Raw genomic sequence first — 288,358 nt, 5'->3', positions numbered from 1 at the left:
CAAGGGAAAGGACACATCTCATGCCTCATATTTCCACCCATATTTGAAAGAGAGGAATAGTGGGATATGTCCTACTGAATCTCTGAGGTAGAAGGGAAACGTGGAGGGGAATGGATCTGTGAAAATGATTATGAGACAGAGAATCAAGGTATGTTCTCCTTCCTTGGACCTCTGGAGTCACTGTTTCTTATATGGCATGCAGAGAGAAGTCTGGATTGACACAGAATGACCCAGCCAAAAGTCCTCTGAGCTGAGTCATAAAAATCCATGCTGGGTTTCCTCTAACAACATAAAATATCTTAGATTGCAGCTTCTTTTTTTTTTTTTAATTTTTTTTTCAGCTAACAGTATTCATTGTTTTTGCACCACACCCAGTGCTCCATGCAATCCTTGCCCTTTTCAATACCCACCACCTGGTTCCCCCAACCTCCCAACCCCCCGCCCCTCCAAAACCCTCAGATTGTTTTTCAGAGTCCATAGTCTCTCATGGTTCACCTCCCCTTCCAATTTCCCTCAACTCCCTTCTCCTTTTCAAAAGGTACTTTTGACCCAAAAGAAGCCTCTTCCAATGGTACATATAAAACAGGCTAATAATTTAGATTCAAGCACAAGGAAGAGGTGCCCACTCCTAAGTCTACTCTGTTTGTTATAAATTTTAACTAAGTCAGACTGTAGCCATCCCCTGCTTTTTGGCTCCAGCAGGAGCAACTGCAGAGCCTCTCACAGGTAACTCCCCTGAGAATGTCCCATTCACCAGTGTACTGGTTCTCCCTTTACAACTGAACCAAATATATGTATTTTTAACTCAGTGTTCATTACTGAGCACTTGGTATGGCTAAACACTGCACTTTGTACTGAGATTGATTATAAATTTGGACATGACATAGCAGCTGGCTTCTAAGGTTTGTTGCAAAATGAATAATCCAGAACAATGAACAATAGTTTTGAGCTGATGCCAGGAAAGAAAAAGCTGTACTGGGCATCAGGAGGACTCGTGAAAATCCTCAGTGTTGGGTTTAGGAAAGGAGGCAATAGTTCATAATGCCTTACAAGGGGACAGGCAATCTGAGCTGACTTAAGAGGGATGATAAGAAGTTCACCATGGGGGCTCCTGGGTGGCTCAGTGGGTTGAACACCTGCCTTCGGCTCAGGTCATGATATCAGGGTCCTGGTATGAAGCCCCGCATCAGGCTCTCTGCTCAGCCAGGAGCCGGCTTCCCACTTCCCCCTCTCTCTCTGCCTGCCTCTCTGCCTCCTTGCGGTCTCTGTCAAATAAATTAATAAAATTTTTTTAAAAAAGAAGAAGAAGAAGTTTGCCATGTTGATGAAAAGGATAGGACATTGCATTTGAGAATGGTGGAGCATTTCAGTGAGAGGGAACTAAATGGGTATAGAATAGAGACAGGAGCCAACTAGGCATGCCATGGAATTCAAAGGAAGCTAAAGCAAAAACCAAAGGAGTGAAGGAGTAGTTGGTGATGAAGCTATGTCCCTATCACTGCCAGCTGTGCATCCTATTATCTTATCTCAAAACTGACAAGCTGAGGGGCGCCTGGGTGGCTCAGTGGGTTAAGCCGCTGCCTTCGGCTCAGGTCATGATCTCAGGGTCCTGGGATCGAGTCCCGCATCGGGCTCTCTGCTCAGCAGGGAGCCTGCTTCCCCCTCTCTCTCTCTCTGCCTGCCTCTCCGACTACTTGTGATTTCTCTCTGTCAAATAAATAAATAAATAAATAAATCTTTAAAAAAAAAAAACTGACAAGCTGATGCCTATTTGCACCTATGTTCTAAGTATTCACTGTGTCCAGTTTTACTAAGTCATCACCTGGTTCCCCCAATTTTTCCAATTTCATTTTCCAATACTCCCTGTTACCTGCAGGATAAAGTATAAAACAACTTGTTAAAATGGCCAAGGGAGCCATTCATGACTTAGTGTCTGAACTTTCCTGGCTACATCTCCTACCACTTCACCATTCATTCAATCATCCATTCAAAAAGGATCAATCGCATCCATATTCAAGGCATAGTATAAAGGGCTATGCAACAAAGAGAGGCATGGTTCCTACTCTCACTACAATTACTTGCACACACACACACACACACACACACACACACATTTTATGTCATAAACCCAGAATAGACTCCATTCAGTTCACCAATGGTGCCATGAGACCCTACACACAGCATTTGTACATCCTCTGGTCATTTCTCAGAATGTTTCCCCTCCCTGCAGGCTGATGAATCCCTTTCCATCCTCCATAATCCCACTCTGCTTCATTTCCTCTGGAAACCTTCCCAGAATTGAGCACCCTGCTTTCAGAACACACTGTCCTTCCCTATTCGGTAGTTCTTGCTATTTGGCTTGCTTATCTGCAGGAGAAATATTGAAAAGATGTAACAGCTGGTGTGGTAGGAATTCTATCTAGTCATAACTGAGGTTGGCTGTAAGCAACCAGTAGTCACACCAGTGTTCCAAATGAATTTCAACTCTTCTCTCCATCAGACTATAGCCACTGGACTTCTGTCTGGTTCATCTGTGTGTCCCCAGGGTCTAGCACACACCAAGCCCTGGACAACTTTCCTGAAAAACTGGAGAACTGTTTTCTCTGAACACAAACTGTTCACTCTGCCTTCTTCACCAGGCTATCATTGGGGTCAATTATCTGTGAAAGTGATAGAAAAATATCTAGTGTGGCTGTTGAGGTAACTTCTGAATTAGCCATCAGTGCTAAATGTCAATGGAAACCAGATCAGGCATCTTGGCTGACGGTAAGGACATCCACAAGTAGTACTGCTGTGGGCTGCCTCTCCCCATCACTCCAGCCTGGGACTTGAGCAACATTTCATGGAATGATCGCCATCCTAGCAAAGCACAGGTAAAGAGAATCAGAGCCATTTCCCCATCATAAGCTCCCTCCTTATATTTCTTGAAATTCCCAGGGGATGAGAACTATAAGAAGTCTTGGATAGGATCATCCCAGGAGCCATCTCTGATCAGTTGGTAGTGGCTTCCTGGAAGGATTCCCAGTGAAACAGGATTGACATCAATTAATGATGTCTGCCACGGATAATGGAGAGGAGTGTGAAGACATGTGTGCTATGGACTTGTCCATCCTTATCTAGTCCTGCTCCTTAAACTAATGTTTGACCGAACTGATGTCCTGAGAGAGGTGATCAAGATCATGTCTCACTAGCATTCACATCTCTTGATTTCTGGGCCATGTTTCTTCCCATAACACTGTCTTTCAGCATGTGAAGTGGAGAAGCTCTTATGAAGAATCATATGAAGATTCCAGTGTGGAATCTCTGATCATATTTCCATTCTTCTTAATTTTTGGCGGAGGTTTGAAATAATATCCAGTGTCCTCTTTTTGTTTTTCCTCCTGCCTGTCTCTGAAAACAGAGCCTCATGGTGAAAACTGTTGCTGGTACCCACTCATGGGTACACATCTTGAACCTATAGTCCCCACTGAAACTCTTCATCTGCATAGCTGACCCCTCATCTCCTTGTCCCACTAACTCCATTCATAGCTCTGCCTCTCCTTCAGATATCTCCTAATTAAAGGTTTCTCTCACCCAAATGCTGTCATATGAATAGTAGCTTCAGTTAGCAAGTAAGCGTTTGGTCCTGAGAAAAGAGTAATGAGTGAGATTACCTTTCCTGGACTCTAACACCTACCAGTATACTGGGGAAGACTCGACAATGAACAGATTATGACAATATGATGCTATTCATGCTAATGAGGAACACATGCACAAGAACCTATAGAAACAGGGGGAAGAGGTACCTAATCCAGCCTGAGCATGGGGTATCAGTATATACTGGGTTGGGGAATAGGGACGGGGTGTGAGGGAAGGTTTCTCCAAGGAGTCACGGAAGGCAGAAAGAAGGAAGGAACGAATGAATGAACAAAGGAAGGAACAAAGGAAGAAGAAAAGGAAAAGAAAATGTAGGAAGACAGGAAAAGATCCCACAGAAGCAAATAACAACATGCCATATTTGGAAAACTAAAGCATTTAAGCAGGATGCATGTCAATGTGGATGTGACCCCACCACACAAAAGCATACATGCTGGGAGGAAACAAGGTTTGATAAAGAAGAGGGAAGCCTGGGAACATGAGCAGAACCTAACACCCTAACCTTACAGAGAAGATTTTACCCCAAACAGGACCTCAGCAGTCTCAGACACTGCTTAAGAGCCTATTATCAGCCACCCATGTACCAAATGTCTCCTGTGCATCAGATCAATTAATCTTCTGAATAAACTTGTAAAGCAAGTAGCTTTTAACTCCATTTTACAAAGGGAAGAATGAATGTCAAAAGGAATAAATGATTTGCTCCAAGTCACACAGCTGGTAAATAACAGTCAAAACTAGAAATTGAGCCCTTAATCTTGCCACTCTTTTTCTCTGCACTCCCACATGCCCTTGTAGAAATCATGCCCCTGGTTTAAGCCCTCATAGATACCACGCAAAATGAATCTTTTGACTCTTTAATAGACAAAATGGGAAAAGAATAAGCCTGGCACATTTCCTCCATGAAGAACTAATGGTCCAGGAAGATGAGCAGTTGTTTACAGTCCTTCCTCCATTCATTAATTTAAAGAACATGCTTTGTGCATCCACTGGGTGCCCACCATTCTCCTAGGTACTAGGGTTACAAGCAAGCATGCATGTGAGATAGCCCATGATCTGATCCCAAGTTGCTTAGAGTGGAAGTGTGGAAGGTGCAGAAAAGTATAAGACAGCATGCTCCCTTTCAGGAACCCCAAACTTCCCAGGAGTTTGAGAAGTGTTGAAGTTGAGTCTACAGAACCAAAAAGGAGATGATCAAAGCCATATTCCCCCTGTCTTACATGGTCAGGCTTTGGGGAAGACAGTGGGCTTCGTAAAGTGTCAGCTCTATGTGTAAGAAACAGTCTTCTGGCAGCAGTGTGGACCAGGGAGAGACTGGAGCCAGACAGATAGCTGCTTATTGCACTAGCCCAGGTGAGGGGGACCAGCCCTCATCTGAGGCAGGGGCAGAGGTGACAGGCAGGTAAAAAATGAAGGATATATTTATTTTTTTAACTTAAATTCAATTAGCCAAGGTATAGTACCCCATTGGTTTTTGATACAATGTTCAATGATTCATCAGTTCAGTATAACACCCAGTGCTGGTACATTTATTTAGTAGGGAAAATTGTTTTATCCAATCCTTTCATTCTGTGGGTGAGAAATAATGGCCACAGTACTCAATACTCCTACACCCACTCCATGTTTACATCATCCATAATCATATCTTATACCACATGGAGATCCCAACAGAACTAAGTGCCTACTGGGTCTGGAGCCAGGGTGTAAGAAACTTCAAAGATCCTCTATCATTTGTTTATCCTCCTTGCATGCTCCTTTTCCCTGCCTTGATCTCAGCCTATGGCTCAGAGTGAGACCCACAGCAAGTGCTCGATTCACATCAGTACAATCCCAGCTGGCCTGCTTGGGGAGAGGGAGAGGGGTGAACTGTTGGTCTTTGTTCCTAGAGTTGAGGACCTAGAAGGAAATGGCCCCCAACCACAGAGTTCACTTATAACACCTGAGAAAATTGTGCAGGGGACCAAGTTTCCATAGAGCAAACATCTGTCACTAGATGTCATTTGAAGTAGAATGCCATTCAGCATTCTCTTGACAAAGTCCCTTGAAAAGAGCCTTCTGCCTGTATCATTTCAATTCAGGCTGCCAAGAGTCTTTCTTGATGTTCTTGCAAGTAACCCCTTTAAAGCTGAAGTCCTGTCATTTTACTGGCAACTTTACACCTTCAAAATGGTTTTTTCTTCCAATGTCTTATCTGTTACATGGAGGCAACAGAACACAGATAGCCACTAGAACAGGGATAGTCTTTTCCATTTTCTGGCACAACAGGAGAGCTGAAGATTTCAAGGATTAAGAATTTATCACAAAATAAGGCTAAGTGTTGAAATATCTACAACTACTCCCAAGGATAGTTTGGTTCTGTCCAACTCTTAAAAATGTACTCCCTGGCATGCCTGTGTGGCTCAATAGGTTAAAGCCTCTGCCTTCAGCTCGGGTCATGATCCCAGGGTCCTGGGATCAAGCCCTGCATCGGGCTCTCTGCTCGGCAGGGAGCCTGATTCCCTTCCTCTCTCTCTGCCTGCCTCTCTGCCTACTTGTGATCTCTGTCCTTCAAATAAATAAATAAAATCTTTTTTTTAAAAATGCACTCCCTATAAGCCAAGGGATGTATCCCTTGGAAAACTCTCATGTATGTAAAATACAAGAATGTTTCTTGCATGTTCTGATAGTAAAAAAAAAAAAAAAGGTGGAAAAATTTCAACTGCCCATCCAGCAGGAGAATAAATTAGAAAGTATGCTATATTAATATAATGGAATACTTTGCAGCCATTAAAAAGGTCTAAAGCAGATATATATGTCAACTAGCACAGAATTCAAGAAATATAGGGCTGAAACATAAAGCAAGGTGCAAAATGATTGTAGGGTATGATACTCTTTCACAGCTTAAAACAAACCTAATATAATGTATCCGAGGTTTGCAACCTTTTTCTGTCAAAGACATATGGTAAATATTTTAGGCTTTATGAGTCATATATGCTAGCTATAGCCTGTTGTGCATTCTTGTTTTTATTTTTTATAACTCTTTAAAATGTAAAAACTATAGAAACTGGCTATGGGATGAATATATCCCATGGGCTCTAATTTGCTAAAATATCAGTTGATACTTATATTTGTATGGGAAAGTATAAGATAAAATGCATTCACAGAAGATTTATGATAGTACTTACTTCAGGGAGAGATGAAACAAACAGGTATGTAATGTTAAACCAAGAGTCAGATTTATCTAGAAAGTTTTATTTCTTTCATTAAAAATGTGAACCAAGTATGAAAAAATATCACCAATGGTTCAGTTATGGATAATGGGTGCATTATACTTTGTTTCCTTATTCTTTATACTTTTCTACACTTAAAATATATTCTCCAAGTAAAAGAAAATTCAAGAAAAAGGCATTCATTCAAAAGCCATTCATTCAATGCCAGATCTGCTTCTTTGCTCAGACTGAAAATGTTACTCATGAAACTCATTCATTCTTTATTGCATGACGCACATATTTGCTGAGCAGCTGCTCTGAGTCTAGTGTTCTGACTGAAGCTGTAAGAAGTACCAGATTCTGTCAAACATGCAGATGTGGACCTAATCCCCAAGAGGCTTAAAATTGGGCAAGAGAGAAGCTCACACAAAAGCAGCACCACACATAACAAGGAATATTTGCCAAAAGCGATACTCAGGCCATGTGCTATGGGAGCTCTCTACTAGTTCATGAGAAGCCTGGACTGCCATACCTATGACATTCATCCTGGCACTCACAGACAATGGAAAGTCACTAAAGATTTTTGAGCAGGGACATGGTAGGACTAAGGAGATTGTTTATAAAACAATAGTAGTTTTTTAGATGGGGGAGGGGCAGAGGTATATGGAGAGACAGAGAGTCTTAAGCAGACTCCATACCCAATGCAGAACGCAACATAGGGCTCCGTCTCACGACCCTGAGATTATGACCTGAGCCAAAAGTCGAGAGTCAGATGCTTAACCTGCAGAGCCACCAAGGTGCCCCACAGAACTGTTTTTAAGCAGGATATGTGTGAATTAGAGAAAAGAGAAAGGAGAAGCAAAGAAAGAAGCCAGCCATGCAGGGTTTTAGAGCATTAGCTCTAAAGTAAAGTAAATTACTAAAGTAAATTAGTAAAGCATTAGCTCCCTTTTGGGAGGCCACAAGATTCTCTGAACTCCCATCCCTCAAAGTCAATGTCAATTGCTACAGTTGAGTTAGAGACCCAAAGAGGGGTCACTGCCACGTGGAAAGGAAGAAATGGTGAAAAGAGGATAGTAGTTGCCTAGTGAGGGCCCAGGTGCAGTGCATGAGAGGTATGGACAGCGGTGGGCGTGGAGTATCCATGCACAGTCTGGGCCCAAGGCCTACGTCACTGCACTCACCATCAAAGCCAGTCTTTAGCTACTGAATAACAATTTGTTTTTCCTTACAGGAACAGGTCCAAGAGAGCATTTCTGGGGACCCAGAAAACACTATAACATGACAGCGGCTCATCGGGGAATGCTGTTTGTGTATCCAAAGCTACACCTGAGTGACCCCTTGGAAAAGGTTCTAACTCCACATGCTTTGGCCAAGACCCCTGCTCCCTGAGGCTGATGTAGTGTGTGCAGAGTCCTGTGACATGCTCAGGGTTCACCCTTCTGTAAATTAGGCTTTTATTGTTGTTAATAATTTTGTTTCTATGTTTATTTTTGTCTAGAGACACTAAGTGGTCTCAGTCAGCTGCTCTGATTTTTCCAGCCAAGTCATGACAAGTGCAAGAGGGAATCCAGAGAATTGCCAAAATGAGGTATTGCCTCCACCATAAGCCCTACCTCATGGATCTATCAGGAGGATATGAGAAAACAAGCATGATAACACTTTATTAACAGTAAAGGAATATCCTCAAATGTACTGTTCTAAATACTAAATGGCACAGAGGAAAAAAATAAGCCACCCCTTGACTCTGACAAATAGCTAAATTAAATCAACAAGTCACAGGGGTGGGGGGTGGGAGGTTGGGGGAACCAGGTGGTGGGTATTGGGGAGGGCACGTATTGCATGGAGCACTGGGTGTGGTGCAAAAACAATAAATACTGTTACGCTGAAAAGAAATCTTTAAAAAAATAATAAAAATACATAAAATAAATAAATAAAAACCTTAAAAAAAAAAAAAAAACAAGTCACGGGGCTGCCTGGATGGCTTAGTCTGAAAAACCAACAAGTCACCAATAGATAGACAGAAAGATAGATAGATAAACAAGTCACAAATGAGATCAGGTATCTTTAGAAGCCTCCATTCAACTGATTCATCTCTCAGGGCAAAGACAAAAGGTAGATGATCCTGGTAATCTAATCAAATGATCTTTTCAGTGTAAGAAAATCTAGTGACAGTCAAAAGTCTAAATGTATATAAGACTAAATTGCTTAAATAATATAGGTCTGGTGTGAAAGGAAGTTTGGGAGAGGAAAAGCAATGAATATCTACCTCCTCTGTGCACACCTAACTAACTAGCAGAATCAAGGGGGGGACACCACTTATTTCGGCCATTTAGGGGCTGTTGGGTTGTCTGAGCTACAGTCAAGGCCAAAAAGATTGACTGAAATTGTAGATCAGAGACATAGTCGTAGAGAGAACCAAGGGAAGAGCTGAGAAATTCAAGCAGAGACCAAAACCAAGTACAGTATTAATGAACTAAATTAGAAATGCAAAGGCCAGGATCCAAAGACACGTGGACATGATAAATAATTAGAAGCCAGCAGTAATTCAAGTAATTCAGGATTGGCCTCACTTGACTTTGCTTGCCTCCACCCACACAGGGTAAATACCAAGTCATAAAGGACCAACAGCAAAAACTGAGAGTTTCCAATACTGTCCAAAGGAAGGGCCTTTTCATCGAAATGTTAAACATACACCCCCTTTAATAGGTATCTTTCTGTTTTAAGGAGGGTTATATCCATGAATATCCAGAACCATTAATACCCTAACTGCAGTAAGGAAACTCCAAATTTATTTGTCTTGCTGTTTCAGCAAGAAACAACTTCACCAGGAGACTCAAAGATCATATGCCGTGAGTACCCAGTGTTTGCATTTGTGTCTTCTAATTTATTCAGCCTGGATGCATGTCATGAATAAGCCAAATTTCCAGATGTGGAAACTCAAGGATGAGATCCCAGAGCCAGGAAACAAACCACACATCCATGTGGCCACCTCGGAAGCCAGGGTCCTCAGACAACAACTCTATCAACATTTCACAATACATCTACAAGAACAAGACTTGCCTTTGGGGGAGTTATGTTGAACCAGTGGTTTATTGAAGCTTCATGGAACAATACCAGCTAAAAACAAAATATCACTGGGCTTTAACCTACTCAAGATACCAATGTTTCATTCAGTATCATAAGTTACAGCCAAAGAGGAACCAATCAAGACATTTGCAAGTTCAAGTGGAAGAATAATTAAGTCCTTCTCAAGAAGTTGAAGAACTAATGTGGAAACCACTAATGTCTGTTTAAACTTCCTCTGATATTGTTTGGGAAATCACAAAAACTTTGGATTAAAAACAAGCAAATGCACGAACACCCAAATCTGTCATAACACAGTGAGAGTGAAAATGAATGCAGAACTACTATCTAATTCTTGGGACTTTTCAAGAGTTGAGAAGAAGGGGAGGTTTATAAATGAAGGATTTTAAAGCCAAGCATAACTCCAGTCAACCAATAGTCCATCTGAATGATCATGGGCTACGTTCTTGGCCTCTCTGTGCTTTAGTCTCTTCAAATGCAAGACAAATTAATACTGCTTACATTTCTTCATTGAGTGGTCAGTAAAAATCTTGAAATTATAGGTGTTAAAAATGCTCTAATATTCTTTGACTAAATTAAAAGATCACTTGCTAACTTGATGTCCAGTATGTTAAAGACTGGTAAGATCTCATAAATTCCATGGACTGGCCGGCTGGCATGGCTCAGAATTGGCATGTTCCATTAAACAATTTAATGAAATCTTTATGCAAATTTTGACATAATATAATATAGCAAAACTCTTCTTTCCATTCCATGACATTAGCCAATATATCTTAAGGTGATTACAATGCCCAATCTGCTAACTAATTAGGGACTAATTAGTCAACTTGTATATTTATGAATGTTTCCAGTTTCTTAATTGCAGACTTGTAGAGTCCGGGGAAATACCTGTGCCCATCAACAGGCTGAAAAATACCAGAACATTGGATTACAAAGCAGTAATATTCAAGATTGGATAATAATAATCCTTCATGTCTTAATAGCATGTCAAAATATACATATAGCCTTTCTATCTATATTAGCTTATTTGATTTTCACATCTCCTGGGATAAGCATATTGGGACTTTTTTTAAACCTGGCATTAGTACCTGGCATGTGGTATGCCTTCAAAAAGAGTTGACTGAATGAATCTAATGAATGAATATTAAGTGTTTGATAAATGTTGGGAAGATGCATGGATAGATGGATAGATGGATGAATATAATTTACTCAAGAGAAAAAGCTGTTTAGCTTGGTCTACTAGGACCATCTTCACTACCCAACTTGATGACTACCCTCTTTGCAAAGAAATACTGAATTGTATAGCCACTACATATACCACAATGCTTTGGTCTCAATAAACTGATGGGATAATGTGAATGCATTTCTATACCCATCTCCCCAAGTAATAATATTCACAGAAATTTTTAAGTTGGAATACTTTGTTCATCTCTTCCCCAATATTTCTGGAAATATGAGAAATGCACAGCATGCACTTTTATCCAAAAATCACATAACTAATTTTTAACACAAAACTATACTAACATGGTGGCTGATATGTGAAAGCAAAACACTTACTTTTCTCCTTGATTCTACCAATTTCCTGTGAGGATATCGTGGTTGTACTACAATGATTGAACACATATAAAATCTCTTCTTTTGGTCTTTCTTGATGTCACAGGTCTCCTTGCTGCTCAGATTAGGATGGATTTCTGAGGGACCTACTTCCCACTCACCTGAAATGCATCATCTTCTTTTTTTTTTTATTAAATTGGCCAACATATAGTACATCACACACTTCATACACTACATACATCATACACTACATAGTATAGTGTTCAACAATCAACAATCTATCAGTGGTGTATAACACCCAGTGCTCATCACATCATGTATACACCAGCTGCCTCTACTGAATTCAAGCTGTCTCTTTATGGTGAAACTGACTTGGGAACAGGGACTTCCTTTGCCTTTCTTCAGTGGTGGTGGCAGTTTTTTTTTTCTTTTTAGTGTTCCAGAATTCATTGTTTATGCACCATACCCAGTGCTCCATGCAATGCATGCCCTCCTTAATACCCACCACCAGGCTCACCCAACATTCCATCCCCCTCTCCTCCAAAACCCTCAGTTTGTTTCTCAGAGTCAACAGTCCCTCATGATTTGTCTTCCCCTCCAATTTCCCCCAATTCACTTCTCCTCTCCATCTCCCATGTCCTCTGTGTTATTCCTTATGCTCCACAAATAAGCGATAACTGAAACTCTCTGCTTGACTTATTTCACTCAGCATAATCTCTTCCAGTCCAGTCCATGTTGATACAAAAGCTGGGTATTCATCCTTTCTGATGGAGGCATAATACTCCATAGTATATATGGACCATATCTTCTTTACCCATTTGTCCATTGAAGAGTATCTTGGCTCTTTCCACATTTTGGTGACTGTGGCCATTGCTGCTATGAACATTGGGGTACAGAAGGCCCTTCTTTTCAGCACATCTGTATCTTTGGGGTAAATACCCAATAGTCCAATTGCAGGGTCATAGGGAAGCTCTATTTTTAATTTCTTAAGTAATCTCCACACTGTTTTCCAAAGTGGCTGCACCAACTTGCATTTCCACCAACAGTGTAAGAGGGTTCTGCTTTCTCCACATCCTCTCCAACACATGTTGTTTACTGTCTTGTTAATTTTGGCCATTCTAACAGATGTAAGGTGGTATCCCAATGTGGTTTTGATTTGAATCTTGCTGATGGCTAGTGATGATGAACATTTTTTCATGTGTCTGTTAGTCATTTGTATGTCTTCTTTGGGAGAAGTGTCTGTTCATGTCTTCTGCCAATTTTTTGATGTGATTATCTGTTTTGTGTGTGTTGAGTTTGAGGAGTTCTTCATAGATCTTGGATATCAGCCCTTTGTCTATAGTGTCATTTGCAAATATTTTCTCCCCTTTCGTGGGTTGCCTCTGTTCTGTTGACTGTTTCTTTTGCTATGCAGAAGCTTTTGATCTTGATGAAGTCCCAAAAGTTCATTTTTACTTTTGTTTCCTTTGCCTTGGAGACATATCTTATTTTTTAAGATTTTACTTATTTATTTGAATGACAGAGATCACAAGTAGGCAGAGAGGCAGGCAGAGAGAGAGAAGGAAGCAGGCTCCCTGCTGAGCAGAGAGCCTGATGTGGGGCTCGATCCCAGGACCCTGGGATCATGACCTGAGCCGAAGGCAGAGGCTTTAACCCACTGAGCCACCCAGGCACCCTGCCTTGGAGACATATCTTGAAAGAAGTTGCTGTGGCCAATGTCAAAGAGGTTACTGCCTATGATCTCTTCTAGGATTCTTTTTTTTTTTTTTTTTGTATTAAAGATTTTATTTATTTATTTACAGATATCACAAATAGGCAGAGAGGCAGGCAGGGAGAGAGGGGTGGGAACAGGCTCTCCGTTGAGCAGAAAGCCCAATGCGGGGCTCGATCCCAGAACCCTGAGATCATGACCCAAGCCAAAGGCAGAGGCTTGAACCCACTGAGCCACCCAGGCACCCCTCATTCAAAATTTTCTAACTGTTTCCCATATCCATATCTCTTGTTTCACTTCTATTTTCTTACTTTTAAAATATTTATGAAACTAAAAAATGAATAAACACATTCAAAAGCTTTCAGACAGTTCTGTAATATTAACTTACTATTCCAAGTGTTCATGTTGATTATTGTCTTTCTTTCTTTTTTTTTTTTTTTTTTTAACTCTTCTAGGATTCTGATGGATTCCTGCCTCACGTTGAGGTCTTTTACGAGTTTATCTTTGTGTATGGTGTAGGAGAATGATCGAGTTTCATTCTTCTACACATAGCTGTCCAATTTTTCCAGCACCATTTATTGAAGAGACTGTCTTTTTTCCACTGTATATTTTTTCCTGCTTTCTGAAAGATTAATTGGCCATAAAGTGGAGGGTCCATATCTGGGTTCTCTATTCTGTTCCACTGGCCTATGCGTCTGTTTTTGTGCCAGTACCATGCTGTCTTGGTGATCACAGCTTTGTAGTGAAGCTTGAAATCAGGCAATGTGATACCACCTGTTTTGTTTTTCTTTTTCAACATTTCCTTAGCAATTCGGGTTCTCTTCTGGTTCCATACAAATTTTAGGATTGTTTGCTCCAGCTCTTTGAGAAATACCAGTGGAATTTTGATCAGAACGGAATTGAAAGTATAGATTGCTTTAGGCAGTATAGACATTTTAACAATGTTTATTCTTCTGATCCATGAGCATGGAATGGTCTTTCATCTTTTTGTGTCTTCTTCAATTTCTTTCATGAGTGTTCTATGGTTCCTTGAGTACAGTTCCTTTACCTCTTTGGTTAGGTTTATTCCCAGTATTTTATGGTTCTTGGCGCTATAGTAAATGGAATCAATTCTCTAATTTCCCTCTCTGTATTTTCATTGTTAGTTTATAAGAAAGCAACTGATTTTGTATGCTGCCACATTACTGAATTGATATATGACTCCACCACCAAACTACTAGAACTCATAGAGCAATTCAGTAAGGTGGTGGCAGGCTTTTATTTTTCCTTTTCCCTGGAAGTTTGCTGCTCTACCTCTTTTCTGTCAAGTAGATGATTTATCTCAGTGACTACCTTTATTCCTGGAGAATCCAGACTTCTCTCCCACTAAAGCAATGGTCCTCACTCACTCCTGGCTGCATTTGACAAGCCTTGAAGAGCTCCTTAAAATGCCAGGGCATAGAACCTACACCCAAGGACTCTAATTAAATTGATCCAGAATGGAGCCTGGGGACCCATGCTAAACCAAACACACTCAGATGATTCTAATGGGTGGCCAAGGTTAAGCACCACTACTATAATGGAGAGCAGCCCACAGTGCACAGGCCCAAATATTCTAAGAACTGTAGTAATAACAAATAGTTGTCCTTGCTTAACTGAGCAAAATAAAAGCCATACATTTAAACTACAGCATCAGTCAGCAATTTATAAGCCATGCAACAAGAACAAATAAGCCCCCAAATATCCCAGTGGCTTACAACAATAAAGGTTTATTTCTCACCCAAATTGTATGCCCTTCACAGGTGAACTATGGCTCTGATGTGGGCCTTCTTCATTCTAGGACAAACCTTGAAGATGCATCCTCTACCTAGGACTTGATGGTCTAGGGGCTAGAGAATAGGATATAGCAGAACCTCACCCAGGGCTGGTCTGTGTGCCCTATCATGTTTCAGTGGCCAAAATAAAGCTAGATCCAGCCTAGGGAATAAGGAGAGGCAGTACTCTCACAAGAAAACTTTAGACACTGAAGCTATAATAACAACTTGACAAAGTACAAGGACTGAATGAACATTAGGTTATTCAAGAGAAAATGGATCTCTGCACTTCAGATGGCCAAAGCAAAGAGGGAAGGTTGAGGAGTAAACTTCTCTGCATCCATCATAGCTTCACAAAGATTAGTCACTCAAGTCCTATTTCATGACGAATTTTGAAATAAATGTCAATCAGCTGAGGTTGTGCCAAGAGCTAAGTAAGTGAAGCCCTGGCAAAGCAGAAATTTGTTCTCTCCCTTCCTCAGGCTTTTAGAAGGTGGAAGCTCTGCAGGGTTACAGGCAGATTTCAATGTGTCCATTTCTTCATGTATGCTGCTTAAATGGAGCACTACCATTCTTGCAGCAAGTGACATGTATGACAGAACAAAGAACATGAACAAGATAAAAACTTTGGAAAGTTGACCCTACAAAATGAGAAAAGCACATGTTTGTTGCTCCATTATCCCTCTGAAGGGAGAATCCCATAGGGTTCGCACAACACAGGGCTGTGAACAGGGCATGACACCCAGCTGACCATCTGCTCCTGTGCAGCCTCAGGAAAGCCATGGAACCTCTTTAAGCCTCAGTTACCCCATCTGGGAAAGTCATCCACTTTACTGGATTAATAAAAATTCTCACAAGAAGTGCAAAATATGTTTGAGTCTTCTCAATGGCAGCAATTCATTATTGCTGTTTTTGTTGACCCTCCCAATCCTGTAAGGTAGGAAGGGTAGATATTATGTTATGTGCAGTTTACAAAAGAAGGCACTAAAGCTTTAAGAGGAAAAGCAATGCACCCAAGATCACATCTCTGCATTCTTTGCAAAAGGAATAAAATGACCCCTCTCCATCATCTGTTGATGAAGTAACTATGTTTGTTTTAAATTTTCTTTCTTTTGCAAGGGTAAGTGCTCATGATAAAATATTAAGTGGAACAAAGCAAAAAAAAAATGGGATATACATTATAATTTTAACATTTATGCATGTAATATACACCCATATCTTTAATTACTTCTATCTACTGAGTACAATAATTCATTTAAAACACTTCATAGAGTTCCCAGCGCATTACAAGCACTAAATAAACCAGCCAGTATCCTTATCACTGTTATTGTAACTATAAATGCATAGAAAAAAGTGAAAGGAAATATCATGGTAACAAGTTCATACTGATTATTTCTCGATAGAGATTAGTGGTAATTATTTTTTATGCTTTTCCAATATTTTAATAATGTGTATTTCTTTTATAATAAAAAAGGCATATATTTTATATAACATATAGAAATTACCAAATTATTCCTATAAAACATGGAATGAGCACAGGTAAGATGAAGGATATATATTTCATATACACACTACATTTCATTTCAGGGTAAGAAATGTAAATGTAAGGGACTGCTGAGAAGGCAGGAGTACCCAGCTTCAGTAAGGAGCCAACAGCAGCTGCATGGCTACTGGCAGGGAATTTATAAAAGGAAAGTGTGAGCTGATAACCCTGAGACTGTATGATCTTATGAATTATATTTAGACATCAGGGTATTTACACTTCAGAGAAAGGTCAGATTCATAATTTGCAGGGCCCAGCATAAAATAAAAATGTGGGTCCCTTGTCCAAAAAATAATAGGAATTTCAAGAGAGGGAGAGCAGAGTGTTAAACCAAGTGCAGGACCCTTCTGAGAGCAGGACAGTGAATGACCATATAGGTCGTGTGCCCAGGAAGCTAAACTTGATGCAGAGTCCACAGAGTGCAAGGCTTGTTTACTCAAGATAATTTGACAGGCCAGTTGTCTTCTGAATGTGGAGTAAGAGGGAAAATTCAGCATTTCAGGAAGACTTAAAGAATCTAAAGTGTATCCTAACCATCAAAAATTCTTTTTTATAATCTCCTTTACACTACAAAGTAAATCAAAGAAGTTACCTTCTGAGGGAGGCTTCAGGTAAAAAATGGTGAATAGACTGTAGACATTTATCACTTATATTCCACATAAAATTCAGCCAGAATGAAAGCAAAGGAATGACAAGAATACAGGACAAATCGATCAAGAGAGGAAACAACAGCGTATCAGCAATTTCGGCTATAGTCTGGAAAAGTGAAAGTAGGTAGAGAGCTAGTATCTGACTCAGCAAGTTAGAGCAAGTTACAACCTAAAGGTCTATAGATGAAAATACCACCAAATGACCCAGTTTGACCCACAGAATTTCTGAGCCTCAGCACTTAGAGGCACCCGAAATGATGGAAGGCCAGAGCAGCTGGGTGCCGGTCTAAAGACAGTAATACCGGTGGGAAGACAGGAAAGAGTGGATAAAACCTACACACCCCCTTTTTCTTGCCCAGGAAGACCACAGATTTATAACTGAACCAAAGAGGATCACCCTGGATTCAGGACCATCAGGTACAGCCCAGGCTGGTTAAGCTTATTTCAAGTTAAAGTCTAAATACTGACCTGTGAGACTTTTACAGAATATCTGGAAAGAAAGCATAGAATATATACTGGCTCCTTGAGAGAAGAACTACCTGCCACTGAAAATGGACACTCAGAAAATGATGAAGGGTTCTTAGGAATTAATAACATCATAGTCAAAATAAATAATTCAGTAGGAGACCATAAAATAAAACCAAATGAATGTACAGGATAAAAGGACAAAGAATAAGAAATGGGAGAATATTTTTTTAAAAATAGAGGCTCTGTGAGAAAGTTCAGCACTTCATGAAAATGAGTTACAGAAAGAAAAAAAAGAAAATTGTGCAGAGGGAATGCTTTGAAACACAAGAAAATTCCCTGAAACTGAAGAACATGAGAATCTATAGAAAAAAAGGCAAATCACATAATGAAGAGCGGGAATTAGAAAGCACTGAGTTTCTCTATAATTATACTATAAAATAGAAGATAGTGGAGAAATTATCAAAATTCTCTTTTTAACAGATCTGTACTGCAGACATTTAAGCTCTCAGTCAAGTATGAGGGAAAAGATATTTTCACATATTCAAGGCCTTAAAAATTTGACTCTACAAACATCTATTTCTAGAAAGTTATTTGAGGATGCACTTCAGCTAAACTTTACAAGACTGAAAAAAAAAGAAAGATGTGGGATCCACAAACAGGAGACCTCACCAGGGAGAAGAATAAAAAGAAACCTAAGGAAGGTGGACTGCAGCCTAAAAAGATACCATCCAAATTCCACTGCAAAGGCAGAAGTCTTTGGGGGAAAGATCTTGAGAAAATCTTTCAAAAATTGATTGTTTGAGCTTAATAGTAGACCTAGAGAAGAGATGTTCTAGCCTTCAGGAAAAAAATAAACACATGTCAAGATGTGTATGTCTTAGTAAGACCATTGGAAAACCAAGGCAACATGGGGAAATACCACAAAACCAGAGAGTTACTGACTAGGGAAACGGGAAAAGTCATATAAAGGAGTAGACAAGATTATTCTGTGCTACCTGGTTTAGCAGTGAACACTATTTGCAGAGTGATCAGTGGCGGAAACATATATTACCTAGGAAAAGGGAGATGGTAGGAAGGAGTAGAAGTGGTCAGTCCTCAGAAAACATTTGAGAAGTAGAAGGTTATTGTTAAAAATTTTTATTTAACCTCTATTACATACATGCTTTACTATGAGAAAAATCAAAATGGAGACATTAAAATATAAATAATTAAAAACAAATGTCATTCTAATACTCAGGGTATGCTAATTTCCATAACAAACAACCCCCAAATTTTGGTGATTTTAACACAAATGAGGGTTTCTTTCTCATTCAAGTCACAGCTCCTGGAGTTTGACCAGTGCTCTGCAACCTCCAATGCTCTAGGAAACCAAGATTCTCCCTCCTCTTGGTGACTCAATCTTTAACTTTAAAATATGCACCCCCAAGCCTGCTGTTGAATGGAAAGAGAACGAAATAGAATCATTCAGGGCGTTAGTGACCAGGCTGGAAGCAGTGGGCATCACCTCTACTCTGAATCTGCCCCATGATCCTAATCCACCTCGACAAGGCTAGGATGTGCAACCTTTCTCCATGCTCAAGGCTTGATGAGCACTCCATGCTTTGCTTGGGCATTTCAAAAAAAGTAAACTAAAATGCTGTTTAGGAATGCATTAAGGCAGTGGATCTCAGTCAAGAGGTGATCTTTCCCTCCAGGCACAACAGACATAGTTGGCTGTGTCTGGAGACATTTTGGACGTCACAACACAGGGGCTAGACCAGCATTTACTGGGTAAAGGCCAGGGCTGCTGCTAAACCTGCCAAATGTGCAAAATAGTCCCTCCCCTGCAACAAAGAACTATTTGGGCCAAAATATCAAAAGTCCTGAGATTGAGAATTTCTGTTCTAGACCCCCTGTTCTCTGGGATTTCTGATAAATGGAGATTAAGACCACCAGGAGCCAAGAGTTAAATAAGAGTCAGAAGCTTCTCCTCTTGGCTCCTCTGTGTGACCTTGTCTCATTCATCAACACTCTTGACACTCACTTTCCTCCTTGTCCAGTCGCCCTCATGCTTCTTTGAAGGCTCTCTTATAGATGTCTGGAGGCTATAAAAAAAAAAAAAAAGGGCAAGAATTCATTAATGCTGTAGCTTCAGGAGTCATAACTAAAAAAAAGTCTTTAATGGAAAATTCATCAACAATGATTATTCAGTGATGATACTAAATAACAGAGGCACTGAAAACAAATGCTCAACAGTAAGCAAACAGGAGAGGAAATCATATCCAGCTAATATATGATTACCACAACCACATTTCTCAGATTTTCGGGGGCTGTCTCATAACACATGGCAATCCTTTATGTCATTCACATGTCCCAAAAATTACATTAATTCAGTTTACAAGCTAACATCCCAAATGGCCTTTTGTACCAGACATACCCTAGAAGTCTTTTATCAAACCTGGGTCTGTATTTTTAGTTCAAGGTAGGATCAATCGTAGATAGGGAAGATATATGCTTCCCTTGTTTTTTATTTTACTCCTGATTTCAAACAGAGTTATTGGTTTGGAGTTGGTGTTTAATAATTATTTGTTGGTTGCATAGCTGAATGAATATAAAAAGAAACACACAAATATGCTAAAATTTAACTCAGCCAGACTGTGAGATCTGAAAAGAACCCTACATCTTTTTCTTTGTATATTTGCGATGACTAGCATATAAATGACACTCAAAAATGCTGAATTAACTAAGATAATTACTAAAATTAATTTCTTGAGCAAAATTTATGCTAGACGTAATTTGTGATAAATATAGGGAGGTATTTATGAGATCATTTAATGAGAAGCACAGGAGAAAGTGTAGATTTCTCCAGGCTAGAAAACGCATCAAACAATATTTAAGCACTTGAAGCACTTAAGAGGACAATGCACAAGCAAACATACAATTTAACATAGTCCCATCACTGGTCAAGCGGGGGTGCTGTGGTTTTCATAAAGGAATGTGATTCAAGCTGTCTATGGTCATCCAGAAAGTTGCGTGGAAGAGGCAGTCCCTGGGCAAGGGCTCATAAGATTTGGAGAGACTGTGGAGAGGTGCAGGGATTTAAGGGAGCCAAGCCCAAAGTTAGGGGTATGATGGGAGCAAACACACTGAAGTACCAATGCATTATTAGAAGTCTATAACGATAATTCTCAGACAGACCGAAGAAACCGTATTCTGTTTTTTAATAAAACATTTCAAATAGAGAGAAAAAGCACACATAAAACACTCAGGAACCTTATGTCCCAGACATAATATATATTTGAACATTTTCTATATTTCCTTCAGAATCTTTTATGAAGAACCAAAACAGAACACACACAGTTGAAACCTGTCTCTCTCCCAACTCCAAGTTGATGAGCCTTCCACTTTCCAGGTAAGTACCTTATAAGGTTAGTGTCTACCTTCAAGTCTGTGTTTGTATACTTTCACAACAGTTGTACATATTCAGAAGTAAGATGTGTAGAACTTTTTCCAGTTAAAAAAAATAATTAATGGTGTCATACTGATCATATCCTTCTGCAACTTGTGTTCTCTGATCAACGTCATATTCCCAGGTTTTCTGTATTGATAAATGTCATTCTAGTTCATCCATTTTTGGAGCTCCCTGGTCTTCATTCCACAAGTATGCTACCAATGCTTTATTCATTCTCTTGATAATGAATATGAAGGTTGTTTCCAAGTTTTTTTAGTTTGTTGTCTTCTGCTTTAACAAATAATGTTGCCAGGAACATTCTTGTATATGTGTGACAGTTATGGGTGGTAAATTCTTAAAAGTATAATTGATGATTTAGAAAATATGCATATCCTCAAAGCTATTAGATACTAAGAAATTATAATTCAAAATGGCAATGTTAATGAATATTCTCACCAGCAAGTCTGAGTTTATGTTTGCTTCACATGTTTGTCAATACTATCAGACATTGTAATTTTGCCTATGGAATGGGTTCCAAATCTCATTTTTCCCTACTGGGATTAATTTTTTCATGTCTGTATTGGCTAGTCCAGTTTCCTCTTCTGCAAATCAATGGACCACATTCTCCAGTGCTCTTTTATTGATCTTCCTTTTTCTTGTAGTTCTTTATATTAGACACCAAGCTTTTCTTATTTGTAAGGTAGATAACTTGACAGAATTTGTTGCCTTTTTATGTTTTTAAAGTACTTTCTTAAATATTTCATCTATTTATTTGAGAGAGAAAGAGCATGAGCAGAGGTGAGGGGCCAGAGAGAGGGAGAAGCAGATTCCCCACTGAGTATGGACCCTGCCTGACGTGGGGCCCCCAAATGCAGGACCCTAAGATCCATGACCTAAGTGAAAGTCAGACATTTAACAGACTAAGACACCCAGTTTTATTTAAAGTAAGTTTAATTACTTAGGATATTTTTTAACTTTCTATTATTTAATCATAATTTTCCCAGTCAAAACAAATCTAGTTATCAGAAATGTTGTTGGGAGAAAGGCATAGAACAAAAGAGGAAGTAATGACCTTTGCTGCAGATACCTGACAAGCTATCTCAGTCAGTTTCCCTAGGAGAGAGCCAGAGATGAATATTTTTGAAGAAATAATTGATTGGGGGAGTTCTCCCAGGATATACAGAGGGAAAAGTCAGGCAAAGATGTGATTTTGGTGGAGATATAGCCTCTGCCTGATCCCATGGAGCAGTCTGAAGTACGAATGACATAGCAGAGTTCTCCCACCTTAGAGCAAGAAGTGTTCTGAGCACCCAGTTAGTCATTAGCTGCAGGGGACTGCTCACCTTCTCCAAACCCAGGAAGAGCAAATAGCATCCTAGAAATTTCCAGAGCACAGAGGATGCAGTTACAAAGCATTAGCAGCCAAAAGTCACAAGAGCTGAAGGGTGGGAACCCGCCCACCCCATAAAGTGGAGCCCTGCAGGACACCAAATAGGACCTACTACACATGAGCTAAATCGCTTAATGTCACTCTAACCAAGCAGCACAGGAAATGTCATCTGCAATTTAGGTCAATGTGAACGGAGGCTAAGATGTGCTGACACATTTACTCCAGGACCACACTAATAATCAAAGAATCCCAAAATTCAGACCTACTTGTTTCTGACTCCAGAGTTTGGACCCTATATAATTTGCCATGGCAGCTTCTCTATGGAAGTTTCCATTCAGGACCTTCATCAGTTAATAACAGACTAAGTCAGGGAAGCTTTCTTTCTGCCTAATGGTGGTTGCAGTGGCCTTCAATTGTCACCAGGGAAGGAAATGCAGCGTGAACAGATTGCCTGAGTTGGGTGGGGCGGGAGAGGGGTGGCGCGGAATGTACCACCAGGCTCACTTTCTTTGTGCACCCTATTTGCACCCCACTGCAGTGTCTTTCCCTTGAAAATGGCAAAGGATCTCATCTCCCTGCAAACAGGTTAGGTACCTGAAGGCATCTAGCTAGGCTTGCTTTAGGAAAATAAGTTGTGAAGAAACAGAGTTTCACTATTTGGTGTTTGGGAAATCCTCTGCGTTCTTATGTGACTTTTTTTTTTCTAGTGTCATAAAGACATGGCTAGGGGAAAATAGCACCTGTACTCCTTATAAATTAAAGGTCAGCGGAGCTGAGGGTTTAGCCCTGTCACCTTGCTACAAATCGCAACTGTCACAGAACTTTGAACACGTATTGTTACAGGGGAAGGTCTGCATGGTTCAGCGAGAAACTGTTCACCTTTGTGCTTAATAGGATGAAGATTCAAAGGGGCCTCACCACGCATGCCACCACGAATGCCACTCCCTGCTCTCCGCCAGGCTCACACGTGTTCTCTCGCTTACCAGAGCAAATGATCCAGGAGCATTCGGTGTTTGCTGTCAGCTGCTTTCTCCCATGACAATTTACTCCTGAGCCAGCCTGCCATTTGTAAAAGCGAGAGACAAAAGACCTGCCAGATGGTCTGGGGATCGGAGAGTAGGAAATGTTTCTACACAATATGTTCTGTTGGGTTACTGATGACACAGGGCACCAAAGCAAGGGAACTGAGATGTGAGGACTTGCAAGGCTGCAAAGAATTCCATTTGTTCACTACAAACAATGTCCCCCAACCACCAATGAGGACCACAAGAGTCTGAACTACCCTTCCTTCTCTAAACTACACTTTGGCCCCTGTCTACCAAAAGAGAGGCCATGGAAGCTATGTGGTATTTGGGGGGGGGGGGGGGTTCCCACATGCTGCAGCAATCAGTCTTCAGCACTCCAATTAAATACTGTAAAGTTAAGTGGTAATAAAATTAAAATGGAGTCACAGAATGGAAAGGAATCTCAAACCAGGTGCAATTACACTCATTTTTATATCAGTCTCTTAAATTTTAATGCTTTTTATGGGCCCCTGAATAAATGAGTTATACAAGATTCATAACTTTTGAAATGAATTTCAGCTTTCTCCAAAATTCCCTAGTTTCACAGAGATGGTACAGTGGACAATATAATTAAAGAATGGAGTTGAAAAGCCTATTTGTAGCTATAACACTGAAGAAACCTCTATGTAAAAAGTGTTGCACGTAGAGCAGACCCATAAAAATCCAGGCTGAGGAAGATGTTGGATGAAATCTGACACATCAGTTTTCTGACACCCTCAGGAACACCTCTGCCTACAGGAATTCCCATCACTGGGTCCCCGTGCTCTCCACTGAGGACCACATATGTTAAGTAATTCTTTATAATGCATATGGTTCCCACTGATCAAGATTCCTTCATATTTTCAACCAACTTACACCTGCTGTCATAGGGGAAATAAATTCTTTACATTTTCATTCACTTATTCTTTTGTTCCTTCATTCTGCCCTGGACTGAGAGTGTGGGCTCTGCATACTAGCATCAAGTTACTTAGCCTCTCTGTGCTTTAGTTTCTTCATCTATAAAAGATAGTCATGAATACACTAATTAATATGAATTCTGTACTCATAAGATTATTGTGAAGGTTAAATACATAAATCAACATCAATCTATACAGACAAGGTCTGCTACAAAATGATCACACAAGGTAAGCCATCATTATTATTCATTCATTGAACAAATATTTTTTGAGCCTCCACCACGTGTCAGGCATGGCCCCAGGTGTAGAGTCCTAAGAACGACCCAAGGAAGCCCTGTCTCTGACCTCAGAGGGCTCACTGGGGTCCCAGTCCTCTTTCCTGTTCCCATCCCTCAGAGATGCTAGAGAACAGAAAAGGAAGGGGCTAATACTTTATGGACAAGTGCTGTATCAAGTAAACTGGCAGGGCAGAGTATATGCGTGTGTTACTCTTAGTAATAGTAGACCTAATGATTATACTACTTTCCCCTTAATAAGCACTTACAGAAGAGTATGTGACAATATTTACTTTTTATTTTAATTAGATCAGTGCTACTTTCATGAGAGTTATTTTTTTGTCTTTATATTTTTATCCTTTCCCTCCTCAAATTTGGTATCCCAGTCTGTCTATCTATCTAATCCATACTGATTTCTATACATCTGGCAAAAAGTTATCTGAGGCACCTTACAAAAAAGGCAGTCAGGCCAAAAACTTTCAAATAAGGCCAGCCCCCCACACACGCACACATACACATACACACACACGCGCGCACACAAAGTAGACGTAAAGAGGAAAAACTGTATCCAGAGAGTCAATTAAGAAATATACAATGCCTACATTTAATACTTAGGTCTGATAGCTCTACAAGCTAGGGGGAAAGAAAAAAATGATGAGTCAGATGACTCATTATCCAGATGAATACCTGTACTGTCATTGAGGGAAGCAATCTCTCCTCTGTTGTTATTTTATAGCCCTCAACTCAGATTAACTTACTAGGTGGTACTCATAGAAGAGGTTTGGTATAGCAAAGCCAATGAAGTCCTCTACCCTACTCCATTAAGGGGTACTCCCCAAATATCCACATCGTTATCTCCCCTATTGCTCCATCAAATCAATCCACCAGGGTTCTGATGGACATGAAGCAGGTAACCTGGGTTTTGTGGGTTTTTAAATTTATTTAGTTAATTTGGGGGGGGGGGACCTGGATTTTTAAAAAGATTTTTTTGTCTAGAAAATTTTGAGAAAAGAAGTGTGAATCAATCACTTAAATTTACCTTCCCCAATGTCAGCATCTTAGCAATATTTATAACAGGAGCAGGCTGTGGTCAAAGCAAGATTGATAATGCACGGGAAAAATTAAAGTGCTTCTTTTCATTGTGTTATGTTAGTCACCATACAGTGTAAAAAAAAAAAAAAACCAGCAGGTAAACATGTGTCAAATAATAAAAAATAAATAAATAAATAAATAAATAAAGTGTTTCTCTTCAGTATGATCCTTTTTTACTTTTTCTAATTTTTATTTTTTTAAATTTTTATTTACTTTTTAAAATTTCTTTTCAGTGTTCCAGAATTCATTGTTTATGCACCAGACCCAGTGCTCCATGCAATATTTGCCCTCCATAATACCCAGTGCAATCCTTTTAAGAACAATGATCTAATCTCCATAGGCCAAGTGCACAGAGGGCAAAATGAAGGTGTAAATGAGTAACATTTACATCCAACCCTGGGCTAAGAAAGCTGCTCATATCATCTTTCATTCAATCATCCCTATGCATTTTTTTCCATATTTTCTGTTGATATAATTATTATCAGTCCACTGCAAGTGAGGAATACAGAGCAGAAGGAATTTAAGGAACATGCCCAGCGCCATACAGCTCATATATGGCAGAGCTAGGGTTTGAATCTTTCACTCAGATTCTAAAACTGATATTTTTTTCTTACTCTCAAATGTTTCCCAGGATTTTATGGTGAACATTAAAAAAATACACAAGTTTACAACCACAGCCTTAGTGTGACTGCCTCAGTACAGAGATGAGCATGGGCTTGGAGGACCTGACTTCAAGTTACAAGATCTTGAATTTAGTAATTATTCTCTCTGAACATCATGTTATTTATCAAGAAGGTGGAAAAAATAATGTCTTCAATGATGTCTTGAAGGCCAGATATCATGCAGAAAACGCCTGGAATATAGGAGATACCCAACCAATGGGAGCAAGTAGGGTTATGACTTAAGATCACTCATGATCCACACTGTAGAAGAGACATTACTGTTCTCAGAGAGTAGCAATGGATCTACTTTATGATGCAAAGACACGTGAAAAGGTGTGTAAAACATCCTGGATGAAGAGAAAGGAAGGAGTGGGAATGGAAGCAAGCAGACATTTGCTGAACCTCAAAAATGATGCTAAAAGATTTACTGATACATCCCAGTTAGCCATCCCAGCAACTTGATACTCAAAATAGTATGCTTCGGGAGTGGGGAGGCAGAAAAGTACATTAAAGCTTAAAGAAATTAATCAGTTTGTTCAAATTCACCATATGGTGATTGGCAGACCTGAGATTTGAGTTCAGGTCCCTCGATCCCACACCCATTGCCCCGAACCACCCTATGTGGCATCTCAATTAATCAGGAAATAAGCTCCCCGGCGTGTCAGTGTATTTTTCCATCTCCCGCTAGTATCACCAGCGATCCTGGAGAACTAGATTTCCCCCCCATCTCTGTCACTAACTAGAGATGCGGCCACAGACTCCTCCCTTTCTCAGTTCCCCCATTTCTGAAATGAAGCAGTGAGACTACAGGATTGCTAAGGCCCTTTCAGCTTTCACATTTTATGATGATTCTTTCCCCCCAAAGAACTCTGCTGGCAATGCAGAGTGAAGACACAGCACATATGTATGAAAGTTGCTCCGTTTATATTAAATTCCACATTCCTGCAGGGATATGTAATGTCTGTTGCCCTTCGGTCGACTCTATACTCCAGTGTTTGTTTACAATCATTGGAGCATGAACAGCTATTTTTAAACCTGGCTTTTCATGTAAGAAGGTTAAAACTCAAACTGAATTTGATTTGTTGGAGAATTCAAATCCTCAGGATTATGGCAGGAAAAAAGAGAAATGTAAGTCACTTTAATTACCCTTTGACTGTCCTCCCTGCACATGCACCCCCCATAATTCCACTAACAAAGACGCTATTGGTTGAGTTGACTGTATCCAGGGCAGAAAAGCCTTTACATTGGCAACTGATGACCAAAGGTCTTGGGGGACTGTTTACTTAATATTTTTGTTCAAAACAACAGGAAGTAATGTTAAGAAGCAGCTGGCTTGGGAGTCAGCAAATCTAGGGATTTGCCCAGCTGGGTAAAGCGAAACATATAGTATTCTTCTTCAACTGAGTATTTTCTCTTCACTCTCTCCTTACAAGAATACAGGTTTTGAAGTCGGACAAATGCCTGTTCACCATGTCCTAGGAGAATGACCCAGTAGAGAGTACGGCACATAGTAGGAATAGAACACATATGCCTTCATTCTCTCTTCTTTTACTACCATGGGTTTTGTCCTGCTTTGTTTTTAATTTCGGCCCATCTGCAGGCTTCAGCAGAGAACATAAGGTCCCTGAAAGCTGAGTCTTCTTGCCTGTCTCTCTTGGTTGTCTCCCTATCACTACAGCCTGAAAGAGTATCTCACTTATAGTGGCTTCAATAAATATTGGATAACTTACTGATGGTTTACATTCCTGGAGCACTTTATAGAAAAATTAGAGAAGTATGTTACCAAGCTGTTGCACAAGATGAAGAGTGACTGCTAATGAGCATGGAGTTTCTTTTGGAGGTTGAAAATGTCCTAAAATTGTGCTGATGGCTACACAACTCCATGAATATACTAAAATTCAATGAGTTATACACTTTAAATATGTGAACTATATGGTGTGTGAATTATTTATCTCTATAAAGCTATTTTTTAAAGATTTTATTTATTTATTTGACAGAAAAAGAGAGATCACAAGTAAGCAAAGGCAGGCGGGGATGGGAGGCAAGAGCAGAGAGCCCGATGCAGAGGCTTGATCCCAGGACCCTGAGATCATGACCTGAGCTAAAAGCAGAAGCTTAACCCACTGAGCCACCCAGGCATCCCTAAGAGACTTTTTAACCCCCCCCCCAAAACTGTACACATTCATGACCACCCATATTTAGATGAGAAGTTGACACCAATAATCTGAATAAACTGTGGGGCAGCTGGTAGCCAAACAAACTGGGAAAAATGGGTCAGTCAAGAAGGAGAAGAAATACAGCAACCCATTCAAGAAAGAGATACCCCTACAGTTCTGTCCTAATGAAGACATGTTCTTTCCCTCGCTGCACTTAAGACTCTTCTCAAGATGAGCCTTATAAAGATAACGAACACAGGTGGAACAGCCAGGAGTCAGAATTTCAAGCCTATTCATTATATACTAACTCATTCCAAACAGTAACATGACAAGCTGTCAGATGAAAATCTCTTGGCTCCCAACATGGCTCCCGAACTCATGAGATTTCAGGATTGCCAGGAATTCTTGAGTCCTGATTATCTGATCAACTCTTTCATATCAGAAATCACATACTTTGCATAAGGCACACACTCTCCAGGCATATTTTTAAATGATTCATTCATATTCATTTACTGTTTAGTATTCACCAGACATCAGGCTAAGTGCTGGAAATTGAAAGATAAAACTTAGGACTGAGAATTAACACTCACTGAGCATGCCCCATGCTTCATAGGATTGACCTAGTCCATGACTCTAAAACCTGTTTAAGGCAAAGACCAGTATCATCAGGAACCCTGTTAAACAGATAAGAAAACTGACACCCAGGAAAGTTGAGTAACTTGCTTAAGGTCACACCACGAAGAAGTGAAGGGTCTGACTGTGTGTCGAGGCAAGTGGTTTCCAAAGCCTGGGCTGCAAACCTCTATTCCTGCTGCCTGCCACACTGAAGCTGGGACATGCTCAAGCAGGGAGCAAACACCTACATACAATACAACATGCTGAGTGCCCTGTGGTAGGGAGGAACAGGTATATAGACAGGGGGAACATAGGGCTCTCATACTTAGTAAATCTCAGAATTTTAGAGATGAATGCAACACGAGATCATTTTCTCCAGCTCTTCTGTCTTTCAGATGAGGAAAATGAGGTCTGGAGAGAAGCAAGGACTTGCTCAGTGTCTCCCAGCTTGTATTAGTCATTGAACTTGATCTCCCACCTCTTAAGTTCCAAGACAATACTCATTCATTCATTTATTCAAAAGCATTTGTGCCCAGGCACTGTGCTATTTTCACTACATCCTATTGCATGTACCTATTATAAAGCTGAGAAATTATTTTAAGCAACATTAAAAAGCAGATATAATTTCATATTTAATCATGCAAAGATCCTATTGTCTGATGACAATTTTGCAAATTCATCAAATCACTCTTATGACGCATTGGAGTGGGGAAAAGAGTAACAAAAAGAGAGATGGGGTGGATTACTACATGTTGGGCTGATTTAGCCCCACTATTTCAAGTAGTTTTCCAGGTAATCCTACTGGATGTCTGGATTTTTCCATTTTTTAAAATGATGAAACAGGCTCTAAAAAAAAAAAAATCTAAATAGTTTTCCACAAAGTTACAAGTCAACTAAGCTGGGGGGGAAAAAAATCTCAGTCTGAGCCCTGCTTTTACTAACTGCAAAGCCCAAATTCTTTTCTCCCCCATTCTGACTTCTAAGCTCAATAACTAGGTTAGTCAAGTCTCTCAATAGTATGGATTCTTTACATTAATCATTAGATAAATTATAGTTAGCTTTAGAGTTCCATAAAGACAAGTAAGGTGGATGAAATGACCTTTCTTCCTTCCAGTCCTACTTGTCCATGAATATAAAATGTCATCTTCAAATTCTCTATTTCACTTCCCTCTCTCTCTCATTTTTTCTTAAACACACAACTTGAAAATGTCTTCTTTAGCACAGTCAGCTGCCATGCAGACTTGAAAGCAGATGACCTGGCCAAGAGATCTTATCAACTGATTTTTAATGAAGGTTTCTTTCCTGAATGCCAAGTATAGGAGGTGAGTCGAAAATGGGCATTTCCAAATGTTAAAGAAAGCCACAGACATCCTAAGGCACTTAGATTTCTCAATCAGCCCTTTCTTTGTCCGTGCCAAAGGTCACCCTGAGAAGGTGCCTGATGACAGACATTATTTTGCAGTGGCTGAAGGCTTTCTGTGGTCGCATATTTTCTTTTTCTCTCTTCCAAAGAGTTTTCTTAAGTCATGCTCAATAGTTCTGCTTGTATCATATACAAAGGTGGTGAACTTATATTCTGTTCATAATTTTTTGAACAATAATGTTTCTATTAAAAGTGGAAGTTTATTTTTTATTTTTTGGTTTACTTCTGTTGTCATTTAGCTCTGTGGTACTCTAGCTTGTCTGCACATTGGAATCACTGGAGAGCTTCAGAGAGTATCACTACCTGGATCTCACCCCCACAGATTGGGACTGAAGTAGACTGAGGATGGCCTGGGCTTTAGAATTTTTTGAAGATACCCAGGTGATTCTAATGCGCAGACAAGTCTGGGAACACTGGACTTATTATTAATTATGTAACCAAGTCCAGGGGTGGGATGATCTAACCTTCTCTGCCCAAACCAAACTTGCTCCTTTCATAGCACCCTACAGCTTAAGACAGGAAAGGACGGCGAGTCAATAAGCCTTTAACTGAGCTGACCACCCCTGGGTATCTAGCATAACTGATGGATCTTTTGGGGCTATGTTGAGAGGCTATATGAACAACTATATCCCAGCACAGCGAATGGTTGGGAAAAGAATCTGTCCCCCAGTCTTCCATTCCATAGAACCTCAGGTTCAAATAAGAACTGAGAGGCAGGAAGCTAGAGGGATTCAGGTGGGACACAAGATGAGGTGCTGTTGGGTTGTGCCCTATGATGCTGGTAGGAACCACAGAGAACTGGTGGTTACCACAAGTGGGGCTTGCTTACATTCATGATCAAAATGAAACACGCAGAGCTGAGAGAATCTCAAGTGGTGCTTTTAGAAAGACCCAGCGCTGGCAAGAAAGTCTGGCTAACCAAAGCAGTGAATATCGAAGCCACTGATTGGTGAGCAATTGCAGTTATGTGGGATAACTGTTAACATTACAGTAGTGACGGCCACTTTTCTTTCAGGCTCCTATTTCAGACCTAAGACACAGGGGCCACTATCGGGTGGTTAATTTTTCTTTTCTCTCTCTGCCATTCATTGCATCTATCCAGGGGGGTATTTGAACTCAGGGATCTTCTTGGGACCTGGACTCAGCCCTTTGGACATAAATGAACACTCCTGTCTCCATATTTGAACTTAGCGTGTGACAGAGGGATATAGGTAAGAGCAAGAGGTGCCAGACTGGCCTCGATTCTAGATCACCTACTTCATTCCAGCTTTGGCCAGAGGACTTCTACTGAGGACAATCAAGTCCTTATCCCACTGTACACAGTAAGATTTCAATTTATGTTTGTTCCTTAGGGAGAATCCTGTGGGCGAAATGGTGATTGGTTGGCATGATTTGGAAACAATTAGGTCACTGACCATAATAGGACTGGAATCTCACCCTTAAATTGTACTGCAAACATGTGATAGCATCTACTATGTTTCCAGGGACTGTGCTGGTTGCCAGTGACTTAATAAGAACCAGGCCAAGTTCTTGCCTTTAATGAAATTAGTTGGAGAAGACAGACATGTAAATAGATAATCAAAATATGAAGCTGCCTTGTTCTGGCTGAAGAGAGCATGAGGTTTTGTGAAAGCACAGACAGCGTTTTTCATTTTCCTGGGAGAGTCACAGATAGTATCAGAGATCCAACATTTGAAGTGAATTGTGAGAGATATGTTGAAATAACAGCTATTATTTGTAGGACATTCTAGAAAATATAAAGTACTCTTATATCTATCCTTTTAGAATATAAAAGCAAGGATTTGTTTATCTTATTCACCACTGCACTCCCCAAATATCCTGGAAACACTGAATCCATTATCAATTTTGATCCCCATAACCTCCCATGCTTGGGAGAAGGTAGAAGGAACATATTCCAGAGAGAGAAAATAAATGCCCAGAGACAGCAAATTCATAGTCCACTACGTCATGGAATTCTGACCTGTAGACATTACAAGAAAAGAATCTCAGTAAGCTTCGCCAATGGCTATGTCGGACACACCAAGGGAAAAGGCAGGAGTCGGCCCTACATAATACCTTGCAGTGTTGCACTTAGTACCTTAGCAAATTCACCACAGCTCAAAGTCTGGTCTACATCTTTGTAGGTTTATTTTTTTTAAAAGCCTCCATCACTCAAGGCTGTGCATTAACCTTGCTTATGAGACTCCTAGAATGACAACTGATTAATTCAGAATGAGAAACTGCCATCCCAGAAATCATAATATTCACCTTTTCATGACAGCCTGTCCTACCTTTGCCAATTTAGTAAATTACGGTTACAAATAATTGTCATGGTGACCAGAACACTCATGTCATAAGACTATCTTCTCCCTGCAGATAGCAGATAGATATCTGCAGATAGCTTACCACAGAATCACATGTAAAAGAGTTAGGGTCCTGATGCTTAACAGAACTCAATTATAATAGCCTAATACATCCCCCTCTCTGTTGGGACAGTTGTATCTGTAGAATCAGACTACACAACATTATGTGCCACTTTACCAATGGCTCCACAGAAGAAACCAGAATAATCAGAGACCATTAGCCAAACTGGACAGTGTTTCCTCTTTGTTTCCACCTGTCATTCAAATATGTTGCAATCAACTCCTGCAAGGCTGGTGATCATGATGTTTTTTGTTTTTTGTTTTTAAAGGTAACAGTAACAACATTCTTTGAGAGCCTAATATGGGCTAAACATGTACGTCTTCTCATGTAATCTTCACAATTAAGTGAGATAGTTTTTACAGACACAAACTCAGATTAAGTTTGTGTCTCCAGTGAATATGGCATTAGATGGCAAGGTGAAGATATATATTGAGATTTCCATTGGAAGTCCACTTCCAACATCCATTTGGGGAAAGAAAACATGCATGCCTGACCAGATCACTAAAAAAAACCTTTGAAAGCTGGATTGAATGGGTCAAACAGTACATGCTGCAGGAATTCTGAGAAGAATGGCATCACTGTGGGCCAAGGGAGGAAAAAGATTGGGAGGGGGGTAATTTTGAGTTGGGAAACATTTCCGGTCCTCAAGTGTTAGAACATAAAAGGCAAATACACAGGGTATATAAGCCACACTTTCCTCTTCCCACAACCACAGCAGAACTGCTTCGCACTGATCCCAGATCTTTCAAAACATCAGTCCACACACAGCAGAACATAGCCATTAGCCTTCAGTCGCATTTGGCATACAAAACAGAAGGTGTGTTAGCCATCTCTGGGTTGAAGGCTGAATCTAAAAGACACTAACAGGGTTCAATGATTTGGTCTCGTGGAAAAATAAATGGCAAATTATAAGTGTGTGTGTGAGTAAGCTATCCAGAGATAGTCAAATAACCACAAAATCAATATGTGATAATCTTTGAACAAAAGAAGGAATCTTTTCAGACTCACCACTTTATGGTAGGTGGTCCACCCTTAATTAAAGTTGACATTAGAGTATCAAATAGTTTTAGACAGTATTGTTAGTGAATGAGATCATTCACTAACAATGCAAAAACTCATTTACAGTTCTTAAAAAAAAAAAAAAAATTCAGTGCTTGATTCAGCCTCCAGAAAAACAAGCAGACCCTAAGCAAAATATAAAGGAAACATTCTTGCTAAATCATGTCTCTAACATACCATCAATCCCGAAAGAAGAAAGGAAGTCCAACAGAGGAACTAAGCCAGCTCATTTGACCCACTGGATGCCTCAACTCTGAACCCCAGGAAGGAGAAGTAAGAGCGTAGCCTCATTTAGCCCTTCCGTTCTGGGGTTTGAGAAACCCAATGGAGTCATGACTCTTATTTGTTCATTCATTCAATATCCAACAAAAACACATGACTTTATCTTGTGACTACATTCATTCACACATTTAGCAATTTAGTAATTCATTAGCAAGCATTTGCCAAGAGCCTACATTCTGCTGGCAACTAGGGATTTCAAGAGAAAGAAAACATAATTTCCACCCTTAGGGAGCTCACTGTACTGCTGAGCAGATGATGACTAAACAAATTATTTCAATATAGTGTCAAACAAAAGTATGCAAGGGCGCCTGGGTGGCTCAGTGGGTTAAGCCGCTGCCTTCAGCTCAGATCATGATCTCGGGGTCCTGGGATCGAGTCCCACATCGGGCTCTCTGCTCAGCAGGGAGCCTGCTTCCCTCTCTCTCTCTCTCTGCCTGCCTCTCTGCCTACTTGTGATCTCTCTCTGTCAAATAAATAAATAAAAATCTTTAAAAATAAAAAAAATTAAAAATAAAAATAAAAAACACAAAAGTATGCAAAATGCGCAGCAGGGGGCACAATAGAAGAGCCCTTAGCTCTACGCTTGGCCAAGGTGCTTTCTGTATGCAGGACACTTTTCAAGGTATCCAAGCTTCTCCAAACCATGGAAAATTGTATTACCATGTTCCTGGCAGAAATCCCATGTCTTCCAGTTTTATAAGGATTCTCAAGTCTACATCACATCTCTACCCCCAGTTAAGTCAACTTGATGCTACTTCACCCCACTGTGGCTAGCTCTGCTCTGCCTCAAGATCACTGAACAGGACTGACTTAGGAAAGGAGGAAACTAAAAACTCAGATTAAAAGAAGAGGCAAGATAGCATTATTTATATGCATTATTACTATGTACCTGGAAGACCTTAAAGAATCAACTGAATAGGTCTTAGAGTCAGCAGGAAAATACACTAAGATCGCTGAAGAGCTTTCTACTGTACAAACAACCGCCAGATAGAAAATATATTGTAAGAGAGTCTCCTTTAAAATATAGGAATATTAAAATATAATAAAATAAATTAACAAAATGTCAAGATTTATATGACAAAACTTTTGATGGGCCAAAGTTTAAAGTGGTGCCTCATGGACACTCTCATTGAGAGGAAGGGACTTCTAAAAATCTTAACAGCATTGATCCACAAAACCCCAGGTAAGAAGGGCCTGGCTCAAACACATATGGGTATGATCTTTGTCAAAATAATTAAATAAATAAAATAAAATATATAAAAGAGTTACCCCTCCTGGGACTGAATGGGACAGGGATCATTTAAGAAGAAAACAGAAAATTTTATGGGAACAAACCCAATTGAGGAAACTAGTCCAGCAGCAAACACAGGATTGTTCTTATGGAAAGGAGGCATTATTGTTGTGCAACAATAAATACCCAAAACAGAGTGCAAAGAAATATTATTAAAGGATGCTGACTTCATTACTGTTTGTGGTAACAAAAGACTGAAACAACTCTTTTTTTCACTAGTGAAGGGCATTCATTAAATAAACTGTAATACACAGGGTACAGTGGAATCCTATGGGGCTTTATACAACACATTTTTTATCCACATACCCCAATATGGAAAGATCTCTGTGATCATATAAGTATTATTTTTTTAATTAAATTAATTTATTTATTTTCAGAAAAACAGTATTCATTATTTTTTCACCACACCCAGTGCTCCATGCAATCCGTGCCCTCTATAATACCCACCACCTGGTACCCCAACCTCCCACCCCCCGCCCCTTCAAAACCCTCAGGTTGTTTTTCAGAGTCCATCGTCTCTCATGATTCACCTCCCCTTCCAATTTACCCCAACTCCCTTCTCCTCTCTAACACCCCTTTATTTTTAAATTTTATTTTCAACTTTATACATGGTCAGGTGGCACGCCCTCGGACGTAGGCTCTATGATGACAGGGGTACTGTCTCTTTTTCTTCCCTGTTCTTTTCTGTCTGGAACTCAGCACCATGCCTTGGACGTAGTGGATGGACGTAGTAGACGGCATTTACGTATAGTAAGTATATCTGCAGTGAATGAATTGAAATGAATTGAAGCTTTCAAATGCTTCATAACCATCTGGCGTCTAGTAAGTTTTTAATAAATATTAGCCAGGGCTGTTGTTCCTCAGAGAAACTCAGCCTTATAAAACTGACAAAGGAGATACTACTACCCCATGAACTGTCACACAAGCCCGAGAAAGTTTTTTTCAAAACCTGTGCTGCAATGTTGCCCGGCATAGGTTCAGTGAACTTCCTCACTCGGGAAGCTCTTTCCTGGAATATAGCTCTATTAAAAGATTACCCAGTCAGCATTACTGCTAACACCCCATTTCCTCTCTCTGTCCATTCTTGATGCCTTTTTTAGTTGTCAGGCCTCGCTGACTTCTTGTTTCCCATCCATTTGTCACCATTCAGATGTTCCTCCTCCATTATAAAGAGTGACCAGAACAGTTACACCACTGGCCTCCTGCCCTTCCTGCCAGCCCTACAGCAGAGAAATATTACAGTGTCTTCCCCTCTAAGACACTATCAGAGAATGGGCTGGGCCCAAAGAAATTGCCTGGGCACTACTCTAGGACGGATGGAGAGGGTGGTTCCTTATTAAGTTGGAGGCATGAATCTGACATTGTACTGTGAATGCTACACATTACGGAATTTACACCTCACAATGATCTGTAAAGCAGACACTGGGTAACTATCCTCTCTTTCCAGATGCAGAACTGGAGGCCCAGAAAGTTCCAAGTCAGGGCAGGACTTGAATCCCAGGCCCCACCACTCCAAAGTTCATGCTTTAAACCTGCACAGAATTTCTTCAATGATCTCAACTTCACTCCAAACGCTTCCCCCAAGGCTGATTATAATACCTAGCATCATACCAGGACCCAGGACGGGTCCTGGACAGGGCTGGAAGGGAGAAGAGACATATTATAAATAAGAAGGAGTGGGTATAACCTGTAATTCTGTAATAGAGAAAAAACAGTAGACTCCTTAGGACAGTTTCCTGGGGTATATGGGTTGCGAGTCTGATTCTGCTCATCTGAGATCTGCGAATTTTGACTATCACTCTTGGGTTGGATCTCATCAGTTCTATGGTAGCAAAAGAGGCAGTTTCTTACATCTCTGGTGGAAATTTGAACCAGTACAAACTCTTTGGGAATGCAATAATGTGGACTATGTTAAGAATCATATATTATGCATACCTATCAACATAATTATTCTAATCACCATAGAAAACACTTCAAAATATGCAAAAAGCTTCCATTATCCATTCATTCAACAAATATCAGTTAAACATCTTTTGAGACAGATGTATTCTAGAGCGCCAGGGAAGCGAAGTTAGCAAGAGACCAGAACCCTGTGCTTATGGAAATTATATATTATATATAATAATACTAACTACTGATAAGTGTTAAAAAGGAAATGAGTCAGAGAAAAATGATAATGAATGGAGTGCCCAGGGCAGGCTTATCAAAGCGGGTGATAATCTAACAAAGACATGAATGGAATGAGGGAACAGAGAGCTCCCATAAAATGGAGCAGACAGTTCCAGCCTAAGGAACATTAAGTGGAAAGCCCCTGAGGCAGAAGCCAAGCTAGCTGTGTTTGAGAAACTAGAAGACAGGGTGGAACCCAAGGGGAAATCAAGGCAGAGGTGAGCTCACTTCCCAAAAATAGTTAATCATTTGTCACAGGGTATAATTGTAAACTAAATAAATACTTAATAATCCAGACCTGGGTAAGTAAATTGCTATATATCTACTTTATAGACAGACAAAGGTGCCCCTAGAGTTAGCCCAATGAAGGTCTGAATCCTGATTCTGCCACTTTTACCTGTGTGACCCTGGAAATAAACATAGTATATGAATTCCTGTTGATAAGGACAATGGGCCCTCATAATACAGGCAAAAATAAATGAGACAATGCAAGAAAAGTATTCTTCACTGTTCCTGGCAAACTTTGATGTGATTAAAAATGGTGGCAGTGTTGATGATGATCAACACTTATTTTATTTTATTTTTTTTATCAAGACTATTTTAATAGCTGGAGGATATTTTTAAGTTGTGACTCTATGAAGCCAGCAAAAGGTTGTATTATGCATGAATAAATTCTCACTCTGAAATGGGAAATATATGCCATTTATTATCTTTTAATCTAAACATACCTGTAAATGACATACCACAGCCATATATGAGACATACTAGTATTATTTCACTAATAGAAGACTGATATGAAATCAATTAGGTAAAAATAGAAGATCTACCTTCATCCAAAGTTGGATCAAATTTTTCTTCACATGTTTTCTGCAGATCAATCTCTGGGTATCAGACTTGACTTATCTCAAAGAAGTTCAGGGTAGATTGTCAGTTTTGCATCAAGATCTTATGTTCAGTTTCTACCATATACCACCTAATTTAAGTCCTCACCAACTGATTCTTACAGAAGTTTTATTTCTCCAATGTGCTCAGGAAATTTTACAAATAAATTACCTTTCAATTAGCACCATTTTTGGCTGCAGAAAAGGTGATGTCTCTTCTTTAACTCCTCAGCGCTCATGATAAAGTAGATTATACAAGTTAAATCACACCCTGGGACACAGATTATTTCCATGTAATATAGTAAAAACAATGTCAGATTTTATCATCCAAAGACTTTAGCTCTAATTTTGATCATGCCCTTTACTAAAATCCTCCTTAAACTGGACCATGGGTATCTTAGACAGGAAAGCTGCCTAATCTATGCTGAGCACAGAAATGTGCTCTACTGGAAAGAGCACAAACCTGAGAATCCAGAATGATCTCTACCCTAACCTGGTCCCTTACATGAAGATCTTGGGCAATTCCCTCTGAGCCTCAATCAAGGAATGGTATCTAGCACAGTGTTACTGGAAGGGTTAAAGATAGGGTATGAAAACAGTCTAGAACAGAGTAAGTACTGTTAGAAGGTGTAATTTTCTTAGCAGAGAATTAAATCTTCTCAGTATTCCTTTCAATGAGTTAATCCTACTTTAGCATATTTACATAAACTGAAACCAAAGACGAAAAACTATGGTGCCAGGGGGCATTAAGATACATCATACATATTCAAAATTTATTAATTAATTTCTTACTGTGTAACAGCACTGCATCTGAGTGAGAACTCTTTAATTTTGTTCAAGGCACACATCATGCCCTTTGATGTGGATCTGTCCCACCTTAGATTCAGGGCTTCAGATGAAAACCCACAATGTCATGGTGGGTATATTTGTCAGCTACTCATACAATAATGCTAACCAACAAACAGCTCCAAAACAGAGAAGTGCAATATCCAGGCTTGTTGAGAGACAATTCCCCGATGGGCTTTTGTGTCTCTGCTTATCTGGCAAGCAAAGGTACTGACAGCCTTTTTTCCAGACTTTCTTCTCAAAGATGTTTGCAGAATGAACAGACTTGGATATAGAGACAGTATCTCCCTCAGGAGTAAAGGGTGGCCATGCTCACACTATAGCATGACATCAATAATAACTGCCTTCAGAACAAATGGGAAGACACGGTCACTGCCTAATATAAAAAATATGAGTTCCTTAAGCTCAGGGATCCTCTCCTGTAGCAAAACCCACTATAAATGTAGGCATCACCCAACCCTCTGTGTATCACCCTGTCAAAAATGAGGTATATGGAGCCGACACAGAAAAATGCTCATTCTCTGATTATTGCTATCACTCTGAGAAATTAAGTCTTCTGTCTCCGACCTCGGAGCCTCATGTCTTCTGTCAGCATCTCTGAAATTGCAACAGGTTAACTTGTTAGCTTGCAATCATGTTAAAGTCTCAGTTTTCACACATTTTTTTGAGAGACTTTATTTCCCACTCATGGATCTGTAGGCAGATTTATTTAGATTCAGATGAGATTGGTTGAGCTGATCTACGCTCTGAGTTTGGTCCATGTGAGTTTTCTATGTGTCTCCTCATTGCCCTTGAACTGAAAGCTCAAGGAATGTGCTCCTCTCATAGTAGGCAGGAGCTGTAAAGGCAGATATATCTAAGACCCTCACTACTTCATGTTCATCTGTATTCCACTGACCAAAGCAAGCTACGTGGCTGAGACCAGTGGACAGGATGGGAATGCATATTCCACCTGCTCCACTAGGAAGCCCTTTAAGCACATGTGGCAGAAAGGTGTGGACCACTGGAAAATGGAAGGCTATCAGACACCCAAAATTCTACAAGAAGAAAACAGGCTTAAGGGACTACTGAGCAGCAACACATGCCACTCTCACAGAAGAGGAAAGATGGCACCAAAGGGGCAGTGGTGTGCCCAGAGGGCAGAGCCACAAGCCCCAGAGGATTATTCCTAGGCCTTGACACCATGGAATTTGCCAGGCTGAATTCTGCAATTGCCTGGGCATGATGCTTTCTTTTTTCCTCCCTTTTAGGATAGGAATGTCTATAACCATTATCCTACCCTGTCCCGTCATTGTCTTTACCAATAACTTGGTTTCCGGTTTTGTATAAACGCAAAGAAGAATTCTGCCCCAGAATGAAGCAAAAGACACATTGCAGATATGACTCAGTTAAGGAACTTGAGATGGGGAGAATATCCTGAATGACCCAGGTGAACCTTAAAAGGGTGATCACATTATAAGAGTCCTTAAAAGGTAGAAGAGGGAGTCAGAGAAAAGGTGGTCGCTGTCAGAGAAAGGACGAGATGCAGTGGAAGCAGAGATCACGTGAAGATGTTCTGCTGCACCTTAGACCATACATCAAAGTACCACAAACCAAAGCATGTAGGCAGCCTCTGGAAGCTGGAAAAGGCAAGGAAACAGATTCTCCCCCAGGTTCTCCAGAAGAATGCAATCTTGTCAACACTTCACTTTTTGCCCAGACTTCTGATCTCCAGAACTATAATAAATGTGAGTTGTTTGAAGCTACTAATTGTGCGAACTTGTCACAGCAGCAATAGTATTTTAATGGAGTCCCAGAGCCCCAGTTCTATAACCCCCACTTCCATCTCTAGGCACATTTGTCCTAGCATCTCAATCCTGATCTCCTCTCACACCGAGCCTCACGAATCACATCAAAGGTGTGTGCATTGATCCTCAGATACTCACCCCAAAAAGCCCTCAGAGCAAACAAACTGACTCCAGAACAAGTGTCCTGGTATCAGTCATGTTTGTAGAATGAGACATATCCTTCTGGGATAAGGGGAGGGAGTGAAACCATAACTGAGAAGGAACCTAGAGGCATCTCTTAGGTTCAAACTGCAATGTCTCAGAAAGAAAGGGTCCTCCGTTCTTCTCAGAGATATGACAACATGGTCCATCAGTGAAGTACCAGTTTGAGACAAGATCACAGAATGGAGAAACTGAGAAACAAGCAGATGGGAAGAAAGGAGTCCATCAAGGACCTAAAAGCACTGGCCCAGTTTTTGGAAATTAGAATGTAATTGCACTTGAAAAATAAAATTTGTTTCCATGTAACTTTATTTTGTGTATGTATTTTTAAAGTTATTTCAGAGAAAAAAATTCTACACTATATGCTGGGGTAAAGTATAATAATATGACTAACAAAGAATTCAGAGTTTCCCTACATAAAAAGCAGGTTGGAATCAATAAGAAAACACCAAAGCCTCAATGGTAAAATAGACATAAATAAAAAGTTCACAAAATTTCATATAAAATAATGGCTGCTGGTCAATATAATAATTTTTTTTTAAGTTTTGTTTTCTGGGGAACCTGAGTGACTCAGTTGATTAAATGTCTGCCTTCAGCTCAAGTCATGATGAAAAGATCAAGCCCCACATCAGATTCCCTGATGGGTGGAGAGCTTGCTTCTCTCCTCCCAGCTCATGCTGTCTTTCTCTATCTATAAATAAATAAAATCTTTTTTTTTAAAGATTTTTATTTATTTGACAGAGAGAGATCACAAATAGGCAGAGAGGCAGGCTGGGGGGTGGGGGAAGCAGGATCCCAGCTGAGCAGAGAGGTTAATGCAGGCTCAATTCCAGGACCCTGAGACCATGACCTAAGCTGAAGGCAGAGGGTTAACCCACTGAGCCACCCAGCACCCCTATAAATAAAATCTTTAAAAAAAATTTTTTTGTTGTTATCAGGGAAATACTAGTTAAAATAGGAAAAATACTTTTTTGCCTATTAGCTAAGAAGGAGGTACAATAGACATACACTGCTATTCAGAGTAAAGTTTTAATAAAATAGCTAATATTTATTGAGTACTAACTAAATCTTAGGAGCTGCCTAAGTGCTTTGCATATACTATCTCACTTTCATCTCATATCAACCCTATGATATAGCTATTATTTTTTTGAAGATTTTATTTATTTATTTAACAGACACAGATCACAAGTAGGCAGAGAGGGAGGCCGAGAGAGAGGAAGGGAAGCAGGTTCCCTGTGAGCAGAGAGCCCAATGCGGGGCTCGATCCCAGGACCCTGAGATCATGACCTGATCTCACTGAGTCACCCAGGCACCCCATAGCTACTATTTTAAACATCACTTTAAGATGAAGGGAAAAAAAACCCCAAGGGCTAAAAATATTCAATAATTTACTTAGGGTGACACAGATGTAAGATGTCCAACACTATTTTGGGGCAATCTGAAAATATGTATCAGAAGCTTGAAAATTTAAATGCCATTTGATCAATTAATCCTAATTTTAATAATTATTCTGTACAGACATAAACTGTAGGAAACACTACTTGCACAGAAATGCTTACTAAGGAGTAATTTACAAAGGTAAATGTTTGGAAATAAAGTATTTAAAATAGTTAAGTAAATTGTATAATATTCAACAAAATTTTATTCCATCTTTAAAAATGTGACTAATGAAGAGTTTTTAATAAAATGAGAAAATACTTGTACTATAAATGGGGAATAAAAAATTAATATAAATTATATCTACATTATATTGAATATGTATACCAGCCACTGTGCAATTTCTTTAATTTATTGTTTATTTTCAGCATAACAGTATTCATTATTTTTGTACCACACCCAGTGCTCCATGCAATCCATGCCCTCTCTAATACCTACCACCTGGTACCCCAACCTCCCACCCCCGCCCCTTCAAAACCCTCAGATTGTTTTTCAGAGTCCATAGTCTCTCACGGTTCACCTCCCCTTCCAATTTCCCCCAACTCCCTTCTCCTCTCTATCTCCCCATGTCCTCCATGCTATTTGTTATGCTCCACAAATAAGTGAAACCATATGATAACTGACTCTCTCTGCTTGACTTATTTCACTCTGCATAATCTCTTCTAGTCCCATCCATGTTGCTACAAAAGTTGGATATTTGTCCTTTCTGATGGAGGCATAATACTCCATAGTGTATATGGACCACATCTTCCTTAGCCATTCGTCCGTTAAAGGGCATCTTATTTCTTTCCATAGTTTGGCGACCGTGGCCATTGCTGCTATAAACACTGGGGTACAGATGGCCCTTTTTTTCACAACATCTGTATTTTGGGGGTAAATACCCAGCAGTGCAATGGCAGGGTCATAGGGAAGTTCTATTTTTAATTTCTTGAGGAATCTCCACACTGTTCTCCAAAGAGGCTGCACCAGCTTGCGTTCCCACCAACAGTGGAAGAGGGTTCACCTTTCTCCACATCCCCTCCAACACATGTTGTTTCCTGTCTTGCTAATTTTGGCTATTCTAACTGATGTAAGGTGATATCTCAATGTGGTTTTAATTTGAATCTCCCTGATGGCTAGTGATGATGAACATTTTTTCATGTGTCTGATAGCCATTTGTATGTCTTCATTGGAGAAGTGTCTGTCCATATCTTCTGCCCATTTTTTTATATGATTGTCTGTTTTGTGTGTGTTGAGTTTGAGGAGTTCTTTATAGATCCTGGATATCAACCTTTTGTCTGTACTGTTATTTGCAAATATCTTCTCCCATTCCGTGGGTTGCCTCTTTGTTTTCTTGACTGTTTCCTTTGCTATGCAAAAGCTTTTGATTTTCATGAAGTCGCAAAAATTCATTTTCGCTTTTGTTTCCTTTGCCAAGGGAAATTAGAGAATCGATTCCATTTACTATAGCACCAAGAACCATAAAATACCTGGGAATAAACCTTACCAAAGAGGTAAAGGATCTGTACTCGAGGAACTACAGAACACTCATGAAAGAAATTGAAGAAGACACAAAAAGATGGAAGACCATTCCATGCTCTTGGATCGGAAGAATAAACATTGTTAAAATGTCTATACTGCCTAGAGCAATCTATACTTTTAATGCCATTCCGATCAAAATTCCACCGGTATTTTTCAAAGAGCTGGAGCAAATAATCCTAAAATTTGTATGGAATCAGAAGAGACCCCGAATCACTAAGGAAATGTTGAAAAACAAAAATAAAACGGGGGGCATTACGTTACCTGATTTCAAGCTTCACTACAAAGCTGTGATCACCAAGACAGCATGGTACTGGCATAAAAACAGACACATAGACCGGTGGAACAGAGTAGAGAGCCCAGATCTGGACCCTCAACTCTATGGTCAAATAATCTTCAACAAAACAGGAAAAAATATACAGTGGAAAAAAGACAGTCTCTTCAATAAATGGTGCTGGGAAAACTGGACAGCTATATGTAGAAGAATGAAACTCGACCATTCTCTACACCATACACAAAGATCAACTCAAAATGGATAAAAGGCCACTGTGCAATTTTATATGAAATGTGTAAGATTTAATTATATGTTTATGTCTATAGACCCATAATTCTCAATTCACTCCATGAGAAAGAGATAAAGGAATTAAAACTCTGAGAAAGTAAAGAAGTTATCAATGCAAAACTATTAGTATGAGCCTAAACCTAAGTCTGTCTAACTCTAGGGCCAAACTTTCTCCACTACTGGAAATTTTTTAAATCTATGACTAAAAAATGGAGTGGATAAGCACTGACCCAAACTTAACAATGGGGTCCATAAATACTGAAATTATGGGCAGGATGGCTTTAGCTTGTTTACTTATTAAGGTGTGAAATAAGAGAAGAGAGAAAAACCACATGGTCCTCTCAATTGATACAGAAAAAACATTTGACAAGATACAACGTCCATTCCTGATTAAATCCATTCCTTATAATCAGGAATGGATTTAGGTGGAAGAATGAAACTTGACCATTCTCTTACACCGTACAGAAAGATGAACTCAAATGGATAAAAGATTTCAACATAAGGCAGGAATCCATCAGAATCCTAAAGGAGAACATAGGCAGTAACCTCTTTGACATAGGCCAAGTGTGAAATATTCCAAATGGCGCCGTGGACATACCACTTGATTTTTATCATATAATCTTGTGCTATATTTGCTACGTGCATTTTAAAATAAATTTAAATTTTAGCTGTACCTTTCATTTTTCCCACTCAGTATTGCATTTCTGAAACTTACCCATGTTGATGGATATACCTCTATTTTATTTAACTGTTGCATAGTGATCTGTTTGTATCGCAATTTATATTCATTCCTCCATTCATGCACATTAAGTTTTCTTTTCTTTTATCTCATTCATATTCCTTTCACAAATATATAAGGTTTTCCCTTGGGTGTATATATAGAAATGGAATTGTTGGGTTATAAAGTATAAACACCCTCAACTTACTCAACAGCATATTTTTCTTCTATCTGTACTAGTGAGAAAACACTAACTGCAAAAATGAGCCACCTCAGAATTACAGTGACTTAACACATAATACGTTCTCCTTCTCCTGCTTATTGTCTTTTTCTCAAAAAAGAATATAACTACCCCCCAGCATCTGTTTTTGAAAGACTTTATTTATTTATTTGACAGAATGCAAGAGAGCACAAGCAGCAGAGGGAGAGGGAGAAGCAGGCTCCCTGCTGAGCAGGAAGCCCGAAGCTCAGTGCTCCATCCCAGGATCCTGGGATCACACCCTGAGACCGGCCGGTGCCCCTGCTCTTCAGCATCTTATGTCAAGTGGCCAGCAGGACTGACACGACAGCCCATCCCAAGTCAAACACCCAGCATTGATCCAGTCAGCTCCCGCAGCAAGAGTGCATTTGCAGTTCACCATGGACTACTATGGACCCCCTCTTTTACGGGGAGCTGGGAACAGGCAGTTCTCAGAGCATGGAAGCTGCAGCTACAAAGGAAGTCAACCCTCACAGAGCATATAGAGCATCTGTCCCCATCACTGCCGAATGTTACCAGCTTTCTCTTGTGTGTGTTTTCCAGAGCTACAAATATAGAAATCCTTCACTTAGAGATTCTGCTTCTTGTTTATTATTTCATAAGTACTTTGTTGGGATCATGAATTGTGACAAAGATCATTGAGTTTCAGATCTTGAGAAGAGAGAAAAAAAAAAAAAAGTTCAAGTGGAATAAGAGTAATACATCTGACCTAAAAACCTCTTTCCCAAGCCTAAGCAATTTTAGACAGATGGCCTTTCCAGGTGATATATAACTTGAAAGACTTTATCCTGGAATGGAGAAAAATAGGAAGTTGTTGACATGTGGCCTTTTCTAAGCCTGGTGCCCTATGCTCTGGTTTCAACAGGCCATGTAACCATTACAGTACCTGTCATTTGCACTGCCAACCAGTCATGAACAGAAACCTCATTTGCTGAGTATATTTCAAATCAAACATTCCCACTGAATCTTCATATGAATGTAGAGTTTTAGATAAATATCATAATTCACAATTTCAGTGTCTCGCCATTTACCAGGTGTGTGACCTTGGGCAAGTTAATGTTTAGTGCCTTTCTCTGTAAAATGAGATAAATTATTTCAGTATTTTTAAAGTCCCACGAAGCTTACACATAATATGAACACATAAGCACGAGTCACCTTCAATCCAGTAATGACCATGATCATAACTAATGAGACAGAGGAGGAGGGAGAGGCAGAGGAGGAGAAAGAGTCAAAACACACGCTGAGTACTCATTTCGTGTCAGATGTAACTATAATCTCTTCATGCCAATTGTTTCATTGGCTCAACCAACCACCACACAAGGGAAGTGCAGTATTGCCTTCATTTAGCAAATCAAGAAATTGAGGCACAGATAGTTGATAGCGGTGCTTGAAAGACCCAAGCCTGTGCTAAGCCAGTTCCTTTCCCAGCTGTAGGACACAGCATACAAGGCATTCGTCATACATGTTACCCTCTCACGTGAGCCAGGAAAGACTTCTGATACAGATGCTACCAACCTCCCTTTCAAAACTGAGTAAAAGGAGGTTTTTGGTGGTTTAAGAACCTTCCCACAGGAGTAGTGCAATTGACTCAGAATCAGGTAGATGTCTATCTATCTTTCCATCTACTTATCTTTCTACCTACCTATAGGATGGGGGTTAGAGTGGAGCAAAGAGAAAGAACGTCTTCCTCATTATCATATTGTGTATAGCAGGTAGCATGGAGAGGGAAAACAGCCCAGACTGCCCAGATGGAAGAATTCTGGGAATAAAATCCTGTTCCATTGCTTTAAAAAATAATAATAAAAATAATAAAAACTTAAAAAATAAAGAGCTGTTTATACATGGCAAGTTATCTAATTTTGCTGAGTGGACTCAGAAAGGTGCTCAGTAAGTGATAATTATGTTCCCCTTTACAAATAATCCCACAGTTCACTTTATTATAACATTTTGCTTTTAATAATCAATAATAATATGGACTCTGTCAAAGAAACAAAGCAGAGACAGATCCATAAATACTGACCACAAACTGGTGGTTGCACAAGAGGAGGGGAGGTAGGGTGGGTAAACTGGGTAATGGGGAGAAGGAGGCACAGGATCCCAGTTATGGAATGAAAAGTACAGAGAAGACAATGTTGTCAATGGTGCTGTAACAGTGTTGCGTGGGGACACGCGGTGGCTACGCTTGCAGCAAGCACAGCATAACACACAGAGCTGTGGAACCCCTAGGTTGTACACCCGAAACTAACAGAACACTGTATGTCAACTATACTTCAATTAAAAAAAATAATTAAGATGGACTCTGTAATTTTTACATTCTAAGCCAGCCAGGGTCTTATCTTCCTTTTAAAGTGTCTTCATTCATTCTATCCAGTAGCTTAATTTTTTTCTACCAAAACAAACAAGTAGAAAAAACATGTTTCCAGATTGGCAGATCTGTATTTTTTGGGGGGTTTATTTGCTTCTTTGTTTGTTTCTTTTTGAGGCTAACAGCCTCACTCACATATCTAGCAGGTAGGCTGACTCCTCCCAGAGGCTGTAGTCACAATGTTCCCAACAGCAGCAGCATAGGGAAGACTCTGGCACAAGCCCTTTGCAAGGCTCTTCATACCTCACATTTGATGGCACCACTGACCAAAGCAAATCATGGCTTTGATGTTGGATGAGAGGTTTGATGAGATCTCTGTTTCCTTTCTTGGCTCATTCTTTAAAATAAAAAAATTACCAATTTTCCAGGCATCCTTTTCAATTCATACAATTATTTCCAGTTGCCCGAGAAATGGCCTTAATATATGGACAGAAGAGTAATCAGTGGACACTGGAGTGGAAAGGAAACTAAGAGATGTTCTCATTAAACCTTTCACCCAAAGCAAAAGTCATCTGGACAGATCCCTTGAGTAATCAAGCAAAGGCTTGAATACCAAGAGAAGATAACTCAGTACCTCATAAAAGAGCTCCAAATTGTCCATTCACACAGCAATCAAAACACAAACATTTATAGGATACTTACTGCATGCACATCAGGACTATCAAAAGCATTATGGATAAGACAGTAAGTAAGACAAAGGTCCTATCCTTACAGAGATTATATTCCTGGGTGAGAGAAAAAATTTAAAAAAAAAAAGCCCATACACATATAATAAAAACAAAGCATGATAAGAGAAGAGAGTAGAGTAAGGGAGCTTTAATAAGGAGTCAAGGAAAGTCTCCTGGAGGAAGTAATATTGAGCAAAAATATCGCCTAAAGTGAAGCAGTGAGTCATGTGCAAATCTGAAGGGAAAAACATACTCACAGATCAGAAGGAAAACAGAGAGAACATAAATTGTGAAGAAACCAAAAAGTGAACAAACCTGCATTGCTCTAGCAACAGAAAGAAAACCAATATGTCTAGAACAGAATGGGAGAAATTTCTTATGTAATATTAGTTGAATCCTTCCCATAGCTTCTACCTAATGAATTTATTACCTATTGATTCTCACTTAGTTCAGTAAGTAATTGAGCAAAAAACCAGATACAAGGATACATTATCTCACGGCAGGTAAATGGAAGGATTTTCACTCCAGAAGATGAAATCCCATAGACCAGAAGAGACGCCTGAGCCCCACATTCACACAATCTCTAGATATTGAGACCAAGGAAACCTTCTCAAGCCTCCACCCACTATGCCTAATGCCCACCCTCCACAAGTAAGCCACCAAGAATAACTCCATCTTGCCTCTCACATCAGTTTTCATATGTAAAAGTCCAAGTCAAAGCAACGCCTTTGACTTCCAACCCTGGCCACTGCCCCCAGGCCCAGCTCTCAGTTTCTTGCTCTGCCCCATATATTTCTGTTCTGCCCTCTAGAAATGCTGGTCCGTAATCAGCAAACTCCTCTATAATGTGCACTCCTTCTCGGATTACTCACTCCAACTTCTTTCCTGAACAGAAACCTGGCTCTTCTCTAAGGACATTTCTTTTTATAGTTCTTAGTACAGCCACTGATTTTTTTTTCCCTTCTTTTTTTTTTTCATTTATTTATTTTCAGCATAACAGTATCATTATTTTTTTCACCACACCCAGTGCTCCATGCAATCCGTGCCCTCTATAATACCCACCACCTGGTACCCCGACCTCCCACCCCCCCGCCACTTCAAACCCCTCAGATTGTTTTTCAGAGTCCACAGTCTCTCATGATTCACCTCCCCTTCCAATTTACCCCAACCCCCTTCTCTCTAACTCCCCATGTCCTCCATGCTATTTGTTATGCTCCACAAATAAGTGAAGCCACTGATTTTAACATAGTCATGAAGCAGGACACCACCCACTATCCCCCTTGGGGTTTCCTGTCACTTTTCTGAAAATCCTGTTCTTTTAAGGCTCAGGATATCTAGTTGAGAACTATTCTCTACCAGCTGCAGCCTTCTGTTGTACCCCAAGTCATTCCATTTTATTCACTAAATAACTTGGCATCTGACTCAGAGTGTTCCCCTAAAACTCAATTCCTACCTTGTCATTTCTGACATCAGTGAGAATACGGATGAGTTATCCAGTAGGCTGTCTTCTCAACAACTTGAACTACACCTCAAGGTACCTTCTGCATTCCCAACCTCTGCTACTACTCCCAGGTTCTCCCCACCTGACACTGTTCTGCCTGAAATTACTGACTCAACTACTCAGATCTCAACTTCTCCTCCAGCTTCCTCATCTCCTGTTCAAATTACTCTTAGTTTCCAACATTGAAGCTCACTGAAATTGACCTCACCACTCTAAACCAGGAGCAGGGCAATTCCTGCCCTAAGCAATTCATATGACCTATCAAATTTCAGTAACTTTTGCATACAAATATTCCAAACTGTTTTCTCCCTCTCTCTTCATCTGTCCCTTTTTCATATTTAACTACAAAAACTCTATTCTTGAACTTTTCTCTGTCTATATGCAAGCAGCCAAGCACTGCTTGAGAGAAAGATATAACAGAATATTTCATTCAAGGTCCCAGAAAGAAATGTAGAGCAAGCTCAAATTGAGGAATTCAGGAAAATTTTGACAAGGGTACTATTTACATAGCAGCAAGCAATGTACTGAGAAACTTGCATACAGGGCTAGCAATGGTCAAGGTGAATTGATCTCTCCAAGACCTAAAGGAGGAGCAGCTGACCAAACACAGAGACAAGGCTATCTGACAATATCTATGACTCTTGGTTGCAAGACACATCTAAACTCTAGCAGCTCCTACAAAAAAAAGAGTCAATGGGGGAAAAAATCACAACCTTCTTCTCCTTTCCTCTAATCTGCTACTGCTTTCCACTGACAAAATTTACTGACGGACCAAAGAGGTGGTGGATGTAGCCATATAGGTCATCCTCTGGAGGGTTATGGGTGCATTCTGAGGGGCAAGTGGAAATTGTCAAGCACAGTGAATATACTGGAATAATCCACAACTATAAATTCATGATCATCGCCCCAACTGGACTTTGAAGATATTTACACGTTTCTCTTGCTAACACTTTCCCCAACTTTTCACAATTATTACAAAACTTCCATTCTCTTTAGAACTCCACACTCCACCCTTGTCCCATTTCACTATTAGCAGGTGACCCAGTGTCTAGTTTCTCAAAGAAAACAAAACCACCAGAACAGTCTCAACTTCCCTGCTACAAATCTACAGAACCCATCCTCTCCATCTCTCATCCTGCTATCACAGATGACCAGTTTCTCTTACACAAGTCTACTCCCTCCTCATACTGTGGATCCTACCCTCTCCCTCCTTCTCAGAAGACCTTATGTTATCCACATTTGTTTTCTCCCTACATAAAATCTCATTCTGCCAGAGACTTTCACATCACCATTTGAATATACCTGATACAGCCCATATTTAAGAAACTTATTCTAGCCCCACAAGCCCTTCTAGTAAGGACGCATTATCACTCTTCCCTTTCGCAGCCAAAAAACTATGTATATTTTGTATGTATACCAATAATAGTTACCAAGCCATGCCCTTAAAATGGACTCTTAATCTCACAAAACAAACTGAGGGTTGCTGGGGGGAGGGGGTTTGGGAGAAGGGGGTGGGATTATGGACATTGGGGAGGGTATGTGCTTTGGTGAGTGCTGTGAAGTGTGTAAACCTGGTGATTCACAGACCTGTACCCCTGGGGATAAAAAATATATGTTTATAAAAAATAAAAAATTAATAAAAAAAAATGGACTAGTCTAGACAGGAGCAGAGGGTGAACTAGATTACCCATTCTCTTCTTTATGGATGAAGACCAGAGATGAGCAGTGACTTGCTCAAGGTCATACAGCAAGTTTTAGGACTGAAATTAAACCTGATGATCTAGGCTCACTGGCCAGTGCCTTCCCTGCAACAATCAGCCTCCTTTATTTGACTCACCCCAATAGCTGTAAAAGTGTTCATACTTACAATGTATTCCTCACTCTCATAAATTACATTTAATAGCTTGTATAAAATGGAGAAAGTAGTCAGGAAAATGACCCACATACCATAAATCTGGCCACATCGCAACTGTTGAGGGCAGAGGAGACAGGAGAGACCAGGAGGTACCAGAGAGCATAGACATCATTAAACTTCAATGTATAAAGGGCAGTGCTTGACTTCAAAAATCTTTAGGTTCCTCTCTTAATGCCTTGAGATCTGCCATCATTTAAAACATTTGTGTCTAAGAATCTTCAATCTTATTAAAATATTTGGCTATATTAAAGTCACATGACATGAGCTCATGATAAATATTTCTACTCCCCAACCCTGATTTATGAGAACCAGCTAGTAAATAGTCTCTGATTCAAAGAGTGATTAACCATTATTCACAAAGCAAAATGAGCCTGCCCTGGCACATCATAAATTTAATGTAATCTCATCTTGCTTCACATGTTATCCATAGTTTTTTTTCTATTTTCCATCTTCTCCCATCTTGCCAGACTCCAAGAGATGTACACAAAGGAACATCAGAAGAGACATCTTCTGCCAAACCATATCCTGGGGAGACAGCAAGGAGGACTCAGGGAAACATAGTAACTGATAGTTAATATCAGAACCCGATTGGAAGGGGTCTTCAGGGGAAGGCGTGAGATTTACCATGAGTTCCTTGTCCTGAATCAATTCAAGACTAGCTATTAAGAGGAAAATCCCAGCCATCCTGGAAAAGAAGGAATCTGACTGTTGAGGAAGTAATAAAGGCAGTATGTGTTTGATAGATCAATGGTAATTTGTCAAGCTTTCCTACTATAATGATGGTTAATCCAGGAAGTGAATCATTCCTCAGGGTGATTGTTCTTAATAGAGCCATAGAGTAAATTCCTCCCTCCACCATGGATTTCCAGTCACTGAAGTCATCAAGTTGCCCTTAAGATCTCTCAAAATAATGTGCTGCTATTGTAAAGGGCCTCCTGTAGCTCACAATACACCACATCTGGTCCATGCCTTCAGACTCCCTTCTCCACCATGTCCTGCGCACCTTACATTCAAAGTTGCTGCCACACCAGTTTGTCTCAGCACTGCTCTGTCTGCCTGGGTCCTAATCTTCCCATCTGTCACTTTTATGGGAAAATGCCCCTAAGTATATCCCTCCCCATATCCTTTATAGAACTCTTCTCAAACTTGAATATGCAAGTAAATTACCTGGGGATCTTGTTAATATGCACATTCTCATCCAGTGGAACTGTGTTACAGGGTCTGCATTTCTATCAAAGTCCTAGATGATGTGGATGCTGCTTTATGGACATCTTGGGCACTAAGACTCCATCACATAAGGGCATCTCTCCTGAGCTCTGGCAATGCACTGTGCACTGAACTCTTTCCTATACCTCTTTTGCAATAGTTCAATCACAGTTTTATCTCTACCAGTCAACAGAGGCTCCTGAGGTCAGAAACTATGAATCTTTCAGGTGCAAGTGGCAAGAATCCAACTAAATGGAGAATGAGGGAAAAGGAAGGGATGTTTTGGCTCAATCATCTGAAACAAAAAGTCTAGAAACATCCAGGTTCAGACACAGCTGGATCCACATGTTTAAATGATATTGTCAGTATGCAGTTCTCTCCCTCTCTTGACTCTGCTTTAGTTTGTTTGACTTCTTTATTAAGAAGTGAAAGTGGTAAGCTTAGCAACCTCAAGAGGAAGAAATATACTCCTTTCCAAGTTATCAGAGACCAATGAAACTGAGCTTAGATAAGCAATAGCTAATCAAACATATGAAGTCCTGAGGTGATAAGGGACCTACTCAACCTAGAGAATCCAAGGAGGGTAGATGGTAGAACATTGGGAGAGGTCTTCCAGAAGAGTGGATGTCAAATCTAGGTCTTGTAGGTCCACTATTAATTTCCAAGGGAGGAGGATCCACGAAGAAGTCACTCTAAATGTTCCCCTTAGCTTCAAGTAATAATGTACATCAAAATCAGGAAAGTCAATCTGATATCCAGATAGCTGAGATTGGCAATGCCACGTATCAGGTTGTTTAGTAAAATCTAAATGGTCTGATCAAGATCATGAAATCAAAATGCTGGTGAGATAAAGGCTGTGTAATTTTTCTTATTTTACAGTAGAGAAAATAATTTGAGACTCAGAAATTTGAAATGACCAACATTTACTCTTTTGAAGATGTTAATAATTCCACTGCTATATTCCCAAATACCCAGGTGCATAAGGTAATATTAATATAACCATAATTTCAGAGATCAATAAAATAAGTATTCCAAGGGAGACAAATTTCCTTGTAATCAAGCTTTTTATAAGCAAAGATTTCTAAGAAATATATTGATGAACATGCTGAAAAGACTGCAAATATGATAGTAGAAAAAGGATCATAAATTCATCTAGCAAATATTTCATGCATGCAGAGTATGAGACAAGAACAGAGGCAGGAAACCTGAAAGGTTACAAAAACAAGCGGTCACCTCTGTCCTATGATAGAAACAATTACTGAGAAATTACCTTCAGGGACATTAAAAATTCCCAATACTAGAGGGGCACCGGGGTGGCTCAGCTGGTTAACTGTCTGACTCTTGATTTTGGCTCAGGTCATGATCTCAGGGTCATGAGATGAAGCCCTGTTTTGGGCTCCATGCTGAGTGTAGAACCTGCTTGAGATTCTCTCCCCCTCCCTCTCTCCTTCCCCCACTCACACACTCTCTCTCTAAATAAATTTTAAAAATGTAAATCTTAAAAAAAATCCTAATGCTAGGGCTTCAAGACAAATAATAGGACTGAGATAAGGGCCCATTTATCAGTACATTAAATCTGTTTAATTCAAACATACCAGAGAACTTTCAAACACATATGCATACATGTGTAGGGACATCATATGAAGCCACCAGGCTCATTGGTTATGCTTATTAACCCTGAATCCATATTTTCTGGATGCAAATCCCAGTTCCATTGAGTGTTAACTGTATGCCATGCATCAAATCATTTAACCTCTTTTGCCTTAATTCTCACATCTAAAAAATGGAACCAGTTAAGTACATGCGTTTGATAATTGTCGTTAAGATTAAAAGAGAGGTGCAATGTGTTTGGAGCAGGGCCTAGAATGCAGTGTTTCTTCTTCTTTTTTTTTTTTTTTTTTAACATATAATGTATTATTTGCCCCTGGGGTACAGGTCTGTGAATCATCAGGCTTATACATTTCACAGCACTCACCAAGCACATACCCTCCCCAATGTCCATAACCCAGCCACACTATCCCCCCGCACAACTCCTACACCAAACAAAACCACAGTTTGTTTCATGAGATTAAGAGTCTCTTATGGTTATTCTCCCTTCTGATCCCATCTTGTTTCATTTTTTCCCTTCCCTACTCCCACACCCCCCCATGCTGCCTCTCAAATTCCTCGTATCAGAGAGAGTAAATGATAATTGCCCTTCTCCGAGTGACTTATTTCACTCAGCATAATACCCTCTAGTTCCAACCACATCATTGCAAAAGGCAAGATTTTGTTCTTTTGATAGCTGCATAGTATTCCGTTGTGTGTGTGTGAGTGTGTGTCTATCACATCACATCTGTGAGATAGATATATAGATAGATCTCACATCTTGTTTATCCATTCATCTGTTGATGGACATCTAGGTTCTTTCCATAACTTGGCTATTATGAAAATTCTGAATGCAGTGTTTCTAAGAGTTTGCTTTCATAATGGTAGATGGCTCTTCCTTTCATTCCACCCTATGAATATATTCCCTTGAGTAAGGATGAGATGGGCTCTGGGAATCTGTATATATAAGCCTTTCTCAGCTCCAGCTCATCTCTTGTGTGAGGATATTAAACCTCTCAGAGTATGATCCTACAGGGTCCAGGAATACATCATGTCCTTAAATATAAACCACAGGGACCCAAGTCTTTTTGAGTATACATAATTTCCCTAATGAGGGCTCACTTTAGAACCTTACTACCAACAAGGTGTTAATGCTAATGTCTAGAGTTACACGACAAGACAGAGTGAGATTACTGAAAGGGTCACAGACCAGGAGTCAGAGAGTTCTATTCTTGTTCCAACTCAGTCGTGGCCATTTTCTGTGATCTGGATACATCACTCAACTCAGTCTCATTTTCTTATCCAATAAAATGAGGATATTCTCAACCACTATTCTTTCTCTCCTGAGGCTGCTGCCAAGATCAAATTAATGTAAATGTGCTTTGAAAACAAAAGAAGGAAATTAGAGAAGAAAAAAGGAAAGAAAGAAGACAAGACAAAGGTAAGAAGGGAATGAAAGCAAGTGTGGTCCAGGGCAGGGTTATAAATGCTGATGGGTTGATGGTGACCTGAATTTTCACTGCCTGTGAATAAACTCCAAGCATGACTATTGTTATATAAAGAAAAGAGCAATGATGTGAGGAACAGTAAAAGAACACTGGGAACACTGGTAGCAGAAATTACAAATCCTCTTCTCTGGGATTTCCTGCATTTAGAAGGGACATCCATTGTGGAATACTCCTGGCCTCTCTCTACTCTCATTCACTCTGCCCTCTTCTCACCATCTCCCACCCCAGAAAAATGGCAAGTTTGGAAGTAGAAATAGGGCCTACATAGCTGCCCCTCCTCCATTCTTCCTCATGGAAGGCTTGCTTTTCTCTGCTTTGAAAGCCTGTAAGAGGAGACACCTCTCTCCTGGTCCACAGTTCAAAGACTAGGTGAGTAAGTAGGCCTTGGTGTAAGGAAGCCCAATGGGTCTCACAGAAAGGCCACAATCCCAGCCATTTCATGTTTCTCTGTGCATTTTGCTGTGTTCCCCCTTTTGCCAGAAACACCAGCCTGTAGAGGCTGCTCGCTTGGGAATGGGCAAACCAATCTTTACTTCCTCTCTGGCCTGTTCAATAATTAATGATTCATATTAGTCAACACTAATGATTCTATTATTATTCCTTGTCTTTGACATCAATAAGAATTGGCCTTATATATCTTCTATAACATTAGTAAGAGCAAAAACAAAACTTCATTTTAAGCTATCACTTTACAGTTATAAAATGTTTCCCATTTATTAACTTATTCAGATCACCAGTAGCCCTATTACATGGTCAGGGAAGTTATTATGATCCACATTTGAAATGAGAAAATTGAAGTACAGAGAGATGATCTTTGAGAACTACTCAGCTGAAAAATATCTAAAGCAAGGCTAGAAGCCAAACCTTCAGACTCTTTTTTAATGTTCTTTCTCAAATGACAAATCATTCCATTATCCTTCCTGGACTGAACAGACCTCACCTCACTGTATGGAGTATAGGAATACCCACTAAAACACTCTTAGACTATACAGTCCTAATTCACTGGACTTTTATAAGGATCACAGGACATTTTCACATATATAAATATACAGGGTATGTATAAACTGAAAAGTGCTGGACAAATGCAAGACATTTTTGTCCCATTGTTCTTACATCAGATGTCCCACATTCCTAAGTCACATCACAAGTCTTTACAATGCTGGTGGGGTTTGGGTTAACTGATTCATTGTTTGTCTGTGGATTTCACATTTGTCAAGTATGAGAGAAACCAGACTTCATGAAGCAATTAAGCAGTCATAAGCCAGGTCAGAGAAGATGTTTTGCTAGAAGGGGTGGGAGCCAGACAAAACTAGCTCTGTGTAAATTATACATGTATCTGCTTCAGAGATTGTATCACCGCTCTTTGTCTGCTCTGCTTGTCCCTAAACCTGAGGATTCAATTCAGCCTTGGGCCAATAGTCCTCAGTTGTATATTCCACAGTTTTGGCCAATATGGCAATTCCTCCTGCCTGTTAAGGAGTCTGGTCAACTTGACCTGGGCCAAGCAATTTATTGAATTTTATTTAAAGGTAGATCATTTGTTTTCCTCAATATGCAAGTCTAATTCATGGAAAATCTTCAAAAAGAAGAGGATGATACTCTACTCATTTTGGAAAACTAAGACAACAGGCATTGACTTTTAAGTTAGACCAAAAATAAGGTGATACGGCAGAAGGGGCATGGTCTTTTGAATCAGGGAAACCAAGGTTCCATTCTCTGTTCTGCATTATAAACTTTGAGTTCAAAGTATGCTGTACATGAATTACTTTTTAAATTTTTTTTTTAATTTCTTTTCACTGTTTCAGAATTTGTTTATTTTTCATTGTTTATGCACCACACCCAGTGCTCCATGCAATACATGCCCTCCATAATACCCACCACCAGGCTTACCCAATCTTCCATCCCTCACCCCTCCAAAACCCTCAGTTTGTTTCTCAAAGTCCACAGTCTCTCATGCTTCATCCCCCCTCCAATTTCCCCCAACTCCCTTCTCCTCTCCATCTCCCATGTCCTCCCTATTATTCCTTATGCTCCACAAATAAGTGAAACCATATGATAATTGACTTTCTCTGCTTGACTTATTTCACTCAGCATAATCTCTTCCAGTCCTGTCCATGTTGATACAAAAGTTGGGTATTCATCCTTTCTGATGGAGGCAAAATACTCCATAGTTTATATGGACCATATCTTCCTTATCCATTCATCTGTTGAAGGGCATCTTGGTTCTTTCCGCAGTTTGGCAACTGTGGCCATTGCTGCTATGAACACTGGTGCACATATGGCCCTTCTTTTCAATGCATCTGTATCTTTGGGAAAAACACCCAGTAGTGTAATTGCAGGGTCATAGGGATGCTCTATTTTTAATTTCTTAAGGAATCTTCACACTGTTTTCCAAAGTAGCTATACCAACTTGCATTCCTACCAACAGTATAAGAGGGTTCCCCTTTCTCCACATCCTCTCCAACACAAACAAAAGTGAAAATAAACTTTTGGGACTTCATCAAGATCAAAAGCTTCTGCACAGCAAAGGAAACAGTCAACAAAACAAAGAGGCAACCCACTGAATGGGAGAAGATATTCGCAAGTGACAGTACAAAGGGCTGATATCCAAGATCCATAAAGAACTCCTCAAACTCAACACACACAAAACAGATAATCATGTCAAAAAATGGGCAGAAGACATGAACAGACACTTCTCCAGTGAAGACATGAACAAACACTTCTCCAATGAAGACATACAAATGGCTAACAGACATATGAACTACTTCTTATGGAAAAAAGCACTGGGCCAATAGCACTGAGCCTGAAATTTACATTCTATTTGGGAAGACACACACTGAACAAGATATTTTAAGTGTGATGACTATCAGGTGGGAGAAGTTCAGAGTTCTGTGTGACCATATAAAAGAGGTACCCAAGCCATCTCCACAGTCAGGAAAGACTCAGGGATGAGAAGAAAGTCAGCCAGGCAAAAGAAAAAATGAGTGAGAGAGGGACGGAGCATTCCAGGTGAAGAGAAAAGAAAGTGTAAAGGTTACATGATAGGAAAGAGTATGTGACCCGCTTGAGGTACTGAAACAAAGCCCAACATGGCCGAAGCATAGAAAAGAGAAAACATGGCAGGAGATGGGACAGGAGAGGAAGATACAAAGCTTTGTTGAGCATTTAAAAATTTACTCCATCTTTAGAGCCACAGAAGTCACAAAAAGATCAATGGGGAATTATAGGATTAGATTTGGGGTTGAAAAACTCCTTCTGGCTGCAAACAGAGAATGGTTGTAAAGTAGAGTAGGCAGAAGATCAGGGAGACCAGAAATGAGAAGATGGGCCATGGACTAAAATGATAGAGATAGTGGATAGATTTGAAAAGAATTCAGTACATAAGGAACAGAACTTAGTTGATGGCACAAAGAATGAGGAGGCTCTGGAAAAGAGACAAAATAATACCCAAGGATTGGACTTGATCAGTTCGATGCCTGCTGATTCCATTTACTGATGTAATATATGCTGGACAAGCAAAGGGTGTTTATGGAGGAAGCAGGGCAGACTATAGACATTGATTTCACCAACTGAGATCATTTGAAATGACACAGCCTAGTTACTCATCAAAATGTTAAATAATTTGTCCGTAGGAAGTTTCCTCTATTTCCTGCCCACTCCTGGCCTACGTTAGCCAAATATTCCCACCAGGTTCCTATGATCTTAGCCAGGGGATTTGCTCCTGTCTCATCCTCCTAGGAAGGGCACAAGAAGGGACCACTTCCTCAAAATCACATCCTAGAGATGCTGACACTACAGTCGGCTAATTTTTAGATGACTGCTTGGAGTTCTGTTCTCAGCACAAGTTCTGTCTTTGTGGTCTCTAGTCCCTGACATGGTGGCCCTCTACCTTGCCCTCATCTCCTTCTCTTCTGTTCCTCAGCTGCAGTGCCTGAGTGCACCTGCCTCTACACTCCTATCAGCTCCCAGTGCATCCAGGTGTCTGTTCCCTTCCTCTGCCTGTGTCTACTTCTTATTTGCTTCTGCAGCCTTGCCCCAGCCTTCAGGTGCTCCCATGAGCCCTCAGGTGCTCCCCTTGACATTTACTCTATGATGCTGAAAAGTCCCCTTTATGGGTCTGTCATCCCTACTGGGCTTCTCAAGAAGAGTCCTGCTCCCTTCTGTATCTCCAAGACCTCCTACAGAAGTTGGCAAGTAGGAGATACATAATATGACTTTATAAACTAAACCCCTCACTTCTATAGAGATCCAGAATCTCTTCAAACAGAACTGGTCTTGTGTCATATCATAATGCACCATATAGTATCATATCATACTATATTTTACAGATGGCAGAGAAGTGAGAGTAAGTCAACTAACACTAGGAATGGAGTTACTTGTCCTTCACATATTATTCAGATTTTTAGATTCTTATCTATCCAATTTTGGTATAAAGTAATCAGTAAAAAGGTACTGAAGGTAGCAAAATCTCTTAAAGCAAGAGAGTAGACGGTGTACAGAGCCCAATTCCTAGCTCCTAAATCCCACCCATGGGCAACCACTTCCAGGATCAGAGCAAATAGATCAAAAAGTGATTCTGCTTTCAAATACATCAATCATTCTTGAATTTATCCAGTTCCAGAGCCAGAGCTTATAGATCTCACTTGAGGGTGAGAGGGGAGGAGTCACATGGCACTTGGAATATGGGAGGTTCTTACTAATTGTGTATTCATAGGATGAATCATTACATAATCCTCAAGTTTTTCTCAAAATTAATGTCACTAGAAGCAGGAAAAGTCCATCAGACCTGGACTGATGCCCACTTTGGACAAGCTCTGGGTTAGTGTATGGGTGTTCCAAACCTACACCTTTCTAGGCAATCTGACAGTAGTTAAGACTTGACTTCCCAGCTTAGCTCTGATTCTTGACCATTTCTCTCTGTATTTTATCCAACTTCCTCAAACATTAGCCTATGAAAAGCCATTGACTTTTCCCCCTTTCACTCTAGACACCTGGTTAGTTTAATGGTTTTTTTAAACATTTTTTAAAGACTTTATTTATTTGACAGAGATCACAAGTAGGCAGACAGGCAGGCAGAGAGAGAGAGAGGAAGGGAAGTAGGCTCCCTGCTGAGCGGAGAGCCTGATGCGGGGCTAGATCGCAGGACCCTAAGATCATGACCCGAGCCGAAGGCAGAGGCCCCAATCCACTGAGCCACCCAGGCACCCCTTTTTAACATTTTTTAATCATTGTTAAGAACCTTAACATAAGATCTACCCACTTCACAAGTGTACAATGCAGTATTCCTAACTCTGGATATGATGTAGGTCTCTAGAACATGGTCTTACAGAACTTAAAGTTTATACCTACTGAACAATGTGGAAGAAAGTTATGTAATATAATGGGGACTTCTGGGCTGGAGGATATGAGTCCCTTTTCCATCATGTGTGTCCTAGGACAGGTTTGCTAATTCCCTTGACCCTGGTTTCTTCAAGGATAATAGGAGTGGAAAGATCATTTTCCTGTCTGCCTCACTTGGTAATGAGGAAAGTCATATGAGACCACATTTGGCTCCACAAATATTATTGCTACATATTAAACACTCTGAGGTGTCCCAATGGTAATGTGTTAGAAATATTTACATATTGGGAGGAATAATACGATAGATCAAAAATCAAAAACTGGTGGACTCCTGGGAACCACCCAGCCATTAGAGGTGTTTTATTTGGCCTGCATGGTGTTTTTAGGTATTGGGGCCAGCACCAAAAAATAACATTTGATATTAAAAAAAATAATCTTAATTTCTCATTAAAACTGGAATTCTAGCAGCATTGGACCTGTTTCCCAGGGGGTGACATCTGGCTGGAGTTGAGTAACACCTGCCCTCTTGGATAAATCATGATCTCTACAATTCACTGCAGTCCCCACCTGCCACACAGGTGTATATACACACCTGTTTCACTCATTTCAGTTAATGGTCTGGATCCAGTAGTCATTTTTCTTGTGGCCCACTGGTGTAGCTGAAATAGTTAGAGCCAGAAAATCTTGGATTCAAATTCAACGTTTCCATTTAGTACCCTTGTAACTATAGACAAGTTATTAACCCATCTGAAACTCTCCATCCTCTCCCTTTTCACATGGACATAAAACTATCTAATATGTAAGGTTTGATGAGATGTAGATATGGTTTTTATACAGTGGCAAGCACATATTCATTAAAAGGCATCATATTATTTGAAATGAAAGTCATACTGGAAGAAAACCATAGCAAAAGGAAGATATCTCTAATGGTAGAAATTTAGGCATTGGAAAAAAGACATTTTCAGATAGAGCAATTTCTACACATAAGACTTGAACTTTATGAGAGCCCACATAGCTGCTCCTAGAACTTCAATTATTAATATAAATAAATAATGGTCTGTCAGAATAGCCAGGCTGTCTGACAGCCCTCAATTTTCAAACTGGGAAAACAGTGGCCTTTGTGTGTGTATGTTTCTCTCCCTTCCAGCTCTTGCATTTTCTCATATGCTATACTCTTCTCAATCTTGCCAAGCCTTTATGCATCCCAATCTTCAAGATCCAGTTCACATGTCCACTCTCTGAGAAGTCTGTCCCTGCCACCTTCAGGTTAGATTAGCTGCCCCCCCATACCTCCACAGCATCTGGAATTTTTTTCTATCATTAACAATAATTATACAGAGGAGTAAATTTTCTTACTTGTATACCTCACTCGATGTTGTAAGGCCCTCAGGGGCAAGAATGAGGTCTATGATGATTAATTTTATGTGTCAATTAGCTGGGCGACAGTACCCATACATGATCAAACATTATTTTAGATGTTTCTGTGAAGGTATGTTTTTGAAGACATAATAATGTTTAAATTAGTATATTTTGAGGAAAGTAGATTACCCTCCATAGGGTTGGTGGGCTTTGTGCGATCACAGTTGGAGGCCTTAAGAGAAAGAGACTGACCCCCTAAGGAAGAAGAAATTCTACCTTGGACTTGCACTACAAACCCCTCCCTGGGTCTCTGGCCTGCCAGCCCACTCTGTTGAGTTGGGACTTGCCAGCTGCCACAATCTCAAGAGCCACTGCTTAAAAATAAACCTCTCGAAAAAACAAATAAATAAATAAAAATAAAAATAAAAATAAATCTCTCTACATGTATACTGATGTGCCCTGTTGGTTCTGTTTCTCTGGAGAACCCTAACTAACACATGATTATGAACCTTCGTCTCTCCTCCATCTGTGGCAAACAGCAGGCACTCAGGAATTGTGGAAGGAATAAGAACACACACTGATATATGAACAAATGATATAGGAACAGATTTTTCACTGCATGAAAGGTTAGGTGAATTCACCTCTAAGTTCTCTTCCAACTTTAAAAGACAATGATTCAAAAAAAAAACTACAAAAAGCTCTTACAAAATGTTTTAGATGTGTTGAAACTGTCACTCAGATCCTCCTATATATTTTTAATGAGTATAAAATTTGATACAATTAACTTGGATAGTTTCATCAAGAATGTTAAAATTTAGGGACCCCCTAGCTGGCTCAGCGGGAAGATCATGCAACTCTTGATCTTGAAGTCATGAGTTTGAGCCCCACAGTGGGTATAGAGATTACTTAAATAAATATTTTTAATAATGTTAAAATTTTTAACATTTATAAGGGAAGATACATATTATATCACTTAATGTTAAAAATTAAAAAACAAATTTTTAAGAATTAGAAAAAATTATAATGACATTATAGTTAAATGTGCTATACTTAAACCTGTTACCAGCCAAACTTAAATGGGCTTCCTAGAATGGCAGTCAACATCATTAGCCATTAGAGAAATAAAAACTTAAAATCACAGTGAGATACTATTATATACCTATTAGAATGATTAAAATGAAAAAAAAGCTTGACAATAGCAAGTGCTGGTGAAGAAATAGAGAGACTAGAACTCCACAGATTCCAGGTGGGAATACAAAATGTACAACCACTTTAGAAAACCAATTTGCAATTGCTGGGTCATAGGGCAGTTCTATTTTCAACATTTTGAGGAACCTCCATGCTGTTTTCCAGAGTGGCTGCACCAGCTTACATTCCCACCAACAGTGTAGGAGGGTTCTCCTTTCTCCGCATCCTCGCCAGCATCTGTCATTTCCTGACTTGTTGATTTTAGCCATTCTGACTGGTGTGAGGTGATATCTCATTGTGGTTTTGATTTGTATTTCCCTGATGCCGAGTGATATGGAGCACTTTTTCATGTGTCTGTTGGCCATCTGGATGTCTTCTTTGCAGAAATGTCTGTTCATGTCCTCTGCCCATTTCTTGATTGGATTATTTGTTCTTTGGGTGTTGAGTTTGCTAAGTTCTTTATAGATTTTGGACACTAGTCCTTTATCTGATATGTCCTTTGCAAATATCTTCTCGTGGGGGCTTAAGTGGGTAGAAGAAGAATCAATGAAACAAGATGGAATTGGGAGGGAGACAAACCATAAGTGACTCTTAATCTCACAAAACAAACTGAGGGTTGCTGGGAGGAGGGGGGTTGGGAGAAGGGGGGGTGGGATTATGGACATTGGGGAGGGTATGTGCTTTGGTGAGTGCTGTGAAGTGTGTAAACCCTGTGATTCACAGACCTGTACCCCTGGGGATAAAAATATATGTTTATAAAAAATAAAAAATTAAAAAAAAAGAAAACCAATTTGCAGTTTCTTAAAACATTCCTCATATGACCCAAGAGTCATGAACACTTAAGTTCACACAACAACCTGAACACATATATTCACAGCAGCTTTATTCATCATCTCCCAGACTGCAAACCACTCAAATTTCCTTCCGCTGAGGAATACATAAGCAAACTGTGGCACAGCCATGCACTGGAGTACTATCTTCCAATAAAAAGAGAAGAAAATTATAAGCAACGATGAGGATGACTCTGAAATTCATCAGTAGGTTAAGTGGAAGCTAGACTCAAAGGCTATATGCTGTATATTTCCATTTCCATGACATTCTGGAACACTCAGGGACAACATGCAGATCAGTGGTTTCCAGGATCTGGGAGTACAGGAACTGTTGACTACAAAATGACACAAAGGAAGAATCTGGTAATGGAACTGTTCTATATATGGACTGCAGTGATGGTCAGATATATTTGTCATTACTTGTCACATGTGAATTTGTTAAAACTCACAGAATTATATACTACATAGGATGGCTTCACAAACTATACATAAACTGTATCTTAATAAAAAGTTTAAAAAATACTATGATTCCATTCCCCTTTACTTCATGGAAGATCTTTTCTTTGAAATCACAGAGAATGTAGACCACCTCTTATTCTGTCTTGTATGATAGTGACACAACTCCCCCCAAGACGGAGCATTCCTTGAGTAAAGAAAACTTAAATGTGAATGCCTCCTGTTCTGGTACAGTGCCTGATCCTTGGTAGACACTCTGTGAGTAATTCAAATGAATTAGATTGGATTGCACTGAATTGTTCCTGAACTCTATCTCTAAGTGTTTCTAACAGGCCTTTCATACCCCTCAGGTCTATAATAAATAACGAGATGTTTTGCTTATTTGTCATATTTTCCTAATTGTTTTAATGCATTGTATTGATTTTTGCACAATATCTTTAATAAAAATCCTTCTGAAGTCTCTCAATGCCAAACACTAGTAATAAATTTTAAAAGAGATCAGGGCCTATTTGGAGGTTACTTTTCTTTTAATTAATTCTATAGTGATTAAGTTAGTGGGAAAAATCAGTCTAAATAGAAAAGTTTAAACTTTAAAAAATTATGTGGGCTAAATTAGTTTCCATTTGCATAGGACATTACTATTCACAAAACACTGCTCTATTTCAGGACATTAAATCAACCTGAGCAACATAAGGTAAACTGAGATCCAGAGTTAACAATTTCTATCCCTAACAGTCATGCTTACTCTGCACTAGACACTGTTACATGTTTTAAATATGTGCATTCAGGGGCGCCTGGGTGGCTCAGTGGGTTAAAGCCTCTGCCTTCGGCTCAGGTCATGATCCCAGGGTCCTGGGATCGAGCCCCGCGTCGGGCTCTCTGCTCGGCAGGGAGCCTGCTTCCTCCTCTCTCTCTCTGCCTGCCTCTCTGCCTACTTGTGATCTCTGTCTGTCAAATAAATAAATAAAATCTTTAAATATGTGCATTCATTTTCTTAACAATCAGAAGAGGTAGGTGAAGCCAAAGAAAGTAAGGCAATCTATAATAGTTAATTTTATATATCAACCTGACTGGGTCCCAGTATTACCCAGGTGTCTCTTAAGTATTATGATCCAGTGTGTCTGCAAAGGTGTTTCTGGGTGAGATAAGCATTTGAACCCAGAAAGTAAAGCAGACTGCCCTTCACACTGTGGGTAGGCATCTCTGAATCCTCTGAAGGCCTGAACAGAACAAAAAGGCAGAAGAAAGGAGAATTCGACCTTTTCTGCCTCACTATTTCAATTGGGACACCGGTCTTCTCTTACACTTCTCTTAAGACTTACACCATCAGCTCCCATGATTCTCAGGCCTCCAGACTTGGGCTGAATGACATCAGCAGATTTCCTGGACCTCCAGCTTGCAGACTGCAGGCTGCAAGACTTCCTTAATAGGGTCTAGATCTTAATGGTTCAGTTCCTCTCAAGAAGCCTAACACACTATCCAAGGTCACACACTCGTTTGAGGCCAGAACTCAAACCAGATTTGTTGAGTCCAAAATCTGTGTTTCACCTGCACCAAGCTATCCCTAGGTCACTCCATCAAATACAAAACGATTACACAAAGGTCTGTGGCTGTCAGCGGGCTTGATTCTCATTTCCATCAGACTAAATAGCTTGGAAGCATCAGCTCAGAGACCCCCTGCACAACTAAGTCATATTAGAAATACAAAATACATAGAGTATACAGAAATATAGAAGATTATATTATTATAATATATACATTTTGTGTTATATAAAAGATTATATATATATATGTATATACAAAGAAGACTATCTTCTTTCTTTTACTCTCCATGTTTGTGTAAAGATGATTGTTTTTACAAGCACAGATTAAGCATCCTGAGCCCCAACGAGCACAGGAATGATGAAAAGGTGAGAAGCAGAGGAAATCAGCCCAGGGTTTGGAACAAGAGGACACCAATGTGCGGGCTTCAGTGTTCTGTGCCTTCAGGGCCTCGGTTACACTGGGGTCCAAGCAAGCATAACTTCAAATGATTCGGCAATTTTAATTGAAAGGCATGTTGGTCTTTTTGTTAAAAAATCCAAAAGGAAAAAAAAAGGTTTTAGGTTCAAGGAATATTCCATCTCTGTGAGACCATTGAAAGTCCAAAATATTTCCCAGCAAGATGCATTCGTTCAGCTATTAATAACTTTATTATTTTTCCACTATGGCAAGAACCTAGCTGCTCCTCTAGTTGATATCCTCTTAGATGGAAAAAAGGAATCATTATCATTTCAGGCATCAAAAGTCCTATTTTCCCTCAAATGAAGAGGAAATGGAAGCAAGAAAGCAGGCTTTGCTATGTGAAAAATCCAAACTGACTATGTCGGCTTAGTCATGTCTCTGTTTTCCTATAAAGTTGAATAAAAAATTAGAAAAGACAAATTTATAAAACTGCCCATTAACTAACCCTGCCCATTAACTAACTCTAACTACTTAGAGTAGGTGACCTTTGCTTAATCTTCAAATTTCATTTTGGCACTCCAATGAAGATTAAAAATTTTACATGACTAGGATTTTAAAAAATGAAAACCTCCCTAGCACTCAACGCCTGAGATGTGTTTTTTATTGCCTTTCTTTCCCTGCTAGGATGCAAGTTGCATGAGCCTGGTGAGGTCACTGCTAGTTCCACAGCACCTAGAAGTTTGATGGAAGACCACTCAGAATTGAGCATAGCTCTCCATAGCCTGCTCTCATCCCCACCCCTGTAAAGAGGCCCTTGGAGTGAGGGAACACAGGATCTTACCAGTCAGGCACAGGGAGCCTGCAAAATTCTACTCCAAGTGTCACTTTCTGAATCATCTGCCCTTTCTCTGAACCTCTATGCTTCATCTGCCCTTTGGTCATCAGGCCCTTGGCTGGGACTTCAACTGGCTCACGTGTCAGGGCGTCCTGACATCGAGGCACAGCAGGATGTTCGCCTGACCTATCTGGAAGCTTCGGGAAGCAGCAGGCTCCTAACTCTCTGTGGGCCGAAGGAGAAATCTCACCCACAAAGTTTCAGGACAAGGGACAGTGTGATCCCGCTTTATGGGGGGCCCTGACCCAGCTAAAGCCACTCAGCCTCAGCACACACCTCTGGCCTGGCTCCTTGGGAAAACACAGCCTCTAAAGGCCAATCACACGGTTCCTGTCCTTGCAAGTATGGAAGGGCCTGAACCTAAAGACCAGACAGAAATGAAGCAGACTGCGGGAAGAGGCAAAGAGACATCTTTAAAAGAAAAAGAAGACAGGGGCACCCGAGTGGCTCAGTCAGTTAGGCAACCATCTCTTGGTTTTGGGCTCAGGTCATGATCTCAGGGTCATGAGATGGAGCCCTGAGTCTGGTTGAGATTCTCTCTTTTCCCCTGCTCGCACGCAAGCTCACTTGCTTTCTCTCTCTCCCTCTCAAAATAAATACGAGCCAATAGGATTCAACAGTATAATAAATAAACCTTTAAAAGAAAAGGAAAACAGAAAGAGACCCCACCCTGTGAGTTCCACCAGCTGATTCTATTTCCAGCTCTCCTCTCTCTAGATCGTCTTTCTGCAGTGTGTGCCCAGAGCACAGTAACAGCCCACACATGCCCTCCCCCACAGTCTCTCCCCTTTCCACTGCCAAGCTGCCTTTCTCTGCCAGCAAACCTGGCATAAGACATGGCCTCTTTAAAGGGCAGCTCCATACAGATGCCAGGTCCATGCCTCGGGAGCACTTGCCCTAATAAGACCTGTTAACAGGCAAAGGCGCTTGCTCAATTAAGGGATAACTTTTTTTCAAGAAGGCTGCCCTGGCAAAGCCCCAACTGCTCCAAATCTCTCCCCGCCCCCAGCTCTGATGCTCTGATTATCCTATTGTCAGATCAATAGCCCATCTGCTCCTTAGAGTAGTCTAAGCCATCCTGCGCTAAATTAAAACAGATAGGATCAATCCGCGGTTAATTTCTCCCAACCAAACAATTTATCTCTCTTTTGGATTCTCTTGGAGGGTGAATTATATAATCCTGACACACTATTAGGGCTCTCTGACCAAAGAAAGCCCTGCTACAATGCCTGCCTGCTCTCTTTATTAGCAGCCCCATAGTGAGACAAAGCCAGAGATTTATCAGAGAGCATTATGCAGACCTGGCTTGAACCCTGCAAAGTCTCTGCCAGGGCACGCTGGAAGGAAGAAAGGATCTGAATACCAGTGCATGGTAATAATCTTGGGGGCAAACTGAACCCAAATTTGATAAGCTGAGCATAAGTTTCTATTTCTGAACAATCAACTGCCATCATTGGTGAGTAGTATTTTCTACGCTTAACATAAAAATCAGAATACCTTGAACCAAAATGTCAGTGGAAACAAGGGATTTACACCCAAGCTGAAACAAACTGGAGGTAAGGGATAGAAAAATACACATTAATTGTAACAGGTATTTTTAGTCTAACATAGTCAATGGGCACTTAACATACGTTAGCCCACGTAATGCTAGATACTGTGTAAACTGAGGCCTGGAAAGGGTTAAATGACCTCCAAGATGAAAGAACGATCCGGTGGCACAGTCAGGGCTTATTATTAGGAGGCATAAACAGAGAAAGCCTCACTGGTTGTTAGAATACTAGGGTACTTCAGGGGTGCCTGGGTGGCTCAGTCAGTTAAGCGGCTGCCTTCAGCTCAGGTCATGATCCCAGGGTCCTGGGATCAAGCCCCGCATCAGGCTCCCTGCTTGGCAGAAAACCTGCTTCTCCATCTCCCTCTCCCCCTTCTTGTGTTCCCTCTCTCACTGTCTCTCTCTCTCTCTCTCTCTCTGTCAAATAAATAAATAAATAAATAAGTCTTAAAAAATAAAAAAACGAATATTGGGGTACTTCATACTAGTTGAAAAAGTCCCGAGTGCTTTCCCCATGCAAGCCCAGGACCCTACCAGATCTTATCTGTGCATGTAGCTCCCTGTATCAGGATATCTGGCCTTCCCTATGCCATGGTAACTCAAAGGTTAACCGGGTACATCAGGGTGGGGGGAGGGAGCCCCAGGATGTGCATCTCCAGGATACAGCCACATGGTTAAGGCCAACACCCATAGCAGTTGTTAATATTTTGATTATTTCTGGGATTCTGGCTTAGTCAGTTAAGTGTCTGACTCTTGATTTCAGCTCAGGTCATGATCTAGGGTCCTGAGATCAAGCCCTGTCTCAGGCTCTTACTTTAGTGGGGAGTATGCTTGAGATTCTCTCTCTCTCTCTCTCTCTGCCCCTCCCCCTGCTTGAACATGTGCATGCTCTCTCTCTCTTTCTCTCTCTCTAAAACAAATAAATCCTAAAATGTATATATATATTTTGTTATTATTTCTGATAATGCCAGGATTTATTCCCAGGGATGCTAGACTTTCAAACTCATACTTTTAACCAGAACGTTCTTGCTCCCAAGAGAAAAGATGACCAATAAGAGAAAGTCTAGAGGATGTCAAGGAAGAGAGAGGGATGGACCTAGCAGAGCATCCATGAGGTCAGCCTGGCCCAGTTCTGCTTTTTGGGAGGGGTTTCTGCAGTAGAGTGGGAATAGTAAGAACTAATACCTATTAATCACTTACCATATGTCTGGCGCTGTTTGAGCACTTACAAATCCTGTTTTATTTTATCATCTTGGGAAAGATACTACTGTAATATCTAATGAAGAAAGGTAAATAAAGAAAGAAATGCAGATCAAGAAAGGCAGCATTACCCAGACACATAAAGAGATGGAGTAAGTTGCCCAGTGTTGCAGACTAAGAACGGTGTCAAGAGTCCAACCAAGGCTATTTAGCTCCAGAGCTCAGACTGTCAGCCAGCTCACCATATTGTTTTCCAGGAGGAAAGAAAGGAAAAGAAAGTCAAGCAAGTAAGTCATCTCAGCAACTTATTTTTTGTATCTAGCATCAAGGCTGCTTGCAGCCTAGACGCAAGGATATGTGCAGAGAAGTAACCACCATGGGGAGAGCGAAACTGTCCAGGAACTGGGGCTTTGTTCTGATCTCTCTCGGCCCATCTACCAGGCTGGTCTAACATAGGAAATACCCTTCATGACCATCTGAAATGGTAAAATAGCCCGAAATCATCGACTTTGAAAGAGGCTTGGCAATAAAAGTGACAGAAGAAAGGAAGGAAGAACAGCAGAGACTGAGCTCCTGGACTGGGGACCAGGTAGCAGCAAGACACCCCAGCCTCTGAAATGGGAGAATTTAAGGCACTTCTGGGGGTGCAGAGTTCACTGGAATCAGTTAGGTCTGGCTGGGAAAACAAAATCACATTGTTAATAAAGAAAATGAATACAGAGAAGTGGCTGAAAAGTCACAGAAGAACTGACAAATCAAAAACTGGGAATGATGATACAATGAAGATATTGCAGCAGGCAGCTGCATTGGGGCTGACACAGGAAATAAGTAGGGGTTATCAGAAGCCAGAACCTCAGAGAAGTGGCTGCAGAGAATCAGGACCCACACCCTCTGGGGCAGGGAAACTGCGTGGCTGCTTCTCTGCCCCCAAAGGGAGCTTGGAGCAATGAACCTATAGAACTAAATTTCAGTCCTAAAAGGAAGGATGCTGCTAGGTTTCTCTGATGAGCACAATGAAACTGCAAAAATATACAAAGAGGCTGGGAACTGGAATTAAGTGCTGCTGCAGGGATGAAGGGCTGCTGTGCTTGGGACAGCACCCAGGGGAACGGCAAGTCGCTACTCCCTCCTCCTGCCTTCTGGCTTCTCTCCAGTGCCCCGTTGAGAGAAACTAACAGGGAGCCAGCAGCAAAGGAGAAATGGAAACTGCCAACTATAAACCCTACCATCACAAAGCCAAATATGGAATTGTGGATTTGGAGCTTAATATTCAGCATATACCTACCCACCTGAAAGTAGTCTGCCAATGCAAGGTTGTGGTTCTGAAAGCCATTTTACCAGATCATAATACTGATGAGAGCTAACATTTATTGAGTACTTGGTCTACATAAGGCCCTGTGCTTTGCACATAACATAGAATAGTGAATTAATCCTCACTATCCTAAGCATAGATACCATCATGGTTCTCACTTTATGGACAAGAAAACTGAGGTCATTAATGTTTTCAAGGTCACTCAGAATTCAAGATATTTTTTAAAGATTTTATTCATTTATTTGAGAGAGAGAGCATGAGAGGGGAGAGATCAGAGGGAGAGGCAGACTCCCCATTGAGCAGGGAGCCCAATGTGGGAGTCGATCCCGGGACTCCAAGATCATGACCTGAGCCGAAGGCAGCCACTTAACCAACTAACGCACTCAGACACCCAGAATTCAAGCTTTTAACTCCTACCTTACACATTTAACCATTACCAAAAGCTAGTCTACTGTGCACTGTTGGTAGGAATGTAAATTGGTGCAGTCACTTTGGAAAACAGTAGGGAAGTTCCTTAAAAAACTAAAAATAGAACTACCCTATGATCTAGCAATTCCACTCCTAGGAATATTCCCAAAGGAAACAAAATTACCATACCAAATAGATAGCTATACCCCCAGGTTCATAACAGCATTATTTACCATAGCCAATACATGGAAACAGCCTAAGTGTCCAACAATGGACAAACAGATAAAGAATATGTGTACACACACACAAACACACCATAACATCATTCAGCCATAAAACAGGAGGAAATTCTGCCATTTGTAGCAACAGACATGGGCCTTGAGAGCATTATATGAAATAAGTCAGAGAAAGACAACTGTATGATCTCGCCAATTAGTGGAATCTTGGGGGGGGGGACCTCAAACACATAGAAAAAGAGACCACATGTGTGGTTACCAGAGGTGGGGGAGGGGAATCAGATGAAGGTGGTCCAAAGGTACAAACTTCCAGTTTTAAGATAAATAAGTACTAGGAATATAATGTACAACATGATGACTAGTTAATACTACTGTGTGGTTATATGAATGTTAATGAATTGAGTAAATCCTAAGAGTTCTCATCATAAGGAAAAGAACCATTTTTTCTTTTACTTTTCTTTTTAATCTATAGGAAATGATGGATGTTAACTAAACTCACTGTGGTAATAATTTCATAATAGATGTAAGTCATGTCATTATGCTCTGTACACCTTAAACTTACATAGTGCGTATGTCAATTCACCTCTTCTAAAAAGTCTTTCCAAAGTGTCATTGCTCACCAAAGTTAATTTCTCCCTCCTCTATATTCCTCTTCCCCCCTTGTAGGTTACTGTGTCTCTCACTTGTTGAATTTAGTGGAATGAAGTCAGCACAGTCTGACTGAAAACCCAGGTCTTTTGGCTTTCTTCCAACCGCAAGGCTGCACATGTATATACAGGCTCCTTGAGTAGTATTTTTGAAGCCTTTATTTCAAGAAACTCATTCCTGTCTCCATCTCTATTCACTATATTAAGTGATATGAACTCTTCATGAATTACAGCCAATGCATAAGCCTAATTAGTCTTAAAATTGTTCAAGAACCACCCGCATCCTACACTGGCATCAACAAAACCAAAGATGACCTTGGGTTCTCTGGATCATTCTAAATGGAATGCTCTGAGATAGACTACAAGATGTGCCCAGTTATCTCAACCCTAAGGCAAGCAAAGTATCTTAAGTCAACTTTATCTAAACCCCAGGAGGAAAATATTGTTTGGCTTACTTTGCTATTTCTGTCTTTTACCTGTCCTAAATCACAGATTTCCCTAAGGTCAGAACTAGGGGATCTGGGAGCAGGAGTGGCCAGTGTCAGATCTGGCAGTGGTATACACAGTGGCTACAATTCACATGCTGCTGGAGACCTAGCTCAGCCTGTGGCTTGGTTATTTCTTGTGTTTTGAACACCATAAGCACATGTCCAACATACGAAGTGAACTGATCTCAGAACAAGCAATAAAATTACCATGGGAAAACCCAGCCAATAGATCTCCACAACCCACAACCAATTTATTCAAGGTCACAGAGACCGATACATCATTTAGACAAGCCATTGACCTCCATGTACCTCAGTCTGACCTTCTCCAACACAATGCCAGTATTATTGATTATTGTTATGGTGGAAACCTAAGATAATGTTGGAATGAGGATCAGAAACCATGAGTTGTAGGCCTGTATTCAAACTTACTCCATAACTCTTGGCAAGTCAGTTCCCATGTCTGAACTTTCCTATTCAAAAAAACAAAATCCCCAGACCAGTTCTAATTATTTGTGCTTCTTTGACTCCAACATCACGGGGGATACAAATACAAATGTGAATGCCTCCAACATTTAAGAATAAAAAATCTCATTGCCTTTGACAAGAGATAGGCACATGGGATTGATGATGTGGAATCATGGAATCTCAGAGCCTAAGGGAACTCTTACACAGTAAGATAATCTAGGTTCCTCAAGCAGAAGTGTTCAACCCAAAATCACACATAGCAGATTCTGGACTTCAAGTCAGCTCTTAAGAGTCCATAATTGCTGCTTCTTGGTGCACAGAGTCCAATGAAGATGTACTATCTTTCATCATGCATTCTCATGAAAAATTCATTAAACTGTAGAGCAACCAATTATCAATATTCATTTATTCAACAAATATTTTTTAAGTGCTGAACTAAAATTTTCTTTTAATATCAACAGCCAAAAATCTAGCCTGTGCTCAATCGAAATCTATGTTTGGGGCACTGACCATCAGGCTAGCTCTCTTTGCTTGAATAATCATTTGCTTGCAACAGTTTGAATTAAAATAACCCCAAGGAATATGGGCTTTTTACTGCTGCCAGGCTAATATCCTTGGTGATACTGGAAAGGTAGTTAACTCTTCCTACCTACTTTAATCCTTGTCAAAATTCAATTCTAAAAATCATCCAGAAGTCCAACCTAGGTAATGAGATCAAGTATTTGAAACTCACTGACAACAGCAGAGTTGTCCTAATCACTGGATCAAATACAACCCCTTGCAGTAAGGATAGATCTGCCTATGGAAGCCATTGCTCTGGGGAGGAAGAGTTACCACTCAGCAAGCGCTAGAAAAGTCTGAGGCACTACACAGAATTGCCTGCCCTAATGTATCCCCTCATCCCAAGTCAGTTACCTTTGTGTCCTTTTTCCAATTCACAGCTCAAAACCAGTCATTCAACAACATTTTTTTGAGCATCTAATATGGGCCAAGTGCTATTCTAGTGCAGGAACACTATGGTTAGCCGAAGAGACCAGCTCCCACTCCCCTGATCTTTATATTCTGGTATCACCTCTGGGAAGCCTTAGGATGCACTGTCTCTCATTAGAGCAAAGCCCATCTCTTTGCCCTTGGGTCTCCTGTGACACTGTTACTCACTTTGGACAGCCCTTCATGTTGTATTTTCATTAAGTGTGCCGTGTCAGTCTCCCCTTCTAAACTTCCATCACCTCAAGGACAGGCACTGAGATTAGTTTTTCTCCATATCCCCTGGTACCTAACATAAAATCTGTCCCATAATAAGAACTCAATCCTTGCCTTAAGGATCTAATTTATTTATCTTGATTTCAAATATCCCTGCTGTGATCAGACTAGCCCAAACCCTTGCCATCACCCCATGCCACTCCACCTGCCAAGAAGAACACTATGAAGCAGATAGCTGATTAGTAATAATTTTATAGTATTAGAAGCAAACACTGCTTCACAGTTAATGTGGCTAATTCACATTTATGATTTTGTGCCATCTTCTTGAAGCATAGAAAGGGCAATTGTACAGAGAGAAACATGTGACTCAAGGGAGTCAGGGAGCTACCCTTCCACGAAGGCCACAGCTAGGTGAAGAGTCACTTACCCTCTCTCCAGTTGATTCTTGCAGTAGCTTGTTTACACAGAAGACAACAGAATCACATGGTCTGTGCCTTCTCAGAAGGCAGAAACTGAAAATACCACTGCTCTAAATAGCCAGTTGGGAATGGAGATGACCATTGGTAGAGGCAAAGGTGACAACTGTTGGTGTGAAAAGTTTAGCAGAAGAGGAAGGGGGAAACCTCAACTAGCACACACTACCCATTTCAGCCTCATGTTCCCACTGGAAAAAAGAAAAAGTTCCAGGGTTGATGCTGAGAAGACTAAATGGACAGATGGGTTATCCAATAGACTTCTTCAAAGTGCAAATTGGATCTCATAATATCGAAGATATGGCTAATGAAAAATTCCTTAATAAACTCTTGGTTATGTCATTAAGGTTTTTGTCTTCTGTTTCAGATAACTCTCACAGGGCTGCTGAAGAGGTATTCTGGCCCCAAGGAACAGTTCATGAGCCGTGTAACCTGGGAATGTGGTCAAAGAAGGCAGAAAGAGAGGTGCTAAAATGTGAAACAACCCTATAAGCTAGATATTAATTGTCCCCATTTAAAAAGAAGAAGAGTGAAACGCACAGATGTTAGTATCTTACGCATTCACCTAGCTTGTGAGAGACAAAGCCAGCAGATAGACCCATGCCAACTAAAGTCAAATCTCAACCCCTTCTCCACCACAGCCCCAAAGCAATCTACACCAACCTCAACAAACATTTATTAGGGGAGGCCTTTAGGGAACTTTGAGCTTAAAAGAAAAAGAAAACCATGGATGTCCCTTCCTTCCTGATCGGCTAATGCATCCAGGACATTAACTTACACCCCCCCCAATAGATTAAACTCCCCAGGCACAGTCCTTCACAGACAGAAAAAGATTGATACGATACATCCAAAAAATAAAAAAGGCTTCAATTGGCTGTCAGAACTTTAATTAAAACACTTATAGATAAACTTCACTGCAGCAAATTGTCTGTGCCACTATTACTATAGCAAGATGGATGTTCCCTAGGAAAACAGACAGAGAACTCTCCCCCGGACTAATGGGCAATTTCATAGCCATTGATTTTTTACTTTGAAAATTCTTCCCTGGCTCTTGGGAATTGGAACTTGTTCTGGGTGACCTGGCAGCAGTGTTACTTTTTTTTTTTTTCTTTTATGAAAGTGGAAGACTTATTTCCTAAGCCCATTCATATTTTATCTTCATTGCTCTCAGAATCACACTGAAGTTGCAGGGGATTGTTGAGGGCCATGGATGGAAGCTTCCAAGGGCCAGGGTGGAGAGAAAGGATCTGAGAGTAGGAAAAGGAAAATGTACAGAGAAAACAGCAAGACTAAGAAAATGAACTAGATAGGGAGAGAACTAGGAAAGCAAGGTCAAATACTTTTGATAAGATTATTATTAACATCTGAAAATAGACTAATATAAATTACAATTTGAAGTAAAAAGTTATTACAAATTAATTGGAAAAAATCATGCATCTAATTCACTGAACACCATTGCCTCAAGATAATGGCTTATGGGTGATTCCCCTGTTGAGAAACCCTGCTCTAGTCCAAACAACCATTACCTCTCAGCTGGGTTGGTTCCTATCTGATTATCCCACCTCTGTCTTTCTGCCCTTTTGTCTATTCTGCACACAGCAGCCAGGAGGTGGTCAGGTCATGCCCCCACTTTGTTAGGACCTCTTCCACGGCTTCCCACCATACTTAGAACAGAAGGAAAGCCCTTTAACAATCTGCTTCTATGACCACATCACCCATCACTGATCCCTGGCACCTTGCTCAAGCTGCCATCTGGCCACCCGACAACTCCTGGACATGCCACACACACAAACCACTCAGAGATCTGGGCTTGCTATCCTGTCTCCCAGGTCTTCACCAGGCTGGTTGTTGTTTCACTCAGACATCTGTTCAAATGGCCCTCCATCTGCAAGTCCTTTCCAAATATCCCTATCTCAAGTATTACTCACTCACTATCTCATTCTTCTGTCTTGTCTTCATAGCACTTTAGTTGCACACGCAAATACCCTCACACATGTATATATGTATGTGTGTGTATATAGATACATACATATATATATATATATACATGTATTAATCATGTCTCTAGTTCTCTAGAGAAGTAGGACTAATAAATATATTATAGGTATTTGATGGATTAGATCAACAGATAGAAGATGAGAGAGAGAGATTTTAAGCAATTGGCTCATGCAGTTATGGGGGCGAACAAATCCAGAATCTGAAGGGCCTGCCGGAGATCCAGGGAGGAGCTGATGCTACAGTCCCGAGTCGGAAGGTGGTCTGCAGGCAGAATGCCTTCTGTGTGAGACTTAATTCCTCTTACTTCAAGCCTTCAACTGACTGGATAAAGCCCACCCACATTATGGAGAATAATTTGCTTTACTTAAAGTCTACTCATTTAAAGGTTAATCAAAATACTTTCAAAGAAACACCTAGACTAACCTATGACCAGAATCTGGGTACCATGACCTAGTAAATGAAACATAACAAGCATTTTATGTATTCATTTTCTAGCTTCTGCATCAGGTTAGCTCCATAAGACCAGGAAGTTATCTCTCACTAACTGTTCTTCCTCATTGCCTAGACCATGCTTGCATAAGCCCAGTACTCAACAATTACGTTGAATACATACTACTAAACTGTTCATCCTCCCAAAAGTCAGCCTGCCTGATTGAACTGATTAGTTGCACACCTGAATCAAGTTAGGCAGTGCTTAAACTACCCTGGTATATAATGGCACCAACTCAGACTTTACAATTTCAGACTCAATTTACAACTCAGACTTTAAAATTTCATCCCACCTTCCCCACTCCAGTGCTCCCTGAAGCCATGGCAATGGCCACACCACCTAGAGAATCAAGGAAAAGGCCAGAGGGCAAAAAGAGCCCCCTGAGTGGTGAAGCAGCACAGGACCGAAGCCCCGGAGGTGTGGGGGCAACCCCCCAGCACTGGAAATGGACGTGAAGAAGCGGGAAGAGGAGCTGGCTGTTTCTGAAGGAAGCCCGTATGGATTGTGTTTAAACCCTGCCACTGGCCTGGGACCCCAGGCAGATCTCCCGGCAGCTTAGTGACCCGGGCTCCAGAGGGGAGCACCCACATGCCAGGCAAATCATGCAATGTTGACAACCGTAATGCTGACAACAGGAAACATAAAGAGAAATAAAAAAGCCACACATACGCCCTCACACACGTGCACACATGGGCACACGTGCATGCACACACACCCCAGCGACCTATAGGGTCTGGATTCCTACAGGACATGTCACTCGGGGAAACCATCATTAAACCAGGGCTGAGTGTGTGCTGGTGAGTGGAATACTCGAGAGCTTGTCTCCCTCCCTCCACCCTCTGCACCTAGAACTGTAAACATTTCTTCCTCTCTCTGCCTCCTAGCAAATTCTTACCCTTGGAATATGTCCAGATTTCTCTGAGCTACAGTTTCCGGTCTACAAATTAGGAGCTATCATTTCCCCCTTTCAGTATCGTACTAAGGCTGAAATCAAATACCACACAAACAAGGGTTGAACATGGGGTCTTGCAGAGAGCAGGGGCTCCACGTCAATGTAGCCCCAGCTGTGCCAGGCCCCTCCTGTCCCTGGGCACAGATGGGACTGCAGAATAGTGCGAACTCCTGTCGTCCCTCTGCCTGCCGCCCTCGTCCCACACCTCAGCTCCATGCAGAACGGCACCACTGAGGACGAAGCAACCCCAGCACGTACCTCCCACTGCTCTTCACCAAGTCCATCTGTCTCCCCTGTGCTCAACATCTCTGTATTCTTCTTAGCCCTTGCAGATGCCCTCCTCTAGGCTGCTGGGTGTGGAACCAATTGCAGAGACCTCTGATCACACCTGCTGCCGGTGCTGGGACAGAGGGGCAGCGTCTTCCACCAGGTGCTGCCTCCATGTGCTCCTAGAGCTGCCAGCTGTCAAGGCCCTGGGGTAAGGCCGCATTCCATGTGCAAGTGGCTCACCAGGCTGGGGGGAAAAAAAAATGCCTCTACCCCACTCTGTTCACATTTCCTACCTCTTCCTAGCTGAGAGTTTCAGACAGGTTATTTTGTGTCTCATTTTCCTAACTGTAAAGCAAACAGAGATAAAAATACCATTCCACAGAGTGGGAATAATACACACAGATGCATCTGCACAGAGATGGCACCAATCTCTGCTGGTAACCGCTGCCTTTCTTATCTTCTTGAGAAATGAGAAGACTGGACATTGAGCCAAGATGCTTCTATCGCATTGACCCATGGGGCACCATAAGAAAATTGTCCCTTCTGCTTCTTCCTTGGATCTTGCCTTGGACTAAACGTGTCCCCCCAAATTCACATGTTGAAGCCCTAATTCCCAGTGTGATATCCGGAGATGGGGCATTTCAGAGGGAGAGTACTCATCAGAGGGATTAATGCCCTTATAAAAAGACACAAAGGTGATCTGTCTCTCAGCCACATTAGGATACAGTAAAGGCAAGAAACAGCCATCTGTAAATCAAGAACAGTTCTCACCAGAACTCAACCATGTTGGTGGCTTGATCTCAGTCTTCCCAGCCTCCAGACTGTAAGAAATTAATGTCTGTGTTTAAGCCACTCAGTCTGTGGGATTCTGGGATAGCAGCCTGAGCTGACCAACACACACACACACACACACACACACACACACACACACACACAACTTTCTCCTTTAGTCCATGAGATAGACAGACAGAGAGAGAGAAAGAAAGAAAAGAAGAGACTTTAAAATGAACAAAACAAAGCAGACGTCATGCTAATTGTTTTACACCATCTGCACAATCAACATGCCCAGAATTTCTGATTCTCAGTTCAGGCTTAAGGATGCCACTTACAAAATGAGCCTTCCTCTGCTCGCTCCAACCGAAACCCTCAAGCCAAGGTTCGGCTGCTCATCTGTGGATCTCTGAAGTAGTTAAACATTAAAGTAACCTGGATCCCTATCACACACTCAGCCAGATGATTCAAATACTCAGCCCCTCATCCAACTGTGAGTTCTGCAGGTTGTTGAACAACCGTCTGCACTCCGTAAACCCAGAATGAAATCACACTGAAACAGACACAAAGGAGCTGGCCAAATGCACAGGACGGGAAGGACACCAGCCAGAACAAGCAGCAATGGTACAGTAACAAGAGCACCTATAAGGGTATCACTACCGGTGAGACATGAAAAAACCAAAGCACACTCAATTTATACGGCTAAGATGATAGAAATACTAACAGAAGATTTTGGCACAAATAGTGGCCTTAAAGCCCATGCCTTACCTCTTAGAGAGAAGGGAGGAGTCTAGAGAGAATTTAGGGGGCCTGTGTATTGGGCTGGGAAAATAATTACATCCTCATTTGCATTCACCTCAAGCTGAAATTTAGCATTTCTCTCAAGTTTGAATGTAAGCAACAAAACAAAACTATCAACAGTAACTGTACCTGTTATCAGTGGAAATCACAGGTACTTCCATATCACATTGCAATTGTTACAAATATTACAAAATGTCATTTATATTCATTACCACTTTGAAATTATGATAGTTATTAAATTTCTGCTAGATCTTGTAATTTGATGTGTTCATAAAGAAGCCCGCATATCACTATAACACATTTTTTAAAATTGTGAGGACTCACCAGTCAGAATGGCTAAAATTAACAAGTCAGGAAATGACACATGTCGGTGAGGATGCAAAGAAAGGGGAACCCTCCTCCACTGTTGGTGGGAATGCAAGCTGGTGCGGCCACTCAGGAAAACAATATAGAGGTTCCTCAAAAAGTTGAAAATAGAGCAACCCTATGACCCAGCAATAGCACTACTGCGTATTTACCCTAAATATACAAATGTAGTGATCTGAAAGGGCACAGGCACCCAACTGTTTATAGCAGCAATGTTCACAATAGTTGAACTACGAAAAGAACCTAGATGTCCATCAACAGATGAATGGATAAAGATGATGTGGTATCGGGCACCTGGGTGGCTCAGTTGGTTGGGTGACTGCCTTCGGCTCAGGTCATGATCCTGGTAGTCCCAGGATCGAGTCCCACATCGGGCTCTCTGCTCATCGGGGAGCCGGCTTCTCCCTCTGCCCCTTGCCCCTTTCATGCTCACACTCTCTCTCTCTCAAATAAATAAAATCTTAAAAAAAGATGATGTGGTGTGTGTGTGTATATATATATATGTACATATATATATATATATAGGAATACTATGCAGACATCAAAAAATCTTGCCATTTGCAACAACATGGATGGAACTAGAGAGTATTATGCTAAGCAAAATAAGTCAATCAGAGAAAGACAATTATCATATGATCTCTCTGATATGAAGAATTTGAAGGGCAGGGCTGGGATTGTAGGGGGCTAGGGACAGAAAAAAAACAAGATGGGACCAGACAAACCATAAGAGACTCTTAATCTCAGGAAAAAAACTGAGGGGTGCTGGAGGAGAGGGGGTTTAGGGATAGGGTGGTTGGGTTATGGACATTGGGGAGGGTGTGTGCTATGGTGAGTGCTGCATCCCTGAAGCAAATAATACATTATATGTTAATTTAAAAATTAATAATAAAATAAAAATAATGGGGCACCTGCGTGGCTCAGTGGGTTGAAGCCTCTGCCTTAAGCTCAGGTCATGATCCCAGGGTCCTGGGACTGAGCCCACATTGGGCTCTCTGCTCAACTGGGAGCCTGCTTCCTCCTCTCTCTCTGCCTGTCTCTCTGCCTACTTGTGATCTCTGTCAAATAAAAACAAAATCTTTAAAAATAAATAAATAAATAAAATTGTGAGGACTATTTAAATATAATTGGTATATTTTGAATTTAAATTTTTTAATTAATTTATTTATTTTCAGCATAACAGTATTCATTATTTTTTCACCACACCCAGTGCTCCATGCAATCCGTGCCCTCTATAATACCCACCACCTGGTACCCCAACCTCCCACCCCACCCCCGCCACTTCAAACCCCTCAGATTGTTTTTCAGAGTCCATAGTCTCTCATGGTTCACCTCCCCTTCCAATTTCCCTCAACTCCCTTCTCCTCTTATCTCCCCTTGTCTTCCATGCTATTTGTTATGCTCCACCACAAATAAGTGAAACCATATGATAATTGACTCTCTCTGCTTGACTTATTTCACTCACCATAATCTCTTCCAGTCCCGTCCATGTTGCTACAAAAGTTGGGTATTCATCCTTTCTGATGGAGGCATAATACTCCATAGTGTATATGGACCACATCTTCCTTATCCATTCGTCCGTTAAAGGGCATCTTATTTCTTTCCATAGTTTGGCAACCGTGGCCAAAGCTGCTATCAACATTGACAGATGGCCCTTCTTTTCACGACATCTGTACTTTTGGGGTAAATACCCAGGAGTGCAAGTGCAGGGTCATAGGGAAGTTCTATTTTTAATTTCTTGAGGAATCTCCACACTGTTCTCCAAAGAGGCTACACCAACTTGCATTCCCACCAACAGTATAAAAGGGTTCCCCTTTCTCCACATCCTCTCCAACCCATGTTGTTTCCTGTCTTGCTAATTTTGGCATTCTAACTGGTGTAAGGTGATATCTCAATGTGGTTTTAATTTGAATCTCCCTGATGGCTAGTGATGATGAACATTTTTTCATGTGTCTGATAGCCATTTGTATGTCTTAATTGGAGAAGTGTCTGTTCATATCTTCTGCCCATTTTTTGATATGATTGCCTGTTTCGTGTGTGTTAAGTTTGAGGACTTCATTATAGATCCTGGATATCAACCTTTTGTCTGTACTGTTATTTGCAAATATCTTCTCCCATTCCGTGGGTTGCCTCTTTGTTTTCTTGACTGTTTCCTTTGCTGTGCAGAAACTTTTGATTTTGATGAAGTCCAAAAGTTTATTTTCGCTTTTGTTTCCTTTGCCTTTGGAGACGTATCTTGAAAGAAGTTGCTGTGGCTGATATCAAAGAGGTTACTGCCTATGTTCTCCTCTAGGATTCTGATGGATTCCTGTCTCACATTGAGGTCTTTTATCCATTTTGAGTTTATCTTTGTGTATGGTGTTAGAGAATGGTCGAGTTTCATTCTTCTACATATAGCTGTCCAGTTTTCCCAGCACCATTTATTGAAGAGACTGTCTTTTTTCCACTGTATATTTTTTCCTGTTTTGTCAAAGATTAATTAACCATAGAGTTGAGGGTGCGTATCTGGGCTCTCTATGCTGTTCCACTGGTCTATGTGTCTGTTTTTATGCCAGTACCATGCTATCTTGGTGATCACAGCTTTGTAATAAAGCTTGAAATCAGGTAACGTGATGCCCCCAGTTTTATTTTTGTTTTTCAGCATTTCCTTAGTGATTTGGGGTCTCTTCTGATTCCATACAAATTTTAGGATTATTTGCTCCAGCTCTTTGAAAAATACCGGTGGAATTTTGATCGGAATGGCATTAAAAGTATAGATTGCTCTAGGCAGTATAGACATTTTAACAATGTTTATTCTTCCGATCCAAGAGCATGGAATGGTCTTCCATCTTTTTGTGTCTTCTTCAATTTCTTTCATGAGTGTTCTGTAGTTCCTCAAGTACAGATCCTGAAAACCCACATGGCAGGCCCCTCCCCCAAAAACAAACCAAGAAAGAAAAAAAAAGAGGAAAAAAAAGGACTACAAGAGAACAGCCACTACTTCATAGGAAAACTTCTATTTTACACTCGTTCTCACTATTCTGGTTCATTTTTTTTTATATACATAGGTAATTTTTTAACCTATTTACTATCACAGTGAGCTGTACAGTACATCAAATTCCATAATAACCTTCTAACATAAATTTTTTGATACATACACCTATGTTTTTCTTTTCCATTTCTATTTTTTGAATTCCTTTTTTTTAAATTTTAGTTTAGTTTAGTATAGTTTATTCCTTTTTATTTTTATCTTCTAATACTCATATAGAGTTAAACTTCAAGGTAATCCCCTTTCCCCGATCAATACTACCCCTATAGGTAAACCAATTTTTTTTAAAGATTTTTATTTATTTATTTGACAGACAGAGATCACAAGTAGGCAGAGAGGCAGATAGAGAGAGAGGGAAGCAGGCCCCCCACTGAGCAGAGAGCCCGATGCGGGGCTCGATCCCAGGACCCTGGGACCATGACCTGAGCTGAAAGCAGAGGCTTTAACCCACTGAGCCACCCAGGTGCCCCAAGGTAAACCAATTTTTAATCCCCCTTTATCTTAGGAAAGTTGAGTCCTTTAACAAAGATATCAAGATACATCCAGGAAGAATCAAAAACCTTTCCTCGCACACACTGAGAATCTATAACCACTCTCCCATCTTTTTCTTCCACCAGTGTTTCTGTGTTTTTATGTTTGTCCTGATAGCATATAAATCTTACACTTGGGGTTCTTTTTGACGAGGTTCTTCCTTTATTTGCATATATATTTTTTTCTCTTGTCATATACTTGTATCAGTCTTTTTGTTTGTCTGTTTTTGTTTGTCTACTCCATAAATCTTACCTTGGGGCCCATTTGGGCTGAACCTTCTCTTTCATCTTCCCTTTCTTTCCTGTCTCTCTCTCTCTCTCTTTTTTTTTTTTCTTTTTCTTTTCTTTTGTCTCTCATTTGGGTGGAGAATCCTGATTGCTCAAAAGTGTTCCAGGGTGTACCTTGACTGCACCACAGTTGATACATTCAGCTACATCTGTTCAGTCATCTCCCACCAATGACAAGGAGGAGGAATCCCCAACAGAAGAAAAATACAGAGGATGGACCTTCTGCAACAGAGCTAATGGCTATCAACATAGACAATATGTCGGAAAGAGAATTCAGGCTAACAATTATCCAGGCAATAGCTAGGTTGGAGAGAGCCATGGATGACCAAAAGGAATTGATTAGGGCCAACCTGAAAGTGACCAGAGATGATGTTCACAATATTAGGGTGGAGCTTAAAGCTACCAGGGAGGAGGTTCACAATGCTCTCAATGAGTTCCAATCTAATCTAAACTCTCTCAAAGCTAGCATAACTGAGACAGAAGATAGAATTAGTGATCTGGAGGACATACAGAGAGAAAGGATCAGGAGGAAGCCTGGAACGAACAGCTTAGAAACCACGAAAACAGAATCAGGGAAATAAATGATGCCATGAAGCATTCCAACGTCAGAATTATTGGAATCCCTGAAGGGGAGGAGAAAGAAAGAAGTCTAGAAGATATAGTGGAACAAGTCCTTCATGAAATTTTCCCAATCTCGTGAATGGAACCAGCGTTCATGGCTGAACGGTCTTTACCCAAGATTATACATTCCAAAAAAACATCACGACACCTGATAGTCAAATTGAGGAATTTTAATTGTAGGTATAATCTCTTGAAAGCCGCTAGGGCAAAGAGGCTCCTTACTTACAGAGGAAAGCCCATCAGAATAACGTCAGACCTGTCCACAGAGACCTGGCAAGCCAGAAAAGGCTGGCAAGATATATTCAGGGCACTAAATGAGAAGAACATGCAGCCAAGAATACTTTATCCAGGGGCGCCTGGGTGGCTCAGTGGGTTAAGCCGCTGCCTTCAGCTCAGGTCATGATCTCAGGGTCCTGGGATTGAGTCCCGCATCGGGCTCTCTGCTGGGCAGGGAGCCTGCTTCCTCCTCTCTCTCTCTCTCTGCCTGCCTCTCTGCCTACTTGTGATCTCTCTCTCTCTGTCAAATAAATAAATAAAAAAAAATCTTAAAAAAAAAAAAAAAAAGAATACTTTATCCAGCAAGTCTGACATTCAAAATGGAGGGAGAGATAAAGAGTTTCCAAGACCGGCAAGGCTTAGAAGACTATGCAACCACCAAGCCGACACTGCAGGAAATATTAAGGGGGGTTCTATAAAAGATGAAAAATCCTAAGAATAGCATTGAACAGAAATATAGAGACAATCTACAGAAAGAAAGACTTCAAAGGTAACTCGATGTCAATAAAAACGTATCTATCAATAATGACTCTCAATGTGAATGGCCTAAATGCGCCCATAAAACGGCACAGGGTTGCAGATTGGATAAAATGACAGGACCCATCTATATGTTGTCTACAAGAGACCCATTTTGAACCTAAAGATACACCCAGACTGAATGTGAAGGGATGGAAAAGCATTTTTCATGCCAATGGGCCTCAAAAGAAGGCCGGGGTAGCGATCCTCATTTCAGATAAATTAGATTTTAAACTAAAGACTGTAGTCAGAGATATAGAAGGACACTACATAATCCTTAAAGGGACTGTCCACCAAGATGAATTTAAATTTTTTTAAAGACTTTATTTATTTATTTGACAGAGAGAGATCACAAAGTAGGCAGAGAGACAGGCAGAGAGAGAGAGGGAAACAGGCTCCAAGCTGTGGGACTCGATCCCAGGACCCTGAGACCATGACCTGAGCCAAACGCAGTGGCTTAACCCACTGAGCCACTCAGGTGCCCCTGAATTTTAAATTTTATAATGCATACTGAATAATATGATATACATTATAATATGTATTATAATACCATATTATTTCACATTTATTACAACAGATATCATCTGATAGATTTTTTTTAAAAAGTATTCCAAAAAGAGGTTCATAAGCTTCACCTGACTAGCAAAAAGATCCATGGGACAAAATGGTTTGGAACATCTGGAGTATAGAGTATTTTTACAGAAAAGGGAAGAGATACATCGGTCGGGGAAAAACAGGGAGAACTTGGGAGACAGGAAGTCAGAGGTGTGTTTGTAACAAACAAATGACAGGTTTCTGTGGGCTAGTATTATTAACCGTCCTCAAATTCTTGAATAAGATTTCGATATCATGATAATACAGAATGTTTTCTTGTTGAGCCCAAGCCTAGACAGCACAGGCTATGCACCGCCTAATCAGCAATCTGCAGCTACTGCTTTGAATTCTAAATCTGAAAAACTTCTCAACCTTCTGCCCATTTTATCCCCCTAGGAAGCATCTGGGATTTCTGTTGTCCCCTGTGATCAGTCTAATGAAATTACCAGGGCCTTTTAATACGATAAATTTCAATTCGGATATTTGTGTTCTGTAACTGCTTAATGTTTTAATTTCCTCCACAATCATTATAGTCTTCCCTGAAGTTTCAAGCACTTTAAAGCAAGCATCAAGATCTCCAATGCTCTCATGAGCAAAGCCGACGATGTGAGTGGGTAAGGATGAAGTCAACTGACTGGGACCCTTCAGACACAATCCAGTGTACTCTGGGGTTCACTAAAGTCCTTGCTCCATTGTCCCCATTTCTTTCTGGACATTGATTTTGAGTGGTGCTAGACTGCTATGAGGACCAGCATTTCCAGAGCTTCCAGTCTTCCAGGAGAAACCAGAATTCCAGAATTTTACACAATATACCCTGATTCTTAAATGCTATGAATCAGCCAGCACCTGCGCTGCCAACCTCGGCTTACTGTTGCATGTTTGGTGAGAACATTTCTAACACTGAGGGCAGGTTATTGTGACAGTGGCTTCCCCAGGTCCCCGTTGGGTATGACGTCGGAATGGCATCTGGCAAAGATCTCTCATAGTTGCCCTTAACAAACTCGGGCAGGTATTAGAGGCTCCGTGCTGCAGACTAAAAATTGAGCCTCAGAGAGGTTACCTAACAAAGTCAATGTCACAGAGCTGAAGGGGAGCTGAGCCGGTCCACACTTCAGGTCTTGGATACCCTCAAACCCTGGGCTGAGCTGTCCATTCCTAGCCGCCAATTCTCTCACTGGGATACATTTATTTTTTTTAATTAAATTAATTTAATTATTTTCAGAAAAACGTATTCATTATTTTTTCACCACACCCAGTGCTCCATGCAATACATGCCCTCTATAATACCCACCACCTGGGATACACTTAAATAGCTTTAAACAGAAGCCTAGCGACATACAATTTGGGCACCTAATCCAACTCCTTCAACTGTCTCTAGTATTTTATGTTCTAATGAATTGGTTTCATGCTTTTTAAATGTTCATATATATCCTGGTGTGCAGTGATCTGAAAGGTATCGTGAAACAACTTTGATTTTTCCATTTGTTCGAAGATTTTAACAGGTTGATCACATCAGCAGTGAACTGTGGGTCCCTCCCCCTCTCCTCCTTTGCAGAAATATCACCGCGATGAGCTGGTTTCTCTGGAAATAGCCACTTGCTGCAGTGATAAATCTTAGGTTCACTGTGTAACCCCTGATGCATTTCCCATTTTCCCACCAAATTCCACTGTCCAAATTTGGAGTCCCAACTTGACCACAGGCAGATACAATTTCACTTTGTGGGATTTTTCCCAGCTTTTCCTTGCATTATGGTTGCAAAGCTTCTAACACCAGCTGTGGCCGAGCCAGCCCTCCAAAAAAGGCAATTGTGCTCCTTGATGGAATCACGAAGCAGGGCAGGGCTGCCAGCACTGCTCCTTGAACAGCCTTTTCAGGATTCTGGGGCTGCTTCCAGCCCTTCCTCCCACTCCACCAGTTAATGATGTGGGCCCCTCAAACCACTTAGAATTCTTTAAAAGACTTAAGAGAAAGGGAAAAAACAATGCATCCTCTGGCCCCTGTTCTCTGGGATTCTATGTCTAATTTCTTCATCACCAAGGCCCTACATCCTTTTATCCGCTTAATCGATATGCATTGATAATTTACCAACCATGTCTCAAGCATTTATGCTGCAGGTTAGAGAGAACAAGCTGAAGAGGAGAGGCTGTCAGTTCTGTGGAGACTCATCACACAACACGGAAGGCACGTGTAAGATAACAACAGGAAGGCCAGTCTGCCCTGCTTTATCCACAATGCTTGAGGCCGGGGGAGTTTCAGAATCCAGATGTTTTCAGACCTCAGTGGCATGATATGATACGGCATGGGGTGTGTGTCTCTCTGTTTCACAGGACCCCCTTAACAAATCTAACTGGTATAAAACTCAGAAACAGCCTCCTATTAGCTCAGGTCAGATTTTACCCCCAAATCCATCTGGCACTAAACTTTAATTTTCAGAGTATTTTGTGTTTAGGAATTGCAGATAGAGAGTTATGGAACCTGAATAGTTCTCACTGGCTGAGAGTCTATTATATCCTACAAAACATACATGTCTTAGTCCCTGTGAACCCCCTGCACAGCCCTGCTCTGATTGCTCCCGAATGATCTGATAAATTTTCACACAGACCACCCCAAATGAACCTGTAATACCATGGCAGGATACTGTTCTATTTTGAGGAAAAGAACCCGCAGTTCACGGAGACCAAGTAAGTCTCTAAGGTCGCACAGCAAGTAAATGGCCTGGGACCCTTGTCTCAGGGACCAGAAGCTGTGCTGCTTCCAAGACGCAAAACTGCCGCCTAACTTGGGAGCCACTCTGATCTCCCTGAACTCCAGCTTCCCTGAGAGGCTCCCACAACATGCAGACAGAAGTCCTACTCCACAGGCCTGTGCTGAGTAACATACCCATCTTGATGGACCTTGGTTTTCCCTCTGCCTCACTGCAAAAAGCTTTGGAATCTGACCTTTCCTGGGTTGAATTTCATTCCTGACCTACCATGACCCTGGGGAAGTCACTAACACTCTGTGACAGTGTTTTCTCATCCTTGAAATGAGGGGGAAAAAGAGTTCATAATTATTGGAGTTATTATGGGGATAAAATGAGTTAATTTGTGTAAAGTACATGGAAAACAGTAAGTGCTTGACAAAGGGTAGCTATTACTGTTGTAATTATTATTGCTTTTGTTATCATCCTTATTGTAAAGTTATTACTTGAACACATTCTATGTCCTAGATAGTGTATACAGAGAATTAGATGCAGTAATGGAGAGAAATCCATTCTACTGTAAGTACCTGGCAAGCAGAAAATCTTTTATGTTGATCATATGATCTACAATACTGTGAACAAAGCTGATCAACCCAAGAACAGGCACTTCATCCATGAACTATAACCCATGAAGCTAGTCACCTATCTTATAGGCTTCTAGCTTATAGGTTCTCTTGGTACAAAGTGCTTGTCCAAAAGGGATAAAGACAATTTACAAACGCACCAGAAAGTCTTTTTCAAAGCCTGGTTGTGAAATATGTCAAAGAAAGAGCAACTGGTCCTGAGCCTGGGGAGGCCAATGTCAAAACACAGCGTACCCAGTCCTTCAAAAAGGGGCAGCTGCTAATACATTTAGACCAATGGTACTATGTGGGAACATGAGCCAAAGAGGTCAGGTCTTCTGGCTTTTCGAGAGAAGCCAGAAATCCAGATATCCTTGGAAAATTTCCTGAACTTTAATGTTGGAAATTAATTCAGTTTTTTAAAGACTGTTCAGGCAAATACAAATACACACACACACACACACACACACACACACACACTCCTTTAGGTTAGATTTAGTGTATAAGCCTCCAAATTGAGAATATTCCCTTTATGCTGCCAAATATTAAGACAAGGGAGATTCTCAGTGTGATTCAACTCTCTTCTCTAAGCAATGGGGACAGGAAAGGAGAAAGCTGCCCAATGAGAAAGCATCCTGAAAACTACCATTTAAAGGCAATTTCTAAAAAACAGAATTCAAAGGGAATCCCTCATTAAATGACCCAACCTATCTCATAAATCCAAAGGAAAAGAAGATGTAAATTTCTGGTCAAGACAGTAACAGGGATCAGATTTACCTCCCACCTGAAACAACTGAAAAACCAACATATGCATGACACAGCATTTCTTGAGACATTGACCATAAGGCCATGAAGACAGCAATCTGTGAGAGGATGAGAGTGAATGAGACCAGCGCTGCAGCTGCCCCAGAGCACTGCCTGGAGTTTTCAACCATGGCACAGAGAGGAGAAAAAGAGAAGTCCACTGCAGGCTGGTGGTCTCATGGATTCAAGACAGTGGAGCTGAGAATGTGGGAAAACCACAAGGGCAAGAATTTGGAGAACAGAGTACAGAAGAGAGAGCTGCATGGACAGAGAGCCCCAGTGAGCTACAGGGTCCCCTGTAGGGTCCTACACTGGGTACTTACTCACCAGGACATGGGTGTGAGGACAGAAACCATTCCCCACAGCTGACATGGGGCCAGGAACAATTCTTTTTCCCAATAGCCAGAGTGGAAAATCTCATATTTCATGGAGTATTGGGTAAAATACTTTGAATAGCTTTGCCTCAGTAATGGGGAAAAATAACCCTAGAAGAAATGGTTCTCTATGTTGCTTTAACAAAGCTTAAAAGCAAAACCCAAAAGGATCAAACAATTTGCTAAATTTTGAAAAATGTGTGTATACCAGTAAAAGAACTGCCACAATCAAGCTAATGGCCAAAACCATTACCCCTGAAAGTTTCTTCACACTGTTTCACAATGCCTCCCTCCTCCCCTCTGTGCTCCCTGTGCCCTCTGCCCCATTTCTCAGCAAACAGTAATGTGGGTTCTCCTCACCATAGACTAGTTCACACTTCTCAGAACTTTGCAGTTATAGACTCAACACTATGCATTTTTAAAAAATTTTTTAAATATTTTATTTATTTATTTGTCAGAGAGAGAGCACAAGCAGGCAGAGGCAGAGAGAGAAGCAGACTCCCTGCCGCGCAAGGAGCCCGATGTGGGACTCCAGATGGAGGCTAGGCTTAACCAGGCAGAAGCAGAGGCTTAACCCACTGAGCCACCCAGGCATTCCTGCACTTTTTTTTTAACATCTGCTTCTTTTAGTCAGCAAAGTGATTCTGAGATCCAGGTACGTGACTGCATATGCCTACTATTCATCAGCATTCTACTAGAAAGCCAAGGTTAGCGAGAGGCAAAGAGCTCTTCCACCCACTGAGCTGGTCTGCTGTCCAAGCACATGAGTGTGGAAGAGCAGTGACTCACCCAAAGGGAGTGAACATTTACTTCCTCAAAGTGGGAAGTGAGAGTGGGTGAGATTCAGAAAGTCAGGAAGCCTCGAGGTAAAAGGCACGAGGCCTGTCGTAGTCATCCAGAAGCAAATATTAAGAGACTAGAGCAGCCCTCCCAGGAACGAGGGGTTGATCCAGAGAAACCATGTTTCCATACTCAGTCTGGGGCCAATGCACCACCCATCTCTAGTTGTTAGTTAATAACTAGTAGAGACGGCCTTTCCTCTGTGACCACCACTCCTAGCATGTTTATTCCTCTTCTAAGGACACTAGTTATATTGGATTAGGGCCCCACTCTTATGGCCTCATTTAACTGAAATTACCTCCTTAAGAGCCCTCTTTCCAAATACAATCACAGTGGAATTGAAGCTTCAACATATGAATTTGAATGAGGAGGACACAATTCAATCTGCAGCAAACATTAGACTCTCATAATATTCTTTTAGATATGTTATGTATAAATGTGTGCACAGTATATAATTTTTTTAAGTTTATTAGAGAATGTGTGTGCTCAAGTGGGAGCAGGGGCAGAGAGAGAGGGAGAGGGAGAAAATCCCAAGCAGGCTCCGTGCCCAGGATGAGATCCACCCCACAGATCATGACTGGAGTCGAAGTCGAGAGTCAGAGACTTAACGGACTGAGCCATCCAGGCATCCTGGCAGTATATCATTTTTTTTTTAATTTTTTATTTTTTATAAACATATATTTTTATCCCCAGGGGTACAGGTCTGTGAATCACCAGGTTTACACACTTCACAGCACTCACCAAAGCACATACCCTCCCCAATGTCCATAATCCCACCCCCTTCTCCCAAACCCCCTCCCCCCAGCAACCATGATCTCCCGGCAGTATATCATTTTTAAGAAGATTAGACCAACTCTTTTTTTTTTTGTAACTTGCATTTTAAATTAGTACATCATGACTGCATGTGAATACATGCATTTCAACAACTTAAAAAAAAAGATTTTATTCATTCATTTGACAGAGGGAGAGCACAAGTGAGCAGAGAGGTGGGCAGAGGGAGAAGGAGAAGCAGGCTTCAGGGTGAGCAGCGAGCCCAATGTAGGGCTGGATCCCAGGGTCCTGGGATCAGGGATCATGACCTGAGCTGAAATCGGGAGTCGGAAGCTTGACTGATTGAGCCACCCAGGAACCCCATTTCAGCAACATTCTTAATGGATGTATATTATTTCATTGTCTGGATGTTTGATAATACCAATTCTTTTTTTCCTTGACATTTGGGTTATTTTACTTTTTGCTATTAAAACTTTGAACATTAAAAACTAAAATTACCACTTCCTCATATCAGGGAGATCATATGATAGTTGTCTTTCTCCGCTTGACTTACTTCGCTAAGCATGATACGCTCTAGTTCCATCCATGTTGTCGCAAATGGCAAGATTTCTTTTGATGGCTGCATAGCATTCCGTTGTGTATATATACCACATCTTCTTGATCCATTCATCTGTTGATGGACATCTAGGTTCTTTCCATAGTTTGGCTATTGTGGACATTGCTGCTATAAACATTCGGGTGCACGTGCCCCTTCGGATCACTACGTTTGTATCTTTAGGGTAAATACCCAGTATGAGGAAGTGGTGATGCAACATGGGGGCTTAAGTGGGTAGGAGAAGAATCAATGAAACAAGATGGGATTGGGAGGGAGACAAACCATAAGTGACTCTTAATCTCACAAAACAAACTGAGGGTTGCTGGAGGGAGGGGGGTTGGGAGAAGGGGGGGGTGGGGTTATGGACATTGGAGAGGGTATGTGCTTTGGTGAGTGCTGTGAAGTGTGTAAACCTGGCGATTCACAGACCTGTACCCCTGGGGATAAAAATATATGTTTATAAAAAATTAAAAAAATTTTTTAAAAAGCCACAAATCCAAAAAAAAAAATAAAAATAAAAAATAAATAAAATTAAATTTAAAAAAATAACAACTAGAGAAGTGGGATACAAATGATTCTGAGTTTGCACAGAGAGGGAGAACACAGTGTTTCCACAGTAAGTATTAGAAGCGTGAGGCAGGAGAAAGACAGCACACACAATCCCCATCTGCCATTTCTGCCTTAGAGTAGCCTCCTCTTGGAGGTCTGAGAAATCCCAGGTCTCATGCCTTGCCATTCCGAATCCATTATTTCCCCTCTTCAGGACAGGATCTTCTTTGGTAGTCTTCACAACCTCTCTACCATTCTAGGAGAAGCACCTTGCTCTAACCAGAAAGAAGGCAACTGGGTGTGCAGGTTTGTCTCTAATGGATGCTTCCTTGTGCCGTTTCACCTACCTGTTCTCAGTTCTCACCCATCCCATGATATTCTGCACTGGATGTTTCGGCCCTCCCAAACTTCAGTTCCTTGAAGTCCTACCCACCATTGTGATGGTACTTGGGAGATGGGGTCCTTAGGAGGCAATTAGGCTTAGATGAGGTCATGAGGGTGGGGCCCCCAGAATGGGATTAGTGTCCATATAAGAAAAGGAAGAGAGAGGGACACCTGGGGCTCAGTCAATTAAGCAGCTGTCTTGGGGTCAGGTCATGATCCCAGGGTCCTGGGATCAAGCCCCACGTTGGGCTCCCTGCTCTACGGGAGGAGACCTGCTTCTCCCTCTGCCTGCAGCTCTATCTGTGTGTCAAATAAATAAATAAAATCTTATGGAAAGAAGAGAAAGAGGGAGAGAAAGGAAAGGAAAGGAAAGGAAAAATAAAAGAGAAGGAAGAAAAGAAGGTGAGACCAGGGAGCTCTTTCCTGCTTACTGTCACGCTCCCACGGGGAGCTGGCGCGCACTCTCTCTGAACCATGTGAGGAACAGCAAGAATACAGCAACCTGCAACCCAGCGAAGGGAATCGCAGGGAACAAGGTCTATCTGCGCCTTGATTTCTGACTTCCCAGGCTCCTGAACTGCAAAATAAGCATTCCTTGCTGAAGCCCCCGTCGGTGGTATTTTCTTACCACAGCCTGACCTAAGACACATGGGCATGTTAACCTGGACGATCTGAACATGGTAACACATAAATACAACTATCGCTGTCCAGCACATTTCGCTAGAGTGGACTTCTTATAAGTCTAAACACAGAACAAAATTTTTTAAATTCAGGAATTCGGTATGTTCACATTTCAAAATAACCAGTTATTTTCCATATTCACAGACTCCTCCTATGTATGGATTCTGTTCTGTACAAAGTCATTAAGACCCTTGCAAGGAGAAGGAAAAATTGCTTTTGACCTTTGGGGAAAGCAATTTAGGGTTTATTGTTTGGAAAGCCCCAGGTAAATAATGATTATAAAGCAATAAATTCTGTAATTGTGTTTAATCTGTGCCTAGGGGCTAGGAAGCATGACAAATCAGCACCTTCCAAAAAGAAGACTCTTGATTCTGAAAGGCAGCAGGAACCAACCAGTGTAAGGACACCTGTCACCACAGCAAGCCTCTCTCCAGAGGCTGAAGACACTGCAGAGGCATCAGGTTCAGTCCAATTTCAACTATGGCCAATCAAGTGATGAGGACAACCAGGATAGATTATTAGGGGTAGGGAAAACAGATCCCAGGATAGAAGACCATAGGATTTTGAAAGGTGCTGTTTAGCTAAGAGCTGGATTCTCAAATGCGTCTCCCCCAAACCCAGCCAATAAAACAGGCTGGGAAAAGCCACAGAGGAAGAGGAATGAGGTAAGCAGTTGAGGATCTATTCTGACCCAGTGGCAGGTGTGCCCTCGAATGAGGGACTGCCTTTTTTCTGGTTGGGAAAAGAACATAGAATGATTAAGATGTGGGCACCAGAGTCAGTCTGCCTGGACTTTCATCTCAGCCCGGGCATGTCTTTCCTCCTTGAGTTCTTCGAGTTTGTTCTACGGGGCCAGGCACACTACCCACCCCACAGGGCTGTCTGAAATTCATGAAATGACACACAGAAAGCCCTATGTTGATGATGCTAAGAACAATAAAGCCCCATTTATAACAGAAATGAGATTTTCAACACAACAGTGTCTTTAAGAGAAGAGAAACATAGTCTTTTTCCTTAACAATGATTTTTATGAAAATCTTTCAAACATACCATATGCTTCCCCACATACCGCAACAGAGTGTAAGGAAAAAAAAATTTCCTTGGAATAACATGGGGCTTTGGCCTGGCTTTACTGCTCAGTAGCTGTGAAGCCCTGTGCCAGTCACAAGATGTGTCTGAACAGCAATCTGTGGGTGTAACTTAAAAACACACATGTCACAAAGCAGATAGACAAGATATATGTGATGAGTGCTATACATACTTACTTACCGAAAATAAATTTTTGTGTGTTTTTCTTCAGGTTTCAAGACCATCATCACAGACATGGATTACTACACCACAACGTGATGACATTTTAGCCCATGGGGACAGATGTTTAAAAACAACAACAACAAAAAAATACCTTTCACTAGACTGCCATCCACTGCAACTAACACAGTGTTTCCCCTATATTCACTGCCCAGGAAATATTTGTTAATATTTGAAATATTAGATAAATTAACCATAAGAATAGTAACTTCAGTCTTTTATAAAGAAAATTATGTGCTAATTATGAAGAATGTAAGTCATACCACATAAGCATAAAGAAATGTCTTAGTTTGGGCCACTAAACAAAAAACCATAAACTGGGTGCGTTAACAACAGAAATTTATGTTTTACAACTCTGGAGGCTGGAAGTCTGAGATCAGGGTGCCCAGCATGGTCGGGTTCTAGAGCTCTCTCTCTCCCTGCTTCACAAAGTGCTCTCTCTTCTTTGTACCCTCATGTGATAGAGAGAAAAGAGGAACTCTATGTCTTTTCTCATAAGAACCCTAATCCCATTACGGAGGCTTCATGAATTCTCTAATCACCCCACAAAGGCTCCGCTTCCAAATACACTGGGAGTTAGGATCTCAATATATGAATTGAGGAGAGGGACACAAACTCTCAGTGGTAGAAGTCAGTAAGGGAAAAATTAGCCAACATCTCATCACCTACAAATAAGTACTGCCCACAGCTGGTGGAAAGCAATCCAATCCTCAACCTATCATGCATTATTAGAAAGGGACAATAAAGATGATGGGTAGTTCGTGAATACACAGATATACTAATAGAATTTTTTTAAAAACGGATTCATAATATAAATGCTATTTTGAATAAAAGTGTGATGTTTAATTTCATCTGAATTTATTAAAGAAAAAAAAGAATACAGGGAAAAACACAAGCAAATTCCTAAACTAAATGTTTCTTATCTGAAAGATTTGTTAACTCATAAGAGAGTCCTCTAAAGCTGAAGAAAAAAAAGATTACAAAATATTAAGAAGCCCTTTGAAGTCAAACATTCAACATTCTGCTATACCCTTGGTTTCAAAGAGGATTCACATAATTCCTTTGTTTCAAACTTGCCATACCCCTTCCCTCTCACATTTTAGTAATTATATTACTATGTCTACTTTGTCAAAGTTTGAGCGTTTGCACGTTATTCTAAAACCACTATACAGTTTTAATTGTACATTATAAGGTATACAACTGCTATCTGTTGAGCACCTGTCATGTGCCAGGACCATTCACCGCACTAAGCATACAGCAGTAAACTAAACGGAGTCCCTGCTCTCATGGAGCTCAGGGCAAGAGACGGGTAATAAATATCCCGTATCTCTCCACATGCACACACATAGGAAATACGTGGGATGTGACAAATGTAATGAATAAAAAGACAGTGAGTGAGCGAGGCTGAGGGGAGAGTGTCGGAGTGAGCCAGGATACTTTACCCAGGGGGGTCTAGTGATTCTAAGAACTTTCTAAAAAACAAGAGCAGTAACTGCAAAGCCAGCTTTTTATAGGGGCCCCTTGGTACCTGGGATCTTTTGTTTGGTTAGATTTTCATCAAGAAACAAACTCTTAAGTCTTTCCAAAGAAGTCCTCATTGGTATTGTATTCCAGAAGTTCCCGAATGCCTGAGGAAGTCTGCTTCTTGCCTCATTACTTAGAAGGCAAACCACGTGATGATAAACAACCAGTTCATCATTCGTTTCCTCAGCACTTTATTAACACTGCCCCCATGGTCTTCTAGCATGCATGGACTGCTGCTGTGGCAACATCTCCGAGGACAAAGCACCTGGAGATAGAATGCCTGCTAAATAACTATCACACCATCCCTGGTAGGAGGGAGAGCAGGTGGCCCGGGATCCGTCCTCTCTGTGGTTTTGTCAACATGGTGGTGTCGGACCATAAGGATGTGGTGTCAATGCCAGCCCCATATCTACCACTTACTGACCTTCTCTTTCTGAGTCTCAATTTTTCTCTCTGTAAAATGCGAGTAATAATAATCATCTTGGTGAGGTCACTGCAAGGATAAGAGGCAATGAATATAAAGCCCTGAGCAAGTGCCAAGTGCCAGTCCCTGGGTACTAATAAATAACAAAAGATAGTATTTCTATTGTACAAACCTGGCTACACCACCAAGTTGTAAAGACCAAATTATGTATATAAACATAAGAAGGGGATAAACTCATATGTGCATCTATCTGTATCACCAATCTCTATGTATGCATATATATTTTTAAAACATGCACAGGAGATAAAATATACACACAAAAGGAAAGATGCCAGCCTATTTAGAAAGATTCTTGACCAACGCTGCATTAAATGTTGGTAGAAAGCCAATAGATGACATATATATTTGCAGAGAGTTTTTCTGCAAATGTCAATCTAACCCACATTAAAGTTTTATCAAGGAACTTAAATATTAATTTTCTTTTATTTTTGAAAAACTGCTGTAAACCAGTAACTCCCAAAATGCAAGCTCCCTCCTGAAATCTAATGTGGAATTGATGAATTCACATAGCTGGCCAAAGGGAAGGGGCCCACTAAGCTGATGAAAATAGCACTTCCCAACCTGGTGGTCCATCAAAATCTAGTCCAGTCATCAGCAGACACCACTCCTTGTATGAAAGTCATTATTGTTGTTTCTTCCTGGACTGTTTTCATCTGATCTTCGCTGTATTAATATACCAACTATCCATTGTGAGCAAGCAAGGCAAACGGACAGAATCTGGTAAATTTATATTGAACTGACAAGTCCTTTAGACCCCAGTATCTATGTCATTTCTTCTGCCTTTTATTTTTACTTTTTTTTTTTAAACTGGTGAGAAGATTCTAGGCTCCCCCAAGCACACTTGAGTCTTTGATAATGTCAGAATGAGACAGTTGAGGAAAAGCACCCTCCACGGAATTAAAATGTTTGTTGACAGGCTTATAACCATCTAGGTTTCTCCAAAACTTGAGCTCTGGACACCAGTTAACACACAAATAAAACTGCCGCATCAGGAAAATTCTAGGCTTTTAGAAGACCTGAATCTTCAAGTCTGGGGGACAGGAACATACAGCTCAAAATCTGATAGGCTGTATGCTTTGGGTGAAGAGGAGGAAGGTGAGAGAGCCTGACACGGAGCCCCAGGGCAGAAGACATAGGCGCACACACTTCTGACCTGGAAGCAGCTCGGGAACCATTTAGACTGAGCTGAGCACTGGCCCTCGAACTTGAGAAAACATCAGAATCACTGGAGGGGCTTGTTGAACACAGGGTGCTGTGCCCCATCTCACAGGTTCTGGTTCAGTAGGTCTGGGGAAGGGCATGAGATGCCGCATTTCTAACAAATCCACAAGGTAGTGCCCATAGAGCTGGCCCAGGTGACCACGATCTGAGAACCTCTAGGCTAAGGCAACGGTCATTAAACTTTGCTACATACTATAATCACCTACAGAGATTTTAAATGTTTCAATACCTAAATCACATCTACAACAATTAAATGGGAATCGTTGTGGGTAGGATATAGTTAGCATTCAGGCATCTTGGAAGGTTTCCCAGATGATTGCAACATGCTGCCAATTTTAACAAACCAACTTCCAGTTCAGGTGGAAAACCAAGACTACCTTGCTGGTGGCAGGACAAACTCTAGATCCTGAGTCTTGTCTCCTACTGTGGGCTCTTCCTGCTTCCCCCAGAACACTGACTCTCAGAGAAAGCGCAAGGACACAGCAGATGGGGTACGGTGGCAGGTTTTAACAAGCACCCCCTGTATTCCAGCGCCTGTTACAAGCACCACAATATACACACAATGTTTCTCAACCAGCTGCATAAAGAGTACTCCAAATCTTAGTGGCTTGAAACAGCAAATAGTTATTACCTCACAGTTTCTGTGGATCAGAAATCACAACCAGGCTGCAGGCATGAACTCTCTCCTGGATGAGAGCACAGAGCGTACTTGGGAAGAAAGAAGGGGGAGAGAGCAATACAAAATGGAAAACAAGACTAAAGCTTATCCTCTAAATTTCCTGGAGTATAAAGGAAGAATAGGTCTGAAAATCATAAGGAAAGTGAGGGAAAGAGTAACATGAGCTTTACTGAAAATGGGAGAAGCTAACAGAATATCTGACCAACAAGAAGGTAACTGTGCTACCCTCATTAGAGCAATCGGGAAAAATATGTGAATATCTAACTTCATCCAGATGTCTAGACTGGCTGAATAAATGTAATAAATATGAATTAAACTTTAAATCTTGAAGAAATTTATATTCCACCTAAAGACTGAAGTAATAGGCTATCTGGGAACAAAGAGACTCTTTTCATACTGGGTCTGTGTCAATGTCACAACTAGGACTCTGGTTTCCTGGTTCTCAGCCCACACCTTCCTTTCATTACCCCACCCACATCCCAACAATACACATTCAACCCCACAGCAGACCATCAACATCCCAGACCATGGACTGCTTCTGTTTTCACTGAATATTGTGGCAGTACAGCCACTCACAAAGGTGAAAAACAAGTGGGTTGATGAGCGTGTCTTGTAGGTGGCTTCTTCCACTCCTAGTCTGTCCACCCAGGGCAAAGGGAAGTTTGCAACTGACATACTGAACAGCATCAGAATTTGCCCAGCTCAATTTGACTTTATTTCTCTTCCCAAAAACCATTAACTAAGGGGCAGATATATGTGCCAAGCACTGCACCAGGCTCAGGGGCTACAAGTTCAGATAAGACCCATTATCTGCTCTTGAGTAGCTCAGGTCCAAGAGGAGAAGAGTGGTAAGTCAGTAACTACAGTCCAATGAAGAGAGGTGCCTTACTGGGAACACGGATGAGGGGAATTGAAATCACACTGGAGGTTAGAGAAGGCTTTCTAACAAAAGAGACTCTTGAGAGGAATTTAAAGAAATGTAATGTATTTGGATAAAAGTGAAGAAAGCCTTCAATAGAAGTTTATGGAGTGAAGTCTTCAAAGAGCATATGTGCTCAGAATAGAAAAGAAATTCAGAGTGGTTAGGACTGATGAATTTTTGGAGGAAAGGGGCAAGGACTAATAGCAAAAAGAACTGTATGGGTTTCCTATTGCTGCTCTAACAAAGTCCCTCAAAGCTAGTGGTTTCAAATGACACAAATTTAGTCTCTCACAGTTCTAAGGGTCAGACGTCCAAAATGAGTCTTACAGGGCTAAAATCAAGGTGCAGGCAGAGCTGGTTTCTTCTGGAGTCTCCAGGGAAAAATCTGTTTCTTATCACTTCCAGCTTCTAAGGCTGCCAGCATGCCCTGACCACGTCAGTCCAGTCTCTGCCTCTGTCATCACACTGACTTTCTCTGGATCCAAATCTCTCTCTGCTTCTCTAGTGTAGAGACACCTGTGATTAGAACTCTGCCCCACCTGAGTAATCCAAGTTAATCTCCATCTCAGGATCCTTCACTTTGTCACATTCACAAAGTCCATTTTGCATAAAAGGTAACCTCCAGGGGTTCCAGGGATTAGGATTCAAACATCTTTGGGGGACATTACTCCACACAGCACAAAAACACCGTGAACTAAAATGAGGTTTGTTCACCTTAAAATCCACAGACAGCCATGGTAAGGTTCTAGGCAATACAGTGAGGAAGCAGATCTGGAGAAGCTCACCCTGGCAGACACCTTGTGGAAGATGAATCAAAGGGGCAGAAGCTGCCAAGTTTTCAATAATCTGAGTAAAAAAATAATCTGAGGACCTAAGCAGGGAGTTTTGGAAATGGAGAGAAGGAACTGATGGGACAGATTTTACATCTAAACCCCTGAAGATTGTTAGAATCTGGAGAACAAAGGGAAAGGAGGCACCGGGAAGGCTTGCAGATCTGGTTGGGTTCACTGGTTAGTTTGTTTTGCTTTGTTTTGTTTTGTTTTGTTTTGTTTTGTTTTGTTATTATTAAATTGATTTATTTATTTTCAGCATAACAGTATTCATTATTTTTTTACCACACCCAGTGCTCCATGCAATCCGTGCCCTCTATAATACCCACCACCTGGTTCCCCCAACGTCCCACCCCCCCCGCCACTTCAAACCTCTCAGATTGTTTTTCAGAGTCCATAGTCTCTTATGGTTCACCTCCCCTTCCAATTTACCCCAACTCCATTCTCCTCTCTAACACCCCTTGTCCTCCATGATATTTGTTATGCTCCACAAATAAGTGAAACCATATGATAATTGACTCTCTCTGCTTGACTTATTTCACTCTCACTGGTTAATTTTGATGGCATTCATATCAACCGACGTGCATGAGGTCAGCAGGTGTGCGGGTAGGAAGTGGAGCACTGGAGGAGGGTTAGAGTGGCTGGGGATGAGTTCCCTTTGGACCAACTGATTCAGAGGCACCTGGAGGATATCTCCAGAAGATAGCCAGGCTTCCTTAGGGAGTTGATGTTATTCTTTTTTTTTTTTTTAAAGATTTTATTTATTTATCAGAGAGAAAAGAGCATACGCAGGCAAAGTGATAGGCAGAGGCAGAGACAGAACAGGCTCCCCGCAGCAAGAAGCCCAATGCGGGACTGGATCCCAGGACCCTGGGATCATCACCTGAGCCAAAGGCAGTGGCTTAACCAATTGAGCCACCCAGGCATCCCTGGTGATGCTATTCTTAAGCTGAGCAAGGAGGTCCCTCCAGAGACTCAATCAGAATGACATCCGTATATGAGTGTGCACTGAATAATAGATTAATATGATCATTCCGAAGGATAGATGGGGAGAAGAGGAGTGGGCTGCAATGAAGCCCTTGAAAATCCCAAGATGCAAAAGCAAAGGGGCCCACAGGGGATGCCGAATGGGAAAGGGCTAAGAAGGGAGTAGGAAAACTGAAAGAAAACAGGCTTCAGAAGATGCACAAGAAGCTTAGTGCTTATAAATTGCTGATCAGTTGCACTGTGACCTGGACAACATCCTGGAAGGGTTTTTTGAGTATCTACCAAAATGACTAAGAGACCGTGCTAAGTTAGCAAATGTTTAGGTCTGTTTAAAAAAAAAAAAAAAAGTAAGGAGAATACATGCATGTATGTGCATTTGTGTGTACTGCATGTTTGCACATGTTTGTCTGTGTTGCTAAACCTGTTCACAAAACTGGTAACAGTGGGTGCCTCCAGGTATGGGAAGTAGATGACCAGAGGGTGGGGGTGGGAAGGAAAATTTGATTGTCTTCCCTGGTACCATTTTTAAATTTTGAACTATGTGAACTCATTACTTACTTGTAAATAAATTATTTTAATTTAATTAAGAAATGATAAAGCCATCAGTATTTCCACATGCTATAGATATAGAAGAAAAGATAAGAACTGAAAAAGAATCAATTGTTTGAAGTCATGATACTCAGGTCACTGCTGTGCTTAGAGGACTTCAGTGATATTGTAGGGACAGAAGCCAAAGTATTGGTAAGACAATAGAAGGGGAGTTTAAAAAAAAAAAAAATGAAGATCTAAATATGGACTGATTTTTCAAGAAAACTGGCTAAAAAGGGAAAGTGAGAACGTAATAATGTGTTCGCTTGTTTGTTTTTTAACATGGTCATATTTCCATTCTGAAGGGAAAGAAAGAATGTCATAAAATACAAACAAAAAAGGGTGTAAGGCTAGAGTGTAAGGTTCCTAAGGAAGCAGAACAGCATGATATCCAGAATACACTATAATGGGAATACATGTATCAGAGGGAATTTCATCACATCCACTGGGGTAGGAAAGAGAAGAAAGTACGAATGTACACAAAGATAAGAGTACAAATGTCAGAGAATGAAACTAAGGAAAATCTCACCTTTGGCCTTAATTTCCATCTCAGCAAAAGTAAGTGCAAAGCTGCCCACTACAAGTGAGAAAAGTGGCGGAGGCTACAGGTTGGAGCAAGGATGTAAATGTGAAAGAGCTGGGAACACAATGGAAGACAATATAAACCATAGAGAAATGCAGAACTGCTGCAAGTACCAAAAGCCAGCCAAGACTCTGAATTTGTAATGATATCAAATATCCAGGGTAGTTTGATTTCTCTATCAGAACTCAGCTCTCTAGCGGCAGCTGGGTGGTTCAGTCAATGAAGCGTTTGCCTTCGGCTCAGGTCATGATCCCAAGGTCCTGGGACTGAGCCCCACCTCAGGCTCCCTGCTAAGTGGGGAGCCTGCTTCTCCCTCTGCCCCTCCCCCTGCTCATAATCTCTCTTACTCCTTCCCTCCCTCCTTCTCAAATAAATAAAATTTTTAAAAAAAGAAGAAGAAGAAGAAGAACTCGACTCTCTAAATACTGAAATGAGAAATGGAGAGGCTAAACTGGGACAAAGCTGAATTTTACAGTACAGACAAGGAGCAATTAATGACTATATGTGAAAATATTCATGAAACACTGGAGCACAATAACATAACTGAGTCAAGCTGGACAGCAAGGGATGTGAGGCAAGAAGCAGCAGATATCCGAAAGAAGAGCCAGAATGTGGAGGTCTAAATGACAGACAGAGGGCAAGGAAGAGTAAAAGAACTAAAGTAGAGGATGGAGAAGAGGTCTTGGAGCCCAAGATTTATAGGAGGACACTTTGACCATATCAATGACCAAGGGAACAGGTAGACAATTGGGAAATGAGGTAAGGATCACTGGAGACAAAAAAGTCAAAAGCTTCCTTTATGCTGGGTTCCATGCCTGTTACACTGGGTCTCTCTAAGGAGGATAAATGTGCCACTAACTGGAAGACTTGATAGGAACTGCTAACTTTAAATGTTTCCCAAAAGTACAGGTAAAATAAAATGAGTATCATCTAATGGAGTTTCCAATGTATGATCTTTTGGTACCCTGGTACCTTAGCCCTTCCCACTTGTAAACTTGAGGGTAGAGAAACTGTATGCCCTGGGAATGGGTCTTGGGATATCCTTTACCCTGAGCTGACCCTCAGAAATTGCCTATATTTGGTTACTGCTGAAGTGAAGTGGTGTCCCATCAGCACTAAATTAGGAATGTACTTCATGTTTCTTAATGTCAAAGACCTTATAAAGTAAGTGTAAACATCTAAAGAAGAAAGAACACCAGTAAATAATTTTCCATTAGACCACTGTGCTTGTCAAGGTCTCCCAAGGGTTGTTTATGAAAAGTGGGAGAAGTCCTATGATTTTGGCAGAAAAGAAATGCCTCCACTTTCTCTAGCCAGGACTATGAAATCTGTCAGACCTTGGGTAGTCAAGAAATCAGAAATTTAGTGCTGACTCATTCAACCACACAAAAATTTTATGACCTACTTTCTTTGTGCTATTAAAAAACTGAGTGATCTTAGACAAGTTATTTGAATTCACTGAACCCAAGGATCCTCATCTGTCAGTTGGGTCTATGAAAACTGATGTACTGTCACAGAAAGTAAAAGGATAATAAAACTGCACAATCTTATTTCCCCTCAACAAAAGTCTAAACCTCTAAGTCTAGAAGTCCAAGCTCTCCAACTAAAGTAGACTGTGTTAAGATACATAAATACATCTATACAAATAAATAATCTATATTTTATATACTTATATAATATATATTTATATAGATTATAATCTATCATCTACAGATTTTTCATATGTAATATATATTATATATAATATACATATGTAATATATATGACATATAATGTAATAGATATCTATGTATATGTAATATCTGTCTAGATATCATAATCTACTAGTGTCATTTTACCAGTTTGAATGAAGTTGTTCCTTGGATATTCCATTCCTTGAATATACATATACATATTTTATATATACATATCATATATATGTATATACAATTATATATGTATTTATAAGACTAGATCTGTCATATATATGTCTACACATATATATGTAATTAATAGATATATTAAAACTAGTATGATACATAGATAGGAAGTTTCAAGGGAAATTTAAAAATTCATTGACCTAAATGAAAATTAAACTACTACACATCAAAATTTGTGATATATAGTTAAAGCAGTGCTGAGAGGGAAATTTATAGCATTAAATGCATATATATATATTTTTCCATATATGTATGGAAAGTCTCATATCAATGACCTAAGCTCCTATCTCAAGAATCTAGAAAATGAAGAACAATGTAAACACAAAGTAAGAATAAGGAAGGAGATAAAGAACAGAAACCAACTAAACTAAAAACGTCAGATAAAAATTAGCAAACAAAGAGCCGGTTCTTTAAAAGGTTAATAAAGTTGAAAAATCTAGCAAAACTGCCAAAGGCTAAAAAAGAAGACATAAATCACCAATATCAGGAATAAAACAGGGACATTACAAGAAACCCTGTAGATTATCAAAAGGATAAAGGAGTATTAAGAACATATCTAGGGGCGCCTGGGTGGCTCAGTGGTTAAGCCGCTGCCTTCGGCTCAGGTCATGAACTCAGGGTCCTGGGATCGAGTCCCGCAACGGGCTCTTTGCTCAGCAGGGAGCCTGCTTCCTCCTCTCTCTCTCTCTCTCTCTCTGCCTGCCTCTCTGCCTACTTGTGATTTCTCTGTCAAATAAATAAATAAAATCTTAAAAAAAAAAAAAGAACATATCTACACACACAAATTTTAAAACTTAGATTAAATGGACCAATTCCTTGAAAAACACAAACACAACAACTTACTCAATGTGAAACATCTGAGTATCCACATAACTATTTAAAAAGTAAGATCATAATTTTAAAATTCCATAAAAGTAATCACCAGACCTAGATGTCACTGAAGAATTCCACCAAATATTTAAAGAATCAATAACAATCCTACACAATCTTTTCCAGAAAACAGAAGAGGACGGAACATTTCCATTTTATTTTATGAAGCTAGTATTACCCTGATACCACAAAGAGACAAAGACAGTTCTAAAAAATAAAATAAATAATAAATAAAACTACAGACCCTTCATGAAAGTAGATGTAAAACCCTTAACAAAATATTAGCAAATAGAAATCAGCAACATATAAAAAGAATTATAGATAATGAGGAGAGGTTTACTCCTGAGGTACAAGACAAGTTCAATATTTGAAAATGAATAAATGTAATCCATTTTACTAACAGACTAAAGAAGAAAAATGACACCATCGTGTTAAGGCATGCAAAGAAAGCATTTGACAGAATTCAATATGATTAAAAAAAGATCTGCAGGGCGCCTGGGTGGCTCAGTGGGTTAAAGCCTCTGACTTCGGCTCAGGTAATGATCCCAGGGTCCCGGGATCGAGCCCTGCAATCAAGCTCTCTGCTCAGCAGGGAGCCTGCTTTCTCCTCTCTCTCTCTCTCTCTCTGCCTGCCTCTCTGCCTACTTGTAATCTCTGTCTGTCAAATAAATAAATTAAATCTTTAAAAAAAAAAAAAAGATCTACAGCTAACATTATACTTAATAATGAAAGACTGAGTCTTTTCCCTTAAAATTGAAGGAAAAAATGGGGCAAGGATTTTCAGTCTTACCATTCTTATTCAATGGGAAACTAGAGGTTTTAGCCAGTGCAATAGGGCAAGAAAAGGGAAAATTAAGCATATACAACAGGAAAGAAAAAAGAAAGTGATCTCTATTTAAAAGTGACAGGATAGTCTATGTAGAAAATCCTAGTGAGTGCACAAAAACATTCTTAGAACTAGTAAGTGAATTTAGCAAAATCACAGAATACAATATCAACACACAGACACATAAACACACACACACACACACACACATAAATCAACTGTATTTCTATATACCACCAATGAACATGTTGTCAGCCAAATTAAACATATAATTTTATATACAATTGCTCCAAAAAAATAAAATGCATATTGCAAAAATCTTAACAAATTATGTTCAGGACTTATAATGCTGACAACTACAAAATACTAATGAAAGAAATCAAAGAATATCTAAATAGATGGAGAGGTACACTGTGCTCACAGTCTGGAATACTGAGTATATTAATGATGTCAACTCTCTGAATTGATGTAAAGGTCTAACACAATCCTATAAATATCTCAGAGAAACTTTATATAGATACAGAGAATATTACTCTAAAATTTATACAGAAAGGTACGAGCCAAGACTAAAATAATCTTGACAAGAAGAATGAAATGGGAGATAATATTTTCCCTGATGTTAAGGTTTACTATTTAGCCACAGTAATCATGACAGTGCAGTATTGGCAGAAGATCAGATACACAGGTCAATGTAAAGAATAGAGAACCCTAAAGCAGAACCACAAATACACCAAACTAATTTTTAAGAAAGTTGCAAAACTGAGTCAAAGACATAGTTGATCCATAAAGTCAAACTAAGGGAGTAGGGGCAGTCAGACAAGGAAAAAAAGAAAAACTGACATAGAATTTTTGGGCTGTTGACCATTGAGAGCAACTGGGGCTCATCCCGCCAGAGACCTTGAGGTACAGTGTAGGATGGACCTCAGAATTGTCTCTCTGGCACACAGAAGGTAGGAGCTTTGCATGCTGATGCTTACTGTTGACTGGTGGAAGGCTGCCTTCAAGCGAGTTACCTCCCACTAGATTCTGGGCTATACCTGTGAGTTACCTGACTGAGCTTCTGAGTGTTCAGGAGAAGTCTTATGGCAGAAAAGCTGAAAGGTGTTGTTGACACTGAGGTAGAAAGTCTCCATGTACTCCCCTGTGGTTGATCAGAGGCTCAGCTGAACTTACAGGGGGCTGAAGGGTGAGAGCTGTGGGCACCAACAGCCTTTGCTACATAAGTCTAATTCTGGAGTAAAGTGTTGGCAGGAACATTTGGCCATAGGAACAAGACAACATATAAGTTTTCATTATTTATTTAAAGAAGGTATTTTTCCCTACTTACCCTTTTAGCTTTTCTCAGTTGTTTCAGGACTTGAGTATGAAAGGGGATGTTGCTGTAACTCCTTTCCAATACACCTAATCTAAATGCAAACTACAATCCTAAGCCTCGCCCTCATTTTAACCTCAGTGTCTCCCTCACTTGAACATTAATCCAAATCCTATCCCAACCTTTCTCTTTTTTTAATTTATTTTTTATTTATTTTCAGCATAACAGTATTCATTATTTTTTCACCACACCCAGTGCTCCATGCAATCCGTGCCCTCTCTAATACCCACCACCTGGTTCCCCAACCTCCCACCCCCGCCCCTTCAAAACCCTCAGATTGTTTTTCAGAGTCCATAGTCTCTCATGTCCCAACCCTTCTCTTAACCAAAACACAAACTGAGCCTCTGACCCTAAACCTCACCTTGACTCTACTGCTGGCTTCTTCTCTGGACTACCCTTGTTTCATTGAATACTGCATTAGATATGGGATATGGTAAGTGGTATGTTCTTGATGCTCTGCATTCTGTGGTTTTTGTTTCAGCTAGCAGTTAAATAAGCTGAATTCAAATTCCAAACTGTCTCCCCTTGCAGGGTACAGAAGCTGGAATCTCTGTTCAGGGCTTCCAACTTCCAGCAGCAGCTTTTTCACCAAGTTTGGAGTCCCCTCACCTCACACACATGGAGTTTAGCAATCTGCCACGGATTTGGGGAAATTTTATGCACAGACTTTGGGGCTCATGTCTTCTGGGGCTCCCTCCCTTTCCAGAATTTCCCTTCCTACCTTTCTGGCTCTTCTACCAGCCTTGCCTCCCTCCTCTTTCCTCTGCAAGTTTTGCCTCTTTTTGAGGCCAGTGTCATAAAATCATTATTTTATAGATACATTTTTTTGTGCCTGTGTCTAACTAAGCTGCTTCATCATAACTAGAAACTGGAAGTCTCCAGAATCAAGTTTAACTCATCACAGGGAACTCTCCTTGAGCTAAATTTCTGGGAAAGGGAACAATAATATATCATAATAGGGGTCAGAGGAGTCTATCCTACCTACTCATGCAGTTGACTGTGCCTTCCTGACTCCTTGCAGCCCCGGATCCTATCTACCCTATCCTCTTAATGGTGGATTGCTACTGCACACATCCAACCTTATGTCATAGTGCATCAGATACTAGCCAGTTCATGATAAGCAGCTCCGATTCGGTGCACTGGTCAAATATCTGGTCTCTATCAGGACTCAGTAACAACTCAGGGAGTTTTCTCAAAAGGAGACTAGTTGTTAGTAAATATGGGCACAGTGTTACTCCAAAGCCCAGGAGGATGTGCTCTGTGATTCTTCTTTAGAGGCCTTCCAGGCTCCACATAGGATTCTGTTTGCCACAAACACCATGGGGATAACTGGACCCTACTGAGGCATTCTAAAGTAACCAACCAAATTAAGCTACTGCCTTTGTGGAGAGGGGTGAGTGAAGCATGGAGAGAATTCAGAAGTGGTGTGTTAGTGAAACTTCCTACAGATGATAGAAAATCATTACAAATGGTAACAATTATCTCCCTGACCCCCCAATAAAGCCTGACACAGAGCTGGCACTCAATCCATGCTAAAACACATGAATGTATAAATGAATAAATCACTATTATCACTGTATCAAATTTATATTGATCTTACACAAATATTACAGAATAAATCACATATTCAATTCTCATGCATTTTAGGCCATATAGAATCCTGACCAATAAAGACTTGTAAAAGTGTCAGCATTCACTTTACTGGGCACTTGTAAAATACCAAAGTTGTACTTACTATTCATTCAGAATATGTCATATGCCAGGCATCATGCTAAGTGCGAAAGATACATATGAACAAAGGAATGAATGACATTGTTCATCATCTCAAGAACTTAACAGTCTAGGAGACAATAGGTCATGGACCCACTTGGCCAAAAGTCAAAAGAACTGAGCTCCAAGCCCAGGCTTGCTCTCTATAGCTCTCTCCTTGACCCAGGAGGGCACTTCTTCCCCATGGATATCTGACTTACTGGCCTTGTCACCATCCCACCAACATAGGCTGAAATCCAGAAAAAAGAAGACAAGTGATGAACACAGCACTCAATAGAAAAATGTATTTTGGTAGAACTCTTAGAGCCATAAGTAATGTGAATGCAAGAATCATATGGAAAATATGATTGAGCCACACTATCCACAGGTTCTGAGACACTTTTCATTCTGGGACTCCTTATGATAATAAATGAACAACAGAAAAGGTTAGTGACACAATGTCCAGTTTTTAGTTAAATGCAGATAAATCCTGGTACCCTAAGTGTTTTATGCCCTCTGTACATGCTTGCAAAAGAGACCAAGGAGAGAAAGAAGCAGAGAGAAAGAGAAATAGAAAAAGAGGAAAACAGACCATGATTCAGTTGGTGCAGAAGATTTTATCACTTCTTTTTTTCTCCCTGACTAATTTGTTTTTCCTTAGGTTGCAAGCTTGGCCATTGCTCTTGGGAGACACAATGAGATCTCCTGGCAAATTCTGCATGGATTCTGGATTTGGCCTCATCTGTGTCTGATGGCATCTGTGTCTAACAAAGATCATCATGGATCAGAAGATTCACATCATTCATTCCATCCATTCCAAAAGAAGCCCACTCCCACCTCACCCTTGCACGGCCTCATTGATTTATAGTAACCAGGACATTTCAAAACAAAAGCTGATTGGTGTTTTAATCCCACTTAAAAAACTATGAATGCTATTTATATACTGAAATACCTAAAAAAAAGAAAGAAAGAAATCCACACACACACACACACACACACACACACTCACTCACTCACTCACTCAAAGGGAAAAAATAAAGGCAAAAGCAAACAGTTTCACACCAGGAAATAATTTCCATATCTATGTAAACCCTTCCCACTTTTCATTTATATATTCTTATTTTGTTTTGATTCTTACTTTGCATGGTTGTAGTATTCTAAATATAACATTGTGCCCTTTTCTTTAACCTATTTTTATAATACAGGGCAGCATTTTCTGAATTATTTATAAGTCCTTCCTCATTTTTAAGGAATGCATAGGTCTACATCAACTGAGTGTTCTGTTGTTTATAGCCATTCATTAAATTCATTAGATAGCACTGAAGCTGGGATTCCATCTTTATTCATAACCTATTCCTCTGTATGTGTTTACAGGGGGCTATTACTGATGAAGTTACACATCCAGCACTTGTCTGTTGACTCTGCGTTCAGAGTCTCGAGGGCAGGGAGTGTGTTTGTCCACCTCTGTTCCTCCAGTGCTCAGCACAGAGCCTGACTTCTAGTAAGTAAGCAATAAATGCTTGTGGGAAGAAGAACCAGCCAATCAATCATTCAGGCACTCATACATACCCTAAGAGAACCGAGGAGAATTATAACCAGGAGTACTCATGTTAAGAACGTAGAACATAACGTGTCAGCACTTACCAGGGAGCCCAAGGACACAAAATTTCTCATGGGGCCTTCACAGCAGCGATTAAGCTGACCCATAAAAACATCTTATCTCCTTTGGCAGTGTGATAATGTCTATTTCTAAGTAGGTGGTCTATTATAGGAATTGCTTTTCTGAGTACAGCTCAGTCAGATACAGTTGAAGTTCCTATTCTTAGCTCTAACTCAAGTTCCTTTCCAGCACAGGGCACGCACTAAAATGCTCTCCCTGGGTTTACCTGTGGACTGTTAGAGATCTGTTTCTATACCGGTCTCCATTTGCATGCCCCCACTCCCCAGCGCAAGCTGTTTGAAGGCAGGAGTCAAATCTTGTCCGTCTCAGTTTCCCTAATGTGCAGCACAGAGCCTGGAACCAAACACACGGAGTTCAAATTTTACTCAACCCAGATGATTCCAAATCCTGGGATCTTTCATTTAGTCAACAAGTTTGTCTACTGAGCATCTCTATATATAGCTAGATGCTACCTGTTAGGGACACAGGGGTGAATAAGATAGAAGAAGCAATCAGGTGGCAGCCATCACAATGCTTAGAGTATTAATAAAATCTTGGCTTAAATTTAAGTTTAAGTGCATTAAGTGGCCCAAAGATAACACAGAAGCAACAACCTAACTTAGACTCCACTCAGCTGGAAAATAATCAGGACTGGCTCAACAGCATGCCTAGAATGAACGGTTTCTTTAATGGGTTTGCCACTTTGGTGGCAATGAAAACAAAGTCTCCGTCCCTTTCTGTTACCTGGAGCTTTGTGAGCTGCAACATCGACTGACCAGGAATCAATAGCTGTGACTGTGACACGCTCTGTGAGACCCTGAGAAGGTTAAAACTGACTTACTGATCACTGTGATTAATCGGAGGCGGTCCCCTCAGGTCTGCACTGTCATCCTTCAGGCTGACGCCCCCTGCAAACCAGACACATCTGAATAAGTAGCCTGAGTTCCCTTTGACACAGAGAATCCCCAGAAATGTGGAAGAGGGTAAATCTGTGAGACAGGAGGGGAAAGTCTCTGAGCGAAAGGCAATGGTTAATGACAAGGTTAGGTTTAATGAGCCACATAGAAAGAGAAATGACTAGAGCTGGCAAACACCCCCACCCCACCCCAGGCATTACTTCCTCGCAGGACTGCCACTTCCTCTCCATCAGCCTAGCCTTCATGTTTCCTGCTTATCCTCCTTTCTGAGTGTCCTGTACAGTAGACAGCCACTGTCGGGGGCTCTGGAAGTCTCTGTCCCAACCCAGGCTTTAGTCCATGTATGACATTTTACCTTGACTAAGGCTCAGTTTAGTCATCTGAAAAACAGTAAAGTGCCAATGTATTCATTTCCTAGGGCTGCCATGACAAAACACCAGAAATAGGGCGGCTTGTACAGAAATTTCCTATGTCACAGTTCTGGAAGCTGTAAGTCTGAAATCACGGTATTAGTAGGACTAGTTCCTTCTGAGGGTTGTAAGGAAGAATCTCTTCCATTCCTCTCCCCCAGCTCCAAGCGGCCCCCGGCACGCCATTGACCTGTAGATGGAAGCCTGTATCTTCACATCTGCTTCTCTTATGGGTGTCTGACTCCAAATTTTCCCTTTTTAAAAGGATATCAGTCATACTGGATTAGAGCCTACCCTAATGATATCATTTGAACTTGTTCACCCCCGCAGAGACCCTACTTCAAATGAGGTCACATTCTGAGGCACTGAGGATCAGGACTTCACGTATCTTTTTGAGGAGATGTGATTCAACCTATAATAGCCAACTTACAGCATTGTTTCAAGGATCAATGTTCAAACATCAAATGTTCTGAAGTGTGTACCAAGTACTTAGTAGGTACAGAAAAAAAAAAAAGGCTACTCCTTTCTTTGCTTTTTATTTTTGGCTTTAATATTCAGCCTTACCACAAAACTTTTTTTCTTTCTCACTACAAATAAGCTTCCTCTGCCATATTATATTGTTTGTTTGACATTTCTAGATGCTCAATAACCACTGTATAGGGAAAGAGTTTCACTTTTTATTTAAGTACCCTCTGACCTATTTATGTGTCTTAAGAGTATGATCGTCAATGGGATAAATGAGAATACAACAGTGTATGTTAAATAAGAATTAATTAAAAATGTACTTAATTGCATCTATGGATTCTGAGATGGAAAACACTATGGTGTTTATGTGTGCAAACATGTTAAAAGATAGATGCATACCCTATCATGATTTTGAGAGAATAAAATAAAATGTATTTATGTAGGAGGCTTGCCACCTGGTAGACACTCAATAAGTAGGACTTCTGTTCTTTATGCCTGCTGCCAAGTCCAAAGCCCTACCCTCTACAAACTCTTTGTCAAATGGTTTGGCTTGCACAACAGTGAAAAAGGCCTGAGGCTGAGAGAGCAGAGGCACCAAAGAACGCTGAGGAAGAAGGGACCCCTCTGTCTGGGATCATTTCTCAACCCAATAGGAGGAGGACAGGCTTCAAGACAGCCTTAGTAATAGCATGTACCAGGTCAGAGAGACTGGGTCAGGGCTGTGTGTCCTGAGATTGTCAGCCAGGAGCATTAAGTCCTATCACTCAAGTGTGGGACTTGGGAGAGCAAAGCAGGGCTAGGTCATGGTAGGTTTGTTGTTGGGTATAAGAAGACAAGACTTGGTCCTGAAGATGACTGACAACCATCAAAGAACCAAACATAGGGAGTAAATTCATTCACTATTCACTCAAACATTCATTCATGTATCAGGTATCTCCGTTGTACTAAGTGTTGTGTTAGCTTTTGGGTGATAAAAGATGAAAAATACAGAGCCCTTCATCTGGAGAGGTTAAGAATTTCATGGATGGTATGGACGTCTCAGTTATTTCAAGTGAAATATTCCTAATGCTCTGTGCTTCAGGTTTTTCCTTTGTAAAGCAGTGTGTTAGACAAGATAGCTAAATTTCTTTCCTGGGAAAGTTTCACAAAATCTGGAAAATAAACGCAAAGTATGCTTTCTTTATACTGGAGGCTTTATTATACAGTGCTTACAATTAACAACTGTGAAGTCAAAGAGACTTTCATTCAAAGTCAAGCTTCCCCACTAATCATTTATCAGTAATTATCTTTCATCAAATTACTTTTCTAAACTTCAGTATCCTCATCTATAAAGCAAGACTATCAATACCCACCTCAAGGGGATGGTGTAAGTATTCGATAGGAAAATAATGTGAACTGCCTGGAGCAAAGCCTAGCATATTTAAGTCCTCAATACATAAATGGCATAAAATACCAAAATCACCTTCAGAAAGTATTAACTTGTTTTCCTCAAAGGGTACCTTTGGCATAGCCAGCTATACATAAAGGAATAGCCTGTAATTATTTATAAATGTCTAATTACTCAAAAACCACATTGCAAATATCCCACAGTTGGGAACTGGATTTGCTCAATGTATGCTTAATTTAATATTTTAATATAATTTAATGTAAATGGTAATCTAATAAATATTAATCCAAGCCAAACATTAACTAATATATGCAATTTGACTTGCCAGGAAGAAGCAGTGACTTGTGATTGCTTAGTACATATGAAATATTTATGTATCCTGTATTATCTGGAGAATTCAGGCTTTCTGAGCTACAGGGCTACTCCTTCAACTAAAGATGTGCTAATAACACTGTGTTGAAGGGACTAGGGAGGAGACAGGTAGAATATTCTATCTAGTACCCCTGCCACCTGGTCTCAGATTCCCCTTCAACCAATAAGAGACCTGACTTCAGACCACATCTGCAACAGATCCTTGATACCTGTCCCAGTCCCAAGGTTTTCTTGTTACAGAAGATAAAATATCCACACCTTTTCTATAATCTTCACATACCAAGGAGAAGACAGAGGCTCTTGTACCTACTGTTAATAAAGCAGGTTTTACTTTACAAGATGATTCCTAGCATATCTATTAACTAAAACAGGTTTGCCTACAGCAAAAGCTCATTAGCCGATATTTACACCTTCAGGCAAGGCACTACACCAAAACTATGAAATAGAAATCATCCAATCATTTAGTGAAACTGGTACCACATGCCAATAATGTGCAAATAGGAATGCAGAGCAGGAAGTCTCAGCCATTACTGATGAAGGAAACAAGGGCAAAAGAAAAAATTAAATTTCCTCACTGCCTACAGCCCATTGACAAGTCCTTGAAATAGGCAGAGTGACCTTCCTTTCTGAACTCAGCTGCCTCAATGCTGATACTTTGCTAAGGGCAAAAGGCAATCTTGGCTTAATGTCATCCTGACCCTCCAAGATCTTGTTTAAGTCTACTTTAACATATAAAAATTCCTTTGGAAACTTCCTTTATCTCTACCCACTCCCCAAGATAAATGTTAGCAGTCATCCTCCAAGCATATGGCCCACTGATCTACATCTGAAGGGTCTCAGGACTAAAGTTTCATTAGATAATAATAAATGACCGTTTCCTAACAATAGTTGGCCCCCTGAAGGTCCTGGAATCCTTGCTTCCAAAATTCCTTAGAGACTTGTGCTAGCCCTAACACCCTCCCCCCTTGAAAGTATATAATCAGTTACCCCTCACAGCCCCAGTGCAGCTCTTTTTGCCCTCAGGTCCTGTGCTGTGCTTTAATAAAACCACCTTTTTGCACTGAAGATGTCTCAAGAATTCTTTCTTGAGCATCCACTCGCAGACACCAACATTTCCCATCAGTACTGCAGCCTTACCTCATGAGCTTAAGTGATGCGGTTGAAAACCTAGTTCATCACAAGGCAGATGTGTACTCTGAATATGCTGGGAATTAAAATCTAGTCTAGCGATGACTGTGAGACCACCAAAGCACCCCTGGCCAGTGCCCCATTATTAGTGTGAGATCCTTCAGTGCCTGGACTCTCCCAATTAGAGGAACACGATGCTCATGTTGCCTTTGCCACTGAGATTTTATTTAGCTTAATGAAGGGAGAGTTGAATTGCAAGGAAAAGAAAAGGGATTTGTTTGCAGGTTGTAAAAGGAAAGGCAGAGTAGCTGCTGGGGGAAGATGTTGGAAACAAGAGAAGAGAATTCCCAGGTAGCTATTTTGACAAGATTTTGCCGCATGCCGTGATAAAACCCACAGAACCTTCAGTGAAATTTACCCTGTCTAATGATGTCTCTTTTTGCAGGCATTAATGCTACTGATATATTGTCCTTTCCTTTTTTCAGGCACACTGAGGACTGAATTTCGTCCTGACCTCCTTGTGTGCAGCTAAGGCTATGTGTTCATTTCCTAGGAGCGCTATAACAAGTATCACATACTGGGTGGCTAAAAGGAGCAGAAATATATTATCTCACGGTTCTGGAAACTAGAAGTCCAAAATATCAAGCTGTCATTAGGACCACGCTAAAGAAACCTTTAGAGAAGAATCCTTTCTTGTCCTTCTCAGCTTCTGGTAGTTTGAATGACACTGGAATGTCTTTGGAATGCAAGGAATCCTTGGCACTCCTTGGCTCTAACTGCAGCATTGCAGTCTGTGCTTCCATCATCTTGTGGCACTCTTCCCTCTGTGTCTGTGCCTGCTTTCTCCTCCTGCTGTAAGAACACCACTCATACTGGATAAGAATCCACCCAAATGAGTATGACCTCATCTTAACTTGATTACATCTGCAAAGACCCTACTTCCAAACAAAAGCACATTCACAGGTTTCAGGGATTAGGACTTCCATACGTCTTCTGGGGGGAGGCAACCGCCTCATAAAGCAAGTACATTCTTCCAGGCACAATTCTCTCTACCTTCCTCCTCACAGATGGGCTCCATATCCTATGACTCTATTAGTAAACAGTCATGCAGTTCAAATGAGAGGAATCCTGGGAAACAACTGAGAACAGGACAAGAAGGAGCACAAGAGAGTAAGGAAAAAGGAGATTAGCCCCTGAAGAGACGGTGCTGGTGAATCCAGGACATCATCAAGAAGGAACTGGATGTGTATGGAAGCTTTCTCATAAAAAGACTTTTACCAATGATAGAGAAGTTTCAAAGGAATCCGTGGAGGAAGCAATGGCAGGGGCAAAAACATGGTAGTGAGAAAATGCATGGTAGTGAGAAAATCCTGGCTATTCCAGGATCAAAGAGTATGTGGAGGCGGTCCACTATGATTATAAAGCTTTTATCAGATGTTGAGATGTGTTAAAGAAGTTTGATCGACAGTGGAGAGACAAGTTAGGTTTTGTAACAGTTGAGACGCACTCTGAGCAGACTCATGAGAGATAGACTGGGATTTGTGGTACAGTTAGAGTTTACGTGAACACATGAAGGAATTTTAAGAGAGGAGTGACCCTGAAAGGGAAGGACATGAGAAAGTCTGTGAAGTGTAAGAACTGGCCAGTAGGGTGTGTGTCTTTGACTACATGGTAGTAGGCACTGGCTGTGGTAGGCAGCCTCTAAGGTGGTCTTCAATGAGTCCCACCTGCTGGAATTCATTTCTTTGCTCTCCCCTTGGAGGTGCACTGGATTTAATGACTCACTTCCAGCATCAGAATGCAGTAAAGGTGATGGGATGTCACCTCAGAGATTAGCTTCCAATAAACAACTGTGTTGGGGGAAATCAGAGGGGCAGATGAACCATGAGAGACTGCAGACTCTGAGAAACAAACTGAGGGTTTTGGAGGGGAGGGGTTGGGGGGTTGGGTGAGCCAGGTGGTGGGTATTAAGGAGGGCAAGTATTGCATGCAGCACTGGGTGTGGTGCATAAATGATGAATTTTGGAACACACACACACACACACACACACACACACACAAAATTAAATAAAAAGAAAAAAACCAACTGTGACTTCCATCTTTGTCTGTCTCTCTCTTCCCCTCTCCTTCTGCCTCTCCCTCTCATGCAGGCACCCATGCACCCTTGATATTGTTCTTGGTCTCACTCACTGTCTTTCAGATCTCCACCTGGGGGAAACCACCTCCTATGTCATGAGGGCACCCTATGAAGAGACTCACATGGCAAGAGACAGAGGCCAGCTGACAACCACATGAGTTAGCTTAGGATGAAGTCCCCAATGCCACAGTCAAGCCATCAGATGAGACTGCAGCCTGGTCAACAGGAAGGCTGCACCCCATCAGAGATCTTAAAAAAGAGGCCCCAGCTATACTCTACCCAAATCCCTCACCCACAAAAGGGTGAGACAGGTCATGTTTGTTATTCTAAGCTGCTAAATTTGTGGGTAATTTGTCATGCAGCCATGTATAAGTAATATCCCTGCTATTCCATATTAGCCAGGAAGTCTAGGTCAAATCTGTAAAATGGTCTCAATGATAAAATCCAACTTCAAGGTTGCTGTGAGCCATAAATGAGGTAATGCATTTAAATTACTATAAAAGTGCTGAGAAAATAATAAATCCTCAATAAATATTAGCTTTTTTAAATTATAATTCTTTTGGCAGACTTTAGCATGTGGTAGATAGCTACAAGTGAGATGGTAGCCCCTCGGGCATGTGTTGCACATCGAAAAAGAAATCTAACTCAGTACACCTCAAGTAATACAGGGAACTGACTGGTTAACAGAACTGAGGTCAAGAGATGGGGATGTAAGCAAAATTATCAAGATCTGTAAGCCCTCTTCTCTGCAATATCCCAGACTTCCCTGTCTCATCTCTCAGCTTATTCCTTAGGCTGGGCTTCCAACATTAGGGCCAAACAGCCACAGCAATATTAGGTTGCATGCATTTATAACAAGTTCAAGTGAATATTCTGGATGAACCAACTTGAATTATGTCATCATGCATGGACCTATCATTTTAATCATAGAAAAGCCCATTGTTGGTCTAGTTACACATCCTTCCTTCAACCAATCACAATGTGAAGATGTCCACTGTATATACAGCATTAGCATGAGAGGGATCATTGTTGGAGGCATAAATGCAGCCAATCTCATTACACCACACAACTGCTGCTAATGGAGAAAAGACAGAACAGGGTACTGGGCAGGTGATGCTAATATGGACTATAAGAGGCTCCTGCTATAGTGCAGAATAAAAGCTTGAAAGATTTACACTTGGGAAGTCAGTACAAGTGGGGGCAAAAGAATCAATATGGGTAAGAGTGAGAATTGCAGAGTATATAGAACCCAACATGACTTAGTACCTGATAGATGGGGTGGATGATGAAGAAGGGGGAATTAAAGAGTTTTGAGACTAGGGTAATGACACTTACAGAATGAAACCTCAGAAGGACACACCGACTAATACTAGATAAAGTATCTATTGTGTATCTAAGTGCCAGAGTCCAGGTCATTACTGCCCATCCTCCTGCTACTCTTGGTTCTATAATTATTAGAACTTGATAAGCTTTTTTCCAATCTCAGAATTTTATGTTTCACATTCCCTCTTACATGTTTTTTCATGGTTCTTTGAAGTGCTGATTCTCCTTTAGAAATCTACCTAAAGAAGACCATTCTATATAAATAAAAGTATTCTCCAAATTATCTATAACAACAGCCTATTTCTTAGGAAACAGCAACAGAAAATATTGATCTTTATCTTCTCCTCAAATTAAGGGAGAATATTTTTATGTCTTTTCCTTACATCCTATCAAATACAAAACTGCTTTTGAATTAGTGAATGAGTGAATGAATTGGATGGGGATCAACAATCAATAAGATAAACCCCAGCAGGGGCACCTGGGTGGCTCAGTGGGTTAAAGCCTCTGCCTTCGGCTCAGGTCATGATCCCAGGGTCCTGGGATGGAGCCCCGCATCAGACTCTCTGCTCCACGGGGAGCCTGCTTTCTCCTCCTCTCCCTCTCTCTCTCTCTCTGCTTGCCTCTCTGCCTACCTGTGCTCTCTGTCAAATAAATAAATAAAGTATTAAAAAAAAAAAAGATAAACCCCATCCCTTGCTTTAAGAAGGTTGCATTACAGAAACAGGCAAAATGAACCATAAGGACCACAAGATATAAATTTAAAGGCCAGCTCCATAGTGAATTCAGGACCATTCAAAAATACTTCTGTGTAGCAAATTCCCAGCAACCCTAGCCATGTTAAATAAATAAAAAGGCAAAGTGTAAAAATAGATCTAGTACCTAAAACCACCCTCCTGAACAATCTAGAGGCACCTATATTTTCACTTCCTTTGACAGCACTCTTTTCAACTTCTGTTTTGTTTCCTTCTGAATCCTGATGCTATTTTGATACTGAGTACTGTCTTCATTTGACAGAGGAGGACAATCTAAGCTGTAGTGGGAAACAGGGCTTTGCAGGAGATGTGTAATAGTGATGGTCTCACACTCAGCTCCAGGTGGAGAATAGATTCCTGTGCATATTGGCAGCAAATGTCTCTCACTGCATTTAGTGTTCAGCCTTTAGTAGGGCAGGATTTGAAAACTAGTGTTCTGTGAATGGTGTCCATATGACCACAAATCCAGCAAAAAGTGGGGACACGTCTAGGTGGGAGTCAAGGGGCCTGCACTGTCTCACAAAAAGCCATCTTCTTAAATAAGCACAAACATCCACATGCAACAGAAATAGAAACATGCTCAAAGAGGTTAAATTGCTGCTCACCCTTATGCAGGTAGTAAGTGTTAGAATCAGATTCCTGAAATGGGTCTTTCTGACTCTAAAGTCCATGTTTACCCCTGCTAAACCTTTCACCGGGGGAAGAGCATACATGATCATTCGCTTCTCCATTCACAAGCCATCTGAAACTGACATCACAAGTTCTCCCCACCTCAGGGGGAATTATGGACACTCCATCCCTCACTAGACAGATTCGTAGGAAGTCACTTCTCTTGGGACTCTCTTCTTTCACGAAAGGCACCAAAATATAAGGCATACATTGAAGGTCACACCTTCAAAATTCGTTCTGGAAATGTGCTATACAGCATAATGCCTATAGTCAACAGTCCTGTATCGTGCACTGAAAAAATGTGTTAGGAGGGTAGATCTAATGTTAAGTGCTCTTGCTACAAAGAAAAAGAGACCCAGGAAAGTTTTAGAAATAATGGACAGGATGATGGTTACATGGGTGCATATGCATATGTCAAAACATATCACATTTTATACTTTAAATGTGTGCACTGTATACCAGTTATACCTCAGCGAAGCTGCTAAATATAAATTATATTCAGAGTAGGAAAGGTACCAAATTCCAACCTGCTGCTACTGGCAAGACCTCTTATCATTCTAACTTGTTATAATGGAATACTGGTCTCCACAGCAATAGCCCTTCCTCAATAGCCAAGCTCCTTACTCACAGCACTACTATTCTTCAAAGGAAAATAACCTCACTCCTTCAGGGGCAATACTGGCCAAAGGGATTCCAGGCCGAGACCAGTGTTCACTTCCATCAGCATGTTCAGCTGTTGTTCCCCAGGGCACAGCACTGTGTTGAGATGGCTGACTCTAGAAGAGATTCTCACATCCCTCACAGTGTGAGGCAACCAGCCCACCTCTGGGGTGATTTAGATCCAGGCCATCAGCCTAAGTCTTCCCATCCTTAAGGAGACTTTTATTTGGAGAACATCATTGACCTTCTCTGTAACTAGATACTCAGCAGATCCAGCCAGCTTCGTTCCAATAATTCTCTCTTAATTAGAATCTCAAGGAGAACGGATAGCTTGTTGTCCCTCCACTTTTAAAAAGCAATGGGATCCTCATGCAATTTTGTTCACCTTTTCTTCTGCAGAGATCAATTCTGCATACCATTGATCTGGACAGTGGTACTCTTATATTTTTTTTTTAAGATGTTATTTATTTGACAGAGAGAGACACAACGAGAAGGGGAACACAAGCAGTGAGAGAGGGAGATGGAGAAGCAGGCTTCCTGATGACCAGGGAGCCCGTTGTGGGGCTTGATCCCAGGACCCTAGGATCATGACCTTAGCCGAAGGCAGAGCTTAACCCACTGAGCCACCCAGGCACCCCAGACAGTGGCACTCTAAATAAAGTTGTATGCTTCTGCTGTGCATTATCTCAACACAGTGGTTGTGTTTCTCTCACTATATATTTGCATAATTAAGTGGCCCACTCAAATGGGCCTTCAAAGAGAGTCAGCTTCCTTCGATTAAGGTTTTAAAATAAACAGACACATACCTTCTACTTTGGTACAGATCAATAAGCATTTAAATAATATTTATGGAGCATTTGCTCAGTATCAGACACTGAATGCCATACCCTTGTCTGGGCTTTTCAGAGCTCAGAGATCAGTAAGTGGGTAAATAACCACAGACCCTTGTTATAAAAAACATAGTAAATGCTACAGGCACATGAAAAAAAGAAATTACTTTTATATGAAGCAGGGGTGGGGAGCAGAGGCAACAGATAGAGTAGAGGCAACACTTAAACCAAGAGTTGAAGATATTTGATCAAGCAGAGAAAATAGGACAAATATTTGCAAAGGAAGCCCAAGTTCATGTCCAAATATGATGGTCTTTTGGATGTATCAACTCAGCTAGCCTACAGCCCTCAGTTATTCAGTAAAATACTAATTTAGGCTATGGAAGTATTTTGTAGCTGTGACTAAAGTCCATATCAGCTGACCTTAAGGTAAATGTTCCTAGATAATCTGGATGGGCCTGATTTAATCAGCTGAAGGAAAAGCAGTACTAAGACTTCCTTGAGAGAAGGAAAGGTTCTACTTACGGACAGAAGCTTCAGTCCACGTCCATAAGCTCCAGTCTGCCCTTCCTGATGGTCTGCACTATGGATTTTGGAATAGCCTAGTCAATCTCCACAATCACATCAGCCAATTCATTGTACTACATCTCTCAATATTTATTTCCTACTAGTTCTGACTAGTAGGAAACTAATTCAAGTTTTGGTATCTGGAGGTGTAATACTGCTATAACAAATACTGAAAAATATGAAAGTGGCTTTGCAATTGGGCAATGGGCAGAAGCTGGAATTATTTGGGGGAGCATCACAGAAAAAGCCTACATTAGTAGGCTTTTTAATAGAAATATGGATGTTACAGTCTGCTAGTGAGGACTCGGAAGGAAATAAAGAACATGGTAGGAAAACATAAATTGTTAAACCAGGCAGGAAGCTACTAAGTATACAAGTAAATAAGCCTTTGGAAAGCAGAGCAGAGTTTTTGCCAACACCAAATGTCTTAGTCAGTTTGGGCTGCTATTTTTAAAATAACCATATATTGGCAGGGAAAAGTAAAGGGGACTTAAACAACAGAAATTTATTCTTCACAATTCTGAAGACTAGAAGTCCAAGGTGCCACCCAATTTGGTTCACGGTGAGGGCCCTCTTGCTGATTTGCAGGCAGATGCCTTTTTGCTATACCCTCACAAAATGAAAAATGAGATCAGCTCCCTTTTGTCTCTTCTTATATGGGCACTAACCCATCATTAGGGCCCCATTCCTATGACTTATTTACCTTCCAAGGCCTCCACTTCCAAATACAACATATTCGGGGATTAGACTTCAACATATGAATTTGGAGGGAACACAAATAATTAGTAACAGCAAGATATTGGGGGGTTCAAAACTGGAGTTTCCTACTTAAAGGAAAGCCAAAGTGAAAACCCCAGCTTTCAGTTTGTAATCACTGAAGGGCTACACCTAGGAGTGAGGGCAAATACAATTCAGATACAGCCATATCAATGTTGCAACCAAGAATGAATGAGACCCACTAATGATTTGATTATGGGAATTTACCACTATCCTAAATACCTATTAGAGAACAAGATGGACCATTCCCAGAGAAAGAGAGCATCTTCAACAGCCTCTATAACTTTTCACATACAACCCCAGGCCTTCGATATAAAAATAACAAACATAACAAAAACAAGATGAATATAAAAAGATACAGAAATAGGTCTATCAATGACCATTTTCTAACGTTGTATAACAAACCATCACACACAGAGAGAGTTGAAACAACACTCACTTATTATCTCACAGTTTCTAAAGGTCTAATCTATGTACAGCATCACTGTGTTCTCTGCTCAGAATCTCACATGGTTGAAGACAGTGAGGCTGCATCCTTATCTGGTGTTCAGGATCCTCTTCCAAGCTCAGTCAAATTATTAGAAGAATTGAAGGCCCCATTTTCTTGGCTGCTCAGCTCTTAGAAGCCACCCTCAGGTCCTTGCCATGTGACCATCTCACAGATTGGCAGCTTACTTCTTCAAAGCCAGCAGGAGACTCTCTCCTTAGTCTGCTATGAAGAAGTCTTATCACAGAAATGATTATCTCATCATGTTTATTATACAGTGTAACCTATCTAATCAGGGAGTGATACCCCCCAAATTCACAGGTGCCAAACATATTCAAGAGGGAGAGAATTATACATGCAATGTACATGAGTGGGGGAGAGACAGAATTTGGGGCCCATTTTAGAGTTCTGCTTGGCAAACAAAATCCATATTGTTTTTAACTATAATTAATATGGAAAATAAAATGGAAAACAAAATGGACAATTTTACCAAAGAAATTACACCAATAAAAATTCAAATAGAAATATTAAAACTGAAAATCAATGCAATAACTGAACTTAAGAACTCAAAAGGAAGGCTTGGGAGCAAATTAGGTACAGCAAAAGGAAGGATCAGTAACATGGAAGATACACCAACAGAAAATACACAGGCTGAAGCAAGGAGATTAAAAAATAAGAAAATACAAAAACAAGGTAACATAAGATAGATCAATCAATCAACAGGCCATATATCTACATATATTTTATGTATTTATATAAGTGATATATGAATGAGGCATAAAGATCTAATATACGTGTAATTGAAGTCCCAGAAGATGGAGACAAGAAAATTATTTAATAGAGAAATTATTTAAATTGAAACAGAAAAATCATGAAATTTAAATAGAAAAATTATTTAAATAGAAAAAAATGTGACAATTTTCCAAGACAAAAAAGGATTAAGCAACCCAACGAGGATCAATACAAAGGAAATTAGAGCTAGGAATATCACAGTCAAACAATAAAAATGAACAACAATGAAAAATTAAAAGATACATTAAAAACTAAAAAATACATTAACTTCAAGTGAGAAACAGTAATAGGGGTGATTTCTTGACACAAACAACAGGAGACAAAAAAGACAATAGAAGAATGTCTGAAAAGGACTGGAAAATAAGGAACTGGCAGAAATGCAGAACTCTACGCTCAGAGAAAATAACCCTCAGAGTAAAGGTAACATAAAGACACTTCCAGACAAGCAAAAAGAGGTAATTCGTATCCAACAGATATGCACAAAAAAGAAAACAAGAGAAATTTTCAAGCAGGAGAAAAAAAGATCCCAGAGACAAACACAGAAGTAGAAGCAAAAATGAAGAGTAATAAGAACGGTAAATATGTTTTCTAATGTTGTATAAGACTAATGAACATAGACTATACAAAAAAATTAAATTTTATGGTCTTAAAATATATGTAAAATTATAATGAATATAAACTATCCAAAAAAAGGCAATAGAGAGCAAATTAAAGTGCTCAAATCTCCAGCATTATTGGGAGATGGTAAAAATATTAGTTTATGTTAAATATATATCTATATATATCTATATGTATCTATATACCTATATATATCTATATATATTAGGTTGTTAAATTTAATAAATGTACAACTAATCTTGTAATCTTCAGGATAACTATTTGAACTGTAACTAAAATTCTAATAAAGCAGAATTTGGAGGGGAAATGGGATTTAGAAATATCTGCATATTCCTAAATAATTCAAAAAAGAAAAATTAAACATAAAACAAGTAGCTCAAATAGAAAATAAATAAGTAAAAGAGTTAAAAGCACAGATACATCAGTAATTATATTTAATGCTAACGGACTAAATTCTCTAACTGAAAGATCCACTCTGACTAGAAAAATATCTGTATATTGTTTATGTGTGATAGACCTTAAATAAAAGGACACAGAAATATTAACACTCAAAGGGTTTTAAAAGATGAACCATGCAAAAACTCACCAAAAGAATTTGGGGTAGCTACACTAATATCATCCAATATAGACTCCAATCTAAAGAGTGTTATTAAAAATAAAGAGACATACTTACGATACAAAGACAATTAAAAGCCAGGTGTGATAATTCTAAATTTACATGCACCTAATAACACAGCAGCAACTACATAAACATCCCAGAGAAAGGGCAAACAGAAACATAATCATAATGGGAGATGAATGTAATATATAACACCGCTCGACTGTGAGGCCTGCCTCCTCCCTGACTGTAACTTCTGCTTCTCTACACAGGGGTAACTGCAGGACTCACTGCTCCCCAGCTCACAGCTCCCCCCATACTGGTTTTTAACTTTTCTTGGCTTAAATGCCACTACTTCTTCTCCTTGTAATCCTACCTTTATCCTATATAATCTCCAAGGTCCAGTTCTAGTATCACCTCCTCCATGAAGCCTTCCCAGAGTCCCCTAAATGAGAATATGCAATTCCTCCCAAACTCAGATATACATTCAAAGCCCTTGGCATTTTCTCCCTTAAATCTAATTATTTTTGAACATGTCTTAATGTCTTTTACTAAGACAGAACTTGCAAAGCCTTCAGCATTGTATGGACTATGCCTGACAGAACATAGTCCAAACCTTAATACGAGCTAAACTGATATCTGTCAAGTAAATGAATAATAATTTTCCCACTCACCTTTCTCCTAAAAGTGCCAGCCAACTCCAAAACATGGGAGGAGGAGAACATTAAAAATCTGTTTTTGGAGAAAACGAAGCTCATTTTAGACAGGAGTTCCTCAAGCCACCAGCATTTAGGATTTCTGCAGCTGACTGAACCCTTCCCAAAGGGGCTCCCTGGAAGCTGTGACAGGATTCCGGACACATAAAACCCTGCCTTGCCAAGAACTCAGACACAGGTTACCTTCCCTGGCTAGAGCAGACGTTACCCCCGGAGCCAGGGACTCTTACTGTACACCCAAATACTTAAATAAATTAGCTATCAGGCTTCTGTTTCCTGCACCCTTGATGTTGTACCTTTTCTCTACGATAGCGAGGACACGTAAGTGACTGAATCAGGGGAATGACATGATTTGGCAACCCTGCACTTCCAAAAGAGCTGCTTGCTGGTGATGAGACACACAAATGTCTCAAATTTTCAGCTTCATCTTTTATAATGAGGAAATCATAACACTATTTATTGTACAAGGTCGTCGTCAGAATTGGAAGGGAAAATACAGGTGAGGCCACCCAGCAGCACCTGCAGAGAAAGTTTAGCTTCTTCCCCACCTCTGAGGAGGCCATTTCCCCTATTCAGAAAACTGGCTGGTAGGAGACGAGAGATGACACACCCACACCCATCAACTCCCAGGGAAAGAACAGAGATTTTGCCCGGCTGGCTGGCATTTCCAGATGCTTTGCAGCCATTCTGAGGATTCCTTGTGCACCGGATGAAACTGGATTTCCACTAAACCAATCCACACCCAGAAGCCGCCCCTCCTGCCGGGCTGACTGCTGTCCAAAACTGAGCTGAGCTCGCCATCTAGAGGACACCCACGGACAGGCAGGCACCGAAGCGGACTTGCGTGCCTGGAAGAGAGGAAGCTGGGCTCCTTCAATGACCAACAGTTCCTGCGGCTCTGCTATGAACCCCATGCTGCACGACAGGGCACGACGCAGCCCCTGCCAACAGCCCACAAACTAGTGAGGAGCTCACGTTCTAGATGGATCTCAGCGTCCAAAGTGAGCCCTGGTTTCTGGCAGGAGGAGGGCTCCTGTGTGTAATGGTACACATGGATTTGCTCACTGAGGATTTGCTCACTGAGAAGTCACACAGCGGGATCAGTAGAGGGGCTGAGGTGAGTTCTGCACAGAGGATCTGGGTTCCAGATTCTGTGCGCTCACCACAAGTGCACTAGCATCAGAAGGCATCAGAAGGCCCCATCCCTTATTTCACAGCCAAGAAAACCTGGACCACACAGCTGGAAAGTAGCAGGGCAGGCCTGCTAGGACACCAAGAGATTGACCTATGCCAAAAGCAGTCAGACTCTAGTAGAGTGTAGACAGAGGGCTGTGTATGGAGTTTTCCAGACTGAATGTCCTTCAAAGGCAGGTATGCAGAAGCCAGTTGTTTTTATATCTTGTTGAGGCCCTCACTTCTAGCGATGGAATAAATGAGGAACCTTGGCCTCTGGCCTAGATTCACATATCTCTTCTCACCCTATAAATCTGGTCCATTTGGAGAAAGCCTCTCTGACTTTCATGGGCGTTACTCAGTTGCCGGGAATATCTCTCCATTTGGAATTGTGCTTATGGTTCAGGAATCCCTTTGCTTATGAAAGGTGGCAATGAGGCTCCGTCCAATTCAGGACATTTAAACTGGAAAGGAAATCTCTTTTCCTGAAGCTAGAATGTGCTCCACGATACTAAATATTTCACCAACATTATATCCTTTTCAGACCCATATTCTAGCTCTTTACTGCGTCTGCAGCCAGTTCGGGTTCATCCACAAAGCCATTAAACAAACACACATTCGGCACCTACCACTAAGCTAAGCGGAGCCCCGAGGATTCGGCGATGAGCACTGCAGCCGGCAAAACTGCCCTCACGGAACTTGCGTGTCCTTATCCAGATAATCATGTGACAGTATGATGACTGCATAGATGGGGAAAGAGGGCTTCTCTGAATAAATGCCAAGGATTCACGGACTGCAGAATGAAACCAGATCTGAGTAAGTTTTCTGCTCACTCCCTACATGCGCACGGAATTCTATGCACACCTTTCAAGGGCTCTGCTCCACATTATGCTGTCATTATTTCTCATTTTGTGTTTTGGCTTTCATTATGGTTTACACTTGTCTCTGTCTCCCACAAGACTCTCAGCTTCTTGAGGTCAGCAGAGATTCCTACCAAACAGTAGCTGCTGGCTGAAATTTTTGAATGACTAAAGGAAAGAATCAAAATGAACCAATCAGTCAGCCAAGTTTGATATTATGAATAAAATCACCTCCCCAAAGTTTTTAACTTGAAATGCATGAGACTGTAGACATGGTTACTGGCGACTGGCAAAGACTTGAGAGTTACACATTTCTCTATCCAAGTATATCACTGCAAGTCACTCAGCATTTATTACCCAAGCAATCTGTCAGACATAGTGCTGGATGTGGATGAGCGTTTATATAATGAGCCATCAGAAGCTTGAGCATTCTCAGAGAGGATCCTGCCTTACACAAGCAGGACTAACCAGAGCAATAAAATAGGAATAACCAGGCTCCTCTTTGCAGAAGCCAAATTAATCTGAAATCCCACTATAATTATGGGAAAGAGCTGCCTCACCCTCTGTCCCAGGATGGGAAACAGGCGAGAGGTATGTCTAAAGACTGCCACAGAGGAACAGACCCTTGCTGGAGTACACTTAGTTTCTTTAAACATAAACATAAGATACTCAGAAATAATTTTTGGTAATCCCCACCTTGGTTGTCAATGAAGTCATGGTATCTACTAGTTGCGCCATACCCTTCAAACCAATCACCCTGGAGCACCTTTACTCACTCTTTAAGACTGGCTCAGATCACACTGCGACTTACCAGCACTCCCCAATCTTGAGGAGGTCGGCCCCCAAGCACATTATAGGCACCGCTAGTCATAAGTCTAACAAGAAAGGCCAGTTAGTGTAAGAGAAACTACAATTTCATGAGCATCTATCTATGCACACAAAAATGAACTAGGCACTTTGTCCTGCAATGATTTCATAAGCATAAAAACATGCCATGGCAAGCATTACTGACTGTTTTATACATAAAGAAAAATTATGTTGAGGGAGGCAAGGTCACGTCCCTGGAAATGCCCAGATAATGAACAATAGATCTAGGACCTTAACCCACGTCCTATCCTGCAAAGCCCACTTTCTTGCCCTTGTAGTGATATTTCTCAAAATGTTGTATATGAATTATACATATTGTTTGTTTTGTCTTTATTTTTATGTTTTTATTCCATTAATGGCAAGGCATACTGGACTTTTGATTATGGTGAGGAAGTAAAGCTTCCTATTTAAATATATTATTTTTCCAAATGAGTGATTTAAAGAAACCTTTTCTGTGACAATTGGTGTGAAGATCTACACAACACCATAATCATGATGCGCAGCTGACTAATGTCTGGGGAACTCCGCTTGCTTGCTGCGCACTTCCCGGCCTCCCGCATTTGTCATTACTTCTTGCTCTCCTTACCCCTGCACTAGTCTCTCAACCCTCAGTGCACACGAGAATCACCCAGTATTGGTGCCTACATCGCTTCTACCTCAATAAGAGTTTCTGGGAGTGAAGCCTCAACATCGTTTTGTTTTGTTTTCAAAGCTTCCCAGATACTTCTACTGCCAATCAGGGTTAAAAAGGCTGGGTTATACCCAGGGCACAACACACTAGCTGGCATGTAGCAGGAGATCAACAACAATGATTAAGAAAAGGAATCATTGAGCTCCACTAAATCTAGGATCCTGAAATGCACCCACCAGGGCCACATTTCCGATCATATCCTCTAGGATGTTCATTAAGCATGTAATGTGATAACAAACAAAAGGCCTCTGTATGGACAACCATTCTGTTCTGGAGGGACACTCTGTTGTGACCAAACCCAACATTAAATAATTCCCAATTCCTCATGCCCATCAGTGTGTGGCCTTTGTGTTTCTTTTTACTGAAGGATTTAGGCAATATAACCCAACTATAAGCAAAAGGCAGCCATGTTCTGCGTGAGTAAGCCGTGCACCTGAAAGGTAGTCCCAGGAGAACCACTTCCTCATTACGCACCTTGTGCCCTGTACCCTCAATGCTTGTTCTCATCACCCCTGGTGCAGCTGATAACTAATGCCCAACTCTCACATAAGGACCAATCTGGTGGAGTGAAAGGGATGGATTTTAGGAACAGGCAGACCCCAAATTAAAACACCTATCCATCACTTACTCTCCAAAAGCACCTGCTTCTTCATATTAAAATAAAAATGGTGATATTTATCTTGTAGAATTAGAGACACTATATGGAAACCTCGCCAAGCATGCCTAGCACATAGTAAATATTCCAGGAAGATGGATATATCACTTTTCCATAGTTGGAGGAAGGAAAGAACAAGGCACAATATAAGGCTATAAAAGATTATTATGATTATCAGAGGTATGTGTTTCTCAGCACATAAGCAAGAACAGCATTTCCCCCACTCTTGAAGAGAAAAAATAGCTTTTGTGCCTTTCCCAAAATAAGATGGACTCAATGAGAAGATTTTCAAGGCTTAGAAACTCATATCACTTTACTGAATCAATGTATAGCTTTAGGTAACAAATAGCTTTTTATGATAATTCAACCATTTTAACATTAGTTGGAAAGGATATAAATGCTGAAAATTAAAGAGACTTGGTTTTATTTGTGTTTCAAAAACAAAGTCTAAGGAAAAAACTATTTTGAAAGGTGAATTCTTGGTTTCAAAATATACCCTGGGGGCACCTGGATGGCTCAGTAGGTTAAAGCCTCTGCCTTCGGCTCAGATCATGATCCCACGACCCTGGGATCGAGCCCCACACTGGGCTCTCTGCTGAGCAGAGAGCCTGCTTCCGCATCTCTCGCTGCCTGCCTCTCTGCCTACTTGCCATCTGTCTGTCAAATAAATAAATAAAATCTTAAAATATGCCCTGAAGGTCTAACTAAAAATGGCTCCTTGGACTCTTACTACACTAAGAACTCAAAGTATCTCTAACAGGGAAGCTCATTTCCACAGCCTTCAAATAGCCAGAGTTAAACCTCAGCACTGTTTTCTCATTATCCATACAAAAAGGAAATTCTCCCTTCTATTTATTGAGCAAATACTTACTGAGTTCCTGCTGGGTGCTGTGTACCATTTCAATCAATGATTTTTTAACACTCACCACAGGGAAGTCACTATCCCAAGAATCTCTTCTTCTAATCCTCTTAGTTTAACCACGTGGCAACCTATTCATATCAAGTTACAACATCTTTGTCACCACCACAGCATTTACTGTGCAAACTCTAAGCACTTTACAGGCACTATTTCAAATCCTGATGCTCTCACCAACCATATTACATACTCTTGATACCCAATTTATAGAGGAAGAAGCCGAAGCGTAGAAAGAAGGAACCTGATCAAGGTCACATCACAAGTAAGCAACAGAAGTAGCACTGGAAACCACGTCTAGTTTTGCCTGAAACCAAAGCCTGCACCAAGCCTGCACAGCAGGCAATGCTGAGACTAAGCCAATCATAGCACACACAGTGGCAGAGCAACCATCAACCAAGGATTTACTGACGAATTTCATTTGGACATTTGGCTTGTTGATTTGGCCTATTTAACGCAGACAAATCTTTCCACAAAGTTCTTCCCTTTTCCTATCTCAAATGCCACGATTTAAAGGGATTGTCAATGGAAGGGTCCCCAAAGATCATTTCATCCAATTTCTCCTCATGCTAAGATAAGGGAGGTGAAGTCCAGAGAGGGTGACTCATTTGCATAAGGTCACATTGGAAATCATCAGTACAGCTGTGACCTGGGCTCTGGGTTCCTGATTCCCATCTCAGTACTTTTTCTAAGACATTTCACTCTGTATCAACCATGCTGTTTCCACTCATCCCTGATGCAGAGGGTCAGCATAGCTGGTCTGGTTATAATAAATAAAATAAAATAAAACATTAAAAATTTACATGATTGGCCCTGGATGAACTCACAAGGAAAAAAAAAAGAGAAAGAGAGAGGAAAGACATTTCTAGGAAATATCTAGAACAAAGGCAGAATCATGAAAGAAATCCAGCTTAATGTGTTCAAAAAAGGAAATCCATCTGGTATACACAGCAAGGGAAGTAAAAATATAGAATAAATTACTCTTTCCCTCAAACTTCTTCTAGGGTATTACAAATATGATGGGAACCATGATACGGTCCAATCTTCAGGAAATTTATAATCTAGTTGCTTAAATAAGAAAAAAGGTAATTATAATACTGTATGGCAAGTGCCATAATAGGAGAACGTCCAAGGTACTGCAGAAACATAGAGGACCTCATAATCCAGACAGAAAAAGATTTATTGGACGGAATGGAAGCTAAACGGGGTCCTGAGGAAGAATAAGGCTAGCGGGAGACAGGTCAATAGAACCATTCAAGACAGAAGAATCACATGAAAGGCACAGCAATTAAAGCAAAATACGGCACATCTTGAGTACAGTCCAGAGTTCAATATGGTGAATCTCAAAGAATGAAGAGGTGACAGTGGAAAGCAATGCTGAGTACAGGACACAGACCAAGTCATGCTGGACATTACAGACTGTGCTTGTTGTCTGAGGTGTTACTCTGAGGGGGAAAGACCACTGAGAATGCTTAAGCGAGTGAATGGAATGATAAAATGCCTGCTTTACAGAGATCCACAGGAATGCTGGCTGGCAGGTGGGAAGGGAAAGGACAGAGGGTAAGCAGGGAAGCTCGTCAGCCGGCGATGGCCATACGCTGCGCAGTAAATGACAAGGCATGAACTATGAGTAGGGGAGAAGTGGATGAAGTCGAGCGATATGAATAAAGCAGAATCAGCATGTCTTGGAATTGTTAGATATCCGAGAGGGAAAAGTCAAGAATAACAGTCAACGTTCCCACTGGGGCCACTAGCGGCATAACGGGGTGTTCACCGAGATAAGCCCTCAATAACAACATATGTTCCTGGGAATGTAGGGGCCCGAGGTTTATAATAGGTGTCTTTGTTGCACTACTTGAATAATCTCTAAAAGGAAAATAATGTCTCTGACAATTTCACTGCACATGATATCTGAGCCTAACTGAAAGACTCAATTGAATAGCTAAAAATAGGTGGTTACACTAGTAATTTTTTTTGGAGGGGGGAGCTTGCCAAGTTTATATTTTGTCACGTGATTTGACTTCCAGACCCAAGTCCAAATCAAGACAGATTCAAATGCTGTTTGATCTTGACCAAGAATGTGAAGAGGAGAGAAAGTGGGAAAACCAAGCATTAGCAGTATTTCAGCAGGAATCATTAGATATCTTGGATACCTTACACAAAACACAATCCTGATGAGTGAATCATGAATTAATAAATCCTGAAAGCAAGGACTTCCCCTGCCACAATGTCAAATCAGTTTAAACTTCATGCAGAACGTGTCTGGCTACAAGGGCTCTGGCTTTTGCCAAACCTCACAGAATCTGTTGGAGCCATTTTACAGACCTCTGCATTCCTATAGGTCTCCCTACACTAAGCTCTGTCCCCTCTAATGTTGTGTTTCTCTGGGGATGATAGGTCTTGGGGCCTTGGGTTCAATTCAGTGTATGCCAGGACTTGGAGACATTTTAAACAAGTTAGAATCTGTGTTGTTTTCAATTAAAGGCTATGTAGGGCAAAGGAATACCAGCCCAGCCACCAAAAATTTGGGTCTGGGGAAGCTTCTTCAGCTTCCCTGACAAACCAAGTGTGCTGTGGTGAGCCTGGCTCCTGTCAAAAGCAATGGGAGAGACAGCAAGGGACACCGGGAAAATTAGGCTTGGCACCACCCTGAGCCACTGAATTTTTAAATGCATGGCGTGTGAAGTGTGGTTTGAGCATCATGGTCTGGGAAGCAATGAGAATTCAGGGTAGAATTTGGGTACTGTAAGAAAAGACAGAAAAGAGCCATCTCAAAGCAAAATTGAATAATGGGAGAAATCGTGATGATCAGATAGAAGGTACGGATGAGTAAAGAGAATATCTAAGTCTTTTATAGACTTTTGCTCAGTAGTGGCTTGCTCACCAAATTCATTCATTCAGTGAGTATTTACTAAGCCTGAACTTTGTGTATGTTTAGAAGTACTCTATAGTCTATAGAAGACTTTGATATAAAAAGAAGAATGGGTGAAGACAGTAAACCAAAAACTTTAATACTGGTGAAGTTATAAATTCCCTGAAAATACTTATTTTCAAAATCATTACTGAGTGAAGAGCACAGGGTTTGGGAGGTCTAGTAGATCTGACTTTGGTCTTAGCTCTGCTATTTATACATGTGGCTTTGGATATTATTATAAAGGTTGGCATGCAGTTGCTGGGACATTGCAGATAATCAGTAGTATCTGATGAACAAATGGGAATATGTGCCTCCTATGGGCCCCAAAATGTACTGATGGCATATGCATTCCCTTGTGAATTACAAACACCATGTGAAGTAGGTACTACACAGTCCATATCTTACAAATTTAAAAAAAAAAAAAAACTGGAGTAAAAAGAGTTTCTGTAATTTACATAGGGTGACATAGCTAGTGAGTAGGGAAGCTGGAACTCAAACCCGATCTACCTAACACTAAAAAAAGAATGTCAGATCTCTGCCTTAAAATAAATTATTCTTACATTTGACATGGATAGAGAAAATAATCCTCAGGGGAAATCATTGAGAGAATGGAGGAAAATGAAGATGATGCCCATGAGAGGAAGGGAAGCTTTTCATATTGGAGTGTAACATAAAAGGGGGCTCTTGCCAGACTGTGAGGTGGGACCTGCTCAGGAAGCAGTAAGCATGCCTTGAACCAAACAAAGGATGATGTACAAGCATTAGCACGTTGGGTTAGAGAGTCCCAGCTAATCTACTGCGGCTGTGTTTGATATCTGCCTACCAAATGAACAGAGATAACCATATGAAGGCTAACTGAAGATATTGGATTAATGTGCAGTGTTTCTGGAATAGGTAGCTATAAAATAAAAGAAAGTTGGCCATGAACATTCTAGTAAAATGGGGATCAACAAACTGCAACTAGTGGGCCAAATCTGGCTTACTACCTCCTTTTGCAAATAAAGTTTTATCAAAACACAAGTATGTCCACTCATTTACTACCATATATGGCTTCTTTCATAAAACAAAAGCAGAGTTAAACAGAAGTGATAGAGATACTATACTCTGAAAAGCCTAAAATACTACCCAGCCCTTTAAAGAAGATCGATGCTAACCCCTGAGGTAAGGTTATATGACATGATGAACATGACTGAGCAACTGTCTGAAAATCACTAAGTTAGTAGAAAATTAAGCTTTGCCTGATCTGCCGTCAAGCCCACCAGCCTCTACTCAACTGGTGTGACTCATGCAAAGTGGCCAGTTGTGAGGACCCTCAAAGGTGACTTTCTGATGAAAAGAAAGGAAGTCCTTAGTGTTTGTAAGACTATTCGTTAGTCTGAACAAGGTGCTTTAATGCCTATTCTCATACTGAATCCTCCCCACCACTCAGGAGATATACACTAGTGCTCCCATTTTCCAGAAGCTTCATACCTAGGAAGCAATGAAGGCGGACTGAGTCCAGCCCTGTCTACATCCTATCCTAACACAAGTCCAATCAAGCCCAGAATAAAAGAATTAAAGGACTTCCAGACCTAGATGATACTTCCCCTCTTCTTTTAGTTGAGGGTGAGGACCTTGCAGGGGAGAGGATTATTTGGGAAGTGTGAACCTGCCATCAAAATAATATTGACAATCGGGCTTTGATGTATCACCATGTCAGAGCAGTGGGTCCCTGGAACTGGAAATGAGTCATCATCTCATCAACACCAGGGACAACAGCTTCATGGGCAACAGGGAAGTCTGATGAAGACTTCCAATCAAAATTTCAAAGGAAGAGAGAAAAATGACCCAGTATGACGGAAACCTAGATATAGTGAAGGAATCTGAGGGACATAAGAGAAAGAAACAAAACAACGGAGGAGGGAAGGCCAGCAGCATTGCTCAGAGGAAATCAGAGCAAACTACAAGCAAATCCCAACTGTCCCCTCACCAACCAATACACAGGGTGGACGTGTAAAACTAAATTAAATCCAACAGATTGTGTTGGGTGTGCTACTACACTATAGGTTATGGGGAAGGGGAAAAACACACACACACACACACACAGTAGAGATGTTGCCATAGGAAAGAGCAGGGACTCAGAGTCACACTTCCATTCACATCTTACCTACTATCCCTAGCTGGGTAGTTTGGGCAAATGACTTAACTTCTCTGGGCTTCAGTTGCCTCAAATATCAAAAAAATAAGTTAGTAAAAGTGAGTGTCTTCAATGGGCTACTGTGATGATTAATCTTTTTGAGTCCAAAGTTCTCAGTACATAATAAAATGCTCAATAAAGAGGAGACACATTACCGAGTGTAATGGAAACAAGTCGAGGACAGCGCCTATCTGGAAAGAACACAGAAATGCATGAGAAGAATGCTCCCCAGGATGCGTGGAGTACAAAAATGGTGTAAGAGGCTAGAGGTGAGGGTGGGAAGGTCGGCTGGCTTCTTTTCCTCCAGTACTCGCCAACCCCAGTCATTCTCCATTCTATCCCAAGCACAACCCTAACCCTGCCACCACCTCTGCTAAAACCCTACTAATGGCTCTATTTGGATTCAGGGTAATTCCTTAGCACACAGCATACAATTAATGTGCTTAATCAGTGTGCATTTATTTAGCATCTACTGTATGTCAGGAACTGTTCTTATGAGGCATATTACATGGGCCTCAACTATGAGAAGTTCATAGGCTAGTGGGAAAAAAGATGTATGCAAACACAGCTCAGCACTGTCACAAGTGGGTGCCCACAGCACCATGGTCGGGGAGAGGATGCCTCTCCTTCAGCTCGGCCGGGTCAGGGAAAATGGTAGTGATAGGACTGAACGGACTTTTGACAACTAAGTAGGAGAGAAGGAAAAAATCTAGAAGGCAGGGAACAGCACACAGGAACGCCTGGAGATAAAACAAAGTGGAATTTCGGGGGTGTCCTTAAGAGTACAACATGGCTGGAGTTTCAAGAGGCACAAGCATGGAGCTGCGGGAGATGAAGAGCAGGGAACCAGTGGGCAGATGAGATCAGTGACCACGGAGGCCATGCTAGGGAGCCTACAGTTTACCCTGTGAATAATGGGGGAAGCAGATTCACTACTGCATAAGACAGAGCAAGCACACAGGGGCCAGAAGGCAGGATGAGAGGCCACTGAGGGGGTCTGCCACAAGCTAGGCTGTACGGGATGAAGGAATGAACACGGACACATGAAGGTGGCTCCGACAACCTCTGCTGGTGTTTCTACTCACACGAGAAAGTGAAGTGGCTTTCATATCCTTTTCAACTTCTATGCCCTCCCCCACCCCCGCCTTCAGGAATGGTTTCTCTCTTTTGCACGCATGTGCATCTCTTCCTCAAATACTGGGATCTCAGAGCTGCAGCCTGCGTGCTTTATGTTGTGCTGGTTATGCTTAAACAATTCACTCTGTGAGGCGAGTGCCCAAACCAATTAAGTCAGAATCCCCAGGAGTCCCAGGCAGAGAACAGAAATCAACAGTCAAGGTACAGTTTGAACCAAAAAAGCCATCAGGCAGCGTCACTTTGAGACCGCTCTGACTGCAGAAGAGTCAAGTAAGGATGCCAAGACCAAGCAAACACTTGAAAGGTGAGCATAAAATGGTCAGCCTCTTTGGAAGCTAACACTGTTAGGAATTCAGAGGCCAAGGCTAGTTTCTTTTGACTCACTCATTACTAGTGTGGCTACACCAATTATATGCATGTCATGCAGTCAACAGTAGACACTAAGGGGAGTAAGACACAACCCACCCCTGAAGAAGCTACCAGCTTAGAGGAGCTAGGTGGGAAAGCCTTGACACAGAAGGGAATAGTCAAGCTGGGTCTAGAAGGATAAGACTTTATAAAGCCAAGGAAAAGCAGAGGTGTAAGAAACTGAGGTAAGGTCTGGAAAATGGGGGAAAGAACTTGGCCAAAGCTGAACACTTAAAGCTGAAAGCCTTGCTCCAGATCCCTTTGTCTCTTCCTCTTGCCCCCAGGGCAAAGCCCTCCAGAGCCAGCTTTCTACTCTTGACCTCATAAAAGCTAGGGGACAAACACAGTCTTCAGGCAGAAGAGGGCTACAAGTGGGGTCACAATTAATCAGCGTATCTGAAAACCTACGATATGGCCGTTGTTAAAAATGAAAGCAATTAGACATGCCCATCTACAGAGAACTTCCTAAAATATGTGTCTGAGGTTATGAATCTCATCAGTGGCATCTAAGCTCCAAGGAAAGCTGAATTCCTTTCCCAAGCTGCCAGTTACTTAGCCACATGACCCTAGGAAGGCAAGAAAGTCCCTGAGCCTCAGTTTCCCGATTCATAAAAGGGGATGAGTATGTGTGTGCTAATTCCCACTCCAGAGTGTCATTGCAAGAAGTGGGTAGGACATATGCGAGGTGATCCGGCACGGAGCCCGACACCCAGCAGATAATGAGCAAATGTCAGCTCCCTTACATTCCTCCCCCAACCCCCTGAGTCCTGAATTGAGTTCAATGCACACACCTTGCACACACTATGGTCTCGGTTAAAACACCTATCAAATTCATGTGGCCCATCAGGTCTATCAAAAGATGGCAGAAGGACAATAATGACATTGACTATGTGCCAAATACGGCTTCTATTTCCTCATTTAATTTTCACAATGACCTGGGAGGTACTGGAGGTTCTGCCTCCCCATTTTACAGCTGAGAAATTCTGAGGCTTGGAGAGCTGAAGTGAGTTCCTGAGTGAGTTAGCTGGCAGAGGCAACGAGTGACTCCATATCTAAAGCAGTGCTGTGTCCACTCAAAAGCTCCGGGGCGCCTGGGTGGCTCAGTGGGTTAAGCTGCTGCCTTCGGCTCAGGTCATGATCTCAGGGTCCTGGGATCGAGTCCCGCATCGGGCTCTCTGCTCAGCAGGGAGCCTGCTTCCTCCTCTCTCTCTCTCTCTGCCTGCCTCTCTGCCTACTTGTGATCTCTCTCTGTCAAATAAATAAATAAAATATTTAAAAAAAAAAAAAAAAAAAGCTCCGAAGACCGCCAGTCCAGAAATGAAAGGAAGGCAACCTCAGGCAACTGCGGTCAGCACCCCGGACCTGGATGAAGCATGACCGCTTCCGCACGCCCGAGAGCAGGCTTGTCACTAACCCGGTTCGGTCACATCTGGCAATGTCTCCTGTGCATCAGATGAGACATCCACATGACTTCTGGAACTTTGTTATTAATGATAAATTACAGGAATCATTCTCATAATATGGAAACAGAATTTATGAGAAAGTTCCCAGGACAAAAACTGGTAGGCATCCGTAATTCTTTAAGTCAATAAGAAAAAAAGATCATGAATTCTATGAGTGGGATTTGGAACAATTAAAAGTGAGCAAAACGTCCTCTGTTTCTCCAGTATCGGCTTTTTTTTTTTTTTTTTTGGCCACTTTGGGGAGGTTTTGTGTCTTTTTTTAAACTTCCAGATTTCATACTTTCTGTTCAGCTTTTGCAACTTCCCAAGAGCATGGTTTAAAAAAAAAAAATAGAAAAAAAAATAGAACCTCAGCCCTTCTGTATCACTTTCAAGAAGGTACCTCTTGTAGAAAAAAATTTAGGACATAAAAAACCCTTGCAGGCTTTCCTCAGCTCTTCCCTTCAAGATCATTCTATTCTCTTCTATTCTATTCCTTTCTTTCTTTCTTTTTCTGGTAAGTGAATAGCTTCAGATGATCAGTGTTGCATGTCTTTGGGAAAAATTCATGCCAGGCTAGTCAAATCATAACGGCTGCTATCATCGGTTTGCAATGGTTTCCAAATTACTCCCTAGCAAAGAAAACCACACAGACACAAGCACACAGGTCTTCTCTAATTTTGACACTGGCAATATTAGATTTAAAAAGAACATAATCATAAAACAGCACCATATCATCACCCACCGAAAGCAGAATCCAGACTATGCAGCAGGCACCGCTCACCAGCTCCCTCCACACCACCCTTTAGCAAACCCAGAAATACACTCCAGGTGTCTGCATGGCACACTGTTCACAGTGGTCTAATGGAAACATCTGGCAGCTTTGGTCACTCAATGTAAACCTCCCAAGCAGGACTAGAGAGTAACCATTTGATTGGGGGTGGGGGGAGAGAAAAGAAGAAGAAGAAGAAAATATGCCTGCTCCTAGCTTTTCTCTTTTCTACAGACTAGCTGAGAAACTTTATAAATCCACCACGCTGTTTCTTTAGTTTTCATTTCAAACTGTCACACGCATTATAGGCATGGTCCTATCTTCTAGAGCAAAGTAGGTTATATATTATCTATTCTGGAAAATTCAAAGTCCACATTCCATTCAATTCGACAAACATTTCTGAAGGCTGATGGAGCACCAGGCAGGAGGTCACAGAAGCAAAGACACTCCCCTTTATTGCAGTTTTGTGGTACTAAAATGGTACCTTCCCAACCACTGTGCTAAGTAAGGCACACAAGCAAGCTGCAATGACAGTTTAATCCCCTCGGTACTTGGGAAGGCTAGCCAGAGCCCAAGCAATCTGTCCCAGTATGGTGAACAGCCGTCACCTTTTTCGTGAGTGGAAAAGGAAAGGCAGATTTTGACTAAGATTGTTGACGTGCCTGGGGTTGACCCTAACCCCCACCCTCATGCTTTTGAAATCTTTTATCTACTTTTTATGTTTTTCTCTATCTGGTCCCTTCCAGTTAATGACCACATCTGTGGTCTTAAATGTTCCTCCCTTCTTGGTGTCTATTTCTAGTCTTTTTTTAGCCAAAAACAAACAAACAAAACAAAAACAAAGCAAATAAACCTAAATCACATTATACTCAACAGACACTTCCTGAGTGCCTGCAATGTGTTAGGGAGTCTGGGCTCTCACAGGGGAAGCATGAGCACGGACAGGGAAGGTATACAGTTGCATTCTTCAATGGGGTCACAACCTAAAATTTTTAAATAAGATAAAGGGTCAGCAGGACCTAGGTGAATAACTAGATCTCCCAAATCCTAGGGCTTATGTTTGAGACTAGTGCAAAATGCCTCATCGGTTTTAAAACAAAGATGAGGAATTTTAAAACAAAATTTGAGCTGAGGAGTAAGCTTCATTTATACATACATCAGCAGGCCACTGGAGTAGAAAGCATAGAACCTCTGAAAACAGATCTGATATTTCAAGTTGCTTAATCTCTCTGTTTCAGGTTCCTGTCTTAGAAAATGTAGAAAATAATACCTATATTCAGGATTCTTATAAAACTCAGAGCAGATGTATAAAGTTCAGTCCTAACTCCTAGTTAATATCTGATAGATGGTAGCTTCTAATTTCAAGTTCTATACCCTGTATTTGGAAATTGACCTATTATTGATAAGAAAAAAACATTTTTCCAAGAATATAGATTTACACACAAATTACTAAAATGCTCGGAGATTACAGAGGATATTGTCGATTATATTTCCATTAACCAGCAATTCTTTATTTCTGAAATGCTCTCAAAACCACCCTACTTTGTTTACTGCCTCAGTATAGTGAATATACATCCATCATCTTTTGTTACACAAGCTTTAAGATCACTGTTTTGATCATCAGTGCCCTCTGCAATGCTTTATACACAATAGGTCTTCAAAGTTTGCTAAGGGAGCAGAGAAATGATCGAACACAGTTTTTTACATAGCTAGGAGAGCTTACGCTAAATCAGCCTGGGCCAGCTCCTGCTCTGATCACAACCCTGAGATAACCCTGTTTGCTTATGAGTGGCCTCTGGCTCCCAAAAGTGGACTCAATCACATAACAGTGTGATATGAAGAAACAAACAAACAAAACAAAACAAAAAAACATGTTTCCAATGCTGGCTGTTACATGAGACAATGTCTCATGGAACTCTGATTTTTTTTTTCATCTATAAGGGTAATAATAAAGTTACTGTGAGAAGTCAGTGAAGAAGCGTCTACAACATTCCTACCACCGCACCAGGCGTGTCAAATGATTGATTCAACTGGTGCCAGTTTCCTGACCCACTCTTTTTATTTGCGATCATCTTGGGCCAATAGTTTAACCTCTCTGAACCTAAGTGGCCGGCCAATATAGTAGGGATGCTAACATCTACCTTGGAGGATTTGGTAAGGAGGATTTGGGAAGTATCCAGCATAGGGTCTGTAGCATGGTACATACTTAAATATCACTACTTTCCCTTCACCCTACAGAATTATTTTTATAAATTCTGTTTCACTGTTAAGTTCTAATCACTGAGGAATGGGTGTGTGTGTGTGTGTGTGTGTGTGTGTGTAAATTTCATTTGCCAAAAAGCCCCTGTATATTTTAAACCCGTAAGAAAAGTCCATTGTAATCGAAATGCCCCCTGGAACTACTTCCCGCGTCAGAAGGTTTGGGGCCCACACGGCCATGCTCCCTTTGAGTGGCTGCGTATCCAGGCCAGCGCTCAGAAGCTGCAGAACGTGAAGCTGTCAGAACCACCCAGCGGGAAAGAGACTACCCGACCCCGAGTCATGTGGGAGATTGGCAAATTCTGGCCAGCAGAAATAGCAGCATCCGATAATGCCCAAAGGCTCGCTGTACAATGGAGTTCATTATCATTCATGTGAATGAAGTGGGAAAGGTACTGTAGTCTCTCCCTACGGTTTACTGAGTTTTCATTCACAAAAACACAAGAACACTTTTGTTTGCTAACACACTGCCCTTTGCCAGCCAGCTAGGGCCCAGCCGTGTGAAGTTGCACTTCATGTTTCAATGGAACAAATCTCCCCCAATGGGAGAAAAGGTTACTTCCCCCCTCATGCTCCTCTGACCACTACCTCTGCCAGATCCTGTCATGTGCTAGAGAGACAAGACAAAGCAAAAACAGCAGCCAGCAGAAAAACCACTTCTCACTCTTGCCCAGCTTTTGAGTCCCAAATGCTAAACCAGAGTCCAGTGGTGCTAGTGGGCTGTGGTCAAGCCCCCACCCCAGCCATGATTCCTGGGCAGAGCTGGTTTGGGTTTCGTACCCATGGTTATAAAGCAGCACACCGGAGGCAGCAATGGTGTCTCAGTGGCATGATCTCACTGCCGATTCTGGAAGCCCTCTTTCTTCAGACAATAAAAGAAACAATACAGTTACAGCTTTCCTTACAGTCCATTCGAAGCTCACTCTCTGATCACCTCAATTGCATGTGAACTCCCATTTTAAACAACCTCCTCCAAAAGAGAAAATTGAGGTCCACCAAGGTCAGTGATTAGCCTGAAGTCACCTAGTCAATAAGGGTCAGAGCCAGAATTACAAGCAAGAGGAGAAAAAACCGTGTCTAGAAACACAGATTTAAAGATGGCTGTGTTCATCGGGCTCTCTGCTCAGCAGGGAGCCTGCTTCCTTCTCTCTCTCTCTGCCTGCCTCTCAGTGTACTTGTAATTTCTCTCTGTCAAATAAATAAATAAAATCTTTAAAAAAACAAAATAAATAAATAAATAAAGATGGCTGTGGTCTTTAGGAACATGAGGGCCTGGTCGGTCTAACAACCCAAGGAGGCTCCAGTCCAGGCCGGGCCATGGCAGAGCAGCTGGAGGGGCAAGGGGCCACTGCAGTACTTCTGGACCTGCCCAACTCCAATGGGGAGGCCCAAGCCAAGAAGTAAGGGAAGAGCTATGCCTTCACCCTAGCTGACGTGACCTCCAAGAAGGATGTACAAGCAGCCCTGACTCTAGCAAAAGAAAGGTTTGGCCACGTGGATGTAGGCACTGCAGTGGCCATTAAGACATACGACTTCGAGAAGAATCAAGTCCAGACCTTGGAGGACTTCCAGCAAGTTCTCAATGTAATCTTATAGGCACCTTTAATGTGATCCACCTGGTGGCTATTGCAATGGGGTAGAATGAACCAGACCAAGGAGGCCAGTGTGGGTTCATCATCAACACTGCCAGCGCTGACTGCCTTTCAGGGCCAGTTTCAATAAGCTGTTTATTCTGCATGAGGGCATGACACTGCCCATGGCTCCGCATCAAGCCCATCCCATGGGCTTCTAAGTGATGACCTCTGCTCCAGGCCTATTTGGCCTATTTGGCACCCTTCTGCTAACCAGCCTCGCAGCCTACTGGGTGACCCTGTTGTGTCTGCTCATCTGATTTAGGCCATCATCAAGAACCCAGCCATGAACAGAGAGGTCATGTGGCTGGAAGGGGCCACCAGCATGCAGCCTTGAAGGGAGAGGACAGAGAAAAAATGTTCTTCTGCCCCTCCTTCCCCTAGAGTACTGCACTACAGCTTGGTAGGAAGTCCAGTAGCCATTTTGTAATTCTGTCCAACAGTCACTCTCTTTGCCTAGTAAAATCTCTATTTCTCACAAAAAAAAAAAAAAGTATAAAGAAAAGAAACACAGATCTAAATACACTGTTGAACAGAACCGTATAAGGAGTATCCAGCATCAATGCTGGCTTAGGGTAGGCACTCAAAAATTATTTCCTCTTCTCCTATAGAAAAGTTAAACATTCTGGTCAATTGGTGGTTCTCCCATATTGCAGGACCCTTCTAACAGCAGAAATCATCATCCCCACACAAGATTATGGCAACCACATAATCCACTGTCTAACCAGATATCATTCTCAAAGTTTTAAGTACAATGTAATCCCAAGGGAAATATCACAAAAAGGAGAATCACTAAACTCATACTGACAATCAGAAACACAAGGAATGAGTTCTCTCAGGCTGGGGCCAAATCCCATGTGTTAAGGGTCAGATGGCCATATAATTAATCACCCAAAACAGGACAAACTTCAGAATGAAAGGACATGATGTTAATAATTACTTGGGGATAATGTGCAGACACCAGGACTGACTGTCCTGGACAAACTAGAACATACAATCACATTGGCTTTGCAACTCAAGTTCCATGGCTCAAGAAGCCAACTCACTATTTTATAGGGAGGAAGCATGGGGAAAGAGAAAGACATCTTTGGTGGAATGCTTTGTAATTCTAGGCTCTGAACACCTTTAAAGATTTTATGGCACACAATTGAGAAGATAATGGAATTTAAACCTCTAGGCTTACATAGACACCTGTCTCCTGGCTCGCTTCCACTCTGGCCAATAAGTCTTTTCCCACTTTGGGATCTCTGAACATGCTGTCTTCCATTCTTGAAATGCTCTTTCCACTACTCACAAAACTTTTTATCTGGTGAATTTCTGTTACCATTCAAGCATCAGCTTAAAGCATCACTATTTTTTAGAGAATGGTTTACCTGACCACCTCTGCACAAACCCCAATCTAAATAGAATCTGTCAATGTACCTGTTCCTTTCTCTTTCATAGCACTTTCAAAATTATCTGTTAATATATTTCTGAGAAAATTTTTGTTTTTTATTAAGTTCAATTAGCCAACAGCCAGTACATCACAAGTTTTTAACCCAGTGTTCAATGATTCATTAGTTGCATGTCACACCCAGTGCCCGTCAGATGCTATGCCCTCCTTAAGGCCCATCACCCAGTTACCCCACCCCCATCCTCCTCCCTTCTGGAGCTTTGGAGGAACCTTCTGCAGCCCTTAATTTGTTTCCCAGAGTCCAGAGTCTCTCATGGCTTGTCTCCCTCTCTGATTTCTTCCCGTTCAGTTTTCCCTCCCTTCCCCTATGGTCCTCTGCACTATTCCTTATGTTTCACAGATGAGTTAAACCACGTGATAATTGTCTTTCTATGCTTGACTTATTTCACTTACCATAAATACCCTCTAGTTCCATACACATCAATGCATCATTTCTGAGATGGTTGAGTAATATTTCATTGTATATACGTACTACAACTTCTTTATCCATTCATCCGTTGAAGGGCATCTCAACTCCGTCCATAGTTTGCCTATTGTGGACATTGCTGTTATGAACATTGGGGTGCGTCTGCCCCTTCTTTTTACTACATCTATATCTTTGGAGTAAATACCCTGTAGTACAACTGCTGGTCATATGGTAGTTCCATTTTTAATATCTTGAGGAACCTCTATATTGTTTTCTAGAGTGGCTATTCCAGCTTGAATAACTTTTTAAAGTTTATCTTCCTGTAGAATATGTTTCATGAAAGAAACAATATAGGGACTGTATCCCTTCTGCTCATTGCTGTATCCCTAGGCACATGTTACAGTGTCTGTTAGAACTGTACATTGAACGAATCGATCCACTGATAAGGAAAAGAAGCTGAATTTAAGAAACATCTACTGTGTTCCATTTAATCCTTACAGCAACTTCAGAAAACACATATAATTTCCAAATTAGAGACAGGAAAACTTAGACTCTTCATATTATGTAGCCTACACAAAGTGATCCAGTGGGCAGATTACCTGAGTCAACTCTCCAGACACTCACTTTTACCTGTGTGAAAATACCTAGAATACTAAATTAGTCACAAGAAAGTAGCCTGATACAGAGTTAATCATAACAATGAATGGTAACTAGAGTTCTGAGTATTTTGTCCCAACTGAAGAATTCATTCTGTTCCCACCACAACAAAACCCATCTCCCTGGAGCCTGTGGAATGTCCCTGCCTACTCTCTTCTGGATTCCTCCCTCCTAAATGGGATTACATGAACCATGCTAATTTCTGAGGACTTCATTCCTTTTCCCTGGGGTACATGCAGACTGTGTCCTTCTATTATCATACTAAGCACAAAAGGTGAGTTAATTAACTTGCCCAAGATCATGCAACCACTAAGTGGCAAAGCGGGCTTTAGTTCAGGTCTGCCTGCCCCCCAGGCTCTTAACCCCACCTTAGAAGAGTAGTTAACTAGAAGATCTTCATAATTATGCTACAGTCCTGACCACAAGGTCTGGTCATTGTCAGTTACACTTCCATGATTCCCAAGTTATCTCAACGCTAAAGTCTTCCACTGGCCTAAAAAGTCTTCCCTATACAGACAAAGAAAGATCATCCAGAGAGATCTCCCCTAAACTGTTTCCCATGCCATATTCATTAATAGAAACGTGGACCCCAGAGATCTCACTGTGAGAATGTCAGTCCCTTTTCCACTGGTGGTTCTCAGTCATTATAACATGAGGGTGTATCTACCTATAAAAGAGGCCTTTCTCTGATCTCACATCCCAATCTTAGAGGCATCTAACTCCACTGACTTAAACAGCAATCCTTAAGTACACAATAGACCTTTATTTCATAGAAAGACCAAGAAAAAAATATCTATTTCCTGCTTCCTATCATACAGGCCTCTGGGTACCTCCACTGAATTTCCTCTTGCTTTCTTTGTTCAAGTTTACTTTCCACTGGTGAGTTTCTTCCCAGATGCACTCCTTGAAGGGAGGGGGCGGGGTAGCAAATTGCCACCTGCCCCTGGGACTGCCGGGCCGGAAGAGCCTTCCCAGTGGGTGTCTCTCAGAGGAAGGAAGAGCAGATGTGTGACCTGAAATCAACTGGGTTTGGGCCAAAAGCCTCAGGTGTCTCTGGCACCTGCTGCTTACATGCCATACCTATTATTGCTGTCACCCAATGAATAGATGCCACAGGAAAACTTTGTAAATCACTAAATGTTAGTAGATCAGTTAGCTTAGAAAATGACTTGTAAGTTAACTCTGCTGGTTCAAGGTGGCTAAGACACTGAGATACTCTAGAAGTTTAAAATATTACGTGAGCTAAATACACACACACACACACACACACACACACACACACACACACATAAATGTTTCCAAAAGGTAAATATATTTTTTTTCCTGGTACATTTTTAATTTTGCAGATGTTTCTCCAATGGTTATGTATTACTTTCATGATTATATTGGTTTATAATTATTAAAATAAGATTACATTTTTACTCACAATAAGACTTGATAAGTGAATTAAAATGTCAAGTTTAATAATAATGTGAGGAGGTAAATGAGAATGGAACACTTATAAAACACTCATAGAAGAAGATTCTCTAACAGAAATCAAATGATGACACTTCATTTTACATCACTACAGGGTAAAAGCACAATGGTTTCTTATGGCACTTATAATAAAATTCTAAATCCTCATCATAGACTAAAAGGCCCAACATAATCTGGCCCCCACTAGCATCTTAGATCACACCTCCTACCATCCACCTCCTTCCTCACTGTGATTGGTTCCTTGAATATGACAGCCTTCCCTGCTTCAGGACATTTATACAAGCTATCCCCTTTGCCTGGAACACTCTGCCCTCTTGCCTGCACATGACCTCTTCTTGAATGGATACTCAACTCAAATGCCACCTCCTCAACAAGGCCTTTCCTGATTACTCAATCCCAATCAGCCCCTTCCCATTGTCTCCATAGTCACCATCTGGAACAATGCCTGTCTCATTTTCTTGACATTTACTACTGTCAGAAATTATTTCATTCATTTATTTCTTCCAAACTGTTATACATTTATTTTTTTATTTTTTTTAATTTATTTATCTGACAGAGAGAGAGAGGGAAAGAGAGAGAGAGAGAGCGAGCACAAGCAGGCTGAGCGGCAGAGGGAAAGGGAGAAGCAGACTCTCTGCTGAGCAGGGAGTCTGACATAGGTCTTGATCCCTATGTCCCTGGGACCATGACCAGAGCCAAAGGCAAAGGCTTAACTGGCTGAGCCACCCAGGTGCCCCTAAAATGTTAATACATTTTAATAGAAGATGTAATCATGACTCTCATCAACATATAAAATGAACACATATCAGAGATCTTAACTCCAAAACTCATAAGGTAACCAGTGAAATGCTACAACCAGTTCAAAAGAGAAGTCTGGGGTGCCTGGGTGGCTCAGTGGGTTAAGCCACTGCTTTCGGCTCAGGTCATGATCTCAGGGTCCTGGGATCGAGTCCCGCATCGGGCTCTCTGCTCAGCAGGGAGCCTGCTTCCTCCTCTCTCTCTCTCTCTCTCTGCCTGCCTCTCTGCCTACTTGTGATCTCTCTCTGTCAAATATATAAATAAAATCTTAAAAAAAAAAAAAGAGAGAAGTCCAAATGTCACAGGCTGATATTCATCTAAGGAATGAAGAAATCAATTTATAAACTAATGTTAAACTGGCAAAAATACTCCACACCAACAGGGTGATAATCAAATGCATTCCACCAGACACCATCTGCATTTTTATGGACAGGAATTATTTGTATTCCTTACAGTTTTCTATAACTCCTACCTCTACCAAGTTGTAAAACAGCCTAGTTGAAGACAACCCACAGCATCAAATAATCTCCAGAGACACCAGATTCACCGGCAGGATATTCAGTAATCTCTTTTGTCCATTTCAAAGTTATCCACAGTTTTTCCTTATATTGTCTATTACTATCTCAAATTACCTTGTTCCTTTAGTTGTTCTTTTTTCTAATCTCTCTGCCCTGGAATATAAGTTTCATAAGAGCAGAAACTGCCTGCCTTATTCACCAGGTTTTCCCCAAAGCCCAGAATTATGGCTGATTTATACTATGTGTTCAGAAATATTTGTTGAATAAAGAGGTGACCAATAATAACCTGAAAAAATGAGTCACACTCATAATTTTTAAAAATTAAAATTAAAGTAAGATGATCACTTCTTCCCTTTCATATTTGCCAAGAACAGTGTAAAGTTCCATCAAGTTCTGCTGAGTCTATAAAAAGAACCATCATGGACTGTCAGCAGTCAGACTACCACACTCCCTACTAAGGCATGAGCTGCACTTTCTAGAATCTCCTTCTCAGGCACTTCAGAGTTAAGAGTTTGCCAAAGGGAAGAACTCATAGTCAATGTGGAAGGCAGAAGTGAAGCAGAAGCCAGGGACCTAATGGCCAGAGGCAATGACTTTCTGGGCCTGCCCATAAGCTCCCACTCTGCAATCATGGTGGCAGATGGTGGTAAACTCCAACATCTCCATGAGTTCCGACTTCTCCACCCGTTCTGGGCTGAAGTCATCAGTGACAGATCTTCCCAACTTCTGGCACAGTCTTCCAAGACCTTCCCTTCCACACCCTTCCCACACTCCTATATGCTAATTACTACATGAAACTCTTTCCCTAAAAAACTTGCAGTGAGTGGTTTTATTTTCTTGCCCAAACCCAGACTGATACAAAAAGGATTACACACACTACTGGGGTAAATGCCTTTCTCTTTGATTCAACAAGTATGCATTAAGCAGTTACCAGGTCTTGGAGAACAACAATTCAATAAATTGGATTAAAAAAAGGAAACAGTACACAAAAAGTAAACAACCTTTGACCCAATCATTCCATTCTTAAGAATTAATCTGTGACAAGGAAGCAATTGTTAATACAGATGAAGATCTAAGCTTATGTAAAAGGATGCTACTGGGAGCAAAAGTAACACATTTTTCCAAAATAAGCAAAGAATAAATAGTCCAACGATAGGAAAGTAGTTTAAAATTTAAGGTGTCTTCATAAAGTAAATTATTATTATATGAGTCATGAGTTTTTTAATTACTTCATGATACAGTAAAATTACCACAACTAAAATTAAGTGAAAGTGCCATATATCAAATAATGTACAAAGTATTTCAATTTACTAAAATAAAAAATAAAATAAAAGCCCCACTCTGTAGTACATTATCTTTCTGACTTTGGGCAGATCAGTTAACTTTCTGAATACCAGTTTCCATATCTGTCAAGTGGAGATCATATGGCTTTCCTACAGAGTCAGATGATAAAAGTGTTTTATCTAAAGCACCAGACCAACATAAGGGGCCTTACACACTGCACCCTCACTGCACAGTAGGAAGAGAACACCATAGTGGTTAGCACCAAGCCCTCAGGAGTCAGTAGCCAGGGTTCGAATTTTGGCTTGGCCACTAACAGTGTCATACTAAGAAATTCACTTTGCCTCTGTACCTCAGTTTTTGTATCTGAAAAAAACAGACATAAAACTAGTATTATTTCATATTGTTATTATGGAAACCAAGTCAGATAACTTATGCAATGTTTAGGACAGCACTTAGTACATGGTAAAAGTTAAATAGATGGTAATATCCCTCTAGGATTAATTTGTCCAGCATCGCCTACTTAATACTGATATTAGAGAGACAAGCGTATAAGTTGCAATATTAACTAACACCTACACTTTATATACTCTGCTCCAGATCTTCACAACAACACTATGAAGTAGGCATTGTCACCCCAATGCTACAATCGAGGCATCTGGAATTCAGTGGTTGTGACGTCCCCAGGCACAAGCTGGAAAACAAGAGTCAGAGCTTCATCCTATGTCCCCATGTCAAGCTAACTCCATCCTCCTATGACCCTTCCCACTGAGCCATAAACAACAGCAAACTTTAATTTCAGGTTTCTGGAAACACTGGGACCCTCTGCATTATTTTAATCACTAATATTGTGGAATCTTTTTTACCTCAGACATGAAGAACCAGCTCTTAAGCATTATCACTGTATCCCAGAGTACCCAGGATGGTGCCTGGCTAGTAGCAAGCCCCAGTACATTAAGGTCAAATGAATAAAAAAATGCATGCACGCCAAGCCAATGGGGGAAAGAAAGAATAATCTTCTCCTACCTATTAAGGCTTTTCTTTTTAATAGCAAGAATAAATGCTGAGATAACTAGCCATGAAAATAGTAACCACTCAGCTCCCAGCAAAAAACTGTAATCTCCCTGACTAGTCCCCCATCAACTTCAGTCAATAGTGCAATCCTATGGCACATTAAGCTCAGAATTTGATCCTAAAGAAACACAATCAGTAGGCGCATAGGCAATTGTTCTGATTAAATACAGCCTGCTGGAATTAAAACACCACAGGCTGTTTGCAGAGCTCCTTGGTTTTAATTAGATGAACCCCATTTTAAGAGCAAAGACACAAGAATGTATTCTTCAGGCCTGGTGGAGTGACAAATGTAATTAGTCTAGGATCTAGTGTAGCTGATCTGCATCCAGTTGTGGAAATTACAAGATGATCAATTAAAGCTGCCCAACCTAATTCCTCGAAGTCTCATTTGGTGGACTGAGGTAGGCACTTCTCCTTGCATCAGCCCTCAGGGAGCAATTTCTCTCACCAGCATTCCCACTGGAAGGGAACTAACATTTGTTACCGTCTGATTATGCACCAAGCTCTGAGCTTTAGCATTTCCAAGACCATCTCTATCAGTCCTCCCAGTGACCACGATTTTACCAATGTGCAAACTGAGGCACAGAGAGGTTATGTAACTTATTTTGACATGCATCTGGGAAGTGGCAGAGCTTGGATTCAAACCTGGAGTTGCCTGGTTTCAAAGATGTTGGTGTTAGTTGGGGCAGGCAAGAGGTAGGCCTGCCTGGGTTCAAATCCTGGCTCCTGTACACAATGAGAGAGCCTTAGCAAGTTTCTTAAATGTATCCATCCTCAGTAGCCTCATCTGTCAAGTGGATATCATAGTAGTACCTGTTTCATAAAACATGCACAAAAAGTAAGTCAGACTGCGTGAAGAACAGAGAGTTGTTAACCTGATTAACCTGATTAACCTAAGCTGTTAACCTGATTCTCAGGGAGTGATGCTGATTACATCTCTGAGGTGTCAGAGAAGTGAGCAAGTAGGGTCCAGAGAGTTGCACACATTTGGATATTAAGTGCCAGATCAAGGACTCAAATTAGCACCAGACCCCTTAAACACTCAACCAAGTGCCACAGACTTTCACTTTACTTTGCTGATCCTCAGAACAAACCAGTCAGATGGGGAGCACAGAAGCCCTAAGTAAGGAGACTGACTGAGCCCATCAATGAGGCGACCGCCTGTGGCCCCCATACATTGGCACAGAGAGGCAAGCTCAACCTTCTCCCACCCCGCAGTGTCTGTGGCACCCATGCTGTGAAGGCTGAGTGAATGGTGAGGCTGGTCCAACTGCTCTGCCACTTATTAACTGCGAGACCCTGTTCTCTCACTTGCAGGCCAGAGATGGCAGGAGTCCCAAGCTCATATATACCGCTGTTGTGTTTATTTTTTTTTAACATCTTAATTTTAAATTTTTTTCAGTGTTCCAAGATACATTGTTCACGTACCATACCCAGTGCTCCATGTAATACATATCCTTAATACCCACCACCAGGCTCACCCAACCCCCCCAACTCACCTCCCTTCCAAAACCCTCAGTTCTTTTCTCAGAGTCCACAGTCTCTCATGCTTCATCTCCCACTCTGACTTCCAACTCACTTTTCCTTTCCTTCTCTTAATGTCATCCATGTTATTTCTTATGCTCCACAAGTGAAACCATATAACTCTCTCTGCTTGACTTATTTCACTCAGTATAATCTCCAGTCCCGCCAACATTGATACAAAAGTTGGATATTCATCCTTCCTGATGGCTGAGTAATATTCCCTTGTATATATGGACCACATCTTCTTCATCCACTCATCTGTTGAAGGACGTCTTGGCTCTTTCCACAGTCCGGTGATTGTGGCCATTGCTGCTATGAACACTGGGGTACAGATGGCCCTTCTTTTCACTACATCTGTTTCTTTGGGGTAAATACCCAGTAGTGCAATTGCAGGGAAGCTCTATTTTTAATTTCTTAAGGAATCTCCACACTGTTTTCCAAAGTGGCTGTACCAACTTGCATTCCCACCAATAGTGTAAGAGGGTTCCCCTTTCTCCACATCCTCTCCAACACTTGGTGTTTCCTGTCCTGTTAATTCTGGCCATTGTAACAGGTGTAAGGTGGTATCTCAATGCGGTTTTGATTTGAATTTCCCTGATGACTAATGATGATGTTGTAAGTGTTTAAATAAGTTATTGCTAGGGGAGTATTTAGGACTGTGCTGGGCACAAGTTCATGTTGCTGTAGCCAAGTTCTGTTATCTCTGCATGGGAATACAACAGTTCTTTCCTTCTTTAATGCTTGCAGATTTAATGATAATCCATGTAAAATGCTTACAATGGTTGTCAATATTTGAGGAAGCAACAGGTCGATGCTGTTTGTCTTCATCATGTAGCAGCAGCGATGGTAGTGGTGGTGACAGTAAACCACCAAAGTACAAATCTCCCATGGAGAGAATCCTCCCTAGATTGCTACCAGACCTTCACACCTTCCGGCATGGTGCTTTTGGTTTGCTTCCCTTCCTGAAAAATGTACTTGTTTACTCCTGGCAGAAGAACAGTGATAAGTTTACCCATTATCGCCAATAACAGGGAGAGTCCGTCTTGCTAAGGATACAGAAAGACAAAATTCATGGCCTTAGTATTTACCTCCTAGAGCAGCTAGAAGCATGAAACAGGACAATTCATGGTTTAGGGGATCAACAAAGATCATGGTTTAGGGGATGCACCAGAACTTCTCAGTGCTTCACAAACAACGCTTGTGTTCAGAATATCACAGCAAGTGATCCGAAGATCTTCCAGCTCTAACACTCTTCAAATGGAAGACGATTTGTCTGCAGATTTGTTTGTATGCTGGCTTAGGGTGATGTTAAGACAACAATCTTTGGACAGCAGTGCCCCCTAATGATCCCATACCAATTTAAGACATAATAAGTCCAAAATCTCAACCCAAGAAATTGATACTCAAATTACCTACTCCAGTTAACTCAAAAATGACTTAGCTCTTTTCAACTCTATCCACCTATGTTCTAGTCACTGTGAAGAAAAGCAAAAGATTCAGAAAGTGTGGTGCCTCCTAGTGCTGCCTCAAGAACCCCTATGTCTCTCTTTAGCAGCACAGCATGTCTCTCACCCTGCCCCTCTGTGCTCCAGCTGCACTGACCTTCTTTTCATTACCTGAAACAACTGCTCTCCTGACCTCACTATCCACAAACTTTGTTTCCTCTTTCTGAATAGCTCTTTTGCTCCTTCCCTCTGTGCCTCAGCACCTCTCCATCTTATCATCAGCCATCTTTCAGGTCTCCCACAAATGTCACAGAAAGGTCTGACCCCACACCCAAGGTGAGGACGCGCCCTCTTGTCACCTTTGTCTCAGGCTTCATTTTGTTCTGTAGGCTTTATTGCAACCACAATTACATCACTGACTGGGTCACTGGGTGCAATGTTTACCGGAGCAACTCGACCAGGTGGTAGGCTCCATGAGGGCAAACTCACACCTATATCTCTGCCCCCAATACAGCTCAGTAACATTCCTTAAAATTGTGCTTCCTTATTTCAATAATCACAACAGAGTGTCAGATATTTTGGTGTTTGAGTTTCTTCTATTTTCTTCATCAGAAAAGGAAGAGTAGCAGATTAAATTCCTTACAACAACCTGGTATTAAAAGGTACTGAAATGTCTGTTTTCAGATATCTTGTTAAAATAAATTCACTTTCACTGTGAATTGGTTTAGGGGGCCAATACTGCACAGAAATAAAGCCCCATGGGTTTTGGAAGTATCTACCGAGGTTACAATCCATTCACTCTTCGGCCCATTAATTCTACTTCTAGAAATCTACCAGGCTAAAGCATGAAATGACAAATGCATGTGGTCATTAATTGTAGCATTATCTGTAAGTCAAAATATCAAAGACAAGGAGCCATGCAGTGTGGTTCAATAAGCCATGGTACATCCATAAAATGGAGTACAGTTGACCCTTGAACAACACAGGAGTTAGGGGCACTGACCCCTTCTCCATGCAAATATCTGCACATAATTTTGACTCCCCGAAAATTTAACTCTTAAAAGCTTACTGCTGACTAGAAGTCTTACTGACAACATAAATAGTCAACCAGCACATATTTTGGATGTTGTATATGTTATATACTGAATGTGTACAATAAAGTAAGCTAAAGAAAAGAAAATGATATTAAGAAAACCACAAGGGGGACACCTGGGTGGCTCAGTTGGTTGAGCATCCAACTCTTGATTTCTACTCAGGCTGTGATCTCAGAGTTGTGCGATCAAACCCTACATCTGGCTCTGTGATCAGTGCAGAGTCTGCTTGTCCTTCTCCCTCGGCTCCTCCCTGTGCTTGCACTCTCTCGCTCTCTTTCTTGCTCTCAAATAAATAAAAAAAATCTTGTTTAAAAAAATCATAAGGAAGAGAAAAAAAGATTTTTTTAATTTATTTATTGAAAAAAAAAATCCATGTATAAATTGACCCAAGCATGTCAAACCTGTATTGCTTGGGGGTCATCTGTCCTATGTGGTCACAAAAACAAAACAAGGGAAGCTTGGGAGGCTCAGCTGGTTGAGTGCCTGCCTTCTCAGGTCATGATCCCAGGGTCCTGGGACCGAGTCCCACATTGTGCTCCCTGCTCAGCAGGGAGCCTGCTTTTCCCTCTACCTTCTGTTCCCCCTGCTTCGTCTCTCTCTTTCCAACAAATAAATAAATAAAGTCTTAAAAAAAAAATGAGGACAATCTCCACATAGTAATATGTAGAGTTCCCCAAGGTATACTGTTAAGTGAAAACAGGAATGTATAGAACAGTTATAATATGCTACCTTGTAAGGGCACCTGGGTGGCTTGGTCAGTTGAGTATCTGATTCATGATTTCAGCTCAGGTCACGATCTCAGAGTCATGGAATAGAGCCCCAGGTTGGGCTCGACACTTAGCATGGACTCTGCTTAAGATTTACTCTTTCCCCCACTGTTTGCCCATCCCCCTGCTCATATGTGCTCTAAATAGATAAAATCTTTTTGTAAAAACATATGCTACCTTGGGGTGCCTGGGTGGCTCAGCGGGTTAAAGCCTCTGCCTTCAGCTCAGGTCATGATCCCAGGGTCCTGGGATCGAGCCCCACACAGGGCTCTCTTTTCAGCAGGGAGCCTGTTTCCCCAGCTCTCTCTCTCTGCCTGCCTCTCTGCCTACTTGTGATCTCTGTCTGTCAAATAAATACATAAAATCGTCTTTAAAAATAATAAAATTTTTTAAAAATTAAAATTATGCTACCTTTTGCCTAAGAGAAGAAATAAAAATCTCTATGTTGCATATACTTGCAAAAGTAAGAACAACAAAATGCAGGAAATAGAAATAAGAAATTGACAAAAGTGGTCACCTTATAGGAAATGCACTGAAGAATGTGTGGAGGGGAAAGAGATTGAAGAAAACTTCCTTGTGTATACCTTTCTATGCTATTATGCCCTGTGAATAATGTCAGTTCATTACCTATTAAAAGGAAAACTAGTTTTTAAAAGCCTTTCTGAAAATAAACCAAGACAAATAAATCTAACCATATATCAATTTAGTAACATAACCACACAAAAAACGATTATTTTTTCCCCCAAGATGCTCTGACCACAGTACTTTGATTGAACATCTTTAGTGGGATATGCTCCATGGACAGAAAGAACTACAAAGAAACACCAACCAAACCTGACTATTTTGTTATTTTGAAACTATTTTCTTATATTGCACAATAAAGCAAATGAGGAATTATAATAATGATGGTCTAAGAAAACCTAAGATTCAATTATAAAATAAAAAATTAACTATAAAAGTAATGTTAAAATTGAATTGAAAATGTTAAATGAATGAATGGTTTTATTAACTGTAGATTATCTATTTTAGCCCATTGAAATGGCCTAGCAACAATGTTACCCACCATAATAATCACTCCAGGCACTCAGGTTATGCTCTATAAAATCAGGATTTCTTAGAGAACTGGTTGCTTTCAGGACTGGGCCCGGGAAGGTACAAGGTGAGCCTGGAACATGCTGTCATGTTCAAAAGCAAAGAAGCTTGTAATTGGGCATGTCCAAAGGACGCAAGAACCATCCTGAAAGGAGATCACGCTGCCCCAAATTGTAATGATTGGAGCACTAAAAGAAGCAGTGATTATAATGGATTGAAACACACTGGTTCTACCAAAGCCATGAGTCCATAACGATTCTCAAATCAGAGAAAGCTAGGAATAAAAATTCATTTGTCACTATTTAAGGTGGTCATTAAAGAAACATCATCCTTTGCAAATTGCTAAAGAGAAGTAATTAAGTACTCACCCTGCCTTGTCAGTAAAAACTGTATATCAGGGCAAATGGACCACTTATGACAGAAAGGTCTGTTTCATGGAAGAATGTCAAGCAATAAATGCAAAAGGAATGTTAGAATTATAAAGTCAACACTTCACCACTCCTAATAGATTCTTAGGCTTGAAAGCTGCTCTATTAGCACAGAAAGGCAGGTAATTAAGTGCAGTCCAAGAAGAATCAGAGAAAGCTTCAAGGGAATCCATGTGGGCTGAGGCCTGAATATGACCAAAGAACAAAACACAGGAGAAGGACCTCTCAGAGGGAGGGAGATACAGGAAGCCTGGAAAAGCTTAAGGATCTGCACTGACACTGGAGGGGACCGTTCCCCATTAAAGAGATCCAGAGTCAGCACACTCAACACTGCAGAGAATCAAAATTATCCTTAGATAATCCCTTTGGAAAGAGCTGTGCTGGGCCAAGTATGTGGCCTCTCAGGAAGCCCATCACACCCCAGTTTCTCTGCATAGAGCTAGGACCACATCACAATCTGAGAGCATGAGGCAGTTAGCAACTGAGAGTGACAGCACACTCTGAGAGGTAAGTGGAAACTGAAGCCAACTAAAAGGAAAAAACAAGAGTCCTGTCTGCCATCTTGGCTCTTTGGGGGACATATGGCACATTCAGCAGACTAATTCTCCATTACTGACACAGTTTGTTTATACTGTTCATTGTTATCCCCAACTCCTCTCACTTGTAATCAAAACTACCCACACCTTCGGTCTCTGTTGCTGAGTATTCCTATGAGTATTCACACGAGAAGAGGTCCCAGAGGTGAGACATGAGAAGCAGGCAGAAGTCACACTGGGAAGAGGGAAGGGCAAGAGGAAAGCTACTGGAGAATTTCAAGTGGGGAGTGGCATGAGATGTGAGCTTAGAAAAGAAAACTCTGGCTTCATTGTGAAGAAGGGCTTGGGGGCCCACTGGGGACTTGGGTAGGGCTAAGAATGCAGATAACTAGGAAGATTATTACCACCATTATGTTTAAATATGGCTTTTTTTTCCAGGTCTTCCTAAAGTTTTAGATGTGAAGGGAACGGTGGATGCCGGCTTTAGAACCCCAGTGCATAAAGAACAGGCTATTTAGGGATCTAGATTTTTTAGCCACAGAAAGCTAGTTGGTGAGAAGTGGCTGGTTCCCACTGAACAACCCTGGGCCAATGAGGGGAACCAAAAGGTGTTTCTTCCCAATAACTGACCATAGTAGTAGAAATTATAAATGGGGCCAGGAAGTGGTCCCTTTCACTTCAACCCACCTAGAATACATTCAAAATAGCTGCCACTTGCAAAAACAAACCTCAAAATTCTCAAAGTCTCCTTAGCACATATCCACTCATTCAGCAAACTTTACAGAGCATGACCACATTATGGGTTACGTTTACAAAAATTAGAAATTAGCCCCCCTGGGACACAAAGTCTTGACAAATGAGACACACAAGTGAACAGGAAATTCAGAATGGGGGAATGGGCACTCTGATGGGGGAACGTAGCCAAGATTACTTCAGTGACCATAGGAAGCTACACCTGATGGATACAAATAGGTTTCTTCACTTACTACAGTCAAAATTCCATTAGCCTGAAGTATTACAAATATAAGAATTCTGGTGAATTTTGTTGTCAGCTTGCCTCAACAGCAAACAAATGTGTTTTTAGTTTCCAACCTTAGTGTTAAAAATATTCCTCAAGTGAACAAGACCATCATGATGGTCAGCAGCTACAGTAAAATTAATGAAATTGAATTATTCAGTGACAGGATAGTCCCCTCTGATCCACAGGAAATACATTCCAAGACCTCCATTAGGTGCCTGAAACCACGGACAATGACCAATCCTATACCGACTAGTTTTTTCTACATATATATGTGATAAAGTTCATTTGACAAACTGGGCACAGTAAGAGATTAACACCAATACCCAATAATAAAACAGAATTATAACAATATACTGTAATAAAAGTTATGTGAAAGTGGTCTCTCTCTCAAGGTATATTATTGAACTGTACTCACCTTTCTTCTTGCGATGATGTGAGATGATCAAATGCCTCCATGATGAGATGAAGTGAGGTCCATGATGTGGGGCATTGTCACATAGCATTAGGCTGCTGCTTACCTTTAGATGATATGTCAGAAGGAGGATCATCTGCTTCCAGAAAGTGGCTGACCATGGGTCACTGAAACCACAGTTCGGGGGTGGGGGGGCCCACTGAAGATGTCATATAACTAAAAGTATTTTTTTCAGGAATTTGAGAGTTACAGGTGGGAATGCCTCCTTTACTCTTCTGCTCCTGAATGCTAAAATAAACAGGGATGACTCATAGAGACATAGGTGATAAAGCTGTTGCTAGATAAAAGAGACAACAAACCCTCCTTCTATGCTTCTCATATGGTCTTTGCTGCATGGTTATTTGCTTTCTTCAAAATACTTAATCCAAGAAAAGTAAATCTCAGTTAATTTTAAAATTCTGCGAATTTGGATCTGGTGAATTCTGCACAATATTGTGCAAAAACACTCTTTATATCCAAATGCCCATCAATTTGTGAATGCATTTACAAAGTATAGCATTATCCATATAATTGAATACCACTCGGCAATTCAAAGGAGCAGACTATGATACACACTATAATGCGGAAGAACCTCAAAAGTATTAAGCTAAGCTTAAGAAGCCAAATGTAAAAAATAAAATGTCATTGACATGAAATATCTAGGATGACTACATATTTACAAATGTCTATAGAAGGTAAACCTGTACAGACAGAAATCAGATCATGAATGCTTACAGGTGGAAGTGAAGCAGGCATTAACTGCAAAGAGGCACAAGAGAACTTCCTGGAGCGGATGGAAATGTTTCAAAATGCATTGTGGTGATGGTTGCCCAACTCTACAAATTTGCTGAGATAATTAAGTTGAACGCTTAATAATGACTGAATTTTATGTTGTGTAAACTGTAGTATAACAAAGCTATTAAAACACACACACACACACACACACACACACACACTTCAAATATTTTTAATCCCAGGAAAATATGAAGTATTTGAAGAGCATCTCCTCAAGTGTCAGGTACTTTTATGTCTGTTCCAGAAAACCACCTTCGGACAGGTAACACAGTTAGTCCAGGGATACATACCAGAGCCAACCTGAGTTAGCAATGGAAGCCAAGTGGGCCCATCTCTAAATTGTGTATGCAGTTTTTTCAATATGGCCTCAAGACAGAAGCAAACAGCCGCCCCTGACCCACACGGTGTAGTCACGGTAAGAAATTCGATCCCTGCACCGGCCTCCTTCCTCTGTTTCCCTGCTCGGGTGAGGCTCTGCTCCCTCTGGTCTCCCGGCCACCGCCTCGGGATCCGCTCTAAGTCAGAACGGGGCATGTCCTTCCTGTGCTCATAAATGGGGTTCTGATGCAGAAACACTGGCTCAAGTCCTTCACAACCTAGCTCCAGCCCCAGCCTACAGAGCATCCTTGCTCACTGCCCCTCTTCTGCTGCTGCACAACCCTGCACTGCTTTGCTCTGAGCTTCTCACCATTCTTTAAAAGTGATACACATCTTTGCACTTCTCTGCCCCTCGTCCATGCAGCTCCTCTCACCTGACATGCCTGACCTCTCCTTGCCCCTGCTGAGAACTGGTAAACCCCTGCTCTTCTTCTGAAGTCATGAACAAATATCACATTCTTATGAGCTCTCCACTGCTTCTCTAAGCACAGTTACTCCAGATAGCTTATGCATACATGGACCATTCTCTTCAGTCTCTCAAATAGCACTTAAATACAGCTACCTGCTATCAGTCTAGTGTCTTTGTTATATCTTCTTTATAACTATGACAGGCATCATTAAAGAGATTACCTGAATTAAAATCCCCATCCCATCACTTAATAGCTTTGTGACTTTGGACAGAATATGTAAACTCTTGACACATCAATTTTCCCAACAGAAAAATGAAACCAATGAAAGCCTACACTTCATAGGCATATATAAGAATTAAATAGGGACGCCTGGGTAGCTTAGTTGGTTGGGCGGCTGCCTTCGGCTCGGGTTGTGATCCCGGCATCCTGGGATTGAGTCCCTTGTCAGGCTCCTTGCTCAGCGGGGAGCCTGCTTCTCCCTCTGCCTCTGCTACCATTCTGCCTGCCTGTGCTTGCTTGCTCTCTCTCTCTCTGGCAAATAAGTAAATAAAATCTTTTTAAAAAAAAAAGAATTAAATATACTCATAATCATTAAGGAAAAAGTGTATCTTCTAGTCCATAGTAAGTGCTTAATAATATTAATGTTTACTATTCTGGTGAGGGCTCAGTAAATGTGAATGGAATAAATGGGAGAGAGGGAGGGAGGAAGGAAGGAAGGAGAAGGCAGGGTTTCCTTCCTCGCACAGAGAACAGCACCAAGTTTACACTCAGTAGCCCTGAGTCTTTGTCCTGCTGCATGTACAGTGGGTAATCTTGAAAAGTTATCTGGTCTACATGTGTTTTAAGATGAACTTAGGTATTCTATTGGGTAAACCATGTAATACGTCACACGCAGTGCCTAGCCCATAGTTATGTAATGATGAAGGAAACAGGGAAAGTTTTATGAGAAAGAAAAATCCTCTGCTTAATATTCATCTTTAGGCGAAGGCCACCTGAACATTTCTTTAACCATCCTGCATTTACACACTGTAGGATGCTGCCTCAAAGGCCGGGACTCCAGGATGTGTAAGAGAGGCGGATTGTGAAACATTATGATCTAGTCTCACCCCCACCTCCATCCTGTCCCAAAGCTCATGGGTGTTACAAAAAAGCTTCTTCCAATATGGTCATCTCCAATGAATCTTAATTTGTTTTTCTGCCCACTTCCTCAAGAGAATAGTATTAAGAGCACAGAGAAAATAGTTCAGTGAAAAGAAAAAAAAAACTAGCCAAAAGCAATGAAGAAATTCTCAGCAAAATATCAGCAAGCCATTAGCAAAGAAATTCTCAGCAAAATATTAGCAAACCAAAATATTAGCGAATATTAGCAAAATACTAGGAAACCAGACTCACAGAAAAAGAATTAAACATCTTGACCAAATGGGTTTTGTCAAAGAAAAACAAGGCTGTGTCAACTCTTTCTGCAGAAACTTAAACAGCCAAACAATACTGAAAAATAAGAACAAAGTTGGAGGACTTGCACTTCCCAACTTGAAAATTTACTCTAAAGCTACATTAATCAAGACAGTGAAGTACTGCTGTAAGGGTGTTACGGAGGGCACCTACTGCATGGACCACTGGGTGTTACACACAAATAAGGAATCATGGACACTATATCAAAAACGAATGATGTATTGTATGGTGGTTTATATAACACAATTAAAACATGTTTTTAGGGGCGCCTGGGTGGCTCAGTGGGTTAAGCCGCTGCCTTCGGCTCAGGTCATGATCTCACCGTCCTGGGATCGAGTCCCGCATCGGGCTCTCTGCTCAGCAGGGAGCCTGCTTCCTCCTTTCTCTCTCTCTCTGCCTGCCTCTCTGCCTACTTGTGATCTCTCTCTGTCAAATAAATAAATAAAATCCTTAAAAAAAAAAAAAAAAACATGTTTTTAAAAAAGGACAGACATCTAAATCAATGGAACTGAGGGCCCAAAAATAAACCCTTACGTTTGTAATCAACTGTTTTTCAACAGAATTGTCAAGAAAATTAAACAGGAAAGAAAATCTTTTCAACATATGCTGGGACAACTGACAATTCATCTGCAAAAACATTAATTTGGACACCTAGCTCACATCATACCACAAATACTCACTGAAAATTGATCAAAGACCAAAATGTAAGAGCTAAAACTATAAAACTCTTAGAAGAACACAAAAGAGAAAAATCTTCATGATCTTGGTTTAGGCAATGGTTTCTTAGATACAATACAAAAGCACAAGCAATAAAAGGAAAAACTGAAAAACCAGATGTAACATTAAAAACCTTTGTGATTCAAAAGACATTCAGTAAAGTGAGAAGACATGCACAGAATGGAGTAAGTATCTGCAAATCCTATACCTGGTAAGGCACTTGTATCTGGAATCTATAAAGAACTCGTACTCAGGGCATCTGGGTGGCTCAGTGGTTGAGTGTCTGCCTTTGGCTCCAGTCATGGTCCCAGAGTCCTGGAATCAAGTCCCCCATCAGGCTCCTTGCTCCTCAGGAAACCTGTTTCTCTCTCCCACTCCCTCTGTTGTGTTCCCTCTCTCGCTGTGTCTCTCTCTGTCAAGTAAATAAATAAACAAAATCTTAAAAAAAAAAAAAAAAAGAACTCTAACAACTCAGTAATAAGTAGACAACCCAATTTAAAAATGGGCCACGGAGGCGCCTGGGTGGCTCAGTGGGTTAAAGCCTCTGCCTTCGGCTCAGGTCATGATCCCAGTGTCCTGGGACTGAGTCCCACATCAGGGTCTCTGCTCAGCAGGGAGCCTGCTTCCCATCTCTCTCTCTACCTGCCTCTCTGTCTATTTGTGATCTTTGTCTGTCAAATAAATAAATAAAATCTTTAAATTTAAAAAAAAATGGGTCACAGATTAGAGTAGACTTTTCTCCAAAGAAGAGTCACAAATGACCAGTAAGCACATGAAAGGATGCTCATCATTATTAATTAGGAAATACAAATCCAAATAGTAAGATACCACTCCATACCCAGTAGGATGGTTAGAATCTAAAAGTCAGATAATAACAAGTGTTGACGAGGTTGTGGAAAAATTAGAACCCTCATACATTGCTGGCAAAGTGTAAAATGCTACAGCCACATCAATAAACAGTTTCACAGTTTCTTAAGTAGTTAACTATAGACTTACCCTATGACCCAGCAATTCCAACCCTAAGAGGAATAAAAGCAAGTGTGTACAGAAAAAAATATTTTAAGAAGGAAAAATGAATGTTTACAGCAGCATTACTCATAATAACCAAGAAATGAAAAATCTCTAAATGTCACTGCACACTTTTTATATGGATTTGTTAATCCAGCTAATTTGAATGTCAGTTATTCTTGCAGTTTACATTTGTCTCTGAACTTTCAAAATAGTTAACAATTTGTATTTCAAAGATGAGATTTTAATTTTATCAACTTTGCTATTTTTGCAGCTTTATGCCCCAATCCTTCCCCTCCCCAAGACCTGCCTCTGCTATACTCCTTCATCAAAACTCATCTACCCTTGCTAGGAGACAGAGCAAACTGTCCTAGATCTGGTTTAAAACAGTCATTTCACAGTTTTTAGGGAATTACTCCAGTTGAGGTTTTGGCAAAATTATTTCCACTGAATAGGTTTACAGGAAATTGATGTTCTGGTGAACTGCCTTTGGCAAATGGATTTTCAGCAAACTGACTGAGAGCCAGTGAACAACTCAATTCTTCTCTTGTATACTCTATCTCCTCCCCGCTTCATTCCTTGTAAACAGAAATGAGTCCACTCATAGTCACATGCTTTCACTACTTGAACCTCTCAGGAGCTTACATGCTTTGAGACCTAAAGCCTTACAGTTCAGATTTAGCCAGGAGTGTGGATTATAACAAGTGTGAGGGGTGCAAACCAGGCAGCATACACTAGTTGTCCCCTTCCCTTTTTATTTTCAATAGTTATGAAATACTTTCTTCAAAAGTACAGAAGTCTAATACAAAGGGCATGAAAGAAGATAAGCTCTTGCTGAGGTAGGAGCCATTAAGCCCACACCCCAAAACCTCTCCCATGTGCACCTCTGCTCCTACAGTAGCCTGAGTTCCTCAGAAGGTGACCTGCCATTCTACAACTCACAATTTAAAAATCACCAATTTCTGGTGATAGCAACATTTTTCCAGATATGTCTCCTGAGCAAGCAAAACAATAGCAAAAATAAACTACTGGGATTACATTAAATAAAAAGTTTCTGCACAGCGAGGGAAATAATCAACAAAATTAACAGGCAACCTATGGAATGGGAGGAGATATTCACAAAGCACACATCCAATAAAGGGTTAGTATCAAAATATATAAAGAACTTATACAACTGAACACCCCAGAACCAAATAATACAATTTTAAAAATGGGCAAAAGACATGAATAGACAATTCTCCAAAGAAGACTCACAGATGGCCAACAAACACATGAAAAGATGTTCAACATCACTCATCATCAGGAAAATACCAATCAAAACCACAATGAGATAACCCATCACACCTGTCAGAACAGCTAAAATCAACAACACAGGAAACAACAGGTGGTGGTGAGGAGGTGGAGAAAGAGGAACTTTCTTACACTGTTGGTGGGAATGCACATTGGTGTAGCCACTCTGGAAATCAGTATGGGGGTTGCTCAAAAAGTTAAAATCAAACTACACTACAATCCAGGAATCGCACTATTGGTATTTAACCAAAGAATACAAAACACTAATTCAAATGTATATGTGCACCCCTATGTTTGTAGCAGCATTATTCACAATAGTCAAATTATGGAAGCAGGCCAAGTGTCAACTGACTGATGAACAGAGAAAGATGTGGTCTGTACATACAATAGAATATTATTCAGCCATAAAGAAGAACAAAAGCTTACCATTTGCAGTGACATGACGGAGCCAGAGAGTGAAATAAGTCAGTCAAGGAAAGACAAATACCATATCATTTTATTTATATGTGGAATAAGAAACAAAACAAATGAGCAAAGAAAAAAACAAGAAAGAAAGACAAACCAAGAAACAGACTCGTAACTACAGAGAACAAACGGATGGTTACCACTGGGGAGGTGGTGGGGGATGGGCGATAAGGGGGCGGGGATCAAGGAGGGATCACCGGGTGATGCAGGAAGTACTGACTCATTGTACTGCACACTTGAAACTGATATAATACCGTGTGTTAACTGACTGGAATTTGAGATAAACAAAAAACTTTTTAATCATGATTTCACCCAATGACATATTTTCATGGTCAGAAAACAGACTCAGAGAGTCCCAATGACCTCAGTCATATTCGTAGGGAAAAATAAAAACAATAATCACAAGGGCGCCTGGGTGGCCTGGTCAGCTGAGCGCCTGCCTTCAGTTCAGGTCATGATCCCAGGATCCTGGGATTGAGCCCTGCGGTGTGCTCCCTGTTCAGCAGGGAGTGTGCTCCCTCCCTCTGTCCCCTGCTCATGCTCTCTCTCTCACTCTTTCTATCTCAAATAAGCAAATAAAATCTTTGAAAATAAACAAATAATAAAAATAAATTTAAAATAATCACAGAACACTAATTTCCCCCAAATTTAAATAACAATAGTCAAATTATCTCACCATTTGGTATAGAAACCTCTAGTATCTAAATGGCTCTTCCCAAACTGAGAATGGAAAGAACATGATGTCTACCCCATCAGATCAAACTCCAGCTCTATTTCTTCCTATCTGTGTAAATTCGAGCTATCTCTTAACCCATCTGAGCCTCAATTTTTTCATCTGTAATGAATGGATTAAAAACATCTAAATTAGCAGATTTCTGTGGTGATTAAACAAGCTATTATTTATAAGTATATATATGTGTGTGTGTATATATATATACTTATATATATATTTACTTATATACTTTTATATATATATATATATATGTATCTATCTTTAGAATCTGCACCACTGCAGGTACTCAAAATGCTGTTTCCCTTCCTTCCTCCTTGCCTCCTGCCCTTCTTTCTGCCTTACACAGTACCTGAGAGTGAGTGTTGTGTCTTTCAAATGCAATTCTCCCCAAAAGAGTCACCAGCACTCAAAATAATCTGTGACCACAAGTCCAAATAAAGTTCACATTGATCAGTCATTTAAAACCCACAAAGTAAATAAATACTACAGGGAGCAGCAAATAAAGCTGAAAATAGGTAAAACCCATATAAATTTGCATCAGAAATATCACTTCCTTTTCACATCTCTCAAACATCTATCACCTCATTTTGGTGCTTTTTACAGTCTTTTCTCCAAAATTCTACTGGAAGTTTTCCTATGTGCTTATTGGAGACAGAAACCAATAGCTTTTCTCGAAGTTCCCAGACTTCACTGCTCTCCATCATGCAGGTTCTCAAGGGGATATAATGGCGAAGAGCCACCTGCTGATCACCTTCCCCAGCTCCCAAGTTAAGGTGTTCCTAGAAAGTTAAACAATGAACCATGGAAAAAAGGCTTCCACAGAAAATCTGGAAATGAAATTCTCGGAGTTCACCCAGAATTCCTGTTAGGGCTTCAGCTGGAGGGAAGACAGAGGAGAAGTAGAAAGAGAAATGTAGAGACTGCAGTACTGGGAATCACAAGAGAAGAAGGCAGGCTCTTAGACCTAGCCGGTCCTAAATTTCTGATGGGTGAGAGGTGAGGTGTCCCACCAGGGCAAGAGAATGACCTTTATACCACGGTCACTTTCAGAGCTGCCTTTTGTTGAAAGCCTTTTACATAACGGGCACCAGGCTAGAAGCTTTACATACAGTGTCATATTTGAAACTTAGACCCCCATCTAAGACTTCTTAGTTCTTATTTTTGAAGGAAAGAGGAAATTTTAACTTTGACCAAAAACAACAATCTTCTCTCAATAATAAGACATGAAAGATCTCCATAGGGTCACTCTGATTCCCCTTCAGTACACCTGAAATGCCCACACTTAAAATTCATCAAAAGTTCACCACTGCTTTTAGACTAAAATTCTTTGCATTAGTCAAAATGTCCAGTGTGACTTCATTCCTGCTTACCTGTCCTGCCTCTTGTTTTCTGCCCAGGCCCTCCTGTAGCATCATATGCTCAATACATACATGCATAATTGTGTTTTCTCCCCTGTCCCTGCCACACTTCCTCCTCAATTGTATATCCTCTCTCCCTCCCTTGGGCTCCCTTCCACTCTATCAAAAACTCTTCCCACTGGGTCCCGCTGACCCCCACTCAGAGAACTCATCCTCAGATTTTCAGATGCCATCTCTAGTATCACCTTTCTTGGGAAATCTTCCCCCAAATCCCAAGACTACTACATCAGATGATTCCCTAAGACTTAGTACCTCCTCACCATGAACCATCAAATCACTGCATCACAGACCTTGACTATTGACTACCAGAGCTGGAAACCTTATTTAAACCTCTCAGGGTATTGACTAGGAAATGGAACCCATCAGAAAACATCACTGAAAGGTCAGAGTTAGGACATGAGTTCTACCTACTTTCCCAATGACGTCACAAAAACAGGCCCACTAGGTTATTATAATAATCTGCTGCCCAGTCACCTGGTCGTCAATGCAATACTGTCCTGAAGAACATTTAGGCCTGACTCTTCTGTCCCTATCTGTCTGTCTCTGTCTGCCTCTCTCTCTCACACCATCTCGTTTATTGCACAGGAATGTTGCTGATGAAATACTTCTCACCAAGTCATGCATAATTGGTTTAATGTCTCAGTCTCCCAAAAGCATTTGCATTTTAATGGGAGACAATATTTTATTAGCATTAATGCTAATTATTAAGTAAAATAGCATTCATTTTTATAGCACTTTAGAGTTTACAAGATACATCACTTCTTGGCGTTTTGGCTAAGATCAAGTGTATAGTTTACAAGACACATTTACATATAGCATCAAATCTATACTCACAGAGGTGAAGAAAGAAATATGCTTCTATTACAGGGAAAAAATTATCTTGAATTATGTTTTCTTCCTGTATGATAACTCTTCTCTTTACTTGGGGAGAGAGAGTTTTTAAATTGAGGTATTGTATGCAAATAACAAGCAATGCTAATTCCTAGACTGTTTGTATAATTAAGAAAGATTGTGAGGTATTCTTACATTTTAATAGGAAATGTTTATTTTGTTATAAATAATAAATAATGCTCATTGTAACAAATTTAAGAAGAGAATTTTTTCCTTAAAAGATAATTCCTAATAAGAATACATTCTTTTTGGAAGAACCCTCAGTTATCACAAAACAAGGTAGAATTCCATTCATGACTAGACTAGAAATGCAAAGGCTAGGATATCAGGACATATGTTCTGCTTCCAATTTTGCTCCTTGTCCTCTCTTACATTACCCTGATCCCCAAACCAGGCAAAGACCCTACCAAAAAGGAGAATTTTAGACCAATATCACTGATGAATATGGATGCTAAGATTCTCAACAAGATCCTAGCCAACGATCCCCAAACCAGGCAAAGACCCTACCAAAAAGGAGAAATTTTAGACCAATATCACTGATGAATATGGATGCTAAGATTCTCAACAAGATCCTAGCCAACAAGATCCAACAGCACATTAAAAAGATTATCCACCATGATCAGGTGGGATTCATCCGTGGGCTACAAGGATGGTTCAACATTCGCAAATCAATCAATGTGATACAACAAATTAATATGAGAAGAGAGAAGAACCACATGGTCCTCTCAATTGATGCAGAAAAAGCATTTGACAAAATCCAGCATCCGTTCCTGATTAAAACACTTCAAAGTATAGAGATAGAGGGAACATTCCTGAACCTCATCAAATCTATCTATGAAAGACCCACAGCAAATATCATCCTCAATGGGAAAAAGCTTGCAGCCTTCCCGTTGAGATCAGGAACAAGACAAGGATGCCCACTTTCACCACTATTGTTCAACATAGTATTAGAAGTCCTAGCAACAGCAATCAGACATTTGGAAATCCATTAGAGAAGAAAACATGGTAGGCTTTTCTTGTTGAACCTTAGTTCTCTAAACTCAGTCGTTGAAGGTTTCGAATAGGAAAGATGTGATAAGAGGGGATTTTGCAAGTCTTAGTCAAATGGCTAGGGCCAGACTAGAATGAGCTGAGGGAGTAGAAATGGAATTATTGGCCAAAACTCTAAATAAAATATAATTAGGGTCCAATCCAAGGTTGCAGCTGACAATAAAATCTAATACACAAGTGACCCACTTATTAGATTTAATAAACACAGATTTTTTTAAACTGTGTTGATGTTTTCAAGAACAAAGATGACAGAATATAAAAATTATCAGACAAATGCAATCTTTAAAAAAGAATCCAATGGAAATTTCAGAAGTAAAAAATAACTGAAATTAGAAATGCAATAAATAAACACAATGGATTGCATAAAGCTTATAAAAGGATATCTAAACTAAAAGAACTAAAAAAGGCATTAGGAGACACTACCAGATTGAAGAACAAGAAGACCAAAAAAAAAAGTCAAAAGTCAGTTTTGAAAAAAGAGTATGAGAAGCAAATGGACAGTAGTGGGAAAGTAAGACTATATGTAAGTGAAATTCCACAAAAGGAAAAAAAAAAATATGCTGACAATATGTAACTCTCAAGTATATGAGGGACATTTACCAAATTGACTATATGATCTGATACAAAGCAAGCTTCCACACGATTCACAGGATTGACATATGAAATAGATTTTATGGTGGCATGGGATATAAATTAAACATACATAATGGGCAACTAGAAAATTCTCAAATGTTTGAAAACTAGACAGTAAACTGTTAAATAATAATACATTCAATAATAAAGCAGAGGGAATATTAGAAAATATGTTAACTGAGTGATATTAAAAATTTGATATTTAAAACCTGTGGCATTCACATACATGAAAAACCCACAGCTAACATCAACCTTAATGGGGAAAAACTGAGAACTTTTCCCCTAAGGCTGGGAACAAGACAAGGATGTCCAGCCTCACCACTGTTATTCAGCATAGTACTGGAAGTCCTAGATACAGCAGTCAGACAATAAAAAGGAATAAAAGGCATCCAAATCAGCAAGGAAGAAGAAAAACTCTCACTATTTGCAGATGACATGATACATATATAGAAAACCTGGAAGACTCCACCAAAAAACTGCGAGAACTGATAAATTCAGTAAAGTCAGAGGATATAAAATCAATATGCAGAAATCTGTTACATTTCAATACACCAATGATGAAATAACAGAAAAAGAAATTAAGAAAATAATCCCATTTATAATCTCACCAAGAATGATAGGTAAGATACTTAGGAATAAACCTACCAAGGAGGTGAAAGACCTGTACTCTGAAAACTACAAAACACTGATGAAAGAGACTGAAGATGACACAAAGAAAACACATTCCACACTCATGGGTTAGAAGAACAAATACTGTGAAAATGTCTACCCTACCCAAGGCAATCTATAGACTCAACACAATCCCTATCAAAATACCAACAGCATTTTTCACAGAACTAGAACAAGAAATCTTAAACTTATATGGAATCACTAAAGACCCCAAATAGCCAAAAAATTTTGAGGTATTTGAGCTGAAGGTATTACAATTCTGGACTTCAAGTTATATTACAGAGCTGTAGTAATCAAAACAGTATGATATTGGCACAAAAACAGACACACAGATCAATAGAACAGAAAAGGAAGCCCATAAATAATCCCACAATTATATGGTCAATTAGCCTTCAATGAAGCAAGAAAGAATATCCAATAAAAAAAAGACAGACTCTCCAACAAATGGTGTTAGGAAGACTGGACCACTTTCTTTCACCATACACAAAAATAAACTCAAAATGCATTCAAGACCTAAATATGAAACCTGAAATCATAAAAATCCTGCAAGAAAACACAGGCAAAAATGTCTCTGACATAGACCATAGCAACATTTTTCTAGATATGTCTCCTGAGGCAAGCAAAACAACAGTAAAAATAAACTACTGGGATTACATTAAAATAAAAAGTCTCTGCACAGTGAGGGAGACAATCAACAAAATTAAAAGGCACCTATGGAATGGGAGAAGATATCTGCAAATCACATATCCAATAAAGGATTAGTATCAAAAATACATAAAGAACTTATACAACCCAATACCCAAAAAACAAATAATCCAATTTAAAAATGGGCAGAAAACATGAACAGACATTTCTCCAAAGAAGACATACTGAGAGCCAATAAACACATAAAATGATGTTCGACCTTACTTACCATCAGGGAAATACAAATCAAACCTACAATTAAATAATGCCTTACACCACCAGAATGGCTAAAATCAAAAACACAAGAAACAAAAGGTGTTCGTGAGGATGTGGGGAGAAGGGAACCCTTGAGCACTGTTGGCAGGAATGCAAACTGTTGCAGTCACTGCAGAGAACAGTGTGGAGGTTCCTCAAAAAGTTAAAAATAGAACCACCCTACAATCCAGCAATTGCACTACTGGGTATTTGCCAAAAAAATACAAAAACATTAATTCAAAGGGATACATGCTCCCTACATTTATAGCGGCATTATTTACAATAGCCAAATCATGGAAGCAGCACAAGGCATCCATCCACAGATGAAAGGATAAAAAAAAATGTGAAATCTTGCCATTTGCAATGACATGAATAGACCTAGAGAGTATAATGCTGAGCAAAATAAGTCAGTCAGAGAAATACAAATAACATGTGATTCCACTTATATGTGGAATTTAAGAAATAAAATAAATGAGCAAAGGGCAGATGGGAGAGAGAGAGAAAAATCAAGAAACAGACTCAGAGAACAAACTGATGGTTACCAGAGGCAGGTGGGTGAGAAGATGGGGGGATAGGTGATGGGGATTAAGGACTGCGTTTGCTGTGATGAGCACTGCATGATGTACGGGATTGTTGACTAACTATATTGTACATGTGAAACTAATAAAACACTGCATGTTAACTACACTGGAATTAAAATAAGAACTTAAAAAAAAAAAACTCTTGGCATTTAACCAAAGGGTATATTAGAAAAGAAGAAAAGCTGAAACAACATCTATTCACCCCAAGAAGATTAAATTTTAAAAAGAACAAATTAAACCTAAATAAAGCAGTAGGAAGAAAATAATTAAGATAACAGTAGAAATTAATGAAATAAAAATAAACTTGGAGTACAGAAATCAATGAATTCAAAAGTTGATTCTTTTAAAAGACTAATAAGTAGAAGAATCCACAGCAAGAAAAAGAGAGAGAGATACAAAGTAAATAACCAACACAAGGAAAGAAAATATGAATATCACTTTGTGTCTAATGATATTAAAATGCAATACAATAGCATAACAAATAACACTGAGGACATGGGGAGTAACACGGAGGACATGGGGAGATGGAAAGGAGAAGGGAGTTGAGGGCAATTGGAAGGGGAAACGAACCACAAGAGATTATGGACTCTGAAAAACAATCTGAGGGTTTTGAAGGGGTGGGGGTGGGTGGGAAGTTGGGGGAGCCAGTTGGTGGGTATTATGGAGGACACGTATTGCATGGAGCACTGGGTGTGGTGCAAAAACAGTGAATACTGTTACACCAAAAAGAAATTTTAAAAAATAAGTAAAAAAAAAACATGCAATACAATAGAAATAAAATATGATACAATAATTTTGTGTTAATAAAGTTAATAACTGAACCAAAGTGAACCAATTTTAAAGAATGTAAGTTACTAAAATAGACACATGATGAAATAGAAAATATGAAGAATACTTTATTAAATAATTGAACTTGCAATTTAAAATCTTCCCACAAAACAAAACAAACAAACAAACAAATACCTGTAGGCCCTAATAACCACTTCTGAATTCTCTTCTGGATACTTAAATAAGCAATTTAAAAAAAAAAAAAAAGAGGGCGCCTGGGTGGCTCAGTGGGTTAAGCCGCTGCCTTCGGCTCAGGTCATGATCTCAGGGTCCTGGGATCGAGTCCCACATCGGGCTCTCTGCTCAGCAGGGAGCCTGCTTCCTTCTCTCACTCTCTATCTGCCTGCCTCTCTGCCTACTTGTGATCTCTGTCTGTCAAATAAATAAAATCTTAAAAAAAAAAAAAAAAAAGGAAGCAATAACACCAGCATCACAAAAACTCTTCCAGGGAAAATATTAAAAAACAATTCCCAAGGCATTTTATAAAGCCAACATAATTTGATCTTCAAATCTAACAAGAATATTAAAACAAAATACTTTTACATACAATTATCTCTCAAGAACGCAGAAGAAAAAAGCCTAAGTAAGTTGTATTTCAAGTCCAGAAATATATGAGAAGCACAAATGTCACAACCAAACTTACTTATTCCAAAAATATAACTGATCATATTTACTATATTGATAAACTAAGAGGGAAAAATAGTTCATTTTATAGATATAATAAAAAATGATTTTAAAAGCTCTTAGTAAATTAGGAATACAAAAGATCTTTCTTAATCTGTTGAAAAATGTTTGTAAAAGTCCTATAATTCTCTCTTTCCAGTCTGAGAAAAAGGCTCAAAACCTATAGAACACATCATATTAATGGTAATATTGAAACATATCTTTCTGACATTGAAAATGGGGCAAAGGTATCCACTATCAATATCTAGTGGACAATGTACTGGCAGCCCTTGCTACGGTAATAAAACAAAGAAATGAAATGGAAGATATAAAATTGATAAGGAAAAAGATACGATTTTTTCTTGAGAATGTGATTATGTACACTGAGAACCCAAGACTCTACATCTGAATTGAAATTAATGATTTTGTTAAGAAAATAAAAGCCTTAAAATGCTATTTATTTAAAAATCAACATCCCATAGACACTCAAGCTGTCTAAAGATATGGAAGACTTCTAAGCAGAGAACTACAAAATATTATGTAGAGAAATTTAAGAGGGCCTAAGCAAACACAGGGTTAGACAAGGCTTATGGTTCAAAACGCTCAATAAAGAGTCAGTTTCTTCCACACTGACTCTATATCCTATGCAAATCTCTATCAAAATCCCAGAAGATATTGTTCAGGAAAATTAGCCAGCAGATTCTAAATATACAGAAAATGGAAAAGGTCAGGAAGAGCCAAGACAATCTTGAGGAAGAACAATTGGAGGATGTACCTAACCAAGTATCAAGATTTATTATGGCATTCTGCATCATTAAGGCACTGCAAATATATACAAATATATCAGTGAAACAAAAAACAGCATGCAGATTACAGACTAGCACATGTAGTCATTCATTCATAACAAAAGTGACGTAACTGCAGTTACGCGGAGAAAGCATTACCGTTTTAATAAAAGCTGCCATGATAATCCCAACTCCCTATTTTATCATAGACATAAAAAATCTCAGACGGATTATAGATCTAGTTGGAAATGGTAAACAAATAGAGCTTCTATAAAATCCCTTAGAAGATTATCTTGATATCTTGAGTAAACGAAAATTTCTTAAACAGGACAAACATACAACTGACCATACAGAAAAAGTTTGGCAGATTAAAATTTCAAATCTTTTCATTAAAAGAAACCATTAAAAGTATGAGGAAGCATGATCTGATCAGGAAGAGATATCTGAAACTCAAGTGCATGACAAAGGACTCGCTCTAGATTGTATCAAGAACTCCTGCAACCAATAAGTAAAAGACAGGAAATCAACGGGGTTGGGTGGGGGGGAATACTAAACAGCAAGAAATCACCAAAAAAAGACAGCTGAGTGGCTAATAAATGTATGAAAATAATTAGTCATCAGGACAATGTAAAGGCATGCAAGGGGGCAGTATTACATGCCCACTAGAATGCCTGAAATAAAAATACCACCAACACCACACAGCATTAATGAGGATGAGGAGCCAGAACATTCCCGCGCTACCGGCAGAACCACAACTTGGTACAACTTTGGAAAGCTATTTGATGGTATCTCCCAAAGGTGAACACACATAGACCACCTTACATAGCATTTTCACTCTGGGTATACACCAAAAAAGAATGAGTATGTAAGTCTCCTAAAGGGCATGAACAAGAATCACGTAGCCTGACTATTCATAATCGTAAAAACTGGAAACTTCAAAGTCTTCAACAGTCGAATAAATACACCTTTGTATATTCATATAATAAAATAATGTACACTAAGGAGGATGAACAAACCACTTCTACACAAAACCACATGGTTAATTCTCACAAAGATAAGGTTGAGAAAAAGAAGCCAGATATAAAAGAGTATGTGTTCTAGGATTCCATTTACACAAAGTTCAAACAGCGCAACTAGAAGTCAACATAGTGGTTTCCTTGAGAGATACAGCGATGGGAAATGAACAAGAGGGGTCATCTGGAGATTTGATCATACACTGTTTCATGATTTAGGTACTAGGTATTGGGGAGTATGTTTATTTTTGAAAATTGATCAAGCTGTACTTTTATGACCAGAGCACCTTTCCGATGTTGTTTCCCAAAAGGTTTGTTCAACAAAAGGTCTACTTAACAACAGATTATGTGGAATTCCAAAATCTTGACAAATCTACTCTCCAGTCCCTAGGGCTATCTACCCCAACTTTTGGGTTCCTGGATAAAATTCCAACACGTGTGTGTTTGGGGTTCACAATTCTCGGGACACCAGTTGCATGCCCTACCATTACCTCAATTCTGACACTACCTACCCCCGGACAGATTCACCAGGCTAAGGGTTCAGTCCTACAAGACTGCCTCCCACCTCCACTTCAGATGTCAGTTACAAGCCTAGGTAATCACCTGTGCTTGACCAACTGGCTAGAAATCAGAGCTTTGCAGGACATCCTCCTTGGACTTGATTAATTTGCTAGAGCAGTTCACAGAACTAAGAAAAATGTTGGACTTACTAGATTACAAGTTTGTTTAAAAAAAGGGGGGGAGGGATGTAACTCAGGAGCAGCCATATGGAAGAGATGGACAGGTCAAGCTGTGGGGAGAGGGTGTAGAGCTTCCATGCCCTCCCCAAGTGCACCACCCTCTCAGGACCTCCACTTGTTCACTAGCCTGGAAGCTCTCCAAACCCTCTCCTTCTGGGTTTCTACAGAAGCTTCACTACATAGCTATGATTCTTAACTCATTGGCTTTTGGTGATTAATTCTACCTCTAACCAACCCCCCCCAAACCAAAATCAGGGGGCAAGTTTCAAAGTTCGAATCCTCTATTCCTGACCACTTCCCCCTGGTTAACTCCCCATCCTTAGATGCTTTCCAAAAGTCACCTCATTAACACAAACCCAGCTGTGATGGAAAAGGGCTTGTTATGAATAACAAGACCCCCATTTCATTTTATGGTTCTGGTATTTTTCAAGAACTGAGGACAAGAGACCAAATATTGTAATAAAAGATGTTCCCATTGCTCTTATTGTTCAGGAGACTTCCAACGGCCTTGGGAACCATGGATGAAGACCAAAAATATATAAGAAATATCTCTCTTATAAATCACAATGTCACCCCATTTTTAAACTCTGCTTCTCTGAGATACTCCCTCTAACTAAGTGCCTGCCACAGTCTTATGCTCTTGAACAAAAAAACATTGTCCCGTTTTTTAATATTTTTTAAAAAATTTTTAAGTAATCTCTACACCCAACATGGGGCTTGAACTCACAACCTCAGGAGTTGCAAGTTCTAAAAAGAGCCAGTCAAGTGCCCCTGTCCTTTCTTTTTTTAAGAAAAGAAATGTATCTATCTAAAATAAATCAAAATGAACACCTCAAATGTCATGTATATTTCAGCAATTATAACATGGAGAACAAGACTCTTAAAAAAAAAAAAAACTAAGGGGGTGCCTGGGTGGCTCAGTGGGTTAAGGCTCTGCCTTCGCCTCAGGTCATGATCTCAGGGTCCTGGAATCAAGTTCCGCATCAGGCTGTCTGCTCAGCAGGGAGCCTGCTTCCCTCTCTCTCTCTGCCTGCCTCTCTACCTACTTGTGATCTCTCTGTGTGTGTCAAACAAATAAATAAAGACCAAAAAAAATAAATAAATAAAACTAAGAATTGCAACGAAAAATAAAAATATAAGGAAATTAGCAGCAATACACAGAAAACTGCTGAGGTTTTTCTATGAATTGCATGCCAGGGACATGCAGATTTGACTCCCCAGATTAAAGTCCAGATGTAGCTGAAAATTTCAAAAGAAGAGAGACTATATTAACATCACAAAACCATCTCTTCTGCTCATTAACTGGTGAATCCTCAGTTAGAATCTGCTCAGTTCCTATGCACGTCAGCCAACTAGCAAGCACGGGAAAGAATTAGCTCTTGTCTGCACCTCAGCCACAAGAGCACCAAACTTTCCTTTCATTTGAAATCCTGCACAACCTCCACCCCAGTGGGCAGCCCTAAACGCAGCTGTTTGATATCCTAAGCAGATGTGGAACACAGGAACCTCAGTAGGGCAGGATTCCAAGTGTCTGTCTGCCTTCGGTCCTCGGCCCCAAACTATCTACTTGCAACAGAGCGAGTTCTGGAAACGAGACAATTCTCTCTTCTGGCGGGGGTTGCGGAGAGTGGAGGAAGAGAGCTTGGGAAGGAGAGGCAGAGTCAGGGGGTGGGAAACCAACAAAATGTGGTGTGCACTGTCAGGAAGCTGCGAGGCTGGATCTTTCAGAGCAGCTCACATTTTTCAAGATGCACTTTCTTTGAGGTGCCCCACTCCGGATACCCCAGTGCCCTCCTTTCAGCCCAGACCCTTGCTTCACCACCAGCCAGGGGAAGGGGCCGGGGCATGGCAGCGGTCACAGTTCTCTTGGATAAGCTTTACCGTAATCTTCATAAACCTCAATGCTCAAGGTGCAGAGGGAGATTGGAGGAAACTGTTTTTCCGTTGGTTTCTCTCTGACTTCTGTGGCTATTCATTCCTAGAACAGGAAGCTGGAGAAATTTAGGTGGGAGACACTTTTTCGACCAGTCAGGTTTCCTCACCCTCCTAGGGTACAAGTGATTAGGAAAAGCTTGGGGGTTACATAACCTCCTTCCTCCAGGATGGTTTCTCATCAGAAAGTGAATGGGCTGCCCACCCCTGAGAAGCAGGGCAGGAATCTCGTGGCTGTGTTTAAGTATTGCAGCCGGCTGCACTGCAACTTCCCAATGGACCAGTAGGGCAGGAGAAACGAATCCACTCATTTAGTCAACGAGCATTTATTGAGTGCCCACCATTCTGGGTTCTTGGGGTTTATCCACAAACAAAACAAAGAATTCTATTCTAATAGAGGCAGATAGAATGAGCAACAGTAAATAAATAAATAGAGTAATGTGCTAGAAGGTGACAAGCGAAACCAATAAAAGCAACGACGACAAGGCAGTGGAGAAGGGGAGGGGGGGTGCGATTTTAAACAAGGTGCAGGGTATAGGCCTTGAAGAGATGACATCTGAGCAAAGCCTTGAATAAGATAAGGGTGTCAGTTATGTGACTATCTGGAGGAAAAGCAAGGGTCTAAGGTAGGTGTGTTCCCAGTGTGTATAAAAGACAACAAAAGAGGTCAGGGTGGGAGGAGCAGAGTGAGCAAGGGAAAGAAGAGTAAGAAGTAATGTCGCAAAGATATGGGGCTGGAGCAGGAAGGACTCTGCAGGCCATGGTAAGGCTCGGGGCTTTCAGAATAGATGCGATGGTAACCATGGCTGCTCTGAGCAGAGAAGGGGCAGAATCAGACCATTCACCATCGTGCTCACTCTGGAGTAAGAACAAACATGGGAAGTTCCCTTTGAATATCATTACCAGCTATCTGCATTGGAGGTCCCTACAGGTTTCTGAATGAAGTCAGATTGACCTACAGACCCACGCCATCCTCACTGGCCTGCTGGTTAGAGTAAAGGGGAAGGGGGGATGCCAACAGCCCACCAGGCAGCAACATGGTTTAGGTCATTCAACTGACCCATTAATATTTGAGAAAACAATTTTGCATTTATTTTCCTGTAGAAGGAATGGCTTTACTCTGGGTCATTGCTCTCTCCCTTCCTCAACCTTCTTAACCAAAGAGACAGATTCCAAGGACTACACTGACTGGGTGCAGCCTAATACTCTCAGAACACAGCAATGATAAATGGTTACTCCAGACTCTGGTACCATTAACAAATGCTCAACTCTCCGCACTGGCCACCTATAATGCTTATGGAGTGCAATCATTTTTAAAGAAATAATGACGTAATAAGCACACTATTATTAAAGTGGTAGACTGGGGGAATTCTTTTAAGCCTAACAGTTTATTTTGAACAGGGTCACCAGCCTCTTTGACAGCAGGAAATACTGTTTGTTGCTCTGAAGGCATGAAATGAGGGGGAAAAGACACTCAGAAATAATGACACTCTCACCCTAAAGTCCCAATAATCATAAGAAGGTAAGGTTAGAGGTAGTACAAGATATAAGCCTAATATCAGTGACCACTGAATTTTGGATCAAGAAAGTCATTTAGACACTGGCCAGTCCTCATGTTAACCTGTGGCCTACAGGTTCAAATCCAACTGGCAGATCTGTTTTGTCTGAACTACATGGCTTTTTTTTTTTTTCCTAATTTTTTAGGTACTTGCAAGTTAAAACACACACAAAGAAATTTGTATTTCTTGCTTCTCTTTAAAATCACAAATATTATATTGTAAAAACATGGTATTGTAATAGCATTATATGGTGACAGATGGTAACTCTATTTGTGGTGAGCATATTGTAAGGTATAGAAATGTCAAATCATTACACTGTACACTTGAAACTAATGTAATACTATGTCAACTAAATCCCTTGTAAGATCAATAAAAAGAAATTTTCACATTTGTTCAATAAATATATATATATACATTATATACACCTGAATGAAGGTATACACACCTATGAATATCTACAATATGAAGTCTGTATCCCATCACAGCTGGTCCGTAATAGTGGCTCTCCGCACGAATCAGGTTAATGGTTCCCAGTTCACCCCGGCCCCTTCTACTTACTATTACTTACTTTTGACCCACTTCACGAAATCACAGCTCCAAACAAGCCCTCATCTTATCTAATTCCTTTTGAATAAAATACAGAAGACTGAGGTCTAGAAAGAGGGAGATGGTGGAGTCTTCAGTCATAAATAAATGCAAGTGCTAAAAATAAAGACCTCACAGGAATTAAGTTTACACGGGTCACTCCTTCCTCCTAATGAGACCTGGTGGCCAAGCCTCCTTAGTACTCTGGGGTCAGGTTCTTAGTTCTATTTTGGAGTTATTTTTAATTTGGATCTGATTCTGTTTCAGTCAATACTCTACAGTGAGCTGCACTTGTGGCAAAGGGCTTGAACAAGCAAACAGGAGTAGGGGCTCTGGGCGGAAACCCCTTGTCATGCCTCATTAGTGGAATTTTGATATTGGACTGGAGTCAAAATGATGAGTCTGCCTGCTGCTCTCCCTCCCTGGGATTGTGGCCTGAGCTGACTGGTAGCCAGTGGTGAACTCTCTAAGAAAAACCTATCTTTGGGACCCACTGGCATGGCTCTCTATGCTCCTGCCATTTGGTTCATGCTTCCATCCCCCTTTACCACTTGCAAAGGCCCAGGATCTTCCATTTCTTGCCCATTTTCACACCATTCAGCAAAGATCTAGAATTTGGTGCATGGTAACTTGCTGCTTTTTGTTGGGGGGGACTTCTGGCATTACACTTTGCTACAACAGAGGAGGAAAAGAGCTCCATGAATCACAAGCAGGTAGAGGAGGGACTTGAGTCAAAAGAATGCTTTCTTATTCATTCATTCATTTATTCACTCATTCATGTAACGGGCCAGTGTTAAGTACCTACTGGACTGGGTGTGTAGAAGACCTAAGTATGATTAACACACCTTCCCTCAGGAAGCTCACAAAACCAACTCCTGACCTTACAGTGTACACACAGGATGACTGAAGGACTCCCTCTGAAGCCTCCCTTTCCTCATTTGTGATGGAAAAATCCCACTCACTTCCACCCAGGCCAGCTGTGAAGAACAACGCTAACATTCTTCACCAACTACAAAGCACAACTTCAGTTCAATTACCATCTTGTATCACTTGTGCTCAAGGACGTGAACCACTGACAAGCAGTCTCCTGAGCAAATGAATACAGAAGGGAAATCTCTTCCCTACAGCAGAAAGCTAACACGTGCAGGAAGGATGATGAAAACAGAAAACCAACTTTTAGCTACCATTATAATAATAATGTCAGGGAAGAATCACCAACACTTGATCAAACTAGTGACTTAAGGTGTGAAGAGTAACAGAATAAAACAGATAATAAATTATCTTCTGAAAAAATACTTAATTACAGAGGAAAGAAACAGTAACTTTACAGTAGAGAAAAGTGGCAGACATCATCTTAATCAAAATCAACAATAGTGGAAGAAATTGACATCCTGTGTCCTGATAGAATGCCTGAAAAAGGACACATCACTTCTATGACACTCTAGCTGAAAATGCATAACCTGAATCTCATCAGGAGGCAAACTCAGAGAAACCCACAATGAGGAGCATTCTACAAAATATCTGACCTACTATACTCTTCCAGTCTGTCACTGTCAGAAAAGGGAATTGAGGAACTGCTCCACCTTAAAAGAGGCTTGACAGACACAAAATCAAGGCAGATCTAGTGTTTTCTTTTGCTATTTAGCAGATCATTGGGATAATTAATGAATTTGAATATGGTCTATAGATTAGGTAGTAGTTCTGTATTTAACGTTAATTTCCTAGTTGTAATTACTTTTCTACAGTTATGTGCAAGAATGTCTCTGAGGAAGCATACACAGAGGTATTTAGGAGTAGAGGGCATTATGTCTGTAATTTACTCTCAAATAACTCAGAAAAACAATTTTATATATTAAAAGTAATGGTATATAAACATGTATGTATGACGTATGTCTGTGCCTGTGTGTGTGTGTGTGTACCCAGGGCAGGGATTAACCAAAGTTGGTAAATTATCAACACTTGGGAACCCCTTGTACTCTTCTACAGAAAGGTCTGGCTGCATTTTCTGGAAACCCCAGATGCCAAATGTGTGTCACCCGTTCTTCATCGCTGTCTTCAGGGCTTCTGATATTCATGACCAGATGGGAGATGATGCTGAATGGGTCCATTCCCTTGTGATGGTTTCCCATTACTACCCACCTGTACAACCCAGCAGCATCGTTAGGACTAGCTACCGTTGCTGAGCCAGCTGGGGTCTTAAAAATTTATCTCCTGGAACCCACAGTTCAACTCCATCTCTTCCATTCCCGATGGAAGGCAGAAGGATATCTCTACTGCAGTGAATCATGCCAGCATCCATAGATCATACAGAAATCAGCTGACAGTTTGGTCCCTGGTGCCATTTTCACCATCTGATGGCTTTTTGCTGGGCTGGACTCTTCATATGCCACTTGGCCCTGTGGTCAGCTCCTAACCATTCTGGAAAAACCACTTGTAAAATCAGCCCGGAGCCTGGATCCTTTGTATTTTGGAGAGATCATGAAATTGCCAGCCCCAGAGAATGGGCACATTGTAACCCATCACCCCCAAGATGACTCGGGACTATACAGAACAATAGGGACTAGACTTTGTCCTCTCCCTTTACCTAGTTAAGACAATTTAGAGAAAGTACAAGAGTGCCCCCTTCTGCCCAAAGCCGCAATCTTTCTCCTCGGCCCTGCATACATTTCTCTCTCAAGAGGAATCAAGCCTTCCAGATAAAAATGTGATTCCAGAGCCTCCATTTTTAAACACTATACTACAGTTGCTCCTTACACCATCACTTATCATCTACAATAAGATTTCGCCTTTGTCATTTCATTTCATCCCTGCAATGACCACAAGAGCCAGGCAGAGCAGTGGCATCACATCCCCTAACAAATGATTTGAAAAGACCTCGGTTACTACTCCAGTGTTAGGAAGACTCTGCTCCGTGTCTCCATCTTTAAAATTCAGCAACTGCAAAGAATGGCTTCTGAATTCTCTGCACCCCCAACAATACAGGTGAGAGTTTGTGACTGTGGGTCATCCTTAAATGAAGCCGACTGGGGCAAAGTGGTAAACTGCCATATAGAAACCATCCAAAATAACTTATATCATTTTAAGTCAAAAGTACAAACCAAACTTTCATGTTGGGATGTGGCCCATCTAGACCTGTCTTCCTGGTGTCCCGTGAACCCAGTGCCCTCCCGCCCTTCAGTCACTGACAACTGCCAGAATGGAAATGGCTGCCACATTTCAACAGAAAACTGAGTAGACACGTGCCACACAAGGCATGGGTCCAGGACATACCCATGCAGACACCCCAAGCACACAAATAAAGGCCTAGAAGGAGGTGCACCAACATGTTAATAACGGTCTCTTCTGAGAAAAGTTCACAGGGTAGGAAGACAGCCCAGAGGGGACTTCAGTCTTATCTGTAGTATTTCACATTACCATAGAAGAATGTATTTATGTATTAGATATGCAACTTTTTTCCTTTTTTTTTTCCTTAAAATTTCAAAACATTTCTACTGGACACCTCAAATGTCAAGTGAGGCACAGGGACTGCTTTTGTTTTTCTCAGACCAACCACAGCAACTGGTAAAACCTATCCCTAATGGGGCCCTTCACAGTTCAATCAGCTGGCAGGATTTTAGGAAGACAGGCCCAAATATCAGTCAGCATCGTACTGGAAAAGGACGCTGCAGTCCCCTTCAGTCCAAAGATACACTTCAGTGTGCTAAGTGGGTATCGGTGCACTGTGTAATGTTAGGGCCTCATCCAAACTCGGTGGGACTTTTCCACCTTTCACTGCCACCAACTCTCCTCACCCCCACAGTGCACGCATGCACAAATTCCCCACTCCCCATCAGGCGCAGGGAAATGAGTCCACGCCAAATTGAGGCATATTCTCATGTCCTCTGGTCAAGGATTCCAACCTGGAGGAGAAGAAGGGGAAGACTCTATTGTAGAAGCACATTAACAAATGCGTGGTTCCTCCCCTAGAGACAGCAGAGCTGGCAGGAAAGAGAACAGCTTTCATGACAGACTAGAACAAGTAAACTGGGTCCTCAGTGAGTGGCCTTCCCCATCCTCTGGGTGGACACAGACATAAGCAGATGCAGTGATCCAGCTGTCTGGGATTACCTCCACAGCTCAATATGGTTAGAATTGTTGTTCTTTTATTAGAAAACCAAGAAGTTATGGTTTCGTGAGGTGAACTGCTGAGATAAACAGAAAAATGTGAAGGACCAAAATAGGACATGCTAGGAGCTGGCACTCTGTGGTGAGGAGAGGGTGGCAGCCTACGGACCCTCCCCATCCAATCTGGACACTGGTATTAAATTGCTATTATCAATCCTGAAGGAGGTTAGTGATGACTCAATGTGGAACAATGGCTGTGCTCACCTTGAAAAATAAAGTTAATTTTATTGAGATAGCAGAAAATTTTAAATAAACAAACCAAAGAAGGTCTATTCATAGCTGCTAATGGTACCAGAATAAAGAAACGTTTTCCTGAATACCTCTGAGGGAATAATTAACTAATTATTTGGGCTAAAAAAAAAAAAAAATGAGTTGAGAAGAAATGAAAAAAATACTATGCTTGGAATTTGAAGAACAAGGTTCAACCCTCAACTCTACTACTCACTAGTTGTGTGATCTTGAACAACACAGTAAATATCTCTGACCTACAGTTGCCGTCTGTAAAATGGGTACAATGCTAACATATAATCAGTCACAAGGTTGTCATACAAAACCATAACACAGTTCTTATTAGCCCCAGTTTACAGATGAGTACATTGAGCTTGAAAGAGTTAAGTGGATTCCAGGAGTGGCAGAGCCCAGTTCCAAAGAGGGGGTACACCTGGCTGCAATGTCTCAGTTCCTTCCACACCACCTGCCCCTATTATTGCACGGGATTAAATATTAATTATTTAAGTTCCACCCATCACTAGCCCCACCCCCCACCCCCAGAATAAAGTCTATCACTCAACAGGTGCTCATTACACGTATCTGTTGAATGAACCAATGCATAAATCAACAAATAAGCTGACTGTTGATTCACTTACAAATAATATTAAGCAGTTACCTGTATAACACATGGAATATGATTGTTTCATGTTCAAAATCAAAAATACATTTCTCGCAATGTGATGTGTGTGTTTCAAATATTAACATATGTATGGGTGTCTGCATCCATAACAAATGCAAAAGAGGGAGGATAACATGAGAATAAGATTAAAACAAAAACAATCATGGATATGTTAGCAGCCCACTCGGGACAAGATGGATGCCAGGCACCTGTCTCTGGAAACCCTGGAAGCTCCCCGGTTATTATTCCTCCTCCACCTTGTCTGACAGCTCTTACTCTGAACTGCAGAGAGAACTGTCTTGCTCCTTTCTCCATCAGCCTTTGGTGCTCAAAAAAGGTCAGGTCTGAAACTGGATCTATTCTCTGCATTTCTAAGGTTCTGGCTTCAAGTGAAACATAGCAGAGCTTTGTGATCAAATAACCAATGTGATCAGATAACCTTTCATTATACAATAAAGGCCACCAGAGCCTGCCCCTACCTTGCCACACTAGAGGAAGGGGTCTGTGGAATGCTGAACTGCTAAGGCTGGCTCTGAAATGCAGCTCTGGCCTCCAAGACAACATCCAACTGGCTTTCCACTCGTATTTTATGCTTTATGTTTTTGAGACCCTCATCCTCCTATATCCTCTGGACTATAGTTTTCAGACTAGACTGAAAAGTTTAGTGAACTCACAGGTAGGCTCAAAGGTCTGGTTCTTACTCCACTACTTTCAGGCTATGTTTGAGCAAGTTCTTTGACCCTTTGACTTTCTCATTTGTAAAATGGGGATGATACCCAGAGGCTTAAATGAGGAGCACATGTGACGTGTAGAATGCTAATCAACTGGAAGGATTCACTGGGCTAAAATATAGTTAAGAGTATAGTTTGATTATATAAAAGGGAGCATGGATTTCATAGAAAACAGGTGGGCATGAAACTGTTCTCCTCATTCAAGACCCCGTTGAAGCCCCATCTCCGTGGGAAGCTGCCCAAGTCCCTTCAGGCACAGGGGAGCAGGCTTCTCCAGCACGCCATGCGCCATGCCCATGCACAACCGTTCATCCACCTGCCTATAATCTCCCAACCGGATTGTGATTAGCTCCAAGGCCAGGGCCGTGACATCTCCTGAAGGCTTCTCTTCACCACCACTCAGAACAGATCATTCTAAAAAAAATGCTCATTGAAATCATGGACTTGAAATTGTTATAACCAACATGAGGACCTTTTAATCACTAAACACTGAGCTAAACTGTAGTGCAAAGGAAGATTCCTATGACCTTCCTAAAAACGATGACACTGAGATTCCGACAGAGGAAGTGACTCTCTTAAGGAGAGTGAGCAGGAGTCTTCTGCCCGAAGATTCACGCAGCTTCAATCCCCGAATATCTCCTCCCAGAGAAGGGTAACCCATTAAATTTGAATTTTGAATAAGCAACAAATAACCTTTTAGAGTAAGTATGTTGCATGCAGTATTTTGGATATAAATAGACTAAAAAACCTATTTGTTGTTTATCTGAAATTCAAATCTGAGTGTCCTCTATTTTTTTTTTCCCCCTGAATTTGGGTGTTCTACACCCAAACTCCAACATGGACCTACCTCATCAGCCCGAAGTCACTGGGCTGACATGGGCCAGACGCCATTTCCAATGGAGGCAGGAGGGACAGGAATGGAAGAACAGTTTGGTTCTAGGTGTGGAGCTCTGGAGTCCCTGAGTCACAGGAGACTTGCTCCAGGCACATGAGGAAGAGGCATTCTGACAGGTATGGTGAGTAGCAGCACCAGAGAGAGGGAAGGAATGAGGCCTTGTAGATGAAGCCAAAATCGCAGAGACACTTCCATCTTGAGACTCCATAAAGTTGCAATAGTAGTATGACGACTTCATATGGTCACTGCAATGATCAAGTGAGATAATGTATGTTTAGTGCTAAGGCCTGGCACTTAGCAAACTCCCCAAAGTAGCCTCAGTTACTATTCTTCCTTCTGAGGGAACAAGAAGCAGCATTTATGGGATATATTGCATACGCCTAGCACTGAAATGAGAACTGATATGTGTTATCTCATACAAACCTCAAAACAATGATCCAAGGCAGTTACTGTTATTAATAGCAATTTACTAGGGTTCGGAGAACTTGACACCTGCCCAAGGCCACACAGATACAAAATGGTGGAGACCAGATTTGAAGCCAGGTCTGCTTATGCTTAAAATCTCTTTCTCCACTGTACCAAGCTGCTTAAAAGTATCTTTGGGGGATCTTTGATCTTAAATACTCTGTTCAGTGCTGGCACCCACTAGAAGACTTAAGGCCATTTCTGAATGGCTCCAAGCACATGGGAGCAAAAGGATTATCCCAGGCTGCTTATCAGAGAGTTGAGTGCAGGAGGGTCCAACCTGACACAGGCTATCCAGACAGGGCCCTTTTTCTCTTCCAGAGCCCCCTAAGTGACCAGCCCTGGAAGCAAGGCTGCACTTCTGGCTGTGACCTCCCATGCATGCCCTCAGGCCCACTCTTTGCTCCATCTCGCTGGGCCCAGAGCCAGGGGTGGGCTGTGGAAAGACATGAGGGTGGACAAGTCTGACTGGAGCCCCCCCTCTGATGGTCACAGCCCCCCCCAGCCCCAATTCAGTTGAAGATTGCAGGAAGTGGTTTGTCCGTTTAGAAGTCATCTCAGCTCTGGGGCCCTTCTGAGAAATGAACTTGCAGTTCTCTAAAGATAGATTGCGCAAAACAGGAGGGGCAGCCCCCAAGGACCCTCCAACAGCAACTCTCCTGAGGACTTCCAAGGCACTCTTAAGTGCCTCACACCCGCCCCTCCAGCCCACAGCCGGTCCTCTAGCAGCTGCTGGCCCTGGATGGACCAAATCAACGCCCCACTCTGTGGTGTGTGCTCTTGTGCAAGGCTCGGGTTTCGTATCCCCAGTGAACAAAGCGTGTTCTGAAGAGGGGAGGGGAGTTGAAGAGGTGGGGGCGGGGTTTTCAGCTGTTCATGTCATTTATTTTCCATGGGATCTTAACTGTAATTTCAAACTGCATCTGGGTTTTCTGAAACTATGTGACTGGATGAGAGGTTCACAGAGAGTTTAGGCCCCTCTCCAGACTTTAGTTCTTTCATGCTTAGGAGAACAGGTGGCAGGATCTAGGAGAAAAAAGTGATGTGAAGAAGGGGGTACTGCGGCCCCTTACAGAGGTGCAAGTAAATAAGCAAAAAAGCAACTGGCTTGGGCCTTGGTACAGGGTAAGGACATAGAGGTGATTGCACTGAAAAACTGAAATTTCCTAGCAATCCGACAGGGCTGGCCTTTGGTGGAACAAATCTGCACTGTTTTTTACTTTAGACAATGAGTTTTTAAGCAACTGGTTTTAGACAAAGTAATTCAACCAAGAAGAACTAATGGAGGCTTGAGGTTTAAATATGCCATCAACCCATATGCCCAGTTACTACTCTGATCAGAATTAATCCTTCACTTAAGCAGCCCTCTATGCTTATATCAATTTGTTTCTTAACATTCTCTCCTAAGTATTGGGACAAAAGAGGTGACCGAGACACAATAAACTTAACATCTAGGGAAAGATTTAAAAAAAAAAATGTATATAAAGAAAAGATCTTGTGATTCCATATAATAGGATGAGTATTGCAAAGCATAGGTTGGCAGAGAAGGGAGCAAGCATTTCTCTCCGGAGGGACTAGGGAGCTGGGTCTGGAGAACATCAGGGAAGCCTTCCTGGAAGAGACAACAGCTGACCTAGGTCTGGAAAAGTGAATTCACCAGGCAGACAAAGTAGACAAGGCTAGTTCTGGCATAAACAAACAGCAAGTGCAAGGCATGGAGACATAAAATGTCCTAGAGCCACTAGGGGTTTGCATTGGTCCAGGAGGAAAGGATATTGCACACAATGCAATCAAGAGCCCCTAAGGCATCTGACCATGGGACACAGAGAACAAGCATCTGTTCCGAGCTCTGCCCAGTCCAGAGCGGGCTTTGGGCCAAACTGACATCGTTGTAAAAGCAGGCACGGTGGGACTTGGAACACCACAGTCAGAATCCTTCAGCTGGCCAAGACTTGGCCATGATCACTTCACCCCACTGGTGCCCTGTTCACTATGACAGACTTGCCTTCACAAGATCTCTGCCATGCCTATCCCAAAGCCTGACCCCAGTTTACCAAGGAGCTGCAAAGCCAAACTGCCGCTCCTCCCAGTGTGCTGGCTTGCATCCCTAGGACAAGCCCTTCAGTCGCTTCTCCTGTGCTCACACCCCCATTAGCTCCCTCAGAGTCTCTGTCCCCCAGTAAGAACTCTGTTCACACATTCTCTCTTCTCACACATTCCCACTGTTTCCCCGGCACCTAACGTCCCATTAACTTCAATCTTTCCACTGAATGCTCATTCTTCCTCCTCACCTCAACTTCAACCTGACCCAGAAACACTTTAAGGATCTGCCTCCCCTCCACCCTGTTGAATCCCTGTGTTCCCACCACCCCATTACGGCAATTTGGCAAAACCCCAAACCTGAGCTAACTCACACTCGCCTTCTTTGCAAGCATAGTCAGATAAAATCACAAAGCTGGGAACCAACGCCCTTATCACCCACCTTCAAAAGTGTCCTGGTCTACACCTGAAACCTCAGAGAATCAAGGTCACCAGTCAATTCCTTTTCTTCTGCTAGTTAAGCAGCCCTGCCACTGACTTCCAATACCCTTCCTTTCAGCCTCCCTATCCAGTCCCACCATCTTAGCACACAACCTGTCTTCCTAATGGAAGAAAGATGAGGACATTAGGCATGCACGAATGAATTCCCATCCAGCCTTCCCCATAGTTAACTATTCCTGCATCTTCTCCCCTTCCAGGTTCAGATATATTCATTTCCTACTGCTGCTATGACAATCACCACAAACTTTGTAGCTTAAAATGACACAAATGTCTTCTCTTAAAAAAAAATCTTACTCCCTTACAATTCTGGTGGTCAGAAGTCCAAAATGAGTGCTACAGAGCTAAATTCAAGATGTCAACAGAGCTATTTCTTTCCAGAAGATCCAGGGGAGAAAGACTTCCTTGACTTCTGGCTTCTGGTGGTGGCCAGCATTCACTGCTTTATGAACACAACACCCAATCACTGCTCATGTGGTCACACAGCTTTCTTTTCTATATTCCTCTGCCTCCTTCTTAAAAGGATATCTGTGCTTACATTTAAGGCCCACCCAGAATATCCAGGATAATCTCTTCATTTGAAGAACCCCTTCATTTAATTACATCTGCAAAGTCCCCTTTGTGGTCACTACACACGAAAGATAACCCAGAAGGTAACACTGGCAGGCTCTGGGGACTATGGCTGGATATCTCCGGGGGCCATTATTCAGCCCAGAAAGACAGTGAGTGTGGCCACTCTTCTTCATGGCCTCCCCTTCTCGAGGTCTCTGTTTTCCTCTTCTTTGGAGGCCTCTACCTCTAGTCTTCTAGGTCTTCCATTCTCTATGGGCTGTCTCCCAGGACCCTATAAAAAGAATCACGTGGCTTCCGTAAACACAGAAAAACACTCTGGATCTAACATTTCCCTCTATTCTCTACTATATTTCTACTTTACTCTTCTTCTAGAAAGTTTTGGAAAAGAGTATTCTTCGTGTGCTATCTCTGCTTCTCACTCCCCATTCACTAACTGGGCTGTGGCAATCTCCCTTGCCTCCCATCACTCCACTGGAATGCTCCACTCAAGGTGTCCAGTAACCAGGCTTGCCAAAACAATGAGTCCTGCTCCAACTGGACTCACAGCTCATTTGAAACTCTCTTTCCTTTGCTTCTTCCTCCTCACATCTTACTAGTCATTCCTCTTATTATTACTCATGGGCTCCTTCTCCTCTTGGCACTTCTGAGCCCCGGAATTAAGTCCCTGGATATTCCTCTCTCCACTGGCACTGTGCTCAGCCACTATAATCTATTCTCATCATTTTAGCAACTATGTCAGCGCGGCTGTCTCCGAAATCGGCATTTCCATAATGAACATCTTGCCTACCTTCTTTTTTTTAAGATTTTATTTATTTATTTGACAGACAGAGATCACAAGTAGGCAGAGAAGCAGGCAGAGAGAGAGGAGGAAGCAGGCTCCCTGCTGAGCAGAGAGCCCAATTTGGGGCTCGATCCCAGGACCCTGGGATCATGACCTGAGCCAAAGGCAGAGGCTTTAACCCACTGAACCACCCAGGCACCCCTCTTGCGTACCTTCTACATTCAACAGTCTATTTGACACTTCCAGCTTGGAGGCTGGAGGTGTTAAATAGGTTTCTCAAGGTTACTAAACTTTCTCATCCTCCTACGTTTTAATCTCAGCCCAACTCACCATCACCCACCCAGATATCATCTACTCTTTCTCTCTCAGTCAACAAATCTTAATGATTTCATCTGTGTGTTTGTTTGCCTTCACTACTGACCTACTAACCTAGTTTAGGGCATCCTACAAAGCTCCATCCCTGGTCTCACACCATCCCTGCCCGTCGTGCACCCATCTTCTGCCCAGCCTTCAGAGGTGTCTACTGGATCTCTCCACTTAAAACATTTCAAGATGGCAAGGAGGAGGAACCTAGGCTCCCTACTGGCCTACTCCCGGAGACACACTGAATCTGCATGCCTAACAGCTTCCCCTGCAAACAAGCCAAAAACAGAGCAAATCCCATACATCCAGCAAAGGACAGAAGGTTCACCATGGAAGTGGGCAGGAGACACAGAGCCACAAACTCGCCATAAATCCCATCCTGAGCGCAACAACCCACACTCAGCAGGGAATCGAAATCCTGGAGCTTCTCCCTAGGGAGTGAAGGGTTTGGACCCTACATCAAGCATCTCAACTTTTAAGGCCTGCACTTGAGAACCAAGCCCCCAGAACATCTAGCTTTGAAAAACAAACGGGCTCCACAGGAGGAGCGCTGTAGGACCGCAGCGATCCGAGAAACAGCTTGTGAAGGACTGACTCACCCGCCGCCGGGCTCCGTGCAGAGGCGCCATCCGGAGGCTCGGAGACTTGAAGGGAATGAGGTTCACTTGCTAATCCCCAGCCCCGGCCGGAGGGGCAGGCACCCAGTTTAGCCCCCACCCAGGACCCCCCTGGCTGGTGGCACCATGTTGGCGGCTGTCCGCGGGCCAGGCTCCCCAGCGCCAGTCCCCGAAGAAGCGAGGACTCACTCCTTTCACTGACAGCCAAGCCCAATTTTTAAGGCTGTCCCCTTAGGCTAGAAATTGGGTTGTCATCACCGAATTTTAAGAGTTCTTTCTTTACCGTAGATACAAGTTGCTCACCAAATTGTTAGTCTTAAAAATAAAACTGCCAGTTATTTTAGCAGTTTCAAAGAAGAGTTTACTCAAGAAGAGCACGGAACTTGGGATGCAGGACAAGGAGGCTTCAGCTAAAACACAAGCAAGTCCACAGAATAAAGGAGAGAAATAGCTATTGAGCCGGGGAAAGGAGGAAGATGGGAGGAACTGTTATAAGCAAAAAGTCCATTGGAGGAAACTGGGACCCTGAAGTGCAGTGGCTTCTCATTGGCTGAATCGTGACTGTCTCTCATTGGCTGGGCTGTTGCCAGGGAAGGAGGAAAGTCTTCTTTGGAGAGTAAAGCAGGCAGAACAGGTGAGGTCAGCTCTTCCTATTGGTTTGCAACTGATGAAGCTGGTAGGGCCTTGAGTGCTCCCCTGCTCACCTCCATTCTAAACAAGATTTCCTTTTATTAATTTTCACAAAAAGTGTGACTTGCAAATATTTTACCCCATTCTGTCGTTTATCTTTGCACTTTTTGGATAGTGTCCTTTAACGCACAGATTGTAATTTTAATGAAGTCTCGTTTATCTATTTTTTTTTTCTTTTCTTGATCATGCTTTTGGTGTCATATCTAAGAATCCATTGCCAAATCAGAGGTCATACAAATTTATCCACACAACTTTTTCTAAGATATGTAGCTCTTACTAATTCTAGCTCTTATATTTAGGTCTTTGGTACACTTTGAGTTAACTATTTTATATGGTGTGAGATAAGGGTCCAATTTCATTCTTTTGCCTGTGGCTATCCAGTTTTCCCATACAAGATAATTCTTTCCAGGGTGCCTGGGTGGCTCCGGTGGTAAGAGTCTGTCTTTATCTCAGGTCATGATCTCATCTCATGGTGCTGGAATACAGCCCTGTTGTGGGCTCCCTGCTCAGGCAGGAGTCGGCTTCCCCCCTTCTGGTTGCCCCTCCCCCCCCCCCATTTATGCTCTCTCAAATAAATTAAATTAAAAAAAAAAAGTTTCTTTCCCCCCATTGAATGATATGGGCACCCTTGTTGAAAATCAGTTGATCATAGACACGTGGGCTTATTTCTGAATTCTCAATTCTGTTTCATTATGTCTGTGCTCATGCCAGTACCACTGTCCAGTGGCATTTCATACAGTAATTTTATGTTTAACTTTTTGAGGAACCACCCGGTTGTTTCCCACAGTGGCTGAACCATTTTATATTGCCAGCAGCAGTGTGTGAAGATTCCAGTTTCTTCACATTCTCACCGAATTTTATTATTTTCCTTTTGTTGTTCTTGTTATGCCCATCCTAGTGAGTATAAAGTGGAACTGCATTGTGCTTTCATTTTCATTTCCTTGATTACTAACAACGTTGAGCATCTTTTCACATACTTTTTGGCCATTTTTATAGATTCTTCATGGAAGTGTTATTCAAGCCCTTTGCTTATTCTTTGGCGGTATTGTTTATCTTGGTTTTTGAGAGGCAGGATTTTTTTTTTAATCACTAATTCAATCTCATTGTTATAAGTCTATTTAAACTATTTCTTTTTGAGTCAGTTTCAGTAGTTTGTGTCTTCTTATGAATTTATCCATTTCATGCAACTTATCTAATTTTTTGGCATAAAGTAGTTTTTATTTCTATAAGTTCAGGAGTAATATTCCAGCTTTCATTTTTGATTCCAGTGATTTAGGTCTTCAATCTTCTTGGTCAATCTAACTAAAGATTTGTCCATTGTGTTAATGTTTTCAAAGAACTCACTTTTGGTTTCACTGAAAATCTCTATTTTTTTATTCTCTATTTGATTTCTACTCTAATCTTTATTTCGTTCCTCTGCCTGACTTAGTTTTAGTTTGCTCTTTTTTCCCCTAGTGTCTTAATGTGGAAATTTAGATTATTGATTTTAAATCTTCTTTTTAATATAAGAATTTTACAGCTATAAATTTCCTTCTAAATAGTGCTTTAGCTGCATCCCATGAGTTAGATATGTTGTGTTCTTGTTTTAGTTCACTCCAAATATTATCTAACTTCCCTTTTGATTTCTTCTTTAACTCATTGGTTTTTAGAAGTCTGTTGTTTATTTCCACATATTTGGGAGTTTCTCAAATTTCGTTCTTTTATTGACTTTTAATTTTGTTCCATTACGGTTTACACTTATTGAGAATGTTCTTATGGCCTAGATTTTAGTTTCTCCCATACTTGAGAAGAATGTCCATTCTGCTATTGTTGAGTATGGTGCTCTACAAATAAATGTTAAGTCTACTTGGTTTATAGTGTTGTTCCTTTTGTATATTTCCTATTGATCTTCTGCCTACTTGTTTCGTCCATTATGAAGCAAGGTATTAAATTCTGCAATTATCATTTTAAATTGTTTATTTCTTCACTTTTGTTGATTATGCTTCACATGTTTTGACATTCTCTTCTTAGATATACATATATTTGTAATTGTTGTATCTTCCTGCTAAATTGACCCACTTATCATTATAAAATATCTCTCCACATCTCCACTAATATTTTTATTTGAAGTTTATCTGATGGACAATTGAGCTTTCTTGCTGTCACTGTATACATAACACATCTCTCCCATCCTTTTACCTTCAATATATTTGTATCTTTGAATCTTAAGTATGTCTCTTATAGACGACATATTAGTTGGATATTTTTTATCTAGTCTGACATCATTGCCTTCTGATTGGATTGTTTAATCTATTCACATTTTATGATTATTATTGATATAATTTGGTTTACACCTGACATTTTCTTTGTTTCCTATGTGTCTTATGTCTTTTCAATTTCTCTATTCCTCCTTGCTGCTTTCTTTCTCCTTAAGTCAATATTTTCTAAGGTAGCATTGTCATTTCTTTTTTTTTTTTAAGATTTTATTTATTTATTTGACAGAGAGAGATCACAAGTAGAGAGGCAGGCAGAGAGAAAAGGAAGCAGGCTCCCCGCTGAGCAGAGAGCCCAATGCGGGACTCGATCCCAGGACCCTGAGATCTTGACCTGAGCCGAAAGCAGCGGCTTAACCCACTGAGCCACCCAGGCGCCCCAGCATTGTCATTTCTTTAACAATTATTTTGTTTTTGAAAAATAAAATTTAATGGTTGTACTAGGGCTTGCTATATACATCTTTTTTAAAGCTTCAGTTTACTGAATTTAAAAAAAAAAATGTTTAAAGCTTCAGTTTACTTATTTCCAATATGAGCAAAGAAATCTCTGTCAGATGGATCTAATACATTTTTTATTTTTGTGGCAGAATGGGAAATCACTATATAAAGTGAAAGTACTATAAAAAGCATAATAAAAATGTCCCTTAGGAATGCTGAGATAACAGTAAACCTAACTCAACCCCCCACCACTCCTCCATGATATAAATATATTTGAATATGGTCTTCTTTATGATATTCCCAAATTCTCTTCCTCTTGGCCCCATCAATCTCCCTACCCTCTTCTACACCTGTCACATCAGTTATATTCTCTGTCAAAAATCCCCTGAAGCCAAACATCTGGTGATTTGAGAAACTACACTGAAGATTTGGGGTATCAGAGCAGAGGAGTATCAGTTCTCACTTCACAGGACACTGCTATCTTATCAAGTTTACATCTCCTCATGCTCTTTTCCAAAGCCTATATTCCCAAAACATGTCCCTCCCTGTCATGCACAGCCCCCTGGCATGTATACCTATCACCCTAGCTCAGCTGCTTTTCTCCTAGATTACTGGGATGCAACATTTTCTCCACCACATCACATACACAATACCACATTTCAACAACTCACAAAGGAAAAGGAAAGGGAAAACTATAGGATTTTCCTAGAGTGAAGATGTAAAAGCACAAACCCCACCAGACTTCAAAGTATGTTGGGAAAGAAAAGCAAACACATGTATACACATACAAGATCACACATGTCCTTTATTCTTTTGTAGTAATGTGGCAGTAAAGAAGGTGTATCATGCCCAAAAGTGCCAGGAAATGGTGTAAGGTCATCTGTGGCACAAGTCCTTGACAGGTAATCAGATCTTTTGTCTTTAGGTAGCATTTTACCACAAATCATTACATTCACATGAGTCATTCACTACAATGATTATGGGTCCATGTGTTATACTCTTCTGTTATAATAAATCTTCAACAGACTTCCAACCAATGTCTTACAAATCAACCTCATTTAAGAGTACTGAAAGATTTGTAAAACATGCAGTTCATGTTTTCACAATATTTTGTGCTTAACAGGATCTGCCTAATCGGCTGCAACAAACATACAAGCATTCTGAATAGTGCTATTGATGTCACTATCCATTTGACAACACCATTCCTAATTACGACTGCTGATACCCTGTATCATCCATACCTTACACCAAACTAAGAGCCTTTCATTATTTCATTTAATCCTTACAGATGCCAAGCACTCTGTCAGGAAAGCTAGACACATGATTTCACTTCATCTCTCCTAACAGTCCTACAAAGTCAGTATGATTGTTTCTCCTTTACAAACTGGAGAAATAGAGGCTGATGGCATGAAAGAAGCTTGTCCAAAGTCTTGTGGGTCAGGTTCAAACCAAGTCCACCTGACACAAAGTTGATGATATTCTTGTCATTACCTCAAAGAGAAAATAAAAATAAAAATTTCCAACTGTGATTAGCAATTGATACAAACAGCATTCTGTGGGAACCCAGGATACATTCAATTTTCCTTTCACCCTCTCCCTGTTCTGCAAGGGGACAATCAGTCTACTTTAACTTGACCACAGAAATAGAAAAATCAACATTTCCTAATATCTGTTTTGGGGCTGATGATAAGTGATTATGCAACTAATAATTCATAGGTTTTACAACTTATAGTTTGATTGAAATAAGAGATGATTCAGAAACATTTTTAAAATGTACATTAATGAGCTCTGATGATCCCATTAAGAATCAAAAAAGTCTCTTAAGAACCTAGTTTGGACCAAATAAATGCTTTGTGTTTTCTTGCTATATTCCAAGAATTTCTATTTCAAGAGTTCAGCAGCGTTTCCAAAAAAATGTCATTTAGCTTGCAAAAAGCCAATAAAGGAAAGTCTTCAGAAATCAAAACCCCTGACATGGGTACATGACTCTAAAGTTTAAAATCTTGTCAGGCCAATTATCTCATTTAAGTCACTTCAAGTCAACTCTCTTGGAGAGACAGGAATTAATGATCTCTAATATATCTTCATTCAGTTAGCAACATTAATTGAGAGCTTGTTGTGTGCCAGGTTTTTTGTTAAAGGCTGTAGATACAGTACTGCATCTACTGTATGCAGTACAGTATCTGCATATTGTACTGTATATACAGTATATGCATGCTGTATGTATGTATGTATTAATCACACACAATCCTGGCCTACAAGGAGCTCATAGTCTAGTCACTACATGGATATTTCTCAAGTCAAAATATAAATTAGAGGGGTGCCTGGGTGGCTCAGTGGGTTAGGTCTCTGCCTTTGGCTCAGGTTGTGGTCTCGTAGTCATGGGATCGAGCCCCGCATTGGGCTCTCTGCTGGGCAGGGAGCCTGCCTCCCGCTCTACCCATCACCCCCCCCCCACCTGGCTCTCTGCCTACTTATGATCCCTCTCTGTCAAAAATAATAATAATTATAATAATAAATATAGATATGTGTGTATATATATATGTATATATATATATTTTTTTAGATCCAGCATGTCATGAAATGACTAGTAAGCCCTGAAGAAAAGGCTCTACTTTAAGATTTCCCTATCGATCTGTAAAATGGTAGATGATGGTATCTACCATATCTGCTCATGGTGAGGATTAAAAAAGGGAACACATAGGGGTGCCTGGGTGGCTCAGTGGGTTAAAGCCTCTGCCTTCAGCTCAGGTCATGATCCCAGGCTCCTGGGATCGAGCCCCGCATAGGGCTCTCTGCTTAGCGGGGAGCCTGCTTCCTTCTCTCTCTCTACTTGTGATTTCCATCTGTCAAATAAATAAAAAATCTAAAAAAAAAAAAAAGAATTAAAAAAAAAAGAGGTAACACATAAATACTCAGCACAGAGGGAGTGCCCAAGAAACGTGTGTTCCCTTCTGCTCCCACCCCCTCCTTTCCTTTTAAGACACATCTTCGATGAGAGGGCTTCCCTGCCTACCCTATTCCTCACCTATCAGAGACCCTTCCCTCTGAACTACAATCAGTCTTGCTATCTATGTCACTCCTATAAGAATTTTTAAATAAGTTTTTTTTATTGTTTTCTTATTTGGGGGCTTGAACTTACAACCCTGAGATCAAGACCTGAGCTTAAATCAAGAGTCGAACATGTAACCGACTGAGCCACCCAGGTGCCCCTTATTTTTCTGATTATAATAGAAATATACTCTCATTACAGAAAAATCTGTGACAATATTCATAAGGAGAAAAAGGAAGGGAGACAAAAATAAAGCAATTGCCTTAAACTCCAAGATAACCGCTCTGGGTATATGTATCTTATGCATTTACTTACAGATGTTTTCTAAGCATATTTTCATTAAAAATTTTATAACGATTTTATAATATACTTTCCAACTAAATACTATATCATAAACAATTTTGTATTAAAATAAATACACTTTTGCATTATTTACTTCATTCCATGTATTGCCTGGATGCATTTTCTTTTCTTTTCTTTTCTTTTCTTTTCTTTTTAATAAACATATAATGTATTATTAGCCCCAGGGGTACAGATCTGTGAATCGCCAGGTTTACACACTTCACAGCACTCACCATAGCACATACCCTCCCCAATGTCCATAATCCCATCACCCTCTCCCGACCCCCCCTCCCCCAAGCAACCCTCAGTTTGTTTTGTGAGATTAAGAGTCTCTTATGGTTTGTCTCCCTCCTGTCCCATCTTGTTTCATTTATTCTTTTCCTACCCCCCAAACCCCTCATGTTGCATCTCCACTTCCTCATATCAGGGAGATCATATGATAGTTGTCTTTCTCCAACTGACTTATTTCGCTAAGCATAATAACCTCTAGTTCCATTCACGTCGTTGCAAATGGCAAGATTTTGTTTCTTCTGACGGCTGCATAGTATTCCACTGTGTGTGTGTGTGTGTGTGTGTGTGTGTGTGTGTGTGTGTACCATATCTTCTTTGTCCATTCATCTGTTGATGGACATCTAGGTTCTTTCCATAGTTTGGCTATTGTGGACATTGCTGCTATAACATTCAGGTGCACATGTCCCTTCGGATCACTACGTTTGTATCTTTAGGGTAAATACCCATTAGTGCAATTGCTGGGTTATATGGTAGCTCTATTTTCAAGTTTTGAGGAACCTCCATGCTGTTTTCCACCGAATGCATTTTCTTCAACACTCTTCTATATTTGTACATTTATGTTGTTTACAACCAGTGTTGCCATGAATAGCCATTCTCATCACTTTTTTGGCATATCCTGAATATATCCTTAGTACCCACTCACCTCTCTTAACACTAAGCCTTGTCTTGATCACCAGTTCCATTAAACTGGGGTCCATCTGTGTCTTACAGTACTTAAATTACTCCTCAGTGTTTAGGATGGTCCTTGAAAATAGAAACTTTTCATTAAGCTTAGCCTGATGAGACTATCTATCCCACTTTCTTGAGGCTTTCTTTGAGAATCAAGAGCTATGCTGTTCCATATGATAGCCATCCGCTATGTGTGTAACAAGTTAATTTTTTTCATTAAAATTAAATACAATTAAAAATTTAGTAACTAGGTCACACTTGTGACAGTTCAAATGCTGAATAACCACATGGTGTTAGTGCTGCCATATTGGATAGTCCATTTCCATTATCATGGAAAGTTTGATTGAGTAACCATGGTCTAGAGAGATAGTTGCCATGAATTTGATTTAAAAAAAGATTAAAGCAGTCACTCTTTTGTTCCTTTTTTAAAATTTATTTCTATTATGAACATATAATGTATTATTTGTTTCAGGGGTTCCAGTCTGTGATTCATCAGTCTTACACAGTTCATAGCGCTCATGAAAATACATGAGCCATCAGCCAGCCCCTCCATCCCTCCCACCCCACTCTGTTCCAGCAACCCTCGGTTTGTTTCCTGAGATTAGATTAAGACTCTCTTATGGTTTGTCTCCCTCTCTGGTTTGTCTCGTTTCATTTTTTCCTCTCTTCCCCTATGATCCTCTGCCTTGTTTCTCAAATTCTTCATATCAATGAGATCATGTGATAATTGTTTTTCTCTGACTTATTTTGCTTAGCGTAATACCCTCTATTTCCATCCATGCCATTGCAAATGTCAAGATTTCTTTTTGGGGGGGCTTCATAATATTCCATTGTGTGTGTGTATATATATATATATATCTTTTTTTATCCATTCATATGAAGATATGGAGAAAGGGGAGCCCTTCTACACTGCTGGTTGGAATGTAAGCTGGTGCAAACAGTATCGAGGCTTCTCAAAAAGTTGAAAATAGAGCTACCCTATGACCCAGCAATTGTATGACTGGGTATTTACCCTAAAGATACAAATGTAGTGATATGAAGGGGCACATGCACCCAAATGTTTATAGCAACAATGTCCACGATAGCCAAACTGTGGAAAGAGCCCAGATGTCCATCGTCATAATAAAGCAGTCACTCTTGCTCCCTCATCCAAGTCTCTTTAAGACAGGAAAGTGTTGGGGTGTCTAGGAAGGAGAATCAAATCAGCCCCAGTGGTTAGGAAAATTGATGCTTAAGGTAAAAAGTGAGTAGGACATAGCTTTGAACACTGTATGGCTCATATTCATTACGTTAAGGGAACCACCAAATAAGTTTCACCTTGGTCTTTGCTAAAAGATGAATTATAATGTTTTTTTCAATGCATTGGGCTTTTGGTTTTTTTCTGCATATAATTTTAATTCAAGTAAAAATTATATTGCTTAAATTAAAAAAAAAAAAAAAGGACAGGACCCAAGTGACTGTAAAACACAGATCCAAACCTCTGGCATCTCTGTTAATAGCTTCTGCTGGGACTTCCCCACCCTCAGGATAAAGCCCACGGTTTTCCTCACACTCTCTCCTCATCCGAATCCTGCTCCTCCTCTCCTCCTCCTCCTCCTCCTCCTCCTCCTCCACCCACACTGAGCGACGGGCATTTCCCGGCTCCCCCTCACACTTCTGTGCTGAAGCAAATCATGATCACTGCCCTGGAAGACCTTTCTGTTCTTCCCATACTTGACTGAATTCCATCTGTCCTTCCAGACTTGCTTTAAGCTTGGGCTTCCTCTGCCATGCGTTTCTGGACACTTCCAGGCTCTCTTGGGTTCCTTTCCGTTGTGCTACACAGCACCCAAGACGTTATTTATATTAAACTAAAGAAGTTTAAGCCTTAGGCGCTTCCAGGCCTCAGGCAGAAGCTTTGGCACTGTGTTCACATGGTCATACATTTTTGTAAAATTGCCAAAAATAAGATATTTTAACTGGAACCAGTCCTTCCCATTATACTTCTTTTTTTATTGTCAAGAGAATTACTGAGGCGTCTAGCATTTGCAGAATAGCTCTGAGCAAGGTAAATTGGGAATGTGTCATTTAATTTGCAAAACAGATATTTTCTATCCATTAAATAAGTCAGAAATGAAGGTTTGTTACATGAATATATATAAAGGTACTTCTTTTTTTTTTTAAGATTTTTATTTATTTATTTGACAGACAGAGATCATAAGCAGGCAGAGAGCAGGCAGAGAGAGAGAGGAGGAGGCAAGCTCCCTGTTGGCAGAGAGCCTGATGCAGGGCTCAATCCCAGGACCCTGAGATCATGACCTGAGCCAAAGGCAGAGGCTTTAACCCACTGAGCCACCCAGGCGTCCCTATAAAGGTACTTCTTTGTCATCTCTACATATTAAATAATGGAGAGAAAGCACAGATTAAAAAAAAATAATTATGGAATAAAAGCAATTTAGAAGAGTAACAAAATCAATAGAAATTATCCTGACCTAAGAAGTAAATTACAAAGAAAAAAAAATTCAGACCATACCAAAAGTAGTAATTCACTAAGAAAAAGAAACAGTTTTAAATAGAGTATTGAATAGTCTCTCGGATCATTTGATAGCCCAAATAATGAAAACGGGTCAAATTTTATGAACATATTGGAAAAATATTTAAGTTTCTTGCTAATTTAACTGACAGTGACAAAGATAACAAAAAAGTCATAATACATAACTAAACAAAACATGGAGGACCAAGCTGGTTTTGATGCTATCAAGGAAAGGAGTGTTGTGAGCAGAGTAACAGCTCCCCTCCTCCAAAAGATACCTACAGGTTCTAATCCCTAGAACCTGGAAATACTTTACCTCGTCTGGCTAAAAGGTCTTTGCGGATGTGATTAAGGGCATAGACCTTGAGATGAAGAGATGATCCTGGATTATCAGGATCAGGATTTTTAAATACTCACAAGTATTTTTAAAAATGGAAAAAGAAGGCAAAAGAGTGGTTTAGAGGGAAATCTGAGTAGAGAATAGTTTGGATTTTGAAGATATTGAAAGTGGGCTAGACCTCACATCTAAGGAGTGTGTCCTCTAGAAGCTGGAAAAGGTAAGGAAATGGATTCTGCCCTACAGCCTCCAGAAATGAACACAGCCCTGCTGATACCTTGATTCAGTAAAATCTGTAATGGACTTGTGACCCAAAGAATGGCAAGATAATAAATGTCTGTGGTTTTAAGTCAAGAAATTTGTTGTAGCAGCACTAGAAAAAGTAACAAAGAAGCAGCAGCAGTTTTGAAGATTAGCCAGTGCATAAGAAGTGTCCTGAAATCTGAGTGCTCATATACAAAGAAAACTTGATAAGGATTTTACAAAATGTGATAAGAACCCCAGAAACTCACAAGACATTATTTATTAATAGTGAACAATGAAGTTGTAACTTTTTGAAGCTACCAGTTGCTTTAAAAAGTTTTAATGCAATCATGTTAGAAGACTGAATTATCTTTCCAATCTCATTACAGAAAAATGTCACAAAACCATTGCCGTGTAGAAATAATTTTTTTAAAAATGTAGCCAAAAATGAGGGAAAATATTAAAGGTGGGTTAGGTATTTAATTAATAAAAATGTAGCATTGTCTTCCTTCTCAAATATTTGTGGAATGTCTCTGTGTCATAGTTTGGGCTTTCCAAATGCAAATCGGCGGGGAAAGATAGTTCATTTGGGAGGGGATCCTACCAAGGACCAGGACCAACTTTATAGGGTTACCACCTGTGTGGTCACATAGGGTTTGTGTTCTAAAGGGTCTTCTACTTGGTTTAACTATCATCATCTTGAAACTACAACAATTTTTCAGCAAGGAGCCCTGCAATTTCAATTTGCACTGGATCTCACAAATTATGTAGCTGGGCCTGACCAGAAAATACCCACAGGAGAATGAGGAAGCAGAAAAGAAGGGAAGAAAGCTGATAAAGGTTGTGTTATTGGACAAGTTACCACCATGGGTAAGGCTCAATCCCTCCAGACAACTCTAGGAGTTTCTTGGAGTTATCCCACCAAACAAAGTGTTTCTTCTTCAACAAGGCATTCATCCTCTACCTTCTATGGGTAGCTGGCTCCTGGAGGCAGTAACTCCCCCACACTTCATCCCTACTACCCCAATCATGGGCCTTGGAAGGAGGGTTGCAGGTGCTTGCAGTAGGAACCTGAGGCATTTGCTGGAATAGCAAATGCCAAGAAAATGTGGATAGGTCACTGACAGTGTGTTCTACAACTGAATTGTAGTATTGTTGTAGTATTTCTTTTCATGTTAGATGAATATTTGGTTTCATTAATAATTCTGTTTTTCTTCTTTTTATGAATGACCCAAATATATGTAAGCTTTAGGCCCCTCAAAACTGGGTCTATTCCTATATGGCATCATGTGCTTTCTTTTGCGATAGCCATTGCTGGTCGAGTTATAATTATTTCCTTTACCATCTACTTTAATGATCAAAATTATTCCTCTAGAGGTCCTTAACTCCAAAGAGATCATGTTTCCAGCCATCATTCTCCCCTTTGATTATTCAATGTAAAACAAGATTAAGCAAAATCAATACCTCCAAAGCTTCTGGTAGAACTTCAGGGTATGGATTTGAAGGGTGCACACTGTACAATTCTAGGGGCCACCATTTACATCAAAGCCTCTTTGAAAGGTAGCTCCTGGAGTTGTGCTGTACAGACTTGTGACATCTCATGTAGCCATTAGAGTCTGCTTTTTTGTCTAACATGAAATGTTCAGCCATTTTGTTTCTGTTCCAGATATACCCATCTCTCCCTGCCCTGAGTTCCCATAGCTTTTGCACTTCCTTTGTTGGATAAAAGTGGTAAGAGTGGACAAAAAGAGTTGGATAAAAGTGGTAAGAGCACTTACTTTACTAAGATTTAATCAGTGACTTTCCTAACTAGACTGAGATTCTGGGAGGTATTATAGTATCTACTCTTCATCTTTAAATCCTTGATGCTATATTGTCTTGTCTAATTGCCTATGTTATCCTGGTCGTTACTGCATGATGCCTGGGTCACAGTAAGACTTCAGTAAATATTATTTGACAACACATTTGAATGAGTAAATGAATGAATGAACAAATAAATACTCATATGCTCCGTGTCTCTATCATGCTACCCTGTCTTTCTTCCGAGCACTTTTGATTATTCATAGTTATTCTCTGTACCCCAGATGTATTTTCAAGAAGGGTAGGGAAACTTCTGTTTATTGATTAACAAAACTTTATTTAGTACCCACCGCATTATAAGAAAAGTTTCTTGAAAGGGAAGAGAAATAAACACTGACACCATAGATACAAATTATTTATAACAGCATATTATGAAAAATTATATCCCAACAAACTGGACAACTTAGAAGAAATAAATTCCTAGAAATATATGACCTCCCAAAACTGAATGAGGAAAAAATGGAAAATTTGAACAGACCAACTACCAGCAGTGGAATTGAATCAGTAATCAAAAAACTCCCAGCAAACAAAAGGCCAGGATCAGACTGACTTCACAGAAGAATCCTACCAAACATTAAAAGAAAAGTTAATACCTATTTCTCTCTGAGTATTCAAAAAAATAGAAATGGAAGGAAAACTTCCAAATTCACTTTATGAGGCCAGTATTACCCTGATATCAAAACCAGATAAAAACACTACAAAAAAAAAAAAATGAACTACAGGTATGATGAACATAGATGGAAAAATCCTTAACAAATTATTAGCAAACCAAATCCAACAATAAATTTTAAAAATCATTCACCATGATCAAGTGGGAATTATTCCTGGGATGCAAAGGCAGTTCAATATTCACAAATCAATCAACAAGAGAAAGGATAAAAACCATATGATCACCTCAATAGATGTAGAAAAAGCATTTGACACAGTACAACATCCATTCGTGATAAAGGCCCTCAACAAAGTAGGTGTAAAGGGAACAAAATTCAACCTAATAAAGGCCATATATAAAAAACCCTCAGCCAACATCATACTCAATGGCAAAAAACTGTGAGTTTCCCCCCTAAGACCAAGAGGAAGACAAGGATGTCCACTCTTACCACTTTTATTTGACAGAATATTCAAAGTCCTAACCACAAAAATCAGACATCAAAAAGAAAGAAAAGGCATCTAAATCTGTAAGGAAAAAGTAAAGCTTTCACTATTTGCAGATGACATGATACTATATATAGAAAACCCTAAAGACACCACCAAAACACTGCTAGAACTGAAATGTGAATTCAGTAAGGTCACAAGATACAAAATCAATATGCAGAAATCTGTTACATTTCTATACACTAATAATGAATCAGTGGAAAGAGAAATTAATAAAACAATCCCAGGGGTGCCTGGGTGGCTCAGTGGGTTAAAGCCTCTGCCTTCGGCTCAGGTCATGATCCCAGGGTCCTAAGATCAAGCCCAGCATTGGGCTCTCTGCTCGGTGGGGAGCCTACTTCCCTCTCTCTCTGTCTGCCTCTCTGCCTACTTGTGATCTCTGTCTGTCAAATAAATAAATAAAACCTTTTAAAAAAAAAAAAAGGAAGAAAAAAAACAATCCCGTTTACAATTGCACCAAAAATAATAAACTACATAGGATTGCACTTAACCAAGGAGATGAAAGATCTATACTCTGAAAACTATAAAAAACTGGTGAAAGAAATTGAGAATGATATAAACAAACAGAAAGACACTTCATGAACACAAAGAACAAATATTTTAAAATATTATCTAAAGCAATCTACAAATTTAATGCAATCCCTATTAAAATATAAACAGCATTTTTCATGGACAAACAATCTTGAAACTTGGATGGAACCACAGAAGTCCCCAAATAGCCAAGGCTATTTGAGAAAGAAGAACAAAACTGGAGACATCACAACCCCCCATATCAGGATACACCATAAAACTGTAGTAGTCAAAAGAGTGTGGTACTGGCACAGAAACAGACATATAGATCAACAGAACAGAGAGCTCAGAAATAAAATCACAACTATATGGTCAATTAATCTTTGACAAAGGAGGCGAGAATATGCAATAAGAAAGACAGTCTCTTCAACAAATAGTGTTGGAAAACTGGACAGCTACATGCAAAAGAATGAAACTGAACCACTTTCTCACACTCTACACCAAAATAAACTCAGAATGGATTAAGTACCTAAACATGAGACCTAAAACCACAAAAATCCTAGAAGAAAGCACAGGCAGTAATGTCTATGACATCAGCCATAGCAACATTTCTCAAGGGAAACAACAGCAAAAATAAACTACTGGGACTACGTCAAAATAAAAAGCTTCTGCACAATGAAGGAAACAATCAAAACTAAAAGGCAATCTACCAAATGGGAAAAAATATTTGCAAATGGCATACCTGATAAAGGATTAGTATCGAGAATATATAAAGAACTTATACAACTCAACACCAAAAATTAATAATAAATTAAAAATGGGCAGAAGAAATGAACAGACATTTCTCCAAAGAAGACATCCAGATGGCCAACAGATACATGAAAAGATGCTCAACATCATTCATCCTCAGGAGAATGCAAATCAGAACCACAATGGGATATTGGATAAACCTGTCAGAACGGCTACATTCAAAAACACAAGAAACCAGCACTGGTGAGAATGTGGAGAAAAAGGAAGCCTCGTGTTCTGTTGGCTGGGAATGCAAACTGGTACAGTCACAATAGCAAACAGAGTGGAAGCTCCTCAAAAATTAAAAATAGAATTACTATATGATCCTGTAATTCCACAATTGGGTACTTACCCCAAGATATAAAAATACTAATTCAAAAAGATGTATGCACCTCTATGTTTCTTATAGCATTATCTATGATAGCCAAGCTATGGAAGCAGCCCAAATGTCCATTGATGAATGAAAGGACAAAGAACTCACACACACACACACACACAGAATGGACTATTACTCCACCATGAAAAAGAATGAAATCTTGCCATTTGCAACGACATGGATAGAGCTAGAGAGTATAATTCTAGTGAGAGAATCAGTCAGAGAAAGACAAATACCATATGATTTCACTCATATGTGGACTTTGAGAAAAAAACTAACAAAACCAAAGGAGGAAAAAAAAACCATAAACTAAAAACTAAAAACTCTTAACTATAGAAAACAAACTGATGGCCACCAGAGGGGTAGAGGAGAGGGAGAGGGATGAATCAGGTGATGGGAATTAAGAGTACACTTATCGGGGCGCCTGGGTGGCTCAGTGGGTTAAAGCCTCTGCCTTCAGCTCAGGTCATGATCTCAGAGTCCTGGGATCGAGCCCTGCATCCGGCTCTCTGCTCAAGCAGGGAGCCTGCTTCCTCCTCTCTCTCTCTACCTGCCTCTCTGCCTACTTGTGACCTCTGTCTGTCAAATAAATAAATAAAAATCTTTAAAAAAAGAGTACACTTATCGTGATGAGCACTGAGCAATGTATAGAACTGATTAATCACTATATTGTACACCTAAACGTAATATATGTTAATTCTACTGGAATTAAAATAAAAAAGAGAAAGAGAAACTTTAAAAAAGGGGATTTTCTGAGGGAAATTGGGAAAGGCCTCTTAAAAACAAGAAAGAAAAAAGAAAAGCTTGTTGAATAAATCAATAAAAGAAAAAAAACCCCAATAAATTACAGTTATTCTCCATTTTATGGGTGGAGAATGAGGTTTTAGGGGTTAAGTAGCTAGTGATTGCCAGCAACTACTATCCAAACTCAAATTGGTTTGATCTCAAAATGCATGCTCTTTCCATCACTCCAGTCTCCCCACCATTACAGCAGGAGTCCTCTTAACTGCACTATCTTAGTTCAGATTAAGCGGCTTCCTCTTAGCTGACGCACACAAAGTGGCTGACGCTCACAGACCTGAAAGTCACAGCTAGTAGTCTACCTGCTATTAGAGCACACACTTCTGAATCCATCGAGGTAGAGGCTCATCAGGAGTCATCAGGATATTTTTCTCAAACCAGTTCATGTCATTATCTCCCCTGGGAAATGGGGATAATTATATTACTGACCTTACAGCCTGGTTGTAATGATTAATTAGCAAGTTCAGGTCAAGCACTGAACAGTAACTGGAAAACACGAGCCCTCCAAGGCAGCTAACAATATGCATGTCATTTGGTGGAATAATCTATAATCTTGCACAATCCAAGTATTAAATAAAAATACTGTATCTATGAAAACTAAACTGAATTCCTTGGAAAAAATTGATAAAGGCAGTTGGTATTAAGAATTCTTTGTTGAAATTAATTATGGGCAAAACAACCATAAAATACTGGGGGCGGGGGAACCTGTAGAAGTCTGACATCAAATTGTGTCAAAAATATCTCTAAGCTCCTGATCCACTTTAAAGAAACTAGAACTCAAGAGATGGTTGATGCATTGTGGGCGTGGCTTGAGCTTTTTTTTTTGCAACAAAGATGAAAACCAACACATAAATGCCTTGTAGCAAAAGACAGATGAATGCATACACAGATCTAAGTTTTAAGTAAAAACAAACAAACAAATTAATGATACATGTATCTAAATCATTCCCTTCTTTGAAAATCTTTTTGATTTTCAAGAAAATAAAAGTTCTCTGCATGTTGAAGACAGGACTTCTGATACAGATGCTCAAACTTTTAAATGAATCAATAAATCAATGAATCCATACATAGTGATGCCTAAACAAGTGATAAAGTGATTAGCTAATTAACTGGCCAGTTCTCCTAATAAGTGACCTATTTTCAAGGCACATTACTAATCAAGGATAATAATTTCTACCCTTCTGTTACTGGTCCACTGGCTTGTTAGACCATATTAAGCAAACAATGTGGGGACAGCTTCTTTTGGTTTACTCTTCCTTTTCAAGTTCCTAAAGCTCGTCTATTCTCTGCCACCATTTTCCCACTTTCTTCACCTGCTTGGGTGGAGGAAAGAATCTTAGTGAAATAAAAAGCTCAATGAGGTGAAAATACCTCCCATAAAAACTCCCACGAAGGAGTTTACTGGCGGGGCTTGTCCTTTCCCTCACTTAGATGGCCATATTTTATCCCTCCCAAGGAAACCGGACACTCTTAATCCAAAAAGAATGCAATGAGAATCAAAGCACAAGAGGCTGGGTCGGGTTGCAATCCTTTTATTCGCCAAAGAGGGCTGAGGGGAAAGGGATGGGAAGAAATTTACAACTAGCTATTCTGGAGCCTTCTGAGCACAAAAGTTAAATCATTCTAACTTCTGCCTGACTTACTCGACCTCGACCTGATGAACAAAGCCAGATTCTGTGTGAGGGGGGAGCTCTGAAGTATAAATAATAAATTCAGTACACAGCTTTACCAATAATACGTAAGTGTTGCATTAACAGATTTTGTCTTAAAGAAGGAAAAAGAACATGGGACTTGGAAGTGAACAGAATTGGGTTCAAATCCTAACTGAGCCATTTGGTGTTCCTGTGATCCTAAGGCAGGCTATTTTTTTTTTTTTTAAGATTTTATTTCTGTATTTGGAGGTGGGTGGCACATGCACGGAGGGAAAGGGAGAAACAGACTCCCCGCTGAGCAGAGAGGTCAATGCGGGGCTCAGGAGCCATCCCAGGACCCCCAGATCATGACCTGAGCTGAAGGTAAATGGTTAACCAACTGAGCCACCCAGGTGCCCCTAAGGCAGTTTAGCTTCGCTGAGACTCGATTTCCTCATCTGATAAATGAAGATCATAATATCTATTTGGAAAATGTATGCTAAGGATTATATAGAATACTAAATATAAAAGTGACTAACACAGTGCCAGCCTCAAAATAAGTTCCATTTATTAAGTAAGAGCTTAGGACACCTGGGGGCTCAGTTGGTTAAGCAGCTGCCTTCAGCTCAGGTCATGATCCTAGGGTTCTGGGATCGAGTTCCACATCGGGCTCCCTGCTCAGCAGGGAACGTGCTTCCCCCTCTGCCTGCTCTGCCTGCTGCTCCCCCTGCTTGTGCTCTCTGTCTCTGACAAATAATTTTTTTTTTAAATGAAATAAAGTAAGAGCTTTATTTCAGCCTGGATGGACAACTTTACCATCTGTATCCTGGGAGTATTAGTAACTTAGATAAGTCAGTCTGAGGGCATTGGTTCTCCATAAATTGGGAAACAGGATGGAGCCACCAGGACTCCTGGTTTCCTGGGAAGGGAGACTTCTTACTCCCTCTGAATGCGCAGCTGGTTCATTTCTACCAGCCCCTCTTGGCGGCTGAGCTGGCCTCATTCTTTGAGGGTGGAGGTCCTGTTTATGGGTCTACAAGGCTGGCTTCTACAAGGCTGGATTCAACTCCAATTCCCTGCAGTGTGTTAGCCGCTGGCTGTGTCTCACCTGGCTGCCGAGGCTGCACACGCCATGCCTTCATTAAATGCTAATTGCAAAGCAACAGGACTGAGCTATTTTAAATAATACCACCTCTGCACAAATTCCATCCCAGCCAACACTGACCACCAGCATGGGAGGAACAATGATGGGGACAGGAGGATTAGCCCCAGGAACTTCTTGGAAGAATCTGTTAGTTCCTCCCCCTGTGATTCCCATCGGCCTTTCTGCAATGCCTTCATATGGACAACTGTGGAGTCATAAGCACGTTCACGTTTCAGATAGAGCCCCCTGGTTTCTTAGCCCCCTTTTCACGAATCTGGACCCCTTCCTTTGATCCTCTCCAAAGAAGAAACTCAGAGAATGCTTCTGACGCACCCCAGGGGTTTAAGACACCAAGTTCCATTTAGCACCTGTTGACTTGAGGTGCCCTTGGACGTGCCAGGGGAAGTTAGGAGAAGGTCACTCCCTCCAGGCAGGGGCAAAGGGACACAAGAAACACAGGCGAGGGAGATGCCCAGGCATACAGGCAGCTGGGGGACTACAAGCTCCGAGGACGGGAGCAGAGTCTGCGTGAGAGCAGGGCCTGCCACAGAAGCATTGGGCCTCCATTTTGTAACAGCAAGAGCCGCAGCACGAGGGACCCTGAGCAGCAAAGCCAAGAGGGGAGCCAGCTCGGGAACAGAGGGAGCACCCCGCCCACCTCCTCCACCAGCTGGGACAAAGGGCCAGTTTGAATCTGTGCCTCCCCATTTTAGCAACCAAAGATTTCATTTGGCAGCCACTGTTCATACAACACAAACTCTCTTTCCCCTGAAATAAATTCTTTCTTCACGAGGAGAAATAAGAAAGCCTCCCTCCTCGGAGCCCGTGGTGGCAGACAATGGCAGGAGCATGGCTGCCAGCGCGGCGTGAAGGGGGCCTGTGTGCCGCGGCGGCTGCCCTCCTTGTCTTTTATCTCCTGCCTGCGCCAGAGCTCTTGTTTTTCCTGGGTGTTTTGACGACTTCTCTCCTTCAGCTGCTTTGACAGAATTTGCCGGCTGCCGGCTGATGCGAAACAACCGACTTCTTGTGCCTGGGCTGCTCTGTCTTCGCTCCAGGCCGCAGGGGAGAAAACGTGTCTTTGTGGCTTCCCTTCAATAGCTGCCTGAATCCAAACCCCTCGTGGGCTCTGGCAGGAGGAGCCTGCAAGACTGTGAATAGATGGTGTTGTTTGCTCCTTTTTGCAAAGCCGGCCTCTGGACACCCAGAAATGCATCCACAGCCCAGGCCTGGTAGTTTGGGGACAGATTCATGGGCGAGCTGGCAGATGCCCGGGCCCGCGGACAATTATTATCACTTGTGTGTGTGCGGCTCATTCAAGTCCATCTACAAAATGCTTTCAGAGCGGCTGGCTCCTTCCTTTGCCATTAACAGCGGACCGACTCTGCGCCTGGCACGGCCCCTCCTCAACTGTGACCTCCTTGAGCCCGAAGATTCGGCTCCCCCGTCGGGATCGTTCTAGTCTCTTCATTTGACAACACAGGAAGCCGAGTCTTGAAAAAGTCAGGTGACTCACACACGGCCACGTGGCCTGAAAGTTAGAGATCGAGCAACGAGAGTTTCAGAGATGCCACCTCCTCAAAGACGTCCTCTGCGAAGCAAGAGAGCAGGAACGTAAGGCCCACCAGCCCAGCTGCTGCGTGCCTCGCCCCCTCCTCCCTAAAGGAAGGAAAAGGAGGAAATAATGATTCTCCTCCCCCTCACTCCACACCCCTCCTTCTCACACTCAGTATCCAAAGGCCCTTTCACATAAGAAATGGAGTTTACCGCCCAGCTCACCCTGGCCTTCTTCACTATAATAATCCACACCTAAGCATCTCCAGTGCACTCCTCTTGGCCGTGGCTGGACAGCGTCAGGTGACCTAGGAAAATCCCAGGCACAGGGAGTAAGGAGACCTGGAATGATGGCCCAGGTGACCTTGAGCAAGCCACTTCTCTGTGCCTCATTTCTACTCCCGTAGAATGGAGATGCTGGTAAAACCTCACAGGGCGCTGCAAAGATTGAATGGAAACACAAGAATGGCTTTGGAGAGCACAGCAGTCATTCCAGTGACACTGGAGCGGCAGAGCTGCACAGATCCTGGTGGCAGGGACAGTGACGGTGGGAGTAAGGGCGACCTTACTACCACTCTGGTGGCCTGGGCAGTAGTCCTTGACTCCGTCTGTCATACAACAAGCATTCCGTGTGTGTTACCCGGAACAACATATTATCCTAGAAACCTTCACAGTTTCCCACCTGCAGAACGATCGGTGGCATCGGCAGGGAGCTGGGAGGCCGCCTCCTCGGTATCCACCAGTTAAGGCGGACTCTGCCATCCGACCGCCAGTACGCCAGATTGAGTATGCCACCAATATGTTTTATTTGGCACATAGCTTTAAAAAAGCGAGACTGGACTTTACAGCTGGGAGTTCTGACAACACGGAGGCCATAGTCGTACAGGGAAGCAGTCAGGTAGAGCTGGGGCGAGACGGCCTCCTACGAGGCAATTAGGTTCCGGGTCACCGTATCTCCACTTCTCCCTGCTGCTTCTGGAACGCTGCAGCTTAGCGTCATTAGATTGTCATTAGATTGCTGTTGTCCTTATCACAAACATTCTGTCCATGCCTCTGAGGGTAACACTAGCTGCTGTAACTAATAAACCCCAAATGGGCATGACTTCATGCAATAAGCATTTATTTCATGGTCTTGTAACAGTCATCGGGGATGGTTTTCCTCCAGACGGTGAATGAGGGACCCAAGCTCCTTCCATCGTGTGGTTTTTGCCATCCCCAAGGGCTCTTCAGCCAGAGAATGAGCAAAAGGAGAGTAGGAAAACCCTATCTGTTACTTAAAGTACCGGCCTGGAAGGGACATTTGTCCTTCCTCACACACATCACTGGTGTGTCCTCATGGGTAAGAACCAGTTACATGGCCCCGCGAGATGCCAGGTGGTCCGGGAAATAGAAAGCCGCCTCCAACAGTAACTCTGCAGTACAGAAGGGGACACTCAGTTTTGTTGCCATCAGTCTCTGCGCCACGCCATGACTCTAAGCAAAGTGTGGGGAAATAAAACACAGATGTAGAGCTCTGTGATTTTTCTTACACTCACCTATTGTACTCATTTATATTCTATCCCTTATGGGCACTTTATTTCCTCCTGTCTGGGCTGCACATCTATGGGCAGATTCTGATTCCATAGTCAGAGGGAGAACCTGAGACTCTGCATTTGTAACAAGATCCCAGATGATGCCACGATGCCGATCTGTGGAATATGCTGCCAGTGACAAGAATGCTGGCCTTCCTAGACCACCTGCCTCTCCTCCCAAATGCCAAGCCCCACCCGATCTACGCTCCTGCAGGCACCCTCTCCTAGCTTGGTCCCACTTCAAAGAGATTAGATTTATTAACCTGAAATGACATGTATCAGTCTGTTTCCCAGTGGAGAGTGAGCTCCTCAGGAGCAAAGGCTGTATTATCCACACTCAATACATGAACATCTACTGAGAGCCTCGCCATACTCAAGGCATACAATGCCGTGTGTCCCAGGATACGCGCAAATGCAACAGATAAACTCAAAGCAGTTGTTGTGGGCCCACCGTGGCGACACATAAGCTGGGACTCACAAAGTGGCAGAAACATTCTGGCCTCAAGAGGCTTTCTACCTGGTCGGGATAATGAGACTCTGAATGGGACTCAGAGCAAATAAAAAGTGGGGGAGAAGAATCAAGTGCCATCTTGTATGTACTCAGGCAGAGAATCTGGAGAAGGGAGAATGGGCAAACTAACTCTTCCTTTTAAATGCAGAATCAGCCATATATTTTCACCAGTGCCAACCAAGCTCCTCTGGTGTTATGAGCCGAATTGTGTCTCCATAAAATTCATATGTTGATATCATCATCCCCAGTATGTGAAGATGGGGTCTTTAGAGAGCTAATTAATTAAAATGAAGTCCCCAGGGCAGGCCCTAATCCAATATAATTTGAATTCTTATAAGACTAGAACAGGGGCACCTAAGTGGCTCAGTCAGTTAAGCAGCTGCCTTCAGCTCAGGTCATGATCCCAGGATCCTGGGATCGAATCCTGCATCGGGATCCCTGCTCCACGGAAAGCCTTCTTCTCCCTGCCACTTGTGCACTCTCTCTCAATCTCTTTGTCAAATAAATAAATAAAATATTTTTAAAAAATAAAATCTTAAAAAAAAAAAAAAAAGACTAGAACAGGACAGAGACACATGTAGAGGGGAAACCACGTGAGGAGTGGCTTAGAGAAGAAGGCGGCCAACTATAAGCCAAGGAGAGAGGCGACAGAAGAAAGCAACCCTACGATACCTTAGTCTTAGACTTGCGCCTCCAGAATTGTGAAGAAACAAATTCCTGTTGTCTCAGCAAACCGGTCTGTGGCGCTTCATTATGGCAGCCGGAGGACTCACACACCTTGTCTATGAACTTCATTCACACTCAGTGTCCTTACCTCAAAAGCAGGTGAGGGATGTGGCAGGCAGATGTTTGTTACGTGCCTCTGGTGTGACCTGGCAGGCAACTCACCTAATCTTATTGAATCCTCATCATAACCATGTAGAATAAACAGCCACAGTATTTCCATTTGGCAGAGTGGGGATCAGAGAGATGACCTTCCCTCTCGATCAGAGTCAAAGAGAGAATCCAGGGAAGCCAGTTTGTAAGTGCCTCCATCAACCATAAAACCGTCAGCTCCTGAGGCTACACCACATTGACTCTCTCAAAGTCAGCCCACAGACCTGTTGAGAAAACTGAAAGGTAAACACTGTACAGGTGCCATCCAAACTGGTTTTAAACACTGTACAACTGAACAGCATTCCGTTGCAAAAACAAATGTGATGCTATCCCCGAACAAAGAGAATGCAGAAAAATATTGTGGCTCCGGCCTCAAATCCCACATTTCTAACTTTTTAATACCAAACAGCCTCCAATGATAGTGAATTTTACTTTAGGATCCGGCTCTTTCCACTCAAGTTGGCTTTGTGAGTTGTTGGTTTTATCAAAATTGAGTGAGAGTGTGTTCAATACAATGTTGGATTCATTGGGGAGAAAAAAGCAAAAGAAAAACCTCAGTTCCTCAATGCCAGGAGCTTACAAAGACATATAAACCATGAGGAATTCCAAGGGCTTACTCAGAAGCCGTTCTGCAAAGGCATTTCTGGAACAAAGGGCCAATGTTCCTTTCAGGGAAGAACGCGGTACTGGTTTCCGGCATTTTTCTTTAAGTCATTTAAGACCATGCCAACAAACAAACATATACTTCTCCTGGGAGAAAGAATCTCATTCAGTGCCGCTTACAAGAGTTCGATTATTGGGGAGGGGGTGCTTCATGGCACGTGCCTTGCCAGCCGGGCCCCGAATGTACAGATCTGTTTACAGGGCTTTATTGATGGCGGCCACAGACAGATAGGAGCCTGTGGCGAGAGCGAACAATGCATGGATCCTCACTGAGCACCACCATCCCGACCAACGCTCGGCTCTGCCAGGAAGAGCTGAAAGGTCCACCTTCTTCTTTGGGAAATTTGTTTGCTAAACATGTCAAAATACACAAAGAATTCGCTCATGTCGAACAGGTTGGAGATTGTCTTCACTGTGACAGTTCACGGGTTTGGGGGGACCCGGGATGATAGGAAACTGAATGACAATAAATGAAGTGATGACTGACCCTTCAGCCGGATACCTATTTTAGCTTTTAATTTACCGGAAATATTCGGGGGCGGGCTCTGAAAACACAGGCATTGGATTAGGACAGGCCATAGCTCAAACGCCAGCTAGACTGCCTGCTAGCCAGATGACCTTCAGTTCGTACGTACCTTCAGCTCTCTAGGCTCCAGCATCTTTGCCTCTAAAGCAAGGATTAATAATACCACCTCCCAGGACCTCTGAGAAGAGGAAATCAGATTACAAAGAAGTATTCAGACAATGCCTCGCATAGGATAAACCCTTGAAACAGATTACCAGTTGTTCCATTATTCCAAGGAACTGGTTTCAAATATACAGCATGTTTTAAAGTACAGCCAAGATTTAAGCAGCACTACTAATTGTACTAGTGAGCAAGGGAGAGCTGGTTCTACTCCGGCAGTTAGCAAGGAGCAGGTTTTCTACTCATCTGCATCTTGACCTTGAAATTCATTCATTTCTTCAAGTGTATTTATGGGACACCCACTCGGTACCGCACCAGCATGCCAGAGCAGAGAGGGCCACAGAGACGAAGAAGGAAGTGTCCGGGGACTTTGACCCAAAAGGGGGTGAAAAATGTATGGAAAACAGACCACACAATAGGCAAAAGAAAGCAGAGTTATAATAGAGAAATAACCAGTACATGAAGAGAAATCTGATTCCATCAGTAGCCCCCGCTGCCCCCCACCCCAAACACACAGAATAATATACCATCATGGACTGGAAGCTTCCTAAGGATTAGGACGTCATTTTCTACATTTTGCAGGCTAGCCCTGAACACACTGCCTGATACTCAAGTAGGTACTCATGAAAATAAAGAAAGGCGGCTGTGGACTAAGTGAATCGACCACTGGCCTGATCCGTACTGCCTATTGGACGCTAGCCGTGGCGCACCACTGCTATCTGGAACAGAGTGCAAGGGGAGGGTACCTCAGCGGCAATTCTCGGGTCCGGGGGCCACTGATCGATCGTTCATGAATCGGAGGGGCGGGCCTCAGGACACAGACCTCGGCTGTAAGTGCAGGTCTGGGAGTCAGGTGCTGGACCCAAAGTCGGGGGGTGGGGGGCGAGTATCCAGAAAAGAAAAGAAATGCCAAGAGTCAACACCAGAGCCAGGGGAGAGCGCCCTTCCGGGAAGCATTTGCTCCGTCACTCGGGAGCTGAGGGGTAGATGAGGAAGGGGAAGGCTGAGCAGCCGGCGGTCAGGAAACCCCACTCTGAAAGACAGCTCTGGAGGAGGCACACGTCCCCTGGGCTCCGGGCCTTGGTGGGAAATGTTATCTTCATAGGACCACACGCTCCCACAGACGCTTCTCTCACCCGAGCCCTTCCTCAGCTATTTGTGTGGATGCTGTGGTTTTCCTTTCTGACCCTTCTTACTAAAATTTTGGAAGAAAAGGGGAAGAAGGCCAGGATGTCACAGAACGACTGGGGTTGGCAGAGGGCGAGGCCCTTGACCCCAGATGGTCTCCGCGGAGGCGACGTGAGGGCATAGGAAGACCAGACGCTCTTCACATCCTACTTCCCAGTGGTATCAGCAGTTCTGCAACTTGTCTGTGTCTCTGTTTCCACAACTATCGAATGCACACACACACATACACACACACACACACTTCACAGTGTTCTCTAGACAATCCAATAACATTATGAATACGAAAACCTCTCACGTCATGTCTGGTACATAGCAGGTACTCAGTAAATGGGAGCTTCCTTTCCTTTGGGCAAGACTTGTAACTGCCCTGGGTCTTCAAGCTTTTAGAAGGCAGAGAGAATTAAACACAACCTATCTCACATGGTCATTATTGGGACCTACTGGGTGTTTTATAATGGATCTCTCCCACCAATGTGCTTCTGCCCTGCCTGGAGCACCCAGATACAGGTTTAAGGAGTTGAGATGCTACTCCTAACATGGATGTGAGAGGGTTTGTTGTTTTTTTTTTTAATTAAGTGCACGTATGATATAAGGATGCGCACATAAGTAGGTGGATGGAGGGGTCTGACTTAATTCCTACAGATATCTTCCACATTCAAGCTGCTTCAACTTCTGAGTGGTCTCCTGAGAAACAGGGGTCACAGAAATCATCTCGGGGGCCTGAGGACAATGAAAAGACTTTCTCCTCATTTTGTATACCCAGAAACTAGCCATTCTTCATCAAGTCTTGTTTAGAAATGGTTGTGCTGCCTGAGAAAATTGGGTTCAACTTGCCATGTAGAATTTTGTTAATGGAGTTGTATAAACATAGCTCTTTATTAATCTAAATTACTGGCCTTCAGGGTGAGTTTATTTTATTTGCACACATGATCTTCAGTCCCTGGGAACCCCGAAGGACAAGTGCGTTCCAGTGAGAACAAGCCTTTTGTGAACCACTTAGAAATGGACCCTCGGGAGGTGCTACATAAACAAAATGTAATGAATTGTTCCCCTTGTCAAAAATGAACAATTCATAATGTGCCCCTGAATGGAACCAACTGGTCCTCTTGTCAAACACTCTGTACTTTGATGTCCATTTCATTGGTTAGAAAAAAGAAGAAGAAAATAAAAGTCCTTTTAAATGATATTATTTTCAGAGTAAAAGGAGACAGAATAAACTCTCAGCTACCAAGCCGCCAGCACCCTTCCTGGTCATCTCTGGACGGGGCACTCTGGATAGATGAATTAGACTTTCCTAACTGAGAACGACTTGCATACTGCAGTTAAAACACTCTTCACCAGTGCTGCAAAACAAACTATTTAAAACAATAATATTCCTGAAGTGGCCAGCGGGTGCAGTGAAAGTTACTACAATAGTAATTACATTTCTATCTCTTTCACTATGTACACATGGACATAGGTACTGTCCATGCGTACTTTATAGCAAGTATCTAGTACTAAGCGATATAATCCATACAGCAACCCAACAGGGTAGGTGCTATTATTATTCTCCCCATTTTACAAGTAAGAAAACCTAGGCAGAATGAGATTAGGTCACACAGATAAACATGTCATGGAACCAAGTATTCAAACACGAGGAATTCTGGACATAAGAATCACTCTTGCTCCACTGTGCCCTCTAAAGAACACTTGAACAGGAAAATATCCTTTCAGTCCACATTCTGCCATTAACTCCCCATGTGACCTGAGGCGAGTTACAGAGAGACCTGAATTTCCCTGCCTCTAACACAACAGGTTTTCCTTGGGACAATTTCAGCATCACTTGGGTTTTTCTGGTTGCAGGCAACTGAAACCCACCTTGGCTAAGTGAAGTTTTAAAAGGAAGAGGAAGAAAAACAAGAAAGAATTCATTAGCAAGATATTTAATCAGGGCATAGAGCGGACAGAGGGCTAAAGACTGGAGACCCAGACTTGGAAACAGAAGGTTCATCAGGACAGGAACCAGCCCGGCATTCAGGGTCTGATTGAAAAGACTATGAAACTAGCTCCTAGAGGTGTCACTATGAAAGTAAATGAGCCCCCAGAATTTGTTCCATTCTATGTCATCTTTAATATATAAAATCCCCGTGGAAAGTACATTGCCCTTGCCAGGGGACGGGAGGGCACCTGATTAAAAATTCCACCAGTATTGCACACACCAATGGGGTTGGGTTTCCAAAGAGAATCTGAGTCTTGCTAAGGAGGTATAGAGTACTTGGGTACCTGGGTGGCTCCATTGGTTAAACCTCTGCCTTTGACTCAGGTCATGACCTGAGAGTCCTGGGATCCAGTCACACATCCCCGGTTAGGGGAAGCTGCTTTTCCCTCTGCCTGCTGCTCCCCTTGCTTGTGCTCATCTTCTTTCTGTGTCAGATAAATAAATAACATCCTTTAAAAAAAAAAAAAGTATAGAGTTCTTTATACATCCACTGTTGTATCAAAGGTCACTTTCAGATGAATTAATAGATTAAATAAGATGTACGTGAAGTTTGAATTGGGCCCAATTTATGGTCAAAGTGCCATAAATGTTAGAGGTAGTTGTAGGAAGGTGGGGTTGGCAGCTAGTGCCCTGCTGCTTTTTCCACTGCTGTTGTCAGCCTTAACCTAGAAATTGCTTGGGTTTTGTGAACTAGCTAAGACTAGGGCAGGGGATTTGTATCACCACATCACTGATGGTCTGTCAATGCTACTTCTAGTTCAGTGGGGCTGTTCCCGCTTCTCAGAGATACTGAGGACACTAAATTAAGCCCTTTGATGTGATTCCTCCTGCAAGGAATAGTATGGAGAATGAACAAGCAGGTAAATCATTAGAGTGCCTTGTGCAAGATTTCAGCTAAGAGAGAATGTATGTCTAAACCGGGTCAAAGAGAACAGAAATGAGGAAGACAAAGCATGCTTGATAGACAGTTCAAAGACTGAGCTGGCAGCACTCAAGGACCCGGCAAATGGAAGGGAAATATGAAGGGGACCCTGCAGTTTCGGGTACAGATGACCGGATGAATGGAAAAGCCACTTACTGTGGACATACAAGAGCAGTTGGCAGCTTTCGAGAGAAGATAGTGAACACAGTTTTGGACTTGTTGAATTTGAAGTCCCTGTGCACATGTCCAGAAGAACCATCTAGAATCCAGCTTAAATATAAGAATCTAAACCCTGACATGGAGTTTGAGAATGGTATTTGGCTACAATCTACAGCAGCTTTAGTTTAAGCCACACGTTTGCTTAACCAAAGAAAAGTTTACATGTTGAGAATGGCTGTGGTGGGGGAAGGGTGTCGGTGGCAGGGGGATCAGGAAGTGAAGGTAGACCCCTGAGGATCAAGGAAAGAAACCCAAAAGAAAATAAGAAGGAAGAATCAGGGAGGCAGGAAGAAAACTAGGGGTACAGTCACTGAAGTCTATTAGCAGTAATATCTAAATCTCAGAATTCAAGAACACAAGGAGAGAAATCCAGGTAGAAATCTGCTTTCGCCAGGACCGTTCCGGGAGGGTGAAGCACTACATAGTCACTACATAATCACACGGCTGATGGACCTAAAAAAGCAAGATTGACCATAGCAAGATGAGGCTGCGGAGAGGGTGAGGCCAGACCACACACAGAACCCTGTGGGTCATGATGAATCTGGACTATGTAGCTAAGGTGGAGGAAAGGCATGAGGAGTTTCAAGGAAGAGGATGATATGATCAGAATGAGCTCAGAACGAGCTGCAGGGTAGAGATTCCTAGAAGGTCAAGAGTGGACGCAGGGAAACCAATGAGGAAACTCTTGCATAATTGCTGCGGTGATAAAACCTGGTGGTGGTCCAAACCATGAGCTCTAGAGTCCAACAGCCTGGATTTGAGTCTTAGCTATGTAACTTTCACACACGGGCAAAACATTGAACTTCTTGCTGCTCAGTTTCCACATCTGAAGATAGGTTCACAAATACTTCCTACCTCCAAAGTTGTTCTCAGGAGAAATCAAGCACATTCATAGTACAAGACACCTCAAACAGTGTCTGGTTCACAGCAAGGACTCACAGCCATCTCTCACTATTGTAGCAATGCAGTGTGACAAATCTCAGTGAGCAAAGCTACAGCACAGAACACGGGGACATGTTGGTGAATTCAGACTTTTTTGGTGGCAAGAACCACAGAACTTTCACATCAGCTAAATTCACAGAATTTGTCTTATTTGTCAGAAAGTAGTCGAAAAGATGTCAAAATTGTAATTGATGGAGAGTATAGTATTTTGTAAACAGAGCGGTTTTTTGGAAGTTGTTACGAATTCAGATTTTGTATAATGAATGTGGAAGTGAAAGTCCAATAAATAAACAACCAATGTAAAAGTTTGCATTTCGTGGGACGGATGGGAGAAGCAAACTGTAACCTTATCTGCCAATAGGCCCATTGTGTGGGAAGCATTACTAATTGTTATGCCTGGCTATTTGGAGAGATTTCCCACAACTGCTAAAGAGAGCAGTGATCAAACAGAAAGCTCGCAATGGCAACAGCAATAGCTCATTCTTCCCTTGACACTGAAGCCCAAGAATCTGGGGTATTTGATTAGGGAGGATCAAAAAATATATGTGAAGGCAAAAAGCACAGAGCACAGTCCCTAGCTCATGGAGGCTGCATAAATATTGTTCTCTTTCATTACATTTGATGACAGTGGTTACTTCTTTGTGGGTCTACTGACATTACATGCCACTCAAATACACACTAGGATACGGAGAGCTGCATTAGCTACATATGTTTGGAATACATCACTTTGCTTGAGATGACAATAGTCCACCATTTGCTATATTCATTTTCATGGTGATATGCTGGATTAATGATAAAATTTATATTGGCATCATAGATTTTAGAACTTTAAAAAAGAAAAAAGCCAAATGACTATTGACATAAGACAAATGACCCATTAAAAACATGTTAAAAATCCCTGTCCAAAGCTTTCTCACCCAACACCCGCCCCCATGACCCTGTGACCCATTCTTACATAGACTGTAAACCATTCCAGTCAAAAGGAAGAAAGAAACAGGACAGGAGAAACAGAAGAAATAATAACCACATGCAAGCTGGCTAGACCCCAAACACTGTGCTCCATGCCCACACATATAACTAAGGTGAAACCCTCCATCATCCGTGCTGTAGAACTGTGCTCCTGTTCGGTAGGAAACCAGTCTATGGCTCACAGAGATTAAGAATCAAGGTAGCAGAGCCAGGGAATGGCAAATCAGGGGCCCAAATTTAGGCTGGTCTGATGCCAAATCTCTCTCCCTTCCCACCGCACGGCTGTTTCTATGGGACTCTTAAGGCCATTAAAGCATGTGGGAGACATTTTTTACTAAGAGAAAGGAAGCAAAAAACTTAGTTTTAAACATCCAAATTCAATTAAAGAAAAATATAGGCCTTCCTTTCCTAGCAACTGTAGAATCAAAAACTCCTTGTGTAAGAAGTCTATGCCCCAGTGAAACTGAGAAACTATCTAGAAAGCACCGATGTTCTGGTCATTGACCAAGTATTTGTTCAGGTAACCTCGGGTGTATATGACACCGTCTGGTTCTGCTGCTAGGTTTGTGGAATCCTAGGAACAGAGGACAAGAGGTCCTCAACAAGAAAAAGAAGCAGTCACACATAGGTGAGCAATAACAACAGGTAGAGGTCATTTGGACCAGGAAAGCAGGTAGGAAATAGAAATTGACTAGCAATACACGCACACACAGACCCACACACACACACAAGCACACAACACAATGGTTTGGAGTTGAAGGAAATAGCTGTTTTTAAATACTTTTTTATAATTTTACCCAAAAAAATCCTTTATGACTGTTAATTGTTTATGTGCCCATCTCTCTTACTTTGTTTTGAACTCCTTGGGTTCAGTATGCTGTTTATCCTTGGATCTTGGGATCTTTTTTTTTTTTTTTAAGATTTTATATATTTATTTGACAGACAGAGATCACAAGTAGGCAGAAAGGCAGGCAGTGAGAGAGGAAGAAGCAGGCTCCTTGCCAAGCAGAGAGCCCGATGAGGGGCTCGATCCCAGGACCCGGAGTTCGTGACCTGAGCCGAAGGCAGAGGCTTAACCCACTGAGCCACCCAGGCGCCCCGGATCTTGGAATCTTATACAGTGACAGACACGTGGCACATATTTAATATAAGTTTTCCAATGGGATGGATGGATAGACAAAACAGTGAAGAGTCAAAAGATATTAGAGTAAAGGAATGAATAGGAACTATTGCACTTACAAATGTATTTGCATTAGTAATATTTCTCCAAATAGTAGGTGCTTTAAAGTTAAGATTGTTATCAAAATCCTATCAGCCTACCTGTCCTGTTGGAAAGAATTAGGTCTAGATTTCGGGGCAGTAGCCATGCAGACAGTGGTAGTGAATGGGTTTCACAGGGTCAGGAACTTGGTGGAGGCGACTCCTCAAAAACAAAGGAAGGCAATTGGTCAAAGTATTATTCTAATACACTGATGATATTCAAGTGTCAAGGAGACCAAGCATAAATCTTATAAAGGACCTTGGTTGGTTATCTCTTTGCCATCCACCACCCTCTTTGCTAATGGTCTGACTTCCACCTGCTCTCCTGGTGCAGAGCTCATAAGTTAGGCCATGCCACTCTGCCCAGTCCACCCCATAGCCAGAAAGTTGATTCAGGGCACTTCTATAACCTTAGCCAATTCAGCATGGATCTCAAGACTTGCACTGAGAAATCTCAGGGAAAGAAGTTTTCATATCTGCTGGATGAGGCAAGAAGACATGTTACTCCGGGAGCTACTGGTATGCATCTTGGGAACAAAGAAAGAAACAGATTTAGTGTGAAGTCAGAAAGAAAGGCGGGGGAAAAGTCAAGTCTTTAGTGAGAGCATTCTCTGAAGTTGAAGCTTTTTCTCTGAACTTTTCAGTCCATTGCTTTCCTGTTATTTATAATGTAATGCCTCCTCACTGATAACATCATAGCTTATCAAACAAAATCACATCTGGAGCAAAAGGTGGGAGAGGGGTCCTGAGGGATCACCTCACCTTCAGTCAGAGATCACTTCGCCTTTGGGGGTCAGTAGACGTGTGACACACAACAGTAGTCAACAATATAAACAATTATGAATGTCAAAGGGAAGTAAAGATATAGGTATGAGCAACTCTATGGGTTCTCTCTGGTTACTTGTTTGTTCTTGTGCATCTTTGAAGAATCTTGGCGGGACCAAATCCAGGCACTCCTACAACCGGACTTTAGGGTTCACTGGAGAAACTAATTGGCCTCTTACTGAGAGGCAGCTCCAGAGGACTCCCTTACTCCCCAGCTCTTTCCTAATCATGACCCTGTTGCCAAAACAGGCAATGCAACTGGGTATCCCTCTCCCTAATTGCAGCTGCACCAAAAGCAACTATAACAGAATGGACTGAAAAGGTGGAATTTAAGAACTGGGGAAAGAAAAAAGTTCCAGAGCGGCTATCATATAAAAAGAATGAGAAGAAAGAAAAAAAGAAAGAAGAAAGAGGGAGGGAAGGAGGAGAGAGGAGAGAGGAGGGAGGAAAGAAGAAGGAAGGAAGGAAATCCCGGAGTGTGTCAGGTCTGGGGGTAGGAGAAGATTGAGGAACAGCTGTCAGCTGGAAACTGGATATAGGGAAATGTAATCATGGATGGATTTGCAAAAATCTAGTTCACAACAAGGGATGGAACTTTCCAAGACCACATCACCCAAGCTCAGGAATATGTCGCCTTCTGGATAGGAACTGAGGCTGCCAGCCACAACACTTCATTCAGTGAACCTGGACGTGCATCTGATTATTCAGGGAGTTTTGCTGGGAGCCCATCCCCCAAAGTAGATGCTAAGCCCCTTGCTAGGAAAGTATAGGGTGATGTAATGAATTCCAACAGGATGGGGCAGGAACAAGAAAGAAAAACACACAAAAACCCCAAATCTTTTATAAGTCAGCACAGCAACTGCAGGATTTAAAATGAAATTCCGATCCATGGGATGATGGCCAAGCCAGGAGACACCATAATTATAGGAGATAAGACTTGGAATAGGATAAATTAGAAACATTGCCCCAAAGTTATAGATTTAAGAGGAAATAAAGATGACACACACAGCGAAACTTCTGTGATCAGGAGAATACGTCAGGATTAAAGAATGTATATATTTGTTAGGAGCTATATTCACATAAATATAAATTTATATAACTTTATATATGTATGTATATGTAAATTTATATATGTATGAATACATATTCTCAGAGCTCTCTTTAGTTCAACAAACATTTAACTAACCATGTGCTAGGCACTGAGTTAGGCCCTAGAAATGCAACAGGGCTTCTTGACCTTGGCACCACTGACATTTGGGACTCGGTAATTCTTTCTTCCAGGGAGAGGTGTTGGTGTGGAGACCATCCCACACATTGTAGGATTTTTAGCAGCATATCTGACCTCTACCGACTAAATGCAGTAGCAATCCCCCGACTCGAGTTGAGACAGCCAAAATTGTCTACAGAAATTGCTAAATGTCTCCCCTGAGTGAGGTACACAAAATCCTCCCTGGCTAAAAACCACAGAATAGAACAGGAATGAAGACAGAACCGTCACACAATTCAGTGCATGTACTCCAGGGTTAAACTATCTATCTTTGTGTCCTGACCTTGCGACTTACTGGCTGTGTAACACTGGGAAAGTGATTTAATATATTTCTAACTTCAGGATCCTCATCCAGATAATGAAAATAACTGTGGCTTTTTTTTTTTTTTTAAGATTATTTATTTATTTAACAGATTGAGAGGGAGATCATAAGTAGGCAGAGCAGCAGGCAGAGAGAAAGGAGGAAGCAGGCTCCCTGCTGAGCAGGGAGCCCGATGTAGGGCTCCATCCCAGGACCCTGGGATCATGACCTGAGCTGAAGGCAGAGGCTTAATCCACTGAGCCACCCAGGCACCCCTAACTGTGGAACTGTTATAGGATTAATCAGAAGACCTATGTAAGATATTTGACACAGTACCCGGCCCAGATTAGGAAAGCAAATCTTTTTCCAAAGGGCTCACAATATAATGCAAAGCAATTTAAGAGCAAGTATACGATTAATTTACATAGGTTTCCCTTGAGTCATATTCAATATTTCTCCCATATTGCCAAAATCTCATTCCATTTCCAATTCACTTACATGACTTCCACCACGGCGATGAATCAGGACTAGAGATTTTGCACCAAGCCTCCTCTTCCATCCTTCTCCAAGCACCTTCCATCTTGCTGCCAAAGTTGACTTCCTGACGATCCACCCTGAAAACTATTGTCCTTAAGTCATTGACTCCACATGGCTCTGTCTGGCATTCAAAGTCTTCCACGATTTGAATTCACCATGGGTTCCCCAGTCCACCTGTTCCTCAAGAGTTAGTGCAAAACCAACCTCCTTCAGAACGTTTTTCCAGATCCTCCCACCTAGAAGTTCTGTCTTCCTCTGCCACATACTCCCTTGTGCTTTCAGGCGCCTATAAATGAACTCCTAACAATCTGCCTCATTCAAGAGTTCTTCATGTCAGTCTGTCTCCTGTGTTAGTGTGAGAGCTACTGAGAATGGAGACCGAGCTTTCTGTTATGTCTGTATCCTCAGTGCCCTCAATTCCGTATCTGCCACTGTGGAGTTGTTATACACTGCATGCAAAAGTAAACAAACAACACAAGGGAAAATGGAACCAGACAGGCACTGGCCAGAATCAACACTATTTGGCCAGTGGTTCTTGGCCCAGTTGATCAGAATCTCTAGAAGACCTCAAACACCAATATTTTTTAAATTCCTCAGGTGATTTCAATTGCAGAAAATTAGGATTAGACGACTATATGGAATATATGAGAATAGTTGCCTGCCCCCTGGGGTGGGCAAGTTTCATTTTGAGGGCCAAGCCCAATTAATCAATAGTGGCTGCCTGCAGCAATGCTTTGAGAGGGGTCCTGAGGCTCCCCACTCAGAAGAAGAGAGCAGGGTGACCGATCAGCCATGTCGGCAAGAGCCAGTAATCAGGGAGCTGCAACAAGGCCACGTGACCTTTCTGTGATTGATGCATCAGGAGGAGGGGAGATGGACCTAATGACATTTAAGCATAGTTTAAATATGTGTGTGTTTATATATGTGTGTGTTTACCTGCATACATATGTATATATGTAAACATACACATGGATATAGATATGTCTGTTCTATAGAATAATAACTACAATTTTTACCTACAGGCTAAAAATGGAATTAAACCCAGCAGGTGTTATGGTAGCACACTGCTGTGGGCTCTGACCTCATAGTGTGGACAATCTAGGGGAATGCAGGAACTTACCAAATAATCACATGAGTAGGTAATTTAAAAGTGAGACAGAAAACTAAGGGACGTTCAGCAGATCTCCCAAAGGGGATATTTAATTTGTTTGGAGGGCCAGAGAAGCCATCCCCAGAAAGTGGCATTTAATCTGAGATCTGAGAGATGAAAATAATTGAGTGAGAAGGACAGGGAAAGAGTTTTTCAGGCCAGAGGCCAACCATGAGCCTGGAACGTGGGCTCCAGTACATGGAGCTGTGTGGTGGTGGCAAGTTACTTTAGCTCTAGTCAGGTCACCTGTAGGTGGGGGACTAGCGAATCACGGCACCCAGGACTGTGGCAGCCAGCTCCTACATGTTCCGCGTGCAGCGCCACATGTAGAACCACAGAGCAGGGAGGAAATGTTCTCCTATGAAAAGTGCGAATGCTTTGCAGACAGAGAGAAACTTGGGATCCAGTTTTGACTCTGGCATTTACTAGCTGTGTGGCTTGGTCAAATAATTTCACCTCTGAGCCTCAGTTTCCACATCCGTCAACTCGAGGTGGTGATTAATTAGATGAAGAAGACCACAGTGGTAAAGCAGAGCCTGGGCTCTGGAGTCAGGCTGCCCACAGGCAAATGCTGGCTCTGGGACTTTGTAGCTGTGTGGACTGAGCAAAGTAACCTCCCTGTGCCTCAGTTTCTTCCTTTTCTTCATCTGTAAAATGAGAAAAATAATTGGGTCATTTGTGAAGATTAAATGAGACAAGGTAAATAAAAGTTTGAACACAGAGCCTCTCACACAGAATGTACTTGGCAGAATGGACTCTCTTGGTAAATTCTGACATAGTGGAATTTTCTCTGCATTGCAATTCAACTGGAACATTTTCTGCTCATACGGAGTTAATTCTGATTATTGCCAAATGAAAGCTTTTAAAAAGACCTTGGGTTTTCAAAACTCGCAAGCCAGGACACCCACAGCAGAGCGGGTCTGGTGCTGACATGGACGATGTTGTGGGTTCACGTGGCAAGTTGCTCCTTGGTCCCAGATGTGCCCTTGCAAGCCTTGAGTTTCATGTTCCTCGGGGCCAGGTACGCGCCCAGCACCTAAACACGCTAGGTGTGAAGCTAGCCTGGCTTCCCAGTGGCCAGCATGAAGTCAAAGAGGTCCTGGAATCTTGTCATCATTTATAGAAACACAACAGGGGGGAAAAGCTGTAGGAGGCGTGGCTTGAGCCCGTCTGTAAGGCCTCAGCACAGCTCAGAGCAGAAAGAAAAGGAAGACACTCCCAGGATTTCCATCCAGCAAGAGCTGTACACTTTTGTACTCAATAAAGAGCCAATTATTGAATTTCTGAATAAATGGAGGATGAAGGAACAGAAATGGAATGATACTGTGTGGCCATTCACATAAGCTCTCTCATTGGATCCTCAGAGCACTAACCTAGATAGGGACCATCAGCCTCACTTAGCAGATGGGAAAACTAAGTTCCACAAATTCCGTGAACCATCTGACTTCAAGGCTTTGCTCTGAAAAACAAGCTTGGCATTTCTCCCAACAAGCTTCATGGCTATCAGCAGATGTTAGTCAATAAGGGAGAGATACAGAGTCAAATCCCAATGCTGTAAACGGCCCCTTCAGGAACATTACACAAGGTCCTCTCCCGCAGTCCTGCTCGGAATCTTTAAAGCCAACACATGAATCTGCAAATCAAGGGGTGACATAACGTAAGACCTCGGAGGCCCCTCTTCACAGAGGGTCTTGCAGGACTCAGACTCCGTGGCACACATACTGGGCAATTCCGTAGTGTGTTGTGCTACCTTTCTGACTGATGAAGTCTGAATGAAGGAGCAGACTGAATGGTGTCTGACAAACCCCAGGAACCAGATCTGGAATGTGAGGTATGACCAACACATGAGTTCGCTGGGGCCGCCAGAACAAAACGCCACGCTCGGTGCCTTAAACAACAGAAACTCATTTTCCCACCATTCTAGAAACTGGAAGGCCAGTATCAAGGTGAGAGCAGGGTTGATTTCTTCCAGGCTTCTCTCTCTTTGGCTTGCTAATGACCGTCTTCTTGCTGTGTCCTCATGTAGCCCTTTCTCTCTGTGCATGCCTCTTTGATGTCATCTTCTTAGGAGGACATCAGTCAGACCGGATTAGGGCTCCCATGCTTATGACCACGTTTAACCTCAGTGACCCCTGTAAAGGCCCTATCCGCACACACAGCCATGCTAAAGGTTAGGGCTTCAACATAGGAGCAGGAGTTGGACTGAGTCCAGGATCCCACAAGTCCATGAATCAAGCCCTGTTCTGTCAGTCAGAAGGATAGATGGGAAGACACCTGGCCTCTGTCCCTAAACACTGGGCAGCCAGAGCAGCCCGAGCACAGAGGTAATGGCAAAGCTCCAGCGGGCAGGAGACAGCATGTGTCAGAGGGACGGCCACTCCTCCATCCGTGTACACAGCCAGCAGGAGTGGGAAGGCAGTAGGACTATGGAGAGCAGGAGAAGGGGCTGTATTCTAACAGGACTTGTTCAAATTCTAGGGAAATGTTTCCTTGAAAACGGTGGGTAGAAATAACAGAGGCAGTGATATTTTCTACTCGAGGTCCATTCTCCAAAAGTAGTACTTTCTTTCTCTTAGAGAGAGAGAGAGAGAGAACAGGAGGAGGGATGGGGAAGAAAGTCTTTCAAGCATCTACGCTGAGTGCAGAGTGTGACGCAGGGCTCAATCCCACCACTCCTGAGATCATAACTTGAACTGAAACCAAGAGTCAGAGGCTTAACCAGTGGAACCACTCAGGCACTCCCAAAAGTAGCGCTTTTTTAAAATTAAAAGACATTCAAGCAACTGGTGTGGATAAATAGACTATGAGACACAAGAGAAAGTAGTATCAGGGCAACATTTTTTTGTGACTTTCAATGTTCCCCAGTCTAACTCCCAGCTCCTCTCCCTGGGATGTTGAGTGGAGTTAAGCTACTGAGAAGAGGGTGTCTCAGGAAATGGGGAGTTTAGAGGGGTCAAAAGCAAAGTCCTAGGCAGAGATTGGGGAAGTAGATTATTGAGATGTTATATTTTATCAGTGACAATGATTTTAGCAGCCAGTAATAGGGAAAAAAAAGTGGCTTGAACCCTAAGGGAATGCTTGAAAGAGGGATGTTAACAGGGTTAGTTAATTCCAAGGCGCCTTCGTGAAGGATTCAGCTTACTCCAACCTTCCATGCTGCCATGCTCATGGTGTTCTCGGGCACAGACCCTCTGTGGTCCCCAAAACAGTGGCTGCAGTTCCAGTCATCGTAGGTAGACATAGCGACATCCAGAAGCAGGAGCACAGTACCAGGACTTCCCTTCTGAATATGAGGAAAACCTTTTCCAAGAGGCCCTGGGCCATCATTTGCTCCTGTCTCATTATAAGCCCACGCCTACACCAGTCAATGTGAAGTGTCCTGGTCCCACGATAGCTGGCTTAGACCAGTGAGAAGTCAGTCAAGTCTGGGGCCAACTTTCCTTGACGGCTACAGATGGTGGACACCTGAGGAAACCAGAGTTCTGTCAGCAAGGAAGAGAGGGTACAGCCATTGGGTAATGGCTGCCAGCAATGACTGGAGCAAAGCTAAACCTCAACAATCAGAACAGGGGACAGAGCAGAAACCCAAACCCCAGGAATCAGGAACAAAGAAAAATTTCCATTGTGGCTAAATTAAGGGGGTATCAATTCACAAAGGGTATGGAGGGGAATGTGTAGACCACAATGTACAGACAGGCCTTTCCCGTGCTGAGAGAGAGAGAGAGGAGTGGCAGAAGGGAGGGCCAGCTGCTTGCACAAGAGAAATAGCAGTCATTTGCCACCTGAGTTATGATCTAGAACCACAGCGTGAACTCTACTCTCCTAACCCCCAAGGCAGCAAGCAACAGATTGTCTAACTCCCTGCCTGAGCGTTCCCAAGGTGAGTTTAGAGAATGCTTCACATCTCTGACTTACGTCCAGCGTCCGCCATACTAGCGACGGCTGTACTAATGACGCCTGGCAAGTTACCTTTGAGCTTTTATTTCTTCATCTAAAAAATACAAGTGATAAAAATACCTCTCTCTTCAAAGCTTCACAAGATTTACAGAAGAGCATGTGAAGGCTAGGAACTGTCAATTTTATTAATGGCTATATTAATATATATTACTTAATGGTCATATCAATAGTCATTTAAACTCTAGAAAAGTCTCTCATGACCTCCAACTGAGCAAACTATCTAACTCATCATACAAAACGGAAGACATCCAAACCCCCCGCCAAGTCCAACTAGTCAAAAATTCAATTAAAGAACCATATTGGATTCATTTCTCTCTCTTTTTTTAATTTTTTAAAATTTATTTATTTGACAGAGAGAGAGAGATCACAAGCAGGCAGAGAGGCAGGCACAGAGAGAGGAGGAAGCAGGCTCCCTGCCGAGCAGAGAACCCAGATGTGGTGCTCGATCCCAGGACCCTGAGATCATGACCTGAGCTGAAGGCAGAGGCTTAACCCACTGAGCCACCCAGGCACCCCTTGGATTCATTTCTTAATCAAAATGGAGATCCCTGACATTGGTGGCCTCGGACTCCAAGAACAGATAGGTCCTTTCTAGCTCTCACTCAAGCATTCTCCCCAACCTAACTAATTCTTTCCAGAAACAGAGCTCGTCTCTGCACCACTCCATGCTGAAGCAGTAATAACCATCCAGCATGTCAGCTCTTGGGTTAGAAATGACGGTTTTTCATTTCTGCTCCACAGAAAACACCATCCAGAAATATGATCACAATATTCCAAAGGGAAAGGGCAGTCATTCTTTTCATCTCTCGGACACTGTCTGATAGACACCATCCCCCAGCTTGCGCACACCACCTATCTGCCTTTTTAAAACGAAGACGGGCTTTGCTCACAGAGCTCCTCTGATGGCGCTCTGATCCAGCGGCCAGAGCAAAGGGTTTTAATTTGAGCCCTGCTCTTAACTTGCTGTGCAACCTTCCCCAAGTTACTTCCCTTCTCTGGGACTTGCTTTCTTCACCCAAGAAAAGATGGCAAGGTGATTACACACGCTCCTTCAATACCCACCATTTGGTAAGAGCCTACACTTTGCCCACAGTTTTTAGCTCCCATTCTCACTACAAGCTGAGAGACCCGGGTCTCTGCTGAAGGAAGTCTGGGTTTGAACCACGGGCTGTGTGCCGGGATACTGGCCCCTAACACAAGACTCTACTATCTGAAAACATCTGCTCTTCTCCACCTTATCTGTTTTTGAATTTTTTTTTTTTTTTTAAATAAGTCACTTATTTCTGATCCCTGCTAGACCTGGATAATAACATCCGGTACAGGTTACAGGTTTGGGAATCGAGGTGTCGTTTCCCGTGGCTCCTACAAAGGACCAGGGCAGAGAGACCCAGGGGTGTTCTAAAAGGGAGCAGAGCAGGGGCAAAACCTGAAACATTCATTGGGAATCCTGCAGCCTCTCCAGGCACCCCACTGTTGCGTCAGACAGCAGCTTTCCAGCTGGGTGTGTCCCCATTAGAAGCAACCCAAGCCCCTCTGAGAACTGGGAGTAAGAGGGGCAGAGCCCCTCCCAGACCCACCCCCCTTCAAGGGCTTCACAAAGACTTTCCAACACCAGCCATTACAGAGGATTAGGCCTCAGAGTTCAGGGGACCCCGAGGCTGGGTCACCTCCTGCAAAGCCTTCCTTTTTGGCCTTTCCCAAGCTTGGTGGGCCAGTGCCTTCTCCCCTCCTGGCCTGATCATCTACAACAAAGAGTTTGATGAGGGGGAGAGAGATGGGGGGGATGATATTTAAAGAGAGAAAAATGCCCATTCTCAATGCAGACAAAAGGTGAGATTAAATGGTCCTGAGGGGGGCCCCTCCACGTTGCTGGGGGTTGGGGGATCGGGGCTCTGTGAAATTAATAGACTTCCCCAGACCTGCTGAGAAAGCTGCTCTCCTCCTAAATCCATTTACATGAGAATGTCAGCCCAGGAACCTGGTTTAAGATATGCTTAATGTCAGAAAGAGTAAGGGCTGCGGGCAAGAACTGATCTAAAACCTTGGTCTTCCTCAAGTCAGAGGCTTCTCTTGGGGCCTAGGTACTCAGCAAAGTCACCAACTTCACCATTCTTAACCTGGGGAATGACAGCAAAGCCCCGAGAATCTGGATTCCAACTTTGTGAGTTGCCACTAGAACAGAGACTCCGCTCCTTGGCGGCTGTGTGGCCTTCAACAGGTTACTTGACCTCTGAGCCTCGTATCTCTCCTACCCAACTGTAGGAAGAAGTATGCGGTTGGGTATGGAAAGTAATTCACTGGTAATGAGGGTTTGTCTCCCCCCTTCCTGCCTACCTTCCCTTTGCTTCCTCCCTATCTGACTTCCTTCCTTCCTCCCTTCCTTTCTTCTTGTCCTCAATAGAACACACACATTAGTACCTGCTGTGAGCAGGGGATTTTGCCAAGAGCTTAGATTGCCAAAGAGAGTATGACTCTCCTCTGCTCTCTTGTCCAAAGGAGAGGTGGTTTTGGTTGTGTGATAAAACGTAGGCACAGGATGAAATTATACACAGGACTGCATCCATGCAGTGGCTTTCTCCTGTTGGAGATGATGCCTCTGGGCTCTCCCAAGCAATAGGAGTCTGTAATTCACCGTTCTTACTGAGATGACCCCACCAGGCCACCAGGGCAGTGGTGGGACCAGGACTCATGGCTGGCCACTCCTGGTCCAGGCTCTTTCAACACGAGCCTTGATGACAGAAAATTATGAGGTCATGAGCCATGATTTCAGAAAATGTTATTTAATTCATGTTCCAACAGGAGTTCCTGTCCTCCTTTTGGTTTTTATTCTTCTGTCTCAAAAGAAGAGATAATGATTATTTTTAAAGTAAGATCATTTTGGTGATAACACAAGTCTATAGAGCTACAAAATTCAGCTTTCAAAAATAGCTGCCTGGAAATGTAGACCCAGAGAAAAAAGGTCACTGGGGGAGAGGGGCCTCACCTTTACCCATCCTTTCTGAAACCACACCACACAGCACCCTGACCGGGCTGCTCAAATTGCAGCTGAGACTGTAGACGGAGACAAATGCTTAAAACACACACACACACAAAACTCCAGCCCAGCTGACCTTTGTAGTGCTGTCGATGATGTCTAGAAGGGCCGTATGGAAAGAGTGGAGGGCATGACGTCAAGTAGGGGGTCTTTGCCACTGCCAGCTGGGACAGCTTCATCTTGCCGAGAGGTACATTTCCTCACACATACAATGCTGTGAAGATCCCAAATGCCAGCGTGAGAGGAAGGGGTTTCAAAAACATACAACTGTGTTGTCCAATATGGTAGCCACTAGCCACAGGAGACTACCAAACATTAAATCAATTACAATTAAGTAAAATTTTAAATTCAGCTCTTTAGTCACACTGGCCACATTTCAAGAGCTCGATATTAAAATGTACCTAGTTCCTACTGTGTTCGATAGTGCTGAAACAGAACGTGTCATCCTTGCAGAAAGTTCCACTGAAAAGCACCAACCAGGAGAGCACATACCCCGTGGTTAACAGCAGATACCCCTGGGGAGAAGACCCCTGTTAGGGGACACTTTCAATGTTTACTTTGTAAATTTCCATATTGTTTGCTAATTTTGCCATAAGCATGTATCTTAATAACTTTAAAAATAAAGAACAGCAAGGAAGTAATTACCACTAAATGTGGGATAATGGTTACTTGGGGTGGGGCCAAAGGAAGGATCTGGAAGGGACTCAGGGAAGACTAGACACTAGTAATGCAATGTCTGGGCACAGATACTCAGCAGAAGAAACTGATTTTCCCATTGCCATTATTCAAATGTGTTTTACCTCTCAATATATATTTTAATAAAATGTTTTTAAATGGAAAAATAAATTGTGTCACTGTCCTCATTAAGGAGGTGCCATCCTTAGCACTCGAGCTTGGTAAACGAGGAGTCCAGCCCTCACCTTCACCGCTTCTCTTTCAAGCTGCCCTGAATAATGGCAGCCCTGTCCACATTTGCTCCTCACACTCTCCCTGCGCAGCTCCCACCTGGGACGCCTGCGAGAAGCCAGCAGAAACCGGGTAGAGGTCATTGTCAGGAGGCAATCTACACCTGCAAACTTTGAAGCATGCATATGCTTTGGTATATCTGTTTTGTTCAAATTTTACCTTGAAATAAATAACTGTACAAAGATTTAGCTAGGAGGATGTTAATCGTCATGATTTTCATAATATCCAGGAAAAGTAATTGAAAACAATCTAAATGTCCAGACTAATAAATAGGTTAAATTCTGATATATCCAGACAGCTAAAAACTGAATAGCTATTAAAAATCACATTATAAAAGAATATTTGAGGTGGATATCCATTGATGCTATATTATTAGGAAGAAAACTGCAGATTACAGAAAAGCACATGCACTGTAATTCTTTTTTGGTCAAAAAAATTTATATTAAAAACTACTTTTGTTAATATACATAGGGCAACCCCCGCTTGAGGAGGAGGAGCTTAATTGCCCTCTCCTTGAGTGTGAGCTGGGCTTCATGATTCACCTCCAAAGAACAGCATCTGCAAAGAGAGATCTATTTTTTTTATTTTTTTTTTAAGACTGAATTTATTTATTTGAGAGAGAGAGAGAGTGCGCATGAGCAGGGTGAAGGACAGAGGGGGAAGCAGGCTCCCCGCCCAGCAGAGAGCCCCATGCGGGGCTCGATCCCAGGACCCTGAGATCACGACCTGAGCTGAAGGCAGACGCTTAACTGACGGAGCCACCCAGGCACCCTTGGAAAGAGAGATTTAATTAACTCGCAGGGCAGAACCTTTCAATCAAGAAATCATGTGGGTTGCATGTACCCCTAAATGATGTCATATTCCAGCTTTGTGGTATTCTTTCCCAAAAGCTATAACCCCAATCTACTCATGAGAAAAACATCAGACAAATCCAAATTGAGGGACATTCGTCAAAATACTTGATTCTCACTCCTCACATCTGTTGTGGTCATGAAAAACAAGGAAAGACAGAGAAGTTGTCACAGATCAAGAGCGACGAAGGAGACAGCGACTGTATGAAAAGTATCCCAGTTAAACCCTGAGATAGAGAAAGGACATCAGTGGGAAAACTGCTGAAATCGAAATAAAGTCCTGAGTTAGTTAAGAGTAGGATGCTATTTTAATACTTTGACAAAGGCACCATGATTACGCAAGATGCTAACCTTCGAGGAAGCTGGGTAAAATGCACATGGAAACATTCCATATTATCTCTGCAACTCTTCTGTAAATCTAAAATTATTCCAAAGTTAAAAGTTGTTGTTGTTGTTGTTGTTGTTTTAACTACCTTTGCGGCTATTTCTGGATGGTGGGCTTCTTTGTGCTTTTAAAACTTCATTCTCTAAATTTTCTAGAATCAATATTCATTGTTTTAAGTCAGATAAGCAGTTCATTACATAATCAGAAATTAACTGGGAACCTCTTCTCCCCCATATTTCAGCGTCCTATGTAAGTGCCAGCAGGAATCTACAGGATTACTCTAGAAGCAAGTCAACTCAGGCATCTGATGAACTCGATGGTTGGCTATGCTGTTGACCTAAGCTGTGCCAATGAGAGCCCTTCCCTCGTATCTGACCAGCAGAGAGACCTAAGACAAAAAGCCTCAAGTGCTCTCCAGCGCTGGGAAGCGGGATTCCAGCTCCGCGTTCCTGTACCAGGTGGAAGAGCCTGACTACGGCAGAGAGGATGAGGCCGGAATGCAGAGAGGAGAGAAAACAGGAGAGCAAATCCTGATGACATTCCGCTTATCCTTGCCCTGAATACATGCTGCCCTCCCCTCAGTTACAGAAGTCATCCCTAGAACTCCCTTTTTGGCCTAAAATTGTTGGGAGTTGGTTTTCCGCCTCTTGTAATCTGAGGAGACTTCCCTACCTGATTCAAGTCCCTAGGAAGCCCCCAGAGGCACATTTGCCTGGCCCCTGACTGGACCACTCTCCAAGTGGATCAGGTTAGGTTAGCAATCAATAATAAGTTGAACCCAACTGAAATCAAGTAAACTAGATTGAACTGAATTTAAAAATTACCTACGAGTTCCACACAGGAGGTATTAAATGAACATCCTTTGTTTTTCTTACCCACCAACAACACAGACTAGACTTCTCTGTTTCCTTCAGGGCAGGAGACATAACACGTCTCAGTCACTACCTGATTATCAGTGCCTTCCACAGGCCTCGTGCGCACAGGTGCCACCTGGTGAATGAATGCATTTCTCTCTTCTCTATCCATAGCTTCTTAGAAATATATTCTACTCAGTTGTATAGGATATAAAAAACATCATGTCTGGGGCACTGGGTGGCTCAGCGAGTTAAAGCCTCTGCCTTTGGTTCAGGTCATGATCCCAGGGTCCTGGGATAGAGCCCCGCATCAGGCTCTCTGCTCAGCAGGGAGCCTGCTTCCCTTCCTCTCTCTGCCTGCCTCTCTGCCTACTTGTGATCTCGGTCTGTCAAATATATAAATAAAATCTTTAAAAACAAAACAAAATAAAAATCATCGTGTCTTCCTGCAGCTTAATAAACTCTGACCAAAGCTAACATACTTTAAAGCTACTCTCTCCCTGTTGCATACACAGCAAACAAGGGTGCTTCCGGCAATGCCTCCCCATCTAAGATTAAATAATTTGCCAATGGTCAGATTGTCAGAGATGATCTGAACCCAGGAACTACAATGCACTGACTCTCAGTCATAAAACTTAAATCAGAGAACTTGAAAAATGCTGCAGTAATGGACTATTCCCCAGTCGATACCCCCACAACACGCTAAGTTCCTAGAGGGCAGGGACCCTATTTGATTGTTTCTCCAGCACCTAGTGTCTCATGAGGAGTTTGTGCTCAGTGAATGGGTGAGAAATCAGAGCTGCTCAGCTTTCTTGATTTTCTTAATTTTTTGTTTATAAGAAAGGTAGACAGCACAGAATAAGCTTAGAACTCAGAGTTTTAAAATACTGACTGTTCATCTCTGTACCTTCAGGTCCTGGCACTATGTCCACTGGCTATTTGATATGTTCTCAAAAGAAAGGTACTGAATAAAGAGTCCGTGTCCAAGATCATACCAGTTCTTCAGTTTATAACAAAACCCGGGGGAAAAGACACAGAAATGTGCCTGCCTAATTGAGCCACGTGTGACTAACCCAGCTAACACCCAAAGCTAATCCCTCAGATTTCTTTCTATAAAGAAATAAAAGTTGGTGTGCCACCCATAATTTGCCTATCCTCCCCTCAAGCTACAATACGATTAGGCTTTTGTATTATTACTTCTCAATTTAGTATATATTGCACACCTACTTAGGAATAAAACAAGATTTGAGATATCAGGATAACTGGTAGATAAATAAAACCCATTTAAAATAAAGCCAGAAGGGACTGGAGATTCTATTTAAAACAAACAAAGAAAAAAGGCTTACAATACTGTGGGTCTTTCTGTCCAACCTAAAAATAAACTTGATGTTGTCCTATCTCCTTCTTTAGATCTTCGTTGGTGCCTGCGTGTCTCTTGTGGTTCTTAACAACCTTCCATTGCTAAGGTGCAGCAGGTGAGCTGCTCTGATCTCCTCTGTAACATCGGAAGGTCTGCATGGGTGGGACTGTGTCTTGTTTGTCTCTGCATGCTCCAGCCTGTCGCCCTCTACTTGGTACGCAGGAGGGACCCTGGAATTAGAGAGCTGCAAGCCCTCTGCCTGGATGGTTTCCACATTCCTGGAAAGGCACATAGCGCCTGGAGAGCAGTAGGCACTCCCTAACCTTCTCACCGGGGCAACTGACGGAACTGACCTGAATCGCCAAAATGGCAGTGTCCGTACTTTCAACTCCATGCCAGTGCATTTCTTTAAAGCGAAGCACTCTGCGGCCTTCCCAGAACCATGTAAAGCAGGTATCACTTCTCCTGAAGACTGAAGCATCAGAGCTCGAGGGGGTTTTCCAAGGTCATACAGACACTAAGTAACAGGACTAGGTCTGGACCGCTGCTCTGAGGGGACCCAAAAGCTGCATGATGTCCTTTTTGCCTCACTGCCTTCTCCCTCCCAGACAGAGAAATATGTCTGTATGCACATAAACACAGATGTGGCCCTTATTAGTTCTCTTGTGCCTGCAAGGGCTCAAAAGATATATACACTCAGGGTCAAAAACAAAACGTCCTACGCTCCCACATTCATTAAATTCATGGAGCACATTCACATGCAGAGAACCACCAGGAAATCAGCAGTGAGTGAGACAGCAGGTAGTGGAGAAAGAGAGAGCAGGGGGTCTGCAAACATTTTCTGTGAAGGGCCAGAAAGTAAATATTTTACGCTTTGCAGGCCAAACTGTCTCCGTCACAACTAGTCAGCTCGGCGCTTACAGAGCCGAAGCGGCTGCAGGGAAAATGTAAACAACGGGCATGGCTGCGTCCCAAGAAAAGTGTATTTATAAGAATAGGCAGGTCTGATTCAGCCCATGGCAGTTCGCCGACCCCCGAGACAAACAATAAACAGGGACATAAGTGGAGGAGACAACAGGCAGTAAAGGCGAGAGCTCTGAAAAACAGAGCAGTGCGATGAGAGAGTGAAGGCGAGGCACCTTTAGATTGGGTGGAGGGAGGAGATGACATTTGCTGATGCACCAGCCATGTCAGGATCCCAAGAAAGAGGCTTCCAAGTAGTAGGAAGAGCTAGCAGACAGAGCCTCAGGCCGAAGGTGCCCGGGGAACAGGAAGAAGGCCAGCGTGGTAAGCGGTAGGGACGCCTGGGTGGCTCAGTCTGTTCAATGTCTGCCTTTGTCTTGGGTCATGATCTCAGGGTCCTGGGATCCATATCAGGCTCCTTGCACACCGGGGAGCCTCCTTCTCCCTCTGCCTGCTGCTCCCCCTGCTGTGCTTACGTGCTCTCTCTCTGACAAATAAATAAATTGAAGACGAAGAAGACGACGCCGACGACGAGGAGGAGGAGGAGGAGGGGAAGAAGGGGGCCAGTAAGAGAGAAAGTCAAAGACCGGACCAAACCAGATCGTGCGGCATCTTCTAACTGCACCAGAAAAGCACGTGGAGGGTTTGGGGCCAAGCCGTGGCTTGCTCTAATTTACAAGTTTGGAAATATTCATTCCAGCCATGGCACTAGAAATGGCAGAGCAAAAGGAGGAAAAGCAGGGACGTGGCTTCCAGGTGGGGAGAAGAGAAGAGAGAGGTTCTCGTGGAGGTCGGGCCAGCAGAAGTCACTGGAGGATGGCACGCAGGGGTAGGGACGAGGGAGGGCTGCGGCCTGTGCTCACTTGGCTTCACGTACGGACACGGAACAGTAGCCGGGCCCTGAGCCGCATCTGTATAGGTCACAAGGGAGAGGCTCAGACAGAAGGCACCAGTGGTTTGGGTGCTCTGAAGCTGGACCCTAACTGCCCAGCAAGGCGGCTCCACGCAGGACAGCCCAAGGAGAGGGCGCCGCAGAGCCTGCCGGAGTCATGCCTGTTGCCTGACGCCGAGCTCTGAAACATGCAAAACAGACACGTAGGAACTAGTCAAAGACTGTTCTAAGTTCTTATCGTCACAACACTAAACGGTGAGGAACTGGGGCCCATTTGACCTGGTGACAAAAACTCCAATAATCCAGAGCATTCTCCACCACAAATCCCTCGTTGGGTGCAAAAGGACCACGGAGTTAGAAGCTATAAAAAGTATTTGTGAGGAATGCAAATAGAAGACACTTCCTGAGGGGGTAGGGTCTGTGGAGACACAGGCCAGGACGGGAGAGCCAGCCCGAGGCCGCTGAGGAAATTGGTCACCACTCTAACGCTCTAAACGGCTGAAGACCAGGCCGGTTCCACTGCCAGAAGCTTGAAGGCTTTCCCTGGGAGAGTGGCACACTTTCTGTTCTCCCATTATCAGAAACACTGCCAGGCACACAGGGAGAGTTATGTAATAGGAAGCAATACTTTCCGGCCATTTCTCCATCCCCCTGTTATATAACAATCATGCCAAGATGAAGTGGCCAACGTCTGAGCCGCAGAGATGCAACCCTGTCAAGTAAATTTATAGTTTACACTTCCTTTTCTTTTTTTTAGCAAGTGCTCCCTACCCCCGCCTTTCCCCCTCCCTCATGCCATCGTACCAGTTTCCAAGCGGTTTTTTGTTTTTTTTTCTCATTAGGTGGACCTGTTCCATTCATGAAAAAAGGGGGAAAGGTTACTTTCACTCATTCACTCATTTACTCATTCAGTCAATCAGTTGACTAATAATTACTTAATAGCCTGCTATTTAGGAGATTCTGCAACAGGTAGAAAGAGAAGACACTCCAAATCGTGGATTTGTGCCTACCAGCTAGGTGGCCTGGGACAGAGGATTTCAACTCTCTGAGCCTTATATGTATAATGGGCTAAGAACGCCAACATAGTGGGGTTCTGGGGGAAAGAGAAAAGTTATAGGGGCAAAGAACCTGTTCCTAGCTATTCTTCTTCTCAACTTCTCATATATGTGGCACAAGGATTACTGAAATAGTAGGACAAAGCCTCAGCTCTTGGAAAGTTCAAATCTAGTTGGGGCAGACACCAAGGTAAAGAAGGAAAGTAACAATCATCATTTGGCATAAGATATACATTGCTAAAAGGAAGAACAGGGTGCCACGGGGACAAGGAGGAGTACCTAACTCAAGCTGGTCTCTTTCATACAAGCCTGCCAGCACACAAGCATCCTAGCATTTCAAGTCACGTGTGCAAATGTGGGTTCCAAAACACAAGCAACATTATAGATGAATTAAAGAGGGGTTGGGACCTCAGCTTGGTAGGAATTTAATATGCGATCTACAAACTGCAATCCTGGGAATTCAAAAACCCTTTAAAATTGGGGCGCCTGGGTGGCTCAGTGGTTAAGCCTCTGCCTTCGGCTCAAGTCATGGTCTCAGGATCCTGGGATCGAGTCCCGCATTGGGCTCTCTGCTCAGCGGGGAGCCTGCTTCCCTTCCTCTCTCTCTCTGCCTGTCTCTCTGCCTACTTGTGATCTCTGTCTGTCAAATAAATAAAATCTTTAAAAAAAAAAACCTTTAAAATTCAAAATTAATCAGTTCAACTCATCACGTCAACAGAATAAAGGACAAGACATGTGACCAAATCAATCGGTGTAGAAAAGACATTTGACAAAAGTTGAAACCTATGCATGATAAATAAATAAATTAATTAATTAATTAAAAATAAAAAACCTCTCGACAACCCAGGATAGAGGTAAATTCCTCAATGAGACAGAGAGCATCTGTGAAAACCTATTCCAACATCATACATAAAAATGAAAGAATAAATGTTTACCTCTATACTGGGGAACAAGGCAAAGACGTCTGCTCTCACCATTTTTAATCAACATTTTACAAAAGGTCACAGGCATTGTGACAAGTTAAGGAAAGAAACAAAAGACAAGCATATTAAGAAGGGAGAAGTAAATTTGTCTTTCTTTGCAGATAGCCTGATCATACATGAAGAGAATCTTAAGGAATCTACAAAAATAACAAGCTATTGAAACCCGTGAGAGAGTTCAGAAAGGCTGCAAGATGGGAGGTCAGCATCAAAAAATATTAGTAATAGGGGCACCTGGGTGGCTCAGTGGGTTAAGCCTCTGCCTTCGGCTCAGGTCATGATCTCACAGTCCTGGGATCGAGCCCCACTTCAGGCTCTCTGCTCAGCGGGGATCCTTCTTCCCCCTTCTCTCTGCCTACTTGTGATCTGTCAAATGAATAAATAAAATCTTTAAAAAAAAAAAATATATATATATATATATTAGTAATAAACAGTATTCTACACACCAACAGCAAAATCAGCTGCAGGAGGAGACGTTAAAATACCGTTTGCGATAGTATCATAGACATGAGACATATAGGAATACACTCAAACTGCAGACAAGACCAGTACATGGAAAACTCTAATTTGAAGACCTTAATAAAAAGAAAGACGTGCTAATGTTCACAGATTGAAGGGTTCAATGTTATTAAGACAGTCATTCCCCCCAAAACTGATCAACAGATTCACACAGTTTGTATCATGATTCTAGCAGGCTTTTTTGTTTGTAAAAACCGGCAAACTGATTTTAAAATTTATGTGAAAATTCAAAGCACCTGGAATGGTCAGCACACTCTTGAGAGAAAGAACACAGCTGGAGAATGACAATACCTGAGTTCAAGAAATTTACAGTTACAAGCAATCAAGACAACAGTACGGTTGTCTGTTGGCACATGGATAGACACAAGAATCAAAAAAAGAATCTGTGGGGCGCCCAGGTGGCTCAGTTGTTTAAGCATCTGCCTTCGACTCAGGTCATGATCCCAGGGTCCTGGGATGGAGGCCTGTGTCAGGCTCCCTGCTCAGTGGGGAGTCTGCTTCTCCCTCTCTGTCTGCTGCTCCCCCTGTCACTCCTGCTCTCTCGCTCACTCTCGCTCTCTCTGTCTCTCTCCCTCTCTCAAATAAATAAATAAAATCTTTATTTTAAAAAAAGAGTCCTTAAACCGGCATATAATGTTTGGCTGGCCAAGAAGTCATGGCATTTCAACGGTAAAAGAATATTCTTTTCAACAAATGGTGATAGAACAATTGAACATTCACATAGGAAAAATTACCCTCAACATTTTCCACACACCATTCACAAAAATTAATTTGAAATGATTATAGACCTAAATTTATCCAGTTAAATTACAAAACTTCTGGAACAACACATAAATGAAAATCTTTGCAGCACTGGGTTAGGCAACGATTTTTTTAGAAAAAAAGAATCATGAAGCATAAAGGGGAAAAAATGATCAATTAGACTCCATCAAAATTTAAAATTTCTGCTTTTCGAAGATTCCACTGAAAAAATGAAAAGTCAAACCTGGAAAAAATATTTACAACACATACATCTGATGATGGATTTACATTCAGAAATATATAAAGAACTTTGCAACCCAATAATAAGCAAAATGGTGAGATTGAGAAAATTAAGGAGGGAGGGGGCAAAACTTCGGAGCAGACACACTTCACAAAAGAAAATATACAAACGGCCAATAAGTACATGAAGAAAACAAGCTCAAAAATGCTAGTTCTCATGGAAATATAAATTAAAATAATGAGACACTACTAAACATCCATTAGAATGTCTAAAATTAACAAGACAGACAATGCTATGTGCTGGCAGGGAAGTAACAGATACTCTCACACTGGCAACAGTATAAAATGATAACAGTTTGAAGAACCACTTGGCACATTCCCATAAAGTTACACATACACTTACCATACAGCTAGACAGTTCCATTCCTAGATATTTACTCAAGAGAAATGAAAACATGTTCATGTGACAGCCTCTGCCTGAGTGTTCATATTAGCTTTATTTACAAGAGACAAAAACCAGAAAGAACCCAAATGGGTCACCAGTGAAATGAAACAACACACAGTAATAACAAAGAACCATGACTGAAACATGCCACAGAATGGAGTAATCTCCAAAATGTTATCCTCAGTAAGGGAAGCCACCACACACAAAAAATAAATACTGTATGATTGTTATTAATATGAATCACCAGCAAAGAATATCTTATCCATAGTGAGAGATGGCAGATCAGCAGTTGCCTAGGCCAGGACTGAGTAGAAAGGGGCACAAGGAAATCTCATGCAGTGAGGGAAATGCTCCTATCTTGACCGTCATGATGGTTATATGAACAGACACATTTTTCAAAACTCAACAGACTGTCCATTTAAAATAGATGCATTTTGGAACACTGAAAAATTTCAATTAATTAACTGACTGAGGGTTTTGGAGGGGAGTGGGATAGGACGTTGGGTGAGCCTGATGGTGGGTATTGTTGAGGGCACATATTGCATGGAGCACTGGGTGTGATGCATACACAATAAATTCTGGAACACTCAAGAGAAATTTAAAAAATAAATTAAAATTTTAAAAAATTAAATTAAAATAGATACATTTTCTTGCATGGACATTATATCTCAATAAAGTTTTCTTTTTTTAAATAATGTTTAAGAAGAGAAGGGTACTTGGTTTGATGGGGTTTTTAGAATACAATGTACACATTTCCAATAAAATGGACTTAGGAAGAACTGGAAGATAAGTACAGAAGCCCCAACCTGGTTGAAACTAGTTGAAAGTTCAACCACAAAAGAAGGCTTCTTAAAAGTTCCCATGAATTCAAACTGAGATATTAGACAAGGTTCTATATCATCTGCAAGGACTAGAGTCCTATCACAAGGCAGATGACATAGTCATAAGAGAATTGGAAGACAGCTTTCATGAAGGGACTGTTTTCAAAGATGCAGGCAGAGTGAGAACCAGAAAAGAGGGTGGGAGACCCAGAGTCCAACAATAGTGGGAGCTACTGGCACACAAAGGCCTGAGAAGGATGAGTCACCAAAATCCAGTGAGAGTTAAACCATGGGAAAGGGACCACCCAACAAGAGGTGCGAGATTTCTGTGGTGGAACAGAGCTCCTGCCAAATTATCGCAAGACACCCCGGCTTCTCTCCTTCTCTTGCCCTCTGGCCTCTTGCTAGTTCTTTCCTTTGGCAAAACCCAACCAGAAGCTAGAAAGCAAGGGAGCCCAGGAGATACAGTTCCTTGAATTCAGTCTTCTGGAATAGAGCAGAGGAAGGATGGAAAGTGGTTGGAGATGGCAAACCAAGATAACCCAACATAATAAGATCCAAGGAGCATTTCAGAATTCGGTGAGTCAAGTCTGTCTATCATACTGTTTTATGCCCAGCTCAGGACTTGGCATTGCAAAAGATATTTTTTACAGGGAGGAAAAAAGAGTACTTTGTCTTATAAAGCAACTTTCCATCCCTTGTTTATTTGATCTTCTCAAAAGTCCCAGGAGAAAGGAAAGGCAAGGATTATGGTGCCCATAATAGAGATCAGAAAAGGAAGGTTCAGGAAATGTCTTCTGCAATCCCACGGGACCAGCAACGGAGCTCCACGTCATGATGCCTACATGGGTATCCAAACTCACCAAGTACTGATCGGACCACAAGTAAAGAAATGGGTAGCTCTCTGGTCACTCTAGCCAAGGACAAAGGAGTCATTCTGGAGAATGGACAGAATGGTCAAATGTCTAAAACACTCAGGCCACACTCCCTCCTGTGATGGTCAACATGATTATTCTTAAATACATATCGGCCTAGTCGACTCCCCTTGCGAACACCCTGCACTGTGTCTTCTTGCCATATGAAGCCCACCATGATTCGACCTCTGTTGTCCTCCTACTCCCTGGAAACCTCTATGAAGCCATAACTCACTCCCTTCTCATGCCCCGTAGATTCCCTACACAGGATAACTTCTCCTTTGCCTCTTAACAGTAGCTGCCTTTTGAGACAATAGTATTTCATTAACCTAGTTTTACTAAGAAAGAGGAATTTCAAATAAATGGTTTTTCTAAATTAAAAAAAAAAAAAAGCTTTCAAGTATAAATGAAGTATCTTAGCTATTTGAAAAGAAAGGTGTCTCACCTCTCCGGGCTTTGTAAATTGAGGACACTGAACATAATTTTAGTCCTGTTCAGTGACCAAGGGTCATCATGCACACACCTTACAGCCACAGGAATCAGTGACCTATAGCATGCTACAGTCCTTGCATAAAATGCCAGAAAATGGCCCCTTGCTGAGTTTTCTCTGATTTTTCCTGATAGTTCTCTGCCAGGACCTCTGGATTTGATGCAGCTTGCCTGAGCTGAACCCTACACCCCCTTCCTCTTCCCACTTTTGATTTTCTGTATCTAATCTGCTATGTCTTGGGAAACCAGATTGCCAAGTTAGAACTGTTTCTTAAGTAAGAAAAAATAAGTTCTGCATCAAAGCCAGGAAGCATTTTTGCTTTAGTCCATGGGCTTTTCGACATTAGTTTTGATATCTCTGAGTCTTTTTGTGCCCATTTGCTGGTTCTCAGGTGTTTGTCACATACCCAGTGTGGCCAGAGAAGTGACCTCCGAATGAGGAAGGTCCTCGTAAATTACTGGGTGTGATTCCCTAGCGAGGACTCATTAAACAGTTCAGACTCATGTTCACATCTGCTCCCACACCTCAGGGGCTCTCGAGAAAGTTATCCTCTCCCTTTCTGTCTTCTTAGCAAAACTGAATTATTACAAGACAAAAAATATGTTGGGGAAGGAGCAATTCTGTCATCCTGCCATTTGTATCCGCGTCACCCCCGCCTCTGAGGTCTGCCTGGTTAACTCTTATTGACCCACCGAAAACAAAAGGCAGCCATTGGTCTGCACTTCCCCTCAGGCCAGGGTGTTAAAATAAGGACGAATATATGAACGTGTCCTCCCTGAAAACAGCATAATTGGGCCTTCAGGAAAAATGCTGAGGGGAGTTGCTACTCAGTAGTGCAGCCAGAGGCAAGAAAATCACCTTTCTTCAGCAGTCTCTGAGTTCACCGCTCGGTCTCTGCTCCGACTTCCCTCCACCTTTCCCGAAACTCCTCTTCTCTCACCTGCAATGAACTGTGCCTCCCGCCTGCCCTTCCCATCCTCCCCCAACCCAACAAACCAGTCATGATACTAGATTAAGTAACGCGCTTACCCCCCAACGCCATCCCCCCATCTCTGAGCTTCTTAAAGCTAAGACTTGGGTCTTGTTCATCATTCTATTCCCCAAACCGGCACTCTGCCAGCATACAGAAGCTGCTTACTTAATGCTGAAAAGCCAGAACGGAACATGCTTTCAGAAAACTTCAGCTGCTGTTCCTGTTTCATTATTTCTCCTTGGTCAAAGTCAATCTGGATGGGTTGCTCCCATACCTGTCTCACATCAGAGCTTGGGATGACACTGAGCCTGTGTTTTTCAGGGCTCCAGTAACTTGGGTTCAAAGACAGGGACACTGAGGCACCTGGGTCACATGGTCCATTAAGTGTCCAGCTCTTGGTTTCTGCTCAGGTCCTAATCTCAGGGTGGTGAGATGGAGCCCCTTGTTGGGGTCCACGATCAGCACAGAGTCCGCTGAAGATTCCCTCTGTGCCTGCGTGCCCCCCAACTCTCTCTCTAAAATAAATAAATCTTTAAAATAAATAAACAAATTTTTAAAAATAAAAAAAACAAAAAAAAAAAACAAAAAAAGGGATGCCATGCAACCGCTGTACTTAAATTTTTCTCATTTCTTTTATAAAAACCTAAATGTGTTTCTTAAAATTACTGGTTTTTGCAAAAAAAAGGTTTGCATATCTTCAGGCAACCACCAAGGGTCTATAACGGCCATCTCTCTCTTTGTATGCCCCTCGAAGGTGGCCCTGGGGTAGACCAAGTCTGTGAGCACTGGGTAAGGGCAGCTCAGAAAAACATGTCCTGGACACACAGGTTACACAGGTCTTTGTCTTTGACTAGGTGATGCTCCTTGTGGGATTTATCGAAGGAGGCAATCAGATATATGTTACAGATATTCATAGCAGAATTACACACATATACTGGGAAAAAAAAACTGGAAACAGTTCCAAGGACCAAAAGTAATCAAAGTATGTGCACCTCGTTTATAGAGTAGGAAACTAGGCACCCATTAAAATTTATGCTTTCAAGGAATATTTGCTGTCATGAGAAAATGCTTACAATATAATATGTAGTCTACTATACATTACAGAATATATGAATATATACTTAAATGTATGTATATTTGAGAAAATAATACATATATATTTGAGAAAATATAGTATCTACATGCATGCGCGCACACACACACATACATACACACTCAGTATTCCTTCAGTTCTAGATGGTGGCAATTTAAGACTCACTAGCCAAATTAACATCACATTTGAGTGTTGATAAACACTACAATATTAATAATAATGTAATATTGGTTGTAAAATATGTTCCAGTTTAGGAAGCATTAAAATGTAGGGGGAAATCCATCTTTGTTAGAAAAGAGAAAATAAAAGCATGTGATTTCAGATCTAGACAATAATAGACAATAATAAAATGAAGAATTAGGGGTGCCTCTCCCTCTCCTTCTGCCCCTCCCCTGACTCATGCACACATACACACACACACACACACACTCTCTCTCTCTCTCTCTCTCTCTTGCTCACTCTCAAATAAATAAATAAAATCTTTAAAAAATAATAATATAGTGGGCGCCTGGGTGGCTCAGTGGGTTAAAGCCTCTGCCTTCAGCTCAGGTCATGATCCCAGGGTCCTGGGATCCTGCCCTGCAACGGACTCTCTGCTCAGCAGGAAGCCCACTTCCCTTCCTCTCTCTCTGCTCTGCCTCTCTGCCTACTTGTGATCTCTGTCTGTCAAATAAATAAATAAAATCTTTTTAAAAAATAAATAAATAATAATAAGAAGAAGATAGTGAAAAATTTCAAAACATTAATGACACTTGTCTTTGGATTGCTTCCAGTTCTGAATGAACACCATCTCTTCCATCAAGATGCTCAGAGCCTGTTACAGGAAGACAGATGTATGGGCCAATGTGAGGAAGGACTGCACATATGTGACAATGTTTGCAGAGTTCAGAGTTCACACCTGTCGATTCTATGAGAAGCGGTGAGGTATCAAGGAAGTTTTCATCCATGGTGATGCTTGACTTGAATCTTCAAAGGGGAGCAGAGGTAGATAGGCCAGTTGAAGGAAGGGCATTGCACATGACGGGAACAGCATGAACAAAGGCATGGCTTTTCCTAGGAACCGCAAACCCTCTAGGATTTGTTCACTAGCCACAGGAATACCCATATGGAGTGATTAACCTTTGCAGTACTTGAAATACCTTATTCCCTACCATTCAAAGCTATTTCAAGATTTAGATGCCATGAGACATAAAATATCTAGAAAAATTCACAGCACAAAGCAAGTGCTCATATAAACCCTGTGAAATGACTGAATGAAGAACTATAACTCAGGATTCACCTTTCTCCGTCAACCATCATCTTTATGACCTTCCTTCATCTTCTGTTTTTAAGAAGATCTTTCCTCGGTAGGGTTATCACTGGTGACTCAACTTCAATGTTGATGAGTCAGATTCGAAGGCCTAAGAGATTCTTAAAATTTACTGAACTAAGAAACGAAGAGCTGAATTTTTATTTCATCTCTATTAACTAGCCTTGTGACTTCAGGCAAATGGCCTGAATTCTCCGAATCATGGGGATTTTCTCATCTGTAAAATAGAGATAATTATATCCCCCCAGACCTTACAGAATTGAGAGGCTCATATTAGTTAATAAGTGTTAGAGCTATTGTGTGACATCTGCAATTCTATACAGATACAAGCGATTATCACTTTATAAATCATGGGAAAACTAGAAAGAATCAATAATCTGCCCAAGGGTGTGGGAAATGGCAAAATGAGACCGTTGATCCAATTTCTCATCTCTATCTATATTAACATACTCTCACCTGAAGCCCTCTATTGGGGTGGAAAGTCAAGGAAAGAGCAGAAAAGCCTGCACAGAGGAGGGGCTCCAAATCTCCGTGTTCTGCTTGATCTCGTAACTTGGCCCTCCTCAGTCCTCCTCTCCTCTTGACTTCTCAGGGAGCCATGCAACCAAAGGGGCACAAATCTGTGCTTAGGGGCTATTTCTTCTGTGGGCTAGCCAACAGCTGCCAGGCCGCTGTATGGAGAGAACAGCCAGCGGGCTTGGGAGGCCAAAGCCAACACAGGCTTGCATAGCCCATTCACGCTTCGCTACAATCCCCTCTTCCCTTCGCAGGCCAGGATGTGAGCATTCATCTTTCTGGGTTCTTCAACCATTAGTGCCTAGGACTCTTCTCCGGCCCTATATCATGGCACTGAAGGCAGGAGGTGCAGACAAAAGTCACCACTTGCGTTGACATGGCATGAGGAGGATGATTAATGAAAGTCACACGCGGCCGCCCAGCTCCTGGCTTACCTAGGCTCCCTAAACTCGCTGACTTGGCTGTTTCTCACGGGCCATCTTTCCCACCGCTTTCCCCACCACTGCTTTCAATAATGGCTTCGGCTCTGGGAGTCTTATTTTGAAAGGAAGGGAGCGAAAACATTCGTTGCCGTCACTGAAATCACACCAGGGTCTCTGACAAGTCTATATGTTCAGCTTCTGATTCTCTGATCACTGCTGCTTTTCTTGAATTTGAAAGTCATTGGCTCATTTAACAAATATTTGTGGATACCTACCCCAGGTGCTTGGGATACTTCAGTAAGTAAAACAGACAAAACAACTCTTGTAACAGAAGCTAGGTATTGATAAGTGAACTGTAATTATGCCGGATGTGGTAAGGGCTGTTGGGGGGTGGGCAGAGAATGGGAGAAAAGTACTGGGGTAAGGGGTCCGTTTCAATTTTATTTTTAATTAGAGCAGTCAAAATAAGCCTCACTGATAAGATGATGTTTGAACAAAACCTGAAGGAAATCAGGGCGTTAGTCAACCAGACCACCCACTGTAAAAGCCCAAAGATGGAAGTGTGTCTGATTTTTATTGCAGAACAGCAATGAAACCAGTGGGGCTGGGACAGCATGCATGACGGGTAAAGGCAGCAGGGATGAGATCGGAAAGGAAAGAAAGGCTGGGTCACCTCAAGTCTTTAGGACATTATGGGAACACCAGCTTTTTCTTTGTATGAGACAGAAGTCCCTGCAAGGTTCTGATCTAATTTATGCTATAAACGAGTTGCCGTAGCTATCATTTGAGAATAGACAATGCATTGTCCAAGAAGAGGAAGGCAGCCCAACCCAGATGGGAAATGACAGTGACTGTGACCTGTTAACAGTGACGAGCTGAACAATCACCAAGTGCTCGATGAACTTGATTGAACTTAAGATGCCAGTTTGTGGGACACATTCCTGATTTGGAGATATTAAAAGGTGATGCAATCTGTATCTTGGTATCCAGGAAACACAGTATTTTTAAGATGAACTGGAGGGTTTCTGGCAGATGTGAAGTGGAGAGAAGAGAGAAAGAGTCAAGGACGTCTCAAGGACAACTGGAAGGCTTCCCCGGGCTGAGATGACGATCAGGAGGAGTCCAGGAGGCACCGGTGGGGAGGGCTGGCGCAGGTGCAGATCACAACAGTTTGGGACACGCGGAATTTAGATATCTATTAAAAATACAAGTGAGAATACTGTGTAGGCAATCAATTACATGAGTTCAAATGAGGTTTAGACGTGAGAGTCAGAGGATATGAATAAGAACTGAAGGGACAGCTGGGTGACTCAAGGAGTTAATCCTGATTTGGGCTCCTGATTTGGGCACAGGTCATGAGCTCAGGGTCCTGAGACGGAGCCCCATGTCAGGCTCTGCACTCAGCGGAGAGTCTGCTTCAGATTCTCTCTCCCTCTACCCGCTCCCCCCACGCGCGCACATGTGTACGCTCTCCCTCTAAATAATGAACAAATAAAATCTTTAAAAAAAAAAAAAAAAAACAATAATTGAAGCCAAAAGATTGAATAAGGTCACCAAAGGACAGAGTGTAGTTAGGAAAAAGGGAGCCCGGGTATGGGGCCCAGGGCCTTCCAACGTAAAAGGTCTGGGTGGAAAAAAGAAACCAGCAAAGGACGCTGAGGTGAAGTAAACAAGTAAGAAAAGAAGAAGTGACAGAAATAATTGACAATGGCCACAAGTTCTGGATTGGTGTGGAGAAGAGGGGAAAATAACTTCAATAAACGCTTCTAAAATAGATACAACAAAAATGGCTCGTTTCTGTGCTCAGTTGACGAGAGACAAGTGGCCGGCCCAGGACGGCAGGGGGAAGGGCCAGGGCCAAGAGAAGCTAACGGGTGCAAAGAAGCGAGAGCCACATCAATTTTTACACTTTTCATTCGATGCATTTCTTCCAAAGCCACCTTGCTCTAGGAAAGATTTAGGGTGGTTTGTGAGAAAACGGCTTATTTGCATTAAGTATTTTTAACCTTATGAAGCAATTTTGCCTCCTGTCCTCGCGTCCGCCTCATCCCTTACTCAGCAGACGCCGTCCCGCGCGCCTTCATGGATCCCTTGCTGACACAACACTGATCGACAGCGCGGGGAGCCCATGTTCTGAGCGCTGGGTCTGGCGGCTGACGTGAAGACACCGATTCCAATCTCCTCTTCCAGCTTGAAGCCAGTCCAGACACAAGGCCGGGCACGCCACAGGCTAACTCTTGGGCGCTCACAAAACCCTGCGTTTCAGTTCACAAAATGTGGGGAAGAAACCGAGGACACGGAGGCCATGGGTAGCCCGACCAGCGAGCACCAAAAGCATCCGTGCTAAATCAGGTCCACACAGTGTCTGAGCTCACTTATCCTTCCCGAGGGAGGCAGGGAAAGGAGGAACTCACCAACAGCAAGGACAGCCAACGTGTGCAGTGCCTTTCATGTTGAAAGTCAATTTCCCTATCGTGCGTGTACGTTAGACTCTATGGCAGCGTGGAGAGGGGGGTTCCGTCGGCAACCTGCCTTGGAGGAGGAAGCAAAAGCTCCAGGGACGTGGTTTCCCCAAGGGGCAGAGCCAGGAGGGGGCTCAGCTGGAACTCAAGCCCCCGTCTTCGGATGATTTGTAGCCAGCGGCGGGCTGGGTGCTCAGGGGAAGCTTAAACAGATCAACGGTAAAGGGCCTGTCTCAAAACAAGAACAACTAGGCAAGTGAGGGAGCCAGGAAACAGCTGGGAAGAGACAAGGCTCTGCGGAGGGCAAGGGAGCAGGCACGCGGGGACAGATAGGGAGGAGCAGGGCATGTCCCTAAGTAGGTTTTGAAGGGGAGCCCAAACCACGTACTGCTGTCAAGAAAGCAGCCAAAGAAACCTCAGCACCTAGGTGGCAGGCCCAGCAGAGGGGAGCCAGCGGTCCTGGGTAGGAGGCCCACAGACTGTCCCGGCCCGCCCAGGACCGAGGTGTTTTCTGGGACATGGGACTTTCAGTCTCAGATCCAGGAAAAACCCCGGGCACACCAGGACAAGCTGGGCACCCCGGTTAGCGTTCCAGCTCTGTATCTGGGGCACACTCCTTCCCCCCTTCTGCTCCTCCTCTCCACTAAAGGGGGTGGAAGAATGGGGCCCTGGCAGGTTTATCGGGAGATTTTAGCGAAATAAGCGAAAAATCCCTAACATACCATCTGGCACTTGGAAGGCATTCCACTAATGGCCACTGTTATGATTCCTGCGAAGTTATGAAAATGAGACTTCGTCTGCACTTTTCCCGCCGCTCCTGAAGCTGGAAGGCAGGCTTCAGATCCTCCCGGAAACGGCTCTCCTAGGAGCGGGGCTGGAGCCAGCTGGTAGGGATTTTCCTACGCACCGGAAACGCTGAGACGCCGAGGCTGCACTCACCATAGACCGAGCAAGTGGACCCCAGCTGCGGGCTCCTCGGTCCTCCAGCTGCTCCGTGAAAGTTTCTGCAGCTCCCAAGATAAGGCTGATCCCACCGGGCTTCACCGCTGGGAAAGTGTAGCACCCCGGGCTGACCCTGGGGAGGAGTGGGAAGCCAACCGAGTTTCCCGGCGGCAGCCCCCATACCAGGAGCTCAGGGCTCGCAACCTACCTATGTTTACACCACACTGAGCCCCATCCTCCTGCCCACCGGACACATTCCCACAAGGACTAAAAAGGGGTCTTTAGCTAATCTGATACCATCATGGTCACTAACCCCTGGCATACAAGGGCTAAGTGTCCCCTCTATGAATCGCATTTTAATTTCCAGGAGTATTAACCCACAGCTCCGTCACAAACAGAAAAAACTTGGGCCCCGTACAGAAGACCATTCTCTGTCCCTCTGTCCCTCTCTAGGTAGAGCACCTTGAAGGACGCTGTGGGCCATGAGTTCCCTGGGCCTCAACCACTGTCCTGCGGACTGCACTGTAACGGGACTATCTATGCAAGTACCAGCACCACCCATGTCAGACAGGAGACAACAGCGTGCTTCACTGCGGAGACGCGGAACACAGCATCTGGCCGTTGAGAACGCGCTGCCCAACTAACTGCTCATGGAAACAGGCTTCCTCTTAGGGTGATGAAAAATGGTCTAAAATGGACTATGGTGATGTTTTCTCATCTCCACCAAATACACTAAAAACCACTCAGCTGCCCACCTTAAATGGGCGAACTACAGAGTGTGTGAGTTTTATCTCAATGAGGCTGTTTTTGAAAAGACAGACGGGAAGAGCACGCCTGACTGCCTCTGCGTCCCAGCCTGTCTGCGTCTCCTGTGACCTGGAGTCAAGTTTCATGATTTCTCTGTCCCTCAGTTTCTTCAGCTCTCACCTGGGGTAAAGCATGGTCAAAGGATGAAATTGACAAGGATTATTATTTTCTTTATTTATTTTGGGCAATTGTTTTTAAAGTAATTAGAATGGCTCCTAGAACATTTAGAGTGACCGGTACGGGTAAGGGTAGGTATTTATCTTTCACCTCTGCATTGCCGGAACACGGTTCGGTGCCTGACACACAGTAAGGGAACGATGGAGGTTTATCAAGTGCATATCCCCCACATTCCTACAGGAATCCAAATGTGAGACACGTCTGCCCACGTGCCTCCATCAACAGAAAGAAGATGGCGGAGGAGCTGAATGACTCGAGTTCGAGTTTCTGACCACCTCCTGAGAGCAAGGTGCCTTTGCTCATTTACCCGGAGATTCAGCTCTCTCACCCGACAAGGTTGAAAATCGTCTCTACCGACTTCAAAGGGTCACTTCGAAGACAAAATGAGTTCGCGTATATGAATGCCCTTTAAAACTATGCAGTCATGCACACATTCAAGTCCCTCCCAGAAATCAGTTCTGCCTTAAAAATGGCCCAGGGTTCTCTCTTGCCACAAAAGTCCAGTTGTGCACTCCCACACTCCCTCACTCATGCATCGCTTGCAGGGACCCAATATCAGACCCAGGGGAGGGCTGACGCAACCGGGCTCTGAGCACCAGGTTGGTCCTACTGGGCCGTGCTCTGGTTGGGCTGAGAACTCCAAAGAAATAATATTCCTTTAAATTTTGCCCCTTTGTGGCTTACCGATGAGTACATTCAGACAGCAGCTGTTGAGCTCAGCAGCAAGGAACTGTTCTGGGGCAGCATTCCTAGCATGGCCAGGGTAAGAGGCCTAAATCGGGTGGTCAGAGGCGCTAAAATCCCAATTCAAAAGTCTCTACTGCCATCTACTGGCCATTGGGGGATTCCATTGGCAAAAAGCCAAGAATGGACTTGGCGGGTGAGAGGAAGGAAGCTTTAGATTACCTTGTACACAATTGGAAGCGATCTCACAGACCAGTTAGTCCACCCCCAACACCTCTTCCAAATGGGGAAACTGTGGCACCAAGCGGCACGGGGGCTTGTCTATGTCTAATCCATAGCTGCTAGATCCATATTTTAGGGCTGCCCCAGGCTATACCATTTCTTACCTTTGTTGTTTTTAGTGTTCATCATAATAATGCTTTATTATAGGAAATATTCAAATCTAGATTTTATTTTTAAAAAAAGAGGTTAATAGGGGCGCCTGGGTGGCTCAGTTGGTTGGGCGACTGCCTTCGGCTCAGGTCATGATCCTGGAGTCCTGGGATCGAGTCCCGCGTCGGGCTCCCTGCCGAGCAGTCTCCAGCCGGCCTCTCTCCTCTCATGCTCTCGCTCTCTCTCTCAAATAAATAAATAAAATCATTTTTTTAAAAATTCTTTTTAAAAAAGAGGTTAATAGTGGTGACTAGGTACTATACCATTTCTATCCAAAAATATGAACAAAGCTGGCTTGGGGAACAGTTTCTGCAATTCGCCCCTTCCTCTCCGTCTTCTGGTCTACCTTCTCCCTTTTGCACCAACAGCCCAGACTAGACCTGCACTGGCATTTCCTTCTCCGTCTAGAACCTGGATGACTCATCCTGCCCAGCAATCCCTTTCAGACACAAAATGTTAAACGGTTCGCTTGAAGGCATTTGTTTATATTTTTAGGAACACAAAGGCCAGGGCAGATTCCTACAGCTGACGCTCAACACGCCCATACTATAGACTAGGAGACTAAGTCTAAGGGACTTCAAAGAATGTGCTGTGGCACTAGGTCCCAAGGAGCCTGACACGAGGACCCCCTGGGGATTACTAACAACTTCCAAAGCCCAGGACATCCCCCAGCCCTATTACACCGGAACGTCTGGGGTTGGGAGACAGGTGGTGGAAGTTTTGAAGACCTACCCCCCAACACCTACACGCGCCTCCCAGGTGATTCCAACATGCAGCCAGGTTTGGGAGCTGCTGGCTTACGTTCACTCAGTTGGTCAGTGAGCCAAGGGTACTCTGGGCCTTTCCATGCCAGGCCTTGAATAATAGTACTGCCCACATTTCAAATGCTTGCAGTACACTCTGCAGACTTCTGACAATGCCACGCTCCAACTGTATCATCAATAGTATTATAAGCAACCCCTTTTTTACTTAAATCAATATCCTTTTAAGGGAACCCTGTTACTTGCGGGGACGGGAAAGCAGTATCTACTTGCCACAAAACAAAACTCAACCATAAAATCAAATACACTTAAATACAAAAAAAAAAAAAAAACATACAAAAATAAATGTATAATTGTGTATGAAATAAGGCTCTTTCATTTTTTGGTTTTGGAGCTATTGCTCACTGAGAGCCAAGAAAAGCACTCCTCTCTGCTCCTGATGAGACCGAGCACTGCAGCAAAAGTACGCCGCTGAGTGGTGGCGTCTCGTTCAACCTGCGCGGCCATGCGTATCTGCCATGTTTGGTCTATGTGGTTCTCTGCTCCAGAGCTTGGGGGCGGGGGAGGGCGGGGGTGTCTCCCATCAGGATCCTCCGTGTTGGAAATCCCGGGCCCTGGGGACTTCGGGTTCCCAGCCAGACTACAGGAGCATCCTGCCCCAGGGTCTTATCCGACAGCTGGGTCACCCTCACGCAGTACTAAGAGCAACAGACATTCTTTTCACAGGGCTCTAACCCGGGCTCCATGGGCCGGCCCACCTGCTGGAGGGGAACTGCCAGCTCTTTGTCCCCCAGCCTGCAGAGCAACGCCTCAACCCATGTTTCCTGCAGGTAAGTACCACCATGCCGCTCACGCAGAACACAGCTGTTTGGCAAAGGCGAGCGGCAGATGTGAAGCCCGGGCCCCAGCTGCGCTTGGCAACAGCATCCTCCATCCTAGTGACCCGCAGCAGCTGAGAGAGGCTGTCTTAATTGAACCCAAAGAGGGTTAATTAGCAATTACTGTGGATGACACAATTTGTGTCTGTTTTGAAAATATTTGGGAAGCAGTCTCATTCAAGAACCACCTGGAAATACCCTGTTTCTCCAGTTTTTATCCCCAAACAAATAAAATCATCACCTGTACACCTTTAAAGGCAGAAACTTTTTTAAACTAATTACCACCTTAACATATGGTCAATGTATGTACTCAGGGAAAAGCAGAAAAGCAAAAAGAAGGAAAAAGCGCTGGTCTTCCCACCATCTATACAGAAACCATTATTAATCCACATGATAATCCCTCTCCTCATTGTATACCTTGTTTCACATTTTTTCCAGTTTTTGTTTATTTGTCAGAGAGAGAGATCACAAGCAGGGGGAGCAACAGGAAGAGGGCGAAAACTCGACTCCCCACTGCATGGGGAGGCTGATGCAGCACTGGATGCCGGGACCCTGGGATTGTGATCTGAACCGAAGGCAGATGCCTAACCGACTGAGCCACCCAGGCATCCCTATGTCACATTTTTATACAAAATAAGTACATACAGAACACCTCACTTTGTACCACTTGTTTCCCATAGCAACATATCATAACCACTCTGTCATTCAATGTTCCTACATAACTGTAGTGAACACCAAAACTTCAGTACAAATGAGCAGGATAACATGAAGAGAGCAAGAAGATTAATGTCCTGAGTATCCTAAACATTAGATATTGCATCACCCATTTTAAAGATGTTAAAACAAAGGTAGATGAGTGGCCAGTTAATGGTGGACCAGAAATGCCCACCAAGCTTATTTCCAACCAAAACCGCCACATACCCCTGCTGACTTTGCATGCCTGATTATAAGACTCTCCTTGAAAATCTGAATTTTTAACATTAGCATATTTGATCATAAACAGAACTCCAAATGAGAAGCCAAGAAGAGCCCCCTGGGGTAGCCGATGACCATTACTGAGAAGAACAAGTTGAGTAGAATTTTGCCTCTGGTATAGACAGCCAGGGTCAGATATGGTTTCTTGCTCTGTCAACAATCTTATGTGTCAAGATTAAAAAAGAATTCTGGACTAGATAGCAGGAGATCTGAGTTCCATTCTCACCTCCTCCATTTACCCGCCAAAACGTCATGGCCAAACCAAGACCCTCATTTTATCTGGACTTCCTCAACGTTCCTCAGCTCTGTGCAAGGGTAACACGACCTGCTCTGCCAAGCTCAGAAGGTTCAAACAACAAATGAAAACAATGAAGCACTATCCAAACATGAGAGATCCTTACAAATACCTTTATGGATCTATCAACAGAGAATTTATCTGACACTAGAAAGTACGTCAAAGAATTTGAAATAGGGAAGGAAACTCTGAAGCCAACTAATTTTAGAAATAAGGAAACTGACTTCCTGAGAAGTTAGGAGGTTGGCTCAGAGTTTCACAGTGAGTTAGGAACCCAGCTATCGCCGGAAGACAGCGTTGGGATTCCCAGGGCCATCCTCCTTTTAATAAGAGCCCCTTGGAGGTGATGACCTTCCCCGACATGCTCACAAAAATGGGTGGGTGAAAGACAATTCAGCTCCCTTCCGTTTACCTTGGTTCAATAAAAAATGAATGTCTGCCACATCGTGACCTCCTCAGTCATCGACACCCAGCCCTGACTGCTCTACCTAAACTTCTTTCAACTTTGAAGGTTGTAGTTTTCTCATCTAAGAAGAGCTGTCTGAAAAGAACGGGGGAGGGGAGGAACTTGGGGCTTATGTTTTGCACATGCTGGGAGCTCTTGGCCCAGAAGCCAGACACAGGCTTCTCCTGAATGGGACCTGAAGTTGTTTCGTCAAGTGATCACATCCTAGGCATCTGCAGAGCCCCCGGCGCCCGGAGCATTGGTTACAGAGTCATAGAGCGGTGAGGCCCCATCACATGAAAGTCACTTCCAGCTTGGAACGGATTGCAAATTCCTGCCTTCTGACTGGTGTTTCAGATGACTGGGAGCTGGCCTGTCTGTGGGCAGTCACCAAAGCATCAGAAGGAAGTCAGGGGGAGCAGAGACATCCGACACCCTGGGCCAACACCCACGATCACAGAAAACGGGATTTGTGGTGCTTCTCCAAGCCTTGCCTTGCCTTAAGGTTCCTGATCAAAAAATATATCGAGTTTCAATTTGCCTTCATTTTGAAACACAGAAAACATGCGTCATCTAACAGCACAGAGGCTCTCCTGTCCCAGCCTGGAGGCTCTCCAAACTGTCCGCCTGGCACTGGTGAGGATGACAAGGTTTCACACGGGTATGTCAGAGCCTCCTCGGGCTTACTGTGTGCCAGGCACAGCGCTAAGTGTTTCACTTGCCCTGACTCATCTAATCCTCATACTCTGGCTCAGGAGGGAGGCATCAGTATCACTAATACAGCCAAGCAACCTGGGACGGTTAAATGACTCCTATACGGTCAACAATGGGTAACTGACAATGGAGGAACTTAACCCCCTCCACCGGACTCCAAAGCCCGAGCCACCCAGAGAAGAGGCCTCCCAGCCCTCCCCTCCACCAGGCAGAAAGACCTCCAATCAAGAAAAAAGCAATAAGGATTTGATCTCTGTTTTGTTCATTCTAGGACTATCTCAATGCCCAACCACCCATCACAAGGTTTCTCAGCCTGAACTTCTGGAAGGTTTTCCTTATGTCGGAATGTTTCGTCACCCTTCATCCCTGCCCGTACACAGCACAGTCCCCCCCAGCTCCCAAACTGCCCCCTGAGAAGCCGGCCTCGGGCCCGTTCCCATGAACCGGATCCCCTGCCACCACAAAGGGGTTTCGGTCTGACCTCCCTCCTTCTGACCACCGTTTAAGCAGAATGCTTCTTGCTCTCATTGACGTGAAAGAGCACGATTGTCCTCAATTTCATGTGGCCCCCACGGTTACAATACGTGCTTACATCTGGTGGTGTAAAACATGATTAAATTTTTTTTCCTAAGACCCCAGGGCTGGAAGGGGCTTGGAAATTCTATCTCGTACTTCCTCCTGCCTTCAGACAGGACGTTCCCCACCGCCCCAACCCTGACACATACCCCACTAAATCAACATAACATAGAAACACCCAGTGAGATCCCTAGGAAGGCTGAGGATGACTAATGCCACCTTACATACTAGGAGAGCAAGGCAGAGTGACCAATCTGAAGTCCCTCAAGCAGACTGTGGGGAAGGCAGGCACTGGGCCTCCTGGAGGGAGCCGCGGTCCCACATAGCCTTTCCCGCAGCAGGGCGGCCCTCTCACCCACTGCGAGCTGTAGACATGATAAAGGTACACAGACATGTGAGCAGAATATCTTCTCAAAGGCATTCAGCTTCATTTACCCAACAGTTCCTGCACTGCCCTAGGGCTACAGAGGAAGATATATCAGATTACCAAGCCCCAAAAGCGCAGGCAGAGGCCTCAGTGTAGATAGCCACCTCCGTAATAGGCTGACCTTGAGCGCCCTCTGCAGGCAAAGCAGGGCCATCCGAGCTCGTTGTTAGGACTGTCCCTTCCCTGTCCCTCCACAATCCTCTGCAGGACACGGAGCATGAACCAGGCCTCAGGGGGAGTCCTGGCCCAGCACTGCCCCCCACCAGCTGAGCAGCTATGGGCAAACGAGCTGCGTGGATTGAAGCCCAGTTTTCTCCTATCTAAGGGCAGGGTTAATAATACTTTGTAGTGGGCTGAATGGTAGCCCCTTAAAACTACATCCGCATCATAACCTCCAGAACCCATCGATGAGATCTTAGTTGAGAAGGGAGTTTTCGCGGGTCTAATGAAGTTAAGAATCTGAGATCGCCCTGGATTATCCAAGTGGGCCCAAACCCAACTAGGATCTTCCCGAGAGACACCAAGAAGGAAAAAGACAAGGGAAAAGCTTAGAAGTCCGTGGAAGACAAAGACAGAGCTGGGATTATACAATCACAAGCCAAGAAATGCCTAGACCTGAGGCGCCTGGGTGGCTCCGTGGGTTAAAGTTTCTGCCTTCGGCTCCTGGGATCGAGTCCCACATCTCAGCAGGGAGCCTGCCTCTTCTCTCTCTCTCTGCCTGCCTCTCTGCCTACTTGTGATCTCTGTCTGTCAAATAAATAAATAAATCTTTTTAAAAAAAGAAGAAGGAAGAAGAAGAAATGCCTAGAGACCCCAGAACCTGCAGGAGGTGAAGGATTCTCCCCCAGAGCCTCTGGAGAGACCGTGGCCCTATTGGGACCTTCATCTCAGATTCTGGCTTCCAGAACTGTGAGAAAATAAATTTCTGGAGTTTTTTTCAATTCACTAAATTTGTGATGATTTGTTAAGGCAGCCCGAAGAAACACCTATTTCATGGGCTACTAGGCATGGAAATAATCCTATCCTGGAGTCAGCCCTTCATTATATAATTGGTGTTATTCTTGCCTTGACTGTGCTCAGAGTCAGCTCAAGCCCCAGCCCATTCTTCCCACTCCTCCCAAAGACTGTCACCCTACCAAGGACCCAGATCAAGGTTTTCATTTAGGGTTGTTTATTTGTTGTTATTTATCCATTTCCTGTGGACACTGTTCAAAATAAGAACCCCACATTTTTGTTCAAATGAATCTGGATGGGACCCAAATACTGTACTTTAAAATACATTACACAACGTAGTTCTGCTAATAGAACACAATAGTATTAATACAATATCTGACTGCGTATGTTTCTGAGACAAAAAGTGAGTAACAGTCAACCAGCACACTGACCAGCATCCTCTCTGCCCGGTTTGTGGTCATAATGGGCAACTGTTCCCCTCGCCCCCACCCACAGGCCCTGCTCGTCCATCTCCAAGGAAGGGGGAGCATCAGCGGCAGGCTAGGCCTAGAACAGACAGCGGAGAGTAACCGGTCCAGGGGGTTGAAGCTGGGTTTGGGAAAGCCACGTTCGCACGCAGGAGCTCTGGGGAATGCGTGTGGGAGGAGAGAACGACGGGGAAAGGCAGACAGGACCCTGGGAGTGCCCACCTCCTTCACGCAGCACGGCTCTTTTTATGTTTTATAAACTTGGAATATGCATGTGATTCTTTTTTGGAAAAAAAAAAAAAAAGGAAGGCACTCTCATGCTTTTTAAAAAACACATGTTTAAATACTGATAGGACACGCTTCCTTTGCAGGCGGAAAACTGAGGTCCGTGGAGCTGGCGGGGCCCACTCAGGATCACTCAGCAAGGGACAGAGAGCCAAGACCAGAAGGCTGGGCTCGCCACTTTATCCCCAGGACCGTCTGCTCCAGCCCCAGCCACCCAGCCCCACCGTGAGGCCTGGAGCACAGCCGCTATCAGCCCTGGGGGTCCTCTCCAGGGGCAAGAGCCCCTGTGCCCCTCAGGAGGACGGAATGGGAGGGGGCGTCCAGGCAGTCCAGTCTCCAGGCCACTGGGCCAGAGCGGGCATTGGTGCCTTTGAAACCTTCCTCTCCACTCTAGCTTTCTCCTTCCTTAGCACCGGCACCCAAGCCTTATCTCAGGTCAGGAAACATCTAGCATGCAGGACTGCTGAAGTGTTTCTTAGAACACAGTTGAAAGGCTCATGTTTTCACGGAGAAGAAAAGGAAGAGCAAGAGCAGAAGCCACCCACCAATTACCTAGCAGCTTCTGAGAATGAGCCCTTATCTGCTCAGCCCCAGGTCTGTGCCCAGGCCTCCCACCTGGCCAATGGGACAGCCAGCAAAAGTCCAAGCCAGGGAGAGAGAGCCTAGCACACAAAAATAAAGATGCCAAAAAGAAAATAAAATGAAATAAATATTATCGAGAGAGCTGTGGTCTCCAAGCCCTGGGTCACTCCCAGCTGCTGTGCCGAAATAAAAAAGACAATGAAGCACCAGCAGATGGAGGCCTACGTGAGGCTTCCGGCACGGAGGGGAATGGCGACAAACCAGTCAGGTCAGACATGCCCTCCATGGACCCCAGTGCGGGAGCAGGGGACTAGGTGCATTTGCAAGCTAAATGGCAAGGAAAGCCCAACAACAATTCCAAGCAGAAGAAGAAAATAATTTTAAAGGTGACACAGGTCCTACATGGCTAGCAGATGACCAGTAAATGGTGGAATAAGTAATTACAAAAGAGTTCAGAGGGGACGTCCAGGCGAGCAGAATTCATAGGATTTGGCTTACTGACATCTCTCCTTTCTTAAGTGCCCACCGGAGTCTGCCAGAGTCTGAGGATTTCCCTGTGGACAGCCCTACAAGGACTGCGTGACCATCTTCACATCACGGAGCAAAGCTGGACACAGAGTGACCCGGTGTCCCGCACAGTGGCTCAGGCACAGACCCAGAGAGGGCCTGAGACCCAGAGAAGGACCTGCCTGGGCCTGGTACTTCCTAGGTGCGCTCAGCTAAGGAGGGGAAGGAGAATGTGGGCCCAAGCAGACGGGAGGAGACATCATTCCAGGCCGGTGAAAAGAGCATCGCAAATCAGAGGTAGAAAAGTCAAAAGCACACTCAAAGCCACTAACACTTGGCTGCAATAGAGGGTTCTGGAATGCTTAACATTGATTGACGATTCACTACATGAGGCGAACTACTAAGAATATTGCATGTATCACCTCATTTAAGCACCACAATAATCCTGTGAGGTATGGAGTATATTCATTCCCAGTTTGAGAATACAGAGGCACAGAGAAGTTAAGTAACTTGCCCAAGATCACACAGCTGGTAAGTGGCAGAGGCAGGATTTGCACACATTCTGGATTGAAAACCCATGTATTTCATCGTACGTTATACTTGAAAGGGTTCCCTGGGAACAAGCTAAAGAAGCTGGATTCGGGGCAGGCACTGCCTTCAGCAGCAAAGAAATGAAACTGCGATGAAATAATTGTCCCCGGAAACACAAAGTGACAGCAGAGACGATCTCCTCAAGAACAAAGTCCAGGCAGGATGGGGCAGCAGTTCACTGCAGGGCACTCGCGTGATGGAAGCAGAAAGGATCGTGGGAGGGAAGGTGGCCAGGGAGGGGAATCAGTGGGAGGCCAGAGCCCGGAGCAGGAACCGGAAAGGTACAAACGGAGCGGGAGTTCCAGGGAGACGGGAACAGTGGGGGGTGCTCGTGGCAACGATGGAGAGGAAAGAATGAAACAGAACGGGAGGATGGGGTGAGAAGAGTCTGTGTTGCTGGTTGTGGTGAGTTTAAGCTATGGTGGACTCACTTTCTGACCCGGGAAGCGGGCTCATGGGTCCTCGTGGGAGGAAGGAGGCAGCGTGTCTCACACGGAAAAGTCAAAAGCACACTCAAAGCCACCAACGCTTGGCTGGGATGGGGTGGAATGCGTAACATCGACTGAGGATTCACTACATGAGGCGAACTACTAGGAATGTTTATGTATCGCCTCATTTAAGCACCACAATAATCCGTGTCTGTTGCCATGTGTGCGCCTGGCGCCCTCTGCCTGCCTCTGGACAGGACTCACTGTGGCAGTGGGAGGTCTGCCCAGCACCTTCCTATAAGGAGAAAGATCAGACGCGAGAGGAGAGGCCCAGGGCCCAGCCTCAAGAGCCTCCTGACTGCCTTGTAGAAACCCACGTGCCGTTCCCTGGCATCCACGCAGGAATTTCCTCTCACAAAACGTCATGTATATTCCTTCGCTCCCTTCTGCCAAAGCGACAGGGTGTGGGGCAAAGGGGCACTTGCTCAAGGTCTGTTCTTGGCAGGCAGTGCGCGGGGCATGCTCCGGAGCTGCCCCCTCGGCCCTTGCCCTCCCTGGGCTCTGGGTCTTCCTCCTCCGACGTCACAGTTGAAGAATGGAGCTCTGGTGCGATTCGACGAATTCTCACGGTCGCACGACTAAGGGAAGAGGCTCAAGACAGGACACCATCCTCTCCCGTTTGCCGGGATAGGAGGGAGCGCCCAGTCCCACCGTTTCCCCGCTGAGGAAGTCCGGGCCCCGAAACACCAGAGTGTGGCTGGTACCCCTCGTTCACAAGCTCTGGGTCCATGTTACTTTTGCCTTATTGTTTTGAGTACACTCGTTTTTTCCCCCTTGTTAGACAGCAAGTTCCTCACAGAAAAGGGGAGATCTTTCAATCCTGACGTCCCCACAGGGCCCACGGACAGCCACCACGGATGGCCCCTAAAGACACAGGCATGGCTTGCTGGCCAGCTGGATGAACTGACTGTTAAGTCACCTCCTTGGGCCAACAGTTCACTTCTTCAGTCCAGCCTTCCTACTGCCTCTAGAAGTACCGTGCCAAAGCCTTTGTCTCCAACAGATGGGGTCCTTTTCCTGCTTAAGGCTAAGCGAGTTGAAAGGCCGCCTTCCCCAGGGAGGCTTCCGGTCCTCTCCACGACAATCTCCCTCGTCACCTCCTCCATGCCGCTCTGCTCTGCCCTGCGGGTCTCTGCTCCATGATGCTACCCACTCCCTTCGGAGCTGTTATGACCATCTCTGTATTCTTAGTAAAAGCTGAGCAAACATGTACAGGAATGCATGGCTGACTGGCCGGATGATGGATGGACAGATAGATGGATTCATCAACGAACAAACAAATGTGTAGAGGGATAAGAGGAGGGAAACACAAAGTACTGGGGCACTGGGAGTAAGAGGTCTATAGTAGAAAAAATAGTGGGTTCCATGGCACAGGCTCTAAATTCTACAGAGCTTTACCCCTCACTTGCTGTGTCATCTAGGAAAAATCATTTACTCTCTCATGGACTCTTCGTATTGTTGTTTTTTTAAAAAAGGTTGCAAAAGACCAGAATTATGGCAAGTCCCATTCTTCAGTTCTATGAATGGGAAGTTCACCCTTAGACAAACCCATTAACGGATGTTTTGCACCTCCACCCTTGGAAACAGCCAATCTCTTCAACCAGCATCTTATCTGAACCCACCCTTCATGCCTCATCCCCACCCGGAGCTGCTATCTTGGAGGGGACGTCCTGGCGTGCTTGTGGACAAAAGCAATAGTCTTATCTGGTCCGTCTCTCCAGCACGATCCTGCCCTTGGAAAACAGGAACGGATTTGCAGACTACCTGGCCTCTGATAGTCTTCCCCTCCCAGGAACCGCGAGCAAGGACACCTTGGCTTCTCAGAAAGATGGTGGATTTCACGCTGCTATCGGGTCTGACATGGAGACAACTCCTAGGCCTGGACCCTTCAGCTAAGTTCAACTTCAGGTCAAGTCAGGGGCCCCCAGCAGCTCAGAGGCACAGGATCCACAAGGAAGGAATTTCAGAAGGTTGCCAGAAGCTAACAACAGTCCCCAGCTGTTCCTGGCCGCCTCCTGCCAGTAAAGTAGTTTGGAGTGCGGGTCTTCTCTTTCTCTATTTCCGTCTCTCTCTCTCTCTCTCTCTCTCTCTCACACACACACACACAGAGCAGAAGGAGGAGTCAAATGAACAGCTGTTACTCTGGGCCAGGATGGAGGGCAGGCCAGGGGGAGCAGAGGCCTGTTACTGGAAGCTGCTGCACACAGCCCTGAGACCCCTGGCAGAGAGCTCTCCGTCCCGGGACCCCTGGGGGACCCCTGACTTTGGTGTACGCCACGTGACTTGGACACCTCTGTTCCCAGCCTGCCTGTAGCCTGGGGATTCGCTCAGCTATTCTTTTCGGAGCACACGCTGTGAAACTCTCTTAATAAATAGCTGTCCCAGAACTGGTCTCTCCAGAGCAAAATCAAGAACACCTACCTTGGAATGAATTCGCTCGCTCTCAGCAACCCCACCGCCCCCCACCGGCAGCCTTGCTCTTTGCCCGCAGGGCTCCCACATTCTCAGGTCTCATCTGTGGTAAGTTGTGCCTGCCCCCTGTAGACCTACTCTGGCCCCTCTTCCTGATAGACTCCTCCACTTCCCCTGGGTGTGCTCCTTCCCAGAACTCGATGTGCACTTGTACCTGTGTGTGTGTCCTCGTAATGACCATGTCCCTCACCCCCACTTCCAACCCACAGTGACGGAGGCTGGGGCTCACTTCTGTCATCACTGTCTGTCAGGAACCCACATACTGCCTGGTCAGGAAGAGATCAACAAATAGTTGTTGAATAAAATGAACAGAATCAGGAATGAATTCATTAACTGCCAAATATAGAAGAGTATTACTGTCAGAACCCTAAAAAAGCAAACTCTGTACTTACTAAGAGCTGACACACTTAATACATGGTCTCCTAATTCATCCTTTTTTTTTTAAGATTTTTATTTATTTCAGAGAGATAGCACAAGCGGGGGAGGAACGGAGGGGGATGGAGGGAGGGAATCTCAAGCAGACTCCCCACTAAGTGCAGAGCCCGACACAGGGCTCAATCTCACTACCCCGAGATCATGACCTGAACTAAAATCAAGAATCAGACTCTCAGTGGACTGAGCCAACCAGGCACTCTGTTAACTCTTCCTTTTTTCTATGGAAAAGACAGAGATGAAGAAGACAGCCTCGTGCCCTCAGGAGCTCACAGGCTGCTGGGGAAGTAGATGGGGCACCTGCAGACGACAACTAGCACATTGTCACTGACTCCTCCTGTGTGGGGTAAGCACTGCCGCCCCCATTTGACCGAGGGGCCTCTGAGGTGCAGACACCTTAAGTTCTTCATGCAGAACACAGAGCTAGTGAACGCCGGAGCTGGAATCCAGGTCTCCTGAGACCTACCAAAGGTTTTTTATTCTCTGTCCTCCTGTCCTTCTTCACTTGGCCTGGTTTTTTCTTGCACTTAAAAACAGAGGGGCCCAGAGCTCCAGCAACCCACACCATTTCCCGGAAGTGACTCAGAAGGACCAGGAGGTGGTCTTACTTCTGGACCCTGTTGCCGTGCTCCCTATTCCTGGCTGGGTACTGGACCAGTCTGAGAAGGAAGCGTGGACACCCACTGCAAGCAACCACCCTTGTCCCCACAGCTGGTGTGGACACCTTTCCTGGCTCAAGACATTCTAGAAGCCTTGCAAACAAGAGGCTTCTTTGGAATGGCAGGCACCGTGGACCAGGCACACCATTAGCAAATGGTCCATCTGACCTGCAGGGTTTTCAGGGTCCTGTGGATGCCCTGAAGGAAAGACGCGTCAGACATAGAAACTGCTCCCTCCCAAGCAGCATCAGGGAGCGCCCTCCCAGCAAAGCTCCTTCCCTGGAAAGCACGAGGTTTGGGACTCACACAAAACTGCCTCTGACACCAACTATATCATTTGGGACAAGCTACCCCAATGCTTTGAACTTCACTGTCCTCATCTGAAAAATAGATGCTCCTGGTTGTGGGGTGGACAGAGCAGATGGACCACACAGAGCCACTGGCGCACAAGCCACATGAGCTCTGTGACAGCTCTCCCTGTCCCTGCTCTGGTCCTTAAACCTTTGTCCTCCCCCCCCCACCTTCCTAGTTGGAGCCTCCTTCGGTCTCCATCATCCTGATATCTTCTGACTGTTCCTCCGATTATCAAGGTCCCCAATCCCTTCAGGGGTGTACCTCCCACCTCCCCGCAGTCAGCATGCAGGAGAACGCAAACGAGCAGATCCGTGTTTCCAAGAGCGCTGAGAACAGCTACGCAGAAGAGGAAATTCTGAACCAAACCGCCTGCCGAGGGGAAGGCTGCCGGGCGGAAGAGGTCCCAACCCCGGGCCCTGGAGCCAAAGCTCAGAGCTGAGCCAGGGCAGCAGAGGAAAGTGGGGCCAAGCAAGTGTCATGGGGCCTTTGTGAGAGTCCTGGGTGTCACCAGGAGGCCTCCAGACGCCATCCCGTGGCACTGGAAGGGTTTTACACCCAGGAGTGAAAGGATATTGCCTGTGTTTTAGCAGCAGCCCAGGCAGGCCGCAGAACGGACACACAGGAGAGAAGAGGAACCAGAGACTCAGAGACCACTTACATTTTCAAGGTGACCCAGGCAAGACAGGATTAGAGCAAAGGACAAGGAGGATGGAGAAGAGGCAGTGGGTCAAAGGGCGCGCCAAAAACATGACACACAGGGGCCTGCCTGTTGATTTATGTGGGAGGCGGTAGAAATAACATAAAAATGCCTCTGAGGGGTCTCGCTTGGGAAGCCAGGTTTCCAGTGTCACCATTAACAGATTTTAGATGTGAGAGACGTACCCTCGGCAGGAAGAGAAAAGGAGCTTGATTTGCGACTGGCGGTATTGTCCAAAAAGGATGTGACCAAACAGGTCTGGAGTGGTGATAGAGCCCAGGGGACAGTATGAAGGCGCCTAACGGGATGCATAGGCCCGGGGTCCAGAGGTGGATAAGATCGCCCTGGGATGGGATTCCCATTGGGAAAAAAAATAAAAAACTTAAACAGCAGCCTAAGGAGAAGTTTCCTGATGGGAGCAGGAAGGAGGGGGCGGAAGTGCAGGAGAACCAGGCAGACAGGGCGCCCCTGGAGAAGGAAAGGACCAGAGGAAGCAGCCCCACATGGGGTTACAAAAATCTATACAAATGCTAAAATGCACAGAACCGTACACCCAAGGAGTCCATTTTATTATATGCTGAATTTAAAAATCAAATTAAACGAAATACAAAAAGAAAAAGTCATTCTGAGATCCTACCTACCAACAGTGGAAACCACTGCTAACATTTCAGCATATGTCCTTCTAGTCTCCTTCTAGTCTTTTTTTTGTTTTGTTTTTAGGCATTTTTTGAAATACAATCGTATCTACACTTACCAAGTACAAATGTGACTTTTCCTAATTTATGTTGCATTGTTTAAAATTCCATGCTGTTCAATAAATAAAGTGGTGCCAACACAGGAGAGAGGGAGGGGCCGTAGATACTGCTGAACCCCCAGCAAAGGGGGAAAGACAGCATAAGCCTGAGAAGCGGATATAGTTTCTTTCAAATTCATTTTAAATCCTACTTAAAGCTAGAAGTATACACCTTCTTAGAAAGTTCTCTCCCCATTTTTCAAAGAAGAGGGGGAAAACACACACACACACACACACACACACACACACACACACACACCACCACCCCCCACCACCCCCCAGTTTGCTGCTTTTTTTCTGGGGCTGGAGGTGGTGGCCATTCTGGTCACCGCGCAACAGTCCCGCACGCAGTAACATCGCCATCTGCTGGGCGTGATGAGACCACGGGGGAGCTCAGCCTGTTAAAGGTGCCCAGACCTTTGTCAGAGCCTCACCAAGACAGGCCTTTCCCCCTGCCTCCTCCCCTTTAAACACTCCACCACTCCAAAGCCACAAAGAATTAGGAATTAAACGCAATACCAGGGAATACTGGGGTAGAATGCTAGTGGGACAGGATGGGATTTAAGCCTTTTTGGGACAAAAAAAAAAAAAAAAAAAACAGCAGGTTGGTGAGGAGCCCCACTATGGACTCAGGCCCCAGGCCAGCGCTGCCATCAGTGTGGGGAGACTCAGGGGCACCCAACGAGATCACGGGCTTCGCCACCAAGCAGATGAGCATCTGGGACTGACATCACAGCAATGTTTTAATAACTAAGTTGATGTGTTTTGCCTCCAACTGCCTATCCTCTCCCCACTTCTTTGTACGCTCCGGACATATCGTGAAAAAAAGGGGAGGTGTCATTAATTAGCTCCTCAAACTTTGTATATCTTCCCAGAGAGTATCTACAAGTTATAAGTAAATAAATAAGCAAGGCTAGTCGGGCAGAGCCTATCACAGAAGCCAGGGATCCCCCCCCTCCAAGACCCCCCTAAGAGAAGTTATACGGAGCGGGAGATTTCTCCTTACCCCGTTCTGTGACCCCCACATATGAGACTCCCACCTGCTCGCACATAAGATCAGGCCCTACAACGCTGCCCCACTGGAGTCTCTGACGGTAGCTCCAACATGGGATGAGTCTTACTCTCCTTCTCCGAGCTCACCTGCTGACAGCCCCGGAGCATGAGAGGCTGAGAGTTCCCAGAGAGGGAGCTCAGGGCCCCAGGACTCCCCAGGTTGGTTGGTTTCGTATTAGCTCTGAAACTAATGTGATTCTCGGGCCCGGACTACAGCCAAGTAGACAGATGTGGGCCTAACAGCTGCTTCCAACAAGGGAGGAGGGCAGGCCAGAAGTGGCATCACCAAGCAAGTGGTTGGCAAGGGCCAGGAGGAGAGATAGAGGACATCGGGGACCCTCTCTTCCCACCGTTTGAAGGGTCTGGTCTTCAGGCACACCCATGAGTCACGGCCATGACCTCAGCCTCAGGGGAGCTCCATCCTAGATCATCTGTGAAGCACAACACTCAGATGATAGACATTTCTGGCATAAAAGAGAAGGTTTGATTTGGTGAGGTAGGCAAAATGCCCAAAATACCTAATTCCTCTTCTCTCTGCTCTCACTCACTGATTCCACTCACAGAAACTACCAGATCCTTGGTGTTTGGGGTTTTATGCTTTAATACCGTGTGTTCATTTAGTGCCTCCTGTGGTCAGGCAGCGTATGGACCCACACGGGGAAGACAAAAGCCAGTCAACAGGGCTCAGGCTTGTCCTCCGGGAGCTCGCAGCCATAGGCGGCAGCTTCATGCAGAGGGGTACGGGCCCTGGGACCAGACAGTGGGGTTCCCATCTGCCACTTCTTACCTGAGTGACCTGGGGCAGAATGCTTAAGCTCTCATGTCATGATTCTCCTCACCTGACAAATGCACGTGATGCTAGTCCTGACCTCATAAAGCTGATACTGAGCTTCAAGCAGGGCCAGATTCATGATAAACATTTAATAAGTGTGAGCAGTTACTATAACATGGCAAGTCCAAAGGGTCTCCATCCTCGCACAGCAACTGTTCTGAACAGCACAGATTATAGGTGTTAGGAGGGGAGAGATCACCTTGGGAGTACACCGACTTAAAGCCTTCCGTGGATACTGTGGCAGGCAGAATAATGGTCCCAAAGATGTCCATGTCCTCACCCCTGGCACCTGGAACTTTATATGGCAAAAGAGACTTTGAAGATGTGACTAAGTTAAGGATTAGAGGGGTTGGGGGAGGAGATGATCTGGGTTTAAGATGCAAACCCAGTGCAATCACAGGGTCCCTGTAAAAGGGAGACAAAACGGTCAGAGTTCCAGACAGAAGGTGGTATGATGACTGAGGGAGGGGGGAAAGTGAGGTGATGGGACCCCTCTGCCCTGAGTCAGGGAATGTGGACAGCTCCAGAAGCTGGAAAAGGCAAGGAAGCTTCCAGAAGCAATGAAAGTCTGATGACACCTTGATTTTGGCCAATGAAGGCTCATTTTGGAATTCTGCCTCCAGAACTGTAAGAAGATAAATTTATGCTGTTACTGACCACTAGGCTTATGGTAACTTTTCACAGCAACAGTAGAAAACTAATACAGATTTCAAAAAAACCAAGAGTATCATTTCCTTACAAGTGTCTCTTTTGAAAGACAGCATAATAAAGTGGAAAGAACACTGGGCCTGGGGTTTGAATCTGGCCTCTATACACAGCTGTGTGTCTTTGGGTAAGTTATTTAGCCTCTCTGAGCCTCACTGTTCCATCTCTCAAATAAAGATAATAATTTCAAGTGTTGGCTACAAAACTACCAGGTAGGCTACTCAGCAACTATATGGCTCTTTCCATGAAAAATACAGTGCCCTTCCCACCCACCCCCAAACATCTGACTATTGAAAGGCTCTAGCTTTTCTGTGCTTTGATTAAGGTGTTCACTGTACACAGGCCACTGTCCATTTCTAAGTACCTGACTTCTCTGCTGTCAGAGGTCAGGACTGACCATGTGCTTCCTAGAGATAATATTTTGGTTTTTGTTGCCATGGCCTCCTGATAACCTGAACTCCACCCAGCCACACTCCCCCACCCTATTCGGGATGATGTCAGAGACCCCCTGGCTTAGAGTCTGTCCTCTGCTCTAGGTCACGCTGTCATCAGACCACCAATTCATCATCACCCCACCCGACGCTGGGATGCTGGACAAAGAACATCAGAACGTTCAGATGCCCATTGAAAGTACCACCGCTCTATCATTTCCACCGATTACAACGATGGTAGCCGACGCGGATTGCCCACACTGCACTACAGACCGTAGAAGACTGTGGGGGGTGGTCTTCCAGCCCCTCTAGTTTTTTCCTGGGAAGGTGTTTCAGTAAGAAGAAGAACGCAGCCTCTGTTAAAAAAAATGACGTACCAGAATTCTACAGGAAAAGGCGGTCAGTGGTCAATAAGTGGCAAACAGGGGGACGCCTGGGTGGCTCAGTTGGTTAAGCAGCTGCCTTCGGCTCAGGTCATGATCCCGGCGTCCTGGGATCGAGTCCCACATCAGGCTCCTTGCTCAGCAGGGAGCCTGCTTCTCCTTCTGCCTCTGCCTGCCATTCTGTCTGCCTGTGCTCGCTCTCGCTCCCTCTCTCTCTCTGATAAATAAATAAAATCTTTAAAAAAAAAAAAATAGTGGCAAACAGGAAAGTTTGTCTTGGAGATGTTTCACTCTACAAGAGTGAAGACAAGAGAAAAGCCCCCCACTCCCCACCCCGCTCCATCTCTGCCCCCACCTCTAGCTACAAAAGGGGTTCACATGAGCTTCATTCCACCCTAAACACTATTAAAGCAGGGCAAGATGGAACTCATGAAACCAGAGCGAATTCTGGGTGGGTAGTACGACCACTGAGAAAGAATGAAGGGAGGGTATCAGGACAAGGGGGCTCAGAAACGTCCACGGCAGGCCCAGGGCAAGCTCCCTGCGGCCCTTCCTCTGACTCCACACACATTGTCATCCAATAGCGTGCCTTTCGTCGCGGGAATGAACCACACATTCCTATCGTTCCCAAGGCTGCAGACAGAGCAAAGATGCTACATGCACACACATGCTTTTACTTCTCCTTGTCACAAGAACCTGTGAGGCAGTTCTGTCATTCTCATCATGCAGATGAGGCACTGATGCCCAATGGTCAACATGTCCAAGATGACCTAGTCAGACGAGGCTCTAAACTCCACTCCAAGGCCCATGCTCCTTCCAGGCAATGCCCTACCATCGCCGCTGGCCCCTGCCTCCCCTCCCCACAACGGCATCCAGAGCCAAGAACATTTGCAGGACGTCTTCCAATAGGCCTGAAGTCCTGGGTGGTCTAGAAACCTTGAAGCAAGCATTGAGTTTTATCCCAGAACGAATGAAGGGTCCTTCCCAAGCTAGAAACAGCTGGGCCCAGCTGAGGGGCAGGCTAAAATCACCTCTCCGTGCAGCACTGTCCTTCAAGACAAGGCCTAGCTACTGAGGGGTTTGGAAGTGGGCCAGGGCCATCTGCACAGAGTGGACACTGCCGGTCGGCACAAGCGTGGGGCAGGGTGGCCACAGAGGCCAGACAGCTGCTCAGCGAAGGTGGCCCCGGGCTGGAGGACTGCAGAAAGGCCACGGGAACTCTGGGCATAGCTGGAAGTCAGGCCAGTACACGCACATGCTGTCCCAGCACACGAAGGGTCACGTGTTCCTGGGCACCCAGTGTGTGCAGCAGACACTGACTGACAGAGACTGTCAGAGAGTTTCTCTGGGACCAGACTCTCCACCACCACCTGCTGCAGGCCCTGAACCTCCTCCACTACGACTCTGCTTGAGTTCAAGTTCAGTCCTGTCCTGGGCCTTTCTCTTGCAGCCCGAAGAGACCTATTTGGGAGCTACTCCTCCCAAGTTCATCTTGGTTCTAAACCTTCAGCATACATAAGGATCACGGGTCTCATAGGTCCAGAAAGAAGGAAGCTCGAATGTTTCACAAGCATCCGCAGGTGACTTTTTTAGAAGGATTATCCCCAGATTACGCTTTGAAGGGCCACTCCTTCTCTAGGCTGCTGTCTCCAAGCCTCCTCTCTCAGACCAGCCACTAGCATGAGGTGCTGGTGCCTGTGCTCTCAGGTCTGCTCTCTGATCTCCAGGCTCCTGCTCCGACATCTGGGCCAGCCCAGTGGTTCAGCCAGCAGGTACTGGATCAGGTGGTGAACCTTACGAGACACCTGAGAACATCCTGCCTACAGGAGGGCTTTTTCTGAGAATGGTCTTGCCCGATGGATTCTACTTTGCTTGCTTTCTAGACCTCCGCGCTCACCGCCGCAGCTCCCCTTCTCCCATCACTTGACTCGAGTCTCTCTTCGCCAGGCTGGGTCTCGTCCGAGCCTCACTTGACCCCTCCTGGTCCAGCCTTGACCCCAGAGAACCTCCTCCACGCTACCCCTCATCCACCAAGGCTCCGTGGCAGGGGAGAGAGCCCCGAAGACCTCCACAAGTTCTCAGGCATCACGAAAATATGTGGTCTGGCAGGAAGGAGAAACAGAGCAAATAGTGCTTTTCAGACTTTGTGAAGGAAGTAGGCCAAACAGCAGGAGAATGTGGTAGGAATTCTGACCTGGGAGCCCAGATTAGCCTCCTGGAGGGAGGACATTCCTCTGAAGTGTCCGGTCTCCCTCACAGTCGCGTATGAACTGTGCACTCTGCTCTGTCAGAGACCGGTGCCGGTTCAGACCCACCATTCACGTTGCGAGTCAGTTGTGCGCAAGGCAGATGGCGGTGGGCGGAGGTGAAGAAGCCCCTCTCGTGACTCATCTGTGTCTCCGTCTACCGCACACCTCGATTACAGAAGTTGGGTTTTAACACTCCAGCATGATGCAGACAGTCCGACCCACTGCGCAGAGATGCACAGAGGAATGGGGTGAGATGAATTTGGTTGTCGGGAGCGGGGAGGCAAGGAGCCCGAGCAGGACACGAGCCCGTGTCTCCACAGCTCCAGAACAAGCTTGGGAGGTAAGGACAAGGGAGGTTAAAGGAAGCAAGGAAGGTCACGTGGACAATGTGACGAGACGCGGACAGGTGCGGTGGGACATGAGGGCCTTGCCTCCACTGCTGCGGAGCACAGAACAAGGGAAGCCCAGGAAAATGACCACCCCCACCCTCACCACGGAAAATCACCCTGCTCAGCCCCATGTTACAGGCAGGGAAACGGGGTCCAGAGAGACACAGTCTGCCCTGTGATGTGGACCCGAGGTCTGAAGCCAAGATGTCATCAGCCTCGCTCGGCCGGCCCCAGCCTGTGCTCCGTCCGCCGGGCACGCCGTTCCCAGGCACGACATCTCCCCTCTCGGTACCTGGTTTCCCATTCATCATGAGGCGTCAAGGGCTTCTGTGATAGGCATCAAAGTGCCGCGCTCTGACCTGCAATAAATCACCGCCACTAATGGTCTCCCTGCTCCCCACGACCAACCGTGCACAGCCCTGCTCTCGCTCACGCGTGCGGTGAAACAGCTGAGGCCACTGCCTGCCTCCAGGGAAGTGTGGGAACCAGGAAAAAGGGGGGAGCCCCTGGGCCCGCTGGGCCGACATTCCTTTCCCTCCTCCTTGCCCTCCTGCCTCCAGCCTGCCCTCCCTCCCCCTCGCACCCTCTCCCCCTCCCCTTCCCCTCTGGTCCCCCCTCCCTCCCCCTCCCTCCCCCTCGCTTCCACCCTTCCTTCCTTCCTCTCATCTCCGCTCCCTCCTCCCTTCTTTCTTCTGGCATCCTGTAAACAAGGCACTACAAACAAACAAATTTCTCCGTAAGCCCCAATTCTGCCACCTCTGTCATTGGTAACATCCCCTCCCCCCGTACTGATCACTATAAGGTTCTGAAGGTCTTATGCGGTATGGTCGGCCTCGCTCATGATCCCCTGTCCACTCTGGGCATTGCAAAGACACCCTTGTCCCTGTCCCCACGTGCTCCAGGTTGGACAGCTCTCTGCTGCTTCTGGGCCAGGCTTCCACCTTGGGAACCCCTTGCCAGCTGCGTGGGGTCGCAGCTCCCACGACCACCAGCCCGTCCTCCCTCCCATGGGTCTGGCTGCCTCCCCGTACGCTGGCTGGTCTCCACTGTTCTGCACACTCCCTCCCCACTCCCCAGCCCGGGAGAATCCCACCTGGTCTGGTGGCTAAGCTAAGTCCTCTCACTGCTTCTCCCAGTCACTTTGCCCATTCCTGAGAGATGCCCCTTCTCCTAACGACACAGGCCTAAGCTGTTTACCTCTCTGCGCTGGGTTTCTTATTCTATAACAGTATCTACTCATAGGATTCCTGAAGATGTAATGTATTTAGAACACTGGCTGCCACACAGAGAAATCCTATAAGCCATCGCCATTACCATCACTGGCATCCTGCCACCGCCTCCCACCTAAAGTACATTTTAACAAGAAGGAAGAACATGGTCTCAGGACAGAGAAAACCCTTTAAATCATGAACTTAGCTTTCTGGAACCCGTCTACCCTTCATCCCAAGATAAAACCTCATCTGGCCAAACAAAGAAGCAGGACACCCCTACAACAGCCCTAAAAAAAAAAACAAAAAAACAAAACAACGCATGGAAAAAAATCAATCGAAACTCATGAGGACAGAGGAGAGTCTGCCCTGGCCACTCTGACTGGCCTTTGGAAAGCTGCATTCTCTCCAGCGCCCACACTGGCTCCCCCATTAACCATAACCCCCCCACTGCCATGGAATCGGATGCTTTCGTGTTCGTGTGTTCATCAAGCATTCATGGGGCACCCACTGTGCACCAGCAACGTTCTCGGTTCTGAGAAACAGAGCAGCAAAGGCCAAGTAGGGGCGCCTGCTCTGGGCTCCCCTCACTGAACTGTAAACTCCTAGAAGAGCAGATACCTACTGATCTGTCTGTCTCTGGATGCTCAGGTTCAGACCATGGTTAAGGACTGAGGCTAGCTCTGCAGGCTTCTCAGCCCAGATGAGTTATGTGGCTGTTCAGGCGACACACTGCAAAGACATTTGATCAAATAACCCTTGGGTGCAGGGACAGCTACATCACTGTGGGGCCCTGCGCAAAATAGCAATATAGCGGCCCTTGTTCAAAAAAGAAGAAAAAAGTGTCCTTATGACAACTAAGGTGTAACGCTTTTAGACCTTTCTTGGCATCTTTTTCAATTAGTCTTGCTGTTATCTTATTTGCTATTTAATATCATTCCGAGGGAAACATTTTGAGACCTTAATTAGGATGACTACTCCTCCCGATATTGCGCCCTGCCAACTTTAAAGGTAAATATAAACACACTGAACTCAGGAAGAATCACTGAAAGTACACGATGCAAATTTGGTAACTGGTGTCCCGTTCCTGCCAGAATGGCAGAAACCGCACAAAAGTAAGTCGACGATTTTTCTTTGACTTCTTGATGCACACACATTCTACCAACGCTCTGCCTCTGGCTCCCTGATGACAAGGAGGGACTTAAAGGGAGGGAACTTCATCTTTTGTTCTTTGCCATTACATTCAGTCTAAGGGGCTGATGAACCCAGGAAGTAACACAACAATGGAGAGAACTTCACTATCTTCCTTCTGTGTTCCACACCAAGTTCCAGGTCACGTAGGAAGCTTGGCTTCTTGAGGCCATCGGCACCTCCGCCCCCGTGGGTGTAGCTACAACACGCCCACCTGATGGGCGTCAGTCGTGCTCACCTCCCATGTGTCACAGCTTGGACTTCAGTGCCCATGGGCACCACAAACACTATGTGTGAACAAGAAAGCACCAACAACACCACACTGTGCACACTTCACTGTCCCATCAGATCCACTTTCAAAGTACAAGTTCAAGGAGAAAACTAGTAAGAATTTTGAGACTGTGGCAACACAGCATTGAATCAAGGTCGGGGCCTTTCTAAGCATGGATTTTGTGCACCTGCGCAGGTCACATGCCCATGCAGCCAGCTCTACCTAGACAGGACCGAAGGTTCACAGTCAAGGGAATAGTCCCCGAGGCCTGAGTACGGCCCCAGCTGGAGCATCAGCAGCTCCTGAGGAGCCCAGGACACCACAGACCCAGTGAGGCTAGCCAGTTCGGACTGAATAAAGAGGGGATCTTGGTTCCTTCCAGAAGCCTCCTTAGCAAGGACAGAAACTCCAGGTCCTACAGAGAGAATGGCAGGGAGCTCCCCACAGAGTTCAGAGAGAAGTTTGGGGTGAGAAGCAAGAGAAAGCAATGCAATCCTGCCAAGTCCAGCCTCAGAGAAGCCTGCTTGAGCCTCGAAAGGGAAACATGGCCAAGACAACATTCCCATACTCACCAGGTCTCAGAACCGAGGGCAATTTCAGTCCCAGCCAGAGCAGAAGCCTTACACGCATGCTGGTTAACAGAGGCCAGAGAAGCAGCTGCGGCAGGGTGCCAGATGGGGCCAGCCATTTGGCCTGGCCATGCAGACAGGCGGGCTTCTGCCATCGCACGGCCCTCGTCTAGACCTTGTCCAAGCACTGCCAGATGGAAATGTGGAATGCCATCCTTCACCAACAGCAGACAAAAAGGGACAAAATTCCTCTTCTAACACAAAGCCTTCTCCAGCTGTAGAACGACTGGCTCTCTTTCTGGTATGCCACCGAGATGTGAAAACCCTTCCCACTTCAGGCAAGTGCCCATGCCACCAACTAGATGAGTGTCCTTGGCTAATTACTTTTATGGGCCTCAGTTTCCCCATCTGAAAATAGGAATAAACGTTCCTGCTCCATAGAGGCATTAATGGAAGACAAATTAGGAAACAATGTACAGAGAAAAGAAAAAGGGAGGAAGGATTTTCCTCGAGCTTCTTCTGTTCTCCCTCCCCATTCTCTGAATCCAAGAGGACCTCACACAAGTCTTACACCATCCGTGGTGCTTCTGTCTCTAATTCTCACCGAACTCCCCCTCCAGACATTCAAGAAACGTGTTTTTCTATCCCACACCCTGGAGCAACTGGTTACATTCGACTTGCTGACGCTCCCGGAAAGGAAAAAAATAGCACTGGGTGAGTTTTTAAGCTCATGGTATTTGTTTTAATAGGAGCACCCTTGGCACGAAGCCTGATATGTCAGAGACACACAGTAGGCTGAACTAGAATCATGCCCAGCTTCAAACTCTTGAACAGTTTCTCTTTGACCCAGGAAGGAAGGAAGAAAGGAATGGCAGGGGAAGCAGGAAGCACAGGCAGGCAGGGGAGGCAGGAGGGGAGGCAGGGGAGACGAGAAGGAAGAGAGAGAGGGATGGAGAGAGCAGGGGAGGGAAGGAAGGAAGGAAGAAAGAGAAGAAGGTCAGTGGATCCCAACTTCGACACTACCTGGTCCCTTCCTAGCTCTCCAATGTCCTCTCCCTTCCACTGTGACTCTCCTGTCCTCAAGCCTGTTTTCTAAACGTCTCCTCGAAATGTCTACCTCTTTTCCAAGATAGGGCTTTGCGTATACCAGTCCCTCTGTCTGGAAGCCCCTTTCCCCACGTTTGGCATGGCGGTCTCTTTCTTGTGTCTGAGACCTCAGCCTACCGGTGGTGATCCTTCATCAGCTAGTCTAAGGTGGTCTCCTGCCCTGCCCTGGTGGTAAAAACAGTACCTCTGTCGCTCATCTCCGGGTACCAGCATCGAGCACACTGCATGACCCACAGTCGGTAATTAATAAGGATGTGTTCATGCATGAATGCATGAATGATAAATGAAATAAATATTTTTTCTTCTCCCCTGTGCACGCAATTCTTTGCTGGGTGTCTTACAAATGCAAATCGTGTCTCCCATTAGAATGCAGGCGGGGTGAGCGTTGTATATGGCTTTTGTTTCCAGCCCAGTGTGCAGCACAGTGCTGCACTTGTACACAACACTTAAAACATGTTTGATGGATGAATGAATAAATCATTGAATAAATGAGCAATCGGGCGCTTGCCCAAAACTTGCTGGAATGAACTGAATGGAGGAGACCTGCACGTGTAAAGGAAGTGCCACCTCCTCGAGACAGGGAACATGTGTTCTGCATTTGTCAGCGGGGCTTTCTTGCGCTCGCTC

This window comes from Mustela nivalis (assembly GCF_964662115.1).
Source record: "Mustela nivalis genome assembly, chromosome: 2".
NCBI lineage: Eukaryota > Metazoa > Chordata > Mammalia > Carnivora > Mustelidae > Mustela > Mustela nivalis.
The sequence above is the reverse complement of the archived record's forward strand: the minus strand, read 5'-3'. Positions refer to the sequence as shown.